This window comes from Carcharhinus amblyrhynchos, chromosome 19 (genome assembly GCF_965287045.1).
Source record: "Carcharhinus amblyrhynchos chromosome 19, sCarAmb.v2.hapA, whole genome shotgun sequence".
NCBI lineage: Eukaryota > Metazoa > Chordata > Chondrichthyes > Carcharhiniformes > Carcharhinidae > Carcharhinus > Carcharhinus amblyrhynchos.
Window position 1 is genome coordinate 4,138,009 of NC_137342.1, and position 288,358 is coordinate 4,426,366.

The 288,358-nt window shown below is 42.9% G+C and overlaps 4 protein-coding genes across 22 annotated transcripts in view; 3 read left to right on the forward strand and 1 right to left on the reverse strand.

The window, feature by feature from the left end:
- The first annotated feature begins 696 nt into the window (after positions 1–696).
- LOC145355267 (nuclear receptor subfamily 2 group C member 1-A-like) lies at positions 697–99,361 on the forward strand. 15 transcript variants are annotated; one of them, XM_080207144.1, is made up of 19 exons: positions 701–1,011; positions 55,482–55,537; positions 63,134–63,212; positions 69,769–69,872; positions 70,931–71,016; positions 71,828–71,944; positions 79,116–79,250; positions 79,597–79,824; positions 80,379–80,463; positions 82,223–82,402; positions 82,497–82,644; positions 83,861–83,954; positions 84,053–84,237; positions 85,239–85,413; positions 88,936–89,057; positions 89,461–89,600; positions 91,141–91,278; positions 93,772–93,877; positions 96,746–99,361. In XM_080207144.1, the coding sequence occupies exons 6-19, from the start codon at positions 71,834–71,836 to the stop codon at positions 96,918–96,920; spliced, it is 2,022 nt and encodes a 673-aa protein (XP_080063270.1). In that variant the 5' UTR covers positions 701–1,011; positions 55,482–55,537; positions 63,134–63,212; positions 69,769–69,872; positions 70,931–71,016; positions 71,828–71,833; the 3' UTR covers positions 96,921–99,361. The 15 variants fall into 15 exon arrangements, with proteins under 15 accessions (XP_080063275.1, XP_080063276.1, XP_080063270.1 ...); XM_080207145.1 differs by lacking the exon at positions 70,931–71,016 and adding an exon at positions 56,915–57,019 and having other exon boundaries at positions 702–1,011; XM_080207148.1 differs by lacking the exon at positions 70,931–71,016 and adding an exon at positions 67,534–67,745 and having other exon boundaries at positions 702–1,011.
- LOC145355549 (uncharacterized) lies at positions 45,041–47,200 on the reverse strand. Its single transcript, XM_080207795.1, has one exon. The coding sequence runs from the start codon at positions 47,112–47,114 to the stop codon at positions 45,180–45,182; it is 1,935 nt and encodes a 644-aa protein (XP_080063921.1). The 5' UTR covers positions 47,115–47,200; the 3' UTR covers positions 45,041–45,179.
- Positions 99,362–106,385: 7,024 nt separating the features above from the next.
- Positions 106,386–116,913, forward strand: ndufa12 (NADH:ubiquinone oxidoreductase subunit A12). The gene is made up of 4 exons (XM_080207797.1): positions 106,386–106,526; positions 108,837–108,919; positions 110,434–110,521; positions 116,637–116,913. The coding sequence occupies exons 1-4, from the start codon at positions 106,438–106,440 to the stop codon at positions 116,815–116,817; spliced, it is 441 nt and encodes a 146-aa protein (XP_080063923.1). The 5' UTR covers positions 106,386–106,437; the 3' UTR covers positions 116,818–116,913.
- Positions 116,914–166,008: 49,095 nt separating this feature from the next.
- The window catches only part of tmcc3 (transmembrane and coiled-coil domain family 3), a 133,370-nt gene continuing 11,020 nt past the window's right edge, over positions 166,009–288,358 (forward strand). Inside the window, exons 1-2 of one of the 5 annotated variants that reach the window (XM_080207157.1) lie at positions 166,009–166,174; positions 282,911–283,809. In XM_080207157.1, the coding sequence (XP_080063283.1) occupies positions 166,103–166,174; positions 282,911–283,809 (971 nt within the window). In that variant the 5' untranslated portion in view covers positions 166,009–166,102. Of the gene's footprint in view, positions 166,175–218,698; positions 218,794–235,518; positions 235,629–275,054; positions 275,335–279,053; positions 279,102–282,910; positions 283,810–288,358 lie in introns of those variants that run through there. The other 4 variants (XM_080207162.1, XM_080207159.1, XM_080207160.1 and 1 more) reach the window with 4 other exon arrangements.

Here is a 288,358-nt window from a genome sequence, read left to right on the forward strand (position 1 = left end):
AGAGTGGGTAAAACAACTTCCATTGGCGAAACGATTAAAATGGAAGGTGCACTAAACCTGGTAGAAGGCAGAGATCTTAAAGGACTGTAGGAGGTAACAGAGGGAGTAAGATCAAGAAGAGAATTTCAAACAAATTTGGCCATTGTCAGATGAGAAGCCAATGAGCACAGGATCAATGAGTTAGGATACTAGTAGCAGAATTTTGTACAAGTTCAGGTTTACATAGGATGGAAGATAGGTCTGCATTGACATGCTAGGAGTAGGGACATTCAATGAGTTGGCAATTGAAGGCAGATCAGACTAGGAAGACACTGAACTCAGTAGAGCACAAACGGTTGAATTTACTGAGGATGAGAAATGAATTTGTGCGGAGAGGAGAGCAGTGAGAAATCTTGCTTGTTGGCACAGACCAAGCAGGGGCGAGGGTGGGTGGAAAAAAAAGGTGAGACACTCAATATTTCAGGCTTCTGGTATTTGAAAATGGAAATTTCCTATAAACGATATTTCAAATTGCCAACATTTTCACTTTACAGTGGTCCAATTTTGTGGGTTTATATTTTCATGATTAATCTTAATAGTGAAATAAATTCTCCAGCTGGATGTTAGCCAAGTCTGTGTGTGGGGGGGAAGGGGAGGAGGAGGCCCTGCAGAAAATGGGGGACGGGCAGAGTTTCCTGAGACGCCCAGCCTGCGCCGAGAGCCGGTGGCGGGAGGCTGCTGACTAGAGTAACAACTCCGGCCAGGGATCCTTACCCAGCTGCGCAGTACCTCGGGAGGGGGAGAAGCGGACAGACAGGAGGAATCACTCCCTCCCCTCGGGGCGGGTTGGGTTTTTGGCTCCAGTCCAGGAGCCGCCGCCATTTTGTGTCGTCGCCGCATTCCCGTGCGCGCATGCGCCGCCAGCCGAACCGAGGGAGAGGTCACGAACTCTGACCCGCGCCGGAGCCGGGAAGCGGCGGGGGGGAGGGGGCGGCTCGGGGCTTTCCGCCCGTTTGAAAATAACGACTTCAGGTAAGAGGCGGGAACGGCGCTTGAACCAAGCTTGGGCCCGGCGCCCCACCCTCCCCAAATGGCGGCGTCTTGCTGCTGCTGTCGCCGCCACCCCACCCGCTCGAGGCCCCGGGATTGAGGCGGGGATCCCGAGCGGGGCCCGCAGGCCTCGGGCCTTCTCTCTGCCCGGAGCGGCCGCTGTCGGTGAGGAGACCGCCCGAGCGGAGAAGAGTCCCGACTTCTCTCCCTCTCTTTGCCTCAGGCCCCGCTCCGGCCGCCTTTTCTGACGACAGCGGTTCACCCCCTCCCGCTGACCTTTCACCCAGAGCAGCCGCAGCTCCGGCTCCCAACCTGCAGCCGTCGGGACTCTTTCCCCCCCCCCCTCCGGCCTGCTCCCCCCCGCCAACTCGGCCTCTTCCCCCCCCCCCCCCCCGGGCCTCCCCCCCCCGCTACATCGGCCTCCCCCACCCACCTCGGCCTCTTTCCCCCCCCCCCCTCCCCCGCCTGGGCCTCCCCCCGCCACCTCGGCCTCTTCCCACCCCCCACCCCGAGCCTCCCCCAACCACTTCGGCCTCTTCCCTCCCGGGGCCTTGTAGGTGCGAACACCGACCTCGAGTTCGCATCCTCCCCCCACCCAGTTCTGTCCATCTCGGGAATCTCCGGCTTCCTCCTGGAATGGATGCTTGGGGTGGGGGGGTTGGTTTCATAAATTCACCAAATAAAACCTGGTTGATCACCAGGACGTGTCAAGAGTTGAAAGGGGAGCAAATGTAACCTTGGATATTGAATCGCAAAACAGATTGAAACGCTTTTGAAATTCTAACTTTGTGCGATAATGGGTGGGATGTGACCTTGTGTTTGTTGGTATGTTTTATTGCTGTAGAGGATGTGTTGTGAAAAATGTCGAGAAAAGGCCAATCTTTCAAATAGTTGGCACGTAAAGGTGAATTATGTTACGTGATTCCAGTTGTCTTCATTCTACAAAAAGAATATCGAAGCAATGCAGACAGAATTAACGGAATCGAGAGGATGTAATTGATAGGGGAAGATCGATCAGGTTAGGGCTCTTTGGATAAGAGACTTAGAGGCCGATAGGGTGGATGCCGAGAAACTTTACTATATTGCTTGTAAATCTAGAACAGGAGGACATTAATTTAGTCCCTGATAGATTAAATGTTGAATTTAGAAGGAATTTCTTCACAGTGTGATACAGTTTGAAATCCTACTTTGAGTGCTTGAAACATAATTCACACTTTTAAGAGGAAGTTTGCATAGGTGATGAGGAATATGGGGGCAGAGGTCAGTGGGAGGAGGCTCGTGGTAAACACTGGCACAGATCAGTTAGACTGTTTTTGTTTTGGTACATAATTGGATGCAGTATCCTGGGAATTTTGTCTATCTCATTTTTAAATGGATAAAAGCAAATTACTACAGATAATGGAATCTAAAACCAAAAGAAAAAAATACAGGAAAATCTCAGCAGGTCTGGCAGCATCTGTAAGGAGAGAAAAGAGCTGACATTTTGAGTCCAGGTGACCCTTTGTCATCTGGACTCAACGTCAGCTCTTTTCTCTCCTTACAGATGTTGCCAGACTTGCTGAGATTTTCCAGCATTTTCTTTGTTTTTAAATGGGGTGTCATGATGGCCATGGATTTAGATACCTGATTTAATGTGTAATTGAATCTCATACTTGAGCTGCAGTAATAATTTACTGCATATTGTATTGGAACATAGACTTTCTGCTTGTGGGTTAGGGTGTTTACAGTACTATTGCGTTAAATGATACTTGCTCTTCAGTCATAAATTTAAAGTAGTATTCTGGAATTACGATATGGCCCAAAGCTCTGTTTGGCTGCAGTTCCAGTCCAGTGATAACTAAGATTAAAGAGCACTCAGGACTACTTTGGATATCATTGAATTCTAGAATCCTCAAAACACTTTAACTTGCCTTGTGTGCATTTAAATGTTTAGGCCATGGAAATTCTGCCATACACACTTCCAATGTTTTGACTATTAGGAAGAGAGTTCTTTATCTGTTAGTGTGCAGTCCCAGGTGCAAAAGTCTCTAGAGCAGCAGAATACTAGTCAACTAATGCAGCAGGTTAAGAATGTCAGTGCTAAGCTGAAGTGTCAGTATAGATTGCGGTGAGTTGTTGGTATTAATGCATTGAGACCTTGTGTAACTCAAAGCTTCAATTATTTATATATAACTGCTGATGTATCCATCCTTGGAGTGCGATAGTAGTTGCTGGAGTTTGCAATTGGTGGCCATTATATTGATAGTCTTTAACCTTTCTTCTCCAAAGTCCTTAAATATGTGGTCACCTCCCAAATCCCCACACATCCAATCAAATCACAGCAGTCAGATTTCTATCCCTGCCACAATGCTGAGAAAGCTCATATCAAAAGTACAAATGTCTTCCTATGTGACTGGCAATGGTAAACTATCCTACCTTTTTCCTTCTTGACCAGGATGTGATAAGGTTGACCACATCAGGCTCCTCAACTCTTTTACTGTTGATCCAGCTGGATTTCTGTGTTCTCCTGTTCCCATTCTTATTTGTCCAATCATTGCTAGTATGTTATCTGCAATAGTTTTGATTCCTGTGTCCCTAAAAGGATCTGTCCTTGACTCTGTCATCCTATTTCTCATCTATATTCTACTCTTGGGTGAAATCAGACAAATTCAGAAAATTAGTTTGCACATGTGCTGAAGACAATTCTGGGATGGCAAGTTGGCACAGTGGTTAACACTGCAGCCTCACAGCACCAGGACCCAGGTTTGATTCATGCTTTGGATGGCTGTAGAGTTTGCACGTTTTCCCCATGTCTGTGTCGGTCTGAACCAGGTACTCCCACACTCCAAAGATGTGCACATTAGGTACATTGGCCATGCAAAATTGCGCTTTAGTATCCCATAATATGTAGGTTTGCGGGGTAAATGTGGTTTTGGGGATAGTGGCTGAGTGGGATGATCTATCAGAGAGTTGGTGCAGACCCAGCGGGCTGAATGGCTTCCTTTTTGTGTCTCTGCCTCTAAAGTGCTCTGTATTGGTGAATCCCCATTTCACTCAACATTCATAATTGTGTTTTCAGTTAGGCCTTCTAAGATTTCAGTCCTATAAAGGATTCTGCACCTCTTTGAGGAATTTTTTAGAATTTACCTCTTTGTCCAATATTTTGGTCATTGCTTTTGGGTCCTGTTTTGACGATTTCTGCCTATAGAATCATAGAAATGATAAAGCGTAGAAAGGGGACTATTTGGCCGAGCTTATCCATGCCAACTCTTGGCATGGAAAATCCCTTCTTGCTCCCAGCCCAAAGCCCTGCAGTTTATAGCACTTAAGCTGCAGATCCAGGTACTTTTTAGGCATTTAGGGTCTCTGCCTCCACCACCAACTCAGGAAGCAAATTCCAAAAACCCACCAACGTCAGTATAAAATAGCTTTTCCTCAAGTCCCTTTTAGTCCTTCTGCCACTTGGCTCTATGACCCTGATTTTTCTGAAATATTTAAGGACAATCTGTGCATTAAAAATGCTGTATGAATGCAAGTTGGATGTTGGAATTTTCTGGATTTTTGGAAGTTTTCAGCAAATAATTCCTATGATGGACATCTTTTAAAAAAATAATAAATATACTAGTTATTTTGGATTTTTTAGAGTATTATATAATATTCGATTATATAATAGACTGGCCTGGGGATTTGTCATATGTACTGAGAAACTCAACTTGCATTTCCTCAGGCACCTTTCACAAACCCAGAACAGCTCTAGTGCGTTACAAAATGGTTTTGATGTGTAATCACTGTTGTGGGAAGTGGTAACAGCCAACTTGCACACAATAAGCTCACACAAACAGCAGTGAAGTAAACATTAGGCTTCTGAGCTAAATGTTGGCAAAGACACTGGGAGAACTTCCCTGCTCTTTGAATAATGCTCTGTGATGTATGTTCTGGTTACTGGAGGGTGCAGTTGTCCTTGGTTTAAGGTCTAATCAAAAAACTGCACTCCCTCAGTACTGCACTGGACAGCCAAAGTGGATGATGTGCTCAAGTCTATGGTCTGGGAGTCAAAGCCAAGACCTTCTGACACCTAGAATGTGAATACAACCAATAAACCATGGCAGACATCTACATAGTGCCTTGACATGCTGTCTTTCTGTCTTTTCAGAAAGAAAGCTGAAGTGTTCTCATATTAGAAGGTTGATTGTAAACCAACAAAGTTACTGTTATTTGTTCATGAGATCACTAGGAAGGCCAGCATTTATTGCCCATCCCCAATTGTGTGTCAGAAAGTGTTAAGACGTACTTAAATGCAACCGAGTGAGTGGATTGTGCAGACATTTCCAAGGGCAGTCAAGAGTGAACCACATTGCTGTAGAGCTGGAGTCATGTGTAGGTTAGATAAGGTGACTGCTGATTTCCTTCCCTCAAGGACATACCCAGGTGGATGCGGTTTTATGACAATCTGGTAGTTTCATGGTCACTGTTGCAAACTTAGTTTATTACAGATTTATTGTAAGTGAATGGGGTTTGAGCAAATTCCTGATAACTTTTCGAGACCTCTGGATTACTCAGCCTGTAACCTAACCATTTTGCTACTGTACTTCACATTTTGTTCGCTTTACATAAAATCATTGATCAAACAGTGTTGTAATAAGATGAATCTATTTAAATGACACAGCTTTGCCTTTTAATATGATGAACTCAGTTTACAAATTAGCAGTCAGTAACAGTACTGACATTAACCATTACCTTGCAGGATTTATATGTTTATTTTGTTACAACTGGTAGTTTTCAAGAAAAGTGTGAGCTTTAATTGCACGTGGTTTTTTTTCAGGTTCAAGTGATACCAGGAGTATGTATCTACCCAGAAAACTGGGCTGGGTTCATCTGTCATTAACTCTGAACATCTTCCTGCCTGCTGCACACTCCCCACTCGGCACTATCTGTCAGCACTCTCCTCACTGTCTCCCCCTAAGAGTGAAATGTCTTTGGTTTGGATTCTCTTCAGAGAATGGGAAATGCTAATATCTGGCCCTTCTCAATTCTGTGATCAGGAATGACCAAGCAGGCTACTAGTTGAAGTGATCTCCTTGAATAAAAAAACTGTGGATGCTTCTAGCACCTTGATAGTCATTCAGCTTAAGCCTGTGGTGGGTTATTTGAATAAAAACCCTTTTCAGCAACATTGTACCAACTGCTCTTTTAAGATGTTCCATTGTCTCAAAACTTAAGTTAACAAGCAAAACGTAGCAGCTTAAGGCTGGCTAGTGTAGTAATTTACATGGGTCCAAAGCTGAGCTTTTTAAATAATGTATGAATCTCTGACATTTGCCGAACCTAACTCCATAAAAACATAATTAAAATTGAACCAAAATTCCTTCCCAATCAAGACAGTTGAGAGTTTCAAACTGTTAAAACCACATTTTTCTTTTAAAAGGTTAAAAAATGTGTACTTTTTATTTGTGGGAGGGTGTGTGTAGGAAACTAATTTTGACATATAGATGCTCTAAATGTTGAACAGATTATTGTTTGAATCTTAGTTGAGTTTCTTTTTTAAAACTACAAGTATAGAAAGAAGCCAAACTTCAATGAAAAGGCTTAATGTATGTAGTATAATACAATTTGTCGTCTTAAGGCTCCAATATGGAACCATAAAGTGTAATTCAGTTGATAGTTATGCTTGGGTTCCTAAAAACAAAATGACATTTCCTAATCTTCTACAAATCAGTCGTAACCAAGGCCAACATATAAACAGTTTGTTGTTTTAGTGATTTGTGGCATTTTCACTAGGGGGATGCAGGTACAAAGATGGAGAAAAGTTAGTTTTCTTATTGCTGACCATGGGCTGGACCATTGTTAGCCCCCACGAGCATCTAACTCTAGAAATCAAGGAATTAAACTTGGGGATTTTTCAACCAGTTAAACCATCTGAGAAACTAGCAGGTTATTTATGCAGTATTATTTAAGTTAGTAAGAATAGAATATAAGCTTTTTTTTACATAAACATGGCATAAATTTTTTGTTGCTTGTAAATCTTTAAATCTTGGGTTATACAAGCCTAATTCTAGCAACCTTCCCCCATCCCACACAACAGATAATACAGTGTCTTACCTCTGATGTACGTTACTTGTGACCAATCTATTTATACAGCACCTTGAACATAGCTAAATGTTCGAAGGTGCTTTTCAGGAGTATAACAATTAAAATTGACAAACACAAAATGATAGTAAGACAGAAGTTTGTCAGACAGGATTTGAGGAGCATGTTGAAGGAGAAAGGAGGGGGTTTATGGCAGTAATTCCAGAGCTTCGGGCATAGTAGAGCTATTAAAATGCAGGGCACACAGGTGGCCTGAATTGAAGGAGTGCAGAGAATTTGGAGGATGTACATCTGGAAGAGATTACAGAGAAGGGGAGGAACAGTTTATTCCAATTTATTGACAATAACACAGCCTTCAACACTATTATTCCCACAAAATTCATCCCCCAACTCTTTCTGCAACTAGATCCTAAACTTCCTAATTCACAGACCACGATCAGTAAGGATAGCCAACAACACCTCCATGATCATCCTCAACACCAGTGCCCCACAAAGCTATGTTCTCAGCCCTCTATTATATTTCTTATACACGTATGATTGTGTGGCCAAATTCCCCATCAATTCAATTTTCAAGTTTGCTGACAACATCACGTAGTGAATCAGATCTCAAACAATGATAAGACAGTACAGGAATGAGATAGAGAATCTGGTGAACTGGTGCAGCAACAATAATCTCTCTTAATGTCAACAAAAGGAAGGAGATTGTTAACGACTTCAGGAAGTGTAAAAGAGAACCTATCCCTGCTGACATCAATGGGAGCGATATAGAAAGGGTCGAGAGCTTCAAGTTTTTAGGTGTCCAGATCACCAACAACCTGTTCTGGTCCCCCCATGCTGACACTATAGTTAAGACAGCTAACCAACATCTGTACTTTCTCAGAATTGTAAGGAAATTTGGCATGTCAGCTACGACTCTCACCAACTTTTACAGATGCGCCATAGAAAGCATTCTTTCTGGTTGTATCACAGCTTAGTATGGTTCCTGCTCTGCCCAAGACCACAAGGAACTGCAAAAGGTCGTGAATGTAGCCCAATCCATCATGCAAACCAGTTTCCCATCCATTGACTCTGTCTACACTTCCTGCTGCTTCGGCAAAGCAGCCAGCATAATCAAGGACCCCCACGCACCCCTAACATTCTCTTTTCCACCATCCATCATGAAAAAGATACAGAAGTCTGAGATCACATACCAACCGACTCAGGAACAGCTTCTTCCCTGCTGCTGTTAGACTTTGAATGGATTTACCTTGCATTAAATTGATCTTTCTGTACACCTTAGCTATGATTACATTCTGCACTCCCTCATTTCCTTCTCTATGAATGGTATGTTTTATCTGAATAGCGCGCAAGGAACAATACTTTTCACTATGTTAATACATGTGACAATAATAAGTCAAAACAAGGCCATGGAGAGATGAGTATGAAAAGGTTAAAATTGAGATATTCCTTAACTGGGAGCCAATGAGCACAGAGGAGATGAGTGAATGGGACAGCAGTGACAGAGTTTATAACAGGTGGAAGATGGGTTGCCAGTCAGGAGGAGCACAAAGGCCTGCATTGCTGAAGCTGAGCTAGAATTGGGCAGTGTTATGAAGGTGGAAGTAGCAGCCTTGGTGATGGAGCGCAAATGTGAGCAGGAGCACATCTTAGTGTCAGACTGAACACCTTTGCTGCAAATAGTTTGGTTCAGCCTCTGACAGTTGCCAGGGAAAGTGGAATTGGTGGCTAGAAAACAGGGTTTGTAGCAGATGTATGTAGCTTCAGTATTGTCAGTATTTAGATGGTGGACATTTCTGCTCATTCAGTACTGATTGCTGGACAAGTAGAGTAACACATCAGGGACAGTGGTAGTGAAACCACTCTTAACCACTTATTTAGTGATTCATAAGCCTTCTGTCTTAAGTAAACTGTTTCCTTTTGTTCATTCACATGATATGAATGTTACTGCCAATGCCAGTATTTGACGCCCATCCCTAACCACCCTTGAGAAGGTGGTGGTGAGCCATCACCTTGACTTGCTGCAGTAAATGTGATGAAGGTATTCAACAATGTTGTCCCAGAATTTTGATCCAGCAACAGCATTGGAAACAGTGATGTATTTTGTGGTTTGGAAGTGGTACTACGTTTGTTTTTCTCGAAGTTAGAGTTTGCAGCTGCCTAAATAGTAGCTTTGACCTTGGCAAGTTACTGCATTGCATCTTGTAGAACAGTGATGGGCTAGTGAGTGGCCCTCCTTCGTTTTAAGATTGAATTTGGACTAATTCACTAAACATGACCCTTGAATAAGATTAAATACATGCCGAATATTTAATAATTTATTTACAGATAACCTTTTATATATTAATAGAACTGTAATCAACTTCAAGTGGTAAAAACAAAATAAATTTACACTTTGGGCGCAGAGAGAGTGCACAGCACTTTCAATGTTATGTGCAATGAACATGCGTCTCCCTTCACATTTTGTTGCTTTATGTGCATATCACTTTTCATACTGGGGTCAGAAAAAAAACTACATGAGTGGAAAACAATGGAATATGGCAACATTCAGCAAAATGTCTTGTGGGCCACATGTGGCACGTTGCCCACCACTTTCTTAGAAGCTATGCACTGCAGCCATGGTACACCAGTGGAGGGTGTAAATGTTTTAATAATTGCTTGTGTATTGCTAAAAAATCTGTCAAAACTTTTCGACTAATACTCATCAGGACAGGCACAGGAATGCCAAAAGGACTAACAAGTTATAGTTCATGCAAAAAGAGTGCTGATTGGCTGATAGATCAGCTCTGATTAGTTGAAAAGTTGCCAATATGACTGCACCAGGAACTCTTGCCCCCCCCCCCCCCCCCCCCCCCCCCCCCCCCCCGCTTTGTTTATTCAAAAAAGATGCAATGGGTCTGGACGTATTCCTTTCACCTGCAGAGGGCAGGCCCCCGCTTATGAATATACATAATTTCATGCGAGCCTGTGTGATCTTAAATTGGTTGCTACTCACTCTTGACATAAATGGGATTGTTCAGCAAGTGCTACCCAATTATGGAATCACACCAAACATTAGACCTTATGTTCTGAGTTTTGCAAGCATGTGTTGGTCAGGCACAGTCAATACTCTCTCTGCCTGTTGTGAACAGCTGAAGGGATGTGCTGCTTGTTGCGATTTGCCAGTCATTGGGACATTCGGCCCAAAAACAAACACCCAAAAAAAGTCATGGAAACGACTAAGACTCAAGTGATTATCTGGAACTGAGCAGGAGATCCAATCTGAACCTGCTTTGTGCTGCTAGCCTTGGCCTTGTTTACTGTTCAGTAAAATACTACTTCCTTGCATGTGTGCAGAGAGCAACCACCCAGAATGCTTGGGCACGACTTTCAACACAACAATGCAGATAATCAGTGGAAACATCACCTGTACAATGGCTCCCAGTCCTGTTTAATATCCCTCCTCCTGACATGAGCAGAAAGCGAAAACTCAGAGTTGGATCACATTGAAAACAACCCAGGACTGCTAATCCATGAAGACCTTCAGAAGCCAGTGATCTTTCTGGAGCTCTGTGAATTCCTTAAGTTTTGCAAGTTTTGACAAAAGCACAAATGGCACAACCTCCGGGGTGACACCAACAAATACCTGGTGAGTGATCTAACGACAGTTGAACCCCCTGGGTTTCCTCAAACACTGATCTGCACTCAAGGATCGTGCAGGACATCACACCTCCTTTCAGCACGTGACAGGACACCTGGATTAGATTGGCCACCGCATTGTGAATGAATGTGGTAAATTTGCGGTGAGAATTCCAAGCACCCCTAACAACACAATGATGTGACTTGGCTGTTCAACTTGACTTAAACTTGTAAAGGTGCAAGAAGTCAAATGTAAGAAGATTTGAAGAACAAAGAGAGTTCCTTCTGGTGTCCTGGCCAAATTTTATCCCTTGACCATCAGTAAAAACTCATTGCTTTGTGGGACCATGTTTCCTACTTTACAAATATCACTAATGTATTTCATTGACTGTTATGTACTTAGAAATTCTGAGGTAGTGCAACACCAAGTTTTCCCATATGTTTTGGAATTCTAGATGAAATAAAGTTTCCTTTTTGGATATTACTTTTGTTTAATTTTTCTTGCCGGAAACTCTTAGTACAAATTTGCAGATTATTAAGTAGCTAAGAGTTGAAATGGAAGAATATTTTGATTTGAGATAAAATCTCTTCTGGGCCTCACCCCTCAATGCACAAGCATGTTCTCTCTTCCTTGACTCTTGACTTCTTCTATGGTTGTTCTGTTCTGAAGTGGCAGTCTTTAGTTCTGGAACCAAACTCTAGAATGCACCCTAAATGCTCCTATGTTGTTACCCAATTTCCCTTCCTTTAAAAGACACCTTTGTGACCATGCTTTTGATCAATTCCCTCTTGCTACTATTTGACATCCATTTTTGCTTTTGCAAAATGCTTTGCAGAGATTTACTTGATCAATAATGTACAAGTTGTCTCTGTCTTGTTTAGAGAGAGAGACTTCCTGATAACTAATCTGAGGCAAAGAGCAGAATTTCCATGTGTCATGAAAAATTGGATTGCCCTTGGGAATGTCTGGACACCTGTGTATCTAGCCAACACACATTCTTTTGCTGATTTTGTATTTTGTGATTCCAGCTAAGCTTAAACAGCATACATTCTAATGTTTGTGCTTCTAGTGTGCACAAATTATATTGCAGGATCATTATATTGGTTTCAACTATTGATGTGCTTAGAAACGGGTCACTTAAAAATGACAATGATTGTGATTTTTCTGGGGATTGAACAAATTAAAGAGTAACTTTTAAGATGGGGGCAGGCAATGTTACATAATGCGGAGACTAGAAGTAACATGAAGTGATTCAGTTACTGAATATGATTTGTCGTATTGCTTTATGTATTATATATATACTCTTTAATCTTTGTGTAGTTGACTTAGGTGGAATTGGTGACCGCCTGGATGCCTTCGGAGACGGCATGTTTGGCTAGTTTGCCCAATTAGCATGAGGCGGACTGCGCTCTGGATCTCCAGTGCTGAGATGGTATGCCGCTTGTTGTAGTGGGTGAGGTGCAATGCCTCAGAGGCGATGCGCTTGAAGATGCCGATCACGAAAGAGTTCCTGACGTTCATGGCCTTAGACGAGATGTGGGTGGAGGGATGGACCTGGGTCAGCACCCGGTACACAAGTGGAGTAGCTCTGCTTGTAGGCTTTTCTCCGCTTCTTGGATGGCTTCTTAGTGACTTTGGTCAACGACTGCTTGGACACCAACCCCCCTCGTACTGTACTCCTTTTATGAAGTGGTGGAGGCTGCCTCGCTAAGTATTATTTAAGACGCAGGTTGATAGGTTTTTGATAGGCAAGGGGATTAAGGGTTATGGGGTGAGGGTGGGAAGGTGGAACTGAGACACGACAGATCAGCCAGGATCTTATTGTATGGCGGGGCAGGCTCGAAGGGCTAGGTGGCCTACTCCTGCTCCTATTTCTTATGTTCTTATATTGTAAAGTAAAAATAAAGTTTATTTACTGGTCCCAAGCAAGACTTACATTAACACCACAATGAAGTTACTGTGAAATTCCCCAGTCAGAATGTTTGTGTGCCTAGAAATCAAAAGAGAGTCAGGGGAGAAGCGAATAAAACAACTCTGGAATTCAGAACGTGCAGTCACACTCCACATTGCCTTGATTGCAACTCCAATCCAATGAATTTGTCTGCTGTAAAATCAAAGAGATCAGATGATGTTTGGCTTTCACCCCCTGAGCTCTGTTAGTGAGCTGTAATTTACTCTTGCCCACCCTGTGCAAGCCCCTTGCCCTCCCTGTGTACAAAATGAGGCAACAAAATGTAACAGTTTGCAGATGATACCAAGTTGGGTGGGAGGGTGAACTGTGACGAGGATGCAGAGATCCTTCAGAATGGTTGGGTGAGTGAGCTAATCAATGGCAGATGCAGTATAAGTTGGATGAATGTGAGGTTGTTCACTTTGGAAGCAAAAACAAGAAGGCACATTACTATCTGGCTGTTAATTGGAAGAGGGGAGTGTGCAGCGAGACCTGGGTGTCTTTGTGCACCAGTCGCTGAAGGAAAATATGCAGATGCAGCAGGCGGTAAAGAAGGCAAATGGTATGTTGGCCTTCATTGCAAGAGGTTTCAAGTACAGGAGCAGGGATGTGTGGTTGCAATTGTACAGGGCCTTGGCGAGGCCACACCTAGAATATTGTGTGCAGTTTTAGTCTCCTTTTCTGAGAAAGGGTGTTCTTGCACTCAAGGAAATGCAGCCAAGTTTACCAGACTGATTCAGGGATGAGGAGACTGATGTATGAGAAGAAATTGACTCGGTTAAGATAGTTTTTGCTAGTGTTTAGATGAATGGGGGGGGGGGGGGGGGGGAGAATCTCAGAGAGACTGTTATAAAATTCTAATAGGACCAGACAAGGGGGGATGTTCCCGATGGTGGGGGAGTCCAGAACTCGGGGTCACAGTCTGAGGATTCAAGGTAGGCTGTTTAGGGAGGTGAGGAGACATTTTGTCACCCAAAGAATAGTGAGCCTGTGGAATTCATTACCGCAGAAAGTACTTTATCCAAAATATTGAATGTATTCAAGAGGCGGCTGGATATCACAGTTGGGGCCAATGAGATCAAAGGTTGTGGGAAACAGCAGGATTCGGCTATTGAGTGTGATGATCAGCCATGATCGTAGTGAATAGTGGAGCAGGCTCGAAGGGCCAAATGGCTTCCTCCTCTATGTTTCCTCTTGGCCTCTCTGTGTACTTCCTTACTTATCATAAATCTGTCCAACTCTGCCTTGACCTCCACTACTTTCTGATAAAATTCTCCATCTCCAGCTTAAAGCGGAGACTTATTTTTAAACTGTCGTCTGGTTCTAGTGTCCCCCATGAGGAACCTGATCGAGTTTCCTCAAGATCTTGTATGTTTTAGTAAGATCACATCTGATTCTTCTAAACTCACCTCAGGTATACCTAGGCCCAATCTACTCAACCTTCTCTCGCACTCTCTCTCTATAGAATAGGGTGGGGATGGGTCTGAGTAAGGTGTTCTGTCGGCGTAGACTCACGAGGTGGAATGGCCTCTTTCTGCACTATGATAATTATTGCACTACAATAATAATGGGTCATAGAAATCTTCAGACAAATTGCTGGAGGATTATATCCATTGTGTAAAGAGTTTTCAGATTCTGACAATGTTTCCTTTGTTCCCTAACGTAAATCCTTAATGTTTGCATGTTTATCCATTTTTTTCGTTTCCATTCATAGTTTTCTGGCAGATAAGATAATTTACTAATGAAAATTAGCAGCTGGATTCCTAGATTCTCATCAGATCTGTTGGCCAAATTAAAACCCATGTCATGAAAGGGGCAGTGACATTGTGTGTGTGGAGTTGGTTGAGAGACAGTCATGGTCAACTGGAGGGAAATATGAAGTGATATTGTCCAGGAGTTGATTTTGAGACCACTATTCTTTTGGTATTTTAATGACCTGTACTTTGGTATACAAGGCATAATTTCAAAGTTTGCAGGTGACAGGAAACTCTGAAGCCTTGTTAGAATAGTAACAGGTTCAGGAGGACACAGACAGGTGGAATGGGCAGACACATAACAGATGAAGATTAAGTTTAATTCAGAGAAGTGTGAAATGATGCATTTTTTTTTGGAAGGAAGAATGAGGAAAGGCAATATAAAGTAAATGGTACAATTTTCAGGAGCATGTGGTAACACAGAGACCTGGGATATATATACACAAATCTTTAAAAGTTGCAGAGCAAAATTATATCAGTAAGAAGTCTCACAACATCAGGTTAAAGTCCAACAGATTTATTTGGTAGCACGAGCTTTCAGAGCACTGCCCCTTCAGACTCACCTGATGAAGGGGCAACGCTCTGAAAGCTTGTGCTACCAAATAAACCTGTTGGACTTTAACCTGGTGTTGTGACTACATACTATGCCTACCCAGTCTAACGCCCACACCTCCATACCAAAATTATGCCAAACCGTTATCATAGGTTCAATCCATATCCCCACAGTGCAGAAGGAGGCCATTTGACCCATCGAGTCTGCATCAATCTCCACCCAGCCCCCATCCCTGTAGCTCCACGCATTTATCCTGCTAGTCCCCCCGAAACTAAGGGTCAACTTAGCATGGCCAATCAGCTTGACCCATGCATCTTTGGACTGTGGGAGGAAACAGGAGGAAACCCACGCAGACACGGGGAGACTGTGCAAACTCCACACAGACATTGACCCAAGCCGGGAATCGAACGCAAGCCCCGGCGCTGTGAGGCAGCAGCACTGTGCCATCATGCTGCTTCTGGGAATCCTGGGAAACACACTAGGAAGAATGTCTGGGAAAGGGTTGGAATAGATTTACTCCAGTGGCATCTGGGGTGAGAGGTTTCAGTTATGTGGAGTGATTGGAGAGCAGGGACTGTTAGGAGATTTCATAAAGATATTCCAAATCATGGTTTTGGTAGAATATGTAAGCTGGCAGTTAGGTCGCTAACCAGCAGGCCCTGATTTAAAGTGATTGGCAAAATAACCAGAAGCACCAGTTTTTGTAGAATGTTGTGAACGGTGAAGTCCTGCCTGAAAAGATGATGGTAGCAAATTAATAGTCATTCCTAACTAGGAATTGGAAATGGTTAAAGGAAAATGTAAGTACAGGAATATGGGGAGAGAACAGGAAGTGGGACTAATTAGATAATTATACAAAGAGCCAGCACAGGCAAGATTGATTATTTTATTCAGTTTGCTCTTAATTCAAAACTGCCAAACTTCAAAAGATCACAATTATGACTTCTAAATTTGCTGTTTTATGCCGCTAATTTCAAACAGCGGGTAGTTTAAATGTTTATCTTCTCCAGCAACTATAAGTTACTAGTAATGTATTTGACATTTCTTGGAGAGTTTCCTTGTTATCCTTTCTGCATTTCTATATCTAGTTGTTAGAATTGCAACCACTGACACAAGTGCCATAAGTCAACTCGAAACTGGCTCAGAGACATTCCTTATATGCAAATTAGATTACTTATCCTCTTCTGAATTTACATTTCACTGCAGTTTGCTTTGCAAATACATTACACTTTTTTACTCGTGCATTATTCAGTATGGAGGAGGGAAGAATATGGCAACTTTTTTCAAAAGCTTGAAAATCACAACCGTTACTGGAGCCTGTTTAAAACAATGTTTTCCTCAATTGAAACCTCAGTTTTGAAAAGTGTTAGAATGGCTTTGTTCTTAAAGATGCTTGGTCTGGTTAACATTGAGCTGATTAATATCGTCAGCTGTTTCGTCAATGTCATTCCCACCATCATAAGGTCAGAAACCGGGGCGTTTATTGATGATTGTAGTGTTCTGTACCTCCAGTATCTCAAGGAATTCCTCGAGATATTGAAGCAGTCCATTTCCATACACAGCAAGACCCAGACAGTATTCAGGCTTGAGCTGATAAGTGGCAAATAATCACGCCACACAAGTGCCAGGCAGTGATTCTCCAAAAAAAGAGAATTTAGGCATTTTCCTCGACATTGTCTGACATTTGCTAAATCCCTCTTTAACATCGGTTGGGGGGGGTGGGCACTATTGATCAAAAACTGAACAGGGCCAGTTATATAAATGCTGAGGTTACAAGAGCAGGTTGGAGGGAATTCTGTGTTGAATAACTCATCTCCTGGCAGCATGATGGCACAGTGGTTCGCATTGCTGCCTCACAGTGTTAGGGACTTGAGTTCAATTCCAGCCTCGGGTCACCTGTCTATGTGGAGTTTGCACATTGTCCCTGTGCTTGTGTGGGTTTCCTCCAAGTGCTCTGGTTTCCTCCCACAGTCCAAAGATGTGCAGGTTAGATTGATTGGCCATATTGCATTGACCTTAGTGTCAGCGGGATTAGCCGGGTAAATATGTGGGGTTGTGGGAATAGGGCCTGGGTGGATTGTGGTCGGTGCAGGCTCGATGAGCCGATCAGTCTCCTTCTGCACTGTAGGAATTCTACAATAAAGCCTGTCCATCATCCGCAAGGCACAAGTCCTGAGTGTGATAGAATATTTTCCACTTTCCAGCACGAGGCTTCAACAACATTCAAGAAGCTTGATAAAGCAGCCCAATTAATCAGCAAGTTATCCACCAACTTTGAACATTCAACCCACCACCATCTGGCAGCAGTTTGTATATCTACAAAATGCACTGGCTCCTTCAACGTTGCCTCCCAAACTTGCAACCTCTACCACTTAGAAACAGAGGCAACAGATGCATGGGAACACCATTACCTCCAAGCTCCCCGCCAAGCCGCACCCCATTCTGGCTTGGAACTATATCACAGTTCCTATATTGCGGATCAGTGGATCAAAATCGTGGAACTCCCTCACAGCAGTGTGGCTGTCTCTAAACAACATGGTTCGGACACCTCGAAGGCGATTGGGGATGGGCAATAAATGCTGGCCTTGTTTGCAATGCCTGCATCCCACAAAGCAATAAACAAATGATTGACACTACCGTCACACGCTTGGATGTAGTTTTCTCTTTTTCACCTGCCCTTGCTAATGTGCTGTGCTCTGATTTCAGATGGACTATCCCAGAATGGTGATATTGAGCACAGTAAGAACTTCATTTGGGAGTTGGAGGGTGTAGTTTCCAATAGTTGTAAGAGCAGTATTACCAAACAGATGGGAACAGAGTAATTTAAATTATGTGGTATTATTAATGGCACCAAAATTATCAGTGTATGCTATCTTACTCCTGTGAAACTAACAGCAATTTGCGGACCCTCCAGATGAGCAGTTAAACATGGAGATTCAGAAGTTTCTGTTAGTGATTCTATCTTTTGCCACAAGATGGGCTGTTCCAAGTCCCTACAGGCTGCAACCAATTCAAAATGCAAAACTGATGAGAACTTCTATACAAAAACAAAGTAGTGGAAATACTCAGCACTTTCTGAGTCATTTGATTCAAAACGTTATCTCTCTTTCCCTCTCTGAAGATGCTCCCAGACTGCTGAGTATTTCCCCAACTTCCTCATTTTATTTCACATTTCTAGCACCTGCAGTACTTTGCTTGTATTTGAGAATTTCTAGCCGATAAGCCTCACTTTTAAAAAGTCATCTTTGAAAAAGTTACATCTGATTGAATGAGGTGCAGTTGAGTTTTCAATCTTGGGTTAAATTCATTATTACTGTTGAAATCCCCGGAGTTACATTTCTTTACTTTTACACAAACTCACCAGTCATGTCCGCACTGGACTGATGAACTGCAAGTAGGTTTGATTTATTTGAAGACTCCAGTTGATAAATATACAAGTTATGGAATAGGTAAGCAGACAGGTCTGCGCTAGGGTTTCAGCACCCATTAGGTGGAATAGCCATGGTAAATGCATGGAGTTACAGGGATGGGGCAAATTTGATGGGCTGAATTGCATCTTTCGGCACTGCAGTGACTCTGGTTCTCCTGACAGAATGACTCTCCCACGTACCACAAACTGGTTGCTGGCCACAAGCTGCTTCAACATCCTAGTTCCTTGTTCATTTGCATATTTTCAAAGTGATATTACAACACATTGAGTGGTTGCAAAAAGTATTCACAAAAAATGATAGCTCACTCATTTAAGAGTTTGACTCCATATAACGTATTGAACCATAAACCCCTACAGTGCAGAAAGTGACCATTTGGTCCGTTGAGTCTGCAACAACTCTCTGAAAGAGCATCTTGCCCAAGCCCATACTCAACCTTATTGAGAATTTGGGATTCAATTTAAAATTGTGAAGACACTTCTTTGGAATGAGGTTTAGAAGTCTTGGGTTCCAGTGTTCCTGGATATTGCCATCTTTTACCAGTGCACATATGACAGTCCAGGCAGTATGCTAATGCACACTATGAAAATTGTTGTTGCAGTCTGCTATTTAATCCACTCTCCCCTAATGTATACACTCTGCTTGCTAAGAGGCTTCATCAATGGGATTTTTTTTCCCAAGATGCAGTACAGCATCGCTCCTGAAAATTAGCATCAAATCTGTCTGAGTATACCTGTTATACATTATAGACTGACTCAGTAATTATTCTTGGTAAAGTGCCCCAGCTATGTAGTAGAGTGCTCTTGTGGATTGGAGCCTAATAATGGGCACTTTAACCTGCTGCTAAACTATGCTCTGTTAACTCCAATAGATACATATAGTGAAAGAATGAGTCTAAAGCTAACCCTTAATTCTTTAAGACAGTTCAGCAGGGTGACAGTCTTTCAGTTTCTACCACACTTCTCTGTTCCAGCTATGTCTATTTGAGCCTGTGTTTATCACATGTTTTTAACAATGTAATTGGCTTAACAATGTTTATACTATACAATGCTGATATATTGACACCTGGAGATGTTTGATCTTGCTGGATCTCCAAAATGTGTTTTGTGGCTGAACACTGACTCCACTCTTGCTTTCAAAAGCGTAAAATTCAAATCAAAAGTTCATCATATGCAGACCTGTGAAGTAAAATCTGGGGAGAATAGAATTTGGCATATTTTGCCATGATAGAATGGTAAAACCCAAATGTCCACTAATGCGAAGTTATCAATGAAGTTTAATAGATTAGGAGGTATTCTAACTATGACCTAAAAAAAATCTTAACCTTAAGACTAACAGCCTGAAACTTGTTACTTTACTGCTTGCCTTGTTAAACATAAGTCATGTGGTAATTAAATGACTTGTGTCTTCTATAAATTCTAAGTCTACATTCCAAACCCTTTTTATTTTGGTTTATTATTGTCATATGTAGTAGCATACAGTGAAAAATTTCTTGCATGCTACACAGAGCATACCGTTCATGGACGAGGAAACGAGAGAGTGCAGATTGTAATGTTCCAGTCATAGCTAGGGTACAGTTTTACCTGATGTTAAATAAGATTCCTACATCAAAAACTCATTAGGATTTTCAGATAGCACTTAGCCTGTCCCAATTCCATTTGTTTAGTCGAGCATTCTTGTATTGTCATTGTTTGTGTGTGAAGGGAAATGTCAGCAGTTCACTATTATTCAATAGTCCTAAAGCTACAGTAGTGCTGGAGAATGCAGGGTCACTTTTAGTGAACTAATTAGCTGTAAAGACATTAGCACTGTTTCGAGTCTTTACTAAGCCTTTTTAAATTAAAAATATGTTTCAATCCATAAAGTTTTATTAGAAATAATGACAGAATCTTGTATTCTGCATGTTTGTTCATTTGTCAGTTTGGAGCCTGACCTTGAACCCGGTAAATGTTGTGCTGTGAGGAGATGCTTCGCATTCTTGCTGTTGTCACATTTGGTATACACAGTGTGCTGGCGTGGGATGTCTGTCTGAAGTCTCTAGCATTCTAAATGATATGCTTGTTGAGAGATGGGAATTTGCACAATCTCATTAGTCCCTATAGGGATAATCATTCAGTAACAAAATCCCGTCAGCAAAAATGTGACGGAACCGAGAGTATGGATGGTTTTGGACAAGTTTCTGTTTAGCACAAGGCTATGAATTTATGGTAAGGTTTGGGATAAGTTTGGCATAAAGCTGAAGGTTATGACAGATGAATCAGGGCATAGAGGACTAAAATAGCTTAATTGCTTGTGTAACATTTGACATTCTGTTTTCGGATGACAATTCTAAGTGCAAAGGTCATTTAAATTTCAAAGTAAGTTGCTGAAAGACAGACATTTTGTTGAAGCTTTTTGTTTTGCACTGTAGGCAAACACAAGACCACCAAATTTCTAACCATCAGAACACTACAGGAGTAAGGGTGCTGATTGGTTGCTGATTTGGTACCCATTAGCCAAGGCATTGCTCTGGAGAAAGCAACTTTTGAATATGTTCAAGTCTTGTACCTTTTTTGAATTAGTTGGAAGCCTATTCTTCCTGTTGTTTTGCTCTTGGCAACATCTCATTCAGTGTTATATTGCCAACCAATCAGCACCCTTTTTGGCAAAATGCTTCTCATTTCAGCAATATTTAAGTTCTGTACTACCAAACGATTGTCCAAAGAAAGTGTTCATTTAGAACCAGGTACCTTTTGATCTGTTTATAATAGTTTTAGTATGATTTGTATTTTTTTAATATCATGATTTCCTTGCTCATCCAGTAGTAATGTTTGTGTATTTTCCATGCTTCCATCTATGTCCAGCCTTTCCTTTTCTCTTAACAATGAAGTCCCAATCTTGCACCTGAACCATGATGGAAATTCCAGCATCTGCAGGTTCTCCTTGGTTTTGCAGAACTTACGAATGTACCCCATTTTGTTCTTGTCATGGCAAAGCAAATAAACATTCTCAAACTGATTGACAATTTGACCCATTACCCCCGATCACTGAGTATTCCCCACTCCTACCCCAATATTACATCCTCTGCTCAGTCAACCAAGTACTAATGGTGGCACTTTCTTAGGACAATCCCTTCACCGTTCCTCCATATTAAAACATGCCATTTTATGCCATTACTTCAATCTCCTTTTGAGTCTAGCTGATCTCAAAGTACCTTCCTTAATGTAGTGGCCCTCGTATGAATCTGGGACTGTTTATCAGCTTCACGTTATCAGCACAAGTGACTATGAGGTCTCTTGTTGATGGGACTCTACTTGACATTTGTGTTGTAATGATTTTCACTTTGTTATCGCTGTTAATGATTCTTGATCTCCTCATTTCCTTCAATGCTGTTGATCACTTCATCCACACCCAAAGTCTTTCCTTGGTATCAAATCACCTTACATGCAGGTCTTGTGTGTTCTACTCATATATGTGACCGTATCAGCATTACATTGCCTCCCATAACTTTTCTTTACCTTCTCATACTTCAAGTTTAATTTAAAGATCCAGACTTGGTACCCTCTCCATCATTTATATGTGCTTACTTGACACAGTCAAGGGTGTTAGCATACATGTTGAAGCTAACATGTTGCTGCTGCATTCTCTAACTGCATATCCAACATTAAAATCTGGATGGACAAAAACTTCCTCTAGTTTGATACAGGCGTAGATAGTGCTTTGGTTTTCATTAGTGTCCAAACGTCTTTGAACACAATCATGTAAGTGTTTATGCTGTATCAAAGAAAGAAGCAGTGGGACACGCTATCAGATACTTAGTTAGAGAGAGGTTTTGAGTACCTTTTAAATAAAGGATGATAGAGACGGGCTGTTGAAAAGGTTTGGAGAGAAAATTCCTATCTAAGTGCAATAACTTAGTCTATCGTATCTACTTCCTTCCCATGAAGTTTTACAATCTCACGTGAGAACCGAAATGAAGGTTGAGCCTTCGGGCGTATTAGGGGGAAAAAATGCAAAATTCTCCAATTCCATTCCCCAATGTCAGCACTGTGTCAACTAGGTGATGGAACCTCCAGTGAACCAGTTTCCTTCTATATGTAATTACAATGGCTGCCCTCTGAAATTTACCCAATGCCATGCTGGAGAAAATCTGTAACTCGGTACATTGCCGCAAGTTGTTCCAGTATGGGGCTGCGGACCACATTGGTAGTCATTGCAAAGGTGATGCTAGATCGTGTGGGCTCATTTCCCATCCTCCATTCACTTACCACCACCAGAGGAGATGAAGGGAAAGGACAAATCCTACCACTTTTTGATGATGACCTAGCTTGAAAAAATACATTTGATGTTCATAACTGTCAGGGAAACTAAACATGCAAAGACTTGGACACACTTCATACTTACTTTGTGACATACCAGCCATTGACTGCTGCATGTTCATCACATGCTCCAATCCTCCTCCCGCAGCCTGTCTCCACATTTGCCAGGTTCTGCCCACCAAACCAAGCTGGCAACTGTTTTGTTCACTAACTACAGTGATAAGTTTTTAAAAATTGCACTTCTCTGTATCACTTCTTGCACAATAGATTTGAAGAACAAAATAGAGGACCTTGCACCTTATTCCAGGTATCTGATAGATCAAAAAATGATTATACTCGGTGCCTGAGTATTGCACTAAAATTTTAAAATAATTACCTAACTGTCATCCCAGAAGTGCAGATCACCTTAAAATGGCCAATCAAAATATTTGAATAGACAAAAATTGTGTGGTGCTATTATCATAGATGTCTTTGTGAATGTGAGGAGTGATACAGAAAAGCCAATTTTTTTAATGTATTTGAAAATATGATTGCAGACAGTAAATGTCATCAGGTAATTAGCTGTGGAGGTTATTCCTGATTTCACCCATGACCTATATCCATGTTGTCTACGTGGACTTCAGTAAGGCCTTTGACAAGGTCCCTCATGGCAGACTGGTGCAGAAGGTGAAGTCGCATGGGATCAGAGGTGAGCTGACAAGATGGATACAAAGCTGGCTCGGTCAAAGAAGACAGAGGGTAGCAATGGAAGGGTGCGTTTCTGAATGGAGGGCTGTGACAAATGGTGTTCTTCAGGGATTAGTGCTGGGACCTTTGCTGTTTGTAATATACATAAATGATTTGGAGGAAAATGTAACTGGATTGATTAGTGAGTTTGTGGATGACACAAAGGTTGGTTCATTTGCGGATAGCAATGAGGACCATCAGAGGATACAGCAGGATATAGATCAGTTGGAAACTTGGGCAGAGAGATGACAGATGGCGTTTAATCTGGACAAATGTGAAGTAATGAATTTTGGAAGGTCTAATACAGATAGGAAATATACAGTAAATGGCAGAAGCCTTAAGAGTATTGATAGGCAAAGGGATCTGGGTGCACAGGTACACAGGTCACTGAAAGTGGCAATGCAGGTGGAGAAGGTAGTCAAGAAGGCATACGGCATGCTTGCCTCCATCGGCCAGGGTACTAAGTTTAAAAATTAGCGAGTCATGTTGCAGCTTTATAGAACCTTAGGTCATACTTGGAATATAGTGTTCAATTCTGGTTGCCACACTACCCTAGAAGGATATGGAGGCTTTGGAGAGGGTACAGAAAAGATTTACCAGGATGTTGCCTGGTATGGAGAGCATTAGCTACAAGGAGAGGTTGGAGAAACTTGGTTTGTTCTCACTGGAGTGACGGAGATTGAGGGGTGACCTGATAGAATCCTATAAGATTGAGAGGCATGGACAGAGTGGATAGTCAGAAGCTTTTTCCCAGGGTGGAAGTGTCAATTACTGGGGGGCATAGGTTTACAGTGCGAGGGGCAAGGTTTAAAGGAGATGTATGAGACCTATTTTTTAAACAGAGTGGGTGCCTGGATCTTGTTGCGGGGGGAGGTGGTAGTGACTTTTAAGGGCGTCTTGACAAGTGCATGAATGAGATGGGAATAGAGGGATATGGTCCCTGGAAGGGTAGGGGGTTTTAGTTAAGTTGGGCACCATGGTTGGTGGAGGCTTGGAGGGCTGAAGGGCCTGTTCCTATGCTGTAATTTTCTTTATTCTTTGTTTATATACAATTTTTGTGCCTGGGAATGTTTTTCTACATCACAGGTGCTATATGAACACAAGTTATAGTTGATAGGTAACAAAAGGTCTGGGCCATGGCCAGGTGTTTTTCTCTATGGCGTAGGGTAGTAATACCGATGGCATTATCCCAACAACTGGTTTTCATTTTGTAAATTGATAGAATCCTGAAATTGGTGTCATCTCTGCTAAGTAAAGGCATAAAACTGTGATAACACCATTAACCTCTTTGGTTAATGCTGGGACATGTTTGCAGGGCATTCGATTGTGTTTCAGATCCTGCCACAAGGAGCCTAATCATGTAGTAAAAAATAAAATCCAGCGTGTTTTATTCAGCTCCATCAGATCATAATTGTTGTGCAAGGAATTGAGTTCAAGGTGACTTGGGAAGTTGTCGCATTTCTGTAAGTGAATCATTTTCAACGGTAAAAATTATTTCAAGGAAATACAAAAAAGTGCATTTTCATTCCCCCTCCTGAAGGCTACAATAATGGCCGTGAGTCTGACTACCTCTGGGCATTGATGTATGTAATAAGTCTATCACTTGTAGCACTGCCCATGAGATCATGGTCATGTTTTCTTCAGATTGGGTTCAGTAGTGTATATTATGACCAGGGCGTGCAGATATAATTCAATCCTCATTGAAAGACTATATTTGCAGTAAAACGTCTTGTGCCATTTTGTCATATACTAATTGCACACTCCCCTGCCAGTGATGGTTAGGGAGGGTATAACTGTCATATGACAAGTTCTGAAACTTATGGCTCATCTGAAAGATGTGCTGGTTAGGTGTGTTGACCCAAACAGGTGCCGTTCTGTGGCGACTTGGGGAATTTCACAGTAACTTCATTAGTGTTTGTATAAGCCTTACTTGTGAGTAATAAATAAACTTTAACTTTTAACTTTCACATTAGTGTTTTAAATCAGGTCAGAGGAATTTAGTGATTTGTTTTAATATGGTAGTGATATTGTTTTAACGTTCATGTAACTGAAACATATCGTTCCCAAGTTTGATTTGGAAATCTCAGCGCATTCTCATTTCTATCACTACATTTCCAAAACTGTATTGATCCACTTTATCTTTAACCTTTTGTGATGTCCAGTCAAAGGTCTTGTGGTGCAGTGAGAGTGTACCAGCTTCTGACCCAGCAGCTCTGAGTTTGAGTTACATTCCTATACTTGATGGCCATGAATCACAATGCAGCCGAACAGGTGAATTATCAGCCTGCAAATCCTGCCAGTACCTGCCAGCAGTAGGCAGTGAAAGCTGGACAGTCTGTTGGTCACCTGTGTTTGATACAGAATGATCCTCAAACGACAACCTCTGGCTTTGGACTGGCAATTTGATTCAGCAGCAAGAAGCTTCGGAAATAGACGTGTGCCTTTTTTGCCTTGTGCATCTCTGGATACGAGATGATGTCCAGGACTCCTCTTCAAACCTGGCAACTGGATGTAAAAGCACAGGTTAAGTTTACTACTTCAGAAAGCATCAGTAATATAAATCCAAGAACGGTAAGCAGCAGATGATGGCTTTTATCATTCTCGCAATACAATTGTGAATACAAGGCTATTGAAGAGTTGGTAACACAGAAACTTGAGGTGGAATTTGAACTGAAAGGACTTGCTTGTAGTGAGGGAACCAGTAGCGGTCAGGAACCTGTTGCAATTGAAGTTGGCTCTTAACTCAGCCGCAGCGTTGGCATCCAACTTGCAGCTTCTACAATCAATCCAAGCACAGACAAGGTACTGAAACAGGAAAAAAATTCTAAAGTGGACCCTGGTAAGGTTCAGAATGGCTGAACTGTACATTGGTTCTTGTGAATTCAACCCCAATCACGGAAAAAAGCACCCACCACACACTCTGCTTTCTCTCCTTGCAGGAGAATGGCACACACAACTCCAGTTGGGTGTTGGGGTGGTCCTTCAGTGTTGCCCCCTAACAGTCACTGATGATGCATACCTTCCTGGTCTACTGGGAGAAGTTTAGGTTCAGGAGTGGATTTGGAGAATTGAACCACATACTTACGCTTCAAACAAGTGGGTAATGTGTATGGTTCTCTTTTTTTGGTTGTTAAACTGCAAACCGGAAGAAATGCATGTTATTGGAGAAAGTGTAGTGTAGCAAGAAGCACTTCTAGCAAGTGAAAGTGAATTGCACAGTTGGAAATTTCTTGATATTCTTCATCAAAGATCACAATCAATTTTTTATATGAATGAGTAGATTGGTAGCTGTGTTCAGATGTGTACAGTTGGTGTAACACATAGTAAGCAGAACAAAGCTAACCCAAATGCCAGAAGCCGCTACTGTTTTTTTTATGCTCATCTCTGAGCATAATCACGTGAGACCATATGTAGAATATTGTGAGCAATTTTGGGCCCCATATCTAAGGAAGGATATGCTGGCCTTGGAGGGGGTCCAGAGGAGGTTCAAAAGTATAATCCTGGGAATGAAAAGATTGACGTACGAGGAGCATCCAAGGACTCTGGGTCTGTGACTCGATGGGCATATAGAAGACTAAGGGGAGGGATCTCATTGAAACTTACAAAGTAATGAAAGGCTTGGATAGAGTGGATGTGGGGAAGATGTTTCCATTAGTAGGAGACACCAGGACCCAATGGCACAGCCTTAGAATGAAGGAACAACCGTTTTAGAACTGAGATGAGGAGGTATTTCTTCAGCCAGAGTGTGGTGAATCTGTGGAATTCACTGCCACAGAAGACTGTGGAGGCTAGGTCATCGAGTACATTTAAGTGAGAGGTTTTTGATTGGTAAAGGGACCAAGGGTTATGGGGGAAGAAAGTGGGATAATGATGTTGAGAAATCAGCCATGATTGAATGGCGGAGCAGACTTGACAGGTCAAATGGCCTAATTCTGCTCCTCTATCTCGTGGTCTTATGTTTTTGTCATGTCAAATTGAAGAGAGAGAGTGCTACCTGCAGTTAGTTGTATTTTGTTTAATTAGTTATAAGTTGAGTCATTGATTTGTTCATGATTTCCTTTGGAATAATGCTACTGATGACAGCTTTTACAGCAGGAGCTTGTATACTATAGTTGTTTAAAACACAATCTGTCAGTCTGCTTGGGCATTTAAGATTTGACAGGTGTGTGTCTCAAATCCAACTATTAGAGAACTGGTGTTGTTCAAAATTCAGACTTTTTAAAGATTAGTTTTAATTATTATTGATGACTAAAATAACTTAACGGCTTCTTTGGCTAGGTGCTGTATTGGCTCGGTGGCATGCTGACTAGTCATTTGCCTTTGCATGCCTATCTTTTTCCGCGCTGGTCTAAGCAATCTTTGACTTCAACTGGCCTGGCTCAAACTGCCCAACTTGAAAACCAGTACGCTCCAAAATTCAGCATGGATTCTGCCCTGCAGTTGCCAGTTTTGAGAAACTAACTTTTTTTAAAAAAATGCATGTGAGGATAATAAAGGATCAGTGAGTTGTTTTTCACCAAGAATAAAATCATAGCTTCTTGTCTTCCACTGGCAGTGTTAAACATTGGTATTTTCTCATCCCCCCTCTCTTTCCCATTTCAGGACTTGAGCACAAAAATCTAAACTGACACTTCAATACAGTGCTGCACTCACTGGTGCTGTCTTTGGGATAAGACATAAAACTGAGCCCTGTCTGCCCTCTTGGTGGATGTAGGAGATCCCGTGGCATTGTTTCAAAGAACACTGGAGTTTTCCCTGGAGTCCTGCCAATATATATTCCTCATACAACATCACAAAAATCAGATCATCTGACCATTCTCTCATTGTTGTTTATGGAAGCTATTTATGTATAAATTAGCTGCCAAGAATCCTACATGACAACAGTGAACACACTTCAGAAGTATTTAATTGACTATAAAGTGTTTTGGGATGTTCTGGCTTCATGAAAGGTGCCATATAAATGCAATTCTTTCTTTTTCTCTTGTGTCTCTGAGGCATGGGACAAACAGGAGTCTGACCACTGGATTAGCTCTGGTCTGGTTAGAATTGAGGTGGAGATAGCAGCAGATCTGGAGTTTAAACCCCTCCTTTGCCTGAGCAGATTCTCTATCCAATAGTTTGAAAACTGCTAGGGTTGGCCTCAAAATGGAGAATTTGAGAGTATATTCTGGATGCTTAAATTTACTGTGACTGTGAAGCTGTTGGCAGTCTTGCATTGTGAAATATTCTATGCACTGTAATTTCCTAATTTATATAGTGGAGTTGTGGGAGCTTTGTGTAGTTCAGGAATTCTGCAGTGAGGACTGCAAAGGTTTTGAAGATAGAAGTTTTGTGTCCTAAAGAAGCAGCAATGTTGTAATGATTGTATAGTAATGAATTAAATTAAGATACACCCGGTGAATCGCTTAATGTTATAAAGGCAATGCTCCAAAGTGACAGCCATATTCTCCCCTGTTGAACTGCGCTGGTCTGTATACCTTGACATTGTCTAAGATTTGTTTTGCAAGCTGATTGATTCAACATTTGCATTCTTCTATTAGAATATATTCCTTTTAATGCTTTTATTTTCTCATTAATTGTGTGATTGAAAACCACGTGTTCCTCCTCTGAGGACAAAATGTAAATTGCAATCTGTCAGACTGGTGTTACAATGTTGATTTGAAGCTTGTAAAATAACAAGTCAAAAGATGTACCCCAAACGCCTCAGCAGTTTTCATGGGGCTGTTTCAAGACAAGATTCTTTTTGCAGCATTTGTTGCTGATTTCCTTGCAGGTCACAGTGATCTGTCATCAGCATCACTCCCAACCAAATTATGGATTGGAAAGAAATGTTATTTTTCTTGTTCAGTCTATACTCAAATATTTGGCAGATACACAGGAAACGCCAAGATCTGCTGCATCTCCATATTGATAAGGGCATAGCATACTTACTGTACTTTCTAATTAACTGCCACGTTTCCCTACATTATAGCGGTGACTGCACTCTTAAGGCTTTAGGATGTCCAGAGGTCATGGAAGGCACTATTTAAATATAAGTTCTTTCATTTTCTTGTGCACAGCTTCACCTTAGTCCACATAGTAATGTCATCTCCGAAGAAATTTAAAGTTGCAACACTTTTGGAGGTTTTTAAGTGGCAGAACAATGTGGCCATTCTGAATGTAAAATAGTACATATTCCAAACTCCATGGTGCAGTGTTTTTAGTGGAAGTGGTTGGATATGGCTTTTAAAAGAGATGGGATAGTGGTGTGGAAATAAAGTTTTAGGCTTTTTTGAAAAGGGAAATGAGATATTAATATGGAGAATGCAAGTACAATATCAAACTTGACCAGGAGTTAGGGTGAGGGTGGAAGGGGGGAGTGGCCAATGTGATACATCTTCTTTCAGAAAGAGCACAAGAAAAAAATTGGATGTTTCATATATTCCTCCTTTACCAGTTCCAAAATAAGTAAATCAAAATTGATAGAAAAGGTGCTTAAATATTTTTCTCTTCAGTTTTTTTGTGTATCACTATGAAACTTATTTTACAGCATCTAGCCTCCCTAGAAAGGGATGATTGATACCAACACTTTGCGCTTACCTATAAAGAATATGAAAAAAATCACCGCTGCCTTAATCTCATTCTGAGACTATGGCTGGAATTTTACAGTTCCACCCGCCACAGGAATCAGAACAGGTGAGGGGTGGACAATGGTAAGGTCTGTTGACCTTGGGACAGATTTACAGTTTTGGAATGAGGGAGGCGGTAAAATCCTGCCCATATGTCTGATCTCTGCCGTGAACATGTGAAATAGGAGCAGGAGTAGGCCATCTAGCCCTTCGAGCCTGCCCCACCATTCAGTAAGATCATGGCTGATCTGAAGTGGAGCAGTTCCACTTCCCCGCTTTCTCCTCATAACCCTTAATTCCCTTGTCTATCAAAAACCTATCCACCCATGACTTAAACATATTCAGCGAGGTAGCCTCCACCACTTCAACGGGCAGAGAATTCCAGAGATTCGCCACCCTTTGAGTGAAGAAGTTCCTCCTCAACTCTGATCTAAACTGTCCCGCACTTATCTTGAGGCTGTGCCCTCTAGTCCTGCTGTCCTTTCTGAGCGGGAAGAATCTCTCTACCTCTACCCTATCCATCCCCTTCATTATCTTATACGTCTCTATAAGATCCCCCCTCACCCTTCTAAACTCCAAGTACAGACCCAGTCTATTTAGTCTCTCTTCATAGCCCAACCCCCTCATCTCTGGTATTCGCCTAGTGAACCTCCTCTGCACTCCCTCCAAGGCCAATATATCCTTGCGTAAGTGTGGCGACCAAAACTGCACACAGTACTCCAGCTGCGGCCTCACCAGTACCCTGTACAGTTGCAGCAAGACTTCCCTATTTTCCCTCGCTATAAAGGCCAACATTCCATTCGCCGCCTTGATCACCTGCTGCACATGCAGACTGGGTTTTTGCGACTCGTGCACAAGGACCCCCAGGTCCCTCTGCACTGTAGCATGCTGCAGCTTTTTGCCTTTTAAATAAAAATCCCTCCTACTATTATTTCTGCCAAAGTGGATAACCTCACACTTGCTAACATTATACTCCATCTGCCAGGTCCTCGCCCACTCACTCAGCCTATCCAGATCTCTCTGCAGACTTTCCATACCCTCCACACAATTTGCTTTTCCACTCATCTTTGTGTCATCAGCCTACACTCAGCCCCCTTCTCCAGATCATCTATATAAAGATGATCCGTGCCTATAAAGATTCCTCTGCTTGGACTGTGTCCTTGGTCCCCTTCATTTTCTTATCTACTGCTTGGTGGTATCATCCAAATGTACCATAGAATCATCATAGAAATCCTTAAGTGCAGAAAGAGGCCATTTGGCCTATTTGCTTTTGAAGAACAAAGTGGAAAAGACCTTAATTGAATCAAATATTTTCATGAAATAACTAATCGTGCCTCATAATTGGAAACATTTCTTTTGTCTTGCAACATCATTCTTTTTGTCATTTAATCTCTTCTGCCATTTACCCTATCATAGATCTTCCCTTTGGATTTTCCCCACTTTCCCACCTTCTCTACCTCTTTACTTGAATTGACTCTCTGAAGAGCATCTTACCCAGACCAATCCTTCCCACCCTATCCCCAGAATCCTGTGCATTACCAGAGCCAATTCACCTATGCTACACATCTTTGGACACTAAGGGGCAATGGAGCATGGTTAGTTCATCCCATCTGCTTCCTTACCCTATTGGACTCACACATCATCTCTCTCTTCACTGACCAACATTGGCCCCTGGCTGATCAGACTGTCACTTAATTCATTGGAATTCCGTCCCCAAACTTCTGACTTTCTAACTTTTCTCCCCTTTTAAGATCATCTTTCCACCCTCTGCCCTGCCTCCTGGAACCCAACTTTGAACTAATATTTGCCCAGCTCTTGGCCTGTTTCTCTGAGGCCTCTGTAGCATTTTAGGATGTTTGTCTACAGTAAAGGTAAATATTTATTTAAACATGGGGAAGGTGCCTTTTAACAAATATCACTATCAACCCCTTGTGATTGTTTGAGTGCATTGAACTTGTTATTAAACCTCAGTCCGGGCGTTAACATGATGAGGTGACATGAGAATAAATACCTTTTGAACAGCGAAGTGGCAAAAACCTTAATTGAACCAAATATTTTTGTAAAGTAACTAGTAATTCCTCATAGTTGGAAACATTTCTTTTGTTTTGTAACATCATTCCTTCTGTCATTCAATCTCTTCTGCCTTTTACCCTATCGTAGACTTTCCCTTTGGATTTTTCCCACTTTCCCACCTTGTCTACCTCTCTTTTTGCTTAATATCTATTTCATCTCTAACTTTTCCCTGTTAGCGACTGAAATGCCAATGACTGAAACAATTGTTTCTCTCTCTCTTCAGGTGTTGAGTATTTCCACGTTTTGTTGCACCATTGTTGCTGGAGTACTGTGTGCAGTTTTGGGCGCCGCACCTGCGCAAGGATATTTTGGCCTTGGAGGGAGTGCAGAGGAGGTTTACTAGGCTGATACCGGAGTTGAGGGGGTTGAGCTATGAGGAGAGGCTGAATAAACTAGGCTTGTACTCGTTAGAGTTTAGAAGAATGAGGGGAGATCTCATTGAGACGTATAAGATGATGAATGGGATGGATAGGATAGAGGTGGAGAGACTCTTCCCGCTCAAAAAAGACAGTAGGACTAGGGGGCACAGCCTCAAGATAAAGGGGGGGCGGTTTAGAACGGAGTTGAGGAGGAACTTCTTCACTCAAAGGGTGGTGAATCTCTGGAATTCTCTGCCCGTTGAAGTGGTGGAGGCTGCCTCGCTAAATATTTTTAAGAAGCGGGTTGATGGGTTTTTGATAAGAGAGGGGATTAAGGGTTATGGGGAGAGGGCGGGAAAGTGGAACTGAGCCACGACAGATCAGCCATGATCTTATTGAATGGCGGGGCAGGCTCGAAGGGCCAGATGGCCTACTCCTGCTCCTATTTCTTATGTTCTTATGTTCTTATTCATAGTTATTTGTTGTGTGGTAAGAACTCTCACTTTGAGTCTTTTTGACACAGCAGGAACCCATTGCGTCCTTGCCAGCTCTCTGTAGAGCAATCCAAGCAGTTCTGTTTCCATGCTTTATCCCTGTAACCCTGCAACTTTATTTCCATCAATTATCCATCCAGTTTCCTCTTGAAATATTAGTTGTCTGGTCCCATCACTCTCATTGGCAGAGTGTTCCAAGTCATTACCACTCATCGTGTTGAAACAAAAAAGTTCTACTCATGTCTCCCTTGCGTCTCTTGCCCAAAACCTTAATTCTGTATCACCTAGTGCTTATACCATCAGGTAATGAGAATAACTTTTCTTTGTTGCCTTATCTAAACTTCTCACAATCTTTTACCCCTCTATGGTGTCCCCTTTGCTACAAGATGAACAACCCTAGCTTCTCCAACTTAACTTTGTCACTAAAATTCCTTTTAATATATTTTTCTTTCTTCTACTGCTATAATATAATCAAAGCTGCTGGTGAAATTGCAGGAATCGGTGACTTTGTAATGAGTGATTTCCAAGAATATGGAGCTGGAATTTGTCATAGTAAAATGATGGTGACTGCCAGCATTCACTGTCATTACTTCTCTGAAACTGACTATAGCTTCTGGAGTCAGCACATGCATAGGTAAATCTAGAAATTGCTCCTGAAGATTACTCCCTTCGGAGAAGTATATAATGTTAAAATGCCTGCAAATTGTAATTTATTAGAAAGCACTAAACTGATGACAATTTGCCCCTAAACACACTTAGTTTCACTGTAAAAGCATCGGGAAGAAGCTTCAGTTTGTTGAATGAGGTGTAAATTGGTTTTAGCAGACACAACAAACTGAAAATTACTGCCGAGAAAATTCTCTTTGACGTTCTGCAAGCATTAAATTGGTTTTTGGAGCCAAATTTCTCCATTATATAAAAAAAATTCACTTCTTACATTTTTTTAAACTTATGACATTTCAGTTTTGACTTACTAAGATATACAGTCCAGTTTATTTCACTGTTTGTAACATGAGATGTAGAAGTGAAGCTTGATCAGTACGTTTTTACATGTGATTTGTGATTACTTACATTGCTTGATAACATTGCTATTGTTAGATGCCTGGTGATCCCCTAGACTTGTCAGAAAAAGGGAAATCCACAGTACAGAGATCATTAAATCTTTGTGGGCAGTTTTCTTCGATTGGCGGTGTATGTCTTTGCTTTGCCACAGTCCGTAAATTCTGAGTCAGTGTTAAATTTTTGCCTAGTTAGGTGAACAGATATCCTCAAGTTCAGTTGAGATTTGTGCAACTTGGATTTCATGGCTTTTCACAGGGGACAGAATGTTGTGAGAGATCTCATCCAGATCTGTAAAATTGCATGAAATGGCTCCCACAGATGTGAGAATTTCAATTTTATGAATTTGTTCTTTTTGCTGTTTGTATTCTCAGAACTGCATTGTTTTTTGTTTGAATGTAGAATGTAGTTCTGATGTCTCGTGTGTCACAATAATGATAGTCCTTCTTCAGAGGCCAAAAGTTAGATTTAAAATCTAAAGCAAATCAAGGAAAAAGTCTCTGGAAAATGATCTCCTCAGCAGTCACAGCTAGTGCAGAAGATCACATAAACTGTTCTCAAAGATGCAGCAAGTTTTACATCCTTCCAATTCTCTTTTGATTTTGACCTTTAAGTGACCACCACATATTCCTCGTGGAGACAAAGTCCCACTTTCACATTGATAATACTGTCCATCATGTTGTGTAGCACTACCACTATTAGATAGGATAGCTTCTGAATAGATTTACCAGCTCAAAACTGGGCATCCATGAGATACTGCAGACCTTCAGCAGCAGCAGAATTGTACACAGGTGCCATCTGTAAACTCATATCCCCACTGCACAGCCCCACTCTACCATGACCATCAAGCCAGGGAAGCAACCATGGTTCAAAGAACATTGCAAGACAACGTGTCAGGAGTAGTTCCTTTGCATAAAAATGAGGTTCCCAACCTGGTGAAGTTACAACACAGGACTACTTTCTGGCTAAACAACGGAAAAAGCATGTGCCTTGGTGTTTATTTTCCAGACGTCGCTGGATTCCGGGGAAGTGCCGGATGATTGGAAAACGGCTAATGTTACGCCGTTGTTTAAGAAGGGTGCCAGGCAAAAGGCGGGGAATTATAGGCCGGTTAGTTTAACGTCTGTGGCGGGTAAAATGTTAGAATCTGTCATTAAGGAGGAAATTGCGAGGCATCATGAAGGGAATTGCTTGATAGAGCAGACGCAGCACGATTTCATTAAAGGGAAGTCGTGTCTGACAAATTTATTGGAGTTCTATGAGGATGTGTCTAGGGCGGTGGATAGAGGAGAGCCGGTGGATGTGGTCTTTCTAGATTTTCAGAAGGCGTTTGACAAAGTACCTCACAAGAGGTTATTGCAGAAGGTCGAGGGACATGGAGTTGGGGGTAGGGTGTTAGCGTGGATAGAGGATTGGTTGTCAAATAGGAGGCAGAGTGTGGGGGTCAACGGGTGCTATTCGGATTGGCGGATGGTGACTAGTGGAGTGCCCCAGGGGTCGGTGCTGGGGCCTCAGCTTTTTACCATTTATATAGATGATCTGGAGGAGGGAACCGAGTGTATGGTGTCAAAATTTGCTGATGACACCAAGATTGGGGGAACGGCAAATTGTGCGGAGGGTGTGGCGAGTCTGCAGAAGGATCTAGATAGGCTGGGCGAATGGGCCAGGAAATGGCAAATGGAATTTAATGTTGGCAAGTGTGAGGTGGTCCACTTTGGTAGGAAGGACTATTACTTACGGGGCGAAAAACTGCAGCAGGCGGCGGTGCAGAGGGACCTCGGGGTCCTTGTGCATGAGTCGCAAAAACCCAGCTTGCAGGTGCAGCAGGTGGTCAGGAAGGCGAATGGGATGCTGGCCTTCATAGCGAGGGGGATTGAATATAAAAGTAGGGAGGTCTTGCTGCAGCTGTATAGGGCATTGGTGAGGCCGCAGCTGGAGTACTGTGTGCAGTTTTGGGCGCCGCACCTGCGCAAAGATACTTTGGCCTTGGAGGGAGTGCAGAGGAGGTTTACTAGGCTGATACCGGGGTTGAGCTATGAGGAGAGGCTGAATAAACTAGGCTTGTACTCGTTAGAGATTAGAAGAATGAGGGGAGATCTCATTGAGACGTATAAGATGATGAATGGGATGGATAGGATAGAGGTGGAGAGACTCTTCCCGCTCAGAAAAGACAGTAGGACTAGGGGGCACAGCCTCAAGATAAAGGGGGGGGCGGTTTAGAACGGAGTTGAGGAGGAATTTCTTCACTCAAAGGGTGGTGAATCTCTGGAATTCTCTGCCCGTTGAAGTGGTGGAGGCTGCCTCGCTAAATATTTTTAAGACGCGGGTTGATGGGTTTTTGATAAGAGAGGGGATTAAGGGTTATGGGGAGAGGGCGGGAAAGTGGAACTGAGCAGCGACAGATCAGCCATGATCTTATTGAATGGCGGGGCAGGCTCGAAGGGCTGGATAGCCTACTCCTGCTCCTATTTCTTATGTTCTTATGTGATAGAGCAAAGCGATCCCACAACCAATGGATCGGATCAGATCTAAGCTCTGCACTTTTGCTACATTCGGTTATGAATGACAGTCGATAATTAAACAACTCACTGGCGGAAGAGTCTCCATAAGTACCCCCATCCTCAATAATGGGGGCACCCAGCAAATCAGTGCAAAAGACCAGGCTGCAACGTCTTCTGCAATCTTTAGCTAGAAGTACTAAGGGGATCCATCTCGATCTCCTTCTGAGGTCCCTGGCATTGCAGATGTCAGTCAGCCAGTTTGATTCACTCCACTGATGCCATGAAATGGCTGAAGGCACTAGATATTCCAAAGGCTGTGGGCCCTGACAACATTCTGGCAATAGAGCTGAAGACTTGCGTTCCAGAACTAACTTCCCCCTTAGCCAAGCTGTTGGTCGGAATAATGGTAGGAAGGGCTATTACTTACATGGCGAAAAACTGCAGCAGGCGACGGTGCAGAGGGACCTAGGGGTCCTTGTGCCTGAGTCGCAAAAACCCAGCCTACAGGTGCAGCAGGTGGTCAGGAAGGCAAATGGGATGCTGGCCTTCATAGCGAGGGGGATTAAATATAAAAGTAGGGAGGTCTTGCTGCAGCTGTACAGGGCACTGGTGAGGCCGCAGCTGGAGTACTGTGTGCAGTTTTGGTCGCTGCACTTACGCAAGGATATTTTGGCCTTGGAGGGAGTGCAGAGTAGGTTTACTAGGCTGATACCGGAGTTGAGGGGGTTGAACTATGAGGAGAGGCTGAATAAACTAGGCTTGTACTCGTTAGAGTTTAGAAGAATGAGGGGAGATCTCATTGAGACATATAAGTTGATGAATGGGATGGATAGGATAGAGGTGGAGAGGCTCTTCCTGCTCAGAAAGGACAGTAGGACTAGAGGGCACAGCCTCAGGATAAAGGGGGGGTGGTTTAGAACGGAGTTGAGGAGGAACTTCTTCACTCAAAGGGTGGTGAATCTCTGGAATTCTCTGCCCGTTGAAGTGGTGGAGGCTGCCTCGCTAAATATTTTTAAGACGCGTGTTGATCGGTTTTTGATAGGCAAGGGGATTAAGGGTTATGGGGAGAGGGCGGGGATGTGGAACTGAGACACGACAGATCAGCCGTGATCTTATTGAATGGCGGGGCAGGCTCGAAGGGCTAGATGGCCTACTCCTCCTATTTCTTATGTTCTTATACAACACTAGCGTCTACCTGGCAAAGTGGAAAACTGTCTACAAAAAACAGGACAAATCCAACCTGGCCAATTACCATCCCATTAGGATATTCTCAATTATCAGCACAGTGATGGAAGGAGTCTTTGACAGTATGATTATTTACTCTAAAGTAACCTGCTTACTGATGCTCAGTTTGGGTTCTGCCAAGGTCACTCAGCTTCTGATCTCATTCCAATCTTAGTCCAGACATGGACAAAAGAGCTGAACTCATGACATGAGTGACTATCCTTGACGTAAAGGCAGCATTTGATTGTGGCATTAGGGATTCCCAGCAAAGCTGGAGTCAGTGGATTTGGGAAAAACCCTCCACTGGCTGGAGTCATACGTGGCACAGAGGAAGATGGTTGTATTGTTGGAAGCCGATTATCTCTGTCCCAGGACACCATTGCAGGGATTCACCAGAGTACTGTCCTAGCCCAACCATCATCCATCAATGACGTTCCCTCCATCATAAGGTTAAAAGTAGGGGCTTGCTGATGGCTGCACAATGTTGAACACCATTTATGTCTCAGGTACTGAAGCAGTCTGTACCCATTGCAACAAGACCTGAACAGCTTTCAGACTTGGGCTGATAAGTGGCAAGTAACATTCGCACCTTACAAATGCCAGGCAATGACCATCTCCAACAAGAGATAGGCCAATCAGACTTTTGGATGGACCTAGCCTTCATTAAGTTGATCGTTCTTTGCACCCTAGCTATGACTGTAACATTACATTATGCAAACACTTTCTTCCCTTGGAGTCATAGAAGTGTACAGCATGGAAATGGTATGCTTTGTATACCATGCAAGAAACAATACTTTTCTCTGTATACTAATATATGTGACAATATACGCTCATGAAGATAAGGAGGTGTGTGATAGAGGGAAATTTGGCCAATTGGATAAGTAATATCTTATATCTTTATATATATAAATTTATATATGATTATAAGAGGTGGCGGATGGAATTTAATGCGGAGAAGTGTGAGGTAATTCACTTTGGTAGGAGCAACAGATGTGTCGAGTATAGGTCTAACGGGAGGACTTTGAATAGTGTGGATGAACAGAGGGATCTAGGTGTATGTGTACATAGATCCCTGAAAGTTGGGAATCAAGTAGATAAGGTTGTTAAGAAGGCGTACGGTGTCTTGGCGTTTATTGGTAGGGGGATTGAATTTAGGAGTCGCAGCGTAATGTTGCAACTGTACACTACTCTGGTGCGGCCGCACTTGGAGTACTGTGTGCAGTTCTGGTCCCCACATTACAAGAAGGATGTGGAGTCCTCCTCAGCTATATTCATGTCCCCCTGCGTGAACACCGAAGAGAAATATTGGTTCAATGCTTCTCCAATCTCCTCCGGTTCCACACACAACTTCCCTCTGCTGTCTGTAACTGGCCCTAATCTTGCCCTGACCAACCTTCTGTTCCTGACATACCTATAGAACACCTTAGGATTCTCCTTAATCCTATCAGCCAAAGTCTTCTCATGTCCTCTTTTAGCCCTTCTTAACTCCCTCTTCAACTCCCTCCTAGCCAATCTAAAGCTTTCTAGTGCACTACCTGAGCCCTCAAATCTCATCAGAACATAAGCCTCCTTTTTCTTTTTAACCATCGACTCAACTCTTTTAGTGCACCACGGTTCCCTAGATCTACCAATTCCTCCATGCCTGACAGGGACATACCTATCAAGGACTCTATCAAGATATTACTTTAAATATATAAATATATAAAGGACTTTGAATAGTGTGGATGAACAGAGGGATCTAGGTGTATGTGTACATAGATCCCTGAAAGTTGGGAATCAAGTAGATAAGGTTGTTAAGAAGGCGTACGGTGTCTTGGCGTTTATTGGTAGGGGGATTGAATTTAGGAGTCGCAGCGTAATGTTGCAACTGTACACAACTCTGGTGCGGCCGCACTTGGAGTACTGTGTGCAGTTCTGGTCCCCACATTACAAGAAGGATGTGGAGGCTTTGGAGAGGGTGCAGAGGAGGTTTACTAGGATGTTGCCTGGTATGGTGGGGAGGTCCTATGAGGAGAGACTGAGGGATTTAGGGTTGTTTTCGTTGGAAAGAAGGCGGCTAAGAGGGGATCTTATTGAAACATATAAGATGATTAGAGGTTTAGATAGGGTGGATAGTGATAGCCTTTTTCCTCGGATGGAGAAAGCTAGCACGAGGGGGCATGGCTTTAAATTAAGGGGGGGTAGCTACAGGACGGATGTCAGGGGTAGGTTCTTTACTCAGCGGGTGGTGAGGGATTGGAATGCCCTGCCTGCTGCAGTTGTAAATGCGCCTAGTTTGGGGGCGTTTAAGAGATCTCTGGATAGGTTTATGGACGAAAAGGGATTGGTATAGGCTAGTGGGTCATAGTTTTTGTAACTGGTCGGCGCAACATCGTGGGCCGAAGGGCCTGTTCTGCGCTGTAATGTTCTATGTTCTATGTAACTGGCTGTATCATAGAAGACAGGGTGGTGGTGGAGGGAAAATTTTCAGACTGGAGGCCAGTTACCAGCGGTGTACCACAGAGGCCAGTGCTGAGTCCTCTACTTTTTGTGATTTTTTTTTATGAATGACTTGGAAGAAGGGGCTGAAGGGTGGGTTAGTTAATTTGCTGACGGCACCAAGATTGGTGGAGTAGTGGATGAGCTGGAGGGCTCTTGCAGGCTGCAAAGAGACATTGATAGGATGCAGAGCTGGGCAAAAAAGTGGCAGATGGAGTTTAACCCTGATAAGTGTGAGGTGATTCATTTTGGTTGGACAAACTTGAATGCAGATTACAGGGTCAACAGCAGGGTTCTGAGGAATGTGGAGGAACAGAGAGATCTTGGGGTTCAAATCCACAGTTCTCTGAAGGTTGCCACTCAAGTGGATAGAGCCATGAAAAAGGCTTATAGTGTATTAGTGTTTACTAACGGGGTTTGAGTTTAAGAGCCGTGGGGTTATGCTGCAACTATACCAGATGTTGATGAGACCATATTTGGAATATTGTGTTCAGTTCTGGTCACCTCATTATAAAAAGGATTGGAGAGAGTACAGAGGAGATTTACCAGGGTGCTGCCTGGTTTGGAGGGTAGGTCTTATGAGGAAAGGTTGAGGGAACTGGGGCTTTTCTGTTTGGAGCGGAGGAGGATGAGAGGTGACTTAAGAGGTTTATAAGATGATGAGAGGGATAGATAGAGTGGACGTGCAGAGACTATTTCCTCGGGTGGATGTAGCTGTTACAAGGGGCCATAATTATAAGGTTCGTGGTGGGAGGTATAGGAGGGATGTCCGAGGTACGTTCTTAGAGAGTGGTTGGGGTGTGGAATAGACTGCCTACTGTGATAGTGGAGTCAGGCACTTTAGGAACTTTCAAGCGGTTATTGGTTAGGCACATGGAGCACTCCAGAATTATAGGGAGGGGATAGCTTGATCTTGGGATTTATCATAGCTCGGCACAACATTGAGGGCTGAAGGGCCTGTACTGTGCTGTAACATTCTATGTTTCTATGACAAAAAAATCAAATCCACTCAACATCACGACATGGAACTATATTGCCATTCCTTCACTGTTGAATACAAGAAAAATTCTGGCATTCACTCTGTTTCTAATATCTTGGTTAGTTGTTCTGGATCTTTTGAACACCATTGTGATCTTACAAGAGACTAAGCTACATAATGACTTCATTGGGATAATTCATAATGTTGACACTAGAATAGTTTTAATACCTTGGTCACTAGTCCTAGAAGATTGCAAAAGTAATTTAGCATGTTCTAAAAATGAACAGAATTGCAGATTTCCTATATGAAGTGGTGTGCTGGTAGCATTTAGCTTGCTCCTGCTTCAATATGTTTCTGGATTACTGAATGCTGTGTTGGTAGGCTGCTTTATGATCATCCATATTGGTTTGATCGAGACTCAGAAATGGTGCTGGCCTGATAGGCTTTTCTATTTGGTGCTCAAAATTGTTGGAAGTCTTGTTGCTTTCATTTGCCATTAATGAGTTAGGATCATTAGCCTAACATTTTTTTGATTGTGTCAAAATGCAAAAGATTTGGGAGCCAAAGGGAAAATGCACATTTATAACATTTATTACAGATGTGTTCTATGTAGAGGACAAATGCTAAGGTGGGTGAAAGCTCTGCCTTTTTTTACATCCAATAAATGGATTTCGATTGTTTCTAAACTCAAGGGCAAAAGCCTTTCAGAACCAACTTTTGAGCTCAAGTTGGTTCATAGCCCTCTCCCTGTGTGTGTGATAGCTGCACAATCTGTCGCAGTCCTTGACAATTTTCTCATGTCTTTTGCTTCACCATCAGAATATATTGTGGCCTGCTAACCAGACAGTTTGGTGCCATCGCTTACAGTGTCCTACATCTCAATGTTACTTTACACTATCTTTTTGCCTTATTGCACCTCTACCTCTTGGGAAAGAGCTGTTTCAGTAAAAACTGATTTTCATGAAGTTCAAGAGGTTAAAACTCAAAATTGCAATTGTATGTACATCATCTTTCATTCAGTCTTCACTGCCTCGTTCTTCTCAGTAAAGTTCCATGTGGTTCTTACAAGTTAACATTTGCACAAAGAAATTGGTTTCATTTTAGTAACCCAAAGATGACTTATTTGGAACTGGACTCTGTGATGCCAGCATGTCGATTCGGGTCACTCTGAAACCAGATTAGAAGTTGTGAGGCAATGGTCGCTTCACGGTGACTTCAGGAGAAAACACCTGGTCACATGTCGTTTGTGTAATTTTTTTGCTTCTCCCATCCACTGGCCAGTTTGGGATCTAGCCACCCTTAGACATGGTATTTTCTGGCAGCATCCTGATCTGAACTTCACTCCTGATGTAAACTCTGCTGACTGCTGGTACAACTTGTGTGAACAAACTGCTCGATGTGAATTACAATGTGCTGTACTGTAAGGATTGCTAGCATGGATACTGATAAAATATGAATGGATTATGGAATGGTAGAGAATTTTACTTGTATCTAATATATGTAATATGAACAATTTTAGTTTTGTCTAAAGAGTAGAGCAAAACTTTGACTCTTTATAATTATTTTATGCTTTATACTGTCGCTAACACAAATTGGAGTAATTTGACCAATTACTCAATTGCTGTCTTATGAGAATATGTTGGAAAGATTGGGCTTGTTTCCATTAGAGTTTAGAAGTGAGGGATAACATGATTGAAGTGTTGACTCGATGGATATTGAAAATGTGTTTCCCCCTTATAGGTGAGTGCAAAAATAGGGGGTACTATTTTAAAGTTGGGGGGGCCCTTTTAGGACAGAGGTGAAGAGAATTTTTTTCTGAAGGTTGTGCAATTTTGAAACAAACTGCCTCAGAAGGTGGTGGAAACAGAGTCGCTGAATATTTTTAATATGGACGTAGATTCTTGTTAGGCAAGGGAATCAAAGGTTATCAGAGGTAGATGGGGAATGTGGAACTTAATACAAACATCAACCATGATCTTATTGAACAGTGGAGCAGACTCAAGGGGCTGCATGGCCTACGTCTGCTCCTGTTTTGTATGTTTGTGACTTCTGCATATGCCATCTGATGCCCAAGCAGCACTTCAGTGTAAGTATTCCTGTGAACATTTTTTTTCATGTTGAAAAGAACACAACACAAAATGTAAATGCTGGCAACAACTTGCATTTATGCAATACAATTATCATATTTAAACATCCCAAAGCACCTCATAATTTACCAAGCAATATTTGACACTAAGCCACATAAGATCTTAGAACCTATTATAAAGGATGTGATAACAGGACACTATGATATGATTGGGCAGAGTCAACATGGATTTATGAAATGGAAATCATGTTTGACAAACCTGTTGGAGTTTTTTGAGTCTGTCACTTGTAGCATTACTAAAGGAAAACCAGTATGTGGCGTGTTTGGATTTTCTGAAGACTTTTGATAAGATTTTACAAAAGGCGAGTAAACAAAATTAGAGCACATGGGATTGGGATAACCTACTGCTATGGATTGAGAATTGTTTAACAGACAGAAAACAGGAGGATGAAACAGGTCATTCTCAGGATGGCAGGCTGTTACTAGTGGGGTACTGCAAGGATCAGTGCTAGTGCCACAGCCGTTCACAATCTTTATTAGTGATTTGGATGTGGGGACCAATTGTAATATTTCCAAATTTGCCGATGACACAAAACTAAATGGGAATGTAAGTTGTGAGGAGGATGCAGGGAGGCTTCAAGGTGACTTGGACAGGCTCATGAATGGGCAAGAACATGGCAGATGGGAAATAATGTGAATAAATGTGAAGCTTTCCACTTTGGTAGAAAAACCGAAAGAAACAGTTTTTCTTAAATAGTGAGAGATTGGGAAGCGTTGATGTCCATAAGGACCTGGGTGTCCTTTTTCATGAGTCACTAAAAGCTAGCATGTAGGTGCAGCAAGTTATTAGGCAGGCAAATTGTATGTTGGCCTTCATCGAATTTTAGTACAGGAGTAAAGATATTTTGCTGCATTTGGTGAGACCTCATCTGGAGCATTGTGGATGGTTTTGGTCTCCTTATCTAAGGAAGAATAATTCATAAGACATTGGAGTCATACCTGGTACACCAGAAAATGGTTGTGGAGGGTCAGTCATCTCTGCAGAAATCCCTTAGAGTACTGAGCTGGCCCAACCATCTTAAGATGCTTCATCAATGACTTTCTCTCTGTCATTAGGTCAGAAGTGGGGATATTCGTCCATGTTCAGCGCCATTCGTGACGACTCAAACTGAAGCAGTCCACGTTCAAGTGCAACAAGGCCTGGCCAATATCCAGGCCTGCGCTGACAAGTGGCAAGTAACATTCATGCCAGACAGTGACCATCACCAGTAAGAGACACACTTTAACTGCCACTCCTTGACATTCAATGGTGTTACCATCACTGTGTGAGAAACGGTCAGATACTCACTTTATGATTCCCCCCCTTGAATCAAATACACGGATGAGTTCAGCTAACTGTCGGTTTATTCGATCTTGCAAGAAAGGGTGCCGTCCCGTGGGTACACACACCTTGCTTTACACAATCTTAGTTTATATACATTTTTCCTAGATAACAATAGGACAGCCCTCCTTTCTTTATTGGGTACCACTCCTTAATCTCTTTACTGAGTGATCTCCTCCCTTGTTGACATCCCATTAACTCTAATCCAATCACCCCTTTTAAGGCTTAAATCGTTTTACCTCTCATCAATTCAGCTAACTCTTTTTCATTGTCCCGTAAATTGCTTACCCATTTATTTTATATGGTGTAAATCTCTTTTAGGCTATGCTGAAGACCCCGAGCACCTGCCAGTCTCATGTTTTTATTTTCTTCTTTTTCTGCGTGTTTCATCATCTGCTGGTCTTAGCGTTTAACCCCTCAGGTTACACTAACGGTTCTGTCATGGTTTCCGCCCCAGATGGCTTGACTCAAAAATTACACTACCGCTACCATCCCTCACAATCCCCCCTGTTTTTCTTACGCTTTGTAATTTTTGACATTCTTCTGGTGTTCCAGGCGTTCCAGCAGGTCGAGGGCCTGTTCATCCAGAGTTTTATCGCCTAAGAGGCTTATCCTCTCTTCCGTCTCTAAATTCATATTTATCACTTTTCCATTCAGGACATCCCCCCTAGTCAGGGCTGTTTCGATTAGCCGCTGAGCCAACCCCCGAACACAAGGGATGATACAACACCCTAGGGCGGCCAATATCCCTGCCGTTACCATGAAAGAGACAAGGACGGACATTACTACTCCTTTCCATTTGCCGAACCAAGCTTCCAACCACCCAGTGAGATCTAGGTCTGTACCCGAGTTCTCAGCTAGTTCATTAGCTAGGGTCGTTAGCCCTTCGAGGGCTCGGGTAATTGACCCATCGGGAGCTGTGTTATTTGGGATAAAGGTGCAGCATTCAGTTCCTATCATGACGCATACCCCCCCTTTCTCTGCTAGAATCATGTCCAGGGCTAGCCTGTTTTCCCAGGCCATTCTGCTGGTTGCGTCCAATTGTTCCGCTATCCCGCTTATCGCATTTCGGGTATAATTAACAAACCTCTGTTGATTATAATAGATATAGTTGATCCAATCTACATTCTTGTTGACAGTCACCCACCAGAACAGGGATTCAAATCCTGCTGCTATCTGGCTCCTGGCTTTGTACTCATCAGGGACCCCCCTAGGGACCCCTATGGCGTCCAAATATATTCGTTCATCAAAAGAACCCGGGAGGCTCCTTTTCCCTCGTTCTTTTCCACGGGGTCCCTGATGTTCGAATGCCAGGGTCAAGGGTACGGCCAATTGGATAAGTGCACAAGTGCCCTTCCATTTCTGAGGTAAAATGGGTCTCAAAGTCCTCCCTCCACAGTACCACCATAGATCAGCTCTAGGTACCTGGATTTGGGAGTAGTTTCCTCCCTCGGTGGTGTCGCTGACTTCCTTAACTGTTCCACACCTATCGAAGCTTCCCACTTCCTTGTCCAATCCATCCCCAGTCCGGGTGATACAGGTGTGATGTATCCCCGTTACTCCGGAAAAAGGGGGGGGTTGAGACGCCCTGTTCAGTTTGATTGGGGGAAATGTCAGGCTCAAGGAGCGACAAGTGGGGTCTCCCCAAGCCTCTCTGTTTTGATACAGTTTCACCATACACTCCATTTCAGCTGGTTCTTTATCCCATCCCAGCGGGAATGGGACCACCTGGGGAGTTGGCCGGCTACTGGTGCACGCATAACAGTTACCTTTTCCGACACTTTGTACTGTATATTTGACCCATTCTATCCAGGTGTTCGCTTCCCTGAATCCCGTTTCTATTTCAATGGTCTCTCTTAAATCCTTTACCTCCACTACCCTGACTTCTCCCGAGACTCCCCGGCTAGGGGCGGAGGAGTTCCTGGTTTCGGCATTTTTGACTGTAACCCGCACACAACACAGGGCCGCCCCCACCCTCCCTGTGTGTTCCTTGATCTTGACCCCAAAAACTTGTCCGTCGAGGCCCTCTGTCCCACCGTCGTCTGACTTTTTTATGGTGAGGTAGAGGGGGTTACATTGGTTTAGCTTACAGTCTCTGGGAAAGATCTTCCGTGGAACCAGTGATACTTTCTCGCGAATCCTTAACTTAACGTCCTCATTTAACCCCCCTACTTGACAAGATTCTACTTTCCCCTGTTCATTTTTAGTACACTTTGGGTTCTTATCGAAGACAAGTAATTCTATTTCCCTCCCCTGGTATCTCTTCTGCCCCGTAAGGTCGTCTTTGCAGGGTACCATTCGACAGAGGTCGATCTCAATTACCTGTGCCTGGGGTGATTGGATTATAGTAAGGGAGTACACTTGGGCCGCCTGCCCAGCACCTATGCCCCCATAGAGTAAACATATTATTAGTAACATCCCGCTATTGCCGTATATTGCCCAAATTGACATATCAAAAATCAAGTCCAATCAGTTCTTCGCGGTGTGGTGGCCAGGAGTAGGCACTTCTTCTGCTGGTTCTGGCACCGGTCCTTTCACTCGAGTGTAATGTGTCCAGCCTTTCTCAGCCGTGCGGATAGCCGTTTCCGTGGTCAGAAGTACTAAGTAGGGACCATCCCAGATCGGTTCTAAAGTCTGGAGTTTCCAGTTCTTGATTAGGACCCAATGCCCTGGCTTGATGGTGTGTATCGCAAACTCGAGAGGTGGTGTCTGTGCCAGGAGTCCCTGTTGGCGTAAATGAGATAGAGCAGACCCCAGGACCTCAACATATTTATGCACAAATACATCGCGGGACTCGAATGTGGGGAGTTCCCCTTTTGGCCCATTAAAGGGGAGACCGAACATTATTTCATATGGGGACACCCAAGTCCCGTCGTGGCTGCGTTCGTATTTGCAGCAAGGCAAGGGGAAGGCACTTGGTCCAGGGCAACCCGGTCTCTGTCCTGAGTTTTGTCAGCTGTTTTTTAATAGTCTGATTCATTCTTTCCACCTTGCCCGAGGACGGGGGATGCCAAGGGGTGTGGAAATCCCAGCTTACCCCCACTGCCCGCACTATGTTCTGTAGGACAGTGGACGTAAACTGGCTCCCCTGGTCTGAATCGATGGCCCGGGGGAGTCCGTATCGTGGGATAATTTGTTCGAGAAGGACCTTGCTAACCTGTGTCGCCGAGGCTATGGCGGTTGGGTACGCCTCAACCCACCCTGTCAAGTGGTCCACTATTACCAAAAGATATTTCAGGCGCCCTATGGGGGGGAGTTCGGTATAATCCACTTGGATATACTCGAAGGGCCTATAGGCTGGGCTTCTCCCTCCTTGCTTCGTATTCTGTCTCAGTCCTTTTTTATTTATCTTCCGACAAATTACACAATCTTTCGTGACTTGCTTAGCCACAGTGTATAAACCGGGATGTACGTACTGACGCAGAAATGCATCGCACATCGCCTGTGTCCCCCAGTGTCCTCCCCGATGGAGATGACTAATTATGTCTCTGGTCATCGGTCGGTTTAATAGTTGTCGACCATCGGGTAATGTCCATTTCCCTCTTTCATCTTTCTGACCCCCAAGTGGTTTTAGCTCGGCTTCTTCCTTTTCGCTAAATGCTGGTGTTTCTATTACTTCAGACACTTGGGGCACCCAGACCAAGCAGTCCACTATCTCCTCCTCCGTCCCTGCCAATTTTGCTTGTCCGTCCGCCAACTGGTTCCCCTTTGTCTCTATCCCATTGTCTCTCTGGTGTCCTTTTACATGGACCACAGCAATTTCCCGTGGCCCCAGCAGGTCTTTTAATATTTTAGTAACCAATTCCTCATGTATCAATTCTTTTCCCCTACTATTTATCATTCCCCTTTCCTTCCAAATTTTTCCAAAAGTGTGTACCACCCCGAACGCATACTTGGAGTCGGTGTAGATGGTCCCTATCAATCCCTCTAAGCCCTTGAGAGCCCAGTGTAGAGCATATAATTCACATGTCTGGGCAGACCAGACATTAGGCAGTCGCCCCCTTTCTACCAAATTCCAGCCAGCTTCACTAATGATCGCGTATCCATTATGCCTTTTTCCGTTTACCACCCGGGAGGATCCATCTATATACCATCGCTTTCCAGTGTGAAGAGGGGAGTCCCTTAGATCCTCCCTTACCTTACTCTGGAGATCTATTATGTCCGAACAGCAATGTTCGAGTCCCTCGCCTTCTTCCCCCTTCCAGAGGAATTCAGCTGGGTTCTGACAGGAATTGACCTCTATCTTAAGATCGTCCCGATCTAGCAAAATGGCCTCATACTTCAAGATTCTTGAGTCCGTCAGCCATCTCCCAGCCCTCTGATTTAAAATAGTCCTAACCTGGTGGGGGGTAATGACCGTCAAGGGTGCCCCAAATGTCAGCTTCCTACTTTCTTCCACCAATTTGGCCGTGGCAGCCACCGCCTGGACACATTCTGGCCAGCCTCGGGAAACTGGGTCCAGTATCTTTGATAAGAATGCCACTGGCTTCCTTTTTCCCCCCCAATCTTGGGTTAAAACTCCGAGGGCGGTTCCCTGTTTGGCATTTACAAAGAGTCTGAATGCCTTACTGAAATCTGGCAAGCTCAAGACTGGCGCGGTCATCAATTTCTGTTTCAGGGTCTCAATTAGTTCCTCCTCTTTCTCGTCCCACTGGATTTTGTTAGGAGCCCCCTCTACAAGTTTTAGGTACAGACCCTTGGTTAGGGGGGCATAGTCGTCTATCCATAATCGGCAATAACCTAAGAGTCCCAAAAACATTCGTAGCTCTCTCTTAGTTCCCGGGAGTCCCAGTTCAACTATTCCCCTCACCCTTTCCGGACTTATTCTCTTCTGTCCCTGGCTTATCAAGTGTCCCAGATACTTAACCTCTCTTTCTGCATATTGGAGCTTCTTCTGGCTCACCCTTAGTCCCTGTCCTGCCAAATAATTCAGAAGGGTATTTGTTCCCGCTACGACCTCCGCTTCTGTGGGTCCGGACAACAGGAGGTCATCCACATACTGTATGAGTTTTAGGGCTGGGGAAAGGATCAGTCCCTCTAATACCTGCTCTAAAATCTGACCAAACAAATTTGGCGATTCAGTGAACCCCTGAGGAAGCACTGTCCAGCGGTATTGCTGCTTCCTGCCCGTGTCAGGGTCCTCCCACTCGAAGGCGAATAAGTCTCTACTGGCCTCGTCCAACGGGCAGGCCCAGAAGGCGTCCTTTAAATCCACTACACTGAACCATTCATGTTCTGGGAGTATCCGCCCCAGTATAGTGTATGGGTTCGGCACCACCGGGTGTCGTACCTGTACAATCTTATTGATTTCCCTCAAGTCTTGGACCATTCTGTAACTGCCGTCAGACTTTCGGACTGGCAAAATGGGAGAGTTATATCTCGACATACATGGTTCCACCAGCCCATCACTTATCAGATCTTTCATCACTTCTTTCAGGCCCTGTCTCCCTTCCCGGGAGATAGGATACTGACGTATCTTGACAGAGGGGCTCTGGGGCTTAAGATCAATTTTTACAGGCTGAATCGAGAGTCGCCCTCTGTTTCCCTTGGCCGTCCATACTCTAGAGTCTATACCCGTGAGTCGGTCCTCGCTAAGGTATGACATAGTTACCACCAGGTCTTCGTCGTCCCCTACATTTATTCGGAGCCCGAAGCGGATTATCAGGTCCCGCCCCAACAGACCATAGGGGAGATGAGGGAGGTGGAGGAGCTCTGCTAAAAGCTCCTCTTCCTCCCATTGTAGTACCTGTGGTTCAAATAGTTTCGCCCTAAATACCCCTCCCTTTACTCCTGATATGTTCAACATTTTAGTTTGGTAATTGGCTCCTGTAGGATAGATTGGGATTGAGGATCTGCCTGCCCCCGTGTCGACTAAAAATGTAACATCCTCCTTTTGTGGACCCACCTTTAAATTTACCAGGGGTTCTTGGTAGGTCCTTTTTCCGATTCTCCCCTGACCCCTCTAATCAACCTCACATTCCATTTCATAAATCCCTTCTCGTTCCTTCTTAAATTCAGGACACTCTCTTTTGAAGTGTCCCGGTTTCCCACAGTGGTAACACCCGGCCGCCCGGGGCCGGTCACCACCGTAAAATTCTCCTCGTCCTCTACCTCGGCCCCTCCTGGCCCCCCTTTCCTTCCAACCTCCCCTTGACCTTCCTCTACCTACTGTATATCCTTCATCCGTTATCCCGGTGGACTTACATACTTCCCTAACAGCTGCCACCATCATCTTTGCCTTCTGCTTTTCCTTTACAACCTCTCTCTGAACAAAGACCTTCTGCGCTTCCCGCAATAATTCCGCCATGTCCTTCCCACTCCAATCCTCAATCTTTTGTAGTTTTCTCTGGATATCTGGCCAGGATTTCGTTACAAAATTAATTTTTAGCATTCCCTTTCCAATTTCATCATCAGGATCGATTCCTGAATATTTGCGGACAGACTCCCTCAGTCTGTCTAAGAACATGCTGGGTGATTCATCTTTTCCTTGCCTAATATCAAATGCTTTTGCCACATTCTGCTGCTTGGGGACACATGTCTGGATCCCCCGAATTATAAGATTCCGGAGATCCGACATGTTTGTCCGCCCTTCCTGGGTATTATGATTCCAATTTGGATCCTCAAGAGGGTATTTTTGATCTCCCCTGAGTTGTTCTTGCTGTTGGTGATCCCTATCCCAAATTTCCATGGCCCTATTTCGGATCATAACTCCTTCATCGTAGTTGAATAATATGCTCATTATGGCCCGGAGTTCCCCCCAAGTATACATGCTTGGACCCAGGAATTGGTCAAGTTGTGTCGCTACCGCGACAGGGTCCTCTAGGAGAGGGGGCAACTCCTTCCTAAGTTGTCGGATGTCTGCCGAGTTAAGAGGCACCACCACGAACCCTGTCTCTCTTTGTCCAAAGGGAACCTCCCTGAGAGGGTGCATTTCCACCTCGGGCGCTGAAGCCCCATTATTCTGCTGTTGTTCCAGGGACTGTTTTATTACCAACCTCTCGGACCTCCGCAGACCCTCAACTGGGGGTCCGCCTCCTGTGCCGTTCTCAAGATTTATGAGATCTTCCCCTTGGGGCCCTTGGGCCCCATTATTATTTGGTTGATATGCAGGGGGTACATTTGGTACAGGAGGGGGTGGCGGCGGGAGGTTGTCAAGAGGGTCCCATTGCCCCGGTCTGCTCTGTGGGATCATTGGATACAGGGAGACTGGCTGCGGCGATCTACTCATCGCGCCCACCCAACAGGCAGCGTACTTACTTTCCTCGGGGTTAAAGGGTTGTTTACTATTAACATATAAATTTAATATCTGACAGACCCAATCCTCATCCGATCCATATTTTGGCCACAATACAGATGGTTTCCGGATTGGTTCCTTCGTCCACACAAAACAACAATATTTTATCATAACCTTCTTTTTTAAGTCTTTAGTCTTTCGGTCCCCATCCCAATTTTCTAACTGTATCCCCAGAGGACTGTCGGGGGGTATTCCCTTTTCATCATTATTATTTCCCGGTTTCCCATCCTTACTCTTGGACGGTTTACCTCCCATGGTTAGTCTTCAGTTGTCGTCTTGGACACAAGTTAATTTATTTGTGCCCTCAGATCAAACTGTCATAACCATAAAGTCGTCAAGGAAGAAAATGACTCTCACCCTTAATCAGCCGAATTCCCGGGAGAGAAATTTCTTACCTTGATCCGTGCACGGAGTTGTCCGACTTCTTCCAATGATGTGTATACCCCCTCACAGATTTCAGTCACAGTCCTAGCAGTCCTAGTGTATAGAAGTCATCCGTGTGATTTCCAGGGTCCAGAATTATCTCAACTGAGTGGTTTCAGATTCCCCTCCTCCCAGACCAAAGCGACGTTTTTACGTGTAAATATACACTAGACGCGTCTTATTCCATCGATTTGGTCTAGTCGAGGGAAACCCCCGTTATAATTCCAGATCCCGGACGAGCCCCCAATTGTGAGAAACGGTCAGATACTCACTTTATGATTCCCCCCCTTGAATCAAATACACGGATGAGTTCAGCTAACTGTCGGTTTATTCGATCTTGCAAGAAAGGGTGCCGTCCCGTGGGTACACACACCTTGCTTTACACAATCTTAGTTTATATACATTTTTCCTAGATAACAATAGGACAGCCCTCCTTTCTTTATTGGGTACCACTCCTTAATCTCTTTACTGAGTGATCTCCTCCCTTGTTGACATCCCATTAACTCTAATCCAATCACCCCTTTTAAGGCTTAAATCGTTTTACCTCTCATCAATTCAGCTAACTCTTTTTCATTGTCCCGTAAATTGCTTACCCATTTATTTTATATGGTGTAAATCTCTTTTAGGCTATGCTGAAGACCCCGAGCGCCTGCCAGTCTCATGTTTTTATTTTCTTCTTTTTCTGCGTGTTTCATCATCTGCTGGTCTTAGCGTTTAACCCCTCAGGTTACACTAACGGTTCTGTCATGGTTTCCGCCCCAGATGGCTTGACTCAAAAATTACACTACCGCTACCATCCCTCACAACTGAATCCTCCACTGTCAATGTCCTTGGGGTTCCATTGACCAGAAACTTAACTAGACTCATCACACAAACACAGTGGCTACAAGAGCAAGTTAGACGCTACTGCAGCGACTGACTCACCTCCTGATTCCCCAAAGCCTATCCACCATCTACAAAGCACAGGTCAGGAGTGTGATGGAATACTCCCCACTTCCCCGCATGGCTGCAGCTCCAACAACACTTAAGAAGCTTGACACCATCCAGGACAAAGTAGCCTGCTTGATTGGCACCACATCCACAAATATCCACTCCCTCCACTACCGGCACACAGTAGCAGTAGTGTGTACTATCTACAAGGTACGCTGCAGCAATTCACCAAAGACCCTTAAACAGCACCTTCCAAACCCACAACCACTTCCGTCTCGAAGGACAACAGATACATGGGAACACCACCATCTGCAAGTTCCCCTCCAAGTCACTTACCATCCTGACTTGGAAATATATCATAATTTCTTCACAGTCACTTGGTCAAAATTCTGGAATTCCTTCCCTAATGGCATTGTGGGTCAATCCACAGGACAAGGACTGCAGGATTTGAGAAGGCAGCTCACCACTTCCTCAAGGGAGCTAGGGATGGGCAATAAGTGCCAGGTGGCCAATCAGCGATGTCCCAGGGCACTTGGCCTATGGAGGCCTATGCTTTGCAATTCAATAAGCTCATGACTGATCTGACTATTCTCAACTCCACTTTCCCATCTTATTCTCAAAACCTTTGAATCCCTTATTGATTAAAAATGTGTCCGTCTAAGTCTTGAACGTAAAGACCCAGCCCTAGCAGTAAAGAATTTCATAGCTTCACTACTTCCTGAAAGAAGAATTTTTCCCACATTTCAGTCTTAAATTAGTGACCCCTTTCTCTGAGATTCTGTACTTGCCATAAAGGGGGAGGGCAGTGGAGGTTCACCAAACAAATTCCTGTGATGGTGGGATTGTCTTATGGGAGGTGATTAAGAAAATTCTCTAGCGTTTTGAAGAATGCAAGGTGATATTCTTACAGAGCTTGAGTAGATGTGTACAGGATGCTTCTCCTTGCTGGAGACTTTAGAACCACAGGGCACAATTCAGAATAAGGATCATTTAAGACTGAAGTGAAGAGGAGTTTTTTTCAGTTGGTAATGAATTTTGAGGGCTATGGAAGTTCAATCATTGAACAAGTTCAAGACAGATATTGATAGATTTCTAGATACTAAGGGATATGGTGATAGTGCAGGTCAGTGGCTTTGAGGTAGATGATCAGCCTACTCCTGCGTTCCTATAATAATACAAAAGGACAAGTGAGGATTAGTGTTGGAAAAACGCTCTGGTGTGGCTGCGTCCATGGAGGGTGAAAAAGTTACTGTTTGGCCAATATAACTTTTCTTTGGATTGGCTTTAAGGACTGCCTCAAAGGAAGTGAAGTTTAGAGAGAATTCCAAATTATGGACTTTGGCAGCTGAAGACATGGCTGCTGGATATGTCCAGGAATATGCAAGTGAGATCTCAGAAGGTTTTTGGGTTGGAGCAGGTTACAGAGATGGAGAGGCTATCAAAGGATTTGAAAACAAGGATGCAAATATTAAATTGAGGCAGAGCTGGTTGGGGAACCAGTGTAGATCAGCAAGCTTAAGGTGATGGGTAAGTGATACTTGGTACCAATTTTGACATGGACAGCAGAGTTTGGAAGTTTATGGAGGGTGGTGCAAGATGGCAGGTGAACCAGTACAGCATTTCTCTGGATGTCCCTGCCAAGGTAATTCGGTGATTTAGTTTACTTAAGGTTAATACATTCTTAAAAGGGAAGCTCCCAGTTGTGGTGTTGGCTTGAAAAGATTGTCTTGTGATGTAAACATTACATTTTGGGCTTTTGTGTATTTGTAAATAGAGATGTGGCGAAAACTTCGAGGTAAGTGAAACTGGTGGAAAATTTAGGGCTGGAATTTACAACATGCCGGCTCTGGCTCAAACTGAAGAAAAACTGGAAGTTTTTCCACTGTTCTAGCCAACACTAGACTTTAACTAACACTACTGGAAGTGGTGACTCCTCTTGTTAATTAAGAGATCTTGCTGTGCACAAATTGGCTGATGAATCTGTTTCCACTGCACAGCTATGATTGTCCAAAAGTTATTCATTGGTTCTGAAGCCCTTTGACATGTCCTAAGGACATAAAAAGGCATGCTCAATCTTTGTATCGTTCATGATTGTTTTTCAACTAATGCAATTTGGCAATTTTATATTTAAAATGTTGGAAGTATATAACTTGCTTGCCTGTTTTATCCAGCAGATTAACAAGCTGTCAACATCTGAAGTGCTGGGCTGAAGAAAAGATATAAAACTGTAAGCAGCAGAGAATTCTGAATCAAACTAGTAGAATTTGGAACTATTGCAAATGTATGAGCTGAGTTTGTATGGCTGAAGTGTTGTGTTTGCAATTATTCCTTGAAAATAATATCATACGTTACGACTATATATGTCATGCAGGCAAGAGAAGATACATTGGTATAGAAAAGGTGATGGCCTTAAACTAGTTATTAAGACAACTTGAACATCAGGGCAGCACATTTTCCAATTAGTTGCATGTTACAGGGTGAGGTTAAAACATGGCGGGGTAGCTATAAATATAAGGTAAATTAAAATGGTGAAATGAGCTAAAAATCTGAATTATTGACTCTAGTTTGATTATTTAAGCACGAATAATCTCTATCAATCTGGATTGAGTATGCGGCTAACATTTTACATCATACATTACCATGTTCTTTTTTAGGCTATAGATATTTTTAGTGTGAAAGTGCACCACATCTGTTAGCAATGCTATGCTAGCATAAAGCATATTAAATTTGATTTTACTTTGTTCATTAACTTGTGTAATGCTGCTGCCTTTAGCATATTGTTCCACTGAGTTATGTATCTGTTCTACCACTGCCACTATAGATTAACACTCTTCAACACATTGATATCTAGCTGGATTGCTGTGTGTTGATGTTACATATTTTGAGGCACTTATTCATGCCATGCATGTAATTCGCACATGCTGAGTTCTCTATCTTTATCTTCAGCCAATAAAAGTTGGCTGATTACCCAGAGAGGGGGAAAATTTGCAGTTCATGTAGTGCTCTGTACTCATATGTATCAAAATAGATTTTTGCCCATGTTGAATTTCATAATTCCTATTCTTGGTGTATACTAAGTTCGGCTTGAAACAGTTGTCCATTAGATTTGACTTGAATTACAATTTTGTGTGGGTGCACAACAGCAACTGTGTTAATTGGTTAATAATTATAGAAACTAGAAACAGGAGTAGGCCATTCGGTTCTTTGAGCCATTCGTTATGACCTTGGCTGATCATCAAATTCAGTATCCTGATTTTGCCCCCCCCATATCCCTTGATCCTTTTAGCCCCAAGAGTACCTAATTTCTTGAAATCAGACAGCGTTTTGGCCTCACTACTTTGTGCTAGTGAATTCCAAACATACATTGCTCTTGAAATTTCTCCTCACCTCAGTTCTATAATGTTCTAACAACATTACCCGCAATCCCTTATCCTCAAACTATGACCCCTGGTTCCGGATTCCCCCACCATCGGGAACATTCTTTCTGCATTTACCCTGTCGAACCCTAATAGAATCTCTTAAGTTTCTTGAGATCCCCTCTCACTCTTCTAAACTCCAATGAATCAATAAACTCTAGCTGACTTAGTCTCACTTCATATGACAGATCTGCCATCCCAGGAATCAGCCTGGTAAACCTTCGCTGAACTGCCTCTATAGCAAGGACATTCTTCCTTGGATAAGGACACCAGGTCTGCGTGCACTACTCCAGGTGTGGCCTCACCAACATCCTATACAGTTGCAGTAAAACATTCGTATTCCTATAGTCAACTCCTTTCGCAATGAGGGATTTCTTCATTGCCTGCTATACCTGCACACTTAAATTCAGCAACTGATGCATGAGGACGCCAAGGTCTTGCTGAGTATCCACCTCTCTCAATTTACACCCATTCAAGTAATAATCTGTCTTCCTATTATTGCTACCAAAGTAGACCATTTAGCCACATTATAATGCATATGCCCACACACTCAGCCTGTCCAAATCAGGTTTAAGCATCTCTGAATCCTGCTTACATCTCACCCACCCACCTAATATTGTGTCAAACTTGGAGATAATACATTTAGTTCCCTCTTCCAAGTAGTTAAAACATAATGTGAACAGTTGGGATTCTAGCACAGATCCCTGTGGTACCCTACTAGTCACTGCCTCCCAATCAGAAGAGCCATGCATGCCAACTCTTTGCTTCTTATCTGCTAACCAGCTTTTTATCCATCTCACAATATTACCTGCAATCTCATGTGCTTTAACTTCATATCGTAATCTGCTATGTGAGACCTTGTAGAAAGGTCAGCGCACTGGTCAGCGCAACATCGAGGGCCGAAGGGCCTGTAATGTTCTGTGTTCTAAAGCCTTCTGAAGGTCTAAATGAATTGCATCTACGTTGTCATTGGTCAACTCTACTAGTTACATCCTCAAAGAATTCCAATAGATTCATCAAGCATTATTTCCCCTTTGTAAATCCATGCTGACTTTGATTATAGTAAGAAGTCTCACAGCATCAGATTAAAGTCCAACAGATTTATTTCATAGCACAAGTCACAAGCTTTCGGAGTGCTGCTCCTTCATCAGGTGAGTGGGAGTTGTGTTCACAAACAGGGCATATAAAGACACAACTCAATTTGCAAGATAATGGTTGGAACGCGAGTCTTTACAGGTAATCAAGTCTTAAAGGTACAGACAATGTGAGTGGAGAGAGGGTTAAGCACAGATTATGTCATTGTTGTAGTCAGGTTGTGGAGCTAGATGCACATCTGGAAGGTTTCTGGTCATGAGCAAAGGGGAGACCATCCACCCGGATGAATGACTTGCATTCTTTTAAGGAAAAGGGACATGTCCCATGATTGGCTAGAGTCCTCTGTGAATGACTGCTTCGTGATTGAGACTCCAATTTACAAGCTCCAACAATGTTTTCAAATTTGCAGCCAACAACCAAAACATGCCCATAAGTGAATGCCAATTTAAGGTTGAAAGATGAAGCTACTGTAAATGGATTTCTATATTTAGAGTCTGCACTTAGAGAGAAAGTGAGTGACTTGTGTACTACTCATTTCGTATCCTGAAGAATAGAGGTTGGTATTCTGATTGAAAACATTGTGTTTCTCACATTATTTATATATTGGCTTGAAGCCTGTATTTTATCTGAGCACTTATCCAATGTTCCATTTATTAAGGGAGAATGATTTCTGTGTTGGCATATCAATAATGCTAGTTGCTGCTGTATGGAATAAGGATTAAAATGCCTGGAACATACTGTTTATCTAGACATTGGGTAGAAAAGGGTGTACTTTGATAAGCTTAATTTATGCCAAAATGTCAGTCTTGGAAGACAACAAAAGGCAGAAATTGCAGCTTCCCTGCCTGTGTATTACTGACACCATAAACCCCCTGTAAAGCCTCAGAAAGGTTACCAGCAAGTCACACCCTGGTTTGTTCCCCCATTCCTCTGAAATCTTCAGTGTCAGTAAATGTGAAGTTGATGCATTCTAGTTAAGAAAAACAATTAACTGCACTCAGAACTAGCTCAATGCTACAGAAGAGCGAAGGGATTTAAGGGGCACTTGTTTACAGAACATTAAAGGCAGCATCTCCATTTGATAAGTATGTGACAAAGGCAAATACAACTCTAGATTTTATTACAATAACATAGAATATAAACACCAAGAATTAATGATGCACTTGTATAAAATCTAAAGGCTTCAGTTCATAAAAATCTTACAGTGCAGGAGGAGATCATTCGGCCCATTGAATCTGCACTGACAACAATCCCACCCAGGACCTATCCTGGTAACCCCACATATTTGCCCTGCTACTCCTTCAAATCTCAGTATCCTGGGACACTAAGGGGCAATTTAGCATGGCCAATCAACCTAACCCACACATCTTTGGACTTTGGGAGGAAACAGGAGCACCCTGGAGGAAACCCACGCAGACATGGGGAAAATGTGCACAGACAGTGACCCGAGCTGGAAATTGAACCCAGGTCCTTGGAACTGAGGCAGCAGTGCTAACTGCTGTGCCACCATGCCGCCCAAATAGACCTTCGTCTGTAATTAGATTAGAGTTGAGAGAATGGGCTCCACAATAGAAGATAAATGTTGAAGATTCACGAGGATGCAGTCTGGTATGAGAAAATAAAAATACATAAAGTGCTGAACAAGTTGTGTCTTTGCCCATTGGAACTTTGCAGTTTATGGGGCTATGTAATCATCTAGAACTGTGAAAGAAGGTATGGAGAAGATGAGGAATACTGTTTTCAGTAGTTAAGGGGTCAATATCCAAGGATCTATAAATACAAGATTAACTGTACTGGAATTAGAGAACTCAATTAAAAAATAAGAGGACTTCCATTTAAGACGGAGACGAGAGGAAGTTTTTTTCTTTGGAACTCTTTCTCCAGAATGTGGTGCAGGCAGGGTTATTGAATGTTTTTAAGCAGAGCTAGGTAGCTTCTTGACTGACTAACAAAGGAGTCAAAGTTATTGAGGATAGGTGGGAAGTGCCTTGAAGCCACAATCTAATCAGCCGTGATCATATTGAATGATGGACCAGACTTAAGGGGCCAAATCGACTGCTCCTAATGTGTATGTTTGTAGGTAGAATTCAAATAGGGGCAGGAGAAACCTAACCTGGGGATAAAGTTCTCTTCCAAGAGTTGTGGTTGAGGCAGAAACGGTGTGAACTTTCAAGACTAGATTGGAAAGAGGTGATTGAAGAACTTTAGGAACTGGATGGATAGGTTGTTGGCCATGTTAAATTGCCCCTTAGTGTCAGGGAGGTTAGCAGGGTGAATATGTGAGATTACGGAGAGAGGGACTATGGAATAGTTGTTGATGCAGACTCGATGGACCAAATAGCCACCTCCTGCACTGTCGGGAGCCTGTGATTTAAATGTCATTAGGACTGTTCGTATTTGCGTTTTGGGTAAATGATTTGATAGAATTGCATAGCCTGTCTCCCAGTTGTAACTTCTATGTACCTCCTCTTTGAATCACTTGCTATGATTCAGCCTCACTTTCTCTAAATTATCAGTCACCGCTGACTCCATTTCCTCCTTCCTGGCCTTCTCATGAAGAAGGAGCTTGAGACTCCGAAAGCTAGTGCTGCCAAATAAACCTGTTGGACTTTAATCTGGTGTTGTGAGACTTCTGTACTTACCTCAGTCCAACGCTGGCATCTCCACATCATGGCACCTCATACTGGATCAGTCCTCTCATGACCTTGACATTCTGTTCAGTCTTGAGCTGAGCTTCTAAACCTTTGTTCTAATTCTTTCCATTATAGCCCTAAGTGCTGCCATCACCACAAATCTTAGCTCAACCAAAGCTATGGTCTCTATATCCCCTTCTTTGAGGACATCTGCTCATTCCCAGCCCTCCAACATCTCATTTCAAATCTTAGTGTTTAAATTTCATGTTTGCATCATTCCCACTCCCACCTGCTGGCACTCCTATTGAAGACCCTCCTGCCCCAACTGCAGCCTCTTGTACACCTTACTGTGTCATTGGCATATGTGTCTTCAGCTGGCATGCATCTCTCATTGTCTTTTCCTATGTAAACTTGTCCTCCATCTCTTACCTTTAAAACCCACCCCTGAAAAATGTAGGTACCCCACCTGTTCTCCTTTGGTTCATTTTCTTCAGAGGTCTGAAATACCACGAGACATATTTCTTTGTGAAATGTCAGATAAATTCAAGTCAGAAGGACCACCGTGGTTATGTAATGAACAATTCGGCCAAAATTAGTTCAAATCCCACAATGGCAGTTTGAGAATTTGAATGCAGCTTGAAAGAAATTCAGAAATAATAAGCTGGTATCTGTAAAGGAGACTATTGGAGGAATCTTCCATTCCAAGGTCTAAATCCTGTGGTGGGTAGGAATGCTAGCGAGATTCCAGCTGGGCATAAAAAAAAACGAGCATAGCGAATCTCATGGCCGGTTCGGCAGCAAGTCACCTACCCTGCAATATCTCGTGGGGTTGAAGGACCTGGCACCACATTTAAATGCACTTGGATAGTCATCACTTAATTTAGCTCCACATAACTCCCGCTGTGTCCTTGTGGCCGCACTTCATACTGAAGAAGCTAATAAATATGAGTAACCAGTTCTAGGACATACAAAGGCTCCTCTAGCGTTGCCTTTCACTTATTTCTAGGTAAGAACACCACCTGTGACACAGCCATGGTGGTGCCAATCCTTGTGGTTGCCTATTCACCAGCATCTTGACCTTCTGGAGGCCCCACTGCCTCTTGCTACTCAGCCTATTGCTCCTCTAGGCTCTGTTTCAGCCTGCAGTGCGCTGCCCTCCATATCTCAATGGGAGTCCTAGTTAGACATCAACTGATGAAGTCAAAATTCCAGGCAAGGTTTTTCAGCTGTACCTCCCAAACCTGCAACAACCTTCACCAAAAAGAGAGAGGCCACCAGAATCTCCAAATTTGTCTTCATGTTGGATGCCTTCTTGATTTAAACATCATCATTGGAATTCCACACCTAAAAGCATTGCAAGAGCACCATCATCACAACGATTGTAGGGTTCAAGAAGATAATTCACCACCACCAGAGGATAGGCAATAGATGTTGGTCTTACCAACCAAGGAATGAATGAAACAAAAAAGTGGTGATACTGTTTCACATATAGAATAGCTAACTGGTAGTATCAAAGGTCGGGGTGCGAAGAACTGGGGTGCTTTGTCTTCAAAGTAGGTGACTGAGCTATTAAGTTGTTTGTGTACATAAAATAGTAAGTATACTGAGAAGGTGAATCTGTGACTATGCTTTCAAATAGTAGGACCATGGATGATGGTCACATGAGTAGAGGGCAAACTTAGGTAAGGTATTGAAAAAGTTAAAGTTTACTTAACTATTAGAAGTAGGCTTACATTAACACTGCAATGAAGTTACTGTGAAAACCCTTAGTCACCAAACTCTGGTGCCTGTTCAGGTATGCTAAGGGAGAATTTAGCATGGCCAATATACCTAACCAGCACATCTTTCAGACAGTGGGAGGAAACCAGAGCACCCAGATGAAACCCATGCAGACATGGGGTGAACATGCAAACTCCACACAACAGTCACCCAAGCTGGGAATTGAACCTGGGCCCCTGATGTTGTGCGACAGCAATGCTAATCACTGACCCTTAACACACATCATATGGAATTGCCCATTTAGGTAGGGCACAGGGCTCAAAAAACCCCAAATTCATTCAAGCAATTGTTGGGTAGTGACAAGTCTATTAGTATGCTTGAAGCCAAAGAACTTTCTTTTTCTGCCTAATAATTTTCTATATGTAATTGGACCCTCTACTGTTTTGTATCCATGTGGCAATTGTGTATTTTCATTTGAAAATTTCTTTGACTAAGTTACAACACACTCATTGAGTCCTCCTATATGCTCTGTGCACCAGTAGAGGTGTGGTTCTTTATCTTCCTGACTTGTCTAAACCAAGTTTTAAACAATTTAAAAGTCAAAAAGAGAGAGAAGCTAATTTTTTTCCTCAATCAACATCACCAGTCATTATCTCTTTACTGCTGTGCACAAATTGCCTGACACATTTCCTATGTAACCTTAAAATACTTTATTAACTGTGAAGCTTAATAGGACATCTTAAGGGTTGTGGAAGATGCAACAGATGCAGGTCTTTTCCAAGCATTTTACTCTTTCTCCTTTTTATGTCTTGAAGAAAATTGCATTTGTTAAAAGTTGATGCTCAGTACCTGTAGATTCTGGATGTTTTGCGTCCCAATATATTTCTTCATCTGATGAACATTTTATGATTTTCCTCAACCTTGAATATCCTGTGGATAAATCCTATGTATTTCTTCCAGGAAATGCCCATGCAAAATCTGAATGGCAAACAATATGGAGGAATTGGCACAGCAGATTGCTGAACATTAAATGGCTGAGGTATGCAAACATCATCATTAAATTAGTTTTCTGAAAGATGATTTCAAAAGAAGCTTAATTTGGAGTTTTTATTTCAGTCATCATTGGATGTAATTTATTGTAGTTACACAGTACGATACTGGAACTCACTGTTTCCCCACTGGAAGAGGAAAATTGTGTTGAGTGAATATAATGGGAAATGCTCGGCATCAAATTGAACCTTGTTTGTAGAAATCCAATAGTGCCAACAGGCTGTTAGTTTTATAGCATAACATTTTACCAAATTGGACATTTCAATGAAACCTGGTAGCTGCAAGAAGATTACATGAAAACAAATTTGACAGAACTGCCTCTACAATTATCAAAAGCAGCCATTGGCTTAACTAGACTCCAAAATAGATTTACTATTAACTTGGACAGGCTGTAAAATATTTATGCATAGTTGTAGTTGGCAGAATGTCCAATTATTACAAAGACTTTTTTTCTAAATGGCAATTAAAATTTAACTTTTTAAGGAAGCTTTAAGTGATCAATAGTTATTAAACAATCAAGCTGTTATACCTGTTTTATTCTGAATTATTGTTCCAGGGCTTGGAAAAGATAATATATCAGACTAATACCTGAAACATTTTTCGCTTGGTGACAATTAAATTAACTTTAAGGAAGTTTTAAGTGATCAACAGTTGGTAAACTATCAACCTGTTACACCTGTTTTATTGTAAAATGTCCCAGTTCTTTGAAGAGATAATTTATGAAACTAGCATCTGAAACATTTGCCTCTTGGTGGGTGTGGGCTATCGGACTATTTTAAAACCTGTTTGGTTAATATGTAAGAAGTCTAACGACACCAGGTTAAAGTCTAACAGGTTTATTTGGTAGCATGAGCTTTCGGAGCGCTACTCCTTCATCAGGTGAGTGAAGAGTTGATGATCACAAATGGCATATATACACAGAGACTCAATTGCAAGATAACGGTTGGAATGCGAGTCTTAACAGGTAATCAAGTCTTTACAGGTACAGACAATGAGTGAAGGGAGGGTTAACACAGATTAAAAAGATATGAATTGTCTCAAGCCAGGACAAGCCACATCATGTTAATGTGTAATATAAAATATAATGTGTATAATCTTGCACTGCAGCAAAAGTGAAAGTAACTGAACTTTTCGTTACATGCTGTTTTACCAGATAAAGTAGTAATTTGAAAATGCCTGGTCTGGAATTGGGATCCTATTTGGTTTTTACTTATGTTTTGAGTTTTTATCAGTAGCTATTGTTTGGTTCAGAGTCATCCACCTTTCAACAAGGAGCTTGCAAACCCCTGCCAGTGTGCCTTTTGCTTTTCACTATAAATAAATGTATCGAGACCTAAAGAGGCCTTGCAATTGTAGCCTAGTTTATTCAGAGAGATCAGATATTGTCATTTGATCCCATTGACCAGAATATAGACCCTATCAGATTGTGCCTGTGACTAAAAACCAGCAAGCACATTTAGTTTGTTAAATAGTTGTCAGTACATCCTCACAATCCATTGTTTCCCTTCATGTCCAAAGAACAAACATGCTTCTCTACTGACACTCAACATAAACTTAAGTTTGCTCCCCCCCCCCCCCAAAAGTCACCAATGTTTGATGGCAGCGTAGAGGCCAACAACATAATTTACCCTTGGCTGCGATTGGGAAGAACAGAAAGAGGTTTACGGTTCCTTAGCACACAGCTAATGCTTCAACTCTTTAGATCGACAGATCAGATTACCTGAAAGGAAAATGAACCGTGCAAACTGCTTGCTTGCTTAGGCAGAAACTAGATAACGTGATTACTGAATGCCTGACCAAAATTGACTACTTCCATTCTTAAGCACAGATCATTTTCTGCTATCAGAAATTACTGATTTATTTTGTAAAACATAATTTCTTTTGGATGTTCAAGATTATACATTAGCAATTTACATTTAGGGGTGTATTTATCTATTTTATAAAATCATATGGGTGTACACATATAGAAAATTTAAATTTGTTGTACAGCAAAATAAGCAACCATCTTAGTTTATAATATCACATTGCCATGTATAATTATTAACTTTCATTGGACAGCATGACGAGATGGTGCCTGGGCTGCGATGTTGGAATAAAGGCTGTGGGCCCAGGAGCTGTGGCAGGATTTTTCTGGATCCTGGGGTTTGATCATGATTGGGATTGTGCACAGGGGTCCTGAGTATAGCAGGTCCTGTTGTTGCTTTTTCATGATGTGGAGATGGCAGCGTTGGACTGGGGTAAACACAGTAAGAAGTCTCACAACAGGTTAAAGTCCAACAGGTTTATTTGGTAGTAAACACCACTAGCTTTCAGAGTGCTGCTCCTCCGTCAGGTGAGTGGGGAGTTCTGATCACAAACAGGGCGTATAAAGGCACACACAGTTTACAGAATACTGATTAGAATGTGAGTCTTTACAGCTAATCAAGTCTTAAAGGTGCAGACAATGTGAGTGGAGACAGCATTAAGCATAGGTTAAAGAGATGTGTATTGTCTCCAGACAGGACAGTAAGTGAGATGTTGCAAGCCCAGGCAAGTCATGGGGGTTACAGATAGTGTGACGTGAACCCAAGATCCCAGTTGAAGCTGTCCTCGTGTGCGGAACTTAGCTATCAGTTTCTGCTCAGCAACTCTGCACTGTCGTATATCATGAAGGCCACCTTGGAGAACGTTTACCCGAAGATCAGAGGCTGAATGCCCGTGACCGCTGAAGTGTTTGCCAACAGGAAGTGAACAGTCTTGCCTGGTGATTGTCGAGCGGTGTTCATTCATCCATCATTGTAGCATCTGCATGGTCTCCTCAATGTACCATGCCTCGGGACATGTTGCTTTTTCATGCCAGTGAGTGGATTGCTGTGCTAAGATGCAAGGACTGATTAGGGACAGTCAGCATGGCTTTGTGAGTGGAAATCATGTCTCGCAAATTTTTTGAAGGAGTAATGAAGAAGGTAGATGAGGGCAGTGCAGTTGATGTTGTCAACTTCAACAAGATGTCCCAATTTCTGTAATCAATGTTATGACCAATGAAATCAAGCATGCTTTCGCAAGGCTTTTGACAAGATACTGCATGGTATAGTTTGTTGCATAAGGCTAAATCTCACGGGATTCTGGGTGAGGTACCTAAATGGATACAAAATTGGCTTCTTGACAGAAGCCAGAGGGTGGTTGTAGAGAGTTGTTGTTCAAACTGGAGGCCTGTGATTAGCAGTGTGCCTCAGGGATCAGTGCTGAGTCCACTGTTATTTGTCAATTATATTAATGATTTGGATGACAATATAGGAGGCATGGATAGTAAGTTGACACCAAGATTGGTGGCATATTGGACAGTGAAGAAAGTTATCTCCAATTGCAACGGGGTCTTGATCAGTTGGGCCAGTGGGCTGACGAATGGCAGATGGACTTTAATTTAGACCAATGCGAGGTGATGCATTTTGGTAGATTGAGCCAAGGCAAGACTTACTCAGTTAATGGGAGGGTGTTGGGGAGATTTACAGAACAAAGAGATTTAGGGTACATGTTCATAGCTCCTTGAAAGCGGACTCAAAGAATCACAGATTGGTGAAGAATGCATTCAGCATGCTTGGTTTTATCAGTCAGAATATTGAATGCAGGAGTTGAGACATCTTGTTGAAGTTGTACAAGACATTGGTAAGGCCACACTTGGAATACTGTTTGCAATTCTGGTCACCCTATTATAGAAAGGATGTTATTAAACTAGAAAGAATGCAGAAAAGATTTACTAGGGTGTTACCGGGGCTTGATGGATTGAATTATAAGGAGAGGCTGAATAGACTGGGACTTCTTTCTCTGAAGAGTAGGAGGCTGAGGGATGATCTTATAGAGGTCTATAAAATAATGAAGGGCTCAGATCAGCTAGATAATCAATATCTTCTCCCAAAGGTAGAGGAGCCTAAAATTAGAGGGTATAGTTTTAAAGTGAGAGAGGAGAGATACGGAAGTGTCCAGAGGATTAATCTTTTCATACAGAGGGTGGGAGTGTCTGGAACAAGCTGCCAGAAGTAGTAGTAGAGGCAGGTACAATTTTGTCTTTCAAAAAGCATTTAGATAATTACATAAGTAAGATGGGCATAGAGGGATATGGGCCAAATGCAGGCAATTGGAATTAGCTTACGGGCTTCTAAAAAAAAAGGGCAGCATGGAAAAGTTGGGCCAAAGGGCCTGTTTCCATGCTGTAAACCTCCTATGACTCAGAGGAAGCAGCTTGCTTGGAATGAGTCTCCAAGGATGGGCTACAAATTATCTAGCATTTCAACTCCAGGCAGAAACTGAACACGAACCATTTCAATCTGCAGGTGTTCAACTTATGTGTGAGGAAAAAGGCTGACCATTGAACTGAAAGAATTTGGAACCAGATTAGAAATTGTTCCAACTGAGTGACGACAGACCAGTTATTGATTGTACTGAACATGGTGTGATTACTGATCTTAGTGGACACACAGTCTAAGATGGAGAGTTCCTCATAAAGCGAGCAATGAAGCTAAGGGATTTTTGGAGCTGAAATGAGGTGAACACTAAGTTGACGGAGGTGGAGTTACAGCTCCCATTTTTCCCTTGATTGCAAACCAGGGTGATGTGCTGTAGTCTGACATCTTAGTGTTAAGAGTTAAATTTTTGTCAAGCCCATATTGCCACTAGGTTTCATTGTGAGAATGCCTTTGAGCGATCTGGAGGTTGAGACTTTCTGTTGAAATAACTGCGCAATAGCACTTTCTCTTTTCTGTTAAATTGCACCAAAGGCAGATCTTGTCTCTGATGTGACAGTTGTCACTCTTTAGACTTCTGGATTTGATTGGCTGTGCAGAAAAAATTATTTTAAATCTAGTATTCAGCCAGTCAGGATCCAGCTTTCCTTCTGTGTGCAGTGGGCAAAAAAAATGTTTTAAAATAATTAATGGAATATCACATGGCATAATAAAGAATTGGATAGCTTGTCAAAAGGACAACATTGACATGAAAGGCTGTATGGCTCCATTCTGTTCTGCAAGATTCTGTGAAGTCAAAGCTTTTATTTTAATTAAAACTTTCACCTGCACTCGTTTGCAGTAAGCAAACTGATCCTTGGTTTAATATATCGATCTGAATTAAGAATATCAATATGGATCGAACAAAAATAAAGTGTATGACCATGAAATCTTGGAGCTCCTGGAGCTGCAAGCGCCTAATGATTAATGCTCTTCTGGCAGCCATTCTGCTGCCAAAAGAATAACTAGTTATGTACAGTTTAAAATCAACTATGATTATTGCACTTACAAGCTCCCAGTATTTCCTGATTTATATTGCATCCCACTGCAAAACTGCTACTGGGGGACCTATAGATCACTCCCACCAGGGGATTTCTTTCCCATGCTACTTATTTCTATCCAGACTAATTCTATGTCTTGTTCTCCAGTGCCAACATTTCTTATTTTTTGGGCATCTAATTTTGCAAATAACCTATCTCTAGATAAGATGGTGGGAATATACTTTGGTAATCGTTCATTTATTGAATTGATAAAGAAGAGAAACTTCGAAAGATATCAGGCACTTTACATTTCAACGTCCAGCACTTTTTAATACCAGCAGGGATGAGCTTACTGGTTGAGGGAATTCTGTGTGAATGGGTTCTGATTGATTTACATGAAAGTACCTGCTGCAGGTTACCTCTATCCAGATTGCTGTACAGTCATGGTCCAGATTGGTTTATTGCAGTCAGTTGTACTGCTATTCTATGGGGAGGCAAAGTGAGGCTGCTATAAGAAGACCAGACTCTTCTCATGCACACCTTGGGCAAGATAGCATTCACTTATCCAGTCATGAAGCATGATTACATTTGTCGAATGCATTGAGTTTCAGGAAAGGGGTCTGAGCAAAAACCATCATCAGTTTGAATACACACACACACACACACCTACCCTTCGTTATTGCTGGGATTATTTGACTACCTAATTGCTTTAATTACCCAATTATTGTTTATTTTAAATGTTATGCTATGTGTATAGACAAGCTTGCAACTGCAGGGTAAAAACGCATTAGTTTTTTCTTGTGCAGCTTCATGATTGACATTTTATGATTGAATAGGTTGGGAATATTAATGTCTTCCTTTTGGTAGATCTTTTCATGCACCTGGTCAGGAGGAATATTGGAAAGGAATGTAAGTTGTCCCTTTTGCTTGTATTGGCTCAATAGAGTAGCTCTGTTCTCATTTTCTCTTTTTTCTGGAATAAACAGACCTTATTCCTCCCAATGCTTGCATTACTGTGGTGGCAGTTGGAGTGTCTGAGTCATAAGAAAACCACTACTACTAATTTCAGATTTCCCCAGTGCTTAAGAATATGAGCTTAATTTCAAGCAAGGGCCTAATCTTGAGTTTAGGAGGAGATATTTTTCAAAAAGGGTAGAAGCAAAGAAAGGATCCCACAAAATGAACCTGAATAATAATGCATTACTGACAAATAATTTCAATTCAATAACTCATTTGAATTGATTGGTAGCTAATGTAATAATTTAACCGTCCCCATTTTTAAAGCAAGTTTTCTTTCACTCTTTAGGCAAGCCAAAAAGCAGCAAGTAATTGAGTCATCAATACCGCTTTTGAATACAATAGAAATTTTACTTCTGCAAAAGCTGAGAGCATTGTGAGGACAAGCAGAAGGTAAACTTTTTTGTCAGGTTGAAAGTGGTATTAGATCATTTGAGTTTACACCTTCATATCTGTATTGATGTTATTACACCTGTAAATCAATATGATGCGTGCAGACCTATAGCACATTGCATTTATACTGTAACTCAGTCCCCACTGCAATACACTGGGACAGATTTGTACAGTTTTTTATAGCATTGTCTCTCAGAGCAGTGCAACAGGGGAGTATCTCATGATAACCTTTTCTGCAAAAACACACGCATTATTGCAGTTCTTCTGTGTAGTGAAAAATGCACAATTACATTGCCTCTAAATTGATCCTGGCACAATATGGAAGCAGAGAGTTGGGTTTACTTGAAAACTGGGATGATTTGATGTGCTTAAGGAATAATTTCACCATTTGAATTAGAATGTATTTTTACTCTCTTGGCAAGGTGATAATAAATAATAGTTAGGAAACTGATGTTGATTTTAATTGGACATTTAAAACCTTTTGTATCTCCTCTCAATTCTAATGTAATTTACAGTGCCACTGTGGGATCTTTCAAAAATACTAGACTATATTCTAGTAATCGACTGCAGCAGTTTAAAATATTCATAAAAATACACTGAACTCAGTGATGTGCCAATGTAAAAATTAGATCATTTACTGTTTAAAAAAAATCTACTTTTATGAGATATAATTAATTAGGTAGCAGTCACACTTGGGCAAAATAGTGCACTTATGCTAATTGAGAGATATAGTTACTTTGCCATCAGCGCTTGCTCAAAAAAAACTGTTCTTGTGATGAAAGTGTATATCATCAGAAGTAGATTTTGAGAGATTGTAAATAGGAGGAAGAGGAGACATGCATCTGCCAGGAAGGGGTTGTGTTGTCTTTTTAATTTTGGTCTCATCTCTGCAAGAGATTGTGCTGCTTATGTCTGCTAGTCAGTGAGCTACTCCATGAGAAGTCCTTCACCTTTTTCAGCTCTAGATGTGAATTGTGAAGTTCCTGAGTAAGAACACTTCAGTGCTGGCTAAGCTCCTGAAATTGTTAAACCTCTGGTGGGACTTTTTCCCCATGCAGAAGTTGCTGCCGAGGAGCCAGCTATTCTCAACTGAGTGAATGGGATGAACTCCAGACTGCCTGACAACTGCTGCTTCTGATGGAGGGTGAGACACTTGGCACAGGATGGCACTGTTGCATCTGCTCCCATCCCCCTAATATTACACTTAGTGGCCTAATGAAAACAAAACGCTGAATCCCACTGCCAGCTGGAATAGGTGTATTAAAGTAAAATTTATTTATTAGCGGCAAGCAGGCTTACATTCACACTGCAATGAAGTTGCTGTGAAAATCCCCTTGTCGCCACGCTCCGGCTCCTGTTCGGGTACACTGAGGGAGAATTTAGCATCACCAGTGCACCTAACCAATACGTCTTTATTCTGTGGATGGAAACTGTGCACCTGGAGAAAACGCACACGGACACGGGGAGAACGTGCAAACTCCGTACAGAGAGTGACCCAAGCCAGGAATCGAACCCAGGACCCTGGCACTGTGAGTCAGCAGTGCTAACCACTGTGCCAGCATGCCGCCATATTGAGATGACCCATGATGATGGGTCTCCATCCATTTGCAAGGCTATCAATTGGCAAACTATGCTACACCAAATTGCTTAATTTTTACCTTTTTGGATGCAGTCTAAAAATTAAAACTTGACCATTCAGGAGGAAAATCAGGAATCACTCTTCCTGTGCAAAAGGTAATGAAAATCTGAAATCCTTTTGCCCCTAAAAGATGAAGATATTCAAATCTGAGATAGCTTTGGTTAAGTAAAGCTATCGGGGTTATTAGCAAAAGCAAATAGAGAGTTGAGGTGCAGGTCAAATGTGATCTTGTTGAATGGCAGATCAGGCTTGAGAGGCTGAATGGCCTCCTCCTGTTGTCTTTGTTTGCTAAACAATTGCTTTATGTCCACAACAGGTTCATATGCATCAAGTGTCTATGGCTGGAAGTCCGCCAGTCTCCTTGGCTGAACAGGCTCAAGTAAAGCTCATCACAATTACTGATGATTTAGTTCAGCAACTAGCTGAGCAGCAGGTATAGTTTATTGTTACAGCTCTTCACTGAAAGTGATTATAAATGCTCAAAGTCAATCACATGCATAGTAGTTGTTACTGCATTGTGATTTTGCCAGTCAGATAACATTTTGTGAAATGTTTTCAGTGTGGAGGCTTCAGTTCACCTCAGTCAGATTTATGTTAGCCTTAGAACCCTTCAGTAGAAAAGTGTTCAGCCTTATTGCAAGTTGCTCTCCACCCAATTTTAGCTTGAGAAAATCTTGAGCCAAATCAACAGACACCTAACCTTAAAGTGGACTCACCATATATTTTTCTTTTGATGAAACTACTGAAAATTAGATCATTTGCTAAGTTATGAGCTGAACTTGGAATGTAAAAAGAGAAATGCATGCCTGATTTTTGTCCTGCATGTAAATATTACAGCAAATTTGAAATAAATAGTTTATCTGTACAGTCAAACCGACTTGTATGCAGTTGTAAAACATACACATTATTCTATTAATAGGTTCAATAACATTAATACAAACTTCCCTTTGTATGTATGTATCTTGGCGCCTTTGGCGTGAAACAAGAAATCCTCATTAGTATGGTAACAAAAATTGAAATGCAGTTTTTCTAATATCCATTAATTCATAGCGTCTGAAATTGTATTAAATCTCTGAAAGGTTACTTTATACATGGGCGAATGGTGGCTCAGTGGTTAGCACTGATGCCTCACAGCACCAGGGACTTCAGTTCAATTCCCAGCTCGAGTCACTGTCTGTGCGGAGCTTGCATGATCTCCCCCATGTCTGCGTGGGTTTCATCGGGTGCTCCGGTTTCCACCCACAATCTGAAAGATGTGCTGTTTAGGTGCATTGGCCCATGCCAAATTCTCCTCAGTGTACCTGAACAGATGCTGGAGTGTGGCAACTAGGGCATTTTCACAGTAACTTCATTGCAGTGTTAATGTAAATCTACTTGTAACATTAATAAATAAAACTTGTACCAAATCCATTTTCCAGAGGGATTTATATTGTTGGAGTAGGTTTATTCATTAAACGCAGTAGGGAGCCCTAGCTAAACAGACAATAGAATTACAGTGATTCCTCATTCAAGATGCTAGTTTTGCTTAGCAACTTACCAAGCAATCCTCAATAAAAGAACTGAACTGAGAGAATTACACAGGATAGGGTTTTTTGTTTCCTCTCTCTATGTAAAAAGACAGTATATACTGAGTGTTTGAGGCTTGCATTATTGAGCGGCAGAACAGATCTGCTTTTAGTTTTTTGACTACGGCCCCAAGTTCCTCAACTAGTGGAGTTTCTATCTGTTCCCTTTGCTATCTTGAAACTTTAACTTCAGCCAGGCAGTGTGATCGGTATGGGCTTGGAGGGCTGACAGGCCTGTTCTGGTGCTGTACTTTTCTTTGTTGTTGTTGTTCTTTAAAGCAAATTATCCTTAATCTTCTAAATCTCAGGAATATAAACCTAGTTTGTGTAATCTTCATAATTCATGACATTTTGGTAAACCTATGCTGTGTTTCCTCAAAGGTTGTTAGATTCTTCCTCGGGCCCACAATTGGAAAACTTCACGTGGCCTAATAGCTGAAACATGACTTCCTACTGGTCTTGTATTCTAGGCCTCTAGGTATAACAATCAGCACTCCATTGTCCATTTTGTTTACTTTCTATGCCTGTTGATGACATTTTGCTGATCTCTGCACTGGAATCCCTGTGGGGTGCATTTTTGACCCCTTTAATCCAATTTTAGCCTAATGTTTTAAGTTTCTTTTTTTACTTTTGTCTTTCGTTTTGGGCGTTTCCTTCTTTCTGAGGACTGCTCCTTTTGATTTGTCCCTCAGTTAATTTAATTTTGTTTAATTGTTTTGCCAAAAAGAATGGGTTCCCCTGAACTCTTTGGACTGCCAATGTTTATAATTTTTCACCTTTTAAAAACATCTGTTCTAGTGTTTTTAGGCTTATCTTGAAATCCATTGCCACAATTTCACCTGTTTATTAATCTGTCAATATCTCTGTAATTTTAGGCTTCTGTGTTGCTTATAATACCACCTATCTTTGTGTCATTGGCAAACTTGGATTTGTGGCTTTCCTTCCCATTATCCATATTTTAATGAATAAGTGAATAATAGAGATTCTAACACAAATCCTTGCTGGACACCCAGTCACAGCTTGCCAAGTAGAGTACCTACTCATTATCCCTATTTTATGTCTACTTCTGCCCAGGCAATTTCCTAACTAGGTCAATAATTTGCTTTCAGTTCCACGAGCTTCAACTTTAGCTAACAATTTTTTTGAGGGACTTTAGCAAATATTATCAAAAATTATAATAACATGCATAGGCATTCTGCTGTCCACTACTTTAGCCACCATTTTTTAAAAACGAAAGTTCAGTCAGATTTAAATCTATGCTGGCTCTCTGATCATCTAAAAAAAATTTCAATGTGTTCAGTCACCTTAGCTTTTTGATTTATAATTGTCACGTGTATACAGTGAAAAGTATTGTTTCTTGTGCTCGATACAGACCAAGCATAACGCGCATAGAGAAGGAAAGAAGATGGTGCAGAATGTAGTGTTACAGTCATAGCTAGGGTGTCGAGAAAGATCAACTAAATATATGGTAGGCCCATTCAGAAGTCTGATGACAGCAGAGAAAAAGCTGTTTTTGAGTCGGTTGGTACGTAACCTCAGACTTTTGTATCTCTTTCCTGCCGGAACAAAGTGAAAGAGAGTATGGCAGGGGTGCGTGGGGTCCTTGATTATGCTGGTTGCTTTTCAGAGGCATTGGAACTTTAGACAGAGTCAATGGACAGGAAGCTGGTGGTTTGTGTGATGGATTGAACTTTGTTCATGACCCTTTGTAGTTTCTTGTGGTCTTGGACAGAGCAGGAACCATACCAAGCAGTGATACATCCAGAAAGAATGTTTTCAATGGTGCATCTGTAAAAGTTGGTGAGAGTTGTAACTTTAATTGTAGACTCAAGTAGTTTTTCAGCAACAGATGTTAGACTAATACATCCCTAATCCCCTTGTTTCCCTTTATCACCTTTCTTAAATAGCGACACACACAATTTTACAAACTAAAATTTGGTTTTTCAATCAAAAGAGCTTTGGAATTTAGTAGTTAGGGCATGTGTAATGTTCCCATCTCCTTCCTAAAATCTTAGGACGAAAACTATCTGGTCCCAGGGATTTGTCACTCCTTAGGAACATGTCTTTCCATCATGGTTATCAAGCTTGTGATTTTGTTGCTTGTCTTTGCCTGATTCATTGCAATTTTCCTCGGAAATCTGGCATGTTGACTTCTTCCTCTGAAGCAAAATAATTATTTATGTTCAACATTTCTTTATTTTCATTGACAACATCACTGTTGTCTATTTTTAAGGGGTCCATATTCCTTCCGACCACCATCTTTCTAACATAATTGTAATTTTTTTTGTGTGTTGGCTTTGATATCCATATTCTTTAAGATTTTTCATATTCCCCTCCTGTATTCTTCCTATCTCCTTTGCTGATGTTTGTACCTTTATTATTCCCAAGGATCTGTGCAATGATTTATATTGATTTGCAATTCAATCAATTTGTTCCTTACATTCAGATATTTGGTCCGTACACCCTAACCTGTCTTTCTCTAATGTTCTACCCAAACATTCTCCATTTTTCTCCCTCTTAATTCTACATGTTTTAGTTTCTCCTTTGTGGTGTTGAAAGCACAATTTCTAAATGTAACTTTTATTCTCTTGTTTGTTTTTAAGCTATTTGGAATCTTTTAGACTGAACTACCCTCCCTACTTACTAATTTAAGGTCCTTGTGTTTACCCTTTCCAATAGGGTCCTGGCCTCAGACAAGTTCAGGTGAAGTCTATCCCAACAACATGATTCCTTCCTGTTCCTGTACTGGTGTCAGTGTCCCATGAAATGGAACCCCCTCTTTCCCACATCACTACTTCAGACACATGTTCACCTCCCTAATCTGAAGTGCCAAATTTGCTCATAGTTCGGGTAATAATGTAGAGATTATAATCATCAGATCCTTATTTTTCTTTTGTTTAATTTAATTCCCAGTTCCTGTTGTTCTACAATCTATTGTCTACTTCTTTTCTTTGATGTTCGTCCCAACATGGACCCCAAATAATGAATTCTTCCCCTCCCTCTCTGTTATCCTTCAAAGCCAGGTCAAGATATCCTTCACCTTAGCTTCAAGTAGGCAACAAATGATGTGGGGCTCTTGAGTCCAGCCACAAAGGATGTCATCTATCAGTGATTTGGGAGCCAGAGAGATTTAGAACGGAAATATTCACTGCAGATGTATTTGCTCGGGACAAGTCTTGCTGTCTGCAAACTCCCCCATACTGCAGTTCAGATATGTGGCCTGCCTTGCCTTATTTAATCTAAATTATTTATATTTAGATTTTAGTCCTTTCTTTTCCTACACACTAACTTGCACTAAGCTATTGAATACTGTCTACTTCAACTTCCATTACAATTGGAGGTTTGAAAAACATAAAAAAACGGTGCCACCCTCTGTGCAGAGTTCCCATTTGCAGCGAATTCCTGATGGTAGAACTCTGCTAATGATGCAGTCAATCCTGTGAACGTGCTGTGCAGTGAGAAATGCTGTTTACTCATTTAGGGGCCAGTTTTTACTCAGCGCAGTCTGGAATCCTGAAAATTACAGAAGTAGTGATTAAAATACCAATTGCACAAGGTAAATTCAGCAGTTCCTTTGAAACAGTGTGTAAATTAAACCCCACTGGTCTGGTTTATAAAGACACATTTCCACAATCTGTTTTCTGATTGGTCAAAACCTTAGATTAATAAAAGAAACACTGACTCTAAGCTCCATAGTCACCTAACATCTGAAAAGTGGCAAATCTAGAATGATTGACACGGAAAATATACCAATAAAACACAGTAGAAGCAGGTCCCACCAAATATGTGCATGGAGGAGTCAGCAAAGATTTAATAACTATTGTTATCATTAGTCATTGAGACATTAGTTAATGGGAATAATCCATAGGAATACCTAATGCACATGTATAACATGTAGGTGAATACATATTCCAAAATAGTTTGCATTTATAATGTTGGATCTGTTTTATTCATTGAGGCATTGAGCTAAGCAGGTGTAAGGGATCGCTATGGCTCCCACACTAAACAAAGAACAACACAGCATGGGAAACAGGCCCTTTGGCCCAACAAGCCTGCACCGCCATCTTAATGTATTTTTTCCACACCATCCTTGACCTGTGTCTGTGCTTATGGTACCCCCCGGGGTACCATAAATGGGGAAAGGCTGCTTGTTTGAGGTGATGGTTTTTACCATCAGCCTAGTGAGTCACTTCTCAAGAAGGAACTGAAGGAGATGCCATTCCTCTGTGATGTGTTTCAACTCTCTGCTACTCCTTTTTGGCTTCTTCCATATTCTTGATTTTAATCACTTCCCCAATTGGTGGCTGTGTCTTCAGCTACATCAACTCAATTCTAAAATTTCCTCCCTGAACTTTTCTACCTCGTGCCTCCTTTCTCCTCCTCATTGATCCTTAAATGTTTAGCCAAGCTTTTGGTCACTTGGTTTAATATTTCATTGTGGCTTGCTGTTTAATTTAGTTTGATAATAGTCCTTTGAAACAACTTAGAATGGTGTAATCTCAAGTTCTTACTACTCACACAGGATTTGACAAAAGTTTGCACGTCACTTTAGATGAAGCTTAAGGCTCATAAGTATTCTGGTAAATTTGGTATTGAGAATTTGTGGGCACTAGAAAGTAGACAGTGATGATAAAACTGGATAAGTTCCTGGAGTAGTAAGTGACTAGCATCTGTTTTGAGTTGATCATGTTTAACACCAGAATGACATAAGGGTGTGACTTTTATGACCACTTTAGAATGACTTTCTAAATGTGCTCGTGAAGGTTTCTTCTGTTGGGTATTTATAGTGAAGTAGGAGCCTGCTGGAAGATTCCAGAAACAAAAAACTGAGGTAATCTGCTGAAATATGATTTATAATGTCACTGTGCAAAGGAGATTCTCATCCCTTTGTAATACCACATATAGTGCTGTATCTGGTGATAACACCAAATTACCTGGCTGGTGACAAGCATAGTGGTGAAATGTTGGGATAATGACATAAAAAAAGCTAGATAAAAGAACCAGAAAAGCTTAGGATAGATTTAATGTGGCTAACGGATGTTGGAATAAAAGAAGTGAACTATGTGCATTATGAAGAAATGCCTAATGGAAAAGCGCGTAAAGAATCTTGATGGGATTGTTGCCTAAACATGGAAGTTATCCAGTCATTGCAAAACTGTCATAAGCAAAGGTCATCAAGTACTGGAGCATTCAGGTTTTATACATATTACCCTACAGGTTTCAACATGGTTGTTGGAGAATACTTGGGTGCTCTGTACACTTCTGGGGGCCATACATCAGAAACAAGAGTGATATTTTGATAAGGAGCAACATGCTGTGTTGGCAATATAAGGATCTAATTATAAAGCTTGTAGAAGCAGATTTATTTTCTGGGTCACTGAGAGGTATGAATCTGTGTTTGCAGTAGGATATTTATTTTGGATGATGAGTGTGGCATTAGAAAACACAGCTACATGAATAATAAATATCAAGTATATGGAAATTATACAGTTTTTGCATGGTGCAATAAATTTCTGAAACAGCCAAGACCGCTGATGTACCCAATAAAAAAAAAGCTGATCATGGGAATGGAAGCAGGGCTTATGTCAGAGCTCTTTGACACACAAATGAAATCCACCTTGTTTAACATGCTGATTAAAACAAGAAATGAATATGTTTGGCAATGTATCTCTTCACTTTCTTCTACTGACTCAGTAAAATTATTTTAATAGACAAGAACTTGTGTTTTGGCCAGGATGTGGCATGCAATGCAACCTGGCTCCAGTTTACCTTCTGTGCTATTATTTACAACAATTACAATAGTGGAGCCATTTGAAATTCAGGCTCCCTCGTTCCCAGCTGAGCAGGGAAATGTGATAATAAGGCACCAGTGAGAAACTGAATAAAAGAGAGCAAATGTGGAAGAAATGCTGAGCTCAAATCATCATTAAAAGTTCACTTTAATTGCTATGGACAGGGATGCTTTACTAAAAGAATATATAGTTTGAAGTTAGATCTGCTATTTTTATTATTGTATATTTCCTGGCAACTTCCTCACAGGTCTCCCACTCTCAAGGGACATTATCTACTGTAGCTCCAGGAGCTGTAATAGGACGACCAATAATGACCAGTACCCCACAGAGGATTCAGATTGTTCCTGCAGACCCTGGTGTCACAGTAGCTCAGCGCATTCAGGTAGAATTTCTCTTACTAAACTTGGTGAAAATAGCCTAACAGTTGCATGTACTTGAGCATTAAAACCTGCTCCATCCATACTATTTTCAGCCTTTACAAAGGAGTAGCTCTATGTAAGCAGATTTTAAAAGTCTGGCTTCCCCCCTCATGTAGGTAGTTACTGGTCCATGTAGTGTCTACCCCCCCCTGCATTGTTAGCATTTTTTTAAATACATTACTGTTTGTCACGTTGGTTTCTGATATCTTTTAATTACTACAAACCTTAAAGTTGCAGCATAATTCATGGTTTATCCCATTTTATCATTTGACAGATGTCAGCTACTAAACGATACATTTTTATTTGTAGATTGTAACTGATCAGCAGACAGGCCAGAAGATTCAAATTGTCACCTCAATGGATCATGGTGCAAGCAAGCAGTTCATCTTAACAAATTCAGATGGTACAGCATCAAACAAAGTGATTTTAGCTAGACCTGATTCGGGACAGGGAAAAGTCATCCTGGCCACACCGGATTCTGCAGGTCTCAACCAACTCATTTTTACATCTCCTGATGGGTCAGCACAGCATATACAGGTACAGAGAATGTACATTGGACACGCACACATTATTGTAGCCTCTGTTATTGAAAAATGGCATGTATGTGGCTGTCAGTGAATTAAAATGATACAATTATCCTCTTTTAATCAACTTTTTGCTTTGAATTTAATTTTGGGATTTCTTTTGGACAATAATGTTTGGCATTGTCAACAATTCCGGTCCATTCCAAGTTGCTTCAGAAGGTTTTGGTGGCTGCCTTCTTGACTCCATTAAAAAGCCATGGTAAAGCCTGCTCCAGAGTTCAATACATTCCTGGCCCGCTAATGGCCCTACTGTTTTCAGGAACTAAGTTGAGGAAAATTACTTACAATGTTCAAAACCAGTGAATGATTCCAGTTGGAATTTCTGCAGGAGTTCCCCCAATCCCCTGTCATAACTTTGATCAAAACTCCCATGTTTTTCCAGACCGTCGCTAAAATTAATGACAGGAAATCTGATGAATGTCATCATAATGTCGAGCTCTTCAAGCTTTTACTGCATTGAACTTAGAGGGGAAAAAAGAACATGAATTTGTATTTCTGCCTTCGTAGATTGTGACTGATGCAGTTTCAGGAGAGCAGAGTGCAGTCAAACCGCCACTGGAGTTTTGTGTCGTTTGTGGGGACAGGGCTTCGGGTAAGAAAATGCTTTTTTAATCTCTGACGAATATTTTAAAAACTGGTTTGAGCTGGCTTTTGATGACACTGAAGTAATACTTTTAACTTGCGTTTCTTGACTATGCAATAATTTTAATTGCACTTCCTCTTGAGGTAGATGGAAGTGTGACCTTCTAAATTTGGAGACTCAATTTGTTCATTCCTGTTCATTTTTAATAGGCATATTGAGTATCTATAATATTACAGTCTGTCCATGGTTGACCAGTACTCCATCAGTTCTGAGAGATCCGATTGGTCTTTCTGACCCAAATTCTCATCTTCAGTCCCATATTCTTCTTTGACTGGGCTATGGACCAATGAGGTGGGAAATATGGTAACAGCCTTTAGGAAAGAGAGCATTTGAATTTGAGATTGTGTCTGTTGGCAAGCATTCAGTTTTCTGGAAGAGTCAAATAGTCAACAATGTTAAGTGTGCAAAGCAACAACAAATTATACAACGCGTTTAACATAACGAAACATCCCAAGATGCTTTATAAAACCCAAGTATGATACCAAGTCACATAGAGATATTAATTCAGAAAATCAAAGGCTTGATTAAAGGAGTCAGGTTTCTAAGAAGTGCCTTAAATGAGGAAAGCAAGGTACAAAAGCAGAACGATGTAGGAAGGAAATTCAAAAAGCTACAGGTCAAGGCAAGTGAAGGCATTGCTGGAACATTAATAATTGGGAATGCACAAGAGGTTAGAATTAGAGGAGCACAGGTATCTCGGAGAGTTGAGGGTTTAAAAGAGATAGGGGAGGGCAAGGCTATGGAGGAATTTAAAAACAAGGGTGAGAACTTTGAAATCAAGACTTTGCATGTCAGCAAACAGTCAGGTAATACGAGAACAGAAATGGCTGTAAGTTGAGCCATAAGCAGAAGATTTTTGGATGACCTCAAGTTTACGGTGGCAGTATGTGGGAGTCTAGAGGAAATAATGGTATGGATGAGGGTTTCAGTAGTAGATGAGCTGAGTCAGGGAAAGCAGAATGATGATGCATTTGAGGAAATGGAAGTGCCTGGTGGTCTTGATGGTCTGGTGGATATGAGGTCGAAGTTCATTTCAGTGTCAAATGTGACTGACTTAAATGTTGCCAAAAAGAGGGATGGCGTCTGTAGCTAGGTAGTGGAGTTTGACGCAGGGACTGAAAACAATGACTTTATTCTCCTCAATATTTGAGGAGACATGAAGGGAAGGAGATTAAAGAGTAGCCACAAAATGATAGGTTCCAAAGAATTAGAGGGGAAAGAGTTGGGGGTAACAATTGAAAGAGCACTTTATTTTTGGCTGTTGTGTTTTTCAGCTAAGTTTCAGGACTGTTGATTGCAGTATTGATATGTACTGCCCATTCAAGAACTCAATATGAATATAATTAGCTATCCAGAAGATCTGTGGCTATAATGATCCCTTTTCAGCTAATGATCTCAGCATTTTACTTGACCCTTTAGTTTTATCATCTGCTTGACAACTTATGGTTGGATCAACAGCTCCCTCTACTTTAGAACACTGGACTTTCTGTGCTTGTGGTCCCAGTTCTGCTTGAGCTTAGGTTTACATTTATATGAAGCTGATTGAGATGCTTGCCACTTCTTTTCCTAATATCTGCTACAGTATTTCTTGTGGAAAATTGCAAATGCTTGGCATTGCTAATGATGTAGTAATATTCTTCCTCCACCATTTTCTAACTTATGATTTTGTACTGGGATGTTCATCTTTTGTGCTTTCCGTACTTTATAGGGCGCCACTATGGAGCAGTGAGCTGTGAAGGCTGTAAAGGCTTCTTCAAAAGAAGCATTCGAAAAAACCTAGTTTATCTCTGCAGAGGTTCAAAGGACTGTGTCATTAACAAACACCACAGAAACCGCTGCCAGTATTGCCGACTCCAGAGGTGCCTGGCACTAGGGATGAAGCAAGACTGTAAGTGAAGGACTGTGACTCCAATTGGTTTGAGCACTTTCACAAATTAAGAGTGACTGTACAAACCTTTGTGATTCTGTTTGCTTTTCAATAGCTGTTCAGTGTGAGCGGAAACCAATTGAAGTTTCGCGAGAAAAGTCTGCAAACTGTGCAGCCTCGACTGAAAAGATTTACATCAGGAAGGATTTGCGGAGTCCTTTAGCTGCAACGCCCACCTTTGTAACAGACAAAGAAAGCGCAAGGTACCATTTCAATTATACGAACTTATAATTCTTGAAAAGACACCACAGTGCCAGCACCAATCTAGTTTTAACCACTGAGGTCAAAAATTGGTCTCGGGGCGGAGTTTCAGATTTGAAAAAATAGTTGTGCCTTTATTAACATGAGGCACCAGACTTTGGCGACGAGGAGAATTTCATAGTAACTTCATTATAGTGTTAATGTAAGCCTTACCTGTGAGTAATAAATAAACTTTAACTTGAATGTATGAGGTTAGAGTGCTGTTTGCAGAATTAATGATGATCCTGTGGCAAAGGCCTCTTTAGGGAAGACATTTGTAATAATCAGTCAATGCAGAGACGTGCACAGGTTCATTGACTAGAATCATACACCTGCTACCGTTGATGTTCTTCCTAATACCAGCACAAAGTGTACGTTAAATTCAAAAATATCAGCATCCCATTTCGAAATGCACAATTATAATAATTTTATTCTTATATATAATCAGAAGACACATTTCAGATAATTCATGAGATTACTCACAGAAACTAGCCAATTCATTCAGAGGTAATAAAACCAGAAAATGCAGCATGTACTCAGCAAGTAGGCAGCTCCTCTGATGAAAGGTTATTGACTTGAATTTTAACCCTGCTGCCCTCTCCAGAGGTGCTGCCTGACTTGCTGAGTATTTCCAGAATTTCTCTTTCCATTTCAGATTTCCAGTATCCACAGTGTTTCGCTTTTGTAACATATTCAGAGAACCCAGCTACCCAAGTATTGGGGAAAAGATACTGCATTCCCTGGTATTCACTCTGTAGGTCTGTAACTGCATAGTGGCAGAGTGGTTAGCACTGCTGCCTCACTGCGTCAGGGATCTGAGTTTGATTCCTGGCTTGGTCACTGCCTGTGTGGAGTCTGCATGTTCTCCCTGTGTCTGTGTGGGTTTCTCCAAGTGCTCTGGTTTCCTCCCACAGTCCAAAGACATGCTGGTTAGGTGAATTAGCCATGCTAAATTCTCCTGAATAAGTGATGAGGGGATTTTCACAGTACCTACGTTGCAGTGACTTGTGAATACTTGTGACCAATAAATAAACTTTAAAAACTGGTGCTGGGGAGAGCTCCAGTAATGGTGAAGTGGAAGTGATTGGGAAGGAATTTAATAGACTGACTGCTGAAGGAAGCCAACTTTGTAAGAGTGTATTGTTGCATGTGCAGGTACTCACCCTTTCTTTCAAACAGGCCTGCAGGTCTCCTGGAACCTGGAATGCTGGTTAACATTCAACAACCACTGCTGAAGACAGAGAGTACTATGTTACTTACAGCTGAGAACAAGGTAGGATATTGATCCAGTTTACTCAGTAAATTCCATGGTATCCTGGAAGTTAAATATTCAGTTCAACAAACCTTCATGACCTGCTCTTGTCATTACAGGCTGAAACTTGTCAAGGTGATTTGAGCACTCTTGCAAATGTTGTAACATCGCTTGCAAACTTGAGCAAATCCAAGGATCTGTCCCAAAGTAGTGCTGATTTATCGGGAATTGATGCCTTGAGCAATGGAGATGCTTCTTTATCAGAAATGCAACAAGACGATCAGTCTGCCAGTGATATTACAAGGTAACTATCACTTGATGAGTCGTAACAAATACTGAAGCAGCTTAAAAATAAAAACAACATGTTGGAAATACTCTGCAGCTTAGGCACCATCTATGAAGAGAAGCAGAGTTAACATATCAGGTCAACATCCTTTCATCAGAGCTGGAAAACCAACAACTTTTAAGCAATTGAGAGGCAGAGTAAGTGGGGAAAGGGGAGGAAAGAAGTGAAAAGGGAGAAGAGATGAATTGACAAAGGCTTGATCGTACAAGACAAAAAGAGATAATAGAGTGAGACAGACAAAAGCTGGGTCTCGAGTTTTTAATAGTATCATTTCTAACAGGTGCTGTCTGTAAAAATGGTTATAAAATGTGGTTATGATCTAAAACTATCGAACGCACATTGAATCTGGCAGGTTGTAAAGTACCTAATTAAAAAACTGAGAGGTTGTTCCATAATCTTTCCTTAAGTTTCATTGGATAAACATAGGAGACCGAGGACAAGAGGGGTCAGAAAGAGATGCTTGTTTCATTTTGGAAATTCTATAATCTTTTTTAAAGTACACATAACAGTTCTGCTTTCTGTAGTTACCATTCATTCACAGTTTGGTAATAACTTGAAAGTATTCCAAACGCACGTAATTTCAGTCATCTCACTCAGACATTACTCTGTAGTTTAACATATGGTTTACAAAAGAAACTCATCAAACTCCTTACTACAAACAAAAAAAATTAATTTTTAGTGTTTAATGTAAGTGAATGTTATTTTTTGCCCTGGAAATAGTAACAAAAAGAAACTATTTGTAAGATCTGCACCACAGATTTCACTATCAAGCCTATGTTCTACTGGTGAAATATAGACTAAAGTTAATTGCAGCACTGAAGCATCAGACTTTTCAATCAATTGATTTGTTCCGAGTCTTCCTTGTATTATCAATCTCATGGCATCAGTAAAGTGAAAGTGTGACTGCGAAAGTTACTTTGATAACACAGGCTTGTGTTTTCTGACTGTTGGTATTTCAGAGCATTTGATACACTCGCAAAAGCACTAAACCCTGCAGAAGGACAAGCTGTTCAGAACTCGGCAGAATGCATGGATACTTCTGGTGCCAATATCCAGCTAATTAGTGGAGAGCAGTCCCTTCCTGTTGTTGAGATTGAGGGGCCTCTTCTCAGTGATGTGCACGTCGCTTTCAAGGTATGGTCATGTGCATTCCATGTTCAAGTTATTCTGACCTGGCACTTACCTTTGTGTTTTATAAACTTCTAATGGGTATGTTACAATACATTTTCTGAATTTTATATGGAAAGTTTTATGACACCTTTTGAGTTTTTATGGCTTGTACAATGGAATTCCAAACTATTTCTTTATATTCTGTGTCCTGTTGTGTACATTCATTTGAACGCAGTAATAAATATGGAACTCACTAATGGATGTAGTGACTGAGGTGAATAGCAGATGCATTTGAGGGGAAGCTAGATGAACATGTGAGGAAGAAATATGCTGATCAGGTTAGATTTAGTAAGGTAAAAGGAGGTTGATGTGGCCTGTCTCCATGTTGTAAATTTCAGTGTAATACGATATGATGGTAAGAATAACTTGTGTTTACAGTGCATCTTTAAGAAAAAAAAGGATCCAAAATTCTGTACAGAGGTATAAAGGGAAAGAAAATTGTCACTCAGCCAAAGAAGATTGTGCTCAGGTCTGTATAATGGGACTTGAATTCACCTTTGGACTTGGAATCAAGAGTTCCACCACTGAGCCATGGTTGACTCTTAAGGATTCATCTGAATTTATGTCAACTGAAAACTCAGATCAACCCCACCTGAGTCCCCAGAACTGGCTGCAGTCATTCCCACAGCAGCATTTTGATCATGGATCCTTGATTCTGCCTTAATGTACCAGAGTTATGGCTTCCATTGGAGCCAAAGACCAAAAAGAGCCTCCAGGCTGTCTTAGTGGAACAGATAGATGCAGCTTCTTATTTCAGGAGCCTGATTGCAATGGGCACTTCTATTGTGCATTTACAGGCACAATGAATCTTGACTATGTGTATTTAAAATACCAACTCCCAGCTCTCCGCTCTGAATTAGGGACAGAATTAGTGTCTGTGATTACAGGAATCTAATTTTCACACCGAGGCAATCTTCTAGCAGTGCAACAGAAACGCCAGAACTTGAGCACAGAAGCTTTAATGTTCCTGGATTATTAAAATTCACTGATCATTATAGAGAAACAGTCTGGATATTCGTAATCTAGTTAATTCTTGCTGGATTTTCATGATCTGCGCATTCTTTTTGTGTCTCTAGATTTAAATGGTCTCGAATTGTTCCAAAATCTAATGTTTTAGATTTTTTAAACTGTGTTTTCACATGTCAGGAATTGTGAATTGCATGATCATTTATCTTCTAATTTGTTTTCATGGGCATAATCATCATCTTTGATTTAATTTGTATCCACTTATTCCACTTCCTTGGGGCAAATTTTCCTGTTCCGCGGGCATGGGAATCATAGCGGGTGAGGGTAGGAACGTGGAACAGTCTGTTGACCTCAGGCAGGATTTTCTGGTTTTGGGGTCAAACGTAGACAAGGAATCTCCTGATTTCCTTTGACTGTGCACCTCGCTGGCCCTCCCTCCCTCAGCTGATGAATCAATATCCATCCATGTTGAACATCAATTGGAAGAAACATTGAGGATGGCAAGGGCATAAGACGTACTCTGGGTGGGGACTTCAATGTCCATTACCCTCCTACATTCAGTTGTGATGAGAGTTGGACAATTAATTAAACAGCTAACAGCAGGAGGAGACTCCACAAATATCCCCGTCCTCAAGTATGAGACAGGCTAGTAGATTAGTGCAAAAGTCGAGTCTGAAGCATTTGCTCCCATTTTAAATCAGAAGTGCAGATAATCTATCCTGGCCTTCTCCAATATCCCCAGCATCACGGATGCCGATTTTCAGCCAATACGATTCATTAGATGTGACATCAAGAAATGATTGAAGGAGAGTGATGGACCCTGACAACATTTCAGCATTGGTACTAAAGACTTGTGCTCTAGGTCAAGCTGCATCCCTTGTCAAGCTGTTCAAGCATAGCTACAATGCTAATTTACGCCCAGTTATGTCCTGTCCACAAAAAGTAGGAGAAATCCAACCCAACCAATTGCCACCCCATCAGTCTACTCCCGATCATCAATAGTACAATGAAGCAGCATTTCCTCAATAATAGCTTCCTCACCAACACTCAGTTTGATGAGTGACCAGGGCCTGACCTCATTACAACCTTAGTCCAAATATGGACAAAAGAGCTCAACACAAGAGCTATGGTGGACAGCCCTTGACATTAATGCACCATTTGTGCTATCAAGGATTCCTAGTAAAATTTGAAGTTAATAGGAGCTGGGGGGCAAACACTCCACCAGTTGGAATCATTCCTGGCACAAAGGAAGATGGTTGTGTTTGCTGAAACATCAGTCCCTAGGACGTCACTGCAGGAGTCCCTCATGGTAGTGTCTTGGGCCAACCATCTTCAGCTACTTCATCAATGACCTTCCCTCCATCATAAGATCAGATGTGTGGATTTTCACTGCGCAATGCACCATTCATGACTCCTTAGATACTGAAGCACTCCATGTCCATATGCAGCAGGACCTGGGCCATATTCAGACTTGGGCATATAAGTAGCAAGTAACATCTGCACCACACAAGTGCCAGGCAAGAGAAATTTTAGCAAATCCCCTTTACATTCAAAGGCATTGCCATCACTGAATCTGCCACAATCAACATCCTGGGATTTACCATTGACCAGAAAATGAACTGGACCAGCCATATAAATACTGTGGCCACAAAAGCAGGTCAGAGGCTGGTAATTTTGTGATGAGTAACTCACCACCTGACTCCCCAAAGCCTGTCCACTATCTCCAGGGCACAAATCAGGAATGGTTTCCACTTGCCTGGATGAGTGTAGCTCCAATAACATTCAAGAAGCTTGACACCATCTAGGACAAAGCAGCCTGCTTGATTGGCACCATGTCCACCAACTTAAGTATTAGTTCTTTCCACAACCAGTGCACACTTGGCACTGTGTGTATCATCTGCAAAATGCAGTGTGGCACCTCACCTAAGCTCCTTCGACAGCATCTTCCATACCCTCAACCTCTACTACGCAGAAGGATCAGAGCAGCAGATGCAAGGTCCCCACCAAGCCACTTGCCATCCTGACTTAGAATTATGTCGCCATTCCTTCAATATCATTGGGTTGAAATCCTGGAACTGCCTCCCTAACAGCGCTGTGGATGTACCTGCAGCACTTGAATGCAGCAGTTCAAGAGGACAGCTCACTTCCACCAGCTTCTCAAGGGCAATTGGGGATGGGCAATAAATAAATACTGGCCTTTCCAGCAATGTTCACATCCCATTAAATAATAAAAAGACTCTAAGGTCGATGGTCCTGTCTGTTATATTTTGTGTACTTGTGGTTGTGTCACCTTTTAGGTAGTGCTTCAGAAGAAAATGAAATAAAAGCTAAAGACTGTCAAATCAAAATATAATATGACTAACGTAAATGATGTCGTTGATTCAAATGCCCATTCAGATATCTCATTGAGTAGTAAATGAAGCGCAGGTAAAACAAGGATAGTATGATATCACCAGCTGCAAACTGTTTAAAAAGGTTTTCTAACCATCAGTTTTCTTGATATTAATTTTCCACTTGCAGCTAACTATGCCATCGCCTATGCCAGAATACCTGAATGTGCACTACATCTGCGAGTCTGCATCAAGACTTTTGTTCCTTTCAATGCACTGGGCAAGGTCTATTCCAGCTTTCCAGGCTCTCGGGTTAGTCATTTATTGATAACTGTTTGGTATTTGTGGGAAAAATAAGCTTCTTAGAGTGATGAGGAACAGACACAATTAAAAGTTTAAGTAGGATTTTGGAGGTGGCAACCTGAAGAGAAGTCAGGGCAGAACTGTGAAGGACCAGCCTGCAATATCTTACTGTGGCCCCAAGTACTGGAGTGGAGAGAATAGACAATGAGTTGCTGAAGAGTGACCTGCAATCATGGGATCCACGTTGGGATATTTCCAATCTGTAAAGGTCAGGGATACCTTTATCCAATGAGCCAACAGATTCAGTTGTACTGTACTCACCGATGAATTTCTATAATTTTGTCAGAAGGTTTTAGTTCTTTGTCACCTCTTTATGTTTAAGAATTTTAACTAGTCTATCTTCTTTGCACAGACCAGACAATAATACTGCTTTGGTACGCGCTTGTTGGAATGAACTCTTTACACTTGGTCTGGCCCAGTGTTCTCAAGTGATGAATTTATCGACCATACTCACAGCAATTGTCAACCATCTGCAAACAAGCCTCCAGCAAGGTAGGCAGAAAACTGTTCTTCAAAGTTTGATGAGAATATGTGATAGCATAATTTAGATACATCATTTACTATACTACTGAAGTCTGTACCATTGGTAATAAAGAAAAGAAACACTTGCTCATAGAGTTGAGAAAAAGTCTGCTTAAATGCAAAGAATAGTGGAAACTGAAACTCAACTGATGGGACAGAAAAGCAATAACAAATGTAGCAAGAATAGCAAAAAGTAATTAAGAAAATAAATTTGTGAGACATCACGTATATGAAGGAATAGAGTTGTATGTTCATGATTGCTATGACGTTAAGTTCGGTGGTGAATAGTGTGGATGGGAACAAAGTTGTGAAGGGGCATTGATAGTTTAAGTAAGTGTAAAACTGTGGCAAATGTATTCAGCATAGAGAAGAAGCATCCGCTTTGGAATGAAGAATGATCAGTATTTTCTAAATACTGAGAAGCTAAGAACAGGAACAGAGAGATTTTGGGACCTGCCTGCATAAATCATTAAAACTAGAAGACTGGAAAAAAGTTTCTTGAAAAGCTAATGGAATGGCAGTCTTCACCTCAAAGGGGTTAAAGGACTGGAAGTAGTAATAAAGGTATATAATGATGCCAAGGCTAAAAGGGTTAAATCGCAAGGAGAAGTTGCATATTATCAGAATTGTTGTCCTCAATTAAGATGGCATTTTACCTGAGTGACAGCATGGCACGGTGACATAATGGTTAGCACTGCTGCCTCACAGCGCCAGGGCCCGGGTTCGATTCCAGCCTCAGGTGACTGTGTGCGAGAAGTTTGCAGTTTCTCCCCTGCGTGGGTTTCTTCCGGGTGCTCCACTTTCCTCCCACAGACCAAAGATGTGCTGTTTAGGTGGATTTATAATGCTAAATTGCCCCTTAGTGTCTAAAGATGTGTAGGTTAGCTCAATTTGCCATGGTATATATATGGGGATAGAGTGGGGAAAGGGCCCGGGTAAGACCCTCTATCAGAGTGCAGACTCGACGGGCTGAATGGCCTCTTTCTGCACTGTAGGGATTCAATGAGTGAGGTATCAAGGGGCTATATTTGAAAGTGTTCCTTTGAGTTCCTATGAAATTAAGTCCAGCAAATTAATTTGCATTTATAGAAATATTGACAGACCAGTTCCCTGTTGATTGGTTGTCTTAGCCAGCATGGTTTATTATTGGAATCACTGGAAAAGGGTTAGTGCCAGTGTAGTGGTTTAACATCCAGGTGCTATACTATACCGTAAATCTCAGACTCATGCCTATAATTTCTCAGACTGAAAGTTCTCATTCTAAAGTAGGGGAGACTGTAAAAGACTTGGAAGAATGGCAGAGTATTCCACAAGAGGAGTTAATGTAGCCTGTTTGTAAATTCAGAGCAGTAATGGAGACAGTGGTGAAACTTGGCCATAGATGGAAACTTATGTTGTGGGTAGGGTTGTTCCACCCTGCAGTGAGGTTTATTTTCTCCTTTCAGTTCAGTTTTAGGATGTGTGATGCTGATAAGAATATTGTTTGTTGTGCTATTTTTTTAATGAGCAGATAAATTGTCAGCAGACCGTGTGAAAGTGGTGATGGAGCACATCTGGAAACTACAGGAGTTCTGTAACAGCATGGTTAAACTGTCTCTGGATGGATACGAGTATGCCTACCTTAAGGCAATTGTCCTCTTCAGTCCAGGTGAGTAAAGCTCCAGTCTATAAAAACAAAGTGATCAATGAACAAAAGTGATTTTAAAATGTAAACATATGAACAAGGAGCAGGAGCAGGCCATTTAGCCTCTCGAACATGCTCTGCCATTTAGTAAAATCATGGTTAATGCGATAGTAACCTCAAATCTGCATCCTGCCTACTGCTGATAAACTATCACCCCCTAAAAATGATCACTTTTTCAGGAAGTGTGTTTCAGGGACGTTTTAAATGGGTGACCCCTTATTTTTAAACAGTGACCCTAAGCCTAGATTCTCCCACAAAAGGAAACATCCCCTCCATATCCAAGACCCCTCAGGATTTTGTATGTTTCAATCGAGTCGCTTGTTACTCTCCTAAACACCAGCGGATACTAGCTTAGCCTGCCCAACTTTTCCTCATAAAACAACTCGCCTATTCTGGGTATTGGTTTGATAACCTTCTCTGATCTGCTTTCAACGTATTTACAACTTTGCTTAAATTGAGACAAATACTGTACACAGTGCTCCAAATGTGGTCTGACCAGTGCTCTGTATGATGGAGCATAACCTCCCTACTTTTGTATTCAGTTCCCATTGCAATAAATGATACATTCTGTTAGCTTTCCCAGTGACTTGCTGTACCTGTATACTAGCCTCTTGTGATTCATGTACAAGGATACCCAGATTCCTCTGCACCTCAGAGCTCTGCAATCTCTAAATATCTAGATCTACCTGAATTTCAAGTCATGAAATTTTACAGTCCATTGCACGTGTGATTACTCTGATTTTAAAAAATGTTTATTTCTGCCATTTCCCTGCCCTTTCCTAAACCCTGTTTAAATACTGCTGTTTCTAGTATTTTCCCATTTGCTTTTTGAAGTTATTCACCAGTAGCGGGATACTCCCAAGTCCGAGGAGCATTCTCCTAAACTTTCCCTTTTTGGGGTAGTACATTTGAAGAGAAACAAAAAGAAAGAAAAGGCTAGACTAGGAAGTCTAGGAAGCAGGAATGTAAGGGGAAAAAAATATTGTTACAATTAATGGTAAGGTAGCCAGGTAATATTTACCCAGGGTTGGGTTTTATAAATATATATTTCTAAAATAAATGTTTAATTGCTTCTTTCTCTTTTGACTTCTTGATCTGGCAAAATTATTTTAATTCAACTCATTAAGGGGAAAGTTAAATTACTATTTTTACAGATGATTGTATCAGGTTTGGTTTTATGAATTTGTACCTTGGCACAGATCTTCATGCCAATCTGAATATTAATTTACAAAGCTGTATGTGCCCGCTGTGGTGGAGTATCCCTAATGATTGTTGTCAGGACAGCCTCGATGGGCCAAATGGCTTCTTTCTGCACAGTTCTGTGATTTTACTGGGGGGCAGACTTCTTCACACACTTTCCATTATATCCCAAAATTACCCCACAAAATGTGGGATCAGTAAACCATTCCTGAGGAATTAGGCTGAAGTTAAGAGTGAAGGATTCCCTGATGAAATGCAGGAAATATGACATGTCCACCACAAACAAACTGGGAGAAAAATGCATAAGGAAGAATTACCTGGGAAGCAATCTCGAGTGTTGTTTCCTTTGAGCAACAAATAAGGACAAAAGGCAAGCTAGAAAAACCATGCTGTCCTAACAGAAACACGCAATTCATCCTTGCCCACTCTGAGCACACATGCAGATTAGCAGCCAGGTATCACAGCCATGTTAGAATGTACAACATGTGACTCTATACAGAGGAAATGGCATTTCTCCCATAACACAGGAAAATGAACAAAGACAGCCATTATGTATTGTCAGTGTTGATATCCCATATAATAAGATGTAATGCTAAGCATTGCCTTGATTATACTGTCAAAACACATCAGTTTTGATTTTTCTTACTAAAAGTGCACAAAAATATGTCTTGATTGTTATCAACACTGAATTTAGTAGGACGATTATGTTTTGAAATGTACCTCTAACTCAAATTAAAACAATGAATCCTAGAAAGGAACGTATAATTAGCATTCCTGAGAGAAACTTCTAACAACTGTAACATCAGAAAAACATGGTGGTGCAACATTGCTGAGGATGCATCTGATGATTGGTGAAAGATCATCAAGGGATTTCTTAGCAGTTTGAAGTTTTTTTTTAAGAAGATGCCTTCTCTACAGGCAAGGGACATCTCACTGAGTTTTCAACTCTGATTCTCAGTGATCCTCTCCATCTACAAGTGCGAATCTACACTCTGTAATTATTAAGACTGGATCCCTTGAAACCTCCTCATGGAGCCGTAGGAGAATATAGGCCCCCAGTTGAGAACCTTTGACGTATTCAAATATCCTCATTTGTGCCTTGAGTTGGTTTAGGAGAGGATGTTGGAGGTTTATATTTCTCCTCACTATATTCTTCTTGCTGAAAATTGAATATGAAGTGTTTAAGCCTGTGAATGTGCACTTTTTAGATTATAAACCTGTGCAACATTTTAAGAATAATTATTTTGTTTTCCTTAGATCATCCAGGCCTAATTAATGCAGCACAAATTGATAAATTTCAAGAGAAGGCATATATGGAACTTCAGGATTATGAAGCAAAAGCCTATCCAGATGATTCTTACAGGTAGGATTATCTCATTACAACTACTAAACTTGGGCATACTACAGGAAAGCGGTGTCGAACTCACTTTTCTATCATGGGCCTAATCTGACTCCCTGGGACTTGGCCTGGGCTACATTCATCAAAGGACACTGAAGTATAAATAATAGAAAGGGAAGGTGATGGCTTAGTGGTATTATCACTAAACTATTAACCCAGAAACTCAGCTGATTGTCTGGAGACCTGGGTTCAAAATTTGAATTCAATTTTTTAAAAATATCTAGAATTGAGAACCTACTGATATCCATGAAGTCATTGTCGATTGCCGGAAAAACCCAACTGATTCACTAACGTCCTTTAGGAAAGGAAATCTGCTGTCCTTACCTGGCCTGGCCTCCAGGACTCTCAACTGCCCTCCAAGGGCACCTAGGGACAGGTGATAAATGCTGGCCAGCCAGTGATACCCATGTCCTACGAATGAATAAAAATATGCATTTGGTTTTGTTTAGGGGGTGTAAAACTCAATGTAAACCAATTTCTGAGCGCAAGGCTTTGCATCTAATCTGTGCAGCGGTATTATTCTGCATTGTTTTTAACTGTTGCCTGAAATAAGCTTTGGACTACTTTAAACATGCAGACAAGGCCTGTGCCTGTTTCAGATTCTTCTATGATGTGTGTGGAAGACTAGGGGGAACATGTGCCGCCAGGTTCTGAATCATTTTAGATTTCTACATTGGCCCTTAAAGGAATCTTGGGAAGCTGCTGAAGAAATGGTCAGACATATTTGTGTTCCTGAAGCCTGTATGATGGGTCTTCACTGGGGCCCCAGATGATCACTATAGCATTTTGTGACTGGGACAATGCAATGAACAGCTACATGTCCAAGATTGCCAACGACCCAAAGATTGGTAGTGTAATAAATAATGTAAGCGGGAGCATAAAATTATAGAGACATTGATGGCTTAAGTGAACAGGCAAAACTGTGGCAGATAGATTTCACTGGACCAAAACAAAATAGGTCCAAATGTTTGTTGAAATGCTGAAAAGCTAGGGATGGTAGAGATCAGCAAAGATGCCACTACAATTAGTAATCATATAGATTACGGGGATGTTAGCCTTTATAACTCGAGGGCTGGAATATAATGGCGAGAAAGTTTTGCTGTCTCAGTTTATCACACAACATATCAGGTTTTTATTTTTCACTTGTTGCTTCCCCATTTTCCCTTGTAAATTGAAACACAATAAAACCATCAACTTGTTTCTGTTGGGTCAAAAGGTCAGAGCAGTGAAAGCTGAGAGTATATGAAGTCAAACAAATGCTGTGCAATGTAATCAATTGTGACAGAAAACAAAGCATTTATATCAGCATGGTTAAATTCTCAAGAAATAACTGATTTGTTAAAGTACCAGGATATCATTTAATCTTTCAAATAGTCTTTTGTTGTGCTGGTATTGTTGTTCCACAACATTGGAAATCTGACTCCCTGTGGGTATTTCTATATACTGAGGTCGTTGGAGACAAAGGCAGGATATGCACAGCAGGTCTTTCAACTTTAGCAGAGAGGGAGGCAATGGCCTAGAGGTGTTATCACTAGACTATTAATCCAGAAACTCAGCTAGTGTTCTGGGGACCCAAGTTCAAAATCGCCACAGCAGGTGGTGGAATTTGAATTCAATAAAAAAATCTGAAATTATGAATCTATTGATGACTGTGAAACCGTTGTCGATTGTCAGAAAAACCCATCTGGTTCACTAATATCCTTTAGGGAAGGAAATCTGTCCTTACCCAGTCTGGCCTGCATGTGACTCCAGAGCCACAGCAATGCGTTTGACTTTCAGCTGCCCTCCCAGGGCAACGAGGGATGGGCAATAAATGCTGGCCAGCTTTCAACACCCAGAATAGGTTTAAGAATTCTGAGAAATGCTGTAACCCCAAATGTTAATCTATTTCATCTATTCTCATGCTCAGTGGACCAGTCTATGTTTGTAATGTTATCTCTTTGATCATATTGGTGAGGCGTGAGGGGACCAGATCTTATTCCAAGGTGCATCCCAGATTGGATGCAAGTTTTATTGTGCATGTGTCCTACTAAGAGCTAGAAGATTGTGCTCCAGGACATATTTTTTTTTCAATAATTTCTGATGAAATGACATTTTTTTAGGATCTCCTGGAATCCTATAAAATTCTAACAGGGTAGATGCAGGAAGAATGTTCCTGATGGTGGGGGAGTTCAGATCTTGGGGCACAGTCGGAGGATAAGAGGTAAACCATTTAGGATTGAGCTGAGGAGAAATCCCAGAGAGTGATGAGCCTGCGGAATTCTCTATCCACGGGAAGCAGTTGACGCCAAGACATTGCATGTTTTCAGGAGGAGTTAGGCTGAGCTTTTGGGGTGAAAGGCATCAAAAGCTATGAGGGAAATGCAGGAACAGATTAGAGTTGGATGATCAGCCATGATCATAAAGCATGGCAGAGCAGGCTCAAAGGGCTGAATGGCCTACTCCTATTTTCTATGTTTTTAAACCAAAGCTACATCTGTCCATTTGGGTAAATAACTCCATAATACCATTCGAAGAAGAAAGCAAGTCTCCCAGTGATCATTTTAAACTCTTGATCAACACCATTGTTTCACAAAGTAATTCATTTGAAAAGTTTTTAGAATATGAAAGCTGCTTTATAAAAGCCAATTTCTTCTTGTATCCCAAGCGAAGCCCTTCATAACATATTTGCATTTCGAATTAAAATAACATTGTATAGCATTAACAGAAAACAGTTACAGCTGTCTTTTTTTCTCCAAAGTGTATATTCCAAAGGTGTCTTTCAGAAGCAGCAAACAGCAATTTGAAGGTTTTAACTGATGTAATTATAATCTGGTTTCTATCTGTTTTTAGATTATCAAGGCTTCTTCTTAGATTGCCTGCACTACGACTGATGAGTTCTGCTATCACTGAGGAACTGTTCTTTGCTGGACTAATAGGAAATGTGCAGATTGACAGTATAATACCTTACATATTGCGAATGGAAACCGCAGAGTACAACAGTCAGATCACAGGGTCTGCAGTGTGACTTAACACCTATGAACAATCGCAATGACCTGCTGGAAGCTTCTTTGCCTTCACTTCAGCAGTGAAAGACACTTGCAGGTTGTTCATGTACAAAGCAATCTCGGGGTAGTCTTTATAAAAGAAGAAAACGAGAAAAAACAATTCATGGAAAGTAGACTGTGAATATTTTTCATTGATGAATTGTGCTTGATAGCAGTTGTAATAAAAAAACAAGTGACCATGAATGATCCCTTCCTTTTTTTAAAAATTGTTAGTTTCTGCAGTTTGCAGAATGCGTGTACAGCTTGGGTTGACAAACGCCATGATCATATATTTGTGTTTACCCCAATTTTTTAAAAATAATTTTTATAGGACTGTATTTGACGAAACAGTCATTTGAGAAATATGGGCTTATTTAATGTTTCATTAACATTGATAAAGCACTGATGTTGCATGTTGGAGACTGTTCCTATATATAGCATAGCATTTAGATGTGGATTCACACATTTTTGGGCAAATATTGGGCAACTATGTGAATAGCTGACAAATTTGTCTGTATCAAATGACTAATTGTATCTGGTAGCTTAATTTTACTGATGTAACTCGCATTCTGTATTCTTCTTAATGAATAAGAATATAAGGGAAAGCAGGAGAAATGGCAAATTGTATTTTGCAGTACTACCATGCCAAGCTAATGTTAGATTTTTGTCGTCCTGTACATTGTAGAGTGACATATAATAGTAAGCGCACTGAAGCCCGTCTGATCTTCAGTGAACCCACAACTAGGCCCAGCTGGCAAACATCCCAAGGAAACAGTCTCACATTTGTATTGAAATCACGCACAGAAGTGCTAATTAGAATATGGATTTGACTCGAGGAATTGGATGCATTCAGAAAGCAGCTGTAAAAAAAACTTACTGTAGCACTTTGATGGCTGTCGAGAAAACAACAATGCAAAGTTTTATTTCCATTATATATCCCAGTTCCTCCCTCCCCGCCCCCAAGCTGTTTGTTTTGCAACCATTTCCCTAATCAAAGTCCACTAAATGCAGAGTAGACGTCTGATTTAACATGCAATGGACTAAGTCCATGAGAAAAATGGACTTCCCTTACCCAGAAAAGAGTATCAGTGGCAGATCCATAAACTGTACAATTTTAATAAATTTTACTATTTTTGCATTTGAATTTGCTGGAATGTTCCCTCCAGTGGGTACAAATCCTGGCAATCTTGGACTGCACACATTTTCTTTGTGCTAATATTTCCTCAAGTACAGCAACGGATTTCAAATTTATGTTCCAATAAAATCAAAATGGTTGATAGGTGTTTAGTCTGTACATTTTACAGGGTTAGCCAGTTTTTAGCGTTGCAGCAATGTTTTCTGCTGCACTATAGTGGAAACTTTATCTGCAGCAAAATGTTTTTCGGAATGCCATTTGCAAATACATGTTTTCTGTACGAATTGTGGTTTACAGTATTCGACTTTAGAATTTTGCAGAGAGTCCTGTTAGATACTTGGAACTGAGAGAAATACTAGTATTGAGGAACAAGAGATATGTGGCATGTTATTTGTTAGTTTCGCTTCACTGCTGACTTTGGTGAAGGAAGCTTTTCTCATTCAGCATTCTTAACCTGCTGCAGATTTCCACCAACCAGAATCTGCATTGTTTTTTTTGAAGGAGAGGGTAAGGTTATTTTTGGCTTGTGAAGTGGGATGGGGGGGTAATAATTGAAACCGTATCAAATGAAACTGCTGACTATTGCTAGCTTTCTCACCAGCTTTTTGCAGGATAACTTAAGTTGACTATTTTGTATAAAAAAAAGAAAATATATAATTTAAAACTCCTTTTTGTGTCTGATTCTTTAAGTTCCCCGCTCCCACCCCACTGTGTAGAACACAATCCGGTCTCTTGCATGTTCCCAAAAACAATGTTTGTTCCCTTTTGGGGTGTATTCAAAAATCACATTAAAGTACGATAGGTCAATGCAATTGCTCGAGTTTATATTAATGAAATGTGTTCCTTCCATAATAGGTTTGACTAAGCAGTATCGCTGGGGCAAATCATTGAAGCGAATGTCATTGATTTTAAATTGCACCATTTTGATTCATCAGTTGCTAACTGATTAAAAAAGCTAAACGATTCCATTACTTGAGAAACAGCTAGTAATGCAGGTAACAGAGGAAGCTTAACACCTAATGATAGTTATAGTTGTTGCCACGACAATCATGAATCGTTTTTATATTCCTGTGTTAGCGGCCATAAAATTACGTCCTGTCAAAGCTGTGTATAACGTTATTGTCATTTGTTATATATATATATATTATACACATTAATTGAGGTGTAGCCTGAACCTCTTGAGGATAGTGTGCTCTCCAGTTTGAAGTGCTTTGTATTCCATATCTATATGTTATACACTAGTGATAGCTCAATCTTTATACCATCAGTATCCCCCCCCCCACCGCCCCTGCCTCTGACACTTCTTCTCCCCCCCGCCCTCCCCTTCCCCAACCATGCTTTTTGTACAAATGCTCCTGTAAATGTCTTGGAAATCAGACTACAAGTGTAAATTCTATTTTGGCTGTATTTTTTTAAACAGATTGTAACTGATTTTATTAGGAAAGGAATCTGTGATGTTTTCTCTGTTTGTATATAGCTACATGTTAGGATGATGGCAATAAGATTCTGAGTATTAAAGCAGCAGCAAAAAACGAGTTGTGTGTACTTGTGAATGATAAAAAAAACACTTAGTAAACTAAAACTGGCATTTCTGTATTTTGTTAGTGACTCCTTAGTGACCTATGTAATTGCACAAAGAGCATAAATAGCAAGGATGCAAAAAACAAGTTAAAACAGCACTCACTGGGAACGCTGGACATGTAAGGCAGTGCTTGTGGGGAGAGGAAGCATGGGTCACGGTTTCCAGATTATGACCTTTTTGTCAGGCACAGTAATCTAAAAGAACGTTTTATGTGACCTGGTGCATCTTATGCTGCAGCCCGTAGTGAAATTAGCTCTCTGTATTTTGTATATACCGATTAGATTGCTAAATATCTTGCGTTTATCTAATACCTTCCATGTAGTAAAAAGCCCTAAAGTGCTTCTTAGGAGCATTATCAAACAAAATTTGACACCAAACCACGTAGGGAGCACTGGGCAAAGGGGTAGCTTTTGAGAAGGATAATTTTAGGGAGGGAATTCCAAATTGTTGAATATAAGTCATGTTTCTTTACAGTTGCAGTGGTCTGTGATATTTTATAGATTATACTGTGTTGTGGCCTGACTGCCCGCCCCCCCCCCCCAGTCACATTGCCTGTGGTTAGGGGCAGGTTTTGCTGTGTCTATTTAGGCAGTGTTCTGGTCCATTCATAATTTTTTAAACGATGGAGCAGTCCATGAACACTTCCTGCACATCAGTGGCTGGTAAGTGGAGCTTAACATTTGCAGCATACAAGCACCAGGCAATTCCCATCAACAAGAGCCTGTAACTTCACTTTCAATGGCAATCCCACTGCTGAATCTCCCACCACCAGCTTCTCAAGGACAACTAGGAATAGTCTGTAAATTACATCATCCCTTCAACATAGTGTCCTAAGGTGTTTCACTGGGGTGTTATCAAACAAAATACGATCACAAGCCACAGGAGGAGATAGTAGGGAAGGAGGCCAAAGTGATAGAGTTTTAAAGACAAAGTGAGATGCACAGGTTTAGAGGGAAATTCCAGAGCTTGAGGCTCAGGTAGCTGAAGAAACAAATGCTAATGGTGCAACGATTAAAATTGCAGATGTAAGAATGTGAAGAATGCAGATATTTTATAGTTCGTGGGGCTGAAAGAGATTACAGTTAGAAGTGCTGATTTGAAAATGAGCATGAAGCTTTTAAAATCAAGGTATTGCTTCACCAGAAGTTAATATCGGAGAGGGAACAGAGGAGTAATCATAGAATCATACAGGGTGAACAGAATTTGGTGCGATTAGGATGAGGGCAACAGAGCTTTGGATGACCTCCAATTCATGGAGGGTGTGGGATGTCAGCCAGGAATATGTTAGTGTAGTCAAGTCTACAGGTAACAAAAACATAGATGAGGATTTCAGTTGCAAGTGAGTCAGAACATGGATAGATCTGGACAACTTAATGGAAATGGGAATAATGATGGTACCGATATGTGATTAGGAGTTCATCTTGTGGTCAAATATTGCATGAAGATTACAAACAGTCTGTTTTTGTGTCTCAGTTGCTAGGGAGAATAATAGAGTTGGTGGCTGGGGAGTGCAGTTTGTGGTGGAGACCAAGAACATTGGGTGGGATTTTTTGGCCCTTTCTGCTGGCGGGATCGCCCAGTCCAATGAAAGTGATCCCTGTGCTGGGTTCTCCAGTGGCATGATGGGTGAATCATGCAAAATGCCAGGCATTGGCAGAACTGAAAAGATCTCACTGGCAACCAACAGTGAGCCACTTCCATCACTGAAAACACGTGGGGGTGGGGCTTGGCTGCAAAATCCCACCCAATGACTTTGGTTTTCCCAACATAAGAACTAGGAGCAGGGGTAGACCATCTGGCCCCTCGAGCCTGCTCTGCCATTCAATAAGATCAGGGCTGATCTTTTCATGGACTCAGCTCCACTTGCCTGCCTGCTCTCCATAACCCTTAATTCCTTCACTGTTCAAAAATGCATCTATCCTTGCCTTAAAAACATTTAATGAGGTAGCCTCAATTACTTCCCGAGGCAGGGAATTCCACAGATTCACAACGTTTTGTGTAAAGAAGTTCCTCCTCAACTCAGTCCTAAATCTGCTTCCCCTTATTTTGAGGCTATGCCCCCTTGTTCTACTTTCACCTGCCAGTGGAAACAACTTACCTGCTTTTATCTTATCTATTCCCTTCATAATCGTGTATGTTTCTATAGGATTTCCTCTCATTCTTCTGAATTCCAATGAGTATAGCCCTAGTCTACTCAGTCTCTCCTCGTAAACCAACACTCTCAACTCCGAAATCAACCTAGTGAATCACCTCTGCACCCCCTCCAGTGTCAATATATCCTTTCTCAAATAAGGAAACCAAAACTGTACACAGTACTCCAGGTGTGGCCTCACCACACCTTATACAACTGCAAGATAACCTTGCTGATTTTAAACTCCATCCCTCTAACAATGAAGGACAAAATTCCATTTGCTTTCTTAATTACCTGCAAACCAACTCCTTGTGATTCTTGCACAAGGACACCCACAGCACAGCAGCATGCTGCAATATTTTACCATTTAAATAATAGTCCATTTCACTGTTATTCCTACCAAAATGGATGACCTCACATTTACCAACATTGTATTCCATCTGCCAGACCCTCGCCTACTCACTTAGACTATCTCTTTATCTTTGCAGGCTTTCAGCGTCCTCTGCACACTTTGCTCTGCCATCTGGGAATTTTGACACACTACACTTGGTCCCCAACTCTAAATCATATATGTAAATCATATACAACTGCGGTCCCAACACTGATCCCTGAGGCACATCACTAGTCACTGATCACCAACCAGAAAAATGCCCATTTACCCCCACTCTTTGCTTTCTGTTAGTTAACAAATTCTCTATCCATATTAATACATTACCTGTAACATTGTGCACCTTTATCTTATATAGCAGTCTTTGGTGTGTCATCTTGTCAAATGCCTTCTAGAAATCCAGGTACACCACATTTCAAAGAATTCCACCACTTTAGTCAAATGTGACTTTCCCTTCATGAGCCCATGCTGTGTCTTACCAATTTCTTCCTTGATAATAGATTCAAATATTTTCCCTACTACAGAAGTTAAGCTAACCGGCCTATAGTTACCTACATTTTGTCTACCTTTTTTAAATAGTGGCTTCACATTTGCTGTTTTTCAATGTGCGGGACCCACCCCAGAGTCCAGCAAATTTTGGTAAATTACCATTAGTGCATTTGCTATTTCTCCCACCATCCCTTTTGGTACCCTGGGATGCGTTCCATCAGGACCAGGAGACTTGTCTACTTTTAGCCCCATTAACTTGCCCAACACTTTCATGATAATAGTTTCTAGGTCCTCACCTACCATAGCCTTCCTGTAATCAATTTTTGGCATGTTATTTGTGTCTTCCACTGTGAAAACTGACACAAAATACCTGTTCAATGCCTCAGCCATTTTCTCATTTCCAGTCATTACATTCCCCTTCTCATCGTCTAAATGTTTACTTTAGCCATTCTTTTTTGTTTTATATATTTGTAGAAAATTTTGCTATCTGTTTTTATATTCTGAACTAGTTTATTCTCATAATCCATCTTACTTTTCTTTATAGCTTTTTGCGTGGCTTTCTGTTGACCTTTACAGAGTTCCCAATCCTCTAGTTTCCCATTAATCTTTGCCACTTTGTATGCATTTTCTTTCAATTTAATACCTTCCTTTATTTTCTTAGATATCCATAGCTGATTGTCTTTTTTTCTACAGTTCTTCCTTATCACTGGTATACAAGTTTGCTGAGTGCTGTGAAAGTCCTCCACTGTTCCTCCACCAGAAAGTTTTTGCTCCCAGTCTACCGTAGCCAAAGTCTCCTTTGTTTAAGCACAAGACAATGGCATTGGATTTTACTTTCTCACGCTCCAACTGTATTTTAAATTCAACCATGCTGTGATCGCTTCTTCTGAGAGAATCATAGAAATCCTACAGTACAGAAAGAGGCCATTTGGCCCTTCGAGTCTGCACTGACCACAATCCCACCCAGGCCCTACTCCCATATCCCTACACATTTACCCACTAATCCCTCTAACCTATGCATCTCAGGGCTCTAAGGGGCAATTTTAGCATAGCCAATCAACCTAACCCGCACATCTTTGGACTGTGGGAGGAAACTCATGCAGACACGAGGAGAATGTGCAAACTCCACACAGATAGTGACCCAAGCCAGGAATTGAACCCAGGTCTCTGGAGCTAGGAAGCAGCAGTGCTAACCACTGTGCCGCTCTAAATGTAAGATCGTTAATTATTCCTGTCTCATTACACAGGACCAGATCTAGGATAGCTTGCTCCCTCGCAGGTTCCATTACATACTGTATGGAATATGTAAGGAAATTTCTGCTCATCCAGTATTGAATGTTGGATGAGCAGTCAAGACAGAGAGTTGGTGATGAGGTAGAGCAATATGTTGTAATTCTATGTGTCAAAACTGACCTGTGTTTGATATTGCTGAAGGGCAGTATGTAAATGAGAAATAGGTGGTTAAGAATAGATCCTTGGGAGAATACCAGAGATAGCTAGATGAGTCAGAAGAAAAGCTATTGCAGGTGATTCTCTGGCAAGAACTGAATCACATAATGCAAGCTCACCCTACTGGATGACAGTGGAAAGGCGTTGGAGGAGGATGCTGTGATCAACCACATCAAAGGCTGCAGACAGGTCAAGGAGGAAAAGTTTACCTTTGTTCACAGTTCTGCAGGATATCATTAATGACTTTGATGAGAGCAGTTTTGAAACCATGATAGAAGAAACCTGATTGGAAGGATGCAAACATGTAGGTCTGAGAAAGCTGGGAACAGAGTCGGAAAGCAATATAGTTCAAGGACTTTGTAAAGAAAAAGGAGGTTCGAGTTGGGCTGGTAGTTTGCAGGGGTGGGGGGTCAATACAGTTAAGAGTCAACTACATTACTGTGGACCTGGAGACACATGTAGGTCAGACTGAGTAAAGAAAGCAGATTTCCTTTCCTAAAGGACATTGGTAAACCAGATGGATCTTTGTAGTCATTATCGTTGTTAACATGGTTTTGTGAAAGATTTGACAAATGGAACATAGTGTGGAAAAATGTCAATTTTGGCAAAAAGAATAGAAAAACAACGAATTATTGAAGTTATGAGAGATTGCATGATTCTGAGTTGCAGAGGGATGTGGGTATCCAGAGTATGTGAATTGCAAAACATTAGCTACAAGTAATTACGAAAGCTCATGGAATATAATTTATTGTGAGGGGAATTGAATACAAATTTAGGGAAGTTACGCTTCAGTTGTACAAGGCATTGGAGAGACCACAGCTGGAATACTGTATTGGTCTCCTTATTTGAGGAAGAATGTATATTGGAAGCAGTTCAGAAAAGGTTTACTGGACTAATACCTGAAAAGGGTGGATTGTCTGATGGGAAAGGATTGGATATTGTATCTGCTAGAACATAAAATGACTTGACAGAAACATAGAAGATCCTGAGGGGTCATAATAAGGTGGATGTGGAAAGCACATTTCCTCTTGTGGGAGAATCTAGATCTAGGGGGTCATGGTTTTAAATTAGGGTTGCTCATTTAGTAGCAGGATGAGAATTTTTTTTATCTATGAGGGTCATGAATCTTTGGAACTCTCTTCCTCAAAAGGCAATGAAAGCAGAGTTATATCGATTTTTGATGAGCAAGGGGATGAAAGGTTATTAGGGTTAGGCAGGAAAAGGAGTCGAAGTTACAATCAGATCAGCTGTGATCATATTGAATGATGTGGGTATGCCGGCGTTGGACTGGCGTAAACACAGTAAAAAGTCTGACAACACCAGGTTTTAGTCCAACCTATTTATTTGATAATATACTCGCAAGCTTTCGAGGGGTTACCCTCTTCGTCAGGTGAATGGAGAGTTCTGGCCTCAGACAGAGCATATAAAGCACAGACAGTTTAGAGATTACTGATTAAAATGCGAATCCTTACACCTAACCTGCTGTTCAAGACCTGAAGTGGCTGATAATGTGAGTGGTAGGAGCACTGATCACAGTTTAAAGAGATGTGTATTGTCTCCAGACAGTACAGTAAGTGAGGTTTTGCAAACCCAGGCAAGTCACGGGGGTTACAGATAGTGCGACATGAACCCAAGATCCCTGTTGAGACCGTCCTCATGTGTGCGGAACTTGGCTATCAGTCTCTGCTCAGCGACTCTGCGCTGTCGTGTGTTGTGAAGGCCGCCTTGGAGAATGCTTACCCGAAGGTCAGAGGCTGAATGCCCGTGACCACTGAAGTGTCTGTCTGGAGACAATACACATCTCTTTAAACTGTGATCAGTGCTCCTACCACTCACATTATCAGCCACTTCAGGTCTTGAACAGCAGGTTAGGTGTAAGGATTCGCATTTTAATCAGTAATCTCTAAACTGTCTGTGCTTTATATGCTCTGTCTGAGGCCAGAACTCTCCATTCACCTGACGAAGAGGGTAACCCCTCGAAAGCTTGCGAGTATATTATCAAATAAATAGGTTGGACTAAAACCTGGTGTTGTCAGACTTTTTACTCTATCTCTTCCCACAGCGCTGTCTGCGGTACTGTCAGCTGACCGCGGTTGGCGCTGTCGGGCGATGTTGTCAGCTGACCGCGGGTGGCGCTGTAGGGCGGTGGCGCTGTCGGTCGGTGTTGTCAGCTGACCGTGCGTGTCGCTGTCGGGCGGTGCTGTCAGCTCACCGCAGGCGGGCGCTGCCGGGCGGTGTTGTCAGCTGACCGCGGGCGGCGCTGTCGGGCAGTGTTGTCAGCTGATCGCAGGTGGCGCTGTCGGGCTGCTGGAAGCCGCTGAGAAATGGCGGACATTCTCCCGGTGTTCAAACGGGGCTGGGCCCAGTTTTGGAGTCACGGCGGACTCAGTGGTGCCTTTTGGAAGCTCCTGAGGTGAGAACAGGGGAAGGGGATTCAGCTTGAAGTAGATTAATTTTGATGCTTCACAGGGAATTGGAGCGACGGTGCTATAGAGTCAGGGTCACCCTGAGGTGGGGGGGAGAGAGGAGGAGGAGGAGGGAGGTCACCCTGAGGGGAGGAGGGGTCTGGTGGCAGGTTACCCTGAGAGAGTGAAGGGTTGGGGGGGTAGGGGGACAAGACTGAGGGACTGGGAGAGTGAAGTGAATAAACAAGGAAGGGTACCAAACCAACCAACAAGGAGAGGTTTGAATGGAAATAAGGGTGTCAGATAATGTAGCTGTAAGGTAAGAGCAGAGTTGAAAATCTAAAAAGTGATGAAGATACTAAAAGTGTCTACAGAATCTAAAAAGTGATGAAGGGCAGCACGGTAGTACAGTGGTTAGCACTGCTGCTTCGCAGTTCCAGGGTCCTGGGTTCAATTCTCAGCTCAGGTCACTGTCTGTGTGGAGTTTGCACATTCTCCTCGTGTCTGTGTGGGTTTCCTCCAGGTACTCCAGTTTACCCCCACAATCCAAAGATGTGCAGGTTAGGTTGATTGGCCATGCTAAGAAATTGCCCCTTAGTGTCCAGGGTAGCAGAGGTTAGAGGGATTAATGGGTATAATATGTAAGAATATGGGGGTAGGGCTTGGGTGGGATTGTGTTCAATGCAGACTCAATGGGCCGAAGGGCCTGTTTCCCCACTGTAGGGTTCTATGATCTATGATACTAGAAATATTCCAAAATCTCAAATTGGGCACGTCAAATTGAAGGCATGAAAATTGTGAGAAAGTTTGAGAAGCTAAAAAGTGTGAGCAGCACCATCAGGGCAGGATGAGAATGGCTGCATAATAGACATAAGAACATAAGAAATAGGAGCAGGAGTAGGCCATCTAGCCCTTCGAGCCTGCCCCGCCATTCAATAAGATCATGGCTGATCTGTCGTGGCTCAGTTCCACTTTCCCGCCCTCTCCCCATAACCCTTAATCCCCTCTCTTATCAAGAACCCATCAACCCGCTTCTTAAAAATATTTAGCGAGGCAGCCTCCACCACTTCAACGGGCAGAGAATTCCAGAGACATCATGTATGTGGGCACAGTGTGTGTGAGAGGAAGGATGGAGCACTTGATGCAATGCAGTTTGTGTGTGGTATGTTCTTAGAATGTTACCTTCCAAAGCTACAAAACTTAGCAGTTAGTTGAGGCTGGACTATTTTTTATTTTAATGTTTAAGAGTAGACAGATGATGTTTTGGTATTGAATACTTGCTTACTTGAAATTGCTGGAAAGTGTTTTTAAAAATCTAATTTCCTATCTGGAAGAAAAACCTGGAATTCCCTCTGTAAAACACTGTGGGAGTACCTACACCACACAACTGCAGTGGGATTCAAGGAAATTTCTAATCACCATGTTCTTGAGGGTGGTTAGAGATACCCTTGCCACCATGCTAACATCCCACAACTTAGTAAGACTTTAAATTATGTGAGGAGAAAAAGTGAATAATTTTTCACTTTTCTCAGTGTACAATGCACTTGAATTCCCATCCCTTATGATATGACTAATTGAATATGGTGTATGATGTCAGTTAAATGTACAAGCAACAAGTATCATACTGCAATCTAATTGTAACCATTTCTTGTACATCATACTCAAGCTTTTTATATTTAACAGGAAAGTAAAATATAACCCTGAGAAGAAAGAAATATAAATCCAGAAATGCAAGGTCTTTTAAAGGATATTTAACCTTGACGCCCCAGTTGCAGTGCGGTGTTTAATTATTTGCATTGTCAGCTCATTTGAGGGGTGGGATGGGTGGGGGTGCTGTATTTTGAAAGCTATTTGCCAGTTTTTCAGGATGCCCGCATCCAGACATTCTCTCTTCCACCTTCTTCCGTCAGGAAAAAGATAACAATAGTCTGAGGTCACATACCAACCAACTAAAGAACGGCTTCTTTCTTGCTGTCATCAGCCTTTTGAATGGACCCACGTTGCATTAAGTTGATCTTTCTGTGCATGCTAGCTATGATTGTAACACTACATTCTGCACTTTCTCGTTTCCTTCTCGATGAACAGTATGCTTTGTCTGTATGGTGCACAAGAAACTTTTCACTGTATGCTAATACATGTGACAATAATAAGTCAAATGAAAATTAGCATGTCCAATTCCAGAATAGTTTGAGATAAGTTCCTCATGTCATTATCCCAGGATGACCATTTTAAATACCTGAGAATTTTAATTGAAGATTTTTTTTAGACTGAATATTGACATCTCTGCCTAATACCATGATGGGTTTTCTCTTTTCTAGAACAAGTGAGTTAAAAACTGGGAAGTTTGTTGGTAAAGATAAGTACGGTAATAAATATTATGAAGACAAACGATACTTCTTTGGTAAGCACCTGTTTATTGATTAGTGAAGTTAATATTCATTTGCAATGCGTATTCTGTTTGTGTCAGTCTTAACTCAATGGATGGCTTATTTGCTTCTGGGTCAAGTCCCACTTCAGATATTTCAACCCATAATCTAGGCTGACACTCGGGGGTGAGTTCTCCACTGTCAGGACTGCATGTCTTTCAGATCAGACATTAACCCATGGCTCCATTTTCCCCTTGTAGATGGACGTTTAAACTTTGGGCGCACTATTTCAAGGGGGAATCTGACCACCCAACATGAAAACAATGTCATTGCTGTTTGTGGGGCCTTGCTGTGTGAATTGATTGCTGTATTTCCCAGCATTACAGCAATGACTGCATTTTGCTGCGTGTTATACACCTCCTCATTTACTGAGATTATAAGAATTAAGAACAGGAATAGGCCATTTGACCCTGTTCCACGTCATTGAATAAGATCATCGTAGATCTCTATCTCAGCTACACGTCCCACACTATCCAGAAATCTATCAACCCCTGTCTTGAATATAATCCACCAATAAGTATCCCTGGGGTAGAAAATTCCAGTTCCCTTTGTGTGGAAAAATTTCTTCTCATCTCAGTCTGTAACAGTGGGAAAAAGATGCTGGAGTCTATTTTCAAAGATGTGATAACAAAACATTTGTGGAGCATTAGTGGGATTGGATAAAGCCAGTGTGGATTTATGAAAGGTAAATCATGCTTAACAAATTACTGGAGTTTTTTGAGGATATAATGAGTTGAATAGATAAGGGAGAGCCAGTGAATGTATATGTAGTCTTTCAGAAGATTTTTGCTAAGGTTTAGCTTAACTTAAGAGTTTAATGGGCAAAACTAAATTATGTGGGATAGGGGGTAACTTTTGGCATGGTTGACAATCAGGAAACAGAGTGCGAATAACTGGATATTTTTTCCAAGTGGCAGGCAGTGACTAGTGAGGTTCCATGGGGATCAGTGTTTGGGTCCCAGCTGTTCACAATATAAACATAAATGACTTGGATGAGGGAACCAAATGTAAAATTTCCAAATTTGCTGATGACACAAAACTGGGCAGAATTGAGAGTCGATACGAGAAAGGTTCAGGGTGTTTTAGACAAGTTGAGTCAATGGGCAAACATATGGCAGGTGCAGTACAACACATCTAAATGTCAACACACTTTAGTGTGAGAAACAGAAAGGAAGAGTATTATTTAAATAATGATAAATTGAGAAATTTTGATATACAAAGGATTCTGGGTGTTGTCACAAACCAGTCAATGCACTCCCTCTGTGGTAAGAATATTGTTTCTTAGGTATGGAGACTGCACACAATACTCCAGGTATGATCCTGCCTAACTATTGCTATGATCCAATCAATGCTTTCCACGGTGTCTCATCATTACTATTGAGCACTGCAGATTGGGGTTGTATCAATACATCCAACGATAATGGAAAAAGTTGAATGATTAGTTTGTCTCTGATAGTTTGTTGATCATATCAATTCTTTCAATTTCTAGCTCGACATAGATGGGTTGAATATACCAATGAGATGAATGGAAAGAACACATATTGGGAAGTAGATGGGAGCATGATCCCTCCAGAATGGTAAGCATCATTAAAGGCTTGTTTTTGCAGTTGTGAGAATGCATTCTTCAGAGTGCTCCACTTTGTTCACTAACATTGTGCTTGATTGGCTGAATGATGCACGCACAGGCAAGCACATGCACAAATAGACACACTGGTTAGTTAGGAAGATTCAATTGCTAGGTATACATGGAGAAGTAGTAAATTGGATTAGACATTGGCTCAGTGGAAGAAGCCAGAGAGTGGTAGTGGAGGATTGCTTCTCTGAGTGGAGGCCTGTGACTAGTGGTATGCCACAGGGATCAGTGCTGGGTCCATTGTTGTTTGTCATCTATATCAGTGATCTGGATGGTAATGTGGTAAATTGAATCAGCAAATTTGCTGATGATACAAAGATTGGAGGTGAAGTGGACAGTGAGGAAGGTTTTCAAAGCTTGCAGAGGGATTTGGACCAGCTAGAAAAATGGGCTGAAAAATGGCAGATGGTGTTTAATGCAGACAAGTGTGAGGTATTGCACTTTGGAAGGACAAACCAAGGTAGAACATACAAGGTAAATGGTAGGACACCAAAGAGTGCAGTAGAACAGAGGGATCTGGGAATACAGAACATAATTCCCTAAAAGTGGCGTCACAGGTAGATAGGGTCATAAAGAGTGCTTTTGGTACATTGGCCTTTATAAATCAAAATATTGAGTATAAGAGTTGGAATGTAATGGTGAGGTTGTATAATGTAGAGATGCCAGCGTTGGACTGGGGTAAACACAGTAAGAAGTCTCACAACACCCAGTTAAAGTCCAACCAGTTGCCAACCTGATCCTGTTGGCGAACAGTTCAGTGGTGACGGGCATTTGGCCTCTGATCTTCGGGTAAGCGTTCTCCAAGGCGGCCTTCACGACATGCAACAATGCAGAGTTGCTGAGCAGAGACTGATAGCCAAGTTCCGCACACATGAGGACAGTCTCAGCCGGGATCTTGGGTTCATGTTGCACTATCTGTAACCCCCATGACTTGCCTGGGTTTGCAAAATCTCACTTACTATCCTGTCTGAAGACAATATACATCTCTTTAACCTATGCTAATGCTATCTCCACTCACATTGTCTGCATCTTTAAGACTTGAATAGCAGTTAGCTGTAAAGACTTGCATTCTAATCAGTATTCTGTAAACTGTGTGTGACTTTATACGCCCTTCTCTGATCAGAACCTTCCACACACCTGATGAAGGAAGAGCATTTCCGAAAGCTTGTGAGATTACTATCAAATAAACTGGCTGGACTTTAACCGGGTGTTGTGAGACTTCTTATGAGGTTGTATAAGACATTGGTGAGGCTGAATTTAGAGTATTGTGTGCGGTTTTGGTCACCAAATTACAGGAAGGAAATTAATAAGGTTGAAAGAGTGCAGAGAAGGTTTACAAGGATGTTGCCGGGACTTGAGAAACTGAGTTACAGAGAAAGGTTGAATAGGTTAGGACTTTATTCCCTGGAGCATAGGAAACTGAGGGCAGATTTGATGGAGGTATATAAAATTATGATGGGTATAGAGTGAATGCAAGCAGACTTTTTCCACTGAGGCTAGAGGTTAAGGGTGAAGAGGAAAACATTTAAAGGGAATATTAGGGCGGGGGAATCTTCACACAGAGACTGATGGGAGTGTGGAATGAGCTGCCAGATGAAGTGGTGAATACGGGCTCACTTTTAACATTTAAGAAAACTTGGACAGGTTCATGGATAAGAGGGGTGTGGAGAGGTATGGTCCAGGTGCAGGTCAGTGGGACTAGGCAAAAAATGGTTCAGCACAGCCAAGAAAGGCCAAAAGGCCTGTTTCTGAGCTGTAATGTTCTATGAAAGACATGCACGCAGTCTGTGGCATACACATAGAACATTACAGTGCAGAACAGGCCCTTCGGCCCACGATGTTGCGCCGACCAATTAAAAAAGCAATGACCCTCTAACCTAAACCGAGGAAAAAGGCTATCACTGTCCACCCTATCTAAACCTCTAATCATCTTATATGTTTCAATAAGGTCCCCTCTTAGCCGCCGCCTTTCTAATGAAAACAACCTCAAATCCCTCAGTCTCTCCTCATAGGACCTTCCCTCCATACCAGGCAACATCCTGGTAAACCTCCTCTGCACCCTCTCCAATGCCTCCACATCCTTCCTATAATGTGGGGACCAGAACTGCACACAATACTCCAAGTGCGGACGCACCAGAGTTTTGTACAGTTGCAACATGATGTATTACGTATTACATATTACATATGCACATGAACACGCAAACACACCTACAACTCTAGTCCAAATTGTGTATACCAGGAGTGCAACATATTTAAAGCATTAGTTTCTACATGTGAGCTCCTTTGCATTACAGTAAGTAATCAACAGGATTGCCAACTGTTCAGGATGATCTTTGACTCTGTGAGGATTAAAGATTCATCTCTTGGAGACTGTTCTGAGTAACCCAGGAGAAAAATCATAATTGCATTTAAAGTTTAAAAGAAAAGTTATTTTCTATTAGTTACAAAAAGTTTGGATGTTGGGTAAAAAAGCTGTTTGAGGATAATAAAGTCAATTCACTTTTTGATTGGCTAGGAAAGAACATAAGATATAGGAGCAGGAGTAGGCCATCTAGCCCTTCGAGCCTGCCCTGCCATTCAATAAGATCATGGCTGATCTGTCGTGGCTCAGTTCCACATTCCCGCCCTCTCCCCATAACCCTTAATCCCCTCGCTTATCAAAAACCCATCAACCCGCGTCTTAAAAATATTTAGCGAGGCAGCCTCCACCACCTCAACGGGCAGAGAATTCCAGAGATTCACCACCCTTTGAGTGAAGAAGTTCCTCCTCAACTCCGTTCTAAACTGCCCCCCCTTTATCTTGAGGCTGTGCCCCCTAGTCCTACTGTCCTTTGAGTGGGAAGAGTCTCTCCACCTCTATCCTATCCATCCCATTCATCGTCTTATACGTCTCAATGAGATCTCCCCTCATTCTTCTAAACTCTAACGAGTACAAGCCTAATTTATTCAGCCTCTCCTCATAGCTCAACCCCCTCAACTCCGGTATCAGCCTAGTAAACCTCCTCTGCACTCCCTCCAAGGCCAAAATATCCTTGCGTAAGTGCGGCGACCAAAACTGCACACAGTACTCCAGCTGCGGCCTCACCAATGCCCTATACAGCTGCAGCAAGACCTCCCTACTTTTATATTCAATCCCCCTCGCTATGAAGGCCAGCATCCCATTCGCCTTCCTGACCACCTGCTGCACCTGCAGGCTGGGTTTTTGCGACTCATGCACAAGGACCCCGAGGTCCCTCTGCACCGTCGCCTGCTGCAGTTTTTCGCCACGTAAGAAATAGTCCTTCCTACCATTATTCCTACCAAAGTGGACCACCTCGCACTTGCCAACATTAAATTCCATTTGCCATTTCCTGGCCCATTCGCCCAGCCAATCTAGATCCTTCTGCAGACTCTCCACACCCTCCGCGCAATTTGCCGTTCCCCCAATCTTGGTGTCATCAGCAAATTTCGACACCATACACTCGGTTCCCTCCTCCAGATCATCTATATAAATGGTAAATAGCTGAGGCCCCAGCACCGACCCCTGGGGCACTCCACTAGTCACCAACCGCCAATCCGAATAGCACCCATTAACCCCCACTCTCTGCCTCCTATTTGACAACCAACCCTCTATCCATGCTAACACCCTACCCCCAACTCCATGCTCCCTTACCTTCTGCAATAACCTCTTGTGAGGTACCTTGTCAAACGCCTTCTGAAAATCAAGAAAGATCACATCCACCGGCTCTCCTCTATCCACCGCCCTAGACACATCCTCATAGAACTCCAATAAATTTGTCAGACACGACTTCCCCTTAACGAAACCGTGCTGCGTCTGCTCTATCAAGCAATTCCCCTCAAGATGCCTCGCTATTTCCTCCTTGATGACGGATTCTAACATTTTACCTACAACAGACGTTAAACTAACCGGCCTATAATTCCCTGCCTTTTGCCTGGCACCCTTCTTAAACAACGGCGTAACATTAGCCGTTTTCCAATCTTCCGGCACTTCCCCGGAATCCAGCGACGTTTGGAAAATAACCACCAAGGCATCCACTATCAAAAGTGCAACCAATGTCAAGAGTGTTGGGGCAGGTTGGTTGAAGTCAGGAGAGTATCTGGTGATGCTGTATGTAGCTTTCAGTACACACAAATGCACCACACTGCCAGCCTGGCGCCCAATCGTAAATCAGTTGTCAGTGAAATTCTTAGCACGCTAAGGATTATCTAGCAAATGTTGTCCAATTGTGAAATCGCATCAGATGTTTTGACAAGCACAGTGTGATGGCCAATACCTGCCTCGTTGCGAACCACAGCTGGAGCATGCTGTTTGATACTGTCTGCCAGCCTTTGGGACATACAGCCTACTTGCCTAACGCCACTGTGTAAGAGGCAGAACATCTTTTCATTTTGATGTCAGCATTAGTGGCAAATTCCACTTTTGTTGCTACTGCACAGTGTCAGCATGAAAAAGCAGCTTCACCTGTTGCTCAAATTTTGAATTTGAAGCTACATATCTTAATGTATGAGATGCTGTTCTTTGCAGACAGAAAGAACAGGTACGCACATGGCGCCTGTTTCATCTAAACAAAGTAAGTGACAGCTATTTGCTGACTCATGCCTCAGGGCAATGCCTCAACCAATCAGGGTCAAACTGCTTGATTTGAATTTTCAAAAAATGCTGGGCAATTAATGGTAATGCTGCTACCAATCAGACTTTCCTTGTCAACTGGTCAGCACTTACACAGTATAGGTTGTTGTTTCCCCTGGTGTTGGTATTCTTGTGAAATGTCCTGATGAGTACAAGATGAAAAGCTTCAACGAGTCTTTTTCTTAAGCAATGTTTATGTTATGTACTTTCAACTGACTCGCTCTCAGTGCCTTGTTCCAGAAGCCTCTCCTGCCAGCTTTTAATGATCTCTGTACCTGTACCCCAGGATCTCTCTGCTTTAGTGCTAGTTTCCATTTTTTCCTCTCTTTATAAAAATGTGCTATTTCACACTTGTAGTATTGCATTGGACATTGCTGCAACATATATCTCATGTATCAACTGTAATGCTTTGCACTTCTCCCATTTCCATCTGTGTTGTTGTTTTGCTGTTTGAGCTGGTTTGCTCTGATTAATCAACCTTCCGAGATGGTGGAAGCACCTGAAAAGCTTTGTACGTAAGGAGCAGGAGGAGGCCGTTTGCCCCTTTGAACCTGCTCTGCTATTCAGTAAGAGCCATAGCTAATTTTCTGCCCCAACACCACCTACCCATGCTATCCCCATATCCCTTAATTCCCTTTAGTATTCAAACATCTATTGATTTTAGTTTTAAATGTTTTAATTTTATAATGGCACTTTGTATACATGTGGGCACATGTCAATATTTTTATACTTTTCACTCTTAGGCCAAAATAAGTGTTGTTATTTGTTATGATCAGGGATGCATCAGATGGCAGTGAAGCAGATTCAGTAGATGTTGTTTCAATGAACCAGCACAAGAATGGGCTGAATGGCCTCCAAGTATACCACACTTGTATCTCTCTATCCTTCCTACATTATATCCTCAATAATTCTTTAATAGTTTTGCCAAACACAAACAGGGCCTTTGTATGCCATGTTTGTGATCAGAGATCCCCATTCACCTGACGAAGGAACAGCGCTCCGAAAGCTAATGGTGTTTGCTACCTGTTGGACTTTAACCTGGTGTTGTGAGACTGCTTACTGTGTTTACTCCAGTCCAACGCCAGCATCTCCACATCATGATTTTGGAGTCCAGAGCAGCTCCACATGGTGATTATGAAAGGGGTTGAACTTGGGGACAATTTAGCCTTGTTGGGTTGGATCATTTATCTTACGTTGGTAAGATGGTGAGACACCACAAGGTGGGTGCACTCACATTTCCTCATCTGTTAGCCAGTGCTTTTGTTTTGTGGATTGTGTCTCTCGTATTTGTCTGTAGAATAGGTTGTTGATTGTTTGGCCCATTCTCCAAGTGGGAGCCATGTCTAAGCACAGCTGGACACCACTTCAGTGTTTTTGAAGTTTCTGCAATGGTCATTTTGTTCATTTTTATTCTCCCTGACTATCTTAGGCATTGCTGGATTCATTGCATTACCGAGAATCCTCCAAGCACCCACCCTCCAGTTGACCGGAAGTTTATCTGGAAGGCACATCAGTTTAATGTGAGTGGTACACCGCGGCAGTATGTACCTTATTCAACTACTCGCAAGAAGATTCATGAGTGGGTCCCACCACAAACCAGTGGGAAATGAACAGGCATTGGATCAACTTTACTGTAAATTATACTTTCCATTTTGACTTTCTCTGTATGGACAATCAGCAGCAATAAAATTATAATGTACACGGTTTCCTTGGAATTGTCTGTCATTTTATAGATTGGCATCCCTCTGCCCTCAATAGAGTTTATCTTAAAATTGGATGTGGTTATACAGTCAGAAAAAGGTAAGATTATTGTGTATTGTAATTTTTAAAAAACTATTAATTCTAATATGATGAAGGTTTGCAACATTGAACCTTTCATCTCAAAATGTCCCAAAAGTGTTTCCATAACTACTTAAATATTTTTCAAGTGTTGAAATTTCACTGTTGAAATGTAGGAATTTAGGCAGCTACTTTGTGTACAGCAAACTCCCACAACCAGATAATGTATTTCAGTGCTTGAGGAATAAATATTGAGCAAGACAACGGAGTTCTTCCTGGTATCCTGGCCAATATTTACTCCTCAGTCAACATTACAAACAGATTATCTGATCACTATCAGATTGATCTCAGCAAACTCTCACAATTTCGCAACCCTCTTACAACATTGACTATGAAAAAGTACTTAATTGGCTGTAAAACGCTTTGAGGTGTCTGGTGGTCACGAATACTGCTACACAAATACAACTGCTTTTAATTTTGTTCAAACCATCCTATCTACAAATCAAATATTATTTCTACGCTAATAAAATTGAGAAACAGAAGTTCTGCAAAAATTTGTATCAAGCCTAGATGAGACTGTCCGTACCACTGGTACGGACAGCTCCGATCATTATAACAAGGGCTACAGAAGGTGAAAAAAAACTTTCCGTGGGTACCAGAACTGAGGTTATATCAGCAGGAAAGGTTGAAATTGCTGGGTCTGTTTTGAAGATTGAAGGGTGGAGATAATAAAAATTTTGACAAGGTGATGTGGGGAGGAGGAAAATTAAAGACCATCATTATAGTCAACAAGAAATCAAATAGACGTTGGAAAGAAAGTTCTTCACTCAGAGTGGTGAGAGTGTGGAACTCATTACCACAGGGAATCACTGTGGCAAATTTAATGCTGCAACTTTATAAGACCCTTGTCAGACCCCACTTGGAGTACTGTGTTCAGTTCTGGTCGCCTCACTACAGGAAGGATGTGGAAGCTATTGAGAGGGTGCAGAGGAGATTTACAAGGATGTTGCCTGGATTGGGAGGCATGCCTTATGAAGATAGGTTGAGGGAACTAGGGCTGTTCTCCCTGGAGAGACGAAGGTTGAGAGGCGACCTGATAGAGGTTTATAAAATGTTGAGAGATATAAATAGGGTGGATTCTCGGAGGCTATTTCCCAGGGCTGAAATGTCGCTACGAGAGGACACAGGTTTAAGGTGCTGGGAAGCAAGTACAGAGGAGATGTTAGGGGTAAGTTTTTCACTCAGAGGGTGGTGAGTGAGTGGAATCAGCTGCCATTGGTAGTGGTGGAGGTGAACTCACTGGGGTCTTTTAAAAGACTTCTGGATGAGTATATGGGATCTAATGGGATTGGGAGTTACAGATAGTTCTATGGCTTGGTAGGTATGGATGTGATCGGTGCAACTTGTAGGCTGAAGGGCCTGTTTGTGCTGTAGTGTTCTATGTTCTAATTGTATTGGTGCAATAAAGAGGAAGCTCAGTAAGCATAAAGGTGAATGGGTTAGAGAGTTGCATTGATAGAAGTTAGATGGGGGGAGATGCCAGTGGAACATAAATGGTGGCATGGACTGAATGGCCTGTTTTTGTGTATATTTACATAATTCTATAATAACTTTATACCATCCTCTATCAACCTCTGAATATATGCAAGCACCCTACCTCACAATGGGGTGCTTGTTGAGCAGAATGATGTTGAGTGATAGGTGCTGGGATGGACCCTCATGATGGCAGCTACTATCCTAGAGGGAGTGGCTTTTAGCAACTTTCCTTTTGCAGAGCTAAAGGGTCCAGATCTGGGCCTGATGCAAAGTTAATGGGAGCCTTAAGGCTGGAGGATAATGATGCACATTAGGACAGAACATTGTATAACAGGCTGCAGCTTGTCTACATGTCAAAGTGACTCATTCCACAGGCTGTGACTGTGACATTCAATGGACAGTAAGTGATCAAAAGTCCATTGCTGCAGCAGTGAGTGGTAGAGAGTAACTGTAGTTATTGAGGGATCATGACAAGCTCTACATTTTTTAAACTTATTGCAATTGGAATTAAAAAGTTGCTTTTGCACTTGCAGACTTTAAACAGCAGGGGGTGTAAGTGACGTACAACTGTGCTTCCTTTGATTCCCAAGTTCAGGAAGATCGAGAACCTCAGTGTCCTCTTAGTGGCTCTCAAATCACTACAGATCAATTGAAATGGAGACTGGTGTGTCATATAAACTGTAATTAGAAGGGAAGTGAAGGAACAGTGTGTTCTAGATGCAGTGAGTCATTGTTGGTGGGGCATGAGTTTTCTATTTCTCAATTGCTTTTGGGAGAACAAAGGTTGCAGAAAAACAGCTACACTTTTTAGAATCATAGTGTGCAGAAGGTCTTTCGGCCCGTTGTATCTATGGCAGCTCTATGGAAAAAAAAAATCCAATTGACTCAAGACAAGAGGTGAAGGGTATAATCAATGGGTGTTTTTGGGATTGAAAGGCTGTTACCAGTAGGGTTCATGATATAGAGATGCTGGCGTTGGACTGGGGTAAACGCAGCAAGAAGTCTCACAACACCAGGTTAGAGTCCAATCAGTTTATTTGATAGTAATCTCACAAGTTTGTGAGATTACTATCAAATACACTGGTTGGACTCTAACGTGGTGTTGTGAGACTTCTTGCCAGTTGGGTTCCACAGGGCTCAGTCCTGGATCTCTTGTTATTTGTAGTAGATAAAGAAACATAGAAACTAAAAACAGGAGTAGGCCATTCGGCCCTTCAAGCCTGCTCCGCATTCATCTTGATCATCGAATTCAATATCCTGATTTCGCTCCCCCCCCGACCTTTCCTCCTACGTCCCTTAATCCCTTTAGCCCCAAGAGCTATATCTAATTTTGTCTTGAAATTGGACAATGTTTTGGCCTCAAATACATTCAGTGGTGATTAAATTCCACACATTCACCACCCTCTGGCCTTTACTGCCTGCTGTAACTGCACGCTTACTTTCAGCAATTGAAGCATAAGGTTTTGTTGAGTATCCACCCAATTTACACCCATTCAAGTAATAATCTGTCTTCCTATTATTGCTAGAAAGTGGATGGCCTCACATTTATTCACATTATACTGCATCTTGCATGCAGATGCCCACACACACAGCCTGACCAAATCACATTAAAGCATCTCTGCATTCTCCTCATAGCTCACCCTCCCACTCAATGATTTAGACTTAGAAGTATGTGTCCTACTGGCTTTGGAAAACTCCAGTTCAATCTGAAAGGTCCTCTGCCTGAAGGAATTTCTCCACATTTACCCGCTAAGTTCTTTTAGAATTATTTTTTAAATCCTGTTATTGTTCTACTTTATCAGAGGAAAACTGTTTCTCCCTCCTTTCTTAAAGTCCCTCATAATTTTCAATACCTCTATTTGGTCTCCTTTGACCTCTTCTTTAAAGAGAACAATCACAGCTTCTCCAGTCTATCCACATACCTAAAGACCCTCATTCCTGGTATAATTCCAGTAAATCACTGCCTCCTCACCAAGGCTCTGACATTAATTCTTGAGAGAATGGAAGACAATACTCCAGTTGGCACCAAACCAGTGTTTATAAGGGATTAGTACAATAGCCTTGTCATTGTTTTTCTATACTACACCTCTACCCATAAAATCAAGAGTTCTGGACACTTTTTTCACCAATTTATAATTTGCCCTGCTACCTTCAAAGATTTCCTTTTCCCAGCCAAGAATCCTGAACTTAGTCTCGTGTTAACTGCAGAGTGAAGTTAATTGTTCAAACAGCTTAGGAAAAGCAGCTGTGGTTTTCAGAAGGAATATCCACGTACTGCCAGTGTGACTCAGGTAATACACTGTAATGGGAGCCATGCACATATGGAGTACTCTATTAGGAGCTGTACACACGTAAAGTACTCTATGAGGAACTGTACATGTGGAATGCACTATTAAGAGCTGTGCATAGATGAGTACTCTAACAGGAGCTGTACGTGTGGAGTACTCTGTATTGGGAACTGTGCACATTTATAGCACTCTAACAGGAGCTGTACACATGTGGAGTGCTCTATTTTGGGAACTGTACACGTGTGTAGTACTCTATGGGCTGCACACGTGGAGTACTTTTAGGAGCTGTACACATATGGAGCACTCTGTATTAGGTGCTGCACGCATGTGTAGTACTCTAACAGAGGCTGTATACATGTGGAGTATACTGTAACAGGAGCTGTACACATGTGGGTAGCATAAGGCTGGACATGTACCTTGACTTACTTTGCTTCACAGCTCTTTATTTCCTAATAAACATCTATTGTTTTCAGTCATTAAAGTTATAATTTCCCCTCACCAATTACCATGTTTGAGATTTCCACTCCCCTTTGTGTGAAGCTGTTCTTCCTGACAACCCCCTGAAATGACTGGTTCAAATCTGAAGAATGTTCCTTCTCATGCTGCACAATCTCTACAACATCTCCTGTGTACACAACTGAAAAGTACTTCCTTGCCTTTAAAGCTCTTTGGAGATTGTGTAATTGACAAAAGAAGTTGGAGTTCTTGTTCAGATTCTGAAGTCAGGTGAAACGATGAGTGCCCCATCCAGACAGGGTAACCACACTGAGGAACAAAGATTTTGTCAGATGATAAATCAAACCAAGGAAGTTAAGGATCAAATTGAACTGAAAGAAAAAACATAAAATTCAGCAAAATTAGTGGCAGACTGGAAGATTGGAAAGGTTTAAAAACCAACAAAAGATGACCAAAAATAATTATCTCTTTCCTCTTTATTATTACTCTGAGAGTAAAGTGGACAGTAAGAACTTCTTTAAACATATACAAAAGGGAGAGGTCAAAGTGAATATAGGCCCTTAGAGAATGAGACTGGGGAAGTAATAGTGGGGAACCAAGAAATGGCAGAGACATTAAATAAATACTTTTGCATCAGTCTTTACTATGGATGACACTAGTAAGATTCCAAACATATTAAATAACCAAGGTGCAAAAATGGGAGAGGAAATTTGATTTATTTATTGTCACATGTATTCATATACAGTGAAAAGTATTGTTTCTAGCGCTATACAGAAAAACATACCATTCATAGAGTAAAACCAGCCTCCCATCCATTGATTCTTGCCGCTGCCTTGGCAAAGCAATCAGCATAATTAAGGACTCCACGCACCCCGGACATTCTCTCTTCCACTTTCTCCCGTTGGGAAAAAGATAGAAAAGTCTGAGTTCACGTACCAACCAACTCAATAACAGCTTCTTCCCTGCTGCTGTCAGACTTTTGAATGGACTTACCTTGCATTAAGTTGTTCTTTCTCTACATCCTAGCTATGACTATAATACTACGTTCTACACTCTCTTGTTTCCTTTTCTATGAATGGTATGTTTTGTCTGTATAGCGTGCAAGAAACAATACTTTTCGCTGTATGTTAATACATGAGACAATAATAAATCAAATCAAATCAAAAAGGGGAGAAGGAAAGGAGACGGTGCAGAATATAGTTTTACAGTCATAGCTAGTGTGAAAAGAAAGATCAACTTAATTTAAGGTAGGTCCATTCAAAAGTCTGATGGCAAGGGGAAGAAGCTGATCTTGAGTTGGTTCGTATGTGATTTCGGACTTTTATACCTTTTTCCAGACGGAAGAAGGTGGAAGAAATTATGCCCAGTATGTATGGGCGCCTTGATTATGCTAGCTGCTTTTCTGAGGCAGCGAGAAGTGTAGGTGGAGTTAATTGATGAGAGGCAGGTTTGCATGACATAATAACTATCACTTGAGAAAAAGTAACAAAGAAAACTGATGGAGCTAAAAGCAAATAATTCCCCTGGGTTGCATCCCAGGATACTAAAGGAAGTAGGAGATAGTGAATGTACTGCTACTAACCTTCCAAAAATCATTAAGTTCTGGAAAACTCACAGAGGATTAGAAAACTGCCAATGTAACACCCATATTCAAAAAGGGAGGGAGACTAAAAGCAGGTATAGGGCAGTTAGCTTAACATCTATCATTGGGAAACATTAGGGACCATTATAAAGGATGTAATAGCAGAAAATAATCACATAGAGTCAGTGTGGCTTCATAAAGAGGAAATTATTTTTGACAAATTTATTAGAATTTTTTGAGATGACAATGTGTAGGATAGATAAAGAGGAACCAGCACATGTAATATACTTGGATATGCAAAAAGTGTTCAGTGAGGTACTAGACAAAAGGTTACTTAATAGAGTCTATGGTTTTGGGGCAGAATATTAGCATGGATAGAGGATTGACTAACCGACAGAAGACAGAGTTGGGATAAGTGGGGCATTTTCAGGATAGCAACCTGTAACTTGTGGAGTGCCACAGGGATCATAGTGGGGCCACAATTATTTACAATATATATTAATGACTTGACGAGGAAAGTGAATGCACTAATGGCAAGTTTACAGATAACACAAAAATAGGTTAGAAGGAGAGTGGTAAGGATGGCACACAGGGCAGAATTTTCCCATCCTGGCTGCTGCAGGAATCATAGTGAGCGGGACACAGACCTACAAAGATCCTTAAATCTCTGGCTGGATTTTCTGGTCTTGGGATGAGTATGGCTGGAAGAACCAACCCAGAGAGTCTACAAGTGGGCTTGAGACAAGTTAAGTGAGTGGACAAAAACTTGGAACGTGGAATATAATGTAGGAAAAGGTGAAGTTATGCACTTTGCTCGGAGGGAAAAGGAGTTGAATATTATTTAAATGGAGAAATCCCTCTCCAGTTTTCTACAGTCTGTGGAATTCTTTGCTGCAGTAAAGGCTGGGTCATTAAGTATGCTCAAGGCTGAGATAGATTTTAATCAGTGAAGGATTCAAGGGTTACGGGGATAAGGCGGGAAAGGGGAATTCAAGATCAAATCAGATCAGTCACGATCTCATTGAGTGGTGGAGCTGACTCAATGGGCAGAATGGCCTATTACTGTTCCAATGTCTTATGGTCTTAGGAAGGAGGTGAGGGTCCTTGAGAAGTTGCAGAGGAGATTTACAGAATGTGTCCTGGGACAGGGGATTTTAGATATGAGGTTAGATTAGTGAAGCTGGGGCTGTTCTCCTTAGAACCAAGCACATTGAGGGGAGGTTTAAGATAATTTGATAAGGTAGCCGAAGAAATGCTGTTCCTATTGGCTGATGGTACAAGGAGACACAGATTTAATGTCTTGAACCAGAGATGTAGGAGGCAATCTGAGGAAGAATTGTTTATACTGAATGGTAATGACCTGGAATTTGCTGCCTGTGAAGGTGATGGAAGCAGAAACAATAATTTCAAAAGGAAATGAGCAGATTACTGGGATCAAGCAACAGAGTGGGAATGACTGGATTGCTCCATGGAGAACCAGCATGGATTCAATGATCTGAATGGCCTCCTTCTGTGCCACAAGTGACTCTATTGCACGCTCCCAAACAGCATTGTGGATGTACCTACACCACAGTGATGGCATCGGTTCAAGAAGGCAGATCACCATCACCTTCTCGAAGGCAATAATAAATACTGGCCATGTCATCTGTAACCAAGGTTAGAATTGAAATGTAGTTCTAGGTGATCCCATGTGAAATTAGTCATTCCCAAGCTCCTAGGCTCACCAAGTGCTGACTGTTTCTGGCTAATTCCTTGAAGCCCTTACTCTGCAACGCCAATACACTCATTGAGGAGTCCCTGGTTTTCGCTTCTGATTCTCCAGTGAGCTTCCTATCCCTCTGAGAACAGTCTTTTGTAAAAGTTTCAAGGTTTTCCCAATTTCATAGATTATGGAAATATGATCTGCTGGGTTGCACTTGTCTAAAAGGCTGAATAGAATCATAGAACCCTACCGTGCAGAAAGAGGCCCTTCAGCCCATCGAATCTGCACCAAACACAATCCCACCCAGGCCCTACCCCCATATCCCTACATATTATACCCACTAATCCCTCTAACCTACGCATCCCTAGACACTAAGGGGCAATTTCTTAGCATGGCCAATCAACCTAACCCGCACATCTTTGGACTGTGGGAGGAAACTGGAGCACCCGGAGGAAACCCACGCAGACACAAGGAGAATGTGCAAACTCCACACAGACAATGACCTGAGCCGAGAATTGAACCCAGGACCATGGAGCTGTGAAGCAGCAGTGCTAACCACAGTGCCACCCAGAATAAATTGGTATTTAGTCTGATTATTCATGGTACATTAGAAGTGAACTGTTTCAGATTACATTTATTTTAGTTTAGTGTTTTGGTATGTGTGAGCAACTGGAAACTGCGATAAAGCTTCGCAAAGTGATATAGTGATAGTCGCTGTCAATTGCCTCGTTACTCCAGCTTTAACAATGAGGAGGTCAAAGGTTCATGTTAACCATGTCAAGACAGTGGTGTGGGCAGTGTGGCTGGTCAGGGTGATCCAACCTCCTCTCCCATCACCCACAACAACCCCAAAATACCTGTCATATCTTTTTAATGAGAATCTTATTATTTTGGTAGAATGAGCCTGAGTTCATAGAACATAGAACACTACAGCACAAACAGGCCCTTCGGCCCACAAGTTGCGCCAATCACAAGCCATAGAACTATCTACCAAGCCATAGAACTATCTGTAACTCCCAATCCCATTAGATCCCATATACTCATCCAGAAGTCTTTTAAAAGACCCCAGCGAGTTCGCCTCTACCACCACCGATGGCAGCCGATTCCACTCACTCACCACCCTCTGAGTGAAAAACTTACCCCTAACATCTCCTCTGTACTTGCTTCCCAGCACCTTAAACCTGGGTCCTCTCGTAGCGACCATTTCAGCCCTGGGAAATAGCCTCCGTGAATCCACCCTATCTATTCCTGTCAACATTTTATAAACCTCTATCAGGTCGCCTCTCAACCTTCGTCTCTCCAGGGAGAAGAGGCCGAGCTCCCTCAACCTATCTTCATAAGGCATGCCTCCCAATCCAGGCAACATCCTTGTAAATCTCCTCTGCACCCTCTCAATATCTTCCACATCCTTCCTGTAGTGAGGCGACCAGAACTGCGCACAGTACTCCAAGTGGGGTCTGACAAGGGTCTTATAAAGTTGCAGCATTACCTCCCAACTCCTAAACTCAATCCCTCGATTAATGAAGGCCAGTACACCATACGCCTTCTTGACCACATCCTCCACCTGTGAGGCCGATTTAAGAGTCCTATGGACCTGGACCCCAAGATCCCTCTGCTCTTCAACACAGCTAAGACTCCTACCCTTGATATTGTATTCCTTCATCCCATTGGTCCTGCCAAAATGGACCACTACACATTTATCTGCATTGAAGTCCATCTGCCACTTCTCCGCCCAGCCTTGCATCCTATCTATGTCACGCTGCAACTTCTGACATCCCTCCAGACTATCCACAACACCACCAACCTTCGTATCGTCGGCAAACTTACTAACCCATCCCTCCACTTCCTCATCCAGGTCATTTATGAAAATGACAAACAGCAAGGGTCCTAGAACAGATCCCTGGGGCATTTGATAGAAATTTTGGTGCATCGAGTCTGCACCGACCACAAACCCACCCAGGCCCTACCCCCATATCCCTACATATTTTACCCACTAATCCCTCTAACCTAAGCATCCTAGTACACTAACGGACAAATTTAGCATGGCCAATCAACCTAACCTACACATCTTTGGATAGTGGGAGGAAACTGGAGCACCCAGAGGAAACCCATGCAGACATGAGGAGAATGTACAAACTCCACACAGGCAGTGACCCGAGCTGGGAATCAAACCCAGGTCCCTGGGAGCTGTGAAACAGCAATGCTAACCACTATGCTACCGTGCTGCTCATGGTTACTAAAGTTAAAAAAGGCATGATACTTAACAGAAAACATGTAACTGCAATGAGTACAGGTCAGATGATTCTTCAGAATATGAAAAACAGCAGGGAATGACTAAAAGGTTAAAGGAGAAAGAAATTAAAGTATGAGAGGAATCTAGCTAGAAATATAAAGACAGATAGAAAGGATTTCTACAGGTATTTAAGCAAGAAAAGAGAAAACAAGGTGAGTATTGGTCCTTTTGGGAGTGAGAATGGGGAGTTAATAGTAAATAATAAGGAAATGGCAGGTGGAATGAATAGATATTTCTGTACTATAAAGAATACAAAGATATTTCAGTAAAAGTTATAGATCAGGAGGTGTATTTGTGGGGGGTGGGAGGAGGAACTTGATGAAATTATAATTACAATGGAAGCTGTACTCAGCAAACTGATGGATATGTGAGTTGACAAGTTTCTGGGTCCAGATGGATTTCATTCCAGGATCTTAAAAGATGTGCTTAATGAGATCAATCATAGAACCCTACAGTGCAGAAAGAGGCCCTTCAGCCCATCGAGTCTGCACCGAACACAATCCCACCCAGGCCCTACCCCCATATCTCTACATACTATACCCACTAATCCCTCTAACCTACACATCCCTAGACACTAAGGGCAATTTCTTACCATGGCCAATCAACCTACCCGCACATCTTTGGACTGTGGGAGGAAACCGGAGCACCTGGAGAAAACCCACACAGACACGAGGAGAATGTGCAAACTCCAGACAGGCAGTGACCCAAGCCAGGGATCAAACCCGGCTCCCTGGAGCTGTGAAGCAGCAATGCTAACCACTATGCTACCGTGCCGCCCATGGTTACTAAAGTTAAAAAAGGCATGATACTTAACAGAAAACATGTAACTGCAATGAGTACAGGTCAGATGATTCTTCAGAATATGAAAAACAGCAGGGAATGACTAAAAGGTTAAAGGAGAAAGAACTTAAAGTATGAGAGGAATCTAGCTAGAAATATAATGACAGATATAAAGAATTTCTATGGGTATTTAAGCAGGAAAAGAGAAAACAAGGTGAGTATTGGTCCTCTTGAGAGTGAGCATGGGGAGTTAATAGTAAATAATAAGGAAATGGCAGGTGAAATGGATAGATATTTCACTCTATCTGAACTGTAGAGGATACAAAGATATTTCAGTAAAAGTTATAGATCAGGAGATGTATTTGTGGGGGATGGGAGGAGGAACTTGATGAAATTATAATTACAATGGAAGCTGTACTCAGCAAACTGATGGATATGCGAGTTGACAAGTTTCTGGGTCCAGATGGATTTCATTCCAGGATCTTAAAAGAGGTGCTTAATGAGATCAATCATAGAACTCTACAGTGCAGAAAGAGGCCCTTCGGCCCATCGAGTCTGCACCGAACACAATCCCACCCAGGCCCTACCCCCATATCCCTACATATTATACCCACTAATCCCTCTAACCTACACATCCCTAGACACTAAGGGGCAATTTCTTAGAATGGCCAATCAACCTAACCTGCACTTCTTTGGACTGTGGGAAGAAACTGGAGCACCCGGAGGAAACCCACGCAGACACAAGGAGAATGTGACAGTGGCCCAAGCCGGGAATCGAACCCAGGGGCCATGAAGCAGCAGTGCTAACTACTGTGCTACCTTGCCGTGGTAGATAGTAGATGCGTTGATGTTAATTTTCAAAATTCGCTTGATTCTGGAAATGTTCCTTCAGACTGGAAAGTAGCAAACATAACTCCTCGATTCAAGAAGAGAGGGAGGCAGAAAACAAGCAACTATTAGCCACTTAGCTTGACATTTGTCATGCGGAAGGTGCCAAGGTGGGCACTCCGAGAAACTCAAGGTAATCGGAAAGAATCAGCATAGTTTTACAAAAGTGCAATCACGTTTAACAAATTTAAAGTTGTTTGAGGGAGTAACATGCTGTGAATAGAGAGGATCTGTAGACATATTGTACTTCGATTTCCAGAAGACATTTCATGAGGTATCACATCAAAGGTTAATTGTGGAAGATAGAAGCTCATGGTGTAGGGGTAACATATTGGCATGGATTGAATATCAGCTGGTAGCCAGAAAACCGAGACTGTACAAACAGCCCTTTTTCTGATTGGTGGGGTGTGAAAAGTGGAGTCCTGCACTGTGCTGGGGCCTTAACCTTTTATAATTAATATCAATGACTGAGATTGAAGGCATGGTCGCTAAATTTTCTGGTGACACAAAGATAGGTAGGACAGATGTTGTAAAGCGGACATAAGGAGATTGCAGACAGATATAGACAGGTTGAGTGAGTGGGCAAAAATCCAACAGGTGGAGGAGTATAATGTGGCATAATGTGAAATTAGTCACTTTGGCAGGAAGAATAAAAATGCAGGATTTTACTTAAACAGAGAATGACTGTACTGGGGTGTAGAGGGATCTACGTGTTCTTGTGCATGAGTCACAAAAGGTTAGTATGCAGGTGCAGCAATAGAATGCTATTCTTTATTATGAGAGGAATTGAACATAAAAATAAGGATGTTATGCTTTAGTCATACAGGACATTGGTGAGATCATATCTCAAATACAGCGTGCAGTTTTGCTCTCCTTATTTAAGGAAGGATGTAAATACATTGGAGACAGTTCCTTGGAGGCTGACTAGATTTATACTTGGAATGGGCAGTCTGTCTTCTTAGGATAGTTGGGCTTGTTTCCACTAGAGTTTAGAAGATCGAGGGATGATGTATATGAGATCCTGAATGGTATTGACAAGGTGGACATTGAACAGATGTTTCCTCTTGTGGGTGAGTTCAGAATTAGGGGTCACTGTTTTTAAATTAGATTTTGTCCTTATAGGACGGAGATGGGGAGACATTGGTCAGAATTTTACCTGTGCGCCCGCCCCGATTCCAAGGTAGGTAAGGCTCACAGAATGACATTCTCCTTTGGCCTCAGGGGGGATCTTATGAGCTGGTAAAATTCCAGCAATTTTTCTCAGAGGGTTGTGCGACTTTAGAACTCTGGAGGCAAGTCATTGAATATTTTTAAGGTCTTGGTAAATATATTCTTGTTGGACAAGGAATTCAAAGGTTATTGGGCATAAATGGCAATGCAGAGCTCAACAAAAACAGACCAGTCAAGATATTAATGAATAGTAGAGAAGGCTTGAGTGGCTGAATGGCCTCTTTCTGCTCCTATGTTATATGTTCGTATATTCCAAAGCCCACATGGACAAAGAATTGGATAAATGCAAGACAAGGAGGAAGAGAAGAATGTTTAATGGATTCCAAGCCAGATGGTGAAGTATGAATCGAGACATAATTCCTTTCCTTGTTGGTTGGTTTATTTCATATCTCTGCTTCCTACCTATCAACACTGGATCAACACCCAGTTTCCCTGCTGTTCCCTTTTATTGATAGCAAATAAACAAATGAATGAATAATCTATTTAATTAACTGCCCCCAACTGTAATAAAAATCAATATTTTGAATTAAACTAGCTAGTGTGTGATGCACAATGATGCCAATGGCTTGGGTTCAATTCCTATACTTGCTGTTGGGGAATATGGTGAGATTGGTCAACTCCCTCACCCATTCGCTGCCTTGGTCTGCTAATGGCCATTTTGGTCAGGCTCAGGAACTGCCTTACCAGTTTGTCCTCTGTCTTGGTCTTCCCTCTGCATCAGGTGACCACAGGTCTGGAACTAGGGGCTGAATTACAGCCAAGATGTAAGGAGCAACCCTCAAAAAATGAAACGGACTGCAACCTCAGACAACCTGTATACTCGGGAAGATGGACTCTCTTTATATATGCTCAGGATATTTATGTCAATACCTTCCACCTGCTTATTCTGACATTAACAAAGAAGTGCTGATCATGTCAAACCTCTGAGGAAAGAATGATTATTGGTTGTCCATGAGAAGAAGCTTCAGTAAAATGCCCCTCGTATGGGAGGGCATGTGGTGAGCTTCAGAACTGAGACCAACGTCACAAACAATCCAATGACCTAGCTAGGGTAGGTGGGTAATCTGCTAGCCAGTCACCTTTTCCTTCTTTAGACATCACTGGCACCAGCATGCTGTTCACCATCTAATACAAGGTGCATGACCAGCCCATTATATTGTATCTGGTTAACAGGAGCGTGAATTGAAGGCTGACGTATAGACATCGCCCCCTAACACTGACTGGCATTCAATCAGATGCCGGTGAATAACATGAGCTCGTGCAAAGCCCTGCTGTCTGTATTCAAACTCCCAGCAAGTCTTGTTCACCTATCACCCCGGTGCTCACCTATACTCCCTGACTGACAATTGTTAAATGCACATCCTTATTTTCTAAGACCTCATCCCTCCCTATCGCTGTAACTGCCTCTACCCTTGTAACCCTCCTAGATCCTTGTACTTCTCCAATCCTGTACTCTTGGTGCATCCCTTAACATCTTGTCTTCAGTATTTTAGGCCCTAATTCCCTTCAAGCTCTCGAATTGTCTCTGCTCCCTTCAATTACTCCTTCAGAACCATCTCTTTCACCAAGCTTTTGGTCACCTGCCCTAAAAGTTCCTTACGCAGCTCAGGAACACAGAAAATAGGAACAGGAATACGCCATTCAGCCCCTCAAGCATGCTCTGCTATCCAACACGCCGATCTTCTACCTCAACACCATTATCCCCTTTGATATCTTTATAAACTAGAAATCTATCTATTCTGTCTTAAACAGTAATTGAGCCTCCCCAGCCCTCTGAATGAAGAAATTCCTCCTCAACCCAACCACTTAGTTGAATTTTGTTGATATAATTATGGGCCTTGCACTATTTTTAGGGTGAAAGTAAGAGTGAAAGTTGCACTGATAGTAATTGTCCTCAGGAACAAAGTGGGCTCATTTGGAATCCTTGATATAAATGGATCTGTTGTTTGCCCAGGGCACATTATCCCAGGTCATCTTGTGCAGTGGGTCATGCTTAAGAAATGAGAACGTTTGACTTTGGACCGGGTGTTCACTCAGACACAGGAAGAAATACCTCAACTAGAGATATTGAGTTTGATCAGAATGACAGGCCATCATCAGGGTGCTGTCCTGAGTAATTGTTACATATTTAAAAGGGTTGCAGGTTGCTTTAAGAGCTCATCACATGATTTGATGGTGACATTATTAGGGTCTTGCAAAGGCTTCTGTTTTACTTTCAGTTTGTACTCTGTGCAGAGGGTGGCACGGTAGCACAGTGGTTAGCATTGCTGCTTCACAGCTCCAGTGGTCCTGGGTTCAATTCCTGGCTCGGGTCACTGTCTGTGTGGAGTTCGCACATTCTCCTTGTGTCTGCGTGGGTTTCCTCCAGGTATTCTGGTTTCCTCCCACAGTCCAAAGATGTGCGGGTTAGTTTGATTGGCCATGCTAAGAAATTGCCCCTTAGTGTCCAGGGATGCATAGGTTATAGGGCTTAGTGGGTATAGTATGTAGGGATATGGGGGTAGGGCCTGGGTGGGATTGTGTTCGGTGCAGACCTGAAGGGCCTCTTTCTGCACTGTAGGGTTCTATGAGTCAGAGCAAAGAGCAGCTCTTCAGTAAATCTGATGTTATTTTGAATCCACATGTGCAAACTACATCTTTTCTTTTTGTGCAAGTATGGACAGCATGGTGGCACAGTGATTAGCACTGCTGCCTCACAGTGGCGGGTACCTGGGTTCAACTCCAGTTTTGAGTCACTGTCTGAGTGGAGTTTGCACATTCTCCCCTGTCTATGTGGGCTTCCTCCGGATGTTCCAGTTTCCTCCCACAGTTCAAAAATGTGCAGGTTAGGTGGATTGGCCATACTAAGTTGTATCAGGGGATTAGCAGGGTAAATAAATAGGTGGGATTATGGGGATAGGGCCTGGGTGGGATTCTTGCCGTGCAGGCTCTATAAGCCAAATGGTCTCCTTCTATACTGTTGGAATCCTATAAGAAAAACCCCAGCCCTAACACAGTTAGGACATTACAGTAACAGATTAACTCAGCTGTAAATCCTGTTCTTATGGAAAACATCTACCCTCCTCCATGCCACTAATTACCACCAGCTTGGTTCCATTTGCCCATGAAGTGACCTTACAATGGGACTGCCAGTCCAGCTCTTTGATGGAGGCCAGTATGAGGGATCATGGTCTGCAGTCACAGGTATTCTGGTGAACATCGCTCCTATTTCAACATCCCTCCACCTGGCCCCTATCCTCAAACTACTCGAAGGAGCGTTACAAAGCACAATCCCAAAGCTGTTCCTCCAGTTAGTGACTCTCCCAGCATGCACTTGTGAAAAGATTGCCAACACTCCCATCAGCCAATGACTATGGAGATGTCGGTTTTTAGAAATGAGGCCATGTAGAGGATAACACAGCGAGTTTATTAGTCTGATTAAATTCTGTCAAGCGTGACTGAATACTCATTTCTTTGATGACATGAACATTTAATTCCAATTCATTTCTTTTGACACATAGCACCGGAGGAATTATTAATTGCTTCTCTACTTTCATCATTTTTCATTCTTTTGCTTTGACTGATTTCACACTCACTGAGTTGAGGAAAATCCATGTTGGTTGACACAATTTTCAGACACACTTTACCGGGTAACAGCATCACGTAGCCTGGATGGATCCTGTACAAACATAGCATGCAGAGCATAGAACATAGAACCCTACAGTGCAGAAAGAGGCCCTTCAGCCCATCGAGTCTGCACCGAACACAATCCCACCCAGACCCTACCCAAATATCCCGACATATTATACCCATTAATCCCTCTAACCTACACATCCCTGGACACTAAGGGGTAATTTCTTAGCACGGCCAATCAACCTAACCCGCACATCTTTGGACTGTGGGAGGAAACCGGAGCACGCGGAGGAAACCCATGCAGACACAAGGAGAATGTGCAAATTCCACACAGACAGTGACCCGAGCCGGGAATTGAACCCAGGACTCTGAAGCTGTGAAGCAGCAGTGCTGACCCACTGTGCGACCGTGCTGCCCCATGTCACCCTGCATTCTGTCAGAATAGTTACCCCTGCAGCATCACTGTGATACCAGCCTGAATGGACACTGCACTAACAACCCCACCCTGGGGTGCTGGGTTCAACACACGGAGTCACGGAGATGAATATTCTTACCATACATTTGAAGTAGATTGACAAATTATTACTTGGGTTTTCCTCGATCTCATCTTAATGAATAACTTCTTCTGTTCACAGAATATCATGTGATGGACCAGTGCTGGCACATGGGTTGACATTATGAAAGATTTATACTGTGGTGACCAGGCCTGTCTTTATCTCCACTGAGTGCACTCCATCAGTCACAAACCCGATGAAAGGAAGAATTGCATTTATATAGAGCCTTTCCTGACCTCAACACAGCTCAAAACACTTTGCAGCGAGTGAGTACTTCTGAAATCTGGACTCTATGGGAAAGATTCCACCTACAACAACACGATGGTGACCAATTTTAAATGATTGATTTTGATTCAGGGATGAAAGGACATTGGAGAGAATTTCCTGCTGTTCTTTGCAATGGGATCTTTTACATCCATCTGAGAGAGTAGATGGGGCATTGGCTTAACAGCTCATCTGAAAGAGTGCACCTCCAAGAGTGCACCATCCTTTCAAGTACCACACTGAATTGTCAACCAGTGATTATATGCTCAAATTTACAGAATTTGAACCCAAAACCTTTAGATTCAGTGGTGGGAGTGCTGCCTACAATGCAGTGATGGAAGAATTGCTGTCTCTCCAACTGTTATCTAATCTATGTAAGTGGATGAGTCTGGGATTCTACTGGAAATGTTCAATGTTAATGGATTCATCAGATTGCTTTGTAGAAACAGGAGGAGGCCATTCATCCTCTCAAACTGTTCCACCTTTCAAATAGATCATGGTTGACCTATAGCTTAATTCCATTTTCCACATTCCTTGATACAGTTAGCCACCAAAATCGATCAACATTATTGATGTGTATAACTGAAACCACGCCTTATAGTGTTCAATTGCTCTGTGCTTGATCCTGTGAGTCTGCTTACTACTGATGCTCACTGTGCTTGATTGATTCAACCTGCCCGTGGACTCAAAGAGACAAACCTACAGAGCAAGAGGCTGCGTGCCAGAGCTGAAGCATGGAGCAGACATTACATAGCACTGAGTGAAACCCATTGTACACACTGGAACTCCACAGTTGGGTGGAAATCTGGGCTATTATTTCAGTGAGTGTATAATCAACAGGCTTCCCCTGAAGGTGATGAATATTGAAGTTGATTCATTCAATTGCAAACCAGGTAGCTTCATTTCAGGATATATTTTGTGATGCTGTGAGTAATTTGAGACACGTCATATAGTAAGCGTAGCAAGTTAGAGTGATGACTTAAAGTTCCCAGACCTGGTTTTACCTCTTTCTCTATTTGGGTCTATTGGAGACTCACGGAGAGAGGGCTATAAATAAACAACAATTCTAATTTGCTACCATGGGAATACCAGGACAGTAAAAGATGGACTCTGGTCTTTTTTTTTCATTTTTTTCAACAGTATGTGGATGTCAGTGGCCAGGCTGATATTTCTTGCCCATCCCTAATGGCCCTTGAGAAGGTGGAGGTGAGCTGTCTTCTTGATTCACTGCAGCCCCCATCATGTGGATAAACCCATAATGCTGTTAGAAAGGGAATTCCAGGATTTTGACCCAGCGACAATGAAGGAACAGTGATATATTTCCAAATCAGGATGGTGAATGACTTGGAGGGGAATCTGCTGCCACTGATGGTGATCTCATGCATCTGCTACCCTTGTCCTTTGAGATGGTACGAATCATGGGTTTGGAAGGTATCACTGAAGGGACATTTGTGAAATGCTGCAGTGCACTTTGTAGATGGTGTCCATTGAAGAGTGCAGGAGGGCATTAGGTCTCAGCCTAGTAAAGCTACAACGTAGGACTACAAACAGTATAAGCAGCAAGTGATAGGTCTAAGTAATTCCACAACCAACGGGTCAGATGTAAGCTCTGCCATCCTGCCACATCCAGCCGTGAATGATTACAATTAGACAATTCACTGGAGGAGGAGGCTCCACAAATATTCCTATCCTCAGTGGAGCCCAGCACCTCAGTGTAAAAGATAAGGCTGAAGCATTTGCAACAATCTTCAGCCAGAAGTGCCAAGTGGATGATCGACCTCGGCCTCTTTCAAAAGGTCCCCAGCATCATCAGTCTTCAGCAACATGATTCGCTCCTTGTGAAATCAAGAATGGGTTGAAGGCACCGGATACTGAAAAGCCACAGGCTTTGACAATATTCCACCAGTAATAACGAAGACTTGTGCTCCAGAACTTGCCACACCCTAGCCAAGCTGTTCCAGTACAGCTACAAGACTAGTACCTGTCCAGCAACGTGGAAAATTGCCCAGGTATGTCCTGTACACAAAACGCAGGAGTGATCTGATCCGGCCAATTACTGCCCCCATCAGTCCACTCTCAGTCCTTAGTAAAGTGATGGAAGGGGTTATCAACTGTGCCATCAAACAGCACTTACTCAGCAATAACCTACTCATAGACATTCAGTTCCTGAGCTCATTGCAGCCTTAGTTCCAACATGGGCGGCACGGTAGCACAGTGGTTAGCGCCGCTGCTTCACAGCTCCAGGGTCCTGGGTTTGATTCCCAGCTCGGGTCACTGTCTGTGTGGAGTTTGCACATTCTCCTCGTGTCTGTGTGGGTTTCCTCCAGTGCTCCAGTTTCCTCCCACAGTCCAAAGATGTGCGGGTTCGGTTGATTGGTCATGCTAAGAAATTGCCCCTTAGTGTCTAGGGATGCATAAGTTAGAGGGATTAGTGGGTATAATATGTAGGGATATGGGGGTAGGGCCTGGGTGGGATCGTGTTTGGTGCAGACTCGATGGGCCAAAGGGCCTCTTTCTGCACTGTAGGGTTCTATGATTCTATTGGCAAAAGAGCTGAATTCCAGAGGTAGGGTGAAGCAGTCCACTTCCAAATACAGTAAAGCTTATCTAGGCTTGGGTTGACAAGTCGCAACATTCACACTACAGAAGTGCCAGGCAATGACTATCTCCAACAGGAGCACAAGTTTATTTATTAGTCACAAGTAGGCTTACATTAACACTGCAGTGAAGTTACTGTGAAAACCCTCTAGTTGCCACGCTCTGGCGCCTCTTCGGGTGCACTGAGGGAGAATTTAGCATGGCCAATGCACTTAACCAGCATGTCTGGGAGAAAACCCATGCAGACAAGCAAACTCTGCACAGACAGTGACCCAAGCTGGGAATCAAACCCGGGTCCCTGATGCTGTGAGGTAGCAGAGCTAACCACTGTGCCACCAATAAGGGAGGATCTAACCATTGCCCCTTGACATTCAAGGGCATTACCACTGCTAAGTCCCCACTATCAACATCCTGGAGTTACCATTGATCAGAAATTGAGCTGGGCTAGCCATGTATAAATATTACAAGAACTGGTCAGAAACTAGAAATTCAATGGAGAGTAACTCACTGCCTGGCTCCACAAAACCTGTCCACCATCTACAAGGCACAAGTCAGGAGTGTAATGAAATACACTCCACTTGCTTGGATGAGTGCAGCTCCAACAACACTCAAAAAGCAGCCCATATAACCAGCATCCATCCATCGCCTTAAATGTTCAGCCTCTTCATTACCGACACACAGTGGCAGCAATGAGCACCATCTACAACGCACTGTAACAACTCACCAAGGTTCCTTTGATAGCACCTTCCAAACACACAACCTCAATCATTGAGAACTACTACCAGTATTTGCAAGTTCCTCTCCAAGCCTGTCACCATCCTGACTTGGAAATATACTGCTGTTCCTTCATTGTCACTGGGTCAAAATCCTCCCACTCTAACAGCACTGTGGCTGTACGTACACCGTATGGACCGCAGCGGTTCAAGCATGCCGCACCATCTTCCAGAGGGTAATTAGGGATGGACAATAAATGCTGGCGGGGCAAGTGACACCCACATCCTATTAATGGATAAGTTTTTAAAAATTCCTCAGTCATCGTGGGGAAGTAAATAAGAAACTTAAAATTTAATAATGTGTTTACGTGCACCAACGCAAATGTTGTTGATGAAAGCAGAGTTAATCATATATGAAAGGAAATTAAAGAGAGTGCTGTCTGGTTAACCTCTCTGTATTAAGATGAGGATGGCCCAGTCAGACTTACATAAGCTGAAATAACATTGTCTGGTTTTAATTAGCTCCCAATACAATTAAATTCTGGAAAATTCATTTCAGCTTCTTCATACCAGACACGAGAAGTGACATCAAAAACCTTTCAGCAAACCTTTATTGTCATCCTTAGGAATTAAAAAGCTGTTAAAACAGAAGAAATTAGTCATAAGGTCACAACTGATTGTAAACATGCTTGACAGGGGGAAGAGCAATTAATTTGTTCATTTCACTTTAAAGTGTATGTTTTTGCAGCCTCTTGTGCTTAGTACAGATACTTGATTAAACCCTATTTTGTGCTATTTACATCCTCAGGATGTCACCAAGCACTTTATAGCAGAGAGTGGTGGGAGTGTGGAATGAGCTGCCAGATAAAGTGGTAAATGCGGGGTCACTCTTAACATTTAAGAAAAACTTGGACGGGTTCATGGATGAGAGGGGTGTGGAGGGATATGGTCCGAGTGCAGGTCAGTGGGACTAGGCAGAAAAATGGTTTGGCACAGACAAGAAGAGCCAAAAGGCCTGTTTCTGAGCTGTAATTTTCTATGGTTGAAGCATAATCACTGTTGTAATGTTAGGAAATGTGACTCTCAATTGTACACTGCAAGTTCCCACATAAAGAAATGTGAGGAAAAAAAGCTTGCTGTTTGTTGAGGGATAAGTATTGGACAGGAACCCTGCGAAAATATCCCTGCTTTATAATCAGAGTTTTAGAACCTCTTGTACTATTGTGTCTGCACCAACCACCGAGTACTTACCTGTTCTGATCCACATTTTCCAGCACTCGGTCTGAAGCCAATGGTGTCTCCAATGCTCATCTAAATGTTTCTTAAATGTTGCGAGGATTCCCGTCTCCACCACCCTTTCAGGCAGTGTTCCTGATTCCCACCATTCCATGGGCAAGAAAGTTTTTCCTCAACACCTCCTACAAACCTCCTGCCCCTTAAGTTAATCTCTTCTTTCCAATAATGATGTGAGATATCTTATCCGACTGAGCAGGTGGAGCCTTGGTTTAAAGTCACATCTCACAGAATCAATTTGCAAGGGTACGGGAAAAAGGCAAGGGAATGGCACTACCATTAGGATGGGCTGAATGGCCTCCTTCTGCATTGTAACAGTTCTGTGATTTGAAAGATAGTGCCTCTGGCTGAGCCTAGCTTATCAAATTGAGTGTCTGGAATGGGCTTGAACCAATGACTTTCCAAGGCAGAGATGACACTGAGCTATGGCTGACATTGAACAATATGTTGGAAGAAGGAATCTCGGGGTCTGAGGAACCCATCTGTTTTGAACAGTCCACCTATCCATTTGGGATTCAGATTAACCCCAAGATGTGTTCTGCTGGAAGCTGAGGTCTGGCCTTTAATCCTCCAGAAGCAGAATGAATGAGACATATTTGACACTTGACTGGCTGCACCCAATCAGTATTGTACTTGCATTGTGATTGCCCACTAGTTTTTACTGAATAGTTAAGCCAGTCATCAGAACCTTTGAATCTGTGACAGAATGAGCTGCCAACAGATTGTTCATTCACCTCGAGAGCCTTTCCTCTTCCTCTTTCTCCTTCTCCTGGAAGATGATCCTCCTTCGAGCAATCCCTCTTCATTTCCCAAGGGGAATTTCTACCTGTGCACTGATATCTCGGAGCAACTGGCTAGTGTGGAACTCCTTTAGTTATTCAGATTGGAAATGCGCCATCTTACTTAAGAAAGGGGAAAGAAGTTAACCACGGAATAGTGAAGTTTATTTATTAGTCACAAGTAAGGCTTGTGAAATTCCCCTGGTCACCACATTCTGTCGCCTCTTCGGAGCACCCGGAGGAAACCCACACAGACATGGGGAGAATGTGCAAACTCCACACAGACAGTGACCCGAGCCGGGAATTGAACCCAGGTCCCTGGCGCTGTGAAGTGAATTATGCAGTAGTCAGTCTAACATCTGTTACAAGGAAACTACTACAGTCTATTTGCTAGGATTCTCTGGCCTTGTCTGTGGCTGGGGTGCTCCAGTCCTGCTGTAGCGAATAGAGATTTGGATGAGCACCAAATTCTCCGTTCCCGCTGGCAACACAGAATTCCAGCCATGGTCTGAATACTTCTGAACATTTTTGGTTGATCAGAGAAAATCAGGTTGGATTTATAATGGAAATATATCACTGTTTCTTCAATATTGCTGTATCAAAATCCTGGAACTTCCTCTCTAACAGCGCTGTGAGTGTATCTATAATCACATAGACTACAGCGGTTCAAGAAAGCAACTCACCATCACCTTCTCAAGGGCAATAAATGAAGGGGTAGCCAGTGACATCCTGTACAAAGAATTAAAAAAATGACAGCTACATCATGGCTGATGAACCTAATTGAAATTTTTTGAGGAGATGACTGTAGTCAACAGGAATGTTCTTGGTTGATATTTGGTGGATTTCCAGAAGGCAACTGATGATATTCAACATAACAGAGTGTTTAGCTAAAGTTGAAGCAAGTGAAATTGAGGGGAAATGATTGATCTGGTTCAAAAACTGGCTGAGCAGCAGGAGCCAGAGTGTGGGGATAATGAACAGAATATAACTAGTGGTGTCCCACAAGGATTTATGTTTAGCTATTCAGTATTTAGTACAAACTTAGACGATGAGGTAGAAAGCCATATATCCAAATGAACTGATGACACAAAGATAGGCAAAATTGTAAGCAGATGTGTAGATGGGAGTGTAAAATTACAAAACAACATTGATCAGTTAAATGAATGGGTAAAACTGTAGCAAATGGATTTCAGTGCAGGCAAATGTGAGCTTATCCACTTTGGTTCAAAAAAGAACAGTCCACTCAATGGTGAAGAGCTAGAAATAGTGGTCATCTGAAGAGACTTTGGGGGTTCAACGATTATTAAAATATCAAGAACAGGTACAGAAAACAATCAAAAAGGTTATTAGAATGCTGGCCTTTATATCTAGAGAACTAGAAGAGGTTAGAAGACATGCTTCAGCTATGCAATACCTTGGTTAAACTACATCTGGAGTAGAGTGAGCAGTTCTGGGAAACACAACCTTCAGAAGGATATATTGGCTTTGGAGGGAGTGAGGCCTGGATTTATCAAACTGATCCAAAGATTAAGCCACAAGGACAGATTACATAAACTAGGGTTGAATTTATACCCTTACAGGGAACAAATATTTTCAAAATGTTAAGGGGAACAGATGGGGTGGATGGATTTGGAGAAATAATTTCACTGTTTGTCATGCCTAGTACCACAGGGGACAGACTAAGAATTAGACATTTCGGGAGCAAGATTAGGAAGTACACTCACATGGAGAGGGTGGTAGAAATTTGGAACTCTCTTCCCAAACAGCAATTGATGCTGGGCCAGTTATTCCTTTACAATCTGAGATTGATAGATTTGGGGTAACCAGTGTTATAAGAGCTAATGCCCACAGACCAACCATGATTTCATTGAAAGATGAAATAGACTCAAGGTTAAATGGTCTCCTGTTGTTCCTATCCACCTAAGTCAACAAAATGTCCTTCTGTACCTGCCACACTCCCTTTAGACCTCTGCAACTTCAAGCAATTATAGAAAGTATCAAACACTTAAAAAATCAAAATAATGGCCAGAAGAAACCAAGAAGTAACTAATCTGTAACTAGTTACTGATTCCTTTAAATAGAGCTTCCTTCCTGCTGCTGACTGGTTGATAGTCTGAGGCAGAGACAGCCAAACTATTGAGCTCGACAATGGCATCAAATTAGTGTAGAATGCTGTGTGAGGAAATCTGTCTTTTTAAAGTTTATTGTTTAGGTAGAATAGAAACTGAACAGAAGAGGGAAAAAGCAAAAGGGAAATGATGAAGGTAAACATAGAAATTCAACTGACCCTCCTGTTTCTAAGGAAACAAAAACAAGCTGGGATTCAGAAAACAAAACTGAGCAAACTAACCTTGGTTGAAAGATAAAAGGATATAGATCAGTTCAAGTTGATGAGTGCATTACAGGAAAGCTGTAGAAGACTGAAGGACCAATGCAGACACTACGGATGAATGAACACCGCTCGACAACCACCAGGTAAGACTGTTCTCTCCCTGTTGGCGAACACTTCAGCAGTCACGAGCATTCAGCCTCTGATATTCGGGTAAGCGTTCTCCAAGGCAGCCTTCACAACACGCAACAATGCAGAGTCACTGAGCAGGGGCTGATAGCCAAGTTCCACACACGTGAGGACAGCCTCAACCAGGATCTCGGGTTCATGTCACACTATCTGTAACCCCCACGACTTGCCTGGACTTGCAAAATCTCACTTACTGTTCTGTCTGGAGACAGTACACATCTCTTTAACCTGTGCTTAACACTCTCTCCACTCACATTGTCTGTACCTTTAAGACTTGATTCACTGTAAGGATTCTCATTCCAATCATCCTGTTAATTGAGTTTGTGTTTATATGCCCCGTTTGTGAACAGAACTCCCATTTACTTGATGAAGGAGCAGCACTCTGAAAGCTAGTGGTTTTTGCTACCAAATAAACCTGTTGGACTTTAACCTGGTGTTGTGAGACTTCTTACTGTGAAGACTGGAGTGTCCAAATCCAGGAGCTGAGAAGAAGTGGCTGCAGCTGTTTCTGTTACTGGGAGATAACATTTGTGTATCTACACCAGACCAAGATGAGGTGGTTCTGCAGATGTTTGTCACTGGTGGTGAAGACCATACCCATGGAACTCAGGTTAGTTCTGCACTGCTGTCAGTGGGGAATCAGATTATCTCCTAGAAGCTGAGAAGCTCAAAGTCTTTGTGAGGAAGACAGAGTTTGAAGACTTTGCTCTTAAGTGTGATCACTGAAATCTGAGTAGACTAATTCATATAAATGTCTTAGTGTATCTGCCATTTAATGTGCAATTTAAAGTTTATAATCAACCATACTGTGCCTGTTAATTAACATATGTTAATTCTGGATGTTAGAAGAAAGGCTAAATAGTATTTAATGTTTGCTTTATTGGCCCTTACATAGTAAGAATTCTGTGGTTCTAATCCATGGAATTTAGCGATCTGCTTACTCTTGTGGCTGAATGGTCTTGATTAGATTTGATTTATTATTGTCACATATGTTAGCATACAATGAAAAGTATTATTTCTTGTGCATTATACAGACAAAGCATACCATTCATAGAGAAGGAAACAAGAGAGTGTAGAATGTAATGGTACAGTCATAGCTAGGGTGCAGAAAAAGATCAACTCAGTGCAAAGTAAGTCCATTCAAAAGTCTGATAGCAGCAGGGAAGAAGCTGTTCTTGAGTCGGTTGGTACGTGAGCTCAGACTTTTGTATCTTCTACTTGATGGAAGAAGGTGAAAGGGAGAATGTCCAGAGTCTGTGGGGTCCTTAATAATGCTGGCTATTTTGCTAAGGCAGCAGGAAGTGTTGACAGAGTCAATAGATGGGAGGCTGGTTTGCGTGATGGACTGGCTAGATTCACAACCTTTTGTAGTTCCTTACTGTCTTGGGCAGAGCAGGAGCCGTACCAAGCTGTGATACAACCAGAAAGAATGCTTTCTATGGTGTATCTGTAAAAGTTGGTGAGAGTCGTAGCTGACATGCCAAATTTCCTTAGTCTTCTGAGAAAGTAGAGGCATTGGTGGGCTTTCTTAACTATAGTGTCAGCATGGGGGGTGGGGGTACCAGGACAGGTTGTTGGTGATCTGGACACCTAAAAACTTGAAGCTCTCGACCCTTTCTACTTCATCCCCATTGATGTAGACAGGGGCTTGTTCTCCTTTATGCTTCCTGAAGTCGATGACAATCTCCTTTGTTTTGTTGACATTGAGGGAGAGATTATTGTTGCCGCACCAGTTCACCAGATTCTCTGTCTCATTCCTGTACTCTGTCTTGTCATTGTTTAAGATCCGACCCACTAAGGTGGTGTCATCAGCAAATTTGAATATCAAATTGGAGAGGAATTTGGCCACACAGTCATAGATGTGTAAGGACTATACCCTGCTAATCTCCCTGACGCTGAGAACTGGAGAACTCAGCCTTGTGGGGCACCGGTATTAAGGATGATCACCTTATCCTTACCGATCGTGGTCGGTGAATTAGGAAGTTCAGGATCAGAGGGAGGTGCTGAGGCCCAGACAAGGAGTTGGGAGATGAGTTCCTGCAAAGATTTAACTTTTAATATTCTGAAAGATCTTCAATCAAGCAAACCTGATTTTTGGTTAAAGTTGTTTTTTCACTATGCTGGGATTTCTCGTGGCCAGTGGCCTGGAATTTGTCAAGGGGCACAAGGTGTCAGATTTTCCTTGGCAGGAAAGGAGTTCTTTACAGACTTTGAGCCAAATGGTCCTTAGCTGGGCGTTGGAATGTAAACAATGTGCACTAAAGGGATCTAGAGATGATGAGGTCTGGAGTCATCAATACACAGCTCTGGTTGTATTTGATTGACCTAATCGAATGATGCAATTGGCCTTTATGGTCAATCCATTGGCTGGATGACAGAGAATCTTCTGGAAGCATGTGAATAAATAAACATGTGAGCCTTTGTTTGCCCGTAATAACATCACAAGAAGACCTGTACCCTGTAGGATGCTTCAGAGAAGAAGATGATAGATTCTACATTGAGGATATTTCTTGGCCAAGGTTTCCCTGAACTCAGTGGTATCTACTTTCATTAAGTTGGTGTTCAGTTGAAGTTAATATGCAGTTTAAGAGTTAAAGTTCAATTGAGAGTTCATGTTCAATTAGAGTTAAATTTCAGTAAAGAGTTGCAACTTTTATGTTTGAGTTCATAAAGAAGTGTTAAATAAAGAAACTGTTAAATTATTGTCCTTGTTTGTCTCATTAAACTGGAATGCTTGGAAGGTGTTTAAATTAAAAGTGTATAACACTCTGCATACTTCCAGTAACCAGTCACTGTACTAAACCCACACTAGTGTAGTTCACCTCAGAACTGTATGTGTGTGTTATGGAGACAATCTGTATTCCAAGGTCTTCATTCCACCTAAAAATAATCTTTAGCTGGCCCAATTTCATACCCGGAGAGTTTAACAACATAAATCAGCGAAGAAGGTCACATCAACAAAAATAAGTTTTAAAAAATGTTTGCAAATAATTAGGGATGGGCAACAAATCTGCATCTGCCATTCCCAGAAATGGAAAATAAAACAAACCATGTGGAGGTGAAAATACATGGCATCTGTGGGATGTCATAGCCCTTTTCCACTGGTTCAATCGGGTGCTGAGCTATCGACTCTCTCAAACTTACCTGGGCTTGTCCCAATAGTCAGATGTTTGGACCTGTGGAGTTCAAGACCTTTTCCTTGCTCTGTAATGTGTGTGGTTATTCTGTTAATAAATCTTTGTTATTTCACTAACCAGCTTTACCTTGTTACACTACAATCTGGGCGCAGAGAAATGTGATGTTCATTTTAGGCTGCTGTGATGGGATTTGAACCCAGGCCCCACAGCATTATCCCGGGCTTCTGGATTAAGAGTCCAGTGATATTACCATTATGTCACTACCTTCCCCTGAGATAGGTAGAAATTTCTTTATTCACAGGACTGTGAATTCTTGTGGGTGGCAGAGTGGTTAGCATTGCTGCCTCATTGCACCAAGGATCTGAGTTCAATTCTGGCCTTGGGTCATTGGAGTTTGCACATTCTCCCTGTGTCTGTGTCAGTTTCCTCTGGGTGCTCCGGTATCCTCCCACAATCCAAAGATGTGTGGGTTAGGTTGATTGGCCATGCTAAGTTGACCCTAGCGTCAGGGAGATTAGCAGGGTAAGGGTGTGGGGTCACAAAAATAGGGCCTGGGTGGAATTACTCTTGATGCAGATTCGATGGGCTGAATGGCCTCTTTCTGCACTGTAGGATACTATGATTCTTGGAATTCTCAAGTTTGGAGGACTGTTAATAGATTCAAAACTGAGATCTTCGCTAATAAGAGAATTCAGGAGATGGGGGCAGGAGAAGGTGCAACTGAGGCAGAATGGCCAGCTGTGATCTTAAGTGACAGAACAGGTTCAAGCAGCAGAATGGCCTTCTCTATGTGTTCTTAATTCAGTATTTAATCTTTCTTATGCACAGGGCGGCACGGTGGCACAGTGGTTAGCACTGCTGCCTCAATGCCAGGGACCAGGGTTCAATTCCTGGTTTGGGTCACTGTCTGTGTGGAGTTTGCATGTTCCTGTGTCTGCGTGGGTTTCTCAGTGTATCCGAACTGGTGCCAGAGTGTGGCAACTAGGGGATTTTCACAGTACCTTCATTGCAGTGTTAATACAAGCCTACTTGTGACACTAATAATAAATACATGACCAGTGTTTAAATATCCATTTCTGGGAATGATAAATGCAGATTTATCCTCGCTGTTTGTGAACATTTTGTTTAATATAACCTCAGAGAGTGGGGTTTAGGGTAACTGGTGTGGGTCTGGAGTCACAAATAGAGCAAACTGGGTAAGGTCAGCAGGTTACCTTTTTTACCTTTACTTGTTGAGCAGTTGGGTTCTTAAAACAACCTGTGGTCATTTTCACTGAAACCAGCTCTGAATTCACATTCTCCAATACATCCCTGGGTTACTAGTGTAGGAACATAACCACTAACCTGCAAGTACTTCAGATTGCTGGTAGATGCATTATGGAAACATACTGAGGCCTCTTTACTCTGAAATTGACAAGGATTGCAGTCCCACTGACAGCCAGTTGTGACTCACCTGCTGAATGAATGCAGTCAGAAAAAAGGATTTTGACTGTGTTTAGGTGGTTTGATTATATTTCTGCTATTAGCAAAACACTATCGAATAAGCTGACCGACGAGGGTAAGCCTGGCTGGAAATATGTGCAACAAAAAGTGGCTTTAGTGGCTGGAGACCCACCTGTGCTTGGTCTGCATTAGGGCTGATACAGCAATAGAGGAAGAGGTTGGCTCTGATAGTCACAAGTTAAACCTGGTCGGCACGGACTGTACAGCACGAAGGACCATCTGGATCAGCACTGAAGAGAAATGAAGAGACATTTACTGCCGAGTATCACAATAGAGCAGGTAAGAAACAGAAGCAAATTTTTAAATTTTATTTCACATTTGTGCGATATTTGTAGCTATGGTTTGACTTTTGTATTTAATTTTTTATTTTCTTTGGAAAGGGAAGTGTAACAGATCACATTTTCAACTGGTGGAAGTTTAAAAAGCCACGCTCAATTCTTTGAACTGACTTCCTTCTTTCAAACTTTCAGTTGTGCTGCTTATGTGAAAATTCACATTCCCCGCCTGAAATTTTGCTGATATTTAATTTGCGGATGTTAAAATGGAACTTGAAGCATTTGTTACTGGCGGTGACGAGAGTGCTGACTGGATGGTTAGAAAAGGACTATTGAAGATGCTGAGGCAATGAGTGAAATTGTTAACATATTCTTCCTGACTGACTAACTGTAGATTCTGACAGCTCAGTCTCTTCCTGGAAAGGTTAGGAAAGGACTGCATTTATATAATGCCTTGCACATCCCCTGGAGGCTCCAGATCATTTCCCAGTCAATGCAGCACTTTCAGTGTCTTATAAATGCTGTAATGTGCGAAGAATCAATAAGGGTAAAACTGTTCTACGAATAATACCATGCAATGTTTGACATTACAATCTGAGATAACCACTTCTCCAACAGTGCAGTATTCCCTGAGTTGTACCCAGAGGCTGGTGAGAACATGGCATTTACTAAAGAATGGAGAACTTACAACCAATATTATAGATACAAATGAGGGATGAGTGCAATTTCAGCAATCGCTTCTCGGTCTTTTGGTTAAGATCAAGTGTAGTATTGACATGCTGTACTTGGTTGAAGTGTAACGTTACATTTTAGCTTCATTTGAAGCCATTTTTAAAACCGGCATCTCGGCCTTTTGGCTAAGATGCAAATGAGATCATGCCTTGGAGGAGGAGCTATGCCTCCTCCAATCAGCTTGGATCATGTAGATCAAACCCAAGACAGGAGGTGAGAGCCCTGTCTTGTCAGCTTGGATCGGGATTTCTCAACTTGTTGGGACTCTGAATCGGACTTGATTTGATTGGATTGAATTGGAATAAAAAATTTAAAAAAACACCCACGAAGTTCGACACCATCCAGGACAAAGCAGTACTGCTTGATTAGATTCCCATCCACTACCTTAAACATTCATTTCCTTCAACATCGACGCACAGTGACAGCTGTGTGTACCATCTGCAAAATGTACTGCAGCAATTCACCAAGATTCCTGTGACAGCACATTCCAAACTTGCAACCTCTGCCCATCGAGAAGCGCAGGGGCAGTAGATGTATTGGAACATCACCACTTGCAAATATCTCATCAGAGTTTACAGTCAAATCACCATCTTGACTTGGAAATACATCACCATTCCCTCATTGTCACTGGGTTACAATCCTGGAACTCCCTCCTAACAGCACTATGGGTGCACTTACACTACACGGACTGCAACATTTCAAGAAGGGAGCTCACCACCATCACAAGATGATTAGAGATGGACAATAAATGCTGAATTAGCCAGCAAAACTCAAACCGAAAACAAATTACAAAAACACTATGGTGAGCCAGTAAACATTGGTACACACCAGAACCAGGGGATTAAGAACAAAGAACAACACAGCACAGGAAACAGGCCCTTTGGCCCAACAAGCCCGTGCCACCATTTCAACATTGTGAGTCCCCTCTTCCACCCATGACCCTTGTCTACGCTAATAGCACTCCACATTGGAAACCAGATTGAGGGGAGACTAATTTAGGGACAATTTGTTACACCAATCAGCCTAAGAGCACATCTTTGGGGTGTGGGAGGAAACCGGAGCACCCGGAGAAAACCCACGCAAGCACGGGGAGAATGCGCAAACTCCCACAGACACTGGCCCAAAACCATGTATCTGCACAACAAACAGTGATAGTCACTGAGCTGTCGTGTTGCTCATCAGCTGGTCCAGTTTAAGCGTACATTAACAACATGAAGCACTAGGCTACTCTCGAAACATCCAAGAGCAGCCCTCGCACGACCCACCGCGTGTATGCCCCTTGTTGGACAACAAGGCGGACCGAAACACCTGTGGATTAAAAGCAAAAAACATCAATAACATGCACATCCTTATACAAACATTCAAGGGAATCCCCAGAAGCTCAAAAGTAAAACAAGTGAGCCAGAAAATGTGTTGGAAACTGTATGTGTAGAGACCCTGATGGGGTAGGGTGTAAATGGGCTACGGAAGAAATAAGATAAATTAATCCACTTCCATGGCATTTTTCAGAGTAGTAAATTCAAAATGTTGATTTTAATTTAAGGTGTATAACAAACCTTGGGTTGCCAAGGTAAGGTGTGGTTTATTTAAACCCCAGTTTAACACTGGAATTTATTCACTATGGCAATGCACGTCCCCCATCTCGCCCCCTTTAAGATGCAACTAATACTGAGCTCACCCTTCCTGATATTTCTTTTTTTGGCTTGGGTCAATTAGAGTTTGATAATGCTCCTGTAGAGCAGGCTGGGATGTTTTATCATATTAAAAGTGCTTTATAAAAGTGCAAGTCAGTGTTTTTTAGAGATTCTGGTTTCCTGGCCAGTTCCAAGTTGCTTGCCTCATGTGTACAGAATTATAAATAGTGTTGAAGATAGTCACAGGCTAGTTTAAATGTAGCAGGTCTATTTAAATATTTCTGGTTTCACTTTTCAAAGAAAGAAGTCATTAGGGTGAAATACCTCAAAGCCTCTCTGGCTGCCGTGCTTAATTTTAGTGGAAACCCTGTTTAAATATTTAAAATTAAGGGTTTGCAACAAACCTCTGTTGAGGTTGTATCAAATTGCAGCAAAATCTCAGGAAATTCAGCCCTATTGTTGAACGTCTGGTGCTGTATTCCCCACGGCAATTAAGAGAAAGAATGAAAAATCAGTCCTTTATGATCTCAAAACATGCTCGTTTTATAGCCACTGAAATAGCTTTTTAAAGCAGAGTCACTGTTGTAACGTCAGAAACAGTGGCCTTTTTTTTACACAGTGAGATCCCACAGATAGCGACGTGATTGTGATCAGATCATTTTATTCATTAGATGTTCAATAAGGAATAAATATTGGCCAGGATGCTGGGAAAGACCCCCTGGCTCTTCTTTGAAGCAGTGCCCAGGGTCTTTTTCTTTTAGCTGAGAGGGCTAACTTTTCATTGAAAAATGGTACCTTCGACATTGTGGCACTCCCTCAGTACTGCGCTGACAGTCAGCCAGTATTAAGGCTCTGGAGTGGGACTGGATCCCACAAGAGGCTGAGAGGTGAAAGTGTTCGCAACTGAGACAATCCTGACACCATGTGATTAGATGTGAGAAAGTTTGAAGGGAGAATGCATTAAGACGGGTGGGAAAGTACAGCCATGGCCTGTGATGCTGCTAGTTTGTGATACACATCAATTCAGGCCTCCAGCAACATCAAGCAAAAAAACATCCATTCAACTCCATTTGCATCTAAGAGTTCTGAAGTGATTAATTTCATCAAACAAAACTGCTTCCTCCATCAAATCATTATTCCGCACATTGGCAGTGTGAAATTTTCTATTGATAGTTAAGATTATATTTTGTTGAGCTGCTGCGTGGGGAAAGGCAGGCTAAATCAGAGCAGTTTGATTTAATTTAGATCCATTTAATCCTAACAGTGCATTAGTAATGCAACAAGGGAGCTGGAGGGATCAAGCTCATTTAACCTCTCATATTTGTAAACGTGATTCAGTAAAGGACCTAAATGACATCGATTTCTACTGTTTGAGCTGGACATGGATAAAACACGATGTACAATGTAAAATAAACATCAACAATGCTCGCTGGAGGAGGGGGATGTTGCAGTGGGATAGAAAGATCTTTCAAGGAGGTTGAAGGTCAGTATTCTTTCTGTTAGGATACCAGACCCGAAACCCCAAGGTATATAATGAAGCCGGATTAGACCCCAATTATTTTTCTATTTTGGCATTAGTATGAGGAGAGGATATTTCACTCCAGGTCCAATTCTACTGACAAACTATGGAACTTCTATCAAAACAAGTTCTATTTAACAGCACAGTTTAACTATAGCAAATGAATTAGCTTAACTTTTAATAATTGAGTGATACTTAAACATGACAAGATACAATTCTGAACTGCTAACCTATCACTATGAGTTCCAATTCAAACAATATTTCTCGTATAGATTTAAACCATTCTTTAAAATTGGTTAGCGAAACACAGGCATATTGGCTTGTGGCTTAGGTTAACAGTCTTGGAGCTCTCAGAAAGTCTCTGGGGAAGAGGGAGACATTTCTTTCTCCTTCCAGCCCCAGCAGCAACTGCTCTTGATTTTTAAAAATAAAAATGAAACAGGCTTCCCTGCTAGCTTATCACCCATTTATCACATAACTCTGTCCATTAATCAACCTCATCAAAACTCACATGACTCTCCATACCGATCTTTTTGGGCCAATCAAATAAACTAAGTCAAATTAACAAGGCGACAAAGTAAAATGGGCAGATCCCAAAAGGAAAGGAACCGCCCGAAACAAAAGACAAAGTGGAAAGGAAACTTAAAACATCAAATCAAAATATGATTAACGGGGTCAATAATGCATGACCCTCCAAACGTTGTGTAAAATCCCAGGAGAACTTAAATAAACAAAAGGTCTATTTACTCTATAAAGTGACACATTTAGAGCTAAAATTATTAGCCTGTGTTCTTAGCATTTGCTGCTTGTTTACCAAATAAATCGACTCTTGTAACAGCACTGCCTCTTAAAGCAACACCACCTTAAACACAAGAGATAGCAAAATGGCACAGTATCATCACATCCCAATTTCCAACATATTTACAATATTTTGGTGTCACATATTTATAAACTGAATATCCGTTATCAGATACACTGAAACAGTTTAAGAGTTTAATTCATTTAAGGATTTAGTTTATCAACATCTTTGGGGTTACCATTGACCAGAAACTCAACTGGTTTAGCCATATAAATATTGTAGCAACCAGAGCAGGTCAGAGGCTAGGAATCCTGTGGCGAGTAACTCACCTCCTGCTACTTTGTGCCACCAGACAGATTGCACAATAACTCATAGGTAGATTAGTCCTCATCATCCTCTCCATCAAGTTCATCTTCATCATGGTGGCACAGTGGTTAGCACTGCTGTCTCACAGGGGTTCAGCTAGCCTGGGTCACTATCTGTGTGAACATTCTCTTGGTGCTCCAATTTCCTCTCACGTGCCAAATGGCCTGTTTCTGCACTGTGGATTTTCTATGATTCTATTCTATAAAGATGTGTAGTTAGGTGGATTGGCCATTCTAAATGGCCCAGACGGCACGGTAGCACAGTGGTTAGCACTGTTGCTCCAGGGACCTGGGTTCGATTCCCGGCTTGGGTCACCGTCTGTATAGAGTTTGCACATTCTCCTCGTGTCTGCGTGGGTTTCCTCCGGGTGCTCCGGTTTCCTCCCACAGTCCAAAGATGTGCGGGTTAGGTTGATTGGCCATGCTAAAATTGCCCTTAGTGTCTTGAGATGCGTAGGTTAGAGGGATTAGTGGGTATAATATGTAGGGATATGGGGGTAGAGCCTGGGTGGGATTGTGGATGGTGCAGACTCGATGGGCTGGATGGCCTCTTTCTGTGCTATAGAGATTCTAAGTCAAATTGTCAGGGGATTGGCAGGATAAATACATGGGGTTACGGGGATAGGGCCTGGGTGGGATTGCTGTTGATTCAGGCACAATGGGTCGATTGGCCTCAAAGAACAAAGAACAAAACAGCCTGGGAAACAGGCCCTTCGGCCCAACGAGCCCGCACTGCTATTTTAACATTATGAGTCCCCCCTCCACCCGTGACCCTTGTCTACGCTTCCTCCTTTTTTATTGTAGGGATTTTACGATTCTATCTTTCATCTCCTTCCTGCAGACACACCACAGCAAAGAAGGGTCAAAGATCAAAATGGGTTAGCATTCCCCCCATCCCGCTCCTTGGGTTGAAGGAGCAGGGTCATTCTGTCTGTGTGGGTTTGCACAGAGATATCAGAACATTAGTGTAGCTACTTCATGAATAACGTCAGGTGGGGGAGGGAGTTTGGAGGAGGGGTCAGGTTGTTACCAGTAACCTGGATAAAGAGTTTAAAGGAAATGCCCATCCTGCTAGTGTTAGCCACTGGGTAGCAATCTACCCTGCAGGAAGGTAGAGTGACTGAGGGAAAGGCTGATGGTTGGGAAGTGTCACTTAGTGGTGTGGGACGGGGTGGAGTGAAAGGCTTCTGAGAGTGAGGCAGATTTTTAAAAAATAACTTTTACTTCATTCTGAAAGTTACAAAGCCAATGCACAGAGTGGAACGGGCAGCCCCTAATCCATCTCCTTGCCTGTTCCAAAAACCAAAATTCAATTGAATCAAATTCATGGTCCCCTCAAGAGAGACGGACAAAATCCAAGCACCCCAGCTTGGGTTTGACCTGATGCTTGATCTTAGCCAAAAGGTTGAAGAGGTTTTCAGGTTGTGCCACTTTCTGATAATTTGGGGAGCTGTGTGGTGCAGGAAACCTGATAACAAACCCTCTTTAAGAACATAAGAACATAAGAAATAGGAGCAGGAGTAGGCCATCTAGCCCTTCGAGCCTGCCCCGCCATTCAATAAGATCATGGCTGATCTGTCGTGGCTCAGTTCCACTTTCCCGCCCTCTCCCCATAACCCTTAATCCCTTCTCTTATCAAAAACCCATCAACCCGCGTCTTAAAAATATTTAGCGAGGCAGCCTCCACCACTTCAACGGGCAGAGAATTCCAGAGATTCACCACCCTTTGAGTGAAGAAGTTCCTCCTCAACTCCGTTCTAAACCGCCCCCCTTTATCTTGAGGCTGTGCCCCCTAGTCCTATTATCCTTTCTGAGCGGGAAGAGTCTCTCCACCTCTATCCTATCCATCCCATTCATCATCTTATACGTCTCAATGAGATCTCCCCTCATTCTTCTAAACTCTAACGAGTACAAGCCTAGTTTATTCAGCCTCTCCTCATAGCTCAACCCCCTCAACTCTGGCATCAGCTTAGTAAACCTCCTCTGCACTCCCTCCAAGGCCAAAATATCCTTGCGTAAGTACGGCGACCAAAACTGCACACAGTACTCCAGCTGCGGCCTCACCAATGCCCTATACAGCCGCAGCAAGGCCTCCCTACTTTTATATTCAATCCCCCTCGCTATGAAGGCCAGCATCCCATTCGCCTTCCTGACCACCTGCTGCACCTGCAAGCTGGGTTTTTGCGACTCATGCACAAGGACCCCGAGGTCCCTCTGCACCGTCGCCTGCTGCAGTTTTTCACCACGTAAGTAATAATCCTTCCTACCATTATTCCTACCAAAGTGGACCACCTCGCACTTGCCAACATTAAATTCCATTTGCCAGTGTGTGTTTGAAGCATTATTTGTGGAAGTGTTGCTTTAAGAGTGGTAGCCTGGATAAGTCAGGAAGAAATGGAAGAGATGCCAAGTGTAAAAAAAATTCTCCTCATGCTTATTTTCCTAATTATTTTGTGTTCCCTGGTTACTTGCCTTTCTACTGCAGTGACAAAAGCTTCTCTTTATTTAAATTATCAAAACCCCTTACAATTCTGAACAACTTGATGAAATTTCCCCTTAACTTCTGTGCTCTAAGGGCATCACACCAATGGAATATGTTGACTCACGTTGCTGTGTATCTACATTCTACAGCTCATTAAGCTATTTCATTTCACAGTGAGTGAACAACGATGTGAAAATTTAGTTAATTCAATCAACACAAATTATATTTGCAAAATAAGACAACATACTGCGCAGTGCTACACCTCCCCACATCAGAGTCTCCCGACTGTTTGAAACTTCCACTTGGTGTTCCTATCTTGTGCTAGCTGTGACCTCACACTAACTTGTTTCAAAAGCCTGACTTGACATTACAGCATTTCCTGGGGCTGAACACAAGTACAGCTTGTATCCGACTGGTGTTGAGGAGGGGAATACCCATCAGGCCAAGACCAGGATTGAGGGTCGTAACAAACACAGGGTTGGGGGGATATGCAGAGGGGGGAACTGTGGCCAGCTTTTTTTAATGTGGAGCCAGGAGGAAAACGCTTGCTCTTCCTGCCTCCACAATGAGGCAAGTCAAACATTTTATACTCACCTCTTGGGAGCCAACTCTGGAGCTTCAACAGATGCCAATGCACAAATGAGGCTGGTGGACCAATCTCACAGTGATCCTGTTGGTGCCCTGTTTGGGTTGAGGCTGCTGCTCCAAGATTACACCCACATCCGGGTTTTATAAAGTTAATTTTACAAGAAATAGCAGTCGCTGGCTCAGCCAGTATTTATTACCCACCCCTAATTGCTGTTGAGAAGGTGATGGTGAGCTGCCCTCTTGAATCGCTGAAGTCCCTGTGATGTAGGTACACCCATGTTGTTAGGAAGGGAATTCCAGGATTTTGACCCAGTGAAGGAATAGCAATATATTTCCAAGTCAGGATGGTGAATGACTTAAGACAGGAACCTCCAGGTGGTGGTGTTCCCTGGTATCTGTTGCTCTTGTCCATGGAAGGCTTCTGCAGAAATTGCAGATGTATGGGATTGAGGGTGATCTAGGAAATTGGATTAGGAATTGGCTGGCGGATAGGAGACAGAGGGTGGTGGTTGATGGTAAATATTCGACATGGAGTTCAGTTACGAGTGGTGTGCCTCAGGGATCAGTTTTGGGGCCACTGCTGTTTGTAATTTTTATAAATGATCTGGATGAGGGTATAGTTGGGTGGATTAGTAAATTTGCTGATGACACCAAGGTCGGAGGTGTGGTAGATAGTGAGGAAGGTTGTCTTAGTCTACAGGGAGACTTGGACAAGTTACAGAGCTGGGCCGAGAGGTGGAGGATGGAGTTTAATGCGGAAAAGTGTGAGGTAATTCACTTTGGCAGGAATAACGGATGTGTAGAGTATAGGGCTAACGGTAGGACTCTGAATAGTGTAGGGATCTAGGTGTATGTGTACATAGATCCCTGAAAGTTGGGAATCAAGTAGATAGGGTTGTTAGGAAGGCATACGGTGTCTTGGCGTTTATTGGTAGGGGGATTGAATTTAGGAGCCGCAGCGTCATGTTGCAACTGTACACTACTCTGGTGCGGCCGCACTTGGAGTATTGTGTACAGTTCTGGTCCCCACATTATAGGAAGGATGTGGAGGCTTTGGAGACGGTGCAGAGGAGGTTTACCAGGATGTTGCCTGGTATGGAGGGGAGGTCGTATGAGGAGAGACTGAGGGATTTGAGGTTGTTTTCATTAGAAAGAAGGCGGTTACGAGGGGACCTTATTGAAACATATAAGATGATTAGAGGTTTAGATAGGGTGGACAGTGATAGCCTTTTTCCTCGGATGGAGAAAGCTAGCATGAGGGGGCATAGCTTTAAATTAAGGGGTGGTAGTTATAGGACAGATGTCAAGGATAGGTTCTTTACCCAGAGGGTGGTGAGGGATTGGAATGCCCTGCCTGCTGCAGTTGTAAATGCGCCTAGTTTGGGAGCGTTTAAGAGATCCATGGATAGGTTTATGGATGGTAAGGGTTTGGTTTAGGTTAGAGGGTCATTGTTTTTTAACTGGTCGGCGCAACATCGTGGGCCGAAGGGCCTGTTCTGCGCTGTAATGTTCTATGTTCTAGATGGTAGAGGTCACGGGTTTGGAAGGTGCTGTCTAAGGAACCTTGGTGAGTTCCTGCAGTGCTTCTTGTAGACAGTACACATGGTTGCCACTGTTGTCAATGGTGGAGGGAGTGGATGTTTGTGAAAGCCAAAGCAACCAAGTGGACCGCTTAATTTTGGATGATGTCAACTTTCTTGAGTTGTTGTTGCAGCTTCAGTCATCCAGACAAGTGGGGAGTATTCCATCACTCTCCTGACTTGTGCCTTGTAGATAATGGACAGGCTTTGGGGAGTCAGGAGCTGAGTTACTCACCACGGTATTCCTAGCCTCTGACCTGTTTTTGTAACCGCAGTATGTATATGGCTAGTCCAGTTCAGTTTCTGGCTAATGGTAGCCCCCAGTTTGTTGACAGGGGGGATTCAGCAATGGTATGAATGTCACCATTGAATGTCATGGGGTGATGGTTAGATCCTGTCTTGCTGGAAATGGTCATTGTCTGGCACTTGTGTGATGTGATGAGTTTTCAAGGCCCCTACATGGGAGATGGTGGTGAAAATGAAAGAATTCTCTAAAATTCTGTGCAATCATTGACAGATATTAATAGATTCAACAATTAATTGTGCCATATGAATAGCAAGATGACCCAAACAGGTGTCGACTAGGGGAATTTCACAGTAACTTCATTGCAGTGCTAATGTGAGCCTTACTTGTGACTAATAAATAAACTTTGAAATAAATACACTTTAAGATGGTAAAGCCGCTCTCTGAATAGGTTTTGTTTTGATTTGATTTGCCTCAAATCCAATCGACAGCTCACCTGTCAGAATGGTAAACAGAGCAATGCTGATTGGTTCAATCTCAATGGTCAAATCTTGAAACTTCTCAGAAAGCAAATGAATAAAGAATGATCTCTCTGCAGAGAATATTCCTTTCGCTGTCCTAAATCAGTATGGCAATTGTACCCTGAGCAGGAACAGGATCATCTGTGAGCAGGACCGGAACTATTTTTCAAAGGCAATTTAATGGTGAAAGCTTGAGTTTGATGATCATTCTGGGGTGTTGCTGTGTTCGATGTTTTGAGGGTTGATGATTATTGATGCCGAACTTTCCTTTAGGACATTGACTAAGGTGAGTAGATAGTGGGGATCTTGATGGATCAAATGGCTTGTTTAACGTTAATTTATAACTTTATTTAACTACAATAAGGCTGGAATACCACTTACTGTATTTGGTTATATCAGGTATGTTCTGTTTTGCTATTACTTATGACTGCATTCCAGCTGTTGTTGGCAAGGCCCAGCTCTTCCCAAGGGCCCTGTGAAGTTGAACTCAAAGTACAGTCTGTCTGTAGTCCTTGTAGCAAACCCACAACTGTGGGGCTTGCTAATTCAGCTAACTCAATTGCTTTTCATATAAAAGCAAAATACTGCAAAATGCCAGAGATCTGAAACAAAGACAGAAAATACTGGATCAACTCAACAGTAAACATTACAAGTCAACAATGACCCTTCCACAGAAACATTATCTCTGTTTCTCTCTCCACAGACGCTGCCAGATCTGCTTCTCTGTTTTGATTTTAGCTCAATTGGCTAGATGCTTGAGTGTGGTGCAGAATGATGCCAACAGTGTGGGTTTAATCCGTGTACTGGTTGTGATAATTCATGGGGCCCTGGTCTTCTTGGCCTGGTGTAGTGTAGTGCCACTCAAATTATCTAACCACTTGTTACTCTGTAACAGACAGAGATGCTTTTGGTCCTCTTGTGTACTATGATGTGGCTGCCAAGAAGAAAAGATTTCCATTGATATAGATCCTTTCACAACTTCAGGACATCCCAAAGTGCCTTACAGCCAATGAAAAACTTTTCAGGCACAGTTTGTAACAACGCAAACATAGCACGTTCCATAAACAGCAATGAGATAATCATCAGTTGATGGATTTTAGTGATGTTGGCTGCAGAATTGACCACAACACCGGGGGGAACATCTCTGTCCACAACACTGAGGGAATATCTCTGTCCACAACACTGGGGAATATCTCTGTCCACAACACTGGGGGAATATCTCTGTCCACAACACCGGGGGAATATCTCTGTCCACAACACTGAGGGAATATCTCTGTCCACAACACTGGGGAATATCTCTGTCCACAACACTGGGGGAATATCTCTGTCCACAACACCGGGGGAATATCTCTGTCCATAACACTGAGGGAATATCTCTGTCCACAACACCGGGGGAATATCTCTGTCCACAACACCGAGGGAATATCTCTGTCCACAACACCGGGGGAATATCTCTGTCCACAACACTGAGGGAATATCTCTGTCCACAACACCGGGGGAATATCTCTGTCCACAACACCAGGGGAATATCTCTGTCCACAACACCGGGGGAATATCTCTGTCCACAACACCGGGGGAATATCTCTGTCCACAACACTGAGGGAATATCTCTGTCCACAACACCAAGGGAATATCTCTGTCCACAACACCAGGGGAATATCTCTGTCCACAACACTGAGGGAATATCTCTGTCCACAACACTGGGGGAATATCTCTGTCCACAACACCGAGGGAATATCTCTGTCCACAACACCAGGGGAATATCTCTGTCCACAACACTGAGGGAATATCTCTGTCCACAACACCAGGGGAATATCTCTGTCCACAACACTGAGGAATATCTCTGTCCACAACACCGGGGGAATATCTCTGTCCACAACACTGAGGAATATCTCTGTCCACAACACCGGGGGAATATCTCTGTCCACAACACCAGGGGAATATCTCTGTCCACAACACCAGGGGAATATCTCTGTCCACAACACTGGGGGAATATCTCTGTCCACAACACCGGGGGAATATCTCTGTCCACAACACTGAGGGAATATCTCTGTCCACAACACCAGGGGAATATCTCTGTCCACAACACTGGGGAATATCTCTGTCCACAACACTGAGGGAATATCTCTGTCCACAACACCAGGGGAATATCTCAGTCCACAACACCGAGGGAATATCTCTGTCCACAACACCGAGGGAATATCTCTGTCCACAACACTGGGGGAATATCTCTGTCCACAACACCGGGGGAATATCTCTGTCCACAACACTGGGGGAATATCTCTGTCCACAACACTGGGGGAATATCTCTGTCCACAACACCGGGGGAATATCTCTGTCCACAACACTGGGGGGAATAAACTGCCCCTGGCCACAACATCAGGGAGAAGACAAAACAGAAAATGCTGGAAATTCTTAGTAGCTCTGACAGCATCTGTGGAGAGAGAACAGAGACAATGTTTCGAGTCTGGACGACTCTCCCTGGATGACACCAGGGAGAATGGCCCTCTTCTTCTTTGAATAGTGCCACAGATTCTAGCAACAGATGTGGTCTCAGTTTAATGTTTAATCCCACATCAGTGCCGCACTCTCAGTACTGCAGCTCAGCCTGGGTTATATGATAAAGTGAAGGTGACATTGACTCACCTTCTCTCCTGTGCATGGGGCTTTTATAAAGCATCGTTAATGTATTAAATTGTGCCAAGCTGCTTCACAGAAGTGATCATTAAACAAAATAGGCAGTTCATCAAAATCTTGGACACTGAGGCGAGTTTTAAGGTACCTGCTCAAAATCTTCCTGAAAATCCACCTACATCACATCCCACCCAGTTTCCCATCCTTCATATGTCTGTCATTTCAAAATTTCAATCACATTTGTCAAGCAAAATTGTCTTTTCTGAAATGTTGACAGTTTCATTATTTTCTCTGTTAAACTGGGATTCTAACCCTGCCTGCTCAGTGGGAACTATTCGGGTGAGAGTGAAACCTACTGTGTTCCAGGTTTTCAGGAGTGTGGGGGCTTCCCCCTCATCAACAGCGAGGAGCCTCTTGATATGACACAGTTCCTGGGGTAATTTTAACTGTGGGGTGTACGACTGTGCAGCAGGAACTGTCAGCATGCAGCTTTGGGTCAGACAAGGCCCCATTAAGTGTTGCTCCTCATGCTTCAGCGAGAGAGCCTTATGGTGTCTTAGCCCTGGAATGTTCCACCCCCCATCCTTCCTCTGGCTACAATGGCTATCATCAGCCTAACTACCCACCCACCCACACACCACCTCCATATTGCAGCTTGGAGCTGTGGAAAGTCTCACTCCCACTTAGGACAATGGGAGTGACAATGGGAATGTTTTCCAATTGCTGATTGCCTCTGATGTTGTAAAGCCCAGAAACAAACCCTTTATAAATCCCAATGTGCTGACCTCCTTGAGAAGTTTAAACTTCAAATGGGACATTCCCCTGCTCCCGAGATCCTCCACAGAAGTCTCTGAATCTGAATTTGAGTCGGAGGCTTCAGAGTCCAGGCATTTCCAACTTACTTACCTGATAATTACCCAGGAAATACTAAATACAAAACTTGTAGGCTAAATCCTGAGTAACTGCAACACTGACCCCCCACCCCCTCACACCCACCTCCCGAACCCTTGGCGACTGCCCCTCAATCTTCCAAATTACTTCCCCATCCAAACGGACTACTCACTCGACCACTCAGCTAACCCCCTGACCCACCTACCACCTCATGCACCTCCCCTCACGCACTGCCCCTCACCTACCACCTCTCACCCACCTCACCCACTTGTCAGCTCACCACCTGCCACCTCACCCATCTCCCCAACCCATCTACTGCCTCACCCACCTCCCCTCACCCATCTCAACTACTTACTGCCTCACCCACCCAACCCACCTCTGTCACTCTACCCACTTACCTCATCCACAACCTACCACCCTACCCATTCATTAACATTCACATAAGAACATAAGAAATAAGAGCAGGAGTAGGCCATCTAGCCCTTCGAGCCTGCCCCGCCATTCAATAAGATCATGGCTGATCTGAAGTGAATCAGTTCCACTTTCCCGCCTGCTCCCCATAACCCTTAATTCCCTTACCGATCAGAAATCTATCTACCCGTGACTTGAATATATAAGCTAACCATGATGATGTTAAACAGGAATTGTGTCCTGCTTACCCCCAGTGCTAGGATGCTAAGATAGAATTCTCTGAGGGAAGGGCACTCTGCTTTTCTGGAGAAGCTGGGTTGTGGAGCAGTGTCAGGCATGGAAAGGTTTGAGCAGAGCAGCGACCCGACAGTGATCCAAGGTGGAAGATATTGTTCTGTAGTCTAGACAAGGCCGGGGGTTCTGGAATATGAGCTCCTTGAAAACAACACCAGCTGTAAACTGCCAGGGATTCTGTGAATTAGGGAACCTTTTCCTATACAGCCATGCCCTATCCTGCTTTATTTTTCATGCCATTGATATTCGTTCAGACAGAGTAATTTAAAAGAGCGTTTAGACTGGGTAAAGAGAGGGCTGGGGTAAAAGTGTAGCAGCTGAGATTAAACTGAAACAATCTGACTTCATCAAACAAAATAAATCTAACGACTGGCAAATGTCAAAGGACACTGCTCCCTCTGACGCCTCACCCAACCATAACAACTTGTTTTTATAAAGCATCTTTAATGTATTAAATTGTGCCAAGCTGCTTCACAGAAGTGATCATTAAACAAAATAGGCAGTTCATCAAAATCTTGGACACTGAGGCGAGTTTTAAGGTACCTGCTCAAAATCTTCCTGAAAATCCACCTACATCACATCCCACCCAATTTCCCATCCTTCATATGTCTGTCATTTCAAAATTTCAATCACATTTGTCAAGCAAAATTGTCTTTTCTGAAACGTTGACAGTTTCATTATTTTCTCTGTCAAACTGGGATTCTAACCCTGCCTGCTCAGTGGGAACTATTTGGGTGAGAGTGAAACCTACTGTGTTCCAGGTTTTCAGGAGTGTGGGGGCTTCCCCCTCATCAACAGCGAGGAGCCTCTTGATATGACACAGTTCCTGGGGTAATTTTAACTGTGGGGTGTACAATTGTGCAGCAGGAACTGTCAGCATGCAGCTTTGGGTCAGACAAGGCCCCATTAAGTGTTGCTCCTCATGCTTCAGCAAGAAAGCCATAGAATGTCTTCAGCCCTGGAACGTTCCACCCCCATCCTTCCTCTGGCTACAATGGCTATCATCAGCCTAACTACCCCCCACCCCCGGCTCCCCACCCACACACCCACCTCCATATGGGAGCTTGGAGCTGTGGAAAGTCTCACTCCCACTTTGGACAATGGGAGAAACATGGGACTGTCATCACCGCTGTAACGCATCAGTGTACAGCAAGCTCGGGAAACAGGAATGAGGCACAGGAGGAAAATTTGCTTTGGCCCTGTCACCTCTCAGTTCCAGGAATGAGTTAAAAGCAGGGATTTAGTGATCTCATCTTTAAGTGACGATTCTTAACTTTGTCCGACTGCAGACATTAAAATGACTGGCGGGGGAGCTATGCCTGTCTAATATTATCAACGCGCACTTCTTTTAAAACCATCTTCTGAAACATTTAGGCCTTTTTCTGACAGTTGTCTTAGTTTGCTACCAAACGGCAGTTTCCTGTCCAAAATAAATATTTAAAGCTGATAGATTTCAGTCTGAGCTGCAGCACACTATCTCTCCCAGTTCCTTCATCGTTCTCTTCATCAATCAGTTCTGTTATTTTTATGCCAGAAGGAATTAAGTATTTTCACACTCGAATGATTAATAGATCAGGTTGGGTCTATTTAATGCACAGTTAGCGTTGGGAAAGGAAATTGCTAAATGAAAGAGAGTTTTGCATTTATATAGCACTTTTTACAACCACTGGATGTCCCGAAGCACTTTACAGCCAATTGGTTGCTTTTTGAATTGTATTCACTCCCTCTACCAATGCAGTGTATACCACCTACAAGATGCACTGCAGCAACTGACCAAGCCTCTTTCAATAGCACCTTCCAAACCTGTGGCCAATACCATGGGCAGCAGATACCTGGGGACACCACGTCCTGCAAGTTCCCCTCCAAGTTACACACTTTTCTGATTTGGAAATATTGTTCCTTCTCTGTCATTGGGTCAAAATCCTCCCTACCAGCACTGTGGTTGTACCTACGCCACACGGACTATTGTGGTTCAAGGAGGTGGCTCACCATCATCTTCTCATGGGATGGATAGTGTTAGCCTGGCCAGCACCACCCACATTCCATTTAAAAGTAAAAAAGAAACACACAACCACCAATTTATACACAAGTTCTGACATAAAAATCAATGTGATAATGAGCAGATGATCTGTTTCAGTGATATCAGTCAGGACACTGGGGAGATATTTCCTGCTGTACTTTGAATAGAGCCAGGGACTTTTTTACATCCCCAGACAAAGCTTTAGTTTAACACCACCTCATCCAAAAGTCTGTATCCCCAACACTGCAGCACTCCCTCTACACTGCGCTGGAGTGTCAGCGTAAATTACGGGCTTAAGTCTTGACAGGACTTTGCACTCACAAGCTGCTTCTTCAAAGGTGAGTGTGCTGCCACCGGGTTATCAATAAAGTGAGTTGAGTCAAAATTATTTCCTTACCTGTAAATATCCTGTGATTTAATTGTGTGCTCTATTGGAATGCAGTTGGTGTTAATTATTAATTCCCTGATGCTGCAAATTATCTAAAGCACCATTAGAAACTGTTGATGTGAATTTTATTCAAAGATTTACAGTAATTGTTGGCTGCTGTTATTAGTCAGTGATTTGACCTCAAGTTCAAAAGTGCAGATTAAATAGTCTTAAAAAAATCCCTAATTCTAACACCAGTTAAAATATTTACAGTAGCTTTTTTGGACAGAAAAGGGTTGCTTGGTGCAAGTTGGGATAATATCTATGATATGTTTTTTGACCTTTTCAGAAATTCTTCTACAGAAAGGATTTGGACAAGGGAGTTCAAACTTGCCTGTTTGACAAGTCTCTATTTTAAAGCAAATCTTTCTGAAGCTCCAGAGAAAGTTGCAGGGCAGTCTAGCGATACAATGTAAAGGTTTGCCGCTAAGTAAGAATTTCATCGGAAATTCTCACAATCTGCCACTATAATTCCAGCAGAAATCCCATCCATGTGTTTCTCTGGGGGGTGTGGAGCAAACTGGAGACTCTCCACCTCACCCCCACCACTCTTCCAGATGAATCCAAGCAGATTTAGTCTGGCTAGGTCACTGAGAGCGAAATATGTGAAACTCAATTCACTTCAAATACAAACAGCTTGTGGGATCTTTTGCATCCATGTGATAACACAAACCTTCCAAAAATAATCATCCAGACAATCCCTACGATGCAGAAGGAGACCACTTGGCTCATCAAGTCTGCACTGACTCTCCAAAGGAGCATCTTACCGAGGCTCACCCTCCTCCCCGCACATCACCCCACCACCCCCCCAACCATCCCTGTACCCTGCACATTTAGCATGCCCAATCCTCATAGCCTGCACATCTTTAGATGAGGGAGGAAACCGGAGCACCTGAAGGAGACCCAGGCAGACATGGGGAGGACGTGCAAACACCACACCGTCAGTCGCCTAAACTGGGTCCCTGGCGCCGTGAGGCAGCAGTACTAACCACTATGCCATCGTCCCTCTTGTTATTTGTCCTCCTTTTTGTTCCCTCCTTTCTCCACCTCCGTTTCTCCAGTTCTGCTGAGAGAATGTTAATCTGAAAGGTTAACTCTGTTTTCTCTCTCTCCAAATTTAGAAACAATTCATGGAATGTGGCTGTCGTTGGCTGGGCTTGCATTTGTTGCCCATCCCTAATTGTCTTTGAACTGAGTGACTTGTTTCATGGTCATCATTAGACTTTCAGTTCCAGGTTTTATCTTCAAGCTTAGCTCCTTGGAGCATTATCCTGAGTCTCTGAATTATTAGTCCAACGACAATACCACTACGCCATTGCACACAACGTGTTTTGAAAGGCGTTATATAAACACTATCCTTTCTGTTCTCTGTGACTGACTGTATTCAATGGAGATGCAGTCATCACAGGATAAACCTTCCAGAAGGTCACTGTACAGATTTGGCGCTTTAGTTCATCCTGAGTTTGTGACAGGCGCTAGATAAATTCAAATATTGGTTGAATATCTTGGAAGCAGAGTGGAGTGCGAAAGGTGTAGGCCAACCACACTGAACCTTCCAAAATCCGATACTCAAAATTCACCTGATGACCTCCTGGCGATATGGGGAAACTCACTCTGAGGGGGTGCTGGGGGCCACTGGCCCAACAGGGAGGTGATCTTTGACCTGTCGCATTAAACATGGGTTAGATGGCAAAGGCTGTTATTTGTGTGATTTTAAAGCACAGAAAACGCTGAGCAGATAACGAGATAAGACATGGTCTGTTGTATTATTATAAGCTCAAAGCAGTTCCAAACCCAGAAGCTTTCTCAGGCTTAGAGAATGAGTGACATGCAATACTATGCGAGAGGAGGGGTTTGTTAAACACACAGCAGATGCTTGAATGTTTGAGCTGCAGTTCTAGCCTCAGTACTTAGCACTGCAAACCCTCTCCACACAGCATTTAGTTTACCCGCAAGAGTCCAGCGTGGAGAATAATGCCTGACAGTGTCTGTGCAGACACAGCTCCTCCTGTTCCTGACAAGCATTGCTATCACAAGGAGATTATGGTAATTATAACCTTCTGTATTTCATATTATTTAAATGGTACGCTCTGTGCATGAGGAGCCTGCTGCACTCGCTCAGCAGCTGGAGAAGTTTATTAGACTTGAGAGCTCAGTACAGCTGTAAGCATGAAAATCCTTCCGTTAATGCAGTCGGGGTCATACAATTGAAGCTCTCAAAGAGCTGATCAATCAATTGGTGACTTGAATTCTAATGCCAGGTGTTTTGGACAAGGCAGCAACAGGAGTGAGACAGAAAATCCTGCTGCAATAATGCCCATGGGGCTTTCTATTTGATGTTCCAGTCTGTACCCACAACGAGCTGGCTTTTAGCAGGGAAATGACAGAAAGCAAACCTGTTTGCCTTCAATGTAAGGTATTGTCAGATAAGCTTTTCCTCTGGACTCAGCTGGCTCTCCTTCCATTGCATTTTATTCTAATAATCAGACACTCCTCAAACCACAGCGAGAGAAGACTGATGTTATTAACAATACTGCCCAATGTCTCTGGGCTAATCTTCACCTGACACTGGCTACTGTTGGTAGCAGTGGCCATTCCACCAGCTCCCCTTTTTTTAATAATATCAGCCACACTCAGGATGAGAGCAGCACGGTGGCACAGTGGTTAGCACTGCTGCCTCAGCGCCAGAGACCCGGGTTTGATTCCAACATGGGCGTCTGTGAGGAGTTTGCACATCCTCCCCGTATCTGGGTGGGTTTCCTCCAAGTGCTCTGGTTTGCTCCCACAGTCCGAAAGATGTGCTGGTTCGGTGAATTGGCCATGCCAAATTGCCCCTTAGTGTCCAAAGATGTGTAAGTTAGGTAGATTAGCCATGGTAAAAATGTACAGTTACATGGATAGGGTGGGGGAGAGGGAATGGATGGGATACTGGCTGTGATTCTCTCATCCTAATCTGCTAGTTTTTTGTCACAAAGGGCCGGGAGAATCCTGTGGCAGCCAGCTCGGGGGGTTAGCGTGAGCATTCGCGCCTCGGTTGCATCTCCCAGCGCCGCATTTCCGGCAGCATGTGCTCCACACCAGAAATCGGTGCGCAAACGTGGAAATGATTGAAGTAATAATTTCCCTACAATTTAAGTAAGATTAGCGGGCCCAGGACTGAAATCCCTGGCCAGAGTGTTTCACTCCAGCAGGGTTTACAGTAGCTCCCTATTTTTGGAGAACTAGCAGCCCGACCCCGCTGCGGTGAAAGTGGGCAATCGGGGCCCCCCAGGGGATCAGGTAGAGGGGTGTGGGCATGGGGACTCAGGCGGTGCCCATCGGGCATGGGGCAGGGCCCAGGGGGTGGGGCCTGATGGGGGGGTGGGGATCCTGCTGCCACTCTACCTAGGGATCAGTTGGGGAAGGAGGGAGGCCACAATCAGGGTGGGCTGGTGACGAGAGGCATGATGTCAGCCAGGCGGGTGGGTTAGCCTGCAAGGGGGGAGAGGTTTAACTGTTGGCGAGGGAGGGATGGAGAGATTGAGGCGAGCTGGGAGAGGGGGATTGGGGCTGGGTCTGGGAATGGTCAGGGAGAAGTCTCACAACACCAGGTTAAAGTCAGTTTATTTGATAGTAATCCCACAAGCTTTCGGAAACGGTGTTCCTTCATCAGGTGTGTGGAAGGTTCTGATCAGAGAAGGACATATAAAGTCACACACAGTTTACAGAACGCTGATTACTATCAAATAAAGTGGTTGGACTCTAACCTGGTGTTGTGAGACTTCTTACTGTGTTCACCCCAATGCTGGCATCTCTACATCTTGGTCAGGGAAGCCAGCGATCAGGTTGTTGGGGGGAGGGGAGGGAGGGGCAGAGGGTCCGTGTTGTGGGGGTCCTGGGGCTGGCCAGCAATTGAGCTGGCCAACAAAGCAGGAGCCTGTCAGTGCGGGGCCACTGCGCATGTGCCAAAGTCGGCATTGAGCACGCTGATTTCAGCCTCTTCAGTGGGAATATGCCCCGGCCCTGAAATCTAATAACATTCACACTGGTGGCCTCTGCAATGCACAGAAAGTGGGGGATTCCACTGAAAAAAACCAGGGTGAATTACTACAATTTTCACGCAAATTCGACACTTAGAATTTTTTTAGGAGAATTCTGCCCGGAGACTTGGTGCAGACTTGATGGATCAAACGGCCTCCTTCTGCACTGTCAGGATTCTGTGGTGACATGTGAAACCAGTTGAATTAATGGACCGGGTTTTACAAACTTGCTCGAGTGAGACAAGTAATTTCCACCCAAGGTCAGTGGGCATTTCCGTCATTCGCCCCTCACCCGCTTGGATCCCATGGCAGGCGGGGTGGTATTTATTGAAGTATTTTAAAAAAACACCAGGCATGTTTATAGCAAAGCATCTAAAGGCTTTTCACAGGTCTGTTATCAAACAGAATTTTACACCTAGACAGAAACAGAGATTAGGGTGGGTTATCGAAATGTTTTAAGAGAGATGGAGAGATACAGGGAAGGAACTTCAGAGATTAACTGGACTCCAACGTCTCAATTCTGAGGTGAGGCTACACACGTGAGGATTGTATTCTCTGAAAATTCAAAGGTTAGCCAGTATTTTGATCCGTTTTCGAGATAACAGAGGGAAAAGGGGAAGCAGATGTTTGCAGTCTAAGGGGCAAAATTAAAAATTTACAGCCAGATTTCCAGGAGTTACATTATTAAAAAAAATCTTCCACGCACAAAGAGTTGGTGGAAATTTGAAACTTTTTTTCCATAAAGGGCAACTGTTGTTGGATTATATCGTAAAGTTTAATTCTGTGCTTGATAGGTTTTGGTTCATTAAAGATGTTAAGGAATATGGAGCAAAGTTGTAGATGTTGATCTAGGTCACAGGTCGGTCAAGATCTCATTAAACGGGCAGAACAGGCTCAAGGGTCTGAATAGCCTCCTATTTCTATTTTTTAATTTCTAGTAAAGACATGGATGAGGATTTCAGCAGCAGATGAGTGGAGATGGGTGATATTACGGAGGTGGAACAATTAACATCTCACAGTGTCACTGTGTTAGTTATTAATAAAATGTAGCTTTGTTAAAGCATGTGCATTGATATAGTGCCTTTCAAAACCTCAGGATGCCCCAGAGTGCTTTCCAGGTAAAACTTTAAATGTAGCTGCTGTTGCAAATTCATCTGCTAATGTGTGCACAGCAAAGGGCAATGTGGTAAATGTATTTTCAGGGATTTTGGTTGTGGGTCAAATATTTGCTGGGATTCTCCAGCTGTTTCTCAAAATAGTGCGATCTTTTACACATACACGAGAAGGCAAATTAATCCTCACTTTAACGTCCCATCTGTAAGATGGTAAATGTGCTAGTGCAGCACTCCCTCAGTCCTGCTCTGAAGTATTGGTCTAGGTTTTGTGCTTACTTCTTTGGAGTGGTGCTGAAACACAAAGGCCAGAATTCTCTGGCCCTTCATGCCCCACCGCTGCTGCCAGCGAGAACTTGGTGCATTGCCAAATCTCCATTCTCTGCAGTAGGACTGAAGAATCCCTGCTGTGGGTGAGGTCGGAGGATCCAGCCCACAGACCCACAGAGTGCTACCACTCAGCCACAATCTGTTCAGATGGCTGCTCTGTGACATTTCACCTTTGAATTACTCCTTCCCCATGCTGAGTGGCAGAAGAGACAGACAAAATACGTGACTATGTCTGTTTCCATGGCTTGTTTCTTTTCTGGAACTAGTCGCTACCCTACTGCCAGAGGCTACAATTTGAGAGGTACCACTCAGCATCAAACATGGCTGATCAGGAGATTGTCCCATTCTTACTGCCTGCTCTAGACATATTTGGAAGGATTTGCAGGTTGATAATCCACCTTCTTGGCCAGGTTATCGGAACAGGAGCAGGAGTAGGCCATTCAGCCCTTTGAACCTGCTCTGCCATTCAATACAACCATGGCTGGTTTGATTGTAATCTCAACTCCACTTTCTTGTCTGCCCCCGATAACCCTTGACTCTCTTGACTCTCAAATGCCTGTCTAACTCAGCTTTGAATAAATTTGAAGAACAAACCTCCACTAAGACGAGAATTCCACACACCAATGACTCTCCTGAGATAAAAAAAATCTCCTTTTAGAACATATCTTCCTGGCCCATCAAGTCCCAGAGCAGGGTCCAATCTACAGCCTCCAGTTCAGAAGTAGGAATGCTATCCATTGCACCATAAGAAATCCACTCCAATAGAAATTCACCATTAATTCAAATGATCGTGACTTCCCTTTTCCCTTTGAAGTTGCTGATTTGCTGATGACCACAGGCACAGGGAATCCCGAGGAACCTTGTGGACAATTGTGTCTTTTTTTGTTTGTTTTTATTCCAATTCAATCCAATCAAGTCCAATTCAGAGTCCCAACAAGTTGAAGCATTCCCAATCCAAGCTGACAAGACAGTTCTCTCACCTCCTGTCATGGGCCTGATCTACATGATCCAAGCTGATTGGAGGAGGCATAGCTCCTCCTCCAAGGCTTGATCTCATTTGTATCTTAGCCAAAAGGCCGAGATGCCACTTTTAAAAATTCCTTCAAGTGAAGCTGAAATGTAACCTAATGACTTCAACCAAGTGCAGCAATACAGCCCATCCTGATCAAAGCTCACTCTCGACATCTGCACAATCTGACTTTTCAGAAAGAATCACTGGATATCAGGGATGAGTGACCACCTATCCTTTTCTTCTCTTTGGCCAACCTTCCCTGCCCAGAATGTCAATCTGGGATCTTCCTATTCTGCAGCTACATAAACCACAGGGACTGTAACAGTTCAGGAAGGCAGCTCACCATCACCTTCTCAAGGGCAATTAGGAATGGGCAATAAATGTTGGCCTAGCCAATAAGAACATAAGAAGAATGGTACTCACATCCTACAAATTAGCTCAACCATAAGTGTAGTGCGCTATATTATTGAAATGTAAAGAGGGAAAAGTAAAGATGTTGGGAGAGGCATTTGGTGTGCCAATCAAACTGAGGATTAAAACTGGCTTTTGCATCAGAGGATGCTAAGAAGTTAATGGGTGCTGCAGCATCAGGCATCTGTGAACACTCAGCATTTTGCATTGATGTTTCAGCCATTAGTATGGGCATCTATTTCAATTTTGTGTATTAATATGGAGCCTCAAATAAATATGAAGCAGATGCAGTAACTGAAAAGGTGTAATAGGTTTCTGCTGATTGGAGCACAGATCCTCCGATCCCTTGGAAATTGAGTTCATAACAAGCCAACATCATTGTTTTTGAAGGAATAGACTTAACATTGTACAAGAGATGGAGGATTCAGAATGAAACAGGCCAGGCGATCAATCCATCCTGAATGGTAGATGGCTGACTGAGAATGGGCATCCCTCGTAAACTCTGATTTCCTTCTCCAAAATGATATGTGGCTGTTGCACTGTGGCCCATTCTGCCATGCCACTGAAGATCATTTATAACCCACTATGCTGAAAGCATTGACTTGATAAATGGAAACTACTGAAGGATTGGTGTGTGAAATAGATGATATTGCTTGACTTGGTGACTGGAGATCTCATACATGCTGATTTAGGGATTGTGAACTTGTTTTCACTTCTCCATCTTTACATCCAGAGTGGAGCAATAACTCTCAAAAAATTCAATCATTCTTTACTTTATAATTTAAGTCGTGGAAATCTTATTGCGCTGGTCAGTGAAATATTGCAATAGAGGTGCCAGAATCTGATATCCTCTCTTGTGGGGTGACAGTTAATCTGGCACTCAGGCAGAAGTGTGGGGATCTTACCAATTTCCCAATTATGTCCATTCTGGGAAGCTTATGGACATCCTTTCAGCTGCTGCCAGTTGAGCGCTTGGGTGATTACTGTTCCCTTCAGTGCCCCTTATCGTTGTTTTGGGTGAGCAGGTTTGCCATACCCATGCAGGGTTGCTGGGGGGCTCCCCGGGGCAGATATTCAGAGACCATCCCGTGGACAAAGACACTCAGTGCCTGATCAAGGAATACCAGGATCTGGAAGGGAGCCCACTGAAAGCCACCCCCTGTCCTTGCTGCTGAATCTCCTTTTCCCTTCGACAATCACTTGCTAATAGTCTGGGATGCAGCAAGATTGGGTGTTCTACCGGCAGTAGCCACTACCTTCCCATTGGCGCTGCTGTTCAATAGAGCTGCCAGCTTGTGATTGGCTGACAGCTCTCTGTGGGTAGGACTTCAGCCCCCCACCCCAACCCCAGCTTCTTTTCTCCACCACTGGGAATAACACCATGCTGTGTGGGCCTTCCCAGAAACAGACAGCCTGGGGCTCTCACCAGCCCTCTAACCACTTGTCCGAGACCCTCATTTCCTTCACTAGTTCCACCAGTCAACTTCAGCAGACCAATCACACAAAACCTCGATTACACTGCGTACTCTTGAAGGCAATGAGATAATCAGATAATCGCTTTGATTTTGAGAGTTCTCCCAATGCCTGAACACTCCGCCGCTCATTTCCACCTTCCTTTATGGGCTGGACAGCTGATGAGTGCTGCTAGCTCCGCACAGTAACCCTTCCTAGTGTACATGCTCACTACACAGAGACTCAGTCTCCAACAAGGTGTCCTATAAAGGCAAGATGAATGGCAGAAGCTTAAGGGATTTAGGACAAACAGTCACAATGAAGGACAATCCCTTCAACTACAGGTCACTCTGGAGTCATCACCTTGTCTCTAACAAATGTCACTCATACGTCTAGCTCGCTCCATTAATTGTTCCCCAGACTCGTGATTAGTGAAAGTTTTGCAAATTCCTGATGCAGCCACATGTCTTCACGCACACAATCGCAATGGTTTGAACCACAGTTTGTAAACATGTCGAAAGTGCACTTCATATTTCTGCTGATCCACATCAGTCTTTTCATGCGATGCCAAGTTACAAATTCACCGTTTCAAATTCCATATGCTTAATAGTCCTAGAAGCCTCAAGTACTGTGACCTAGTTTGATTCATTTACTCATCTCAGTTCATTAGCTACAATTTCTCCCAGGGCAAGCTCTGTTTTCTGTTAATTTGCAAAATTTCCAGATTCCATTCTGGGACGGGGGGGGAGTCCAAAATCGATCATCGAGTGGCTGGGGGCAAAACTAGCTGATTGGGTCCTGAAGGGCGCACTGCACTTTCAACCCTCGCCAACACTGCGACATTGTTGTGGTCTAACCAGGATGCCAAGGGTCTTCTCATTCCATCAGTCATGGTCTACAGCTCTTCGCCATGTTGTGTACCTATAGTTAATCTTGCTGCCATTTGTCTGATCACTGCTGAACACCATTATGTGTTGTAATGCCTTGGGCTTCTTTACTTTGCAGGACACTAGGTACTAATCACTCATAAGGGATTTGATAAACACATTGTGGGCTCATTTATTAAGACTAGGCACATGAAAATAGGGATAAAACTAGAAGGCATCAGAATTGTGTGTGTATATTCTACGCAAAGCAAAAGTGAGACTAAGACTGGATTGCATGACGCATTTCCCTTCTAGTGAAGTCATGCTGATATCCCTTGAAGGCACATTACAATGTCTACATCAATTATGCAAGAAAAAACAAATGCAGAGAGGCAAGATGGGGCCCTGATCTAAAACTTAACAAGTTGCAGGTCATATCTTTCTCCCTTTTACTCACGTGGAGTTGGTAGAAGAGTGGGAGTGTTGTGATGCTTGCAGTTAGAGAAGGCCTGGACCCAGGAATGAGGCCAATTTTCCAAGACTTTTAGTCTATAGCAGATGGAACAGAAGAGTTAGAAAATGGAAAATCTGTGAGGAGGGATAATGATGGCTCTCTCTCTCTTCAAATATTCCAAAGGCAATAATACTTTTACATTCAAAGAGACAGCAGCTGTGCCTGAAGTGGTTCAGATTTAACAAGGAAGTAGTCACAGAGCTATGCCACCTCCTCAACCCAGTGAAATCTTGGGACACAACATGTGCTTCTGTATCTAAGTAGCCAACATTGAATGTGTAATATTCGTAGATACCCTACATGTGCAGTACGCAGAAAGCACACATCATGTACGTGCAACGTACAAAGTGCACATCAAGCAAGTTTATGAAGTTTATTTATTGGTGTCACAAGTAAGGCTTATATTAACACTGCAATGAAGTTACTTTGAAAATCCCCTAGTTGCCACAGTCTGGCGCCTGTTTGGGTACACTGAGGGAGTATTAGTATGGCCAATGAAACTAACCAGCACATCTTTGGACTGTGGGAGGAAACCAGAGCACCTGGAGGAAACCCACGCAGACACGGGAAGAATGTGCAGACTCTGCATAGACAGTGACCCAAGGCTGGAATTGAACCTGGGTGTGAAGCAGCAGTGCTAACCACTGTGCCACCGGGCCACAGACATCATGCATGCATCAACTTCACGGATATACAATGCGGAGGAAAAGCGCACTCACATACGTGGAATGCATGGTGCGCAGAAAGTGATCAGTCAACTGGAAACAAGTTTCTGATCGACCACAATCGCTATTTTGGGCTCCTTGATCTTAGGGATTGCAGAAGCAGTTTATGTTGATTCATCCAAAAGCAAGTTAGATCGATTTCTTTCAGAAAGAAGCAATGTTGAACAGAATGCATGAGTATCTTGACAAGTGGGAACTGTAACTTGTTTGGGAGGACAGGTGACCTTATACCCCTGGTTTCCAAAGTTCATCACCACTAGGATCTTCCTCACCTCCTGCCTGTTATCAATAAGATTGATTGTCAGGATTAGTCAACAGCTTGATAATTAATTGTATCAAGAGACTATCAATATTATCGAAGGTGAATTAGATGGACCCTGGTCTTTTTCTCACACTGTAGTTGCAATGGAAGTTATGATAAACCTGTAATAAAACTGGCTCAGTCTCAGCTGGAGTATTGTATCCAGCTCTGGGTATTGCACTTCAGGAAAGGTGTGAAGGTATTAGAGAGAGTGCAGAAAAGATTTACAAGAAAGGTTCCGGGGTAAGGAACTCAGTTTTGTGAATAGATTGGAGGGGTTGGTACTGTTTTTCTTGGCCAAGAGAAATTTGAGAGAAGATTTGATAGAAATATTCAAAATCATGAGGGGTCTGGATAGAGTAGATAGGGAGAAACTGTTCCCATTGGTGGAAGGGTTGAGAATAAGAGGGCACAGATTAAAAATGATTGGTAAAAGAAACAATGGCAACAAGGGGAGAAACTTCTTCACACAGCAAGTGGCTAGGATTTGAATGCACTGTCTGAGAGTGTGGTGGAAGCAGATTCACACAGTGACTGGTTAGGATTTTAAATGCACTGTCTTTGAGCGTGGTGGAGACAGGTTGACACAGCGAGTGGTTAGGATCTGGAATGAACTGTCTGAGATTGTGTTGGAGACAGACTCACACAACGAGTGGTTAGGATCTGGAATGTACTGTCTGAGAGTGTGGTGGAGACAGATTCACACAGTGAATGGTTAGGATCTGGAATGTACTGTCTGAGAGTGTGGTGGAGATAGATTCGCTGTGACTAGTTAGGATCTTAAATGCACTATCTTTGAGTGTGGTGGAGACAGATTCACACAGTGAGTGGTCAGGATCTGGAATGTACTGTCTGAGAGTGTGGTGGAGACAGATTCACACAGCGAGTGGTTAGGATCTGGAATGTACTGTCTGAGAGTGTGTAACAGGCAGATTCAATTGGGGCATTCAGAAGGGGATTGCATGATTATCTGGAGAGGAACAATTTGCAAGGCTATGGGGAGAAAGCAGGGAGAGGAATTGGGAGAGCTGATCTTGAAGAGTGCTATTACAGACATGATGGGTGGAATAACCTCCTTCTGTGCTGCAGCTATTCTATAATTCTATATTTTTTATAGTGTCTATGCCTCAGGAGAGACTGGTCTGAGTATCAATGAGCGAAGTAGAGAAAAGTCAGATTCTCAACCTTATCATCCTGCAGTCTTATTTATCATCAATTAAAAGTCAGAATCATTGTGAAACTTCCTAACCCAATCCCACAAAAAATACAAAACTGGTCTTTTGTCTCTTTGCTGGGATTTGCGGGATCTTGCTGTCTGTAAACTGTTGCTGTCTGCAGCAACTTACCATGGTTCCTTCTACAGCACCTCCCAAACCCATGGCAATGTGGTGTACCTACACCACAGGAACTGCAGTGGTACCAGAAGGTGGCTCACCACCATCTTCTCAAGAGGCAATTGGGGCTGGGCAATAAATGCTAACCTAGCCAGCGACATGCACATTCCATGAATGAATAATAAAAGGGTTCTAAGCAACAGATCTGATATAATAGCTTTGAAAGGAGAGCTGTGTAGATTTACCAGAATTATAGTTGGGCTCCAAGTGTAAAATGATAAGCTGAGATTACCAAAAGTAAGGTTGCGTTCTTTGGAACTGTGATTTGATTGAAGATTTAAAGATGTCAAGGGGAGAGGCTAGGGCAGACAGGAAGAAACTCTTTCTGCTAGTTGTAGTGCCTCGGACTAGCTTAACATAGAACATAGAACATTACAGTGCAGTACAGGCCCTTCGGCCCTCGATGTTGCGCTGACCAGTGGAACCAACCTAATGACCCGCTAACCTAAACTATTCCAATGTTATCCATATGCCTATCCACTGACCATCTGAACGCCCTTAAAGTTGGCGAGTCCACAACTGCTGCAGGCAGGGCATTCCACGCCCTTAATACCCTCTGAGTAAAGAACCTACCTCTGACATCCGTCCAATATTTATCACCCCTAAAGGTCAGAGCCAGTTGATGTGAGGTGGTTATTCATTTTTCACCTGAGATTGATAGATTTTTGTTCAGCGAAAGTATTAAGAAATATGGGTAAAGGGGGGAGGATAGGTTGTTCGAAGGGCTAAAGGACCTCCTCCTGTTCTGGTGTCCTTCTCTCCAGAACCAGTAAATAGTGACTTCTACAGAATTGCACAAATTGTTGTCAGCCATTATCTGAAGTGAGGTAATTTTTAATAATCTGAATGGGCACTTAACTGGCAAGCCATCTTTAGAATATGAAATGAGTGATATTTTACTGATCTGCTTCATTAACAAGGACAAATTCTGTCACCAGATTATACAGTCATTTCAAATATATGCAAAATTCTCTGAAAAAAATAACAGGATGTTCCAAAGCTCCAGTCAATGCTTGCCAAGAATGTAAGAATTGTAATATTTATTTTTAAAATGGTGATATGTATCTAAGGGACAAAAATAATTACACACAAAACAAACGATTATTTTTACTCTCTGTCTGATCTGAATGAGATGTCATCAAGTGATATTGTTTGTTGTTGGAAAACAAAATTGAAATGTTTTATCGCAAGGAACAGATGGTTTAGTGCATCAGAAACATCAATGTCGGTTCCTCATCTCTCTGACACCGATTTCACTATGGGATGGGTGGGATTATCAGCGGATGGGTGGGGGAGTTTAAAAAGGCAGAAATTCTGAACACGTCAGAAAGCTGGAGATAACCCAGTGTTTTCCCGCTTTCGCTGAGGTCAGATAAGGAGTGGATCCAGGAGGAGACGGTGTTGGTATTTGAAATATCTCAATGAGTCTGGAAGCCTTTAATTTAATCTGCATTGCAGCTTTAACTGTGACTGGCTGAGCTTCTACAACCTGGGGAGGGGCCAGTTGATTTCACAGCACTGCTTGCGGCCAGGGAGAACTTGAGTTCCTCCTCATGGTAACTCCACCCTCAGCTCCCGCATCATCAGATTCTCCCCCTCCACCCCATACAAATCCCTCTGGATTGGAGATTAGACAGTTGTCCCCAGGATCAACCCGCACCCCCTCCCCGCACCCCCTCCCCGCCGACTGATTTTTCCTGCTGGCCTGAGCTTCCCCATCAATCAGACTGACTTCTGGGCAGGGAAGCTGATTAGATCAAAAGTCAGATACTGTGGAGTTAAATCTCCGAGTTTTCCATTGCAGTGACTTTAACAAGGTCCATCAGGTGGACCTGTTGGAATATGAGCTCTCTGAATGAAGCAGTTTTTTTGTAATACTTTATTCCAATTCAATCCAATCCAATCAAATCAAATCTAATTCAGAGTCTCAGTTAATGCTGTCCAATCCGGGAGCCCTGCAGAGGTATATAATGTGGAGTGTCCGGATTACCAGCCCTCAGAGGACTACTCCATCCTGGGCTGTACTTACCTGAGTATTACTAACTATTGTAAATAAATGTAAATTTGGTGAAGGGACAGCTGCCTCGGTGGAATTATTTCAGTGGCAATGAGGTAAAACACGATTGTGAATGAACTTGCTTGTAGCAGTTGGTCTCAGTTGGGGTTAAGCCATTCTTATGCATCATACCTTTATTTGGAAAACTAGACTCGTTTGAGCTTGCTATTACGGACTGGGCCCAATATGGGGAACACGTGTTACTTTATCCTGGAAAACGACATTTTGGCAAACAATGGGTAATTTCTCTGACTGCCTGTGGGGCTTCAGGATTTGCTGTCATTTGGAGTTTAACTTCCTCTGAGGCATCGCAAACTAAAACCTTTCAAGAATTGACTAAACTGGTTAGACAGTATTATGACCCTAAGCCGCCTCCAATTCCATCACTTGAGTGCAGGCGATTACATAGTCTCAATGAGGAAGTGTCCAGATACATGTAACCATAGGTCTGCCCACAGCACGGCCCCAAAGTAAAGCCAAACCTTGACCAAACAGTTACAAGTCCCTTCAGAATGCAGCCCGAGACTGCAATGCAATTGTTGCCGGTAATGTAGAGTGAAAACAGCAAGGGAGCCTGACAAGACTTAGATTTGGGCTGGTGAGCAGGAGAGTTCACACCCTGGAAGGATCACCTACATCTGATTTTAAACAATTCAATTGTACAGCAATGTCCAAATCAGACATAATCAAGGTAAACATGGTTAATTAGACATCCTGTACTAATTGAGGTTGATGCAGGTGTGGCCGTATCGATGGTCGGAGAATCAACGTTCCATTAAATTCACTCTGGACTCCAACTCTTAACTTGAATCAAGACCTCAGCATGACTAAGCCCCTATACAAGGGAAACTTTGCAAATTGTGGGGGTCCATCTCTGTCCCTGTCTTCTATGAAAGCCTATGATTGTAGTGGAGGGCTCAGGCCCAAGCCTAATGGGCTGAAATTGGTTGTGTAAGACCCACCAAGATTGGCTTACTATCTTTCAGCTAGAAATTGGTGACCTTGGTGAAGGCCTGTTTAAATACCTGACATTTTCCATGAAGGCCAAGGGACTATCACAGGAGTCAACGCAACCTTGCAATGTTGACCAGGAAGGGATTTCACGATTTTGCAAGGCCCGCCCAGTACTATTTGCCTTACGGCAAAAAGTTGAGACTAGAGTGTGAAAGGACCATCAAACCAGTCCAATCTGCAGAATGGGCAGCACCAGTCATACTGATTTTGAAGCCAGATGGATCATTTTGCCTTTTCAGGGATTTAAACAAATGGTAAACCATTTCCCACAGCTGGATAAATATGCAGTGTTGGCAGGAGGGCTCTCGTTTTTTGACACTCGGTATGAGTCAACGCTTATATATATTTAGAGCTAGATGAGAATTCCCAGGATATTCAACAATTTATATTCATAAAGGTCTTTACCAATACACGAGACTGGCATCTGGCATATCGTCAGTCTGCCATCTGGGGTATCGTTAGCCTGCTCAATCTTCCAGTGAACAATAGAGATCAGCTTACAAGGCCTACCTCAGGTGGCTATTTACCTCATAACAGGAAAGAAGAATAAAGAAGACCTACAGAACCATGAGGAAATTCTAAGTCAATTTTTCGAGGCAAAGAAGGGAAAAATGTGTATTCCAAGTCCCCCAAGTGACCTATCTGGGCTATAGAGTAGACAAGGGTCAGCTTTGGGAGCTGGCTCCTAGACAATCGTTGACTTTCAGTACAGTAAAGCAACAACTTTCCTCCTTGAACGCACAAGAATATTACGATCCCAGGAAAGAACTATTACTGACCTAAGACGCATCCCCGTATGGAATCGGGGCAGTATTGGCCAAACAGAGATGAATGCCAATCGCATATGCTTCCAGGATCTTGGCTATCGCGGAACGCAAATATGGTCACGTTGAAAAAGAAGGGTGATTTTCAAGGTTAAGAAATTCCACCAGTATCGGTATGAGCGAAAATTTGTCATTGTCATGGACCTCAAGGACTGCTAAAGGATTGGCCTGAATCCAGCAGTGGGATTTATTACTGGCCGCCTACAATTATCAATTAGAATATCGTCCAGGAGGCCGAGTAGCCAATGCAGATGCCCTGAAGTCAGCGACTGTTAGCAGTCACTCCATTGGTGGCACCCCCAGTGAGCACCCCGATGGTGCTGACAATGAGTTTCTTGGAAACTCTCCCAGCGGCAACAAATAATATTCAACTGTGGACATAAAAAGACCCAGTCCTCGTGAAATTGAAACAGCTAGTATCGACAAAAAGCAAAAAGGCCATTTACAGCACACATACCACCAATACTGGAGCCAACAAGAGCAGCTGACCATGGAAGGTAGCATTCTCCTATGAGGATCCCGAGCCAGGGCCATTGTCCAATCCTGGCCAAACTTCACCATGGCCACCCAGGAGTGATAAAAAGGAAAATGCTCATAAGGAACTATGTCTGCTGGCCAGAAATGGATAAGGATATAGCTGCACTCGTGGGTCAGTGTTGGCAATGCCAAAAGGGGCAGAAACTATCACCAGCACCCGTGGGAATGGCCAGGAAGGCTGTGGACTTGATCACATGGCCAGTATTCATGGGTTCAATGTTCCTGATAATGACAGATGCCCACACAAAATAGATGAACACACACAGAGTGAATTGATCAAAACACAGTGGAGAAACTTCACTCCTCCCAGGATCCCAGAGGTGCTGGTTTCCAACAATGGAGCATCCTCTACCAGCCAGGAATTCACTTATTTTATGAAGTTGAATGGAATTTGACACATTAGGATGTATCACTCATCAGCGAATGGTCCAAATGTTAAAAGTAGGTTTAAAGAAACAGCCCACAGCCTCCTGGGACACCAAACTGTCCAGATTCCTCTTTGATTACAACATGACAACGCCACCAGCACCCCCCCCCCCCCCCCCCCCCGCTCCCCCCCCCCCCCCCCCCTTGCTTCTATTTAACTACTGGAATAGCCCCAGCTGAGTTACCCATGGGAAGATGACTTTGCACCAGGTTGAGCCTAATCGTCTCGAGCCTTGGGGAAGAGGGTGGGAAGGCATCAAGAAACACAAAGCTGAGCCCACAACAACACCAACTGGAAGAGACACCTAGGGTGCTATTAAAGAATCATGGGGAAGGCCCCACGTGGTTACAAGGCATGATTGATTCAAGGACAGGTCCTGTTTCCTACCAAGTCCATGCGGGAGATACCATCTTATAAAAACATTTAGACCATTTGAAAGCTGTTAAGCCCCAGGCAGTGCCGGAACAATCTATACCTGGCACATCGGAAGAAATTCTGGGACCCGCCGGCTCCTGCTGTCTGTCTCGGGTCAATGGAACCTTGGCGTCCGAAATGGCCAAGGCGGATTTAGCTGCATTGCCTCCTTGGCGCCTGTGAAGAGAGTGAACCCGTTCCTCAATGCTTGAGACGAAAGAAGCTCCACTACACCCCATGCAGAGCTAGAGGATCTAGACCCAGGGTTGAAACTCTTCAAGACGCAGGCAAGTTGAATGAATCGCGAGGGCAGCACGGCGGCACAGTGGTTAGCACTGCTGCCTCACTGCGCCAGGGGACCTGGGTTCGATTCCCACTTGGGTCACTGACTGTGTGGAGTTTCATGTGGAGATGCTGGTGTTGGACTGGGGTAAACACAGTAAGAAGTCTGACAGCATCAGGTTTAAGTCCAACCAATTTATTTGATAGTAAAATTGCAAGCTTTCGGGGTTTGCCCCTTCGCCTGACGAGGCGAAGGGGCAAACCCCGAAAGCTTGCAATTTTACTATCAAATAAATCGGTTGGACTTAAACCAGGTGTTGTCAGACTTCTTACTGTGTGGAGCTTGCACATACTCCCCGTGTCTGTGTGGGTTTCTTCCGAGTGCTCTGGTTTCCTCCCACATTCTGAAAGATGTGTTGGTTAGGTGAATTGACCCGAACAAGTGCTGAAGTGTGGCGACTGGGGGAATTTCACAGAAATTTCATTGCAGTGTTAATGTAAACCTTATTTGTAACCAATAAATAAACTTTGACATTAAGGTTCCTCGGACCTAGAGGGGGAGGGAAGTAATGAATTTAACGAGATCCACGAGGTGGACTTGTTAGAATATGAGCTCCCTGAACGAGTCAGTTAATGATGTGCAATCCAGGAGCCCCGCAAAGATATAGAATGTGGAGTGTCCGGGTTACTGACCCTCAGGATCGTACTCTGTACTATTGTAAATACATCTAATTTGTTGAAGGGACACCAGACTTAAAGTTATTTCAACCATACAATGCTGGATTCTCCCCACCCCTCATTGCCTACTTTACCCACTCCTAGCAAGTATAATTTTTTGCAAAAATTATGATTTATTCATTATTGAATAAGATTAGCTCGGCACCAGCTAATCTTTTCCAGTTTTTTTCTCATTAATAGGCCCTGGGTGGAATTATTGTCAGTGCAGGCGCAATGGGCTGTATGGCCTCCTTCTGCACCAAAGGGATTCTATGATTCTATATCCAGTCATATACAACAATGACTCCAAACAGTATTAGTATAGTGCCTTTAACATAGCAAGTCATTCCAATCCCAGAGAATGTCATCAGACTGAGACTAACACAGAGTCAAAGAAAGAGACGTTGTGACAAGTGTTTAAACACTGGGTCAGAGTTTTTAAGCAGCATCTTGAGGGAAGATGGAGAGTTGGAAAGGTTCACAGAGTATTCCCAGAGCTTAGACTCTTGGCAGCTGAAGGCATGGCTGCCATGGGTGGGGCTAAGTAAGTGAGAGATGAAAAGAGGTTAGAAATGGAGGAGTGCAGCGACCTCGGAAGGTTGTGGGGTTGGTGCAGTTTATGGAGATGGGGATGAATGAGGCCATGGGGGGATTTGAAAGCGAGAACGAGGATCTGAAAAGTCGAGGTGATGATGCAGGCCCAAAGTAGGCCCACAATCAGAAGGTGGCGGGTGAAGAGGGCTTGGTGCAAGTTCAGATATGGGCAGAGAATGGAAGATGGGTAAGGAGGGGAAAGTACAGAGAACTCTGAATTAATCAGGAAGGAGTCTGAGTATGTGTAAAGCTTTCAGCAGGAGGTGGATTGAAGCAAGTTGTTCTGGTTATGTGGGATTCTTTCCTGTTGATTCTCCACTATTGAGATCTGTTTGTTTCTGCTCGTCACATTTTCTCCTATTTTCATGATGTAATTGACTTTTTCTCAAACCTCAGCTATCAGTGGGTGACTAGATGGGCTTTTTCTCTCGATATCTGCTGAAAATGCTCCATTAATTTAATCACCATGGCAACTGAAATACTTAACAACTTGAGAGGACAGCCCAGGTCCACGACTGTGGGACTGAACTGAGTAATTGAATTGATTGCCAAAGAGGAGCAGCAGTTTTTAAAACATAAGATTAATCATTCAGCCGTCACTTTGCTTCATCAGCATTTAATGCGCCAGATTTACAGCTAACAGCGTTTAGAAATTGAACAATGCTGTGTCCATTTTTCAGGCACAAAATGGGCACCTAAGCATCCAACAAGGAGGGTGTACTGCAACATGGGGTCATTGCACACCAGAGATGCCGTCACTCGCCATATTGGTAAATGGTGTCCAGAGCCTGTGCCCGAAAAAGGGGTTTTACATATTGATTGAAGTCCCATTCAAAAAGGGAGGAAAAAAAATGGGGCTGCACGGTAGCACAGTGGGTTAGCACTGCTGCTTCACAGCTCCAGGGTCCTGGGTTCGATTCCTGGCTCGGGTCACTGCCTGTGTGGAGTTTGCACATTCTCCTCGTGCCTGTATGGGTTTCCTCCAGGTACTCCGGTTTCCTCCCACAGTCCAAAGATGTGCAGGTTAGGTTGATTGGCTGTGCTAAGAAATTGCTCCTTAGCATCCAGGGATGCGTAAGTTAGAGGGATTAGTGGGTATAATATGTAGGGATATGGGGATAAGGCCTGGGTGGGATTGTGGTCGGTGTAGTCTCGATGGGCCGAAGGGCCTCTTTCTGCACTGTAGGGTTCTATGATTCTATGATTTGTAACATTGGGCTGTCCCAATCAGAGCCAGTGTTGACAGCGCTCGTGAAGATGTGGTTCACATGTGACCCAACCAGCAGCTAAGTGGGAAAACTTTCATCAAAATACATCCTGGATGTGGAAGTGGGAGGAGGAGGGGGCCTGTATCTCACTGCCGGAGCTCCCTCCCTAATAGCACGGTGGGTGTACCTACCTCATGTGGACTGCGACGGTTGAAGAAGGCAGTTCACCACCACCTTCTGAAGGGCAACCAGGGATGGAATATAAATGCTGGTCCAGCCAGAAACACCCACGTCCCACAAATGAATTTTAAAAACTGCTATGGCCATTAGCCAAAACATCCCTCCTTGTGATGCACTGACTTCCTGTGCTATTTTCAAAAAAAAAATTCACTCATGGGATTTGGGCTTTGCTGGCTGGCCAACATTTGTAGCCCATTCCTAGTTGTCCTTGAACTGAATGACTTGCTAAGCCATTTCAAGGGCAGTTGAGAGTCAGCCATTTTGCTGTGGCCCTGGAGTCACATATAGGCCAGACTAGGTTCTTCCAACTATTGACAATGGTTTCATGGTCACCAGCAGACTCTTAATTCCAGATATTTTTTATTGAATTCAAATTCCACCACCTGCCATGGTAGGATTTGAACCCAGGTTCCCAGAATATTAACTGAGTTTCTGGATTAATAGTCTAGCAATAATACCACAAGGTCATTGCCTCTCTAAACCGCTACATTAACAGGGCCTCGTGTATATTTGCCCCGGTGTGACAGTCCTGCACTTTCTCTACAGGGAGGTGTGATGTATGATGTAAGAAATGTATTTATATCATATTTCTTGTGAGGAGTATGTTTAAAATTCAGCTGTTTTTCACGGTGCCAATTTGTCTGCAAAACAGGCAACTCATGCTGAGAATGCAGACTAATGATTGATTTTAGCTGGGGATGTGATTGTGTTAATCTGAGTTAATACATTTTTGTTTATTTGATTTTTTTTCCCCTGAGGTTTCAGAGTAGGATTTTGATTACGTGGTATAACAGAAACTGTCATGTTCTTGATGGAGAAGCTAAGCTTTTAGGAAAAAACACAGCTCATTTTTAATTTAAAACAGTTTGTGCCTGGTTTTGAAAGAAGCAATAGGTGTCTCTGTCTCTCGCTCTCTGGAGGCTGCTATTTGGGGTTGTCAGAAGACAAGTGTCTCTCTGTCTCTTTTTCCAGTGGTGTTCAAAGGCTTTAGTACTGTTAATAAGTCAAAACATGTAAGCATGTGTTGTTTGCTAACTATTTTGAAGAGGAGGTTAAGTATGTAAGAGGAATATTTCTTAAATTGGAACTGATCGAGATTAGCAGTTAAGAATTATATTTTGTTATGTTTAAGTATTACAATTGGTAGAAGTTACGCTGATTCATTTCTTATAGTCAAACTGTAATGTTAAATAAAATTTGTTTTGCTAAAAGCTTCCTAGTGTGTGTCAATAGAATCACATTTGGAATGAAACACCTTATCCTCTCACTAATGCCAAAATAGAAAAACTGTTGGGATCTAGTCAGGATTCATAAAATGCTTTGGAGTTTCTGCTCTTGTACCCTAACAGAGTGTGTAATTATGGTGTGACACTTTACAAAGGTGGACCCAGGAATGTACTAGGGGTAAAAGTAGACAGAAAGTGACTCAATCAAATTTTCCTTGTGGCAGTGGTGAAGGGGATAGATCCTCATGAGTGCTGATTGGGAGAAGCTTGAGGCTAGTGCTGGTGAAGATGTTCAACTGAAGGGTCATCCCCAGAATTTCAGGACACATTAAAGGGAGCTAAACAGTGGCTGCTACACCTCACCACATTTCACTGATTTTGGAATTCCGATATTTTGATCCATTGCTCTCAGCAGGGATTTGGAGCAGCTCGTGACCTCAGCCCCTCAGCCTTCCTGCTAGGATTGCAGAGAAGGAAAAATGGTGCCTTAAATGCACCAAGCAGAACAGTGTTTGACCCAGCGATGCAGAGATCATTATGAAAAGAGTCGCTACTAGTCAGAAACATCTAGCAAACCCCATTGATGTTAGTTCTGAAAGTCAAGCTGTTGGGAAACCAGCTGAAATGTAAGAAAAAGATGAGGATGTATTCCCTCCAAGCCATTATTGCCATTCAGGTAGATCAAGGCCAATCTGTACCATATCCCCAATTACCCAAACATGCCTCTTAATATCCTTGCTCAAAACAAAACATATTATGGTCAGTCTGGAAAGCTCCAATAAGGCACTTACAGCCTTTCTAGGGAGAGAGATCCAGATGTTCAAACTCTTTGTGGAGGAGACGTCATTGACAAAACCACTCATGTGGACAACATTGAGGGAGGGGTAAAAGAGTCTGGTTTAATCCGGTTTTTCTCTACACGATTGCACAAATGGTCAGGAGGTGGCGCTATTTTACTCCTCCCTCCTTACAATACAATATTAATAGGAGCAGGAGTAGGCCATCTAGCCCTTCGAGCCTGCCCCGCAATTCAATAAGATCATGGCTGATCTGTCGTGGCTCAGTTCCACATTCCTGCCCTCTCCCCATAACCCTTAATCCCCTCGCTTATCAAAAACCCATCAACCCGCGTCTTAAAAATATTTAGCAAGGCAGCCTCCACCACTTCAACGGGCAGAGAATTCCAGAGATTCACCACCCTTTGAGTGAAGAAGTTCCTCCTCAACTCCGTTCTAAACCGCCCCCCCTTTATCTTGAGGCTGTGCCCCCTAGTCCTACTGTCCTTTCTGAGCGGGAAGAGTCTCTCCACCTCTATCCTATCCATCCCATTCATCATCTTATATGTCTCAATGAGATCTCCCCTCATTCTTCTAAACTCTAACGAGTACAAGCCTAGTTTATTCAGCCTCTCCTCATAGCTCAACCCCCTCAACTCCGGTATCAGCCTAGTAAACCTCCCCTGCACTCCCTCCAAGGCCAAAATATCCTTGCGTAAGTACGGCGCCCAAAACTGCACACAGTACTCCAGCTGCGGCCTTACCAATGCCCTATACAGCATGTGTCATAACTTTATCATCCATCTCTTTATTTCTGAATGCATTTTCCATAACAAACAATGCATTTCTATGTTTTCCTTTGTTTACAAATCAACTTAACTGCTGGTTTCCCAATTCTAAGAAGATATCTCCTTTTTTGGTCCTTACTTTTAGAACTGTGGAAAATCCTTGTTCCACCCTGACCTGAGTCTGGGAAGGTTTCCCAACAAAGACTAATTTTGACTTACAGTCCACTTCATCGGATATGTTTGTCTGGCTCTGACTTGGATCTGAAGTCTGACTCACACTAATTTCTGGCACAGATTGCACTGGAGTAACTATCAATACTTGACTCGTATCTGACCTGTTACATTCTATGATTTGATCCTTTCCAACTTCCCTTCTTTTTGGGATCCTCTGGACGAAAAACATGACCGATACATGTAAACATCGCCCTCCGCAGCCTGGAGTTTATCTTGGTGACCACTCCCTATCCTGGCAGTGATCATATTAACATAAGAACAGAAGAAATAGGAGCAGGAGTAGGCCATCTAGCCCTTCGAGCCTGCCCCGCTATTCAATAAGATCATGGCTGATCTGAAGTGGATCAGTTCCACTTTCCCGCTTCCTCCCCATAACCCTTAATTCCCTTGTCTATCAGAAATCTATCTACCTGTGACTTAAATATATTCAGCGAGGTAGCCTCCACCACCTCAATGGGCAGAGAATTCCAGAGATTCACCACCCTTTGAGTGAAGAAGTTCCTCCTCAACTCTGATCTAAACTGCCCCCACCCCCCCTTATTTTGAGGCTGTGCCCTCTAGTTCTGGTTTCCTTTCTAAGCGGGAAGAATCTCTCGACCTCTAGCCTATCTAGCCCCTTCATTATGTTGTAAGTCTCTATAAGATCCCCCCTCAGCCTTCTAAACTCTAAACTTCTAAACACTGTGAAATAGTCTGCCCTCTCAATCCTCCTCAGGCCTCTTGGAGGACCCAGAGATTCTCTCCTGGGGCACAAGATTTACGTGAGCAGAGTGGACACATCATGAAAGTGGCCTGAACAGGCTGTCCAGGGAGATGGTGGAAGCAGCACTGTCACATCCAAACGTGTGCCAGAACCACGTATTTTCACAACCTTTCCCTTCAACCGCTGATGATGATGATTTCTCATCTTAATCTTCTGGTCTGATTTCAGATTTCTTTCTCTCAGTCTACCCCTAGCAGGAATCTCTTTCCAGCTGGATTGTTTCAATTCTACACACTGTGCTAAATGTGTCTTCGGCAATGAAAACCTGGACTGCCTTCTAAGAAACAATTCAACGCTGTTGGTACTAGTGTGGGTGTGTTATGAGAAATAAACAAAAACACTGTGGGTCTGTGCTGCAGTGACAACTGATGTTTATTCAGATTTGTATCAAGCATTTGCTTTGCAAGAGCACACTTAACGATTTGCACCGCATGGCTCCATTGAAAGCAGGATGCTGCACCAGAGCTCGGGTATGCTTTACACTGTTCACTCTCATGAATTCTGAACAAAATTAAGGGCTGTGATGCTCCCAACCCGCTGTACTAATATTTTAGTGTCCCGCTGGCGCCTCCCAGCTCCAAATTCCTGGCACAATCTGCTCTGCGCTGGAAATCGGCGGAGAGGTGGGGCAAGCATTTAAATGATATTTTAAATATCATTTAAATACTATTAGCAAACCCGGAACGGAAGTCTCCGGGCCCACTAGCCTCTCCTAACCCGTCAGAACGTTTCTTTCCAGCAGCGATTATATTAGTTCCCCACTTTCGGAGAGCTAGCGGCCTGATCCTGCTGGAGTGAAGGAGAGCAATTGGCACCCCTCCCCACCCCCCCCCGGGGAGTTGGGTGGCAGGGGGTGGTGGCCCAGAGCCTTGGGACCCTGGCAGTGCCAGCCTGAGCCCTGGCACTGCCCAAGGGGAAAAATGCCCATGCCCACAGGCATTTGGCAATGTGAAGGGGCTGGGGCATAAGGGAGCAGGGCCTAGGGTGCAATCAGTGGGGCTGGGGGATCCTGCTGCCACTCTGGCACTGGGATCGGTCATGTAAGGAGGGAGGCAGCCAGGTGAGATTCTGTATGCTTGGGGGGGAGGGGAGGGGGCGGATAAATCAACACTGCTGGGGAGGGGCTAACTGTTAGGGAGGGTGCTGGAGATCAGGGAGGTCCAGAACAGGGGTGCGGGGGTCATGGCTGGGAATGGTCAGGGGGCCTGCGATTGAGCCATGAGGGGTTTGGAGGGGCAGCATTGAAGGGTTCCTGGACTGGCCAGCAGTCGACCTGGTCAGCAACCAGGAGGCTGAGAGTTCGGGGCCACTGCTTATGCAAGAGGCTCGCTGGCTCCTGGATGGGTCCCGTCCATTGATTTATAGTGATATTCACGCTGCTGGCCTCTGCAGTGCACAGAGTGTGGGAGATTCTAGTCTCAACTCCCTCTGAAAAAAACATGAATTACTCCAGTTTCCACGCAAAATCAACACTTAGAATTTTTGGGGGAGAATTCCAACCAAGCTCTATTGTCAGACCTAACTGTCTCAGGAAACATATAAGCAGCAAACTATGAAAGATATCGAGAGCTTTGCTAGATGCTGTTCCATTCATTGGAGTCTCTTTAACCCACTTTGAACGCATCCATCACAATGAATAGCTGGTATCCTAATTCTGTTAAATAAATGTCTAATCTCTGCTACGCCCTAGTATGTCATTCCCATGGTTGCAAAGGTACTGATGGCACCTTCTTTTCTACTGCCTGACATACTTTACACTATTTCACTGTCCTTATCTAATCCTGGCCAGCAAAGGTAGTTTCTCGCTAGACTCTTTGTCAAGCTCAACCCTAAGAGTTGATCATGAAGATCGCGCAGCGTTTGCGATCTGCACCTTTCAGCATTTGCAAATCTGGTTCCCCACATAACACAACCTTTACAAAGTGACATCTCATTCTGATGCAGCAAAAAATTGGCCTTTTTTCTAAATCCAATATCTAGCCACCCATTTGTGATATAGTTGTAAATCCTTAACAATAAATACCCTATTATTCCTTCCACAACTTCGTCGGTTGTGACCAATTTGTATATGAGAAAACACATTTTCCTTGTTGCCTGTACCTCTGAGAGGATGGTAATCTAGACATCACACCAACATTACAATCATCTTCCAAACATTTTGTATTTAATGTAATATTTATAGCAGGCAAAATCAAAAAAATCATCTTGCAGCTAAAGTTGGTAATGGAGATATTAGATTCAGAACAGACTGCAATGGTTTATGGTTAGTGATGACTCTGAAATATACAACCATACAGGTGCTTATTAAATATCACCTCAGTTCAAAAATCAAATTGTTCTTGTTCTGACCGGGCAGAATTTCATAAACTGGCACTGAGGAAGCAAATGCAATCTGTCTGGCCTCACCAGGTGAGATCACAGCACCTACCCATACAGAGAGGCATCACATGCTCTTTGGGTACACTGTAACGTACAAACATTGTTACTAGAGAGGTGGTGCTCGACAGACTGGAGGGGCTGATTGTGGACAAGTCCCCAGGACCGGATGGAATGCATCCGAGGGTCCTGAAAGAAATGGCGGAGGTGATAGTGGATCCCTTGGTGGTTATTTTCCAAACGTCGCTGGATTCCGGGGAAGTGCCGGAAGATTGGAAAACGGCTAATGTTACGCCGTTGTTTAAGAAGGGTGCCAGGCAAAAGGCGGGGAATTTTAGGCCTGTTAGTTTAACGTCTGTTGTAGGTAAAATGTTAGAATCCGTCATCAAGGAGGAAATTGCGAGGCATCTTGAGGGGAACTGCTTGATAGAGCAGACGCAGCACGGTTTCCTTAAAGGGAAGTCGTGTCTGACAAATTTACTGGAGTTCTATGAGGATGTGTCTAGGGCGGTGGATAGAGGAGAGCCGGTGGATGTGGTCTTTCTGGATTTTCAGAAGGCGTTTGACAAGGTACCTCACAAGAGGTTATTGCAGAAGGTCAGGGGGCATGGAGTTGGGGGTAGGGTGTTAGCGTGGATAGAGGACTGGTTGTCAAATAGGAGGCAGAGAGTGGAGGTCAATGGGTGCTATTCGGATTGGCGGATGGTGACTACTGGAGTGCCCCAGGGGTCGGTGCTGGGGCCTCAGCTATTTACCATTTATATAGATGATCTGGAGGAGGGAACCGAGTGTAGGGTGTCGAAATTTGCTGATGACACCAAAATTGGTGGACAGGCAAATTGTGCGGAGGGTGGGGAGAGTCTACAGAAGGATCTAGATAGGTTGGGCGAATGGGCCAGGAAATGGCAAATGGAATTTAATGTTGGCAAGTGTGAGGTGGTCCACTTTGGTAGGAATAATGGTAGGAAGGATTATTACTTACGTGGAGAAAAACTGCAGCAGGCGACGGTGCAGAGGGACCTCGGGGTCCTTGTGCATGAGTCGCAAAAACCCAGCTTGCAGGTGCAGCAGGTTGTCAGGAAGGAGAATGGGATGCTGGCCTTCATTGCGAGGGGGATTGAATATAAAAGTAGGGAGGTCTTGCTGCAGCTGTATAGGGCATTGGTGAGGCCGCAGCTGGAGTACTGTGTGCAGTTTTGGTCGCCGTACTTACGCAAGGATATTTTAGCCTTGGAGGGAGTGCAGAGGAGGTTTACTAGGCTGATGCCGGAGTTGAGGGGGTTGAGCTATGATGGGAGGCTGAATAGATTAGGCTTGTACTTGTTAGAGTTTAGAAGAATGAGGGGAGATCTCATTGAGACGTATAAGATGATGAATGGGATGGATAGGATTGAGGTGGAGAGACTCTTCCCGCTCAGAAAGGATATTAGGATTAGGGGGCATAGCCTCAAGATAAAGGGGGGCGGTTTAGAACGGAGTTGAGGAGGAACTTCTTCACTCAAAGGGTGGTGAATCTCTGGAATTCTCTGCCCGTTGAGGTGGTGGAGGCTGCCTCGCTAAATATTTTTAAGACACGGGTTGATGGGTTTTTGATGAGAGAGGGGATTAAGGGTTATGGGGAGAGGGCGGGAATGTGGAACTGAGCCATGACAGATCAGCCATGATCTTATTGAATGGCGGGGCAGGCTCGAAGGGCTAGTTGGCCTACTTCTGCTCCTATTTCTTATGTTCTCATGTTCTTATCTACCAATTGGCTTTTACACAACTGGAATTCTCTGTCACACTCCTTCATCCAATTCCACGGAACTTCCTTCCTTAAAAGTTCATTCAATGGATATAGTAAATTTGTTAAATTTGGTATGAATTTATTCTAATAATTGATGAGACCCGCAAACAATCTGAGCTCTGAAATACTGTGAGGGTGTGCGGCACATTTCATATTGCTCAAACCTCACTCTTGGTCAGATACAACACTTCCTATGGCCCAGTGTTTTGGAATATTTCAGGTTTGTGTGCCTTTGCTGGAACCCCAAGCATTTCCCAACATGGGAGCACCTTGTTCAGCCTGTCACTGTGAGTCTGCCTGTTTGGAGTTGAAATAAGTATGTTGCCCAAATAGCATACTGCTCCCTGAATCCCTTGCAAATATCCTTCGGGTCTTAACCTCTTGGAAAATTCTGAGGGCTCCAGAAACACCAGATGATGGTCTATGAAACCGAATTAGATCAATATGTATATTAATAGTCAAAAATGACTTGGGCTATTGTGTAAAAGTTAAAGTTTATTTATTTAGTGTCACAAGAAGGCTTACATTAACATTGCAATGAAGTTACTGTGAAAATCCCCTAGTCGTCACACTTCAGCGCTTGTTTGGATACACTAAGGGAGCATTTAGCACGACCAATCCACCTATGCAGCACGTCTTTCAGACCGTGGGAGGAAACTGGAGCACCTGGGGGAAACCCATGCAGACACGAGGAGAACGTGCAGACTCTGCACAGACAGGCCAAAATTGAACCTGGGTCCCTGGTGCTGTGAGGCAGCAATGTTAACCACTGTGCCACCGTGCCATCCCTAATTCAAGCTGCAGAAAGTTGGCTTTAAGTTTGAAAAGATCTGGCTCCCTGACAACTTTCCAAAATTTGGCAAAGTATCAGGTAGGTTACATTCCAGTGTCTGAGTTAAAATTACCTTATAATCCTCATATATTTTTACACTACCATCGGATCAAGGTACTGTCATTATGTGAGTATCCCAGTTACTTTGCTCTACCTTAGAGATGATGTTCTCAGCTTCAAGTTTTTTCAGCCCTTGCTGTATTTTCTCCCTTAGAGTATAGGGAACAGGACACAGCCTGCAATGATAATTCACTTTCCTTTGAACCCAAATCCCTGCTCCATCGTGCTTCCCTGTTTCTCACCATCAAGGAAATAGTTCAGTTTGTTTTCCCTAGGTCCAAAGTGGATGACCGTACACCTATCATTGATAAATATGGCACGGTGGAACAGTGGTTAGCATCGCTGCCAGGGACCCGGGTTCAATTCTGGCCTTGGGTGACTCACTGTGTGGAGTCAGCACGTTCTCCCCATGTCTGCGTAAGTTTCCTCTGGGTGCTTTGGTTTCCTTCCACAGTCCCAAAGACGTGTGGGTTAGGTGGATTGGCCATACTAAATTGCCTCTAGTGTCCAAAGACGTATAGGTTAAGGGGATTAGCCATGGTAAATATGCAGAGTTATGGGGATAGGGCCTGGATGGGATGTTTCTTTGTAAAGTCGGTGTAGACTTGATGGACCGAACGGGGATTTTATGATTACATGGTGAAATGATGAACTTCTCATGAAAAGCATGTCAGAGCTCATTTGGTAGAAGGTTGTCGGCAGTAGCGAAATCCCCCTTCTGAACAAGATTGCAACACATGACATGTGTAATCCTGTCATGTTGAGCATCTGCTGTGTCTGGGATTGTGTAACAGTTTGTGGTTTATTTACCACAGTCAGGATCTGCTCAAGCACAGCGATATGACACAGCGTCAATAAGAATGAGCAGTGTGAGTTCAGACAGTGCAATCACATTGCAAAAACTGTTAAATCCTGTTTAAAAAAAACCTCACTCGTTTCAATATTCAGTAATTGAGATTGGTTGCTAGTTCATAGTCTAGTGTTCACAAGCGCAGATCAGGTTATTAATCAATACCCTACTGTTCAGTAACTGAGTCCGGGTACTAATTATGGTCATTGCTTTAAAAGTTTATCATTAATGTCACAAGTAGGCTTACATTAACATCATAATGAAGTTACTGTGAAAATCCCCTCGCTGCCACACTCCACACCTGTTTGGGTACAATTTAGCATGGCCAATGCACCTAACCAGCACGTCTTTGGGCTGTGGGAGGAAATCGGAGCACCCGGAGGAAACCCACACAGACACGGAGAGAACGTGCAGCCTTCACATGGAGAGTGACCAAAGTTGGGAATCGAACCAGTGTCCCTGGCGCTGTGAGGCAGCAAAGAACAAAGAACAACACAGCAATGGGAAACAGACCCTTCAGCCCAACGAGCCCACGCCGCCATTTTAACATTATGAGTCCCCTCTCCACCCATGACCCTTGTCTATGCTAATGGCAGTCCACATTGAGGGAAGACTAATTTAGGGACAATTTGTTACACCAACCAGCCTAAGAGCACATCTTCGGGGTCTGGGAGGAAACCGGAGCACCTGGAGAAAACCCACGCAAGCACGGGGAGAATGCGTAAACTCCCGCAGACACTGTATTTATAAATATATGAAAAGGAAGAGGCTGGCTAGGGTGAACGTTGGACCCTTAGAGGATGAGAGGGGGGACTTAGTGGTTGGGGATGGGGAAATGGCTGAGGTCTTGAATAACTTTTTTGTTTCGGTCTTCACAGAGGAAGACGTGAATAATTTGCCGGGTGTTAGTGATGGAAAGATGGTAGGAGTGGAGGGTCTCAATGACATTGTTGTTACTAGAGAGGTGGTGCTCGACAGACTGGAGGGGCTGATTGTGGGCAAGTCCCCAGGACCGGATGGAATGCATCCGAGGGTTCTGAAAGAAATGGTGGAGGTGATAGTGGATGCCTTGGTGGTTATTTTCCAGACGTCGCTGGATTCCGGGGAAGTGCCGGAAGATTGGAAAGCAGCTAATGTTACGCCGTTGTTTAAGAAGGGTGCCAGGCAAAAGGCAGGGAATTATAGGCCGGTTAGTTTAACGTCTGTTGTAGGTAAAATGTTAGAATCCGTCATCAAGGAGGAAATAGCGAGGCATCTTGAGGGGAATTGCTTGATAGAGCAGACACAGCACAGTTTCGTTAAGGGGAAGTCGTGTCTGACAAATTTATTGGAGTTCTATGAGGATATGTCTAGGGCAGTGGATAGAGGGGAGCCGGTGGATGTGGTCTTTCTGGATTTTCAGGAGGCGTTTGACAAGGTACCTCACAAGAGGTTATTGCAGAAGGTAAGGGGGCATGGAGTTGGGGGTAGGGTGTTAGCGTGGATAAAGGATTGGTTGTCAAATAGGAGGCAGAGAGTGGGGGTTAATGGGTGCTATTCGGATTGGCGGTTGGTGACTAGTGGGGTGCCCCAGGGGTCGGTGCTGGGGCCTCAGCTATTTACCATTTATATAGATGATCTGGAGGAGGGAACCGAGTGTATGGTGTCGAAATTTGCTGATGACACCAAGATTGGGGGAACGGCAAATTGCGCGGAGGGTGTGGAGAGTCTGCAGAAGGATCTAGATAGGCTGGGCGAATGGGCCAGGAAATGGCAAATGGAATTTAATGTTGGCAAGTGCGAGGTGGTCCACTTTGGTAGGAATAATGGTAGGAAGGACTATTTCTTACGTGGCGAAAAACTGCAGCAGGCGATGGTGCAGAGGGACCTCGGGGTCCTTGTGCATGAGTCGCAAAAACCCAGCCTGCAGGTGCAGCAGGTGGTCAGGAAGGCGAATGGGATGCTGGCCTTCATAGCAAGGGGGATTGAATATAAAAGTAGGGAGGTCTTGCTGCGGCTGTATAGGGCATTGGCGAGGCCGCAGCTGGAGTACTGTGTGCAGTTTTGGTCGCCGTACTTACGCAAGGATATTTTGGCCTTGGAGGGAGTGCAGAGGAGGTTTACTAGGCTGATACCGGAGTTGAGGGGGTTGAGCTATGAGGAGAGGCTGAATAAACTAGGCTTGTATTCGTTAGAGTTTAGAAGAATGAGAGGAGATCTCATTGAGACGTCTAAGATGATGAATGGGATGGATAGGATAGAGGTGGAGAGACTCTTCCCGCTCAGAAACGACAGTAGGTCTAGGGGGCACAGCCTCAAGATAAAGGGGGGGCGGTTTAGAACGGAGTTGAGGAGGAACTTCTTCACTCAAAGGGTGGTGAATCTCTGGAATTCTCTGCCCGTTGAGGTGGTGGAGGCTGCCTTGCTAAATATTTTTAAGACGCGGGTTGATGGGTTTTTGATAAGCGAGGGGATTAAGGGTTATGGGGAGAGGGCGGGAATGTGGAACTGAGCCACGACAGATCAGCCATGATCTTATTGAATGGCGGGGCAGGCTCGAAGGGCTAGATGGCCTACTCCTGCTCCTATTTCTTATGTTCTTATGTTCTTATGTTCACTGGCCCAAATCCACGTATCTGCACAGCAAATAGTGATAGTCACTGAGCTGTCGTGTTGCCCAACATCTGGTCCAGTTTAAGCGGACACTAACGACGTGAAGTACTAGGCTACTCTCGAAACATCCAAGAGCAGCCCTCGTACAACCCATTGCGTGTATGCTCCTTGTTGGACACCAATGTATCACCCCTAACTGAATTAGATGGCATGGTAGAACAGTGGTTAGCACTGCTGCTTCACAGCTTCAGGGACCTGGGTTCGATTCCCAGCTTGGGTCACTGTCTGTGTGGAGTTTGCACGTTCTCCTCGTGTCTGTGTGTGTTTCCTCCGGGTGCTCCGGTTTCCTCCCACAGTCCAAAGATGTGCGGGTTAGGTGGATTGGCTATGCAAAAATTGCCCCTTAGTGTCCGAAGATGCTTAGGTTAGAGGGATTAGTGGGTAATAATATGTAGGGATATGGGGGTAAGGCCCGGGTAGGATTGTGGTCGGTGCAGACTCGATGGGCCGAAGGGCCTCTTTCTGCACTGCAGCATTCCATGATAGTGTGCCATGGTCCCCACCTGTGTTTCTACCTCCCATCTCCCAAGGTCAGGGGTCAGATTACCCTGGCAAAATATGGCAGCCCCATAGACACCAAACCACCCATTGGAGTTAACATGACACCCCGCTGCCCCCTGCCCCCCACCCCCACCCACCGCCAGCCCCGTTTTCAAACCCATCATCATTAAATCTCATCCATTAGAATCACTATGGTTTGATGTCAGTAACTCAAGCCAGATACTAGTTAATGTTTCAGGCACAGGCTAGATACATTTGAACGGGGATGAAAAATAAAGGGAACCAAAAACAGGATTCTTTGGATGATGGTGATAGGGAATATGATGAGCAAAAATAGAGGGTGCATGATGCATGTCAGCTGGATTCTTCAAGTAAGATTTAAACTGAATGTAATAGTTTGAGAAAGGAAACTAAGAGAAAAAGGAGATTAGAATGACAGCTAAGATAAAGAAAAACCCTAAAATCTTCCACCAGGACGTAAATAGTGAGATCATAAGAGGAGGAGTGGGTTCTATTAAGCGTAGGTGCTTAGATGTCCATGGCTAGGCTAGAAATGTGTTCTTTATACTGGTGTTTACCAAGAAAGAGAAATCTGATAAAATATCAGTAGAAACAGAAATACTGGAGGTGATGGATAGTGTGAAAGTTGAAAAGAATGAGGTACTGGGAACGGCTAGCTATGCTTAGAGTAGATAAGTCATGTGGCCTGGATGGCTTGCATCCCAGCTTGCTGAAGGAATTAGAAAATGGAGACAGTGAATGGATGCGCCATAATCTTCTGATCTTCCCTAAAACGGGAGAGGTGGCAGACGATTTGGAGCATGACAAATATCACACCCTGAAAAGACAGCCTAAGCAACTATTGGCCACTAAACAGCAGTGGTAGGTGAGGTTTTAGAAACAATAATCAGGGAAGAAACAAAAGGTACTTAGAGGGATTTAAATTGATTAAAGAGACCCGGAACAGATCTGTAAGAAACAGATTGTACTTGACTAATCCAATTGAATTTTTTAGTGAAGTAATAGAGAAGGTTAATGATGGGATTGCGGTGGATCTTGGCATCTGGATTTTAAGAATACGTTCGAAGAAGTATCACATAAAAGTCTGGCTAACAAAATTGGGCCTATTAGGATAAGAAAGTTCATGTCCAATGGGATAAAAAAACTTGGCTTGAGGTCAGAAAGCAGTGAGTTGTGGTAAATGGTTTCCAGGCTGGAGGGTGGTAGACAGTGCTCAGGTGGTCAGCGCTCAGATCCCCGCTCATTTTGGTATGTGTAAATTATATGGATCAAATCTGCTGATGATACCAAAGTAGGAGGAATGGTAAGCAGTGAAGATGATACAAATTACCTGGAATAGGGCATAGATAGGCTAGAAAAATAGGCTAGTGGCAGAAGGAATGTAATATAGAGAGAAGTGTGAGGTGATGCATTTTGGTAGAAGGGATAGGGAGAGGCGATGCAGAATTAATGGCTGGTTCTAAAGGGTTTGCAGAGACTGAGGGAGCAGGGAGTGAATGTGTATCAATCTTTAGTTGTACTATGGACTTCACCAACTACACTTGTCAACTGATGAAAGGCATAAACCAATGTCGAAAGACATGTCTCCCACTCGTGCCCTATGGTGATATCTGTGGCTACAATGGCTCATCTTAAAATGATAATAATTTTACTCCATCTATAAGATAATCTGCCCTAACTCACTAGGCAGTGGGCTTTTCTTGTGGACATGCCATATAAATACATGAAAAACACATCATTTGTGTGATGTTTTCTGATAGCAGGATATATTGAGAGAGTGGCTAACAAAGCATGTGGGATCTTTGGCTTCAATAAATAGACATTGCATTCAAAAGTAGAGAAGTTACCCTAAACCATTACAAAGCTCTGGTTAAGTCACAATTAGGTTATTCTATTCCATTCTAGTCACCACAGTTTAGTAAGTGTTGAGTTTGTGTTGTTTACAGAAGGTGTCTTTGTAGTCTTCTGTATGTTAACTACTTTATTAACTATTTGTGAGTATATACAAATACACTGCATTCAGGTGAGGAGTGATATCCATCCTAGGTTTTAACATGACCCAGTGGCTCATGTTAAAACCTACCATACGGAGTTTGCACATTCTCCCTGTTTCTGCGTGGGTTTCCTCCAGGTGCTCCAGTTTCTGCCCACAGTCCAAAGATGTGCAGATTAGGCTGATTGGTCATGCTAAATTGCCCCTTAGTGTTAGGGGGATTAGCAGGGCGAACAGATGGGATTAAGGGGATACAGCCTGGGTGGGATTGTGGTCGATACAGACCTGATGAGCCAAATGGCCTCCTTCTGCACTGTGCAGTTTCTATGAGCTTCTATATTGGGAAAATGTTCATGAGTATAGCACTGTTTGAAGTGGCATTACCCCATTTATGTCAATTCCCTGGGGGCAGGCAGTTCTCTGGGCCAGTACCGACTCTGCAGTCTGTGTGGGTTTCTTCAGTAACATCAGAGAGAAACACTCGGCAGGTAACACTCTGCCTGTCCCTGGGGAATCGGCATAAGTCTGTACACCCGTCCAAAGCGATGCTACGCAAACCAATTCTTCTCCCATTCTACACCCACTTGAGGAAAAAGATAATTTGCATTGTCCTTTTTTGAGAGGGTGATGTCTCTTAAGTTGCCCAGCGCTGTGGATGGCAAATGTGTGCGATTGATCAGAGGGGAGGATTTTGCACACACACTATATAAAGTGAATTGTAAACTGGCTTCTAAAGATGGGTTTATGATTTGACTACAGACAGAACACGGAGATAATCTGCGAGAGCTCATCCAACGATCCTGCTGAAGCAACATGTATTTTGCTCAGTGAAATGGAAATCATATTGGAATCACAGTGAGACAACTTTCTTGTTTACAGCACTCATTGCAGAACCTGCCTGATTTCCAAACCATTGTGGGCTGATCATTGGGCAGGTTCTAAAATGATGGGTGACCCACTCTACAGGATTACATTCCAGGTGGATCAGACAATTTATTTCAAGGCTGTCGGGTTTATTTATGAGTTTGGAAGATCCAGGAGTACCAGATAAATGATAGCAACTTCCAACATAAACCATCCTCCTTTCCAATGTTTTTGTTCCAAGACAATCTTATTCGGAGCACAGTGTTTTCCAGATAACTGCTTTTTGATGGATGATACACTCTGTCTAATAAGATTAAATCGTTACAATAGCTAATCAGTGATTTTGGTGCACATTGTGCCCAACATAGCAGCATTTTGAAAAACATTTTTCTCCGGTTTACACTCAAACTCATTTGCAAATTGTTGAATGCAAAATGCCCCAGGGACCAACAGAATTGGAAAGCATTTCAAAATAGAATTCATTGTTTCAATTTTGCTTTGTTGACGTATTTAGCTGCGATAAAATGGTGAGGTCTGATTAATACAGCTGAAAATGGGCTTATCTCAAAAACTGGGCATTTCTAGTTATCATCAATAAACTTCAAAATTATTTTGGAAAAAATATTTAAAATGTTTTCTAGTTCGATTGCTAGGATCAGAAACCCCAAGGCACATTACAAAGCCATACTAGACTCCAATAATTTTCTACTTTGGCATTGTAAGGATATGATGTTTCATTCCAATTGTAATTCTACTGACAAACTAACAAGCTTTAATCAAAACAAACTTTATTTAACAACACAGTTTAATTATAACAAATGAACTGCCTTAACATTTACCAATTGAACAATACTTAAACACGACAAGATACAATTATTAACTGCTAACCTATCACTATTAGTTCCAATCAAAGAATATTTCTCTTTTCGACTCAAACCTGTCTTTAAAATTAGTTAACAGACATACTTGCTTTGACTTAAACTAACAGTCCTGGAGATTTCAGAAAGCCTTTGGGAGAAAGAGAGAGAGAGACAGAGACACTGCTTTCTTCTGGCAGCCCAGGCAACAACTCCTTGTATTCTAAAATGAAATTGAAATTGGCTTTCCTGAAAGCTTAGCTCCTCCCATTAATCATATGACTCTGTTCTTGTTAATCAAAAACTCACATGAATCTGCATACTTAGTCTATAATCCCAGGAGACCCAATATAAACAAAAGGTCCAGTAACTCTACAAAGAAACACATTTTCCACTTGTTTACTAGGAAAATTGATTTTTGTAACAAAACACTGTCTCCTAAAGCAACCCCACCTTAAACAGAAAATATATCAAAATAGCATAGTAATGTAATTTAGTTCCCTCAATTGTCCATCTGATTTCCTTTTGATCACCACAGCTTCCAACATCCTCATCATCAGTGAGTTTCAGGACATTGGCATTCACTGCGTAGAAAGATCCACCTCATATCCCCCCATGTGTGTCTTGCCCAAAATCTTAAATCTGCATCTGCTGGTCCTTGTACCATCAGCAAGTGAGAAATTTTATAATTTTGTATGATTCATCTTAATATTCACAATCCAAAGACGTGCATGTTAGGTGGATTGGCTATGCTAAATTACCCCTTAATATTCCAAGATATCTCAGATGGGGGGATTAGCAGGGTAAGTACATGGGATTACGGGGATAGGGTCAGGGTAAAATGATATGTCAGAGAGTCGTTGCACTCGTTAGGACGAATGTAGGGATCTTATGATTCTGTGATTCTGTCTTGCTTTGGTAGCAAGTTACACAGTCCCAGCACTCTCTGGTACCTTAAGTACCATTTTACGATGTTAGTGGTGCTGTAAAAATGTAAGTTGTTGTTGAATTGCCACTTTTTATAGAGAAGTGACTACCTTATATTTAAAGCCCTGAGTTTTCATGTCCCCCACAATGCCTCCCCTAACCACTGAAAGAGATGCGACCTTGAAATAATTCTTTGTTGGAAGGCTATTATTCAAAGCTCTGAATGTCCCGGGTGACACTTTACGGTGCAACTCATTGGTTAGATTCTTTATGAAATCATTTAATGTTAGTCATGGAAACTGGGTAATCCAGTTCAGATGATGCAGGGTATTTGACAGCATTGATATTATTTATATAAAGCTGAAATCTCCACAAACTGCAGGATAAATATTTACATTTATTTATGTTAATAGCAGGTGGGAATCATGTGGGCACACAGCCAAGATGCTTCTAGAAACACTTGACAGAATAATTTACCTCAAGCTTTTCAACATTCCTCGTCTGAATGGGATCTGGGGGAAAGTATGTGAAATAACCGCAGATTGTACATATATGTGAGAAACACAGCTCACAGTTAAACAATTTAGTCAAGTCAAGTTCTGAAGGAGCAAGATTTTATTTGACGTTCTTGCAAGACCGGGTGTCTAGCGAAATAGGCACACCTCACATAGATTTACAGCACATTTTATACCTTTTTTACAAGCATTGTGATGGCTTTGCAATGTGATGTTCTCTCCTAATTGGTGGTCCCTGTCCCATCTATGTGTTGACATTCTCCTATTGGCTCGAGGTGCCCTAAGTTCCTATCCCATCTAACAATGTCTCCTGTTATCACAAGAGTGCATTAGCAAACTCATCCATCTTATCCAATACTGTTACATGTCCAGTTCAGATTGGCAGTAATCAATCCTTTGCCAACTTAATCACTGCTGTCCCGACTATCTCAGTGACCCCTTCCCCCTTTTATGCTTAGTTGTATAAACAACACATCTTGCAGACCATTTGCTTTTTATAACGTGGGCCTCTTACATTCCTGCAGGATGTGGTGTATGCTTCACTGCACATCACATCTCTGATGTTATCTCTACATTACAGGCAGTCTTTTTATTATCCCTAATTATTGCTGTGTTAGCAGCATCGAACCTTATGTCCTATGTTTGTGACTAAACTCACAGTTGTTTCCATAAAGTGGGTTATCAATATGCCTAACTATATCCAATCTATTTAACTTCAAGCTATTTCTCTATGGTCTACAAATATATGTGTTAACAACATCTTTACCTATTGCTCACAATTCCCCCCTTTTCTTTTTAATTTGTTGTTGACACATCCATCCATCCTCACATTTCAAATTCCTGGAGCATTTGTTCTGCTATTTTATTTACTTCATCATTCAGTTCATTTCCAATTTTCAATAAATTCATTCTCTCTCCATGATCTACCGTAGACATTTTCTTTGTTAGTGTTGTTTCAATAAGCCTTTGGACCAGTCCCCTTACACAGGGGATTATGCAACATCCCACGGTTATCAATATCCTTGCCATTATTATTAAGGAAGTTAGTACTGACACCACCATTCCTTTCCATTTTCCAAACCAGGATTCTAACCAGACAGTGAATACGTTGTTTACCCCAGAGTTTTCTGCTATTTCCTCTGCTAAGGTTGTTAGTCCTCGTAAGGCTCGGGTTATAGAGCCATCAGGAGCCGTATTATTTGGGATAAAGGTACAACACTTTCCCCCCAACATTACACATACACCTCCTTTTTCTGCTAACGTCATATCTAAGGCTATCCTATTTTCCCACGCCATTCTACTAGTGGCGTCTAGTTGTTCCGCCAACTCCTTGACAGCATCCCTGGTTTAGTTAATGAATCTCTGTTGTATATAATATATATAATTTATCCAATCTACGTTCTTATTTATTGTCACCCACCAAAACAAGGATTCAAACCCAGCTGTAATTTGATTTCGAGCTTTAAATTCATCTGGGACTCCCCGAAGCACTCCTATGGGATCTAGATATATCTTTTCATCAAAAGAAATTCCTATCACTGATCTCTTATTTTTCCTGATCCTTTTTGATTCTTCAAATGCCAAGGTAAATGGTATAGCCAATTGGACAATTGCACATGTACCTTTCCACTGGGGGGGTAGAGTTGGCCTCAGTACCCTTCCTCCACAATACCACCATATATCTGCTCTGGGGATTTTCAATGATGAATAGTTCCCTCCCATTCCGTTCTCTGTAATGCTCCTGATTTCTGAGCATGTTTCTAACTCCCCCATATAATGAGTTAACTCTGCCCCTTGTCGGTTCACACATGAAGTGTGATTCACAACAGCAGTGAGAAACTGAGGGGGAGTTTTTAAGTTCTTTGCTTCCACGGGAGGGAACATCAGGGATAGGGATGTGCAGTTCGGATTGCCTCATGCTTCCTTTTCTTGATACAGGGCTAACATGCACTCCATACCTCTTCTGTTGCGTTTCCATCCCAGAGGGAAGGGTACTATTTGAGCCACTGGCCTCCCAGACGCACAGGCATAGCAATTGCTTTTATTTAAGCTTTTTACAGTGTATTTGATCCATTCCACCCAGGCATTGGTCTCCTCATACCCAGTCTCTATTTCAAGGGTTTGTTTTAGGTTGTTTACTTCTACCATTCTTACTGCCCTTGGGTCATTTTGGGGAACCTGATCATTTCGGTCGGGTGTTTTCAAATTTTTATCTACATAGATTTGGAAACAGCATTTCAATTTGCTGTCTTTTCCTCCCTCCTTTACCCTGATTCTAAATACTGCCTGGTGCAGTTGATAGTCTCTGGTCCAATTAACCGTAAGGAAGGGTCCACCAGCTATAGAGTACCAGGAGAGGTTCTTAGGATCTAGAATTGGACCGTTTATTTTGTTGGTCCATTTGGTCCCTTTTATTGTTATATATATAGGATTGCATTTCTTGTCTAAGCATTCTGATCTGGACTGCATATGTTTCTGATGAAGGGATATTATGGAAGGGAGTCCACCCCAAGGATATTTTCCATCAGCATAAAATTGTAAGGATTCTACCGAATATTTTCGCTGGCTCACCAGATCTCCACACACTACCAAAGAACATAGGTCAGTTTCTACCACCTATGTTGTAGGGAGATCCAGAATCGTAATTGAGCTTATAGTATTTTTCCTTTCCTTTTCTAATTTATCTGAATTATATCCCATACTTGTAAGTACTTTCTGAGACAAGAGGAAGGAAAGCATTATCCAGGTTACCCCTTCCATTCTATCCCTTTCTCGTTACCTTTTAGGAGAGAACTTATTCAAAACAGTTTCTTTCCCGCGCTCACGCCGCTACTAGAAATTGATTATTTAGAGTCTTTTAAATTTCAGCTTTAAAGGTTCTTCAGTTGGTTCGACCTTCCACGTGTCGGAATTATCTGGAGGTTTTACCAGTCCTTTTGATTCTAGTATGATGTGTCCACCCCTTTTCAGCAGTCCTGATTGCTGTCTCAGTTGTTAGGAGTGCTTGATATGGTTCCTCCCATTCCAGTTGCAGCTTAGTTTCTTTCCATGACTTTACCAGGACCCGATCTCCTGGTTGAATTGTATGTACCGTGAAGTCGAGGGCTGGAGTCTGCGACAATAATCCTTGTTTCCTAAGGGAAGATATCGAGGAGGACAGGCCCAGTATATATTTCTTTAAAAATTGATCATTCATTTCAGGAACCGGTAACTCCCCGACTGCTCCCATATAAGACAGTCCAAATAGCATTTCATAGGGGGATAAACCCAAATCCTTTCGAGGAGGTGTACAAATATGCAAAAGTGCTATTGGTAAGCACTTAGTCCAAGGGAGTTTCGTTTCTATTATCAGCTTAGATCCTCTGTCCACTCTAAAACATTAGGTTCTTCTTCTAACAGTTTCAAATATAGTTGTTTAGTTTTCTGTGCGTACCCTTTGATCCACAATCTACAGTATCCTACTAATCCCAAGAACCTCCTAAGTTCCTTTTTAGTCCGTAGTATATTTAGATCTAGGATTCCTTGTATTCTTTCTGGATCTATTCTTCTCCTTCCCTCACTGATTAGGTGTCCAAGGTATTTAACTTCCTTCTCTACGTACTGCAGCTTTTTCTTTGACACCCTGAATCCCTGTTGTCCCAGAAAATTCAATAAGCTATTTGTGGTTTCTATTACCTTTTCCTTTCCTCCTCCTGTTACTAGTAGGTCATCTACATATTGTAGTAACGTGATTTCATCAGGCTTTTTAAATCTTTCTAACACCTGCTTTAAGACTTGACCGAAAAGATTTGGGGACTCTGTGAACCCCTGTGGGAGCACTGTCCACCTGAACTGTTGTTTCCGTCCTGTGATAGGATTTTCCCACTCAAAAGCAAATAAGTCTCGACTTTCTTCCACCAGTGGGCATATCCAAAATGCATCTTTTAGGTCTACTACACTGAACCATCCATGATCAGGAGGAATCTTGCTTAATAAAGTATAAGGATTAGGGACAACGGGGTGTCGTGTCTGCACTATCTGATTCAGGGCCCTTAGGTCTTGTACCAGGCGGTACGTTCCATCAGGCTTCTTTACAGGCAATATAGGGGTATTATAAGGGGACATGCAGGGTTCTAACAGTCCATCTCTAACCAATCCTTCAATTACTGGCTGTAATCCTTTTTTTTCCTTGCAAAGGTATAGGGTATTGCTTAACACACACCGTCTCTCCTTCTTTTTTAAATTTATTTGCAGAGGAGGAACGTCTAATCCCCCTCGGTTTTCCTCCCCTGCCCAGACTATCGGGTCTATTTGCTGTTCCTGTTCGTCTGTTAATACTGCCAATGGTTACTGTTAATTGGTTCTTTTCTACTCCAATTGCCAAACCCAATTTAATTATTAAGTCTCTGCCTAATAAATTACTGCCAACTGCTGGTATGTATAAGAGTTGACCCTCTATCCGCTCAGTCTGATATTTAAGCATAATCGGTTCAAACATGGGGACTGTAAAACCTTCCCCTTTCACTCCTGATACCATTAATTTTTTTATCGATTAACTTTATTCCTCTCGGTATATAATTCAGAGAGGATCTAGTGGCCCCCGTATCCACCAGAAACACCGCATCTTCTTGTTGGGGACCCACCTGCAGATTTATCAAGGGTTCCCGGTGGATTCCCGGGGGTAGGAACCCCTGACCTCCCTAATCTTCATCCATACTCATGAGAGGCACTACCCTCTCTTCTCTTTGTAATTCAGGGCACTGTCTTCTAAAATGTCCAACCATTCCACAGTGATAACACCCCTTTTGGGTTTTTTTTGTGTTACCCCACCTTTTAGTGCCCCACCTTTTCTACTTCCGCACACCTTCCGTTCAACATACTGATACCCTCGTGTCCTTTCCTCAGTTAGGGGATTTACCCTCTTCCTCACAATCTCATCTACGGTCGCTACCATTATCTTTGCCTTCTGTTTCTCTGTCTCATTATCTCTCTTCACAAATACCTTCTGTGCTTCTCTTAACAATTCATCAAGTGGCTTCTCACTCCACCCTTCTATTTTCTGAATTTTTTTTTATCCCCACTCCACTTCTTAGTGGAAGTGACTACTTGTTCAATTAGTCCAGCTAACTGATGTATTAACAATACTGCTATTTTCTTTGTTTGGTTTCTTTTTTTCTAACTCTCTAATCTGTGATTCTGACGTTTTAATTCTCTCCTTGTCGTCAGCCCAATTTTTTTTTACCCAAGACTGAGATGTGTTCAATTAATCCAGTTTAAACCTGTTTAATTAATTCAAACTAAGAGAATTCCAATTATCTTAGTTCCGTCCTTTTTTTCCCAATCATTTCCATTGTTGATCTAGTGGGTGAAATGGATCCCACCCCTAGGTCGCTCTTATCACAGTCCGGTGATACCTATCAGGGGTGATCAGTCCCCTCCGTACCACCGCTTACACTCGTGAGCTTACACCCTTAAGCTCACACTATTAAGCCGGCTTTCTTTCTTACTCACGTCTGAACATCACATCCCAGGCATCCTTTTCTAGCCTTTACACTCACTTCAAACTTCTGAGCTTCGCGTAGGGGGCTACCCTCTCCACAACTGGTCTAAGGCTAGGTGTAAAGACAGACACCTCCTTATCTGCACGTGCTCAGCTCAGACCTCTCACACACTCACACTCTTTCATCACAGATGAGCACCTACTGTACTTTGATTCACTCCCTTAAATTCGGTAATCTATTCCGGAGCTCCGGTTGTGGCCATTCAACCGGACCCGTAAACAGATCCCAGGTTTCAGCACCAATTCTTGTAGGTAAAGATACCTCTGAATCCAATTGTGAGTCAAAGTACAGCAGTTTATTTAACAAAAGCCTGATTCAGAAAATCCAAAATAAGATTTATTTTTATCACCTTTAAATATCCTCACTAAATCAAGACCCTTGCACATTCTTACAATTCTGGTACAATAAAACAAAACATCACTTGGAACACAGATGCACGAAGAAATACTGAAAGCATTCTAATGTGCAATCTACATGTTTAATTATTTCTACAGCTCTGCCTTTGTAACCAACACAGGCAAGTACAAAATCAAATCTACTGTTTGCCTAACTGGTTAACTCTCCTTACAACTTTAAGATGCAATGTAATGCCACCTTTCCCACTTGGCAGAATTCAAATCTCTGTCCGATCCCTACATAATTTAGTAAACTTAAAGCAATTCACTTTGATTGGCTATACCTATTACATCACATGAGGGTCTCAATTACACAGTTACAGCCTCTCTCTCTCTCTGTACCATACAGAGTCAGCCTGCTTGTCTCTTTTTTTTAACCCTTTACTGGTGGGAGCTCACTGGCCTCTAATAAATTTGACCTGTTTGATTTGGGTGCCCCATGCCGTGACAAATCCCCTTCTCTCTCAAACAGTCATATAGTCATGCACAATTCCAAATACATAACTGCTATTAGCGTTCACCCCGCACCTCAGTAAAAGCCTATGTCAGGGTTCCCAGTTCCACTGACATACTTCTCTCTACTCTTTCTGCTTCCTCATCACATAACCTCCCCCGCAGCCCCGAAATTAACATTATCCAGCAACTTGCATAGTCAATTCCTTTCTGGGACACCGGCTGCTTCTGTCTCACATATTCATTAAGAATATGACAAACCCAATCCTCCTCCGATCCGTACTTTGGCCAGAAGACAGACGGACTCCGGATTGCTTCTTTCACCCAAACAAGACAACAATATCCTCTCATTGTCGTCTTGTTTTTATCCCTAGTACAGCTACTAGTGCTCCAACCTTCCAACATCCTTCCCAACGGACTTTCTGGAGGGATGTTACCTGGGGCCCCAATCCTGACACCTTTCCCGGGGGACTTCTTCCAACTACCCCCATTTTTCCATGGTTTACCGACCACGACCCGGTCGCCAAGGCAATACTTAAAAGTCACTTTTCTTACCTTGGTCCGTGCACAGCGTTGCCCGACCACACGACGGTGCCTATCGTATCCCACTTACTCGTTCAGAACAACTTTCCTAGGATTCTTAACAGTCAGTGGCAGAGAAGCCCACCGATGAGCACCTGGGACCGTTCAATTTGGAACGGGACGCGTCTTCCCAGTTACCACCGGCAACCTCCCTACCAGGGATGTTAGGATCCCGGACGAGCCCCCAATTGTGAGAAACACAGCTCACAGTTAAACAATTTAGTCAAGTCAAGTTCTGAAGGAGCAAGATTTTATTTGACGTTCTTGCAAGACCGGGTGTCTAGCGAAATAGGCACACCTCACATAGATTTACAGCACATTTTATACCTTTTTTACAAGCATTGTGATGGCTTTGCAATGTGATGTTCTCTCCTAATTGGTGGTCCCTGTCCCATCTATGTGTTGACATTCTCCTATTGGCTCGAGGTGCCCTAAGTTCCTATCCCATCTAACAATGTCTCCTGTTATCACAAGAGTGCATTAGCAAACTCATCCATCTTATCCAATACTGTTACATGTCCAGTTCAGATTGGCAGTAATCAATCCTTTGCCAACTTAATCACTGCTGTCCCGACTATCTCAGTGACCCCTTCCCCCTTTTATGCTTAGTTGTATAAACAACACATCTTGCAGACCATTTGCTTTTTATAACGTGGGCCTCTTACATTCCTGCAGGATGTGGTGTATGCTTCACTGCACATCACATCTCTGATGTTATCTCTACATTACAGGCAGTCTTTTTATTATCCCTAATTATTGCTGTGTTAGCAGCATCGAACCTTATGTCCTATGTTTGTGACTAAACTCACAGTTGTTTCCATAAAGTGGGTTATCAATATGCCTAACTATATCCAATCTATTTAACTTCAAGCTATTTCTCTATGGTCTACAAATATATGTGTTAACAACATCTTTACCTATTGCTCACATATATTATGTGACTTGAAGAGTTACTTGGTACTCAAGGGATGATGCGTTGAGTTTCTGCCTTCTTTAGGCCAGCATTTTAGCAAGTTCCTCCAAACCTTTGAAAAGGGATTGAGACACCCTGTGCAGACCTGTTATGTTGGACCACAACTGAAAACACAACACTCCCTTTCAGGTGCAAGCTGTACAAGGCACTGGTGAGGCCGCAACTGGAGTACTGTGTGCACTTTTGGTCCCCTCATTTGCAAAAGGATATATTGGCCTTGGAGGGAATACAGAGGAGGTTCACCAGGCTGATACCAGAGATGAGGGGGGTTAGCTTATGAGGAGAGATTAAATAGACTGGGTCTGTACTCACTGGAGTTTAGAAGGCTGATGGGGGGATCTTATAGAGACGTACAAGATAATGAAGGTGCTAGATAGGGTAGAGGTTGAGAGATTCTTCCTGCTTAGAAAGGAAACCAGAACTAGAGAGCACAGCCTCAAAATAAGGTGGAGGGCAGTTGAGAACAGAGTTGAGAAGGAAGTTCTTCAAAGGGTGGTAAATCTCTGGAATTCTCTGCCCATTGAAGTGGTGGAGGCTACCTCACTGAATATATTTAAGTCACGGGTAGATAGATTTCTGATGGACAAGGGAATTAAGGGTTATGGGGAGAAAGCGGGAAAGTGGAACTGATCCACTTTAGATCAGCCATGATCTTATTGAATGGTGGGGCAGGCTCGAAGGGCTGGATGGCCTACTCCTGCTCCTATTTCTTATGTTCTTATGTTCTATTCTGTTGGAAACGCAGCACATCCTAGATTATTGCAGTTATAAAAAAGTTCAGAAGCTTGACACCATCCACGAGGAAACAGTTCACCCTATTGATGGGCCAGCACTATATTCCACTCAATATTCACCTCCCTCTCTCTTCCAGCGCACTGTAGCTGCATGAGTGTAAAATCTACAGAATGAACTGTAGCAATTCACCAGTTACACCCCACCCCCACCCCCTTGCAATCTCTGCCACTGAGAAAAACAAGGGCTGTAATGTTGTCAGGTCAACATCCTCAGATTCCACATCATAAAAACGGAAAATGCTGAAAATATTCAGCAGATCTGTGGAGACAGAAACAGAGTTAACGTTTTCAATCAGTGACCTGTCATCAGAACTGGGAGAACAGCATCGATGTAACAGGTTTAAAACTAGTACAGGAAAAGGGGGAAAGATCACAGAGGAGAGGCTAGGATAGGGTAGAAGGCAGGAATTATTCAATGGTGAAAGGGGTGACGGTGCAAGGCAAACGTGGATGGTAATGGGACAAAGGAAAGATGTGCCAAGAGGAGATGTAAATGGTTACAGCAAAACCATTACCAACAATCTGCCAATAGCTAGGATGTACCTTACACTGAGTCTGATAAGTGCCAGATGGAAAGATGAGATACTGTTCAAGCTTATTTTGGGTTTATTTAGAACAGTGTATGAAAGTGAGGACAGAGGGGTCAGAGTGAGGTGTTACATTATACTTGTTTGTACAGATCTCACAATAGTTCCAAGAAGAATGCACGGCAGTACAGTGGTTACCACTGCTGCTTCACAGTGCCAGGGACCCACGTGCAATTCCTGGCTTGGGCCACTCGCTGTGTGGACTTTGCACATTCTCCCCATGTCTGTGTGGGTTTCCTCCGGGTGCTCCTGCTCCCACACTCCAAAGATGGTGAATTGGCTATGCTAAATTGCCCCCTAGTGTGGGATTGTAGTTGGTGCAGACTTAATGGGCCGAATGGCCTCCTTCTGCACTGCAGGATTCTATGATTCTAAGACGCCTACACTCACCTTCTCAGGATGATTAAAGAGAGGGCAGAAAAAAATAATTGCTGACATTCTGAGAATAAATGTTTTCCAATCTTTCAATGCAGTCAGCCATTCATTGCGTGCTCTTTGCTAGAACATTCCATACTTTTCTTTCCTCCCACAGTCTAAAAGACATGCTGGCTAGGTGCATTGACCAGGTGTGGCGACTAGGGAAATTTCACACTAACTTCATTGCAGTGTTAATGTAAGCCTTACTTGTGACTAATAAATAAATTTTCAACCTTCAATTACTTTCTGTCACTGCATTCAACAACACAAAGGTCAAATGTTGAGGTTTCCTTTATCCAGGAATCATGAGTCTCTAGCTGGAGGGCATGTCCCAGTCTGTCTGACATTCAGCCCACTCTCAGCTCCCAGGTCTTGCTGCAATTGAGTGAGAGCACAGCTGGATGACTGTGTATAGTTTTTGTCTCTTTACACAAAGAAGGATATAACTGTTTTATAACTGTGTGACTTGGGGCGATGCTGAAAAGCCTGTTTCCTGTAAAAATGACAGTGAGATTTTGTATTGCCGCTCACTAAGCCAGGTCCCAATTCCCACCATTTAGTATTCCGTTAATTGGATGCAGGTAACTGTCCAGTCAGAACCCCCTCACCCCAGTCCACGCATCCCGTCACCAGTGAGAAACGACACCAATCCAGACCACATCTGGATCAACAAGGTGGGTACATATTGGCATTTACCTGAGGAAGGCCCTGGGCCTGCATCCTGATTTCCAGGGACCGTGGCCCCTGGAACACACAGCAATGGGTGAGGAGAGCATCTATCAGGTGGATCTCCTAGCTTCAGTGTCATCGATGAAGTCCATCTTCCAGATTCAGAGTGTTCCTGGTAGTCTATCTTCTTTCTTCAACATTGGGTCAATTAAGTCTTGATACTTTTTAAAAATGGTGCCCAGATAGGATAGTGAAACTTGAGCCTTCCAGCTCATTCTGCCACACGAAACATTGCAAAGCTTCTTAATGCATCCTTAATGAAACCGCAATTATGCAATATGGCGCTAATTCCTAGCAGGAAACACTCCCTAAACTTGGTCCCGCCACAGGATTTAGTCCAGGGATAAAAGTCCCATCCATAATGTCAGGATAAGGGCCAGCATTTGGGACTGAGAGGAGAAGAAATGTTTTTCTCAAAGGATTGTCATCTTTGAAATTCTGCACTCCAGAGGGTTAAAAATACCCAACCATTGAGAAACTGAAGAGCAAGGTCAATAGATATTTGGATTTTAAGTGAATCAAAAGATGTACAGGCAGCAAGGAACAGATCAGATGCTCAAGGAGTATAAAAAATGCAAGAAGCTACTTAAGAGGGAAATCAGGAGGGTTAAAAGAAAGCATGAGGTTGCTTTGGCAGACAGAGTGAAGGAAAATCCAAAGAGCTTCTACAGGTATGTTAGCAGCAAAAAGATAGTGAGGGATAAAATTGGTCCTCTTGAAGACCAGAGTGGTAGACTGTGTATGGAACCAAAAGAGATGGGGGAGATACTAAATGGGTTTTTTTCATCCGTATTTACTGAGGAAATGGGCATGGAGTCTACGGAAATTGGGTAAAAGCTGAACTGATGCTGCTGATTTAAATATCATGAGTAAGTGCATGAATAATATTTGCTCAGGTCAGAAATGGATAGTGACTCTTAGACCATATTTTCACTAATAACTACCCAACTATCTTGATGTTTAGAACTTATTGGATTGAGGAGTAAAGGGGGAAATGGCTGAAGGAAGGGCTGGGGTGGAAGTTCTAACTCATTACAACATATACAAATTATTAGAGGGATCGTTTTGCTGAAAAGTTTAGACTATGGTCTTAACTCAGAGTAAGGAGTGGGCCATTCAGAACAGATATGAGGAGAAACTCGTAGAGTGGAGGAGAATCAGTCCATGAGTGCATTCAAGCGAGATTATTATATTTTTGGACTATTAAGAAAGTCAAGGGATATGGGGTTTGGGTAGGAAATGGAGTTGATGTATCAACCTTCAAAATCCTGAGGGGTCTGGACAAGATAGCTAGGAGAAACTTTCCTACTTGTGAAAGGATTGATGGGATAGAAATTTAAAGCAATTTGTGAAAAAAGCAACTGCAATATCACACTACAGAGGGTAAGTGTCTGGAATGTACTGTCTGAGAGTGTGGTGGAGACAGATTTACACAGCGAGTGGTTAGGATCTGGAATGTACTGGCTGAGAGTGTGGTGGAGGCAGATTCACACAGCGGGTGGTTAGGATCTGGAATGTATTGTCAGAGAGTGTGGTTAGGATCTGGAATGTACTGGCTGAGAGGGTGGTTAGGATCTGGAATGAACTGTCTGAGAGTGTGGTGGAGGCAGATTCACACAGCGGGTGGTTAGGATCTGGAATGAACTGTCTGAGAGTGTGGTGGAGACAGATTCACACAGCCAGTGGTTAGGATCTGGAATGTATTGTCAGAGAGTATGGTTAGGATCTGGAATGTACTGTCTGAGTGTGATGACGACAGGTTCAATCAATGCTGTTACAATTCTGTGATTCAAATGCATTTTTTGATCAAGCTTTTGTTCACCCTGCCTAATATCTCCTCCTGGGTTTTGATTTTCTCCTATTTACACCTTTCCTGAAGCACACTGGGACAATTTTCTATGCGTTTTGCTGCTGTATTTCAGATGAAAGTTTAAGCTGAGGCCACGTCTGCCTTCTTGAGTGTCTGTAAATAATTTCTTCACAATGTAATGAACTGTGGAGATTTCCTCGTGTCCTGGACACCCTCAATTAACATCACTGAAAGGTAGCACGGTGGCACAGTGGTTAATCTTGTTGCTTCACAGCATCAGGGACCTGCCTTTGATTTCTGGCTTGGATCATTGTCGCTGTGAAGTCTGCACATTCTCCCCATGTCTGTGTGGGTTTCCTCCATTTGCTCTGGTTTTTTCCCACACTCTTGAAAGGTGTGCTGGTTAGGTGTACTGGTCATGCTAAATACTCTCTCAGCGTACCTGAACAGGCACTGGAGTGTGGCATCTATGGAATTTTCACAGTAATTTCATTACAGTGTTAATGTAAGCCTACTTATGACAATATAAATAAGCTTCAAAACTTTAAAAGGGATTGTCTGCTCATTATCATAGTGCTGTTTGTGGGATCTTGCTACACACAAGTTGGCTACTACGTTTCCTACATTACAACAATGACTACGCCTCAAAAAGTACTTTGTTGGTTACAAAACGCTTTGAGAAGCATTAAATAATCACAAGTCTCTGTTTTCTACGATCACTTTAACGTTTCAAAGAATTAGCATCAATTAGCAACTTTCGCCTCAGATTCCTTAGTGCTCCCCCTCCATCCTTCTGCTCTCAATGTTACTTTCCATGTGTCTTTGATGCATTGAGTTAATTGATATTACTGTAAGGTTTCATGGATTATTGGTATTATTGCTTTTGTTGCGGGGGGGGGAGGGGTGGTGGGTGGTGAGGGGCAAGGGGGAAATGTCTGAGATACTCCCCAGTGGAAATAAAAATGCAAAAGTTGTAGAAGGAACAGCTGGCTCATTACCACCTCTTTTACAAGAATCACCCTGCTTTCTGAAAATAGTTATGTTTATAATTTTATTATTTCTTAATGTGTTAAATGAAAAACAAAGAGAGGTGATAATTTGAAGTATTTGCTGGGGATTTGGTGTCTTTGGGACTTTGATTTCTATCGTCATTGCAACATGAGCTGTGTCTCACCCACTTACCCTTAGAAAATGAGGTCTCATTGAATTTATACTAACAACCTTTAGATTGTGTTTTAGCTCGGGTTTGTTGTTAAGGTCAATAACTTTATTTCTGGTAAATATTTTATCCGTTGTTTTGAGGCAAGGTCACATCCTTGCGGGAAAGCTGCAACATTTGTTAGATGTGGTAGAATATCTCACATCTTTCATCACAGGGAAAAGATAGATCATTCAGTGTCACCATGGTTGAAGTTTGCTCCTTGCAGGGCCCCAGCAGGCAGTGCTGTATGAGTGGAAGGGTAGTTAATGCACACAGGGGAGAATACAATTGTAGTTATACTGTATGAGAATGTGATACAGCTCACTTTATAAAGAGGATGATAAATGAAAAACTTGCACATGTAAAGCACTTTTCATGATGTCAGAACATCCCAAAACATTTCAGGGTCAGTGAAGTTGTTGAAGTGCAGTCACTGCTGCCAATTTGTGCACAGCACAAATGGACATGGGACAATGACCAGATTTTTGTTCTCTCTGGTTGAGTAGATTATCGGTAGTTTGGCTGAGAGACCTGTGTCTGTCATTGTTATATATTCACCATCAAGTAATGCTTTAGGTATATACTGTAACAAAACTGAACGTCTAACAGGAATGATATAAGGAAGTGGTTGGAAAGGGTTTTGTGATATGACCAGTAATACTGCAGGAAAGGTTTTCACAAAATCATATTTAGGAGACTCCCTTTCTGGGGTAAGCGATGAAAAGTGAAAACCAGCTTTGCTCTGTTATAATTTTTAAAGTAAAAAGCCTGACAACACCAGGTTTAAGTCCAACCGATTTATTTGATAGTAAACTCACAGTGAGTTTACTATCAAATAAATCGGTTGGACTTAAACCTGGTGTTGTCAGACTTTTTACTGTGTTTACCCCAGTCCAACGCCGGCATCTCCACATCATAATTTTTTTTAAAATGCCAAGGACACTTGTCAGGATGATTCAGTCACCTCCCTATTTTCTAAAAAGTGTGCTGCTCCCTTGAGGCCCTTCTATTTAACTGAAACAGAAATATGCAAGCCTATTATGGAATTTTCACAGTAACTTCATTGCAGTGTTAATGTAAGTCTACTTGTATCTTTAATAAATAAACTTTAAAATTTGGATGGTTGGACTCGAATGTGCTCAGGCATCATTTTGCAGTGTGATAAAGTGGAGGAAGGAGCTGACAGCTACCCCCTCCCAGGACAGAAGATTTATCAGTTCAGTAACATGGGCCATGATTTTACTGCTTTGTCCACCATGGGAATCGGAGTGGGTGAGTGGTGGACAATGGGAAGATCCATTGATCTCGGGCAGAATTTTACAGTTTTGGGATGAGCGAGACCGTAAAATCCCACCCCCCGCCATGGTATTTATTTCAAAAATGATTTAATATTTATTGTAGCACTCACAATTTGCAAGAACAGGTGTATGTTTACTCCGTGTGCTCTGATTTTCCCTCAGTCCAAAATATGTGTGGTTTAGGTGGATTGGCCATGGTAAATGCATGGCAATAGTGGTGGGGTGAGCCTTGGTCAAATATTCTTTTGGCAAGTCGGTGCAGACTCGATGGGCCAAATTACCTTCTTCTGCACTGTAGGGATTCTATGGTTCTATGGAGCGGACCCTGCAGTTTTCCTTCACTCTCTGGTGTGAACATTACTGGCTAGATCAGCATTTATTGTCCATCCCCATGACTCTTGCTTGAGCTTCTCACCTGATGAAAGAGAAGCGCTCCGAAACTCGTGATTCTAAATAAACCTGTTAGGTTCATTTAGACTTCAACCTGGTGCTGTAAGAAGTCTCACAACAACATTCTTACTGTGCCCATTACTCTTGAGGTGAGTGGCCTTCTTGAACTCTGTGTGGTGAAGGTGCTCCCACAATGGAGCAGTTTGATACAAGCATTTCTTCCACACAAAAAGGCAATAATTAATTGTCTGTCAATTGTAGTTAACTATATGCAGGGGGAGGGCATTGATTGGGTTGCAATTAGAGCATGTATTAAGAGACATTTGCGGACACTGAAATGAGGGTTGAGTTAGATATATACTTATAATATTTCATTCTGTGCATAAGCGTAAAGATTGTCTTTGGTTGCATCCTGCACCAACAGGTTGTTGAGTGTCTAATGCTGGAAATTTCTTCCAAGCGGCTGTCACGATGGGGTTCACTCGAGTGGGCTCTGGGACCCTATCAACCCCTCCATCATACTGCACCCGCTACTCTGTCAGCGCAAAGATGATGTCAGCTTGTCAGACTTTTAATCAGCCTATGAATCCATCCACGGTCAGGCCATACTGGGAAAGGGGAAATGTGTGTGTGAAAATATAAAAATATCAACATAGACAAGGATCAACAAACTGTGATATCACTGAATCATTTCAGCATAAATTCTAAACTCTAACTCTGGCACCTAAGTCAACACCTTCTCTATGAAATGGCCTCTGGACAATAGTGACTTGTAAATAGGCTGTGAATGACATTGCGTAACATAACACCAGGTTAAAGTCCAACACATTTATTTAGGTAGCACAACATTTGGTAAACCTGTTGGACTTTAACCTGGTGTTGTGAGACTTCTTACTGTGCTTACCCCTGTCCAACGCCGGCATGTCCACATCGTTGTGTAACCTTTCAAGCGCTGGTTTAACAACAGCAGAACCAACCTTCCTGCAGAATCTTCAGCAAAGAAAACATCCAAAGGAAGAGAAACAGGTAGGAGGAAGGAGGTGGGGAGGTAACTGAGAACAGCCCTCGGGAGGCAGACAGAGAGAGAGAGAGGAGTATAACATGGCACCAAGAGGGTTAATTAAACAGCCTCTATATTTACAATAAATTTCTTAAGTTCTATCAGTTGTCAGCTGCAAGGCAGAATATTCCCAATTCCAATTCCTTTAAACTGTTTTTCCTGCTGAGTTTGTCAAGTGGGTGTGATGAAGAATAGCATGCTAGATAAGAGGTTGAAAGAGGTTTCTTTAAATGAATATTTATGTTCCAATCGCCTGTAAATATTTCAGTTTCAGCCAGGATATCACCACACTGTTTTCTATAGAGCTACACAGATGAACAATCAGAGCAGCCAATCCTTTGTTTTATAATTGAAGACTAAAACCTTTGTTTCACAGACTTTCTGTAAAATACTGAAATAGCAATGTTGCGGGGTAATCTAGGGTAGATGCAATTGTTTTCCCTACTGGGTTATCAAGAACATAGTCTTGGAATAATTGGTCAGCCATTTAGAACTGAAATGAAGTGAAGTAATATTAATTCACTCAAATGGTTGCTAATCAATGGTTGTGATTTTCTTTCACAGAGGGTTGTAGTTGTTCAGCCACTGAATGTATTTAAGGCAGGAATTTGTGGATTCTTAGGGAATAAGGGTCATGGGGATAGTGCAGGAACATGGAACTATAGAATCCTAAAATGCAGAAAGAGGCCATTTGGCCCATCAAGTCTGCAATGATTCTCCAAAAGCGCATTCCACCCAGGTTCTTCCCTCGGCCTTATTCCTTTAATTCATGCATTTGCCAATGCTAATCCCCCTAACCTACGCATCTGTGGACATTAAGAGGCAATTAGCATGGCCAATCCAACTAACCTGCGCATCTTTTGGACAGTGGGAGGAAACCAGAGCACCTAGAGGAAACACACACAGCAATGGAGGGAATGTGCAAACTTCACACAGACAGTCACCCAAGGCCAAAGTCAAACCCTGGTTCTGTGAGGCAGCAGTGCTAACCACTGTGCCACCTTGCCACCTCTTGGAGTTGTGGTAAAGATCAGCCATGACTTTAGTGAATGATGGAACAAGCTCGAATAGTCAATAGTATCTGTATTTCATCAGTTTCATGTTGATGCAAAATCCAAGCATTTCAGGTACCAAACTAATTGCACATTGATACCAACAGAGACCTTCCACTGTCCTGTCCCAGGAGTTCCTCTAGGTCAGTGATGGGAAACCTGCAGCCCAGGGGCCACATGCAGTCCATGTGTGTTCTGAATGTGGCTCACAAGACATTGGTTGTCCGTTACCCTTTCGCAGAGTTCCCACATTCTGCTGGCCTCCAACTGCAAAGTTTTTCCTATTGATGACTGAAGTGATATACCCAAAAAACAAGGACAAGTGAAGTGACATGTGTGCTGACTGTTCACAACATTGACTGCTAGAGCTGGGTGCTCCCTCTGTGTCCAAAGTGTAAATATTTCTTTTGTTTTTATCATTTGAAGTTGATGACAGTTCTATGAACATATAAATTATTAAGCATTTTCTATAACTTGTTATGAAATATTTGGCATGTGTTAAATAGATTTAGTTTTATTTGTGGAATCATGGTTAATGAACAAGCCTGATTTCAATCTTGTAGCCCTCTAAGATGACTTACTAGCTCGGTTCCCCATCACTGCTCTAGGTTCAAATGTCCTCACACCCACATTGGATGTAATGCAAACACAGTACTGGGAATATTGTGAAAAATCAAACAATGCTGAACAGGAAAAGCCCCTCCTTGATCCTGTCAGCCTGGCCTGCACAACCATGATGCAAAACAATATATAAACCACATTCCACTTCATCAGAAACCATGTGACTTGCTGAGAGATCTGATAAACTGATTAAAAGATCCCCCACATAGAGGGGAGAAAAAGGAAAGTTTCTCTCTGACTACCTTAAGTGTTTAAAGGTATCGCAGGAGCCCACTGTACATTCGCAACCTTCAACCAGCAAAGCAATTTACTGTATGGTTTATCCTGTACATTAATTATGCACAAGATAATTAATCCACAAAATAAGATCAATTATGAATGATTTTGGGTAAGGAAACCTTTGCAAATTATTTGTATCATTCTCGATTCTATATCATCCATAATTCATGAATTCACATATGGTCAGGAGTACATTTTTGCAGCCTTCATTAATTTAAGACTGAGCGTTTGAGGATGAAATCCACTTAACACATTCATATTAACATATGGACAAAATTGAAGTAGAGAGAGAACATTCTGGAACTGTGCCGCGACTCCATCAGTGTTTGAAAGAAAAAGGATGGGTTAATTGTACTGGTGTGATCACAACAATGTTTCTGTCATCACCAATCTCTCTCTCATTTTTATCATTGATTAAATTGGATGAATTAAGAGTTTAGTCAACAGTCCCAGAGAAAACTCCCAGGATTACCAAGCTTAATATTGTTTACTTTTCTCCATTACAGACATTTCAAAATGGTCACTACAAATGATACAGGATAGATGGGTCTCACTGCCCCACTTTCATCATGTTTCCTCTCCTCCCCTGCCTCCCAGGGTGACCATACCTGCCCACTCCTTCCCTGCCCACTCCTCTACCAGCCAGACTGATTATCACTTGGCTGGCTATTGATGCAATGTAGGCAACTGTGCATTCTGCATATGCTCAAACTGCTGGAGTGAGCTTCATATTGAGTGAGAATCTCGACCCACTCTCCATCTGCCCACCACACGCCAGCTTCTGGGGTCCACTTGGAGGGACTCTTCTGACCCAAAATGTAAACTTTGTTTCTTTCTCCACCACTGCTGCCTGACCTGCAGAATTTTCCCAGCATTTGTTGTTTTCATTTCAGATTTCCAGCATTCAGAGTATTTTGTTTTACATTTCCATTGTGACTTTCAAAATTTCAGGATGTCCCAAAGCACTTCAGAGCCAGTGGTGTAATGTCACTGTGGTCATGGAGGGTTGGTGGCAACCTTTGGATAGGCACAGCAAGCTCCCACAACAGCCACAGGCTTCATGACCAGATTGCCTGTTTTAGTTATGTTGATTGAGAAATAAATCTAAGTTTGAAGTTGTCACTATGCCTGTGTAAATATTAACAAGAAAGTAAACTGGTTACAGCTAGGAGCCCTTCAATTGAGGTTTCTGAGAGGAAGTTTGATAATTTCCTGAAGAGGAAATAATTGAAGAGCGATAGGAAAAAGAGATGGAATCGGACAAGCTCAATTGCTTTTGCAGTGGGCTAACACCAACATAGTGGACAGAATGGCCTCCTTTATCATTCTAAGGCTGGGACTTTCTGCTACCATTTGCGTTGGGCGGGTTTGGCACCAGGAGCAGAAAATAGACAATAATCTCTCTCTCAATGTCAACAAGACAAAGGAGATAGTCATTGACTTCAGGAAGTGTAGTGGAGGACATGCCCCTGTCTACATCAATGGGGATGAAGTAGAAAGGGTCGAGAGCTTCAAGCTTCTAGGTGTCCAGATCACCAACAACCTGTCATGGTCACCCCCCTCCCCCATGCCGTCACTATAGTTAAGAAAGCCCACCAATGCCTCTACTTTCTCAGGAGACTAAGGAAATTTGGCATGTCAGCAATGACTCTCATCAGGGCAGTGTCAGGGTGTGCCAGGGTTAATGCCCGACATCAGCCTTTGCTGATATCCAGAAAAATCCCAACCTCTGACTAATGTCCAATCAACCTCCTAGCTGAACAGCAGAGAGGATAACTGGATAGGGGGAATAAATCAGAAAAGATAGGCTTGAGGTGGGATTCTCTGGCCGTTCAAAGAACAAAGAACAACGCAGCTCGGGAAACAGGCCCTTCGGCCCAACGAGCCCGCGCCGCCATTTTAACATTGTGAGTTCCCTCTTCCACCCATGACCTTTGTCTATGTTTATGGCATTCCACAATTTGTTACACCAATCAGCCTAAGAGCACATCTTTGGGGTGTGGGAGGAAACCGGAGCACCTGGAGAAAACCCACGCAAGCACGGGGAGAATGCGCAAACTCCCACAGATACTGGCCCAAATCCATGTATCTGCACAGCAAACAGTGATAGTCACTGAGCTGTCATGTTGCCCACCAGCTGGTCCAGTTTAAGCACACACTAACGGGATTCTCTGGAGCTGCTGCAGTGACTGGGGATTTGGCATCAAATTCTCCATCCTCCTTGCAATGGCAGCGAGGCGTGAATGGCCAGCGAATTCCTGACTTGGCATTGCGCCAGTCTCAGAAGTTATGCAATGTGAGTGGGTGCAGAAATCAGAAACCATAAGATATAGGAGCAGAAGTAGGCCATTCAGCCCATCGAGTCTGCTCTGCTATGCAATCATGGCCGATATGATTCTCATCCCCATTCTCTGCCTTTTCCCTGTAACCCTTGATCTCCTTATTGATCAAGAACCCATCTATCTTTATCTTAAAGACACTCAATGACCTAACCTCCACTGCCTTCTGTTCCACAGATTCACCACTCTGGCTGAAGAGATTTGTCCTCATCTCAGTTTTATAGGTGCATCCCTTCACTCTGATAACCCATCTGCCATTCTGAAATGACCAATTGCTAAACTCTCTAATAATCCAATGATCTGCAATTTTTTGATGCTTGCTGCAATTTCCAGGCATTAGACATGAAAGAGTTTGCAAGTGTTTGATGGCAGCTCTGGCAAGGTTCCACGGGGGTTGGTGTAAAGGGCTGACATTGAGACCATGTTTGAATGTAGAAGCAAGTCCTACTTGGGGAAGGGGGCAACTTCTGAAAGGAATTTTGGCTCATTCTTAACTTTTGGACTCTTCCATAAGAAATAAAGGAAAACTGAGAGAGTAAGGGCCCTTTAATTTGCAGCCTTGACTGACTTGCTGTTAATGGTATAACCAGTTTGATGTATGACCTAGAGAGGGATTTTCTGGCCTCACCTGTTACTGGAATTGTCCAGACCCACCAAGAGTCAATGGGCTTTGACTGACCTGCTGTATCCCCACGGCAGATCCTGCCACAGAGCCACAGTGCTAACCGGTAGCCACAGTGCTACCGGTGAGCACTGCTGCTTCACAGCTCCAGGGTCCTGGGTTCGATTCCCGGCTCGAGTCACTGTCTGTATGGAGTTTGCATATTCTCCTTGTGTCTGCGTGGGTTTCCTCCGGGTGCTCCGGTTTCCTCCCACAGTCCAAAGATGTGCGGGTTAGGTTGATTGGCCGTGCTAAGAGATTGCCCCTTAGTGTCCAGGGATGCGTAGGTTAGAGGGATTAGTGGGTATAATATGTAGGGATATGGGGATAGGGCCTGGGTGGGATTGTGTTTGGTGCAGACTCGATGGGCCAAAGGGCCTCTTTCTGCACTGTAGGGTTCTGTGATTCTATGAAAATCCCAGGCCTAGACTCTAGGTTGGGCTCGGAGCCCCTCCTCCCCTTCCCCTGTTACTGCTAATCTGTCCCCCAACACTTGATTTGCCAATGTGATGGCGTGACAGGGCCAAGCGTACTGCTCACTTTCCATTCCACCTCCCTCACCTCGCTGAAAAATATCAAATCCAGCCCAAGGTGGATGAATTAGGGAAAATCCAAGTTTGAAGTAAGTGCGGAATTGGGGGAAGAGGAGATGTTAAATGCCAATAGCATAAGACAAATCTCATGAACCAAGTGCAGGAAGACAAGATGAGTCTAGACATGTAAATGGGCAGAGCAGAGTCATCACCAAGAGCTGGTATCAGATTAAATGAAGATTGTGGTTAGGATCTGAAATTATTTAATACAATATTGAGTCTGGAAGGCAGAGGAGAGCAGGGGAGTTTTCCCAGGTGTCCTGGCTAATATTTAACCGTCAGTCAACATTATTAAAGCAAATGATCTGTTCATTGATCACGTTGTTGCGGATTCTTGCTGTGCACTCCCTTGGCATTGTGTTTCCTGCAATAGCGAAGGCGACTACTCTTTATAAGTACATTGTTAGCAGTAGAGCAATTTGGGATATACGGGTGTTGCGAAAGATGCTTTCAAAATACAAGTCCCCTCTTTCAGAGTTGGATGTAAGTCTGCCTCATCAGAATAAACTGTCAGCACCAATTTTGGGTGCTGCACATATATCCCAACCCTGCATGGCTATTTCTGATTGCAATTGAATTTCTAGGTCAGCGTTTCCATGGTGAAAGACTGGACCGAATGATGTGCCTTTCTTTGAATAGGACCCTGGAAAGTTTTATGTTTCCCTGAGAGGGAGAGAATCAGGGATGGTTTAGCATCTCAGTTGAAAAGCTTTCTGCTGGATTTTCTGCTAGCATTTGCCATGGGGGAAAACGACGATCATGATGTAGAGATGCCGGCGTTGGACTAGGGTAAACACAGTAAGAAGTCTCACAACACCAGGTTTAAGTCCAACCAGTTTATTTGATAGTAATCCCACAAGCTTTCGGAAACGGCGTTCCTTCGTCAGGTGTGTGGAAGGTTCTGATCAGAGAAAGGCAAAGAAGACACACACAGTTTACAGAATACTGATTAGAATGGGATTACTATCAAATAAACTGGTTGGACTTAAACCTGGTGTTGTGAGACTTGTTACTGAAAATGATGATGGCAGCGGAAAAATCTCGCAAGACAGCAGGAATGAGAATCTCAGTGATGAGGTCCCACCTCCTTGCCAATGACAGATATGGTGGAAAATTCATTAAAGTACATTTAAATAAATTGGCATGTGCTTGTGCTCCCTTCACATAAGGAATTCCTTCTCGCTGACATGACGTCATATCAGTGAGGTTTCCAACAGGTATTTACAAACAAGAACAAAGAACAAAGAAGAAAAACAGCCCGGGAAACAGGCCCTTCGGCCCAACGAGCCCGCGCAGCCATTTTAACATTACCAGTCCCCCTCCACCCATGACCCTTATCTATTGTTTATGGCATTCCACATTGAGGGAAACTAATTTAGGGACAATTTATTACCTCCAATCAGCTTAATAGCACATCTTTGGGGTGTGGGAGGAAACCGGAGCACCCAGAGAAAACCCACACATGCACGGGGAGAATGCGCAAACTCCCACAGACACCGGCCCAAATCCATGTGTCTGCACAGCAAACAGTGATAGTCACTGAGCTGTTGCGTTGCCCAGCACTCATGGGAAACCTACTGGGGGTGCAAAGATTAGTATAGCCTCTGGGAGAGTGGGACAGCCCTGGCACCCTGGCCATCCTAGCTGTGCCACTCTTTCAGGGGGCAGTGCTGATGTGGACTCTCTGCAAAGCTCTATTTGGAGGGGGTGGGTCTTTTCAGCTCGAACAGCCCTGCCCCAGCCCAGCGTGACGGCAAAAACCATGGTGCCAGATTTTCTGTGACCTGAGAAAGTGGAGTGAAACTTGATTGTTGGCAGGAGAGCTAGATGTTGGTAATTCTCACCTCAGCCAGCACTCTGTACACAGAGTGGAAAATTCCACCCATCATTTCCTTCAGTACTGACTGGAGTGTCAGCCTCTGGAGTGGGTCTTGAACACCCAACCTTCTGACTCTGAATTGAGGGTTAGCACAGAGCCACAGCTAACTATTTACTGCCTGTCTGCCTGTACAATGTTGGTACAGGAGAGAATTTCAACTTCTCTGACACCAGCCATTTAAAACCAGCCTGAATCTCTTAAAGGGAAGGTCTAAGAAGCACTTAGGGAGAGAGTAAAAGGGGTGAAAGATTAAACTCCGGGGCTGCCTATTGTGGGGATTGAAGTTAAATACAGTCGATGAGCAAAGAAACTTGGGGGGGTGGTCAGGTGCTTAGATCTTTAAAATGCCACAAACAGGTGCAGAAAATAACTAAAAAGGCTTATGGAATACTGGTCTTTGTATAAAGAGGACTGGAGTATAACTGGACACAGACGTTACGCTGCAGCTTTCCAAAACCCTGGTTAGATCCCACTTGGAGTACTGAGAGCACATCTGGATCCTATACGTTAGGAAGGATATATTGGCCTTAGAGGGAGTGCAGCATAAGTTTACAAGAATGATACCCGGACTTCAGGGGTTTAATTATGAGGAGAGAATATACAAATTAGGCCTGTTTTCTGTAGAATTTGAAAGGTTACAGGATGATCTGATCAAAGTTTTCAAGATATTAACAGGAAAAGACAGGGTATATAAAAATAAACTATTTTCACTGTTTGGAGATTAGGGGGCATAGTCTAAGAAGTAGGGCCAGACCGTTCAGGAGAGATGCTGGGCAGCACTTACACACACAAAGGGTAATAGAGGTTTGGAACATCTTCCACAAACAGCAGTTGGTGCTAGATCAGTTGCTAACTTTAAATCCGAGATAGATGCCTTTTTGTTAAGCAAAGGGATTAAGGGGTATAGGACAAAGGCAGGTATATGGAGTTAGGGCACATATCAACCATGATCTCAGAGAATGGTGAAATGGATCTGATGGGCTGAATTACCTACTCATGTTCCTATGACACAGCACCTCAGCAAGGATATAGGGGGGGAAGCAAAGATTTACCAGAATGATATCAGGATTGAAATGGTTAAATTATGAGGATAAAATATTGTATTATTAGCTGGGATCCATGAGCTGTAAAGTGAGGGCAGATCTCATGAGAATGTTTAAAATGATAAATAAGTTCAATACGAGATAGAGGAAAATTATTCCCTCTGGTTTGGAGAGTTCAGAACAAACAGGAAAATCTTAAAAGGAATTAAATCAAGAAATACTTTTTCTACGCAAAGGGATCTCAGTCTCCCAAAAAAGAATGGAGACCAGTTGAAATTTTCAAGTCTGAGTTTGATAGATATTTATGATGTGGAGATGCCGGCGTTGGACTGGGGTAAACACAGTAAGAAGTCTCACAACACCAGGTTAAAGTCCAACCAGTTTATTTGATAGTAAACCCACAAGCTTTCGGAAACGGTGTTCCTTCGTCAGGTGTGTGGGAGGTTCTGATCAGAACCTTCCACACTGGTTTATCAAATAAACTGGTTGGACTTAAACCTGGTGTTGCGAGACTTCTTACTTTGATAGATATTTATCAGGTAAGATAAGGGATATGGAACTAATATGGGTAAATAGGGATGAAGCACAGATTAACCATCTAATTGAATGGCGAGGGGTTGAATGGCCTCCTCCTGTTCCTATACAAAGATGATTTGGAAAGCACACTGAAGTTTGTATTTTAAATTCGCTCATAATATAGGTTGGAGGGATTAGTGGGGTAGATACGTGGGATTTTAGGTATCGGGTCTGAGTGGGATGCTCTGTCAGAGAGTCGGTGCAGACTCAATGGGATAAATGGCCTGCTTCTGCACTGTAGAGATTCTAAGAAAAAATCTTCTAAGAAATAAACACATGTATAGTGAAAATTTAATTGGAATACCATAAATAGATCAACATTTGCATTATTCTATTTGCATGCAGTGTACAAGAGCAGTCAAATTGTACTAGTCTATAGCGAAAACCCCAATTACTTTATCAGTAAAATAAAAAGATGTCTTTGTTCAGCCTCACACTTTATTTGTCTTCACTAAAATGCTTACTGCCAGAATCGGAAGGTCTACTTTGTAAAATGTTAGACTTAGAGATCATTTCAGTAAGTTTCTGAAAATTCAATGAATGGGAACTTTCCAGGTACTTATAAATCAGCAGTGTGTTTTATGCAAAGATAAATGTTCATCAGGTGCAGTGTACATTATGTGAATATTTAAATTTAGGTTTATTTGTGTCACAAGTAGACTTAATAAACACTGCAATGAAGTTACTGTGAAATTTCCCTAGTCCCCACACTCCAGCGCCTGTTCTGGTACACTGAGGGAGAACTTAACATGGCCCATGCACCTAACCAGCACGTCTTTCAGATTGTGGGTGGAAACTGGAGCAACCAGAGGAAACGGACGTAGACAGAGAGAATGTGCAGATTCCACACATGCAGTGACCCAAGTTGGGAATTGAACCCAGTACCTGGCACTGTGAGGCAGCAGTCTAACCACTGTGGGGCAACCTGCGCTGCTCCTTGCTCCATGTTAATGCTGTTCTCCCCAGGGCCTTGGTCACCCCCTTTGACATTGTCCCCTCCCACTGCCCCCTCCAGCAGACTTAACTGAGTGGGTTAGGGTTAAGCAGGGGTGGGGGAAGCATTGCTGCTGTTGCTGCCCAGGCAGGCACTCAGATTGTTTCAGCTAATGTTACATTCGCCTTTAACTCAGAGAATTAGAGTCTGAGGGTAAAGAGTACAAACAGGCCAGGCTTTAATGAGCCCATGTCTGGAGTTTTGTGTCTTCTTAAAAGCTGCAGTGCAACAGAAAACAAGTTTAGAGAGTGGGATGGAGGTGTGTCTGATGCAAACGTGTCACTATGGAAACTTGCTGCTTTGGGTTAACAAAAAGTCTGAAGGCATGAGCAAGTAAGAACTAGGTGTGCAAAAAAAGACTTAAAGAACAGCTCAGAGGAACAATGCACTGGAACAGTATCGTGCTGTGCTCTGCAATGAAAGTAAGAAGCAATATTTATAAATGCCTTGCCCAGCTTTGGGACAGCCCCTGTCACTTTATAGCTACTGAAGTATATTTGAAGTGTAGCATGAAGAGCCAGATCCCACAAATAGCAATGATAAAAATGACCAGATATCTTGGCGTTAGTTAGTTAGAATCATAGATCCCAGGACCCTACAGTGCAGAAAGAGGCCCTTCAGCCCATCGATTCTGCACCGACCTCAATCCCACCCAGGCCCTACCCCCACACCCTACATATTTTACCCGCTAATCCCTAACCTACACCTCTCAGGACACTAAGGGGCAATTTTAGCATGGCCAATCAACCTAACCCACACATCTTTTGGACTGTGGGAGGAAACCAGGGCACCCGGAGGAAACCCACGCAGACACGAGGAGAATGTGCAAACTCCACACAGGCAGTGGCCCGAGCCAGGAATCGAACCCAGGTTTCTGGAGCTGTGAAGCAGTAGTGCTAACCACTGTGCTACCATGCCGCCCCTAAGTTGAGGGATCTCTATTAACCAGGGCTCCTCTGTTATGCCACAGGATCTTTTACATCCAGCTTGAGGAGCAGGGCCTCAGTTTACTATCTCACCTATAGGACTGTACCTCAAACAGTATGGCTCAGGAACAGGCCCTTCGGTCCTTCACGTTGTCCTATCTAAATCAACTGCTTATATCCCTCTATTCCCCGAGTGCCAAATTTTCCTTCCTCGTATGCAGCATCAATGGCACACGAATGCCCAGAAAATCCCAGCCTATGTCGTTGAGACAGGGCTGCTCCAAGCCATGCAGAAAGTCGCTAGCGGACAACTTATCTCTGTTAGAGATTACATTTTATTGCAAACTCCAGGGTCAAAGTTGGGAACTGGAAAAGTATTTCATTCTGAACTTTGGAACTCCTTGTGAATGAACAAACGTTTTACATTTGTAACTTTCAATGTGTAAATGTTGCGCTGACACTCTGGATCCTGAGTTGAAGTTATTTGTACTCCTTAGAACAAGAAACAAAGAACAGTACAGGACAGGAACAGGCCCTGCGGCTCTCCAAGCCTGCATCGATCACGTTGTCATATCTAAACCAACTGCTTATACCCCTCTATTCCCCGTTTGTTTATATGCCCATCCAGGTAAGCCTTAAATGTGGCTAACGTAACTCCTCAACCACCTCACTTGGCAGTGCATTCCAGGCCCCCACCACTCTTCCCCCCCTCCCCTCCCCCACCACATCTCCACTGAACCCTTTCCCCCTTATCTTGAACTTGTGCCCCTTTGCAATTGTCATTTCAACCGTGGGAAAAAGCTTCCAATTGTTCACGCTATCTATTCCCCTCATCCTTTTATAAACTTCTATCAGGTCGTCCCTCAGCCTCCGTCTTTCCAAGGAGAACAATCCCAATTTATTCAATCTCTCCTCATAGCTAATACCCTCCATACCAGGCAACATCCTGGTAAACCTTTTCTGCACTCTCTCCAAAGCCTCCACATCCTTCTGGTAAATGACCAGAATTGGACACACTATTCCAAATGTGGCCAAACCAACAATTTATACAACTGTAACATGAGAACATAGAACATAGAACATTACAGCGCAGTACAGGCCCTGCAGCCCTCAATGTTGCATCGACCAGTGGAACCAATCTAATGACCCTCTAACCTAAACTAGAACATAGAACATTGAACATTACAGCGCAGAACAGGCCCTTCGGCCCACGATGTTGCGCCGACCAGTTACAAAACAATGACCCACTAACCTAAACCAATCCCTTCTCGTCCATAAACCTATCCACGGATCTCTTAAACGCCCCCAAACTAGGCGCATTTACAACTGCAGCAGGCAGGGCATTCCAATCCCTCACCACCCTCTGGGTAAAGAACCTACCCCTGACATCCGTCCTATAACTACCACCCCTTAATTTAAAGCCATGCCCCCTCGTGCTAGATTTCTCCATCAGAGGAAAAAGGCTATTACTATCCACCCTATCTAAACCTCTAATCATCTTATATGTTTCAATAAGATCCCCTCTTAGCCGCCTTCTTTCCAGCGAAAACAACCCCAAATCCCTCAGCCTCTCCTCATAGGACCTCCCCTCCATACCAGGCAACATCCTGGTAAACCTCCTCTGCACCCTCTCCAAAGCCTCCACATCCTTCCTATAATGTGGGGACCAGAACTGCACACAGTACTCCAAGTGCGGCCGCACCAGAGTTGTGTACAGTTGCAACATGATGCTGCGACTCCTAAATTCAATCCCCCTACCAATAAACGCCAAGACACCGTATGCCTTCTTAACAACCTTATCTACTTGACTCCCAACTTTCAGGGATCTATGTACACATACACCTAGATCCCTCTGCTCATCCACACTATTCAAAGTCCTCCCGTTTGCCCTATACTCGACACATCTGTTATTCCTACCAAAGTGAATTACCTCACACTTCTCCGCATTAAACTCCATCCTCCACCTCTCGGCCCAGCTCTGCAACCTGTCTAAGTCTTCCTGCAAACTATGACACCCTTCATCACTATCTACCACACCTCCGACTTTGGTGTCATCAGCAAACTTACTAATCCACCCAACTATACCCTCATCCAGATCATTAATAAAAATTACAAACAGCAGTGGCCCCAAAACAGATCCCTGAGGCACACCACTCGAAACCGAACTCCATGATGAATATTTACCATCAACCACCACCCTCTGTCTCCTATCCGCTAGCCAATTCCTGATCCAATTCCCTAGATCACCCCCAATCCCATACATCTGCATTTTCTGCAGAAGCCTACCATGGTGAACCTTATCAAACGCCTTACTAAAATCCATATACACCACGTCCACTGCCTTACCCCCATCCACCTCTTTGGTCACTTTCTCAAAAAACTCAATAAGGTTAGTAAGGCACGACCTACCCGCCACAAAACCATGCTGACTATCTCCAATCAATTCTTTACTCTCCAAATAACTATAAATCCTATCCCGAATAATTTTTTCTAAAACCTTGCCCACAACAGAAGTGAGACTCACCGGTCTATAATTCCCAGGGAAGTCTCTGTTCCCTTTCTTAAACAATGGGACAACATTCGCTAACCTCCAATCTTCCGGTACTATACCAGAGGCCAACGACGACCTGAAGATCAGAGCCAGAGGCTCTGCAATCACTTCTCTTGCCTCCCAGAGAATCCTGGGGTAAATCCCATCCGGACCAGGGGACTTATCTATTTTCAGCCCCTCCAGAATAACTATTCCAATGTTATCCATATGCCTGTCCACTGACCATTTGAATGCCCTTAAAGTTGGTGAGTCCACTACTGCTGCAGGCAGGCATGCTCTTACTACCCTCTGAGTAAAGAATTTATTGATTTGCCAACTTTTAGACTCAATGCCCCTACCGATGAAGGCAAGCATGCCATACGCTTTCTTCACCACCTTTTGCAACTGCTGCCACTTTTAAGGATCTGTGGACCTGAACTCCAAGATCTCTGTGTGTGTCTATGCTCCTGATTTTTCTGCCATTTATTTTATAGCTCCTACCTGAATTGGATCTACTAAAATGCATCACCTCACATTTGTCTGGATTAAATTCCGACTGCCATTTCTCTGCCCAATTTTTCAGTCTATCCATATTCTGCTGTATTCTCTGACAATCTTCATCACTACTCTGCCAATCTTAGTATCATCCATAAACTTGTTAATCAAAACAGCAATGTTTTCTTCCAAGTCATTTATATATATATTACAAACAGCAGAGGTCCCAGCACTGATCCCTGTGGAACACAGTACCAGACCTTCATTCAGAAAACACCCTTCCATTGTACCCTCTGTCTTCTACGACCAAGCCAGTTCTGAATTAATTTAGCTAGTTCACCGCTGATCCCGTGAGATTTAATCTTTTGCACCAGCCTACCACAAGGGACCTTGTCAAATGCTTTACTGAAATTCATGTAGACAACATCCATAGCCCTTCCCTTGTCATTTTTGTCACTTCCTCAAAAAACTCAATTAAATTAGTAACATGACCTCCCATGTACAAAACCATGCTTTCTGTCGCTAACAAGACCGTTCAGTTCCAAATGTGTATAGATCCTATTCCTAAGAATCTTCTCCAACGGTTTCCCTATCACTGATGTCAAGCCTACTGGCCTGTAATTATCTGGGTTATCCTTGCTACCCTTTTTAAATAACAGGACAACATTAGCTATCCTCCAATCCTCTGGTTCCTCAACAGTAACCAACGAAGAAACAAAAATTTCTGTTAGAGGCCCAGCAATTTCATCTCTTGTCTCCCTCAGTAATCTGGGATAAATGCCATCTGGCCCTGGGGTTTTGTCTATCTTAATGCTTTTTAATTCACCTAACACTTCCTCCCTTGTAATGATGGTTTGTTCTAAAGGGTTTACACACCCCTCCAAGACACTGTCAATCGACGTGTCCCTCTCCTTTGTGAATACTGATGCAAAGTACTCATGAAAGATCTCATCCACTTCCTTTGGATCTACATATAATTTCCCTTCTTTGTCCTGAAGTGGACCGACTCTTTCTCTAGCCACCCTCTTGTCTCTCATATATATATAAAATGTCTTGGGGTTCTCCTTAATCCTGTCTGCCAAGGACATTTCATTACCCCCTTTTTGCCCTATTAACTCCATGTTTCAGCTCTTTTCTACTTTCCCTGTATTCTTCAAATGCTTCATCTGTTTTTAATTGCCTAGACCTCATGTGTGCATCCTTTCTGACTAGACTAACAATTTCCCTGGTCATCCATGGTTCCAGAATCCTGCCTTTTCTATCCTTCCTTTTCACAGGTACATCCCTGTCCTGTACTCTGATCAACTGCTCCTTAAAAGACTCCCACATACCAAATGTGGATTTATTCTCAAACAGCCTCTCCTAAACAACAGCCTCCAAATAGTTAGCCCTCCCCCAATTTAGCACCTTAACCCTAGGATACCACTTGTCCTTTTCCATTAGTATCCAAAAACTTAAGGAATTGTGGTCACTGTTCACCACATGTTCCTCCACTGCAACTGGCTGGGTTCATTCTCTTGTACTAGGTCCAGTATAGCTCCCTCTCTAGTCGGACTATCCACATATTGTTCCAAAAAGCTTTCCTGGACACACTTAACAAATTCCTCACCATCCAAACCCTTAGACCTAAGGAATTTCCAGTCAATATGAGGAAAATTAAAGTTTTCTACTACAGCAACCCTATTATTTCTACATCTGTCCAGAATCTGCTTACATATCTGTTCTTCAACTTATGTGGGCTGTTGGGAGACCTGTAGTATACTCCCACCATAGTGACTACCCCCTTCCTGTTTCTGAGTTTTACTCACAGTGTCTCATTACATGATTATTCCAAGATGTCCTCCCTCTGTACAGCTGTAATATGTTCCCAAACCAGTACTGCGACTTCCCCACCTCTTTGACTTTCCCCTCTGTCTCACCTAAAACATTTATATCCCAGAATATTTAGCTGCCAATCCTTCCCTCTTTTAACCAAGTCTTTGTTATCACAACTACATCCAAGTTCCGCATAAGAATCAAGGCTCTGAGTTCATCTGTCTTACCTGCTTGCATTGAAGCAGACGCACTCCAGACCGCTGGGCCCACTGAGTTCGATCTCCTCCTGTCTGCTCTTCCTCTTAGCTAGCCTGAACTTGGTCCCATGCTCAAGTCCAGTTTCTACACTGTTCTGACTCCCACTCCCTGCCGCATTAGTTTAAACGCACCCGAATCTAACAAAACTCCCAGCCAGGATATTGGTGCCCCTCCAGTTCACGTGTAACCTGTCCTTCTTCTACAGGCCCCACCTTCCCTGGAGGACATCCCAATGATCCAAAAAACTGAACCCTCCCTCCTACACCAATTCTTTAGCCACGTGGTCAGCTGCACTATCTCCCTGTTCCGAGCCTCACTAACACGTGGCACGGGGAGTAATCCTGAGATTACTACCCTACAGGTCCTGATTTTCAATCTTCTACCTAACTCCCTAAATCACCGTTGCAGGACCTCATTACTCTTTCTATCCATGTCATTCTTACTTTGGCAATGCTTTGCAATCAGATGATCCATATTATAATGGTGAACGTTCTGGTACCCAGTGTAAGTCTCGGCAATAGGATTTAAAGGAATTGAACCTCTCCATAAGCTGGCACTGAGACAGTCTCAGCCACTGGGAACTTATAAATGATTAAATAAACACACCTCCCACAAATACAAGCAATGCAATCCTGTTTGCGATTTGAGAGCCCTGTTTAAAGCTCTCGTTCCTTCATTCACTAAACTGCCGTTGGACTGACGAGAAGAGGCCGATTGTAGTGCAGTGCCTAGAGATGTTGGTAAGTGGATTGAATAAAGGTTAAAGATGGTCTGGACATGGGAGCAAAGGCTAGAGAAGTGATTGTGGGACCAAGTTGCTCTGTATGTGAATCTTTTTTTTAAACTTTACTCCTTTCTCAGAGTTGCAAAGCCAAGGCACAGAGTAGACAGGGCAAACCCCAAATCCATCTCCTTGCTTTCTCCAAAAACCAATTCAAATTCAAATGAATCCAATTCATGGTCCCACAAGAGGCATGCGACATCCAACCAGACAAGAGGTTACTCCTGGTCATATGCTTGATCATAACCAAAAGGCTGAGAAGCGAGTTTCTGCATCTGAATCCCAGCTTGTGTCAACCTCAGCACATTTTCAATCGCTGACATTAAGCTCTGAAGTTCCAGTGAAGCAGATCAGGAGAACTAAATTACAATATAGCCAAATATGTGAGTGTTTTTTATTTATTGGTTTTTGATAATCACCCCACCAGAAAGATAACAGAACTACAAACATAGGCAGGAGATATCCTGCAGAGTCTTGTTTGTTTCTTTAACCTAGAGGCACAGAGATTCCAGAGTGTGCTAATGTACTTGCTGAGTGAGCACCAGAATCCTCCTGAACATTGCACTTTACAGTAGAGTTGCTGAATAGCTCAAAGAATGAGAGGCAGTACGGAAATCACAGCAGAGCAGATGTGAGCAGGAAGAAGGGAAGCACTGGCACCTTAACTCTTTGTTGCAGGATAGTTGACTGAAAACTCCTCAGAGACTTCAGGGACCCATGGCTGCTGCCAGCGCAGATGCTGGTGCTGATACACCACCACTAAAGCCTGGGACAATGTTTGGTGCTCAATGTGCCTCAGAACCAAGTGAAGAGGGTTGCCTAGATACCACTGAATCTTCTGCTCCCCAAGCTGTACAGGCATGAGGCCTCCATCCCTCTCTGCAGCAAGCGCTAAGTGACTTTTGTTTCTTGTCTTATAGTTTTATAAATTGAAAGAAGTTTGCTTATGTGCTTGTGGACTCCGGGGGAGGGGAGGGTCCCTCGTTCAAAGGCACTCAGTGCCTGGTCAAGGGAAGTGGCAGCAGGAATGAGGGACTCTGCTAAGAGCTCTCCCTTTGACTTTGCTGTTGACCTTGCTCTCCCCTGCGCACCCCCCTCCCCACCCCCCTCCTGCAACCTCCTCCCACCATCAGTCACGTGGGGCCTGGGAGGCAGCAATGATAATAAACCTTGGGTGGATCTCACACTGGGATCAGACCCCTGCCTGTTCAATGGTATTGTTGTTCAGTAGAACTGCTTGCCTCTGATTAGTAGTTCTTGTGTTGGGTAGCATTTCCACCCTGGGTTCTCAATCTCAGGAATGAACCGCCACCGTCCAGCCTGAGTGGCACTTAATGCCACAAGTTTTCCCAAAAAGCGTCAACGCAAAGTTCCTGCCTGCTTCACAGCTGTTGGGAGAGACTCCCACCACCTCCATTAAATACTGACCAATAAGTTCAAAAGTAAGGACACTAGGCTGAACTTTTATGAAGCTCTGGTTAGGCCACAATTGTGTCCTGTTATGGTCACCATAATTTAGGAAGGATGTGAGGGTCCTTGAGAGGGTGTGGAGGATATTTATCAGAAAGGTTCTGGAGTCGGGGTGATTTCAACAAAAAGGCTGGACTGATGGAACTGGGATTGTTCTCCTTGGAGCAAAGGAGATTGAAGTTTGATAGAGGTGTACAAGATTCTGACTAGGTGACAAAGACAAACGATATCCATTGGCTGATAGTACAAGGATTTTGGGGAAGCAGATTTAAGGATTTCGGCAAGAGTTATGAAGGAGGTGAGAACATTTTTATGCAGCGAGTGGGAATGATCCGGACTGACTGGAATAGGAAATAATCAGCAATTTCATAAGATAAATGGAAAAATGTGATGGAGATAAACTTGCAGGGCTAAAGCGACAGGGGAGGAGACAGAAATAGGATTGACTGAATTGTTCATTGGAGAAACTTAGCAAAAGGTTGGGGCCAGAAATGGGACCGACTGGATTGTTCACTAGAGAGACTTAGCCCCTTGCTGTGATGACTCTGTGATTCTATGAATAGTTTCCCCAGAAATACATTGAACAAACAACACAGAAACAGATGATTCAGCCCCACCAGTATATATGCTGGTTCCTCTCTCAATCTTTCCTCATCTAACTCTTGTCAGCATAATCCACGGTTCTCTTCGTGGGGCCAAATCTCTGTGTGGCCAAATTTCCCTCCAATACGATTTTCAAGTTTGCTGACAACACCACCGTAGTGGATTGGAACTCAAACAATGACGAGACAGAGTGCAGAAATGAGATAGAGAATCTGGTGAACTGGTGCAGCAACAATAATCTCTTCCTTAATTTTAACAAAATGAAGGAGATTGTCATTGACTTCAGGAAGCGTAAAGGAGAACACGCCCCTGTCTACATCAATGGGGGCAAGGTAGAAAGGATTGAGAGCTTCAAGTTTTTAAGTGTCCAACCACACGTCCTGGTCCCCCATACTGACACTATAGTTAAGAAAATCCACCAATGCCTCTACTTTCTCAGAAGACTAAGGAAATTTGGCATGTCAGTTACGACTCTCGCCAACTTTTACAGATGCACCATAGAAAGTATTCTTTCTGGTTGTATCACAGCTTGGTTTGGCTCCTGCTCTGCCCAAGACTGCAAGAAACTACAAAAGGTCATGAATGTAGCCCAATCCATCACGCAAACCAGCCTCCCATCCATTGACTCTGTCTACACTTGCTGCTGCCTCAACAAAACAGCCAGCATAACTAAGGACTTCACGTACTTCAGACTCTCTCTCTTCCATCGGGAAAAAGATACAGAAGTCTGAGGTCACGAACCAACTGACTCAAGAACAGCTTTTTCCCTGCTGCTGTCAGGCTTTTGAATGGACTTACCTTGCATTAAGTTGATCTTTCTCTACACCCTAGTTATGACTGTAACACTACATTCTACACTCTCTTATTTCCTTCTCTCTGAATGGTATGTTTTGCCTGTATAGCGTGCAATAAACATTACTTTTCACTGCATGCTAATACGTGTGACAATAATAAATCAAATCAAATCTTTTCCCTCATCTGCTTCACTAGCTTCCTAATAAACAGCCTCGTGACCACAGTCCCTGTGGTCACGAGTTTCATATTCTTGCTGCTATCTGGGCAGAGAAGTTTCTTGTGAATTCCTGACTTGATTTCTTGGGAACTATTTTATATTGATGGTCTCAAGTTCTGCATGTCCCCACAAGCTTTGTTTCATTTGTTACTAAATCACTGCTGTCTTTATGGCGTGGGTACACACACTTTGTTGTTAGGAACCACTCTCTTTTGGCTTACTGTACCAAAACCTTTCATAATCACAAAGTGGCTATTAGATCACCTCTTGGCCTTTTTTTCAGGAGAAAAGAAACCCAACATGTTCATCCTTTCATGGCATGTATAACCTCATATTTATATAAATCTTTGTTACACCTTTTCCACCCACTAATATGTAGACTGGAACTGCATACAGTACTCAGAGGGTGACGAACGTACAGTACAAATTTAGCAGAACTTATCTACCTTTCAATTCAATTCCTCTAGAAATAAACCCATAGTGCTTGGTTTTTATGGCCTTACTAACCTGCATTGTTACTTTTTGATGATTTGTGTATTTGTACTTTGAGATTCCTTTGCTCCTCTACCCCATTTAGATTCCTATTTCCAAGTAACATGTGACCTCCTTATTTTTTCTTACCAAACTATCAATACCTCCACTCAATTTGCCAGTGATATTCTGCAAGTTTGTTACTCCCTTGTTATTTGTTACAGCCCTCTTCAGTATTGACTATCGCCCGCCCACCAAAGTTGTTAACCGCAAACTTTGAAATTGTGCTTTTGAATGCAAATTCTAAAATATTTATGTAAATTATAAACAGCAGTGGCTCCAGCACTGATCTGTGTTGGGTCCCACTTCCCACCTCTGCCGCTTTGAATAAATATCCTTTATCCCTACCCTTGACGTTTTGTCTTACAGTCAGCCAGCAATCCATTCTTTGGGTGGCACAGTGGTTAGCATTGCTGCCTCACGGTGCCAGGGACTAGGGTTTGATTCCAGTCTTAGGTGACTATCTGTTTGGAGTTTGCATGTTCTCCCCATGTCTGCGCGCGTTCCCTCTGGGTGCACCGGTTTCCTCCCACAGTCCAAAGATATGCAAGTTAGGTGAACTGGCCATGTACTAAATTGCCCCTTAGTAACCCAAGATGTAAATGTTAGGGGAATTAGTGGGGTAAATGCATGAGGTTTTGGGGATAGACTTGGATGAGATGCTCTTTTGGAGTGTCAGAGAAGACTTGATGGCCTCCTTCTGTACTATAAGGATTCTATAATTCTATAGTTTCTTCACCTCTACCTAGCAATTATTCATTATCAAAGGTTTTTGGAAATTTAGTTAAATTACATCTACAGTATTACCCTTTTTACATTTTCAAAGATTCAACCATGTCATTCAAGCAAGACTTTCCGTTTTGAAATCTACGTTACTATTTAGTATTATGTTCTAGGTTACCTTTTTGATAAGAGAGGGGATTAAGGGTTATGGGGAGAGGGCGGGAATGTGGAACTGAGCCACGACAGATCAGCCATGATCTTATTGAATGGCGGGGCAGGCTCGAAGGGCTAGTTGGCCTACTCCTGCTCCTATTTCTTACGTTCTTATGTTCTTCCTGTCTACGTTCAGCAATAGCTGTGAACCACTCTTCCGGCTCTAGATCTTTATGACTGATTAAATATGTGTAATATTGGCTTAGCTATCTTTTCCCTAGATTATTTTTAAGTCCATGTTAACCACAACTCATTTAATCAGGAAGTAGCTGTAATAAGTGGCCACTAAATATGATGTAACATCAGATAGGCATTACTGTTTTAATAAAATCTTTTCAGCTTCCATAATCAGCTGGCATTGAAGTCAGTGATAAACCCAGTTAATAATATCCTTCTAATTGGAACAAATTAAATCCCTGGCGGTAGCTCAGTGATTAGGCAGTGGGGCATGGGGAGGGGAGAATTGCTTCACACAGTATATTCTGTGAGGTTTGAGTGATGTTGGCAGTGAACACTCCAAGGTGATATCACGGATTATTGGAATCTACAGTCAGTTTTGGAGATTCCCTATTGCCCAGTCATAGTCTAGGAAAAAATACCAATCTATATTAATTTGTTTGTAAAGTACGTAGAACATAGAACACAGAACACTACAGCACAAACAGACCCTTCGGCCCACAAGTTGCGCCGATCATATCCCAACTTACCAGGCCTATCTATAACCCTCAATCCCATTAAATCCCACGTACTTATTAGGGATAGGATTTATAGTTATTTGGAGTGTAATGAATTGATTAGAAATAGTCAGCATGGTTTTGTAGCGGGTAGGTCGTGCCTTACTAACCTTATTGAGTTTTTTGAGAAGGTGACCAAAGAGGTGGATGGGGGCAAGGCAGTTGACGTGGTATACATGGATTTTAGTAAGGCGTTCGATAAGGTTCACCATGGTAGGCTTCTGCAGAAAATGCAGATGTATGGGATTGTGGGTAATCTAGGAAGTTGGATCAGGAATTGGCTATCAGATAGGAGACAGAGGGTGGTGGTGGATGGTAAATATTCATCATGGAGTACAGTTACGAGTGGTGTGCCTCAGGGATCTGTTTTGGGGCCACTGTTGTTTGTAATTTTTATTAATGATCTGGATGAGGGTATAGTTGGGTGGATTAGTAAATTTGCTGATGACACCAAAGTTGGAGGTGTGGTAGATTGTGAGGAAGGGTGTCATAGTCTGCAGGGAGACTTAGATAGGTTGCAGAGCTGGGCCGAGAGGTGGCGGATGGAATTTAATGCGGAGAAGTGTGAGGTAATTCACTTTGGTAGGAGCAACAGATGTGTCGAGTATAGGGCTAACGGGAGGACTTTGAATAGTGTGGATGAACAGAGGGATCTAGGTGTGTGTGTACATAGATCCCTGAAAGTTGGGAATCAAGTAGATAAGGTTGTTAAGAAGGCGTACGGTGTCTTGGCGTTTATTGGTAGGGGGATTGAATTTAGGAGTCGCAGTGTAATGTTGCAACTGTACACTACTCTAGTGCGGCCGCACTTGGAGTACTGTGTGCAGTTCTGGTCCCCGCATTACAAGAAGGATGTGGAGGCGTTGGAGAGGGTGCAGAGGAGGTTTACTAGGATGTTGCCTGGTATGGTGGGGAGGTCCTATGAGGAGAGACTGAGGGATTTAGGGTTGTTTTCGTTGGAAAGAAGGCGGCTAAGAGGGGATCTTATTGAAACATATAAGATGATTAGAGGTTTAGATAGGGTGGATAGTGATAGCCTTTTTCCTCGGATGGAGAAAGCTAGCACGAGGGGGCATGGCTTTAAATTAAGGGGGGGTAGCTACAGGACGGATGTCAGGGGTAGGTTCTTTACCCAGCGGGTGGTGAGGGATTGGAATGCCCTGCCTGCTGCAGTTGTAAATGCGTCTAGTTTGGGGGCGTTTAAGAGATCTCTGGATAGGTTTATGGACGAAAAGGGATTGGTATAGGCTAGTGGGTCATTGTTTTTGTAACTGGTCGGCGCAACATCGTGGGCCGAAGGGCCTGTTCTGCGCTGTAATGTTCTATGTTCTATGTACTCATCCAGAAGTCTCTTAAAAGACGCCCAGCAAGTTCGCCTCCACCATCATCGATGGTAGCCAATTTCACTCACTTACCACCTTCTCAGTGAAAAATTTACCCCTGACATCTCCTCTGCTACTTACGAATGTTCAAATTAGGAGCACTAGTAGACCATTCAGCCCCTCAAGCCTGCTCCACCATTCATTAAGATGATGGCTGATCTGACTGTCATCTCAACACTATTTTGGGGCAAGCACATGATTCTTCCAAATAACTTTCTCGCTTCTGCATCACAGAGACTGGAGCAGAAAGTCCAGGCTGATGTTACTGAGGGAGTGTTGCATGTTCAAAGGTGCTGTCTTCTAGATAAGATGCTAAACTGAGGTGGATATAAAAATTCCCAATCTCATGACACTATTGAGGAAAGAGCGAGGCAGCTCTCCCCAGTCTCCTGGCTGATGTTTTATTGCCCAATCAACTCATAAAACAAATTTTCTAGTCATTTTTTCATTACTGTTTATGGGACCTTGCTGTGTGCAAATTGAATACCAAGTTTCCTATATTACAAAATAGTCATGATGTTGTGATACCAAATAAACCTGTTGGACTTTAACCTGGTGTTGTGAGACTTCTTCCTGTGTAAAAATAGTCACAACACTGGCTACAATTCAAAAAGTTCTTCACTGACTTTAAAACACTTTGGGATATCCTGAAGTCATGAATGATGCTATTTAAATGCAAGTTATTTCCATTATGGTCCAAAATCTTTTGTGAACTTGTAGTAACATCGAAACGCAAATGTGTATAAATGGGATAATAGACTTATAGAAGTAATGAAGGTGAATTAAACTTGCAGAAGATTACAGATTCTTAGACATGTATTCCTTTTCTCACTTGATAGATTCTTTATTGAGGATGAAAGTGTGAATTTTGGTTGGTTAGATTCTAATAGCGAAAAATTCCTTGGAAAAAATTGTGTCAAAAATTAAATATTTGGAGAGCAAAACCAGAGAGCTGCAAACCACAGTCGTACTAACCCTGACGAACTTGGCACGTGGCAATATGAGTGTTGTCATGTCATATGATCAGGCATTTTGGATTTGGGAAGATCAGATGAACAGACGTGACTTCCTATTTTTAATTTTGTCATGGGGTTCAAATCCATTATAGCGGCTGGTAAAATTTCAATTTGATTAATAAATATGGAATATAAAACTATCTTTGAATATAAAAACTATTATTGATTATTGTAAAAACCCATCTGGCTCACTAGGGAAGGAAATCTGCCATCCTTACCTGGTCTGACCTACATGTGACTCCAGAGCCAAGGCAGTGTTGGTCAACTCCTTAATGTATCGGAGTAGAAAAACCCATCTGGTTCACTAATATCCTTTAGAGAAGGAAATCTGCTGTCCTTATCTGGTCTGGCCTACAAGTGACTCCAGAACTGGTGGCACGGTGACATGGCACTGCTGCCTTACAGCTCCAGAGACCTGGGTTCAATTACCAGCTTGGATTACTGTCTGTGCGGAGTTCGCATATTCTCCCCATGTCTGCGTGGGTTTCCTCCAGTTTCCTCTCAGAATCCAGAAGACATGCTAGTAGTTGCATTGGCCATGCTAAAGTCTCTCTAACTGTACCTGAACAGGCGCTGAAGTGTGGCAACTAGAGGATTTTCACAGTTACTTCATTGCTGTGTTAATGTAAGCCTACTTATGATAATAATAAATCAACTAAAAAACCTACAGCAATGTGGTCGACTCTTAACAGTCCTCTAAAATGACATGTCAAATCACTCAGTTCTAGGGCAATTAGGGATGGGCAACAAATGCTGGCCTTGCCAGCGACTCTCATATCTATATTTACAGCCCATGAAAAAATAGAATCATTGAATGGTTAAAGCAGAAAGAAACATATCAACATATTAATGAGCTAGACATTGAAGTTCGTTCCCCAAAGAGTCAATAATAAGCAATTTGTTAGTTTATTTTGGCAATCCTTAAGCACTATGAACGTACTGCTTTGGAAAGTTAACAATGATTCCCCTCTGGCTGTGAACAGAGGGAGATAAAATTACAGATAGCAACAGACACTGGGAATTAGACTTTTAAAGAGGACATTATGAGTGGCTTCATCATGAAATTAGGATTCAGAAGGGATTGTTTCCCTCATCTCAAACAAAATGACTCACTGCAGTGGGAAAATGAGGTGTATTCATTATTTTTGTAACCAAAGTTCTAACCTCTCTGCTGCTATGAATGTTTGCTAGCTGTTCAATGAAATAGTTTCACAATTTGTGCCTGATCTTTCTCACCAATAATTTGCATTCTTTAGAATGATTGCTCAATTCTGTTTTGAGGACATGTTTTAAAACAATGGGCAGAATTCTCCCAAAAAAATCAGTGTCGAATTTGCGTGAAAACTGGAGTAATTAACGCTCTTTTTTTCAGCGGCAGTTCAGACAAGAATCTCCCACATTCTGTGCTCTGCAGAGGCCACCAGCATGAATATCATTAAATTTCAGGGAGTGGGGCCTATTCCTGCTGGAGAGGCTGAAATCAAAACACTGTGCAGGCCACTACACATGCACCGATCGGTCAGTGCCGAGATCAGCACATGCGAAATGGTCTGCACTAACTGCCTCCCTCTCTATGCTGGCCAGCTCAATTGTCCTCCCACAACCTGATCTCTGGCCCCCCTGACTGTTCCTGGGCCCAGCCCCGATTATCTCCTCTCAGCTCACCCCAATCTCTCTACCTCTCCCCCGCCAATTTAACCCCCGACAGTGACTCCCCCTGCATTTCCAATCCCCCCAGCAGACTAACCCCCCACCACCCCCAGACCACCACTGGCCTTCCTCCTGCCCTGACCGATCCCTAGGCAGAGTGGCAGCGGGACTGCCCCACCCCAATAGGCTCTGCCCCTTTGGCACTGCCCCATGCCCGAAGGTCAGTGCTAAGGTGCCCCCTGGACATTGGCACTTTGCCCCTTGGGCAGTGCCAGGGACAACAGGCTGGTACTACCTGGGTGTCCATGTCCAGGGAGCACACCCACCCCCACCGCATGACTCCCTCAGGGGCCTTCAATTGCCCCCCCTTCACTCCAGCGATGTTGGGCCACCAGTTTCCTGAAAGTGGGGAGCTACTGTAACATTGTGAAACATTCTGGCAGAGTGGGAGAGGCTAGCAAGCCCAGGACTGAAGTCTCCAGACATGCTAGCCCCAAAATCTTCAGTTCTGGCCCTCAAATCTCATTTAAATCATAGGGAAATTGTTCCTTAAAATATTTTCACATCTCCCTGCCTGAGCAGTTGCAGCTGGAAATCTGACATTGGGAGCTGCTGGTGGGGCGCGAACACTCATGCAAACCCTGCGAATCAGCCGATGCGGGATTTTCCGTAACCGTTTTTTACACTAAAAAATTAGCATAATGGGATGGAAGAATTGCAGCCCATAATTCCCAGTCACATTTAAAAGTGGGGATGCACTTTCGATCATAAGTAGATATTCAGCAGTGTGGGTCAACTCCACAACTTAAAGGAGTGATAGATGTCCCTGAACCTAATAAATTATTTAAAGGAAATCAGGAATTAGTAGCAATGAACCACTACCAGAATTAACAAAGAATGAAGTTAAAATTACCCTGTCAAATATCCTCTTAAAATGCCACAGTTTGGAACAGAAGCTGTAGTCATTAAAGACCTGAACTTCACATCAGGAGACCTAAGCTTCAAATCTGTGTCAGGTGCCTTACATAAACCAGATTTGTTTTTGTATCCTATTAAAATTTAACACAAGTTAACCAACCCTACAATACAATGCAATTGAATTCACTGGACCTTTCAAAGTACAAAAAAAAGTGCAGTATTTATCCAGGGAAAGATTATCTCTGATCACCACGTATTAAAGACATTGGCCTAGATTCTCATCCTCCAGATGGGAGTTGGGAAAATTCCCAGCTTGGGTTGGCTGCCTCAGGAGGAAGTTCCTGCAAAGGCAGGGTCCTATTGCTAGGAAGTGGAATGGAGGAGCGGGGAGGAGGGCAGGCTGGTTTCAGGCCACCAACCCAGGAAAGGGGATCAGAGGCAAAGGCAGGTATTTGTTTTTATTCATTCATGTGATGTGGGCATTGCTGGCTGGCCCATGATTATTGTCCATCCCTAATTGCCCTTGAGAAGGTGGTTGTGAGTTGCTTTCTTAATAAGAACATAAGAAATAGGAGCAGGAGTAGGCCATCTAACCCTTCGAGCCTGCCCTGCCATTCAATAAGATCATGGCTAATCTGAAGTGCATCAGTTCCACTTTCCCGCTTTCTCCCCATAACTCTTAATTCCCTTGTCTATCAGAAATCTATCTACCCGTGACTTAAATATATTCAGCGAGGTAGCCTCCACCACTTCAATGGGCAGAGAATTCCAGAGACTCACCACCCTTTGAGTGAAGAAGTTCCTCCTCAACTCTGTTCTAAACTGCTCCCCCCCCGCTATTTTGAGGCTATGCCCTCTAGTTCTGGTTTCTTGAACCACTGCAGTCCATGTGGCGTAGGTTGACCCACTGTGTTGTTGGTGAGGGAGTCTTAGGATTTTGACCCAGTGAAAGTGAAGGAACGACTGATATAGTTACAGGTCAGGATGGTTGGTTTGAAGGGGGACTGTTTTGATCTAGTTATAATAAAAACAGTAAAATCCTTTAGCCCTCACACTCACACTCCGTCACCCTCCACACAGTCCCCATATCACCTCATGCCAAACTACTGCGCTCCACCCAAACCACATGGCCCATCATGCCTCCGATGCCAAGTTTTTGCTTTCCACCCAATGTTCTCTCATGCCCTTAGGCCAAGCTATGGCACTTCCACGCACATTGACCCGCTGTACACTGTATAGAACCAACAAACCCCAGAGTGACAAAAAACGTTTGTTAGTTATTTTTCAATAGGTAAATAAAAAGTAATTTCACACATGACAATAATTGTATTAATCATCCAAACCATTTAAAGTATCAATAACAGAAACAACAAGCACAGCCTCAGGATAAAGCGGGGGTGGTTTAGAACGGAGTTGAGGAGGAACTTCTTCACTCAAAGGGTGGTAAATCTCTGGAATTCTCTGCCTGTTGAAGTGGTGGAGGCTACCTCGCTCAATATTTTTAAGACGCGGGTTGATAGGTTTTTGATAGGCAAGGGGATTAAGGGTTATGGGGAGAGGGCGGGAATGTGGAACTGAGCCACGACAGATCAGCCATGATCTTATTGAATGGCGGGGCAGGCTCGAAGGGCTAGATGGCCTACTCCTGCTCCTATTTCTTATGTTCTTATTATGTTCTTATGTAAGCAATTGAAAACATTGTGAAATTGACAGCAGAGATCAGGGAGCCTGAGCTATCAATCAAGCAACAATTTCTCCGAGGCTGTGATGTTTCAAGAGTAATATGTTTCTGGGCTCTCAGCCTAAACTGTGCCTCAGCTTGGTACAGGAGTCATGAGGGGACATGATGTTTGGGTGGAGCACCATAAATTGGCATGGGGGCATGAGAGGCTATGGAAGGAGTGACATTGCTTTGCAAAGGAGGCATGAGGCACCCTAGGGGGTGCATGGAGTGCATAGATTGGCATAGGGGACATGATGAGTGCTCAGGATGGATGAAATGCATTGGGGGTATGTAGAGGACTTTTTGAATGAACTTTTTGAAAGAATCCTTCATGCTGACTGACTATTTTCCATAATTTTGTTTTACACTAAAAAATTAGCACAGCGGGATGGAAGAATTGCAGCCCATAATTCCAAGTCACATTTAAAAGTGGGGATGCACTTTTGATCATTGATCATTAGTAGATATTCAGCAGTGTGGGTCAACTCCACAACTTAAAGGAGTGATAGATCCTCTGAGGGACTACAAATGAAATAATGCGCTATCAGCTGAGTATCAGCTGAGAATATGTGGCATGGTTGTGGGGTGGAACTTGAACTTGCAATCTTCAGATTCAGAAGGCTAATAAGATGCAGGAACTAGCCATGCTGTTGTCTCAGTGAAGGAAGTTTCCATAAAGCAATGCACACATCTTGTGCCTGGTACACACTGAGTATCTCACACTTGTGCACTATCCTCTCATGTAAAAATATTTTCTCCCCCTTTTTAAGATCTCCATAATTTATACAAGATTGTTCAAATAAGCAGCCGCCAGAAAGTCTACACTCTAGTGCTTCTCTGGAATTAACTACTACAAAATGTGCGGGTATAGCCGGACTGATATATTTTACCTCACATCTTCCTTTCCAGTGGTGAAGCAATGAGATGGAAGGCAGGACAAAGATAGGTAACTTGAAGAGTGGTTTGAGGTCATATATCAGGGAATGCCAAATTGAAATGGCACCAGGCCATCCTCCCGATTGTTCATCTTTTATCTTCTGTCACATTTTGGAAACCAAAAGAAAATAGCACCGCTTTCTAATTGAAGATTTGGCTCATTACAGAACCATAGAATATGCCAGCGCAAATACAAGCCATCTGACCTGTCAAAACAATGTTTTATTGCTCATGTAGATAAGTCTTACTCTCTTTTTCCTTCATAGCTTCTACTATGCCTATATTTTATTTCCTGCATTTCCATACCTCATAATGTGCACCCAATACGGAGCGTAGAAGAATGAGGGGCGATTTGATAGAGGTGTATAAGATTTTGATGGGTATAGATAGAGTGAATGCAAGCAGGCTTTTTCCACTGAGGCTAGGGGAGAAAAAAACTAGAGGGCATGGGTTAAGGGTGAAAGGAGAAAAGTTTAAAGGGAATATTAGTGGAGGGGGGGGTTAGATTCTTCACACAGAGAGTGGTGGGAGTGTGGAATGAGCTGCTGGATAAAGTGGTAAATGCGGGCTCACTTTTAACATTTAAGAAAAACTTGGACAGGTTCATGGCTGAGAGGGGTGTGGAGGGAATATGTTCCAAGTGCAGGACAGTGGGACTAGGCAAAAAATGGTTCGACACTGACAAGATGGGCCAAAAGGCCTGCTTCTGAGCTGTAATATTCTAAGGTTCTATGGTAATCTAATCCCACTTACCTAACCACTCCCAATACTCGATAATACCCCCACCTAATCTAATCACACTCACTCCTATTACTCTATATATCCCCTACCCAGTCTAATCCACTCTCCTACTCACTCCCAATACTTTATATACCCCCCACCCAGTCTAATTTCACTCTCCTACTCAATCCCAATACTCTATAATATCCCCATCCAATCTAATTCCCATTCACCTATTCATTCCCTAGTGCTCTATAATCCTCCATCCAGTCTAATCCCACTCATTTATTCACTCCCAATACTCTATAATACCCCCACCCAGTCTAATTCCCACTCTTGTACTGACTTCCGAATACTTTATAATACTCTCTTCTGGTAGAAACCTACCATTTCATTCCTCATTTATTTTAATATTCCACCTACTCTAATATCAGTTCCCGATTACTATGCCATCAAATATTCTTTTGTTCAAAATTGTTAATTTTCTTTTAACAGTGTTGATAATTTACCACAAAGCTTTTGGAATCTTAATTGTCTTCTGTTTGAAGAAACATTTCTATTTCCCTCCTTTAATTCTTTTCATGATAATCTTGCATCTGTTGCCTCTTGTTACTGTCTCATTGACCAATGAAAATAGTCCTACTTTTTACCCGATCATAACCTGACTTAACATTGAAGATTTTTTTATGTCATCTCCCCTTTAATTTGCCCGGTTCCAGTGGTTAGGACTGCTGCCTCACACAGCGCCTTACTAAATTCTCCCTCAGTCTACCCAAATAGGCATTGGAGTGTGGCAATTAGGGGATTTTCACAGTAACTTCACTGCAGTGTTAATGCAAGCCTACTTGTGACACTAATAAATACACTTTAAACTTTAAAAAGCCCTTCATTTTCTAAGACTGGGATTTTCTGCTCCCGTTTTTCAGGTGGGTTTTGTGATGGGAGCAGAAAATCTCATGATCAGTCCAAATGACATCTGACATAAAGGTGGGACATAATTATTCTCACTCCCCATCAGTGACACAGTGGGATTCCTGGCATACATCATTTCCATACTTTAATACTTCATTATCAGGTCTATATGCCTGAATCATGCCGTCACCAACGCCCCCCTTCTGTAACAGAATCCATTTCACATTGACCATTGATCTCCCGCAGTGTGCACCTGGTGAGCAGACTTCCCTGGGGAGCTCAGGTGAATGCATCGCTCAGGGGGGCAGTACCTGGGCAGTGGCAGGAGGAGGTTGTGAGGTAGGTGGGGGTTACTTGTCAACTTTTGCGCACTGCGGCTGCCTTTAAAATTGGTGCCCCAATCTTCGAAAAATGAAGTTACTGGTGGGGCAAGCTCCTGCCTATGTAACATTGCGTAACCTGTCCCTTGCCTTTTTTTTACTAGATCTGCAGAGCAGCACAGTGGCATAGTGGTTAGCACTGCTGCCTCACAGCGCCAGGGACCTGGGTTCGCTTTCCAGATTGGGTCACTGTCTGAGTGGAGTTTACTCATTCTCCCTTTGTCTGCGTAGTTTTCCTCCAGGTGCTCCAGTTTCCTCCCACAGTCCAAAGATGTGCTGGTTAGGTCCATTGACCCAAACAGGTGCCGGAATGTGGCAAGTAGGGGAATTTCACAGTAATTTCATTACACTGGTAATGTAAGCCTTACTTGTGACTAATAAAATAAACTTTAACCTTAAGGTCTGAGATGATATAGTGCATTGTTGGTGGAGATGACTTCAATGCCTCTTTTCCCACCTGCTACCAACCTCAGCTAATATTCAGGAAAATTCTGCCCTAAGTCTTTCTAGAACAACCCTCATCTCTGATAACATCCATCTTTCTTAGCACCGAGAAAGGTATTCCTCCTATAATGGGATGTTCCAAATTGTACACAATGAAACCTAAGATTTCATGTGGAACTTACGTAAATCCTTGCTTATGTATTCTCTGAATAGAAATTCAAACAGCGAGAACAAGCATTTGTCAGCTTTGATGAGGCTAATGATCCAGTAATTTGCAAAGGATTCGAACTCATGGTGTTTCTCTGTAAATTACTGTGTTTTTTTAATGGTTTAATCATGACGTGCAACACTAGTGCGTCATTCTAATGGCATGACTGCCCAGCAACCTATGTCCCAAGGTTTCTGTTTGTATTTTCTTGGATCTTATCTGCTGCTCATGCTGTACTTTAACCATTCCTGTTTGCTTCAGTGACATAAATAGTTTCAACAGCTTCTAATCTTTGGGTATACATGCTGTATAAGAAGGAATTCAGTTCATGACCTTGAAGGCTAACTGTAATCTGTGTAGCTTGCTTTTAGTTTCATTCTTTTATTGCCATAGCAGTGTCAAGGAAAAGCTTGGGGACTGTTTTCAACTGGTAACTAAGACTGTCAATAGGCATTGCTTACTGATAAGGAGGTTGCACTATAATTTCCATTGTGTCAATGTGGGAGAGGAAGTGTGGAAAATTCGGTTGTCATAAACGTGTAACACTCACTACCTACTCTGTTTCAAGCCCCGGCTTCCCAAACACAAAAGCCAAACCGTTTCTGTGTTTTGGCAGTCCACTATTTGTTGTGTATATCTTCATGCTCAGTGGTACCACTGTTCTATTTGAGTCAGAAAGTTGGCGATTCGATTCTGGCAACTTGAAAATGTGGGAGTGCTGCACTGCCAAAGGTGCAGTCTCTTGCATTTGAAACTAAACCAAAGCATATATGCCCTCTCCAGCAGATGCAAAAGATCCCATGGCATTATTCCAAAGGAGAGCAGAGGGCTTTGAGCCCTCCACCATCATTGCTGAAGCTGATTATTTGGTCAATTATCTTCATTGCTGTTTGTGTGGGTTTGTTGTACATAATTTGGCTCTTGAGTTTTCTGCATTAGAACAGTGACCATACTTGAAAATACTTTATTGAATATAAAGTAGGTCGTCTTGAGATTGTGAAAGTGCGATTGAAATGCAAGTCTTTCTTACAATGAATTCACAAGGTGTGAAAACTCGGGATAGCTAAAATGCAGCATCAGATTCCACAGCTGATAGCTGTCTCAAAGTATACACACCTGCATTTGATTTCATTTCTAAATAAAAATGCTTTCAATTTTGATGTCAGGCTGAAGGAATAGGATGCAGAATTTTGAATATCTTCTGCAAATTCATCTTTACCGAATGGACTTATCCATTCACTACAAAGAAACTCTCGCTGATAAGATGTTGAGACCTGATAGAGGTTTATAAGATGTTGAGAGGTATAGTTAGGGTGGATTCTCAGAGGCTATTTCCCAGGACTGAAAAGGTCGCTACGAGAGGACACAGGTTTAAGGTGCTGGGGAGCAGGTACAGAGGAAGTGTCAGGGGTAAGTTTTTCACTCAGAGGGTGGTGAGTGAGTGGAATCGGCTGCTGTCGGTGGTGGTGGAGGCAAACTCGCTGGGGTCTTTTCAGAGGCTTCTGGATGAGTACATGGAATTTAAAGCGATTGAGGGTTATAGATAGGCCTAGTAGGTAGGGATATGATCAGCGCAACTTGTGGGCCGAAGGGCCTGTTTGTGCTGTAGTGTTCTATGTTCTATAAATCAAGTGGCTGAAATGGAAAAAAAACTTGCATTTAGAGAGTGTCTTTCACAATCTCAAACTATCTGAAAGTACTTTCACAGAAAATCAGAAGTTTAGAAATGCAGTCTCTGCTGCAATGTAGCAAATGCATTGGCCAAAAGTAAATCTAACAAAGTCCCACAAACAGCAAAGGGATAAATTACTCGTTAATCCGTTTTACAGATTACAGGAATATAGGACTCGGGAATAACTCCCCCATTCTTCTCAAAACAGTGCCGTGGGGTTAAACATCTCAGTTAAACATATCACCTGAAAGATGGCACCACTGACAGTGCAGCACTCCCTCAGTACTGCACTGCTGTGTCGACTGCAAAGCAGAGACCAGGTCAGCATTTAACAGTAGGCTAGATCAATGGTTGAAGAAAAGGGGAGCAGGGAGATTATGTGGTACTGAGATAAACATCACAAAGTTGTTTCTGTGTTGTGATCATTGTGTAATTCTTTAAACAGGATTCTGCTAGTCTCAGGCTGACTGTGTGCCCCATCATGTAATAGCATAAGAACATTTTGTTCAGAAGGAGCCAATGTTAACACTTAGTGAATATTGCATTAGTCAGCACCTCTAGGACAGTCACTGAAGACGACAATTGACCTCACAAGCCTGGGCTATGGAAAAGAAAGAGATGAGTCACGGGATGGTAGTTATGAATCACAGAACAAACACTCCCCTTGTCCACCACTACTGCATTTGTCTGATATGAATGGGGGTCTCCTCCTAACTTGACATGGTGCATCTATGGAGCACAGGGAGCTTTTCCAAACCATACAATGGCTGAGATGTCAAAGAGAGAAGTTCTTTGCATTGAGTTTACGAGGCCATCAGAGGAGCAATTCTATAAGTGTCTCTCAAAAACTAATTTAAAGCTCTTTTCGTCAAAGACAGTGCTGCACTGCCACTTCAATGTTGCCTGCAATGAAATTTTGTCATTCTCATTCTTATATAGAGTGAATACAGCTTTTATAAAGTTGTGTGTAATAAGTTACGTAAACAAAGAAACAAAGAACAACACTGCACAGGAAACAGGCCCTTCGGCCCAACAAGCCCACGCCGCCCGTTTAAACACTCAGTGAGTGCCTCATTCCAATCCTTTTTCTACCTACGACTTTTGTCTACATCTCATAGACCCCACAATAAAGGGGTGCAAATTTAGAGAATTATATGTGCGCCAGATTAAGGGAGATCCAATTTAGGGACAATTTATTGACACCAATCAGCCTAAAAGCACATTTTTGGGGTGTGGGAGGAAACCGGAGCACCCAGAGAAAACCCATGCAAGCACGGGGAGAATGCGCAAACTCCCACAGACACCGACCCAAGTCAGAGATCCGACCCAGGTCCTTGTAACTGCACAGCAAACAGTGATAGTCACTGAGCTGTTGTATTGCCCATCAATTGGTCCAGTTTAAGCGTACACTAATGACGTGAAGCACTAGGCAACTCTTGAAGCAACATCCAAGAGCAGCCCTCGCACGACCCACCGCGTGTATGCCCCTTGTTGGCCAACAAGGCGGACTGAATCGCCTGTGGGTGCAAAAAAGAGACACCAATAAACATACAACAGCCTATACAGACATTCACGGAAGATCCCCAGTAGCTCCAACGTAAGAGACACGTGAGTCATAAAATATGTTGGACGGCCCATTGGAATCTATTGATTCCCAGGAATGTCCTGAGGCTCTTGATCCTTAACTAGAACATTCTTTTGTATCCCTCCATCTCGAGTCTGCTCATGTGCCTATCTAGGTAAGCCTTAAACAACTCTAGTGTGCCTGCCTCCACCACCGTACTTGGCACTACATTCCAGGCCCCCACAACCCTCTGTGTGAAAAATCTCCCTCTAACATCTGAAATATACCTCGCGCCTCTCACCTTAAGCCCGTGACCCCTCGTGGTAGTCAATAGTAACTCCAATCTCTCCTACTGTTCCAAGTTAGACACCACTTCTTTATATTTTTCTGAGCGAATCCTTGCCCTTCTTAAAAATAAATAATTACTAATGAGAATTGAACATCTTGAGGTACTATCTATGAACCTTAACTCATTGATAAATTTAGAAAAGTTTTACATTCAGGCTGGTGTTCACAACCATGAGGGGATTTGATTGAGCAAATAACACAAAACTATAAAATAATGAGGGGTATTGATCAGCTAGATAGTCAATATCTTTTCCCAAAGATAGGGGAGTCAAAATCTAGACGGCATAGGTTTAAAGTGAGAGGGGAGAGATACAAAAGTATCCACAGGGACAATTTCTTCACAGGGAGCGGGGTGATTGTCTGGAACAAGCTGCCAGAGGTAGTGGTAGAGGTGGGTAAAATTTTGTCTTTTAAAAAGCATTTAGATAGTTACATAGGTAAGATGGGTATAGAGAGATATGGGCTAAATGTGGGCAATTGGGATTAGCACAGTGGTTAGCACTGCTGCCTCACAGCACCAGGGACCTGGGTTCGATTCCTGGCTTGGGTTACTGTCTATGCGGAGTCTGCACGTTCTCCTCGTGTCTGCATGGGTTCCTTCCAGGTGCTCCCGTTTCTACTGCAGTCTAAAAGATGTGCTAGTCAGGTGCATTAGCCATGCTAAATTCTCCCTCAGTGTATCCAAACAGGCACTGGAGTGGGGCGACTAGAGGATTTTCACAGTAACTTCATTGTAGTGTTAATGTAAGCCTACTTGTGACATTAATAAATAAACTTTAAACTTTAAATTAACTTTAAGTTCAAACCATAACTTCCAAAAGGAAACTGGGCATCAGATATAGGACACAGACCATAAGGCAGCAGAGTTGAAGTAGGCCATTCGGCCCTTTGAGTCTGCTCTGCAAACTTGAAAAGGAGAGTGTTTTCAGGATTATGGGGCAGGAGTGAGGGAATGGAATTAATTGGATAACTCTTTCGTAGAGCCAGCACACACACACTGGGTCAAATAGCCTCCATCTGTGCTATAACATTCTATGTGTGATAGTCTTGTCAAAGAAAGAAGTTTACCTATCATTTGATATTCCCTGCAAATAGGGGCCTGGTTGTTTTGACCTGAGATGTGAGAATAGTTTGACTCTTATTGTTAATAACCAACAGGATAGATGATTTATTTTCACTGTTGGAACAGAGTTTGCATTGAAACTAAAAGCACATCCTGTTCCAGTGATTGAAAGACTGAAAAATTTCGGAACCAGTTCGGACAAGCACTGTATCACTTGTGTTTGATTTCATTGCAAGTTTAACAGAGCTTTATTGTGCAATTAAACTTCAACTTTAGTGCAACAATAACAACTTACATTTATTTCGCAGCTTTAGTAATGTATCCCTATGTACTTAACAAGAAGGATATCAATAAAAGTACTTTTCACATGCAGCCACAGGAGGAGATATCAGGACAGGTAACTAAAAGCCCGGTAAATAAGGTAGGTTCAAAGAAGCGTCTTAAAGGAAGAGAGAGCAGTTCAGATAGCAGAATGCATAGTGGAGTGATTAAAATTAGGATTGTTCAAGAAGCCAGAATTAGAGAAGTATACAGACCTCAAAGGCTTGTAGGGCTAGAGGAGATTACAGGGACAAGGAAGAGACAGGCCATGGAGAGAGAGCCACGTAGGTCAGCGAGCACAGGGGTCATGAAGAACAAAACATAGAGTGAGTTAAGTTGTGGACAGCAAAGTTTTGAATTGGTAATAATTTATATAGGGTGGAAGACAGAAGCTGTCTGAGAGAGCATTAGAATAGTCAAGTTTGGAGGTAAACAAAGGTATGAATAGGACTTTCAACTGTCGATGAACAGAGGTGGGTTTGGGGAAGGGGTGGATAGTCATGCAATGTTAGGATGGTGGGAGTAGCAGTCTTGGTGGTGGAGCAGCTATGTGGTTAGAGCTCATCCTCAGGGTCAAGCACAACATCAAGTTGTAAACAGTTTGGCTCAACATCAGGAGGTTGCCAGGGAGGGTAAGTAACAACTTCTAGGTAATGGAGCTTCAGTCTTCACAATATATTTGGTTGGAGGAAATGCCTGCTCATCCAATATTGGATGTTAGACAAGCAGTTTGACAAATGAGTGAGGTGTCCAGAGAGATGGTGGTGAGACATAACTGAAAGTTATTATGTGAAAAAGGATAATGCTGTTAAAAGTATCAAAGACCATAGAGAGGTCAAGAAGATGAGGAGGGATGGTTGCCATGGTTACAGTGACAAAGAGTACAATTTATGGCTTTGATAAGGGCCATTTCAGTGTCTGTGGTTGTCTGTATTAAACTTGATAGAGCAGTCCTCAGAAAGCTTGTGGTTCCAGATAAACCTGTTGGACTTTAACCTGGTGTTGTGAGACTTCTGATTGTATTACAGTTATTTTAGATCCTGAATATACTGTGACCTCCTCCAATGGCCTTCTCCAATCTCAGCTTCCTGGGGCAAGCCACAAAGGCAACAACAATAGGAATGCAGCAATTCAAGAAGGTAGCTTACCATCAGCTTTTTGAGGGCAATTAGGGATGGGCAACAAATGTTGGCTATGCCATCGGTGCATGGGAAAAAATAAATAGAAAATATGGTTGATACCAGATTGTTTTAAACATGACAAGGTAGCTTCAGGTTGGATGAAAATTAATATCATAAATTGGGTGCAGCAAATTGATTCAGCTCCTGATTTTATTTAAATACCTGTAAGTGAAATCTCCTTGAGATAAATATACAAAGCTCATGGGGTCTTAATTAATCTTGGATGCAGCATAAAATAGTAAATCACAAATTGACAGGCTGATTACATCCTGTTTCATTAACATGTCCAACTTACACCCTGCCCGATTTACACCCTGCCCCATTTACGCCCAGTCTGATTTACACTCTGCCCGATTTACACCCTGCCTGGTTTACACCCTGCCCGATATACACCCAGCCCGATTTACACCCTGCCCAATTTACACCCTGCTCGGTTTACACCCTGCCTGACTTACACCCTGCCCGATTTACACCCTCCCCGATTTACACCCTCCCCGATTTACACCCTGCCCGATTTACACCCTGTCCGATTTACACCCTGCCCGATTTACACCCTGACCGATTTACACTCTGCTCGATTTACACTCTGACTGATTTACACCCTCCCCGATTTGCACCCTGCTCGATTTACACCCTCTCCGATTTACACCCTGCCCGATTTACACTCTGCCCGATTTACACCCTTAGCGATTTACACCCTGCCCGATTTGCATACTGCCCGATTCTGATTTACACCCTGCCCGATTTACACCATCTTATTTATACCCTGCTTGATTTACACCCTGCCCGATTTACACCCTGCCCGATTTACACCCTGCCCCATTTACACCCTGTGTTATTTAAACTCTGCTTGATTTACACCATGCCTGATTTACACCCTGTCCGACTTACACCCTGTCTTATTTACACTCTGCTTGATTTACACCCTGCCCGATTTACACTCTGCTCGATTTACACTCTGACTGATTTAAACCCTCCCCTATTTGCACCCTGCTCGATTTACACCCTGCCCGATTTACACCCTGCCCAATTTACACCCTGCCCGATTTACACCCTGCCCGATTTACACCTGGCCTGATTTACACCCTGTCTTATTAACACTCTGCTCGATTTACACCCTGTCTGATTTACACCCTGCCGGATTTACACCCTGCCGGATTTACACCCTGCCCATTTGACACCCTGCCCGATTTACACTGTCTTATTTACACTCTGCTTGATTTACACCTTGTCTTATTTACACTCTGCTCGATTTACACCCTGTCTTATTTACACTCTGCTCGATTTACACCCTGTCTTATTTACACTCTGCTCGATTTACACCCTGTCTTATTTACACTCTGCTCGATTTACACCCTGTCTTATTTACACTCTGCTCGATTTACACCCTGCTCGATTTACACCCTGACCGATTTACACCCTGCCCGATTTACACCCTGCCCGATTTACACCCTGCCCGATTTACACTCTGCCCGATTTACACCCTGCCCTATTTACACCCTGCCCTATTTACACCCTGCCCGATTTACACCCTGCCCGATTTACACCCTGCCCGATTTACACTCTGCCCGATTTACACTCTGCCCGATTTACACCCTGCCCTATTTACACCCTGCCCTATTTACACTCTGCCCGATTTACACTCTGCCCTATTTACACCCTGCCCGATTTACACCCTGCCCGATTTACACCCTGCCCGCTTTACACCCTGCCCGATTTACACCCTACCCCATTTACACCCTGTGTTATTTAAACTCTGCTTGATTTACACCCCGCCCGATTTACACCCTGCCCGCTTTACACCATGCCTGATTTACACCCTGCTCGATTTACACCCTGCTCGATTTACACCCTGCTCGATTTACACTCTGTTCCATTTACACCCTGCCCGATTTACACCCTGCCCGATTTACACCTGGCCTGATTTACACCCTGCCTGATTTACACCCTGCCTGATTTACACCCTGCCTGATTTACACTCTGCCCGATTTACACTCTATTCCATTTACACCCTGCCCAATTTACATCCTCCCCGATTTACACCCTGCCCGATTTACACCCTGCCCGATTTACACCCTGCCCGATTTACACCCTGCCCGATTTACACCCTGCCCGATTTACATCCTCCCCGATTTACACCCTGCCCGATTTACACCCTGCCCGATTTATACCCTGCCCGATTTACACCCTGTCCGATTTACACCCTGCCCGATTTACACCCTGCCCGATTTACACCCTGGCCCATTTACACCCTGCCCAATTGACACCCTGCCCAATTTACACTCTGCTCAATTTACACCCTGTTACATTTACACCCTGTCTTATTTACACCCTGCCCGATTTACACCCTGTCCGATTTACACCCTGTCTTATTTACACCCTGCCCGATTTACACCCTGTCCGATTTACACCCTGCCCGATTTACACCCTGTTACATTTACACCCTGTCTTATTTACACCCTGCCCGATTTACACTCTGCCCGATTTACACCCTGCCCGATTTACACTCTGCTGGATTAACACACTGCCTGATTTACACTGTGTCCGATTTACACTCTGCTCGATTTACACCCTGCCCGATTTACACTCTGCTCGATTAACACACTGCCTGATTTACACTGTGTCCGATTTACACCCTGCCCGATTTACACCCTGCCCGATTTACACTCTGCTCGATTAACACACTGCCTGATTTACACTGTGTCCGATTTACACCCTGCCCGATTTACACCCGGCCTGATTTACACCCTGTCTTATTAACACTCTGCTCGATTTACACCCTGTCTGATTTACACCCTGCCGGATTTACACCCTGCCCATTTGACACCCTGTCTGATTTACACCCTGCCGGATTTACACCCTGCCCATTTGACACCCTGTCTGATTTACACCCTGCCGGATTTACACCCTGCCCATTTGACACCCTGCCCGATTTACACCCTGCCCGATTTACACCGTCTTATTTACACTCTGCTCGATTTACACCCTGCCGGATTTACACCCTGCCCATTTGACACCCTGCCCGATTTACACCCTGCCCGATTTACACCGTCTTATTTACACTCTGCTCGATTTACACCCTGCTCGATTTACACCCTGCCCGATTTACACCCTACCCCATTTACACCCTACCCCATTTACACCCTGTGTTATTTAAACTCTGCTTGATATACACCATGCCTGATTTACACCCTGTCCGACTTACATCCTCCCCGATTTACACCCTGCTCGATTTACACCTGGCCTGATTTACACCCTGTCTTATTAACACTCTGCTCGATTTACACCCTGTCTGATTTACACCCTGCCGGATTTACACCCTGCCCATTTGACACCCTGCTCGATTTACACCGTCTTATTTACACTCTGCTCGATTTACACCCTGTCTTATTTACACTCTGCTCGATTTACACCATGTTATTTACACTCTGCTCGATTTACACCGTCTTATTTACACTCTGCTCGATTTACACCTTGTCTTATTTACACTCTGCTCGATTTACACCTTGTCTTATTTACACTCTGCTCGATTTACACCGTCTTATTTACACTCTGCTCGATTTACACCTTGTCTTATTTACACTCTGCTCGATTTACACCTTGTCTTATTTACACTCTGCTCGATTTACACCTTGTCTTATTTACACTCTGCCCGATTTACACCCTGTCTTATTTACACTCTGCCCGATTTACACCTTGTCTTATTTACACTCTGCTCGATTTACACCTTGTCTTATTTACACTCTGCTCGATTTACACCTTGTCTTATTTACACCCTGCTCGATTTACACCTTGTCTTATTTACACTCTGCTCGATTTACACCTTGTCTTATTTACACTCTGCTCGATTTACACCTTGTCTTATTTACACTCTGCTCGATTTACACCGTGTTATTTACACTCTGCTCGATTTACACCCTGTCTTATTAACACTCTGCTCGATTTACACCCTGTCTTATTTACACTCTGCCCGATTTACACCTTGTCTTATTAACACTGCTCGATTTACACTCTGTCTTATTTACACTCTGCTCGATTTACACCTTGTCTTATTTACACTCTGCTCGATTTACACCTTGTCTTATTTACACTCTGCTCGATTTACACCTTGTCTTATTAACACTCTGCTCGATTTACACCGTGTTATTTACACTCTGCTCGATTTACACCCTGTCTTATTAACACTCTGCTCGATTTACACCGTGTTATTTACACTCTGCTCGATTTACACCCTGTCTTATTAACACTCTGCTCGATTTACACCCTGTCTTATTTACACTCTGCCCGATTTACACCTTGTCTTATTAACACTGCTCGATTTACACTCTGTCTTATTTACACTCTGCTCGATTTACACCTTGTCTTATTTACACTCTGCTCGATTTACACCTTGTCTTATTTACACTCTGCTCGATTTACACCTTGTCTTATTAACACTCTGCTCGATTTACACCGTGTTATTTACACTCTGCTCGATTTACACCCTGTCTTATTAACACTCTGCTCGATTTACACCCTGTCTTATTTACACTCTGCCCGATTTAGACCTTGTCTTATTAACACTCTGCTCGATTTACACTCTGTCTTATTTACACTCTGCTTGATTTACACTGTCTTATTTACACTCTGCTCGATTTACACCTTGTCTTATTTACACTCTGCTCGATTTACACCTTGTCTTATTTACACTCTGCTCGATTTACACTGTCTTATTTACACTCTGCTCGATTTACACCTTGTCTTATTAACACTCTGCTCGATTTACACCGTGTTATTTACACTCTGCTCGATTTACACCCTGTCTTATTTACACTCTGTCCGATTTACACCTTGTCTTATTAACACTCTGCCCGATTTACACCTTGTCTTATTAACACTCTGCTCGATTTACACCCTGTTTTATTTACACTCTGCTCGATTTACACCTTGTCTTATTTACACTCTGCTCGACTTACACCTTGTCTTATTTACACTCTGCTCGATTTACACCGTGTTATTTACACTCTGCTCGATTTACACCTTGTCTTATTTACACTCTGCTCGACTTACACCGTGTTATTTACACCCTGCCAGATTTACATCCTGTGTTATTTACACCCTGCTCGATTTGCACCCTGCCTGATTTACACCCTGTCTAATTTACACTCTGCTCGATTTTCACCCTGCTCGATTTACACCGTGTTATTTACAGTCTGCCCAATTTACACCCTGCCCGATTTACACCCTGTCTGATTTACACCCTGCCCGATTTACACCCTCCCCGATTTACACCCTGCCCGATTTACACCCTGCCCGATTTACATGCTGCCCAATTTACATCCTGTGTTATTTACACCCTGCTCGATTTGCACCCTGCCTGATTTACACCCTGTCTAATTTACACTCTGCTCGATTTTCACCCTGCTTGATTTACACCGTGTTATTTACACCCTGCCCTATTTACACCCTGCCCAATTTACACTCTGCCCGATTTACATGCTGCCCAATTTACATCCTGTGTTATTTACACCCTGCTCGATTTGCACCCTGCCTGATCTACACTGTCTTATTTACACTCTGCTCGATTTTCACCCTGCTCGATTTACACCGTGTTATTTACAGTCTGCCCGATTTACACCCTGCCCTATTTACACCCTGCCCAATTTACACTCTGCCCGATTTACACCCTGTCTGATTTACACCCTGCCCGATTTACACCCTCCCCGATTTACACCCTGCCAGATTTACACCCTGCCCGATTTACACCCTGCCCGATTTACACCCTCCCCGATTTACACCCTGCCAGATTTACACCCTGCCCGATTTACACCCTGCCCGATTTACATTCTGCCCGATTTACACCCTGCCCGATTTACACCCTGTCCGACTTACACCCTACCCGACTTACACCCTGTCCGATTTACACCCTGCCCGATTTACACCGTTAGATTTACACTCTGCTCGATTTACACCCTGCCCAATTTACATCCTGTGTTATTTACACCCTGCCCGATTTACACCCTGTTAGATTTACACTCTGCTCGATTTACACCCTGCCCAATTTACACCCTGGCCCATTTACACCCTGCCTGATTTACACTCTGCTCGATTTACACCCTACCCGATTTACACCCTGTCCGACTTACACCCTACCCGACTTACACCCTGCCCGATTTACACCCTGCCCGATTTACACCCTGTTAGATTTACACCCAGCCCGATTTACACCCTGCCCGATTTACACCCTGTTAGATTTACACCCAGCCCGATTTACACCCTGCCCAATTTACATTCTGCCTGATTTACACCCTGCCCGATTTCCACCCTGCCCAATTTACACCCTGCCCGATTTACACTTTGCCCAATTTCCTCCACCTGGTTTATACATACTCGATGCACTCCTGCTTGACTGGGACCCGTGCAGCTCATCACCCTAAGTAATTTTCCATTCACTTCATTAAGGTGTCTGAATGCCAAGTTCCAACTTGCTGTCATCTGGCATCAATTTATAACTGTTTCTCTTTGCACCAGCTACTGTTAAACTTGTAAGGTAACTTACCTGATGTTCGCTCAGTGTCCTAAACATTTAATGACTTGCCTGACATTTCGTGACTTGCCTGACACCTTACGGTGCCAATCCAGTTGGACATATTCCTGGGGGTTTCATCAAATTGTCTCTCACCATCAGTTGGCCTGCCCCCACCCACCTGCCATTAGTCATCTGACTTTCCTCACGCCAATCAGAATTGACTTTTCATTTTCTAGTTGGTGATCCTTGACTGTTACTTACTTTCTTCCCTCTTTCCAATATTTTAATAATAAATAAAACTGTCTTGGAAAAATATAAATGCCCTGGACATGGATCTGTAATTCTTGGAGGTTCTGGGACAATCCTGAAAGTTTGCCAAACCCGACTGCTCACAACCACAGAGCTCTGTGTGCTTGGCAGGAGTGTGACACACAGCCTTCAGTATAACTTCAGTTTGCTAGCTCCACAACATTCCACACAGGTAACTGTGACGACATCAGTCTGGGGTCCGGGGGAGGTTGCAGCATTTGAGGGCTGACTTGGCAATGAGTCAAACGAAAGAAGGGCAGGCAATAGCGTGCTTTTCAAAAGCCCAACCCAGTTTCAAACAAAAAACATACTTGTTGATAATTTTCCTTCAAAGATTGGTTACAAGGAAAATAATGAGTAACTGATACAACTTATCTTCTGATTAAAACACCACACGTGAACCAGACTGTTCTATTTTACAGTAAACAAATATCTTTCGGGCAGTACTAACAGCAGTAAGTACAATTGTGATGTCCTGTCACAGCAGAGTCACTTTGCACATTTCTTCTGGAAAATAACCAAAGAACCTTTCTTTCCAAAAGTGAGCTTGATCACGTTACGTAGAAACACAGCACTTTTGTTTTTTTGAAGCACAGTTTTCAAAAACCGTTTTGCAGCAACACATTTCAGTGACACAGATCAAATGAAATTGTTAGGTGTGGCAGAGTGGCAGACTCAGAGTCACACGGTAGTTCAGGGCCCAGCCTAGAAACTGGAGTCAAGACTGACAATACAATGCAGCGTTGAAGGAGTTCTACTTTGCCAGAGGTGATGCATTCCAGATGGGATGATAACCAGAGTCTCTGCCGGTCGTCTAAAGTGGCCTTTTGGCTAAGATCAAGTGTAGTAATGCCATGCTGTACTTGGTTGAGATCATTGGATTACATGTTAGCTTCATTTGAAGCAATTTTTAAAAGCGGCATCTTGGCCTTTTGGCTAAGGTGCAAATGAGATCAAGCCTTGGAGGAGGAGCTATGCCTATTCCGATCAGCTTGGATCATGTAGATCAAACCCAAGACAGGAGGTGAGAGCCCTGTCTTGTCAGCTTGGATCGGGAGTGTCTCAACTTGTTGAGACTCTGAATTGGACTTGATTGGATTGGATTGAATTGGAATAAAAAAGTGGGAGTAAAAGATCCCACTATTCCAAATGTAGGCGGTTAGTTCTCCCAACCATTTATCACTTGACCAAAGTCACTATAACAGGTGATGGTATTTCTGTTTGTGAGATCTTATACACATATTGGCTGCTATATTTTCTACATTATAGCAGTGACTACATTCAAAGCGACTGATGAACTGTAATGCTCTTTGGATGCTCTCAGATTATGAAAGATGCTATATAAATGCAAGTTCATTGCATTGGTAGGGAACATTGATATCGCTAACATATTTACGCACCTTCAGTAACAAATCAGATCTTTCAATGTTGTAGGGATGGATATTCATGCTAATATTTGATTACACGTTAAGGATTTAAAGCACACAATAGAAAAGGCAGCAGTGAACAGTTGTCATATGATTTGGAAGATTATTAGTTCTGCTTGCTGAAGTTGGCATCCAAACAGCAATAGAGTCCTTTGACTAAAGTACAGACTGTAAGAGCCTGTTACACAGCGAGTACAGACTGTGAGAATCTGTTACACAATGAATATGAACTGTGAGAGTCTGTTACACAGCGAATACAGACTGAGAGAATCTGTTATATAGTGAGTACAGACTGTGAGAGATAAAGGTGCACAGTGTTATGGGTAATGTATTAAATCATAGAAACCCTACAGTGCAGGAAGAGGCTATCTGGACCATCGAGTCTGCACTGACCACAATCCCACCCAGGCCCGACCCCCATATCCCAACAGATTTACCTGCTAATCCCTCTAACCTATGCATCTCAGGATACTAAGGAGCAATTTTAGCATGGCCAATCAAGTTAACCCACACATCTTTGGACTGTGGGGAGAAACCGGAGTACCCGGAGGAAACCCACGCAGACACAAGGAGAATGTGCAAACTCCACACAGACAGTGACCCAAGCCAGAAATCGAACCCAGGTCTCTGGAGCTGTGAAGCAGCAGTGCTAACCACTGTGCTACCGTGCTGCCCAACCATGCTACCGTATTAGCATGGATAGAGGATGGGTTAACTAACAGAAAGAGTGAGGGTAAATGGGTGTTTTTCCAGTTGGTGATCAGTGATAGTGGTGCGCCTCAGAGATCAGTGTTGGGACTGCAATTGTTTACGATTTACATAGATGATTTGGAGTTGGGGACCAAGTGTAGTGTGTCAAAATTCAAAGATGACACCAAGATGGGTGGAAGAGCAAAGTGGGCAGGGAATGCTGAAAGTCTAGAAAGGGATATAGATAATCTAAGTGAGTGGGCAAGGGTCTGGCACATGGAATACAATGTTGGTAAGTGTGAGGTCATCCATTTTGGTAGGAATAACAGCAAAATGGATTATTATTTAAATGGTAAAAAATTGCAGCATGCTGCTGTGCAGACTGTGAGAGTCTGTTACACAGTGAATACAGACTGAGAGTCTGTTACACAGTGAATACAGACTATGAGTCTGTTACACAGTGAATACAGACAGTGAGAGTTTGTTACACAGTGAGTACAAACTGTGTGACAAACTCCAATTTTAACTTTCAACATTTGTGATGAAACGTCATCAATCTGGGGCTTTGACAAAAATCTTTGCATCCTCATTGGTTACAGATGAAGTTCCAGAGGACTGGAGAATAGCTAATGTTGTTCCATTGTTTAAGAAGGGCAACAAGGATAATCCAGGAAATTACAGGCCAGCGAGCCTTACGTCAGTGATAGGGAAATTATTGGAAAAGATTCTTAGGGACATGATTTATTCACATTTGGAAACATGGACTTATTAGTGACAGACAGCATGGTTTTGTGAAGGGGAAGTCATGCCTCACTAACTTGATCGAGTTTTTCAAGGAAGCGACGAAGATAATAAATGAGGGAAAGTTATTGGATGTTGTGTACATGGACTTCAGTAAAGCCTTTTACAAGATACCTCATGGTAAACTGGTACAAAAGTCACACGGGATCAGGGGAGAGCTGGCAAGATGGATCAGAACTGGCTCGGCATAGAAGTCAGAGGATAGCAGTATAGGAGTGCTTTTCTGAATGGAAGGCTGTGACTAGCAGTGTTCCACAGGGATTAGTTCTGGGACCTTTGTTGTTCGTAGTATATATAAATGATGTAGAGGAAAATGTAGCTCGTCTGATGAGTAAGTTCATAGATGACACAAAATTGGTGGAGTTGCGGATAGTGAAGAGGATTGTCAGAGGATACAGCAAGATATAGACCAGTCGGAAACTTGGGCGGAGAAATGGCATATGGAGTTTAATCCGGACAAGTGTGAGATAATGCATTTTGGAAGGTCCAATGCATGTAGGAATTATACAGTAAATGGTGGGACCCTTAGGAGTATTGACAGGCAGGGAGATCTGGGCGTGCATGTCCACTGATCACTGAAAGTGGCAACACAGGTGGATAAGGTAGTCAAGAAAGCATATGGCATACTGCCTTCATTGGTTGGGGCATTGAGTATAAAAATTTATTCATTTAGAATATTGTATACAATTCTGGTCACCACAGTACCAGAAGAATGTGGATGCTTTGGAGAGGGTACCGCAGGTTTACCAGGATGTTGCTTGGTCTGGCGGGTTGTAGCTCTGGGGAGAGGTCGGACAAACTCAGTTTGTTCTAAATGGAACGACAGAGGTTGAGGGGTGACCTGATAGAGGTTTACAAAATCATGAGTGTCATGGACGGAATGGACAGTCAGATGCTCTTCCTAGGGTAGAAAAGTCAAGTACTAGGGGACATAGGTTTAAGGTGTGGGGGGAAAAGTTTAGAGGAGATGTGCGAGGCAAGTATTTTACACAGAGGGCGGTGAATGTCTGCCTGGGGAGGTGGTGGGAACAGGTACGATAGCGAAATTTAAGGGGCAACTAGATGGATGCATGAATAGGATGGGAATGGAAGGTTTTAGTTTAGGCAGGCATCATGATTGATGCAGGCCTGGAAAGTTGAAGGGCCTGTTCCTGCGCTGTACTTTTCTTGGTTCTTTGTTGTAATGTGGCCCCTTTAAGAGGTGGTCCTTCGCAGGTCCATGGGGCAGAACCAATGGAGAGTGAACATGTGAACCTCAGTCAATTGAAAGCGAGGGCATGCATCCCCAAGACTGGAAGTCAGCAGGGCAGACTGGGGAGTAGTTGGTTGCAGACTTGTAATGTTGTGTTGCAAATCACAAATCACCGTGCTGTGTCAGCATGATGGCACAGTGGTTAGCGCTGCTGCCTCACAGCACCAGAGACCAGATTTCTGGCTTAGGTCACTGTCTGTGTGGAGTTTGCACGTCCTCCCCATGTCTGCGTGGGTTTCCTCCAGGTGCTCTGGTTTCCTCCCACATTCCAAAAGATGTGCTGGTTACGTGTATTGATAATGCTAAATTCTCCCTCAGTGTACCTGAACAGGAGCTGGAATGTGGCTACTTAGGAATTTTCACAGTAACGTCATTGTAGTGTTAATGTAAGCCTATTTCTGACACTAATAAATGAACTTAAAACAAATTCTTTACTTGTAAAGAGTTTTTTCTTGTCAAATAAATCTTATTTTATACCTGCCATACCGAGTTGCCTCGAGTTATTGCACAACCCAAAACATTAACTCTGTTTTCCCCTCTGTAAATGTTACTTGACCTGTTGGATTTTATTTCAAATTTGCAGCATCTGCACTATTGGATCCGGGGAGTGGGTCTGGGTAAGATGCTCTGTGGGAGAGTTGCTGCAGACTCAATGAGCCAAAAGGCCTCCTTCAGCACTGTTTGGATTATATGCTCTGGGGATCCAGGTTTGAGGTGATGGAATTCTAATTCACTGAGTCTAATAATGACCATGAAACCATTGTCGTCAAAACCAATCTGCTTTGCTAATACCCTTTAGGGAAGGTAATCTGCCTTCCTTACCTGATCTGGCCTACATATTACTCCAGACCCAGGTCAATGCCCTCTGAAATGGCTTAGCAAGCCACTCAGTTCAAGGGCAATTAGAGTTGGGGCAATAGTTGCTGACCAATCTCAGGATATCTCCAAGTGCTTTACAGCTAATAAGGTGCTTTTTAAAGTGTGACCGCTGTTGGAAATGTGTCAGTGAACTTGCACACAGCTAGATAGGCGGAATGGTGGCACAGTGCTACCTCACAGCGCCAGAGACCTGGGTTTGATTCCTGGTTTGGGTCACTGTCTGTGTGGAGTTTGCACATTCTCCCCATGTCTGTGTAGGTTTCCTCCAGGTGCTCTGGTTTTCTTCCAGTCTGAATGATGTGCTGGTTTGTGCATGCTAAATTCTCCCTCAGTATACCAATGTAGCAATTAGGGGATTTTCACAGTAACTTCATTGCAGTGTAAATCTACTGATGACACTTATAAACTTTAAGCTATACCATACACTATAAACTATAAATAAACTTTTAAATATTTAATGAAATAACCAGAGAATCAGTTTTATTGATGTTGACGAGTGATACATTTTGACCAGAATATCCTAGGGGAAACCCCCTTACTCTTTTTCAAAATAGTTCCGCAGGATCTTTTATGTTAATCTGAGAGGTGGGGGAGGGGAGGGGTGCTGGATTTAACCTCTGACCCGAAGGAAAGCACCTCCCTCACTGCTGCCTTGCAATGTCAGCCTAGAGTATACCTACAAGTCTCTGGGTGGGACGTGAGCCCGAAAACCTTTTGATTCAGAGATGAAAGAGAATCCCCGCTGAGACAGAGCTGACATTTCAGGCAGATAAAAAGAGGCATCGTGAGAAAATGAGAGAAATAAATGACAGCTTTGAGATCCAATGAAATGTGAATGGTTAAAACAGGATAAGTGTGGTTACGGCTGCCACATTGTAAAACAGATAATGAGATACCAGAAGGGGTGCAAAGATTATTTACAGGGACGGAATGCAAAAACAGACAGGTTTTGATGGACTGGATACAGAAAGAATGTTTCCTCTTGGTATTATCACTAGTCTAGTAATCCAAAGACCCAGGGTGATGCTCTGGAGACCCGGGTTTGAGTCCCACCACAGAGGAAATTTGAATTCAGTAAAATTCTGGAATTAAAAGTCTAATGATCACCATGAAACCATTGTTGATTGTCAAAAGACTCATCTGGTTCACTAATGATCCTTTAGAAAAGGAAATAGAAATTTAGAAGATAGGAGCAGGAGGAGGCCATTTGGCTTTTGAGCCAGCTCCACCATTCATTACAATCATGGCTGAACATCCAACTCAATAATCTAATCCTTCTTTTTCCCCATTACCTTTGATCCCATTCGGCCCAGGTGCTATATCTACCTGCTTCTTGAATACATTCAATGTTTTAGCACCAATTACTTCCTGTGATAATGAATTCCACAGGCTCACCATTCTTTGGGCGAAGAAATGTCTCCTCGCCTTCATCCTAAATGGTCTACCCACACTGAATCCTCAGACTGTGACCCCTGGTTCTGGACTCCCCCACCATCAGGAACATCCTCCCTACATCTACTTTGTCTAGCCCTTTTAGAATTTTATAAGTCTCTATGAGATCCCCCCTCATTCATCTGAACTCCAGCAAAAACAATCCTAACCTAGTCAATCTCTCCTCATACATTAGTTAGGCATCCCCGGAATCAGTTTGGTAAACCTTCGCTGCACTCCCTCGAGTGTAAGGACATCCTTTCTCAGAAAAGGAGACCAAAATTGGACACAATACTCTAGGTATGGTGTCACCCAGGCCCTGTGTAATTGCAACAACACATCCCTGCTCCTGTTCTCAAAACCACTTGCATACCATTTGCCTTCTTTACCGCCTGCTGCACCTGCATGCTTACCTTCAGTGACTGGCGCACAAGGACACTTAGGTCCCGCTGCACACACCCCTCTCCCAATTTACAGTCATTCAGGTCGTAATCTGCCTTCTTGTTTTTGCTTCCAAAGTGAATAACCTCACATTTATCTAAATTAAACTGTATCTGCCATTGATTTGTCCACTCACTCAACCTGTCCAGATCATTCTGAAGGATCTCTGCAGCTTGCAGGTGCAGCAGGTGGTCAGGAAGGCTAATGGGATGCTGGCCTTCATAGCGAGGGGGATTGAATATAGAAGTAGGGAGGTCTTGCTGCAGCTGTATAGGGCACTGGTGAGGCCGCAGCTGGAGTACTGTGTGCAGTTTTGGGCGCCGCACCTGCGCAAAGATATTTTGGCCTTGGAGGGAGTGCAGAGGAGGTTTACTAGGCTGATACCGGAGTTGAGGGGCTTGAGCTATGAGGAGAGGCTGAATAAACTAGGCTTGTACTCGTTAGAGTTTAGAAGAATGAGGGGAGATCTCATTGAGACATATAAGATGATGAATGGGATGGATAGGATAGAGGTGGAGAGACTCTTCCTGCTCAAAAAAGACAGTAGGACTAGGGGGCACAGCCTCAAGATAAAGGGGGGGGCGGTTTAGAACGGAGTTGAGGAGGAACTTCTTCACTCAAAGGGTGGTGAATCTCTGGAATTCTCTGCCCATTGAAGTGGTGGAGGCTGCCTCGCTAAATATATTTAAGACGCGGGTTGATGGGTTTTTGATAAGAGAGGGGATTAAGGGTTATGGGGAGAGGGCGGGAAGGTGGAACTGAGCCGCGACAGATCAGCCATGATCTTATTGAATGGCGGGGCAGGCTTGAAGGGCTGGATGGCCTACTCCTGCTCCTATTTCTTATGTTCTTATCCTTGTCACATTTCACTCTCCCACCCAACTTGGTATCATCGGCAAACTTTGAGATGTCACATCTTGTTCCCTCATCCAAATCATTAATATATATTGTGAATAGCTGGGGTCCCAGCACTGAATCCTTAGGCACCCCACCCTTAGGTAGCCCACTAGTTACTGTCTGCCAATTTGAAAAACACCCATTAATTCCCTCTCTTCGTTTCCTCTCTGCCAACAATTTTCTATAGTAGTCATGATGTGGGTATGCCGGCGTTGGACTGGCGTAAACACAGTAAAAAGTCTGACAACACCAGGTTTTAGTCCAACCTATTTATTTGATAATATACTCACAAGCTTTCGGGGTTAGTCCCTTCGTCAGGTGAATGGAGAGTTCTCTCCATTCACCTGACGAAGGGACTAACCCCGAAAGCTTGTGAGTATATTATCAAATAAATAGGTTGGACTAAAACCTGGTGTTGTCAGACTTTTTACAACAATTTTCTATCCATTGCAATACACTACCCCCAATCCCATGCACTTTAATCTTGCACAATAATCTCTTCGTCAAAGCTTTCTCAAAGTCCAAAAATACTGGCTCCCCTTTGTCAACTCGACTAGCTATACCTTCAAATAATTTCAACAAATTAGTCAAGCATGATTTCCCCTTCATAAATCCATGCTGACTCTGTCTGACCATGCCACTGCTTTCTAAATGCTCCACTATAAAGTCCTTGGTAATAGATTCCAGAATTTTACCCACTACTGATGCTAAGCTTACTGGTCTATAATTCCCTGTTTTCTCTTTACCTACCTTTCTGAATATTGGAGTGACATTAGCTACCCTCCAATATGCAGGGATGTTCTCGACTCCATAGAATCCTGGAAGATGACTACATATACATCTAGCATTTCTAGAGGCAATTCTTTAAGTACTCTGGGGTGTAGATTATCAGGCCCTTGGGATTTATCTGCCTTCAATCTCATCAATTTTCCCAACAGCATTTCTCCACCAATACTGATCTTGCTCAGCTCTTCCCTGTCACTAAGTCTTGCATTCTCCAAAATTTCTGGCATCTGATTTGTGTCCTCTTTTGTGAAGACAGAACCAAAGTATGTATTCAGTTGTTCAGAAATTCCTTGGTTCCCCTACTATACATTCCCCCGTTTGTCCGTAAGGGACCTACATTTGTCTTCACCAACTTTTTTCTCTTTACATATCTATAGAAATTCTTGGTGTCAGTCTTTATGTTCCCTGCAAACTTACTTTTGTACTGTATTTTCCCCTTGTTAATCAATGCCTTGGTCCTTCTTTGCTGAATTCTAAACCGCTCCCAATCCACAGATTTATTATTTTTCTTGGCCAATCTGTATGCTTCTTCCTTGGATCAGATAATCTCTCTAATTTCCCTTATAAGCCATGGATTGGCCCTCTTATACATCTTACTTTTGTGCCAGACAGGAATGAACAGTTGCTGCAGTTCCCCCATGTGTTCCTTAAATGTTTGCCATTGTCTATCCACTGTCATCCCTTCAAGTAACTCTCCCCAATCCATCAAGGCCAACACACACCTCATATCCTCATAGTTTCCTTTATTAAGATTCAGCACCCTAGCCTCCAAATCAACAACTCCACTCTCCACTTTGATAAAAAATTTTATCATGTTATGGTCGCTCAACCCAAGGGGTCTCCTACAACTAGATTGGCAATGATTCCCTTCTCACTACACTGTACCTAGTCTAATATAGCCTGCTCTCCAGTTGATTCAAACAAAGAACAAAAGAACAAAGAACAAAAATAGCCTGGGAAACAGGCTCTTCGGCCCAACGAGCCCGCGCCGCCATCTTAACACCACCAGTCCCCCCTTCACCCATTACCCTTATCTAATGTTTTATGGCCATCCACATTGAGAAAAACTAATTTAGGGACAATTTATTACTGCCAATCAGCCTAATAGCACATCTTTGGGGTGTGGGAGGAAACCGGAGCACCTGGAGAAAACCCACGCAAGCATGGGGAGAACATGCAAACTCCCGCAGACACCGGCCCAAATCCATGTGTCAGCACAGCAATCAGTGATAGCCACTGATCTGTCGTCTTGCCCAGTATCTGGTCTAGTGTAAGCACACACTAACAACATGAAGCACTAGGCCAATCTTGAACAACCTAGAGCAGCCCAAGTATGACCCATCGCGTGTATGCCCCTCGTTGGACACAACAAGGATTCCTCCACATACTGAACAAGAAAACCATCCCGTCCGTATATACTTTGGGATTTCCTCCTCTATGGTATTATGGCCTAATTTGATTTGCCCAAGCTACGTGCAGATTAAAATCGTGATGTGAAGATGCCGGCGTTGGACTGGGGTAAGCACAGTAAGAAGTCTCACAACATCAAGTTAAAATCCAATAGGTTTATTTGGTAACACAAGCCACAAGCTTTCGGAGTCTTTACTGTAATGATTGCCTGTAAAGACTCACATTCCAAACATTATTTTGTAAATTGAGTTTGTATTTTTATATGCCCTGTTTATGAACAGAACTCCCACTCACCTGATGAAGGAGCAGCGCTCCGAAAGCTTGTGGCTTGTGATACCAAAGAAACCTGTCAGGTTAAAATGACCCATGATCACTGATAATCCCTTATCAAATGCATCTCTAATCTGCCGTCCTTACCTGGTTTAGCCTACTTGTAACGCCAGACCCACAACAATGCGGTTGACTCTTAAATGCCCACTAAAATGGCTTAACACTCAGTGCAGGGGCAATTAGGGATAGGCATAAATGCTGACCTAGCCAGTGACACCTACATTTCATGAATGAACTTAAAACAAACTAGAGATCATCAGTGTAAGATAATCACCAACTAATTCAATAGGGAATTCTGTGGAAACTTATTTGCCCAAAGAGTGGTGAGAATGTGGAACTCATTACCACAGGGATCTTAGTAAATCGCATAGGTACATTTAGGGGAAAGTCAGACAAATATGTGAGTGGGAAAGGAATAAGAGAGTTACCCTGAAAAGTTTCGCCCATATAAAGTGGGAAAGGCCCGCTTCAATGCCCTCTGTCTCATCTAACTTATGTAAACGAAACAGGAGAGGGGCAGCGTGAAAACCTGGAGATGCGGAGCAGGAACTAGTGGCTCGGGAGTCGGGTTGAGTTTTCCTGCCAGGCAGAATCCAGGGCCACTGAAACCTGCTCCACTTTACTCTGGAACTACTTGGCGGCCCTAGGTACTTTTTACATGTTATCGTGGAACAGGTACCGGTTGGACAAGTTTTCTTGTAATATCCGGAGCCAAGGGCAGAGAGCCTATTCACTGAGAATGAGGAGGGAAATGTGCAGAGGCAACTGTTTGGGAGAAAGGTAAGGAGACTTGGCTCAGGCTGGAGTACTTTCTTTTAAGTGATAAGGAGTTATTGGTGTTTGAAACAATTTATTATCTAGTTTAACTCGAATGGTTTAAGTTGACAGTGATTGTCCCTGCATAGTTACAAGCCGCAGATAGGAATTGAAAAATAGATCCTCCGTGACAGCCCGCAGCAGATGTCTCTGCTGAACAGCAACAGCAAAGGACTTTTTGATTCAGAAGTTACTTTTTGATTGCATATTTGTGTCGGAGTGTGTTATTTTGTTTTATTGTGCTATTGAACATCAGGGCATTAGGGTTTCCAGCACTAAGGTACAGGAGCAAGGTCTGAGCAGAAGCAGTCAGCAAGGTGTTGTTAGTTTAATCCAGCAAAATATAAAATAATGACTCTCTCGGGACAACGCTATTATGTGTGAGACTGAATGTGATTGAGTGCGTCTAAATATTTCTTCACTCGCTTTGTGTGGTTTAGCATCGGAACTGAGTGTCGATCGCAGAGTGTAGCTGACCATGTAATTCCCTAGACTAATTCTTTACACTGACTTTTTTAAAAAATAAAAACTTTGGATTCGTGTAGCTCCTTCCACCATCTGAGAACATCCCAAAGCGTTTCATAGTCCCCTTGAATTGTCTGGAGTCATAGTTTCAATACGGGAAGCACACAAGCCAATTTCCACACAGCAAGATCCCACAAACAGCACAGGGGTAATGACCAGATCATCTGTTTTTAATCATGTTGGTTGGGGAATAAATATTGACCAGGGCACTGGGGCGATCCCGCTTGCTCATAGTGCCCCGGGTTCTTTTTGCTGTCCGGGTGGACTGGGCCTGACAATGCAGTACGCCCTCAGAACGGCGCTGGGGTGTGAAACTGGATTATGTGCTCTTGCTCCTGCGTGGGATTTGAATTCACGAGCTGCTGACTCAGGGTGGTCACAACTGATACCTTGGTCAGCTGAATATTTAGAAGAGTTGATATGTTTTTAAAAGTTTAAATTGTGTCAGAAAGCCTGCCATCAACCCTGCTCTGGGGGGTTTTTAGGGAGAGACTGTACATCTTCCTGACATTTTTCAGTCTCCAAGATTGATAAAGCGCGGACAGTCTTTCGGTCATTTTGCTCCTTGGTAACCCTCCTCTGCTCTGTCCCCATATCCCAGAAAATTTTCACTTCAAGTAATTGCTTAATTCTCACCCAAAAGTTATTGCTGGATATTCTTCCTTTTAGGTAGTGCCTAGCAACTCACTATGTTCAAAAACTATTTTATAATACTACCTCTGGTTCTGTTGTCAATCACCTTAAATCTCTGCTTATTGATCTTTTTAAAGTTTATTTATTAGTGTCACAAGTAGGCTTACATTAACACTGCAACGAAGTTAACTCTGAAATTCCCCTAGTCACCACAGTGCAGCGCCTGTTCGGGTACACAAGGGAGAATTTAGCATGGCATCTAATAGAATCCACTTATCCAGCATGTCTTTCAGGCTGTGGGAGGAAACTGGAGCACCCAGAGCAATGGTGCACCACGCAGAACCAAGGGGAACGTGCAGACTCTACACAGTCAGTGACCCAAGCCAGGAATTGAACCTGGGTCTCTGGTGCTATGAGGCAGTAGTGCTAACCACAATGCCGCCCATGTCTGTCTATGAAAACAAATTCTCCTTATTTAGTCTATCAAACCTATTTGTAATTGTTATCACCTCTTTTAAATCTCCTCTTAACATTCCTTGCTGCAAGAACAATCTCTAGTCTTTCCACATACCCAAAGTCCCTCATTGCTTGTTCCATCCTATTAAATAAATAAAGCCCTATTAAATAAGCCCCCCAATGCCTCCACTTTCTCCGAAGACTAAGGCATGTCAGCCGTAACTCTCACCAACTTGCACAGATACACATAGAAAGCATTCTTTCTGGTTGTATCACAGCTTGGTATGGCTCCTGCTCTGCCCAAGACAGCAAGAAACTACGAAAGGTTGTGAATGTAACCCAATCATCACACAAACCAACCTCCCAGCCAATGACTCCATCTACACTTCCCGCTGCCACGGAAAAGTAGCCAGCATAATCAAGGACCCTCATGAAACCCAGACACTCTGGCCAAAATTTTATCACCTCATCCACCCCGATCACGGGGCAGGCGAGACTCGCAGAACAGAGTTCACTGTTGGCCTCAGGCAGGATTTTACGAGCCTCGCCCAAGCGAGGTCACAAAATCCCGCCCATTCTCTTCCATGTTCTTCTGTCGGAAAAAAGATACAAAAGTCTGAGATCATGTACCAATCGACTCAAGAACAGCTTCTTTACTGCTGCCATCAATCATTTGAATGGACCTATCTCACACTAAGTTGATCTTTCTCCACACCCTAGCTATGACTGCAACACTACATTTGCACTGTCTCCTTTCCTTCTGTATGTCTATATAGCATGCAAGGAACAATACTTTTCACTGTATACTAATACAAGTGACAATAATAAATCAAATCAAATAAATCCCCCTGAGCCTTGGTTGACATCCTTTCTGAAGCCTTATGTCCAGAATTGAACACCACACACCAACTGAGCCTAAGCAGTGCTTTATATGGGTTTAGTGTGACTTTCTTACCTCTGTACTCCATGCCTCTACGATTAAAGCCAAAGAGACTGTAACAGTTTTCTCAACATCTCCTACTACCTTCGATAATTTGTGAAATACAGCTCCCAGGTCCCTCTGTCCCCTTTAAAATTGCATCATTTATTTCATATTGTGTTGCCTGTTCTTCCTACCAAAATATAGCACTTCACATTTCTCAGCATTAAATCTCATCTGCCATTTCACCTCTCTATCTATGTCCTCCTGAAGTCTTTTACTCGCCTCCATATCGTTTGCTACATTTCTGAGTTCTGTGGCAATGTCAAACTATGAGATTATACCCATTAAGCCCAAGTGCGGGTCATTAATATGAATCAAAAGGTGCAGTGATCCTGGCAAACTCCATTGTACATCTCCATCCAGCCTGAAAAGCAACCATTCGCCACTATCCTCTGCTTCCTATCACTTGGCCAATGTTATGTGCATGCTGTTACTGTCCCTTTAATCCTTTTGGCTTTAATTTTGCTGACAAGTTAATTACGTGGTATTTTATCGACATTTTGAATGTCAACATGCACTGCCCCAACTACGCTCCTCTCTTCAAGCCTATCCATTTCTGTATCAAGTTAGATAAACACAATTTTCCTTTAATAAATCCAAACTGACTTTCATTTATTAACCCATGCTTTTCCAAGTGGAAATGAATTTTTCCCCCAGAGTATTGTCGCTAAATATTTTCCAACAAACAACCTGTCCTGGTCTCCCCATGCTGACACTATAGTTAAGAAAGCACACCAATGCCTCAATTTTCTCAGAAGACTAAAGAAATTTGACACATCAGCTTTGACTCTTACAACTTTTACAGATGCACCATAGAAAGCATCTTTTCTGGTTGTATCACAGCTTGGAATGCCTCCTGCTCTGCCCAAAACTGCAAGAAACTCCAAAAGGTCGTGAGTATAGCTCAATCCATCACGCAAACCGGCCTCCCATCCATTGACTCTGTCTACACTTCCTGCTGCCTTGGTAAAGCAGCCAGCATAATTAAGGACCTCACGCATCCCCAGACATTCTCTCTTCCACCTTCTTCCTTTGGGAAAAAGATACAATAGTCCAAGGTCACGTACCAACTGCCTCAAGAACAGCTTCTTCCCTGCTGCTGTCAGACTTTTGAATGGACCTACCTTGCACTAAGGTGATCTTTCTTTACACCGTAGCTATGACTGTAACACTACATTCTGCACCCTCTTCTTTTCTATGTACAGTATGTTTTGTCTGTATAGTGCACAAGAAACACTACTTTTCACTGTATCCCAGTACCTAACAGTATTAAATCAAATCAAATCAAATCCCACCATTGAGATTACACTGACTGCCCTGTAATTATTGAGTTTATTCCTCTTAATTTTTGAATGGGGTTGTAATATTTGAAATCGTTCAATTCTGATCACAAATGGTAATCAGGGGGCTGGAAACTGCCAGAAATTGTAAGAACAGGCTTTTTTTTACATTTATTTTACAGGATGTGGGTGTAATTGACTAGTTCACCATTTATTGTCCATCCTTAGTTGCCCTCAAGAAGGTGGTGGTGAGTTGCCTTCATGAAAAACTGCAGTTCCTTGAGGTCTAGATTCAACCACAGTGCTGTAGGGAGGGAGGATTTTCGCTTAAGCAACAGTGAACATGATATATTTCCAAGTCAGGATGGTGTGTGATTTGGAGAGGAATCTCCAGGTGGTGGTGTTCCCATGTATTTGCTGCTTTTGTCCTTCTGATAGTAGTGGTTGTGTGTTTGGAAAGTACTATTGAAGGAGCCTTGGTGAGTTCCAGCAGTGCATCATGTAGATGGTGCACATGGCTGTCACTGTGCGTCAGTGGTGGAGGGAGTGGATGTTTGTGGAATGAGTAGCAATCAAGTGGGCTGCTTTGTCCTGGATGGTATTGAGCTTCTTGAATGTTGTTGGACGTGCACTCATCCACAAAAGTAGAAAGTATTCTTTACACAGTGAGTGGTTAAGATCCGGAAGGTACTGTCTGAGAGTGTGTTGAATTATTATCCAGAGGCTAAAAAATTGCAGGCTCTCATGGAAAAGGAATGACACCAGGTGAATTATTCTTTCAGAGAACCAGAAGACATGATGAACTGAATTGTATCCTTCTGTATTGTATCGATTTATGATTCGAGATTCTAAATTACTTGCCACGGTCCACTGGGTGAGATCCTAAATGAATATGTCTCGTCAGTATTTACCATGAAGATAGAGATGGAAGCTAGGGAACTTGGGGAAGTAAATAGTGATTCTTGAAAAGAGTCCACATTACAGAAAAGGAGGTGCTGGAATTCTTAAAACACATAAAGGTAGATACATCCGTGGGACCTGATCAAGTCTATTCTAGGACATTGTGGGAAGCTAGGGAAGAAATTGCAGGGCCCATAACAGATATATTTGTATCATCGACAGCCACAGGTGAGGTGTCAGAAGACTGGAAGGAGGCAAATGTTGTGCCGTTATTTAAGAAAGGTGAGAGGGAAAAGTCAGCGAACTACAGACTGGTGAGCCTAACATCAGTGGCGAGTAAGTTATTGGAGTGATTCTGAGAGACAGGGTCTACATGCATTTGGAAAGGCAAGGACTGATTAGGGATAGTCAGCATGGCTTTGTGCTTGGGAAATCATGTCTTACAAATTTGACAAGAGTTTTTTGAAGGGGTAAAAAATAAAATAGGAGGGCAGTGTGGCAGACGTTGTTGGCATGGACTTTAGCAAGGCCTTTGACAAGATACTGCATGGTAGATTAGTCAGTAAGGTCACCACATGGGATCCGGGGAGAACTAGCCAATTGAATTGCCGGTGGAAGACAGAAGGTGGTGGTAGAGGTTGTTTTTCAGACTGGAGGCCTGTGACCAGGGGTGTGCCACCGTTGTTTGTCATTTATGTTAAAAAAAAATGAGAATATAGGAGCCATGGTTAGTAAGTTTGCAAATGACACCAAATTTGTGGTGTAGTGGACAGTGAAGAGGTTACCTAAGACTACAGCGGGATCTTGATCAGCTGGGCCAGTGGATTGAGGAATGGCAGGTGGAGTTTAATTCAGATATATGTGAGGTGTTGCATTTTAGTAAGATGAATCAGGGCAAGACTTACATAGTTAATGGTAGGACCCTGGGGAGTGTTGAACAGAGAGAGTAGGTGCATAGATATTTGAAAGTGGCGTCATGGGTAGACAGGGTGGTGAAGGAGCATTTGGCACACTTGCCATCATCGGTCAGAACATTGAGTATAGAAATTGAGATGTTATGTCACAATTGTACATGACATTAATAAGGCCACACTTGGAGTACTGCGTACAATTCTGGTCACCCTGCGATAGGAAGGAGTTACTAAACTATAAAGGGCGCAAAAATGATTTAGAAGAATATTTCTGGGAGTGGAAAATTTGAATTATAAGGAGAGGCTGGTTAAGCTGAGACTTTTTTCCCTGGAGCATAGGAGGATGAGGGGGTATGGAAGTCCAGAATATAGACTGCATTCTCAGCAGCAATGAGATCGCTGCAAATGGGCAACACTCACAGTCCTGAGTCGGAGATGAGAGAGAAATCAGCCAGGTCAACCCAATCCTGGGTCCCAGCTGGAAAGTGGGTGTTGGTGCATGTCGGAAGAAGAGAAGGTCAGCAGATTAAAAGTTATTATGATCCCCCCTCGACCCTTGGGAGAGTTGCTACTGACAGCTCTCATGTCCAGATGCACAGATGAAGATTAGCCCTGTGAGTGAGTGTTTAGAGAGGAGCTGGTATCCACATAGTGTTTCCCCATCAAGAGAGATGGAGAACACTGAGAAACAGAAAACTGTATATGATAGGGAGTTTAATCCATTCTTAGCAGGTGGTTGCCATCGGCAATTGCATTTGTTGCACACTCTCTGCATGTGAGCTAGACCACCAAAGTGGAGTTCAGAGTGAACTATGTTGGTGTGAGCTAAGAGTCACATATAGGACAGACTGGGTAAGATGGCAAATTTTCTCCCCTAAAGGGGAAAGTATATACACCACAGAAATAGGCCATTCAGCCTAACTGAACCATACTAGTGTTGACACCAACCTCCTCCAACTCTACCTCACCTTGCCCCAGCCGACATATCCTTCAATATCTGCCACCTTTCTGTGTTTATCTCATTTCCCTTCCAATCCATGAATGCAATTCAGCCCAATCACTTCTTTTGGCCATGAGTTCCACGGTCTCATCATTCCCTGGAGTAAAGTCATTCCTCCTGAATTCTTTCTTGGATTTATTAGTGAATCATTTGGGTTTTTAATCAGAACTTGACAGCTTGATTGTTACCTCTTGTTGAAATTAGCATTTCATTCCTAGGCGTTTCCAAATTGAATTTGAGTTCTCAAACTAGAGGGATTTAAATTCAGGTAAGGCAGGAAACACAACAGCTAATCTGCACACAGCAAGCTCACACAAACAGGAATGTGATGATAACCAAATAATCTATTTGTTGAGTAAACCTGGGTTATGAAATATAGATGGCCTTTGTATAGTTCTGTTTGAATCTGGTCCATGGAGGCCGTTAATGACTTTTCACAGATAATAAGGTTCGCATTGGGATTTCCTTTTATTCAGGGTCACAGACAGACATAGATTCAGCCACTTTAGGTCTTCGCTCAGTTTGAGTGTTTTTGAGCTGGCAATGAACATATCTCCATATATTCTATTAAAAAAGTATACAGGGTGAGGTCTTGGTTCCTCACAGATCAATTACATCCACGTTAGGCAGATGCGGCCTTCATTTAATATCTCATCCAAATGATGACACATCTGACAGTGCAGCACTCCCTCATCGCTGCACTGGAGTGTCCACTGGATTATAAGCTCAAGTGTCAGGAGTGGAACTTGAATCCAGATCTGAGGGAGCACTGACTGTGGAATCATAAGGTTCAATGGCTTTGAGGATGAATAGCAGTCCTGATAATTACCCATCTGGTTCATTGATCTTTCAGGCTGATCAGACAGAGATGAGCAGGCTCAGTTTGCCAGGAAACATGCGTCGAGGGGGTTCAGACACCAACCTGAATCTTACCATGACAGATGGGCTGCTGGATTTTCAACGAGACCGACTGACAGTGGACCAGCTGAAACAGAAGATTCTAAAGATCACTGAGCAGTTGCGCATTGAGCAAGAGCTCCGGGACGAGAACGTGGCCGAGTACCTCAAGCTGGTAAACAACGCAGACAAGCAGCAGGCACAGCGCATCAAGCAGGTCTTTGAGAAGAAGAACCAGAAATCTGCCCAGAACATTGCAGGGCTGCAGAAGAAATTTGACCACTACCACCGGAAGTTGAAAGATGTGGAGCAAAACGGGTCGCGAAATTCCAAGGAGAGGTTGCGGGAGGGGAGTGGCATCATTGCGAGGCCTGCAAATGAGACTGTGGGAGGCCCAAGCATGGAAGGTGGAAAGGGCCTCCCAGGGGTGACCCTGACGCCCCCGTTCTTTGTCTTCAACAAACCACGAGAAATCGCCAACTTGATCCGCAACAAGTTTGGCAGCGCCGACAATATCGCACACCTGAAGAACTCGATGGAAGACTTCCGGCGAGAAGGTGGGCCCAGGCCCTTCAGTGGGAGCGCCACACTGGTGTCTAAGACAAAGTACATTAGTGATGATGAGTGCTCCAGTGGGAGCGTCTCTGGAGATAGCAATGGTATCTCTGATTTTACAGCAAGCCCAAAATCCAACTCACTGGAAAGAGAGCAGGACAAACTGACTGCCATCTTGGATGAGCTCCGAGAAATGAAGGAAACACAGTCACAGCTGTCAGAGGACATTGAAAATTTAAAAGTTCAATTTAATAATGACTTTAGCATCATCACTCAAACATTACAAGAAGAGCACTACAGGTAATCATTTTTTGAAGAGTTTTATTTTGCTACATTCTAGGATTGTGCGATAGGATCTGAGTGATTCACACGGTATCCTTTGCCTGCAATATTACTATTTATGCATTCCTTTTGTCTAGGGCATCATTGTGATGCTGAAGTGAGCTGTGTTGTCTGACTGTTTGGTCAAAATCCAGTATAGGTTCTGCCCCAATTTCCTCCTGACCAAAGCGTTTACCTTCAGTCCCCATCACAAACTCTTTTCCCCTCCCTGACCCTTGCTGACCCTCTAAGGCAGTGTGATGGGCAACCTAGGTTAGTGAGTGAGCCGCATGAATGGCCCTCCTTCATCTCAGTGGGCCACAAGATTGAAATTAGGCTTGTTCACTAATCATGACCCTTGAACAAGATTAAATTTATCTAATACATGTTGAATATTTCACAACAAATTATAGTAAATGCTTAATAATTTATATATTAATAGAACTGTCATCAACTTCAAATGATAAAAACAAAAGAAATACTTGGATGAATGTTGGATGCAGAGGAAGCACACAGCTCTCGCAGTCAATATTGTAAGCAATCAGTACACTTGCCCTTGTTTTATGTGCTTCTCACTTCAGTCATACCAGTAGGAAAAAAACTGTGCAGATGGATATCAGCGGAATGTGGCAACTCTGCACCTGGGCAACCATCAATAAAATGCCTTGTGGGCTACGCTCAAAACCCTGATGGGCCACATTTGGCCTTGGGGTTGCTGTTTTCCTACCACTGCTCTAAGGTAAACTAGACTGTTCACAACCACAGTGTACTATATGACCGAGAGAAGAGCTTTCCATTTCCCATCTATTCCATCACCAAGTATAACTATTTACAACACCCTAACATTGGCAGCTCTGCCCCAACCTCAGATCATCTGCCGTTGGAACCCTCATCAGTGCTTTTATCGCCTTTAGACTTGATAATTCCAACACTCTGCTAATCGACCTCCAATCTTCCACCCTCCATAAACTTGATCTTGCCCAAAACTATCATGTCATGTCCTAACTTACACAAAGTCCAGTTCACCTCTGTTCTTGCTGACCTATACTGGCTTCTGATCTCCAAAGGCCGAAATCCCACCGTGCCCACACCCCACCGTATATTTAGTTTGGTGGATAGGCTGCTCAGCCTGCACTGCTCTGCATCACTGAAGGTTTAAATATAGGAGATGTACCAAGACAATGTCAGATTACATGTGCCCATGATATGCCCAGGAGAACTGAATCAGACAGGTAAATACCCAGAAGTTGTTGTTATATGGGTCTGCTCACATACGAACATATAAGATAAGAGCAGATGGAGGCCTTTTGGCCCCCTGAGCCTGCTCCACAAGATTATTATGGTTGGTCTGTTTGTGTTTCAAGTTCTACATTCCTATCTACCCCCAATAACCTTTGATTCCCTTGCCTAACAAGAATCTATCTACCTCCACCGTAAAAATATTCAATGACCCCACTTCCACGACCTTCTGAGGCAGAGTTCCAAAGTCATTTAATCCTGAGAGAAAAAAAATCTCTTCTCTGTTCTAAAAGGATGATCCCCAATTTTAAAACAGTGTCCCCTAGTTTTGGATTCATCCACAAGTGGAAATGTCAGGTCAATGTCCACCTATCAAGACTATCCAGGATCTTATATACTTCATCAAGTCACCCCTCAATCTTCCAAACTCCAATGGAAACAAATCCAGTCTATCTAACATTTCCTCATAAGACAGCCCATTCATTTCAAGTATCAATCTAATAAAGAAAGTGACGAAGATGATTGATGAGGTAGAGCAGTGGATGCTGTCTACATGGACTTCAGTAAGGCTTTTGACAAGGACCCTCATGGCAGACTGGTGCAGAAAGTGAAGTCGTATGGGATCAGAGGTAAGCTGGCAAGGTGGATACAGAACTGGCTCAGTCATAGGAACAGAGGGTAGCAGGGGAAGGGTGTGTTTCTGAATGGAGGGCTGTGACAAGTGGCATTCCTCAGGGATGAGTGCTGGGACCTTTGCTGTTCATAATACATATAAATGATTTGGAGGTAAATGTAACTGGCTTGATTAGTAAGTTTGCGGATGACACAAAGGTTGGTGGATTTGCAAATAGCTATGAGGACCATCAGAGGATACAACAGATGTAGATAGGTTGGAAGCTTGGGTGGAGAGATGGCCAATGGAGTTTAATCTGGACAAATGTGAGGTAATGCAATTTGGAAGGTCTAATAAAGATAGGAAATATACAGTAAATGGCAGAACTCTTAAGAGTACTGGTAGGCAAAAGGGTCTGAGTGTACAGGTATACAGGTCACTGAAAGTGGCAATGCAGGTGGAGAAGGTAGTCAAGAAGGCATATGGCACACTTGCCTTCATTGGCCAGGGCACTGAGTTTAAAAATGACAAGTCATGTTGCAGCTTTATAGAATCTTAGTTAGGTAGCACTTGGAATATCGTGTTCACTTCTGGTCACTGTACTACCAGAAGGATGTGGAGACTCTGGGCAGGGTACAGCAAAGATTTACTAGGATGTTGCCTGGTGTGGAGGGCATTAGCTATGAGGAGAGGTTGGGGAAACTTAATTTGTTCTCACTGGGACGACGGAGGTTGAGGGGCAACCTGATAAAAGTCAACAAGATTATGAAGGGCATGCAGAGAGTGGATAGTCAGAAGCTTTTTCCCAGGGTGGAATTACTAGAGGCATTGGTTTGAGGCGCAAGGGGTAAAGTTTAAAGGAGATGTACGAGGCAAGTTTATTTTACACAGAGGGTGGTGAGTGCCTGGAACTCGCTGTTGGGGGAGATAGTGGAAGCAGATGTGGTAGTGAGTTTTAAGGGGTGTCTGGACAAATACATGAAGGGGATGGGAATAGAAGGATATGGTCCCCGGTAGAATAGAGGGTTTTAGTTCAGTCGGGCAGGCTTGGAGGGTCGAAAGGCCCATTCCTGTGCTGTAATTTTCTTTGCTCTTTTCTTTGTTCTTTATTCTTCTAAATCTCCTTTGAACTGCCTCAAACATATTTACATCATAGAAACCATCTATCATCTACCATCCTTCCTTAAATAAGGAGAACAATATTACACATAATATTCAAGATCTCCAAATGCCTTGTATAACTGCAGCATAATATCCTTACTTTTATGTTCAATTTCTCTTGTAATAAAGGATAGCATTCCATTAGTCGTCTTAATAAATTGTTGCACCTGCATACAAACCTTTTGTGACTCATGCACTAGAACACCGTATCCCACTGCATGCTCCTACTGAATCTCAGTAAACCATGCCCAAGACTATCATGTCATGTCTTAGCTCGCACAAAGTCTACTTCACCGCTGTTCTTGCTGACCTACACTGGCTCCTGGTCTCCAAGGGCCTAACAAAATTAAATCCCACCATGTGCACATATATTTAATTTGATGGATAGGATGCTCAGCCTCACTGAAGTTTTAAATATAGGAGATGACTAGTGTTCTAGAACATCAGCAGAGAATAATTGAGTGATTTCAGATTGCACTGTGCACAGTGAAGTGAACATACTGAGATGTTAGCAGTACTTCTGTGTGGGTTCAAGACCTGCTCCTAAGTCCTGAGCATCAATGAATCACCGAATTAGCAGCTGTCTTTCTAATGACACTCTTAAAACATCTGTCCTTTCAGAAAATACTACCATTGCAAAAGGCTGGAAGGAAATCTTTCCCAGTGTCTCAACAAACATGTTTTTTTAAAAAATGGCTTAGGTGGGTGAATATTTTATGAAGTACTCCTTACGTTGACCAACATGGACCCAATGGCCGAATAGCCACCTTATTTGCTGCAATGACTCTGAATCTCGTTGACTTTCAGCTCATCAGCACCCTCATGACCTGGAACAGGGCAATGGAATTTTGGAAGCTTGGTATATGGAATACAGGTCACATAAACATGGTACATTCACCATGTTTCGGAGATTAAGGGAAGCTCTATTTATGGATTTTAAGATGATGGAAGGATTTAATAGAGTAGATAGAGAGAAAAGAAATTCTGGTGGAGGCACTCAGAACAAAGGGGCACACTTTTAATGTCAGGCAGCCCCCTCCTGTTTCAATGTTTCTAAGTCATTTAACCCTTATCCTAACCTTTTGTCCAGGCAAGCCTCACTCCCTTAGACTCCCCCCCTTACCTCAAGTTTCTCCTTCCCCCATGTGTCCACAAACAAAAGACTCTTTTCTCTTTTTCCTCCACACAAGTACACAAGTACTACTTCAGACAAAAAAAAGACTAACATGAATAAAAATGGAAAAGCTCCAGGGGACAAGAATATAACAAGCCACAATGTAAGGGCAAGGCATCACAAGGGGCAACAAGGGTTGAATGTGAGCTGAACACAAAGGGCAGATCAAGAGGAAAAGGGAACATGTCCTCTCTCTGTCTAACCCTAACCTTTTGTCTGTTGTGAGGAGAGTTCCTCTCTAATTAAGGTGGCTCTGTCTTTTGTCGGGCTATTTCTGAGCATGTAATCTGCTATCTAACCACCCGATGGAGCTGTATCATAGGGCACTCTGCTGATGTGAT

Coding starts and splice junctions, on each gene's coding strand:
- LOC145355549 (XM_080207795.1), bottom strand. CDS start 47,114: ATGTCAATTTGGGCAATATACGGCAATAGCGGGATGTTACTAATAATA.
- LOC145355267 (XM_080207144.1), top strand. CDS start 71,834: ATGCATCAAGTGTCTATGGCTGGAAGTCCGCCAGTCTCCTTGGCTGAA. Junction 71,945..79,115: donor AGCAACTAGCTGAGCAGCAG/GTATAGTTTATT, acceptor ACTTCCTCACAG/GTCTCCCACTCTCAAGGGAC. Junction 85,414..88,935: donor ATGTGCACGTCGCTTTCAAG/GTATGGTCATGT, acceptor TTCCACTTGCAG/CTAACTATGCCATCGCCTAT.
- ndufa12 (XM_080207797.1), top strand. CDS start 106,438: ATGGCGGACATTCTCCCGGTGTTCAAACGGGGCTGGGCCCAGTTTTGG. Junction 106,527..108,836: donor GCCTTTTGGAAGCTCCTGAG/GTGAGAACAGGG, acceptor TCTCTTTTCTAG/AACAAGTGAGTTAAAAACTG. Junction 110,522..116,636: donor AGCATGATCCCTCCAGAATG/GTAAGCATCATT, acceptor TGACTATCTTAG/GCATTGCTGGATTCATTGCA.